At 36.6% G+C, this 288,358-nt stretch overlaps 2 protein-coding genes and 1 non-coding gene across 8 annotated transcripts; 2 read left to right on the forward strand and 1 right to left on the reverse strand.

Moving 5' to 3' along the window:
• The first annotated feature begins 41,065 nt into the window (after positions 1–41,065).
• Positions 41,066–112,015, forward strand: St3gal6 (ST3 beta-galactoside alpha-2,3-sialyltransferase 6). Of its 4 annotated transcripts, XM_026402427.2 has the most exons (13): positions 41,066–41,548; positions 50,141–50,269; positions 55,046–55,272; positions 58,358–58,530; positions 77,728–77,827; positions 80,166–80,243; positions 92,220–92,323; positions 93,588–93,651; positions 103,323–103,418; positions 106,229–106,415; positions 106,514–106,651; positions 108,172–108,324; positions 109,983–112,015. In XM_026402427.2, the coding sequence occupies exons 5-13, from the start codon at positions 77,739–77,741 to the stop codon at positions 110,067–110,069; spliced, it is 996 nt and encodes a 331-aa protein (XP_026258212.1). In that variant the 5' UTR covers positions 41,066–41,548; positions 50,141–50,269; positions 55,046–55,272; positions 58,358–58,530; positions 77,728–77,738; the 3' UTR covers positions 110,070–112,015. The 4 variants fall into 4 exon arrangements, with proteins under 4 accessions (XP_026258212.1, XP_026258211.1, XP_026258210.1 ...); XM_026402426.2 differs by lacking the exon at positions 55,046–55,272 and having other exon boundaries at positions 41,066–41,578; XM_026402425.2 differs by lacking the exon at positions 55,046–55,272.
• An 86-nt stretch (positions 112,016–112,101) lies between these two features.
• Positions 112,102–194,529, reverse strand: Dcbld2 (discoidin, CUB and LCCL domain containing 2). 3 transcript variants are annotated; one of them, XM_026402424.2, is made up of 16 exons: positions 193,931–194,529; positions 175,208–175,435; positions 150,338–150,475; positions 137,088–137,139; positions 135,097–135,169; positions 134,662–134,795; positions 133,083–133,123; positions 130,884–131,099; positions 129,561–129,685; positions 124,633–124,783; positions 123,736–123,822; positions 123,423–123,548; positions 120,292–120,385; positions 117,522–117,571; positions 116,567–116,704; positions 112,102–115,871 (listed from the first exon to the last, which is right to left on the reverse strand). In XM_026402424.2, the coding sequence occupies exons 1-16, from the start codon at positions 194,133–194,135 to the stop codon at positions 115,402–115,404; spliced, it is 2,328 nt and encodes a 775-aa protein (XP_026258209.2). In that variant the 5' UTR covers positions 194,136–194,529; the 3' UTR covers positions 112,102–115,401. The 3 variants fall into 3 exon arrangements, with proteins under 3 accessions (XP_026258209.2, XP_026258207.2, XP_077651452.1); XM_026402422.2 differs by having other exon boundaries at positions 117,513–117,571; XM_077795326.1 differs by lacking the exon at positions 150,338–150,475 and having other exon boundaries at positions 117,513–117,571.
• A 30,809-nt stretch (positions 194,530–225,338) lies between these two features.
• On the forward strand, positions 225,339–225,463 carry LOC113192326 (U6atac minor spliceosomal RNA). The gene has a single exon (XR_003302000.1). It is a non-coding gene; the product is annotated as a U6atac minor spliceosomal RNA (small nuclear RNA).
• Positions 225,464–288,358: the final 62,895 nt, after the last annotated feature.

Below are 288,358 nucleotides of genomic sequence, written 5' to 3' on the forward strand. Positions count from 1 at the left end.
GCTGTCTATGTTCTTTTCAAGTTGAAATACTTTGTCTTCATTGTCTGATGTTCTATCTTCTAAGTGATCTACTCTGCTGGTAGTATTCTCAATTGAGTTTTTAAGTTAGTTTATTTCTTCCTGCATTTCTAGGATTTCTATTTGTTTGTTTTTTATTACCTCTATCTCCCTGTGTAATTGATCTTTTGCTTCCTGTACTTGTTTATGTATTTCCTTATCAATGTGATCTTTCATTGTCTGATTTTGCTGTTTTCATGTCTTCCTTGAGACTCCAGATCATCTGAAGTATGTATATCCTGAACTCTTTATCTGACATTCCATCTGATGCAGCTATTGCCTCTTCTAAAGTTGAGTTGACCTGCATTGCTTGTGGTCCTTTCTTTCCTTGTCTTTTCATACTGCCGCGTGGTTAATAGCCTGGCCGGTGGGGCAGCCGCTTTCAGAGAGAGAGAGATGGGCCTCCCGTGAGAGCCCGGATGGTGGAGGGTGCCTGCCGGTTCGGGCGGGGCGGGCTGCGCAGCTCCGGGTGCTGGCCGCTGGCAGAAGCGGGTGCTGGCTGCGGGACTTAACTCCTGCACCCGCCGTGGAGCCGCCTGTGGAGCCAGGTAGCTGCGGCCGAGGCCGGGTGGTTAGGAGCCAGGCAGGTGGGGCAGCCGCTCGCTGAGCGAGAGATGGACCTCTCGGGAGAGCTGCTTGCAGGAGCGGCTGATGGCTGTAGGACTGTACCTCTGTGCCCACGTGGCCAGCCAAGATCCACTTCTCTGGGACAAACTGTCACTTCCAAGAAACCTACCAGTTCTCGGCCGCTCTCCTCTTAAGGGAATTTTGTTAGAAGTTCCTCCGTAGGTAGGCTGCGGCTGTTCCAATGGGTCTTTCTGATCCCGTTAAAGTGGAGACATTGCAATCGCTGCTTCCTCGCCGGCCGTCATGATGGATCCTCCTCTACAAGAAATTCTTTATATATAAACTTTCCTACTCTGTGGCTTGCCTATTGACTACATTAAAGATTTTTTAATAGAATATGTGTATATCTTATCTCTATCAGGAATATACACTAGAGAAATTATTGCATATGTGTATTGTATATGTATAAATTATTGTATATTTTGTACACAAAATAGTGTGATGTTATTCAGAACCACAAAAACCTAACAGAAGCTTGAATACCATCAACACAAGAATGCTAATTTGTCATATGTTGATGCAGTAAAAATGCACAAATCACACCTGTTGTATTCATCTGTATTGTTAAATGCTTTAAACAACAGACTGAACAAAGTCAAAAAAGAACTATGAGAAGCAGAAAGAGACAAAATTTAAAGTTATTGTCATATATATATATATATATATATATATATATATGATTTATTTATATGTAATATAAATAAATCTCAGGATGGTGTTTTTTATTTTTTGTTTTGTTTTTCTTTTTGGACTGAGAGGGAACATGAAGAGCAAGAACAATCTAGGATCAGCAAAAGTACTGATAATGTTCTACTCTCAGCTGGTGGGTTCATGCCTGTCCATTTCATATTCCTTCCTTACTCTGTGCATATTATACACACTGTATTATACACATATATATTATAAAATTGATTTTTTTTTACAAAAAAATGTGTTTTTTCTGACTGAAAGAAAGTTTCTAAGTCTTATATATCCCAATTTGCCAATCTTGTCTTTTACACTTAATGCTTTCACCATGCTTAAATCATTCCTTACCCAAGACCATAAATATAGTCTATATTTTCTTTCAGAAGCTTTATTTTTTAACTTTCATATTTGGTCCTGGAACTGATTTTTTAATGTGATGTTAAAGGGGGTCTTTATTTTACTTGGACTTTAGAGATTAGTTCTAGTGGTACAGAATCCGAGTACCCTCCTATGTTCTAGCTCTGACATTAGGTGTCATTTTGATGGTTGGGGTTCATTTTCTTTGAGAATTAAAGTTTCAATCTTGTTACTGATATTTTGAAGATCATGCATTTCTTCCTTTAACTTGTATTAGTATTTTCACTTTGTCTTTGATTTTTAGCAATTGTGGTTAAAAAAAAATACACCTATATATTGTTTCCTTTGTATTTAATTTGCATAGAGTTTATGGCTTTATTTGTGAGAAGATACTATGTAAAATTCTGTCATTTTATCTTCTAATTTTGTCTGCTTTGTTCATTTTTCCTGCTTTGAAAACTTCTGCTCTATATATGTTAAATATTTTCACTATTTCACATATGTTATATTTTTAAAAGATTTAAAAATATATTTTCTATTCCCTTTTTTCTCTGTGCTTTGTAGTAGATATTTTTCTGATTCTAATCATTTATTAATGTCTTAATCAACTGCATTTAATCAGCATCTATTCAGCTTTTAATTTTAATTATATCATTTTAAATTCTAGAATTTCCATTTGAAGAATTTTCAATGCTTTTTAATTGGCATATAATCATTGTACACATTTATAGGGTACAGTGAGATGTTTCAGCACATGAATACAATGTGCAATGATCAAATCCGAGTAATTAGCATTTCCATCTCTTCAAACATTTATTATTTCTTCATGTTGAGAGCATTTAAAAATTCTCTCATAACTATTTCAAAATGCACAAAAAATTAATGTTAACTGTAGTCCCCTATTATAGTATTGAACATCAGAATTTAATCCTGCTGTGTTTTAGTACTCAGTAACTAACCCTTCTCTGTTTCCACGCGCCCCCCCCACCACCAATACTTCCTTCTAGTGACCTCTATTCTATTTTCTACCTCTCTAAGATCAACATTTTTAGCTTCTACGTATAAGAGCATATGCTTTGTGTCTTTCTGTGTCTGGATTATTTCTCTGAACATAATATCCTCATGCCACAAATAACAGGATTTTGTTCTTTTATCTGGCTAAAAATATTCCACTTTGCATATACACCATTCTATTGATGGACACCTAAATTGACTCCACATCTTGGCTATTGTAAATAATTCTGCAATAAACATGAAAGAGAAGATATGTCCAGATATCTCTTAGACACACTGATTTCATTTCCTTTGGTTATACACCCAATATAACTGGGTCATAATGATAGCTCATTTTTAGTTTCTTGAGGAAACTTCATGTTTTCCATATACTAATTTACATTCCCACCAACAGTATAAAAAGTTTCTCCTTTCTCCACATTCTCACCAACATTTATTATTGTTGCTTTTATGACAGGCTTTCTAACTGAGGTGAGAAGATATGCAGTGTGATTTAGTGATGTTGAGCAGTTTTCCATATACTTGTTGGTCATTTGTATGTCTTCCTTGAAGGTTTCTCTACACATAAGATGTTTTCTGCAGAAACAATTTGACTTCTACCATTCTAGTTTGGTTATGATTTATTTCTTTCTTTTGTCTAATTGCTCTGGCTAAGACTTTCAGTACAAGATTAAATGAGTAAAGTGGGAATCCTTGTCTTGTTCCAAATATTAGAGGAAAACTTTGAATTTTCTCTGCATTCACTATTATACCAGTTGTGGGTTTCTCATATATGATCTTTATTATGTTGAAGTATGCTTCTTACATACCTAATTTGTTAAGAATTTTTATCCTGAAGATATGATGAATTTTATCAAATGCTTTGAGGGCATCTATAATTCTTCTAGAATTAGCACTAAAAACTACTACAAATGTCCAGAAACAGAAAAAAACTCTATTTTAAATATTTTATTACATTAATATGAAGTGTTAATTCCATGTGTAACTGATATCCCCAAATAACTAAAAATTGGTTGACATTAGCCTCACATTAAAACTAAGGGGTCACCAAGATGTCAGGTTCTCATATATAACATTAAATCATCTTGCCTTTATATGAACTCCTCTGATAAGTTCAGTAGATGTTTTCGATGTCTGTCTGCCTTTGATTTCCTTATTACTAATTGATGGTATTATTCATTTTTATAAAAATTTCCATTATAACTAAATCACCCACAATTGGCAGTACCATAAAAAAGTGCATAAAATTTACCAATTGCATCAGCCCCAAGACAGAGGGTTCCCAGCTGGTTTCTTATATTCTTACCATGTGTTTAATCCAGATTGCTATGAAAACTCAACTCAAATGATCATTATATCTTCTTCCTTTTCCAGATATATAAACTTAACTCTGATAAAATCTGCAGGATATTTCTCAGCTTCTTATGACATACTCCCACACAATCAGAATCTCTCCCATCTGTTGTTCCAAAACATTAGTTTTGGGCCCTGAAGTCTTTTTCTATGCTAGGGTTGAAGAAAGATATTAGTTCTTAATGAAAGCTTTTTATAGTAGTTTACCATTTTATCTGTTCTATATTTTCATGTGATATGAAATAGGAACTATCAACAAAAGAGCTCTTTTTGGAGTCCCAAGCATAGGTCTTCTTTATACTTGTTATTTTTCCCATGGCACTAGGGATGCCCCTTTTCATATAAGAATCACCCTTCAGAAAATATTGAGAGGTGTTTGCTTAATGATATAGTTCATGGAAATACAGAGATTTTTTTTATTTGTTTCTTCAAAATAACAGAAAGTGGACCAAAAAAAGTGTTAGGCTAATTACATTTATCCATTTCCTCCCAAGTTGTCATTTGTCAGTGCCACTGAGCATCTTTCCCACACATTCTGAGGGTTCGGGACTAGTGAGAAGTTGTAACCCTTCTAAAGGGAAAACGATCCTTCTTCAGTAAAAAGAATATTTGTGGCTATGGCTCCTTCCTCGAAACTAATCTATAGCTCATATCTTTATGTCAAGAAGTATTTAATCATAAAATTGTGAATGTAGTGAAAAAAGTATAGAGTATTGTCTTAACTGTAAGTGTGTACGTCTATAAAACATACACACACATATAAGAATATGTCAAAATGTTAACCAGTTAGATCAGATGCCAGATAATTTTTCTAGGTAATTGATATTATTTTTCTAATTTTATTTAACAGGCATATAAAGCTTTAAAAAAATAAAACCTAAATATTGTTTTATCAGGGGCTGGACATGTGTTTCAGTGGAGAAAACTTGCCTGCCATGTGTGAGACCTGGGTTTGATCCTCAAGTGCCACATATAAATAAATAAATAAAAGATTCAGTGACAACTAAAAAAATATTTTTTTAGAAAAGATTATTTTATCAAGAATTCATATATGTTTTGGGCTTGTCTAAGTACGTGAGTTAATAAACATCAAATACATAAATAACTACTCTGGATCTTAGATTTTTTGATCTGTAAAATAATGATTTTCACAACATAGTTACAAAAATCTCATGAATGTATAGCATACTAAAATTCATATAGAAAGTTCTTATATGATAAGCAGTAGGTCATAAGGAACTTTAAAATTAGTAATATTTAAAGTTTCTCTTTGCTAGAACAAATCCTGGGCTAGTCTATTCTCAATAACTGTTAACTATTAATTCACCACACAGGAAATAAAATTCATTTTTTTCATGCACTACAAACTTAAAGCCATGGGTCTTAAAGATCATGTGAATCTACAAAGGTATAAAATGATATAATGAAGATGCCCACCTCCTTTTTTCTATTGAAGAATCATCATGACAATGTGCAAGGAAATCTATGCTATTAGGCAGAGTAATATGAGAGATTAGAAATCAACAGCTCTGGTGAGCTGAGGTTAGTTAAACTATGGGCAGAAGTGAATTTTTAAAATTTCTGGAGAGGTAAAAGATGAGCATTATTTGTAACATGGATAAACCTAGAAGTCATTATGCTAAGAAAACAATATAGACACAGAAAAACAAATACCACATTATCTCACTTATATGTAGAATTTTCAAAAGCCAAATTCAAAAATAGAAAGTAAAATGGTGGTCATAAATGTCATCATAAATACCTGACATCTGTGTCACCCTTCATTAAATAAGTAAATAAATTTGCCCCAAAAAATGCTGAGCGGGAAAGTGGTTTCTATGGAGTTTTATACTTGCCTCACTATTTGGTTTAAAGAGTTCTGGGTTGGTAGTCAAGGTGATGATCTAGATTAGAGTTCCTGCCTTGCTACCTGTTCATCTTAGCCCCCAGTCCATAACTACTCTGGATCTTAGATTTTTTGATCTCTAAAATAATGATTTTCACAACATAGTTGCAAAAATCTCATGAATGTATAGCATACTAAAATTCATATAGAAAGTTCTTATATGATAAGCAGTAGGTCATAAGGAACTTTAAAATTAGTAATATTTAAAGTTTCTCTTTGCTAGGAAAAAAAAATATTTACATATTGATCATAGTTATTGTATTCTATTTGGGACCTGTTTTAGTCAGGTTTTTCACTGCTGTGACCAAAAAGACCTGATAAGAACAATTAGAGGAGGAAATGTTTATTGGGGGGCTCTCAGTTACAGAGGTCTCCATCCATAGATGACTGACTCTATTCTCCAGAGCCTAAAATGAGGCAGAACATCATGGCAGAAATGTGGGATGGAGAAAATCAGCTGGGGACATGTTACTAGAAAGGAGAGAGAAAGAGGGAGAGCTCTCTTCACCATGGACAAAATACATACCCCAATAGTATGCCCCAGTGACCCAGCTCCTCCAGCCACACACTACCTGCCTAGACTTACAACCCAGTTAATTTGTGGATCAATGATTATGTTAAGTACCAATTAGGTTAAGACTCTCATAATCCAATCATTTTACCTTTAAATCCTCTTGTATTGTCTCACATATAAACTATTGGGGGACACCACATATCTAAACCACAGCATTCTACCCTGGGCCCCCAAAAGATCAGTCTCATCTGACAATGCAAAATACATTTGGTCCACTTCAAGAGACCCCATAGTCTCAACAGTTCCAAAAGTTCAAATCTAATGTCTTCTTTTGTTTGTTTCCTTTTTTGTTTTCATTAACTTATTTATTTATTTATATTAATTAGGTATATATGACAGCAGAATATATTTTCATTCATTGTACACAATTACAGCACAATTTTTCATTTCTCTGGTTGTACACAATGTATAGTCGGACCATATGTGAGGTCATACAAGTTCCTAGGGTGATAATCAACCATCTTTCCTGCCCTTATGCCCCTTCCCCATCCCATCCTCCACTTTGCCCAATCAAAGTTCCTCCATTTTTTTCCCATGCCCCTTCCCCAGTATGGATTACCATCCACTTATCAGAGAGAACATTCAGCCTTTGTTTTTTTGGAATTGGCTTACTTTGCTTAGCATGATATTCTCCAACTCCATCCATTTACCTGAAAATGCCATGATTTTATTCTCTTTTAATGCTAAGCGATATTCAATTGTAGATAGATAGATAGATAGATAGATAGATAGATAGATAGATAGATATCACAGTTTCTTTATCCATTCATCTATTGAAGAGCATATAGGTTGCTTCCACAGTTTAGATATTGTGAATTGAGCTGCTATAAACATTGTTGTAACTGTGTTACTGTAATATGCTGATTTTAAAGTCCTTTGATATAGACCAAGAAGTGGGATACTTGGGTCAAACGATGATTCCATTTCAAGTTTTCTAAGGAATCTCCATACTGCTTTCCAGATTGGTTGCACCAATTTTTAGTCCCACCAGCAATGTATGAGTGTGCCTTTCCCCAAAATCCTCACCAACACTTATTGTTGTTTGTATTCTTAATAACTGTCATTCTGACTGGCATGAGATGACATCTTCATCACCTCAGATTAGGCCCTGACTTCCTTAAAAAGACTCCTAAAGCACAAGAAATAAAATCAAGAGTTAATAAATCAGATGGACTGAAACTTAAAAGCTTCTTCTTGGCAAAAGAAACAATCAATGATGTAAAAAGAGAGCCTACATTTTGGGAACAAATTTTTGCCTCACACACATCAGATAGAGCACTAATCTCCAGAATACATAAAGAACTCAAAAAACTTAACACCATAAAAACAAAAACCCAATGAATAAATTGGCTAAGGATCAGAACAGACAATTCTCAGAAGAAGATATACATTCTATCAACAAATAAATGAAAAAAAATTCAACATCTCTAGTAATTAGACTAATGCAAATCAAGTTTAATGTCTTCACTGAGACTCGAGGCAAACACTCAGCATAAGTCCCTGTAAAAACCAAATTGCATATATCCAATATATATAGGAACAGCCAGGTGCAATAGCCCACTCCTGTAATCCCAGCATCTGGGGAGGCTGAGGCAGGAGGATCACAATTTCAGCAATTTAGCAAGTCCCTAGATAATTTAGCAAGACCCTATCTCAAAATAAAAAATAAAAAGGGTTATGGATGTGACATAGTGGTTAAGTACCCCTGGGTTCTATTCATGTAACCAAAACAATTTAAAAAAAGGAATATGTTAAATATTTCCATTCCAAAATGGATAATTAGGGGCATAGAAAGAAGGGCTGGAACCAAAGCAAGATCAAAGTCCAATTGGGCAAACAAGTTCTGTAACTCTATGTCCAGCATCTCAAGCACATGGCATCCTAATGTTCTCTCCAAATGGCTTGTGCAGTTCCATCCTATGGCATTGCTGGTTGCAGCTCACATGACCTCTCTGTTGTCTTTGCTCAATTCCTGCAACTTTCCTTGGTTGGCGTTTCTTGGGTGTCTCCACTGCAGCTTCAGCTTCCTCCTCATTTCTCCCTGAATTGCCCTTTCAGGGGCAGTATGCAGTGACTCTGACTCTGCTACACATTGCCTGGCCTCCCTGGCCTTCATTGAAATCTTGGTGGATGTCTCTATGACCCCCTAACTCCTGCATCCTGCATTCCTATAGAACTGGTACCATGTGGTTGCTGCCAGGGTCTTCTACCATCTCAAGCAGCAGCCAAGCCTTCAGGGACCACAGCTGTGGCAGCCTCTGAGTACCAGGGTGTCTGAGCATCGTGAAAAACTTATTCAGCTGCCCTGTGCAAACAGGGTGCCCCACTGCTCTCTTCTCAAGGGAGAAACCATTGAGCCTGATGCCTTCAAGGCAACTTTACTATTATTTCTTGGTAAAGTATTTAGAGTTTCTTTAGTGGTGTAATGTCTTTAACAACCATACCTTCCTCAGCCCCAGTTTAACTAGCAGTTTTATGGCTAATGCAAGTTTTTCAAATCTTTCTGTTTTGCATTCTATTTCTGATTATCACAATAAACTTCTCTAAAAGCCTCAACAATATCCAAGCCATTGCTTAAATGCTATGATGCCTAGAAATTTCTTCTACATTAAAAAGTCCATCACCTTTAAATTGAACCTCATTGAGTCTCAGAACATGGTCAAACTTTAGACAATTTCTTATCCAGAACATAACAGGAATGACCTCCTTTTCCTCTGAAACCTCATGAACACTGCTTTTCTGTCAATACTCCTCCCAGCATTCTGGTATTCTGAGCCCCAACAATGTAAAGCTTTTCCAGATTGCATCTCTAAACGTTCCGAAATTCCTCCCACAAATTCCAAAAAGCTCCAAAATCTTCTTAACCACATGGTCAGTTTAGTCACAGCAACCACCCCAGGCCCTTTACCTGGGGTACAGTGTTTTAGTCAGCTTTTTCTTCACTGTGACCAAAAAACCTTACAAGAACAATTAGAGGAGGACAAGTTTATTTGGGGGCTCACAGTTTCAGAGGTCTCAGTCCATAGATTTCTATTCCTCAGGGCTTGAAACAAGGCCAAACATCATGGCAGAAGTATGTGGTGGAGGAAAGAAGCTGGGGGCATGGCATCAGGAAGAGTGGAGGGCGGGTAATGCTAGCTCCAGAGCTCTTCACCATGGACAAAATATGTACCCCACAGGCATGCCTCCAATGATACACCTCCTCTAGTCATACCCTACCTGCCTACTGTTATCACCCAGTCAATCCCTACCAGTGGATCAATGCCCTGATTAGGTTAAGGGTCTCCTAACCCAATCATTTCACTTGTAAACCCTCTTGCATTTTCTCACACATGAGCTTTTGGGGGAACACTACATATTTAAACCAAAATAGGACCCTAAATCATAGGAGGAATAGCAATGATATGTGATCACACTATGCAAAAGAAATGAAATAGCCACCCCTAAATTCCAAGTAAATGAATACTATTTATTTTTATTATTTTTGTGATATTTTTGTGTAAACACACCATAGTCAACAAACAGTTCAACGGAAATTGAGATGATCAAAAGGCAGTTGCACGCATTGTACTAATTTGCAAGGCAGCGATCACTGTGGCTGACACACACTTAAAGTATGTTGCAAGTGTCTGCCTTGCACAGGGAGTTTTAGGTGAGTGGTGAGAAATCAGGGTGTGAAAGGAAGATAGGAAATAATTACTCAATAGTTTTTGGAAACTATCCTTTAATTACCGTCAAATCACACCAACTATTGACTATGTTAAGACTAATAACTTAGACTGGAGTTGTGACTCAGTGGTAGAGCGCTTGCCTGGTATGCAAGAGGCCCTGGGTTTGATTCTAAGCACTGCTTATAAGTAAATAAATAAAATAAAAAGACACTAAACACTGACAACTAAAAAAAATATTTAAAAAGAATAATAAGTTATTATTTAAGATTCTTTTTCCTAATTTAAATTTTGGAAGTCTCAAAAGGTAGAAAACTTAAAGAAAAAAATGTTTTAATTCAAATTTAAAACAGCTAATTTTTTTAGAACACACTGATAAAACTGGTTGTAAAAATAGAGATTTACTACTTTATAGCCAAGAAATCTGAGGAAAAATGTTTACAACTTTATTAGAGCTCATCAGGAGATGGGACTCTCCATCCAGCCTTCTTGGTACATTGATTTGGGACCCTAAAAATGTTTGCAGGATAGCTCTTCCTGTTTTATATATCACATCTAAAAAGAACTATATATGAGCTCTAAAATACATCAGATTTTGTAACCTGCACTTATACTTAATATTCTACCATAAACATTTCTTTCATAATAAATCTTTGCAATTTTTAATTTAAATGGTGGCATGTATTCTGGTTTGGTTCCACAGTCTAGCTATTGTGAATTGTGCTGCTATGAACCTCGATGTGGCAGTATCCCTGTAGCATGCTCTTTTAAGGTCTTCAGGGAATAGTCCGAGAAGGGCAATAGCTGGGTCAAATGGTGGTTCCATTCCCAGCTTTCCCAGGAATCTCCATACTGCTTTCCAAATTGGTTGCACCAATTTGCAGTCCCACCAGCAATGTAAAGTGTACCCTTTTCCCCACATCCTTGCCAGCACTTGTTGTTGTTTGACTTCATAGTGGCTGCCAATCTTATTGGAGTGAGATGGTATCTAAGGGTGGTTTTGATTTGCATTTCTCTGACTGCTAGAGATGGTGAGCATTTTTTTATGTATTTGTTGATTGATTGTATATACTCCTCTGAGAAGTGTCTGTTCAGATCCTTGGCCCATTTGTTGATTGGGTTATTTGTTATCTTATTGTCTAATTTTTTGAATTCTTTGTATACTCTGGATATTAGGGCTTTATCTGAAGTGTAAGGAGTAAAAATTTGTTCCCAGGATGTAGGCTCCCTATTTACCTCTCTTATTGTTTCTCTTGCTGAGAAAAAACTTTTTAGTTTAAGTAAGTCCCATTTGTTGATTCTTGTTATTAACTCTTGTGCTATGGGTGTCCTGTTAAGGAATTTGGAGCCTGACCCCACAATATGTAGATCGGAGCCAACTTTTTCTTCTATCAGTCTCTGATTTGATATCAAGCTCCTTGATCCATTTTGAGTTAACTTTTGTGCATGGCGAGAGATAGGGATTCAGTTTCATTTTGTTGCATATGGATTTCCAGTTTTCCCAACACCATTTGTTGAAGATGCTATCCTTCCTCCATTGCATGCTTTTAGCCCCTTTATCAAATATCAGATAGTTGTAACTTTGTGGATTAGTCTCTGTGTCCTCTATTCTATACCATTGGTCCACCCACCTGTTTTGGTACCAGTACCATGCTGTTTTTGTCACTATTGCTCTGTAATATAGTTTGAAATCTGGTATCGCTATACCGCCTGATTCACACTTCCTGCTTAGCATTGTTTTTGCTATTCTGGGTCTTGTATTTTTCCATATGAATTTCATGATTGCTTTATCTATTTCTACAAGAAGTGCCGTTGGGATTTTGATTGGCATTGCGTTAAACCTATAGAGAACTTTTGGTAATATCGCTATTTTAATAATGTTAGTTCTGCCTATCCATGAACAGGGTATATTTTTCCATCTTCTAAGATCTTCTTCTACTTCTCTCTTTAGGGTTCTGTAATTTTCATTGTATAAATCTTTCACCTCTTTTGTTAGGTTGATTCCCAAGTATTTTATTTTTTGGGGGGATATTGTGAATGGAGTGTTTTTCCTCATTTCCGCTTCAGAAGTTTTGTCGCTGATATACAGAATGCCTTTGATTTATGCATGTTGATTTTATATCCTGCCACTTTGCTGAATTCATTTATTAGTTCTAGTAGTTTCTTTGTAGACCCTTTTGGGTCTTCTAGGTATAGAATCATGTCATCTGCAAATAGTGATAATTTAAGTTCTTCTTTTCCTATTTTTATGCCTTTAATTTCTTTTGTCTGTCTAATTGCTCTGGCTAGTATCTCAAGGACTAAATTAAATAGAAGTGGTGATAGAGGGCATCCCTGTCTTGTTCCAGATTTTAGAGGGAATGCCTTCAACTTTTCTCCATTCAGAATGATGCTAGCCTGAGGCTTAGCATAGATAGCTTTTAAAATGTCAAGGTAAGTTCCTGTTATCCCTAGTTTTTCTAATGTTTTGAATATAAAGGGATGCTGTACATTGTCGAATGCTTTCTCTGCGTCTATTGATGTGGTGAATAACATTTATTGATTTCCATATATTGAACCATCCTTGCATCCCAGGGATGAATCCTACTCGATCATGGTGTACAATTTTTTTGATGTGTTTTTGTATTCGATTTGCCAGAATTTTATTGAGGCTTTTTGCATCTAGGTTCATTAGAGATATTGGTCTGTAGTTTTCTTTCTTTGAGGTGTGTCTGTCTGGTTTCGGAATCAGGGTGATGTTGGCCTCATAGAATTAATTTGGAAGAGCTCCCTCTTTTTCTATTTCCTGAAATAACTTGAAAAGTATTGGTATTAATTCTTCTTTAAAGGTTTTGTAAAACTCCGCTGTATACCCATCCGGTCCTGGGCTTTTCTTGGTTGGTAGTCTTTTGATTGCTTCTTCAATTTCATCCATTGATATTGGTCTGTTCAAATTGTGTGTATCCTCCTGACTCAGTCTGGGCAAATCATATGACTTAAGAAATTTATCGATGTCTTCACTATCTTCTATTTTATTAGAATATAGGTTTTCAAAATAATTTCTAATTGTCTTCTGTATTTCTGTAGCATCTGTTGTGATATTGCCTTTTTCATCCCGTATGTTAGTAATTTGAGTTCTCTCTCTTCTTCTCTTCGTTAGCATGGCTAAATGTCTGTCGATCTTATTTATTTTTTCAAAGAACCAACTTTTAGTTTTGTTAAGTTTTTCAATAGTTTCTTTTGTTTCAATTTCATTGATTTCCACTCTGATTTTAATTATTTCTTGCCTTCTGATACATTTGCTATTGTTTTGCTCTTCCTTTTCTAGGGCTTTGAGATGAAGTGTGAGCTCATTTATTTGTTGGTTTTTTCTTTTTTTGAGGAATGACCTCCAGGGGATGAATTTCCCTCTTAAAACTGCTTTCATTGTGTCCCATAGATTCTGATATGTTGTGTCTGTATTTTCATTTATCTCTAAGAATTTTTTTATTTCCTCCTTTATGTCTTCTGTAACCCATTGATCATTCAGTAACATATTGTTCATTTTCCATGTGATGTAGGATTTTTCCTTCCTTCTTTTATCATTGTTTTCCAGTTTCATTCCATTATGATCAGATAAAATGCATGGTATTATCTCCACCCCTTTATATTTACTGAGGGTTGCCCTATGGCATAATATATTGTCTATTTTTGATAAGGATCCATGTGCTGCTGAGACAAAAGTATATCCATTTGATGATGGTTGATATATTCTATATATGTCAGTTAAGTCTAGGTTATTGATTGTGGTATTGAGTTCTATAGTTTCTTTATTCAACTTTTGTTTGGAGGATCTGTCCAATGGTGAGGGAGGTGTGTTGAAGTCACCCATAATTATTGTGTTGTGGCCTATTTGATTCTTGAACTTGAGGAGAATTTGTCTTATGAATGTCGAGGCACCATTATTTGGTGCATAAATACTGATAATTGTTATGTCTTGTTGGTGAATGGTTCCTTTTAACAGTATATAATGTCCTTCCTTATCCCTTTTGATTAACTTAGTCTTGAAGTCGATTTTATTTGATATGAGGATGGCCACCTCTACTTGCTTACGAGGACCGTGTGCGTGGTATATTTTTTCCCAACCTTTCACCTTCAGCCTGCGTATGTCTTTTCCAATCAGGTGTGTCTCCTGGAGGCAGCATATTGTTGGATTTGTTTTTTTAATCCATGATACCAGACTATGTCGCTTTATTGGAGAGTTTAAGCCATTAACATTCAGAGTTACTATTGATATATGGTTTGTACTTCCAGACATGTTTGATTATTTATCCTTTTTTTAAAAAAAATTAGTTTATTTCTCCATGATTATCTTTCCTCTTGCCCTCTGTCTTTACCGAGGCACTTCCCACTGATGGTTTTGGTTATTGTTTTTCATTTCTTCCTTGTGTAGTGTTTTGCTCAAAATGCTTTGCAGTGCTGGTTTTCTGTCTGCAAATTCTTTGAACTTTTGTTTATCATGAAAGATTTTTATTTCATTGTCATACCTGAAGCTTAATTTTGCTGGATACAGAATTCTTGGTTGGCATCCATTGTCTTTCAGTGATTGAAATACATTGTTCCATGACCTTCTTGCTTTCAGCGTCTGTGATGAAAAATCCATTGTTAACCTCATTGGTTTACCCCTGAATGCAATCTGCCTCCTTTCTCTTGTAGCTTTTAATATTTTCTCTTTGTTCTGTAGATTGGATATCTTCATAACAATGTGTCTTGGCGTTGGTCTACTGTGATTTTGTGTGCTCGGTGTCCTGTATGCATCTTCAATTTGTATATCTGTTTCCTTTTTTATTTCTGGAAAGTTTTCTGTAATTATTTCATTCAGCAGGTTACTCATTCCCTTGGTTTGAATCTCTGTACCTTCTTCTATCCCGATGACTCATAAGTTTGTTTTTTTTATGTTATCCCATAACTCTTGGATGTTTTTCTCGTGATTTTTTACCAGTCTTTCTGAGTTGGCTAGACTCTTTTCAAGATGATATATTTTGTCTTCAGTATCTGACGTTCTGGCTTCTACTTGCTCCACTCTGTTAGTGATACTCTCAATTGAGTTTTCAATTTGGTTTATCGTTTCCTTCATTTCTAGAATTATTGTTTGATTATTTTTTATAATCTCTATCTCCTGATAAAGATGCTTAACTTCTTTTATCTGTTTATGTAATTCATTCTCAATGTGTTCTTTCGCTGCTTGAATTTGCTGTCTCGTATCCTCTTTAAGGTTCCATTCCATCTGTCTAAGGTGTTCCTTGAGTTCTTTATATGACCATTTTTTCTGATGACTCTAGGTCCTCCTGAATATTTAGGCTGTCCTGCATTGTTTGTACTCCTTTTCTTCCTTGCTTTTTCAAACTGCTCATATTACTTCCTGTTCTGTTTGACTGCTGAGTTACTGTTTACTCCTATGAATTTATTTGATGCTTGGGAGGAAAGGTATTAGAAGGGAAGGGAAGAAGTCACTAAAGAGAATGAGAGTAAGCAGGTAGAATTCAAGGAAGGGGGAATAAGAAAATTGAAAAGAAATGAAAAGACAAAAGAAGAAAAAAAATAGGAAATAAAAAAAGAAAAAAAATTTTAAAAATAATAATAAAAAAATAAAAATTAAAATTAGAAGAAAAAAATTTTAAAAAAATTGAAAAAAAATATTTAAAAAACAACAGGAAAGAAAAATGAAAATGAAAGAAAAAACCCAAATCAAAAAAAAGAGAGAGAAAAAAAAAAAACTAATAAATGCAGTCTTAGAGTTTGATTAACTTCTCTTCCAGTAGGTGGCACTGTGCCCACCAGGCCAAGTTTCTCCTGTCAATACGTGGGAACCAATCACTGTGCAACAGCTCCTCCTCCCAGACTGGGCGAGTCTCCAATCCTGAGTGCCTAGGGCCTGCTCTTGTGTCTAGTCACTTCCCCACTTTTCCTCTAGCCAGGCCCCTCTCACCGGTGACGCTCTCTACAATACTGGCTACACGCCAGGTCTGCTGCTCCCGGGAGCCCTGTTTTCATGGACGACTGGGCACACTCTCTCTGTTTGCCATTCCCTCACACCCTAAGTTTGTAGAGCTTGGGGCTGAGAATCCTCAGCGAATTTTACTTGCCCTCCGGTAGCCACGCCCCCGGTAGCTGGTGCAAGAGACCTCAGTTGTCAGCACTGGTGGGAGCAGTAGCCGGGAGTTCCAAGCCGCGGGTCCCGCACCACGTCTGATTCCCTCGGTCTTGCTATCTGGCTCACGGGAGAGCTGGGAGGGGCCCTTAAGGTTTTCCTGATGTGTGGAGAGGGAAGGCTAGGGGATTACACACCTGTAGCTGCAGGTTTCAGTGAAGTTCCCCTATCTTATCTTTAATCAATTACCACATTAATCCATAGACCCAAAGAAATGTAGATGTTTTAAAAATTTTCAAATAAACAAATGCCTTAAAGTATTAAACATTATCACTACTCTCAAAAAAACTTACAATCTAAATCAGGAGTATACTGTTTTGTCACATGGAACAACAAGAGAACAACACAAAAGAATTTATTAAGGAAACAATTGTGTAATATGTGATTCAGATATTTAATTACAATTGTTAAGAAAAAAATGAAATAAAAATGGATGACAGAAATTTTCTATCAGATAGTGTTCCCTTTTCTAGAATGTTCTAGGAATTCTGTGGAGCAAGAAGAAAGTCTAGGTTGAGATTGAATATATAAAAATACTAATTTGTACTTTGCCATATAAAGATAAACTGAAAGATATACTTGGTGACATTTTGGGGGTGCTCCAGAAAAAATACTATAATGCCTGAAGACTAGCCCAAACTTTCAGAAACTAACAGCTTTTGAGAATTTATGTTAGAATTAACCTCTCGTTCCAATCTGCTCATAACTCCATAACAATTTGCTCTCACTTTGTGTCATTGCATTTTATACAAATTTTCCCATGCTTATGCAAATATCAGATAATATTTTAAAAAATACAAAATACAAAATAAGTATGAATTCTCAAGTTCTCTCCTACTCCCACTCAGCAAAGAAGCTGATCATCAGGAAAGCAGAACACAGAGAATATTTTTTAAATGCAAATCTTTTTTTGAAACTCCTTCACTTTCATGGGATTGAAATTCCATAGGGAAAAAAATAAGAACATATTAAACTTCTTAGTCTCTTTTCCGTAGAGCAGTTGATGAAAAACATTTGCATTTTTAAGGTATTTTCATATAACTCATGAATCGTTTCTTTTTGGCCATCCAATACCAATTCAGGATGATTATTATTATCTCTAGAAATTATTCTTCCACATGTCTTTGGACATTGTTTGTAACCACGCCTTATGGAATTATGATGCTTTTCTTCTCAAGAATCAGATAAAGTAATCAACATGGAAGAAAGACAAAAATCACTATCTGGATAATAACTGAAGTAGAATAAAAAAAGTTACCTGTGCTATGCTCACTAACATTGCACGATTGACTCATTCATTTTCACAACATTCCTATGGGGTCAGTATAAATGTCCTCATTTTGTAAATGAGAAAAGTTGTATGAGAGATGTGGCATCACTTAACCAATGTTACAGAGCTAGTAAATGGTGGAACCAGAATTCAAACAGACCAGACTCAAAACTTAAATGAATGTTCCCCAACTAGAGTTCCATAAGCATTGCTGAATTAGTATAAAGAATGAAATTTCTTTAAATGTCAACACAGTGCTGATAATCTCTCTTTAAAGCAAAATGTCTACTTCCATTTCCTATAAATTTTTGTGAATGTTTATAGACAAATGTATATATGTATGTATATGTATATACATGCACGCACACACATATATATTGTATGTGCATATAGTATTAGTGTTCTTCAAATAAACAGAACCAGTAGAATGTGTATGTGCACATGTGTGCACACACATACACATACAGACACACATAGATTTATTTTAAGGATTTGGCTCATGTGTTATGGAGCCTAGCAAGTCCAAAATGAGAAAGGTGGGTTAGCAGCCTAGAGACCCAGTAAGAGCTGATATCATAATTAAAGTCCAAAGGCTGACAGCCTCAGATTCTCTTTTGCTTGGGAGAGGTAAGTCTTTTGTTATATTTAGTCTTTAAATTGATAGGATGAGGTCCATTCACATTGCAGGGGACTACTCAGATTCTCTCAATTGAAATAATCTCATTCAAAAACTCCCTCAAGAAAGTATCCAGAATAATTCCTGACCATTTATTGGGCTCTATTGTGCAGCTGCATTAGCACTTAAAATTATTTGTACTGTATATAGCTACACTCTATGTTTAATCATTATATATAAACTTTTTCATAGAAGATGGAAAATATTCTTGTAGTACTTTGGGTTATGAAGAGAAACATTTGAAATCACTACTCAGGGACAGAAGATAAAGAAGCATTGGTTCCTATTTTGTACTGACCACTGGACATAACTAGTTTCATGAATAAATTCTCCTAGCTTTTCTGGTAATTCACCTCTTTCTCCTAAATCTTCAGGTTAAACAAAACAAAAATCAGCTTCATCAAAATTTTTAAAGTAAAGTGATACATTTCTGTATATGTATGATCTATATCTCTATCTATCTAGAGGAATTTAGAAGTTGGCCTGCTTTCTACTTAAGCCAGGAAGTAAGATGGACTGAACAAGACATATAAAACTCCTTTGCTTTCCAAAGAGAGGAGGACCAGAGATTCCACATACATACATACAAAATTGTGCACAAAAATGATTTAATAAAAGTGTTGTGGTTTCTCCCAGAATGTATGGGTAGCCTAAGTGATGAGAAGGTATCTAACGCACTGATGCACACTCTCCAGATCCAAGGGGGATGCAATTAGAATATATTAGGACACATACATTCTCTTTATATATGGCTTTAATTAAAATAAAATATAAAAGTAAATATCAATTATTATCCTTGCCCTTGTGATTATGAAGCAGTCACTTGTCATATCTAGTATAAAAAGGAACCCAAGGGACAATAGAAAGGCACAATGCTGAGAGGTTGCCAGTGGCACCATTGCTCATTAGTTTGCTATGTCTGCAGACCTCACATGCCTGGGTTAGTGGGTTTATATATTCTGGTTCTGCAGGTATGAAGTAGAGTGAATGAGGGGAAAGGATAAGTTATTTGACATGAGTTTGTATGTGTAATAGTACACCTGCAGGAAAAAAGGTAAATTATTATTGAATCAGAACAAACTTTTATTTTCTAAGAACAACTATATGATCTCTGGCACAGTGGGACACTTGCTATCTTAAATATTACAGGTAATGACAGCAATTTAAGCTTTATCTTAAAAATACTATGCATATTTAATATTTTTCTCACATGGCAAGAAAATTAAGGTATACATAAAAGCTATATTTTAAAAAAGTGGGAAAACTAAGAGGCAAGAAAGAAACAAAGCCAGCATTTGCCTTAGAGTATCTACAGACTCCAAGTGACTTCAAGTTTCTGATGACAGAGCACCAAAGCTGGAAATCCAGTAGGACCATCCACTGCATAAAGCTGGAACACAGGTGAATAATGACTCTCAAAAATGTCCATGTTTAATTCCTAGAACCTCTGAATATGTTGTTATATGATGAGGTGGTACTGAGGTTGCAGATGCAATTAAGACTGCTTATCAGCTTATTTTAAGGTAAGAAGATTGTCCTGGATTGTCCAACAAACCCAACACAATCACAAGAGCCCTTTAAATGTGGAAGAGGAAGGCAGAAGGTCAGAATGAAAGGGAAATTTGAAAATGCTATTTGCAGACTTTGAAGAGGGAGGAAAGGACTATGAACCAAGGCATGTATGTGGCCTCCAGAAGCTGGAAGAGGCAAGGAAACATTCTGTGATAGAGCCTCCAGAAGCAATGTAGTCTGCTGACACTGACTTGCCTAGAATTCTGACCTCTAGAACCATAAATGCACATGGTTTTGGTCAGTTCGTTGGTGATAATTTGTTCCAATAGAAACAGAAAAGCACTGCAAAGCCCAATGGGATAATACATTTCTAGAATGCTTTCACTATAGAATTGTTAAGGGAAATTATGATTATGGAGATTATAAAAAATTTTCTATAATATGTGTTAAGATGAAACACACACAAGCATTATCTAGCCTATGCAGGATATCAACAAATAAAATAAATTGTATTGGTTGAATTGAATGTAATGAGATGAGAAATATCACCTGGCTCTGGGGAGGGCAGGACAAAGTTCATTCACAATCATGTTCACTGGAAGAAAGAAGAGCTGAGTCACTGTGCCTGAAACAGGAACATTTTGCAGAATTCAGAATCCCATTAATAGAAATAGATGCCCTTGTCAGCAATCCATTCCTTCATTATGTGTCAGATGCTTTCATCGTGTGCCCTAAAGAGAAGAAATTATCTTTATAGGCAAGGGAAATTATTCCATTTCAGGGCATTCAAACTACGAATGCGGAGGGTTATTTGGGGAACATTTGCCCTCAGGATGTGCAACAGACCATTAAAGTTCACAGAGGAAAAGAAGACTCTTTCTGAGTCTTCTATGTACTAACAGTGCTACTGCTTCCACACAGGAGAAATATTTTCTTCATCTTTTAAGTCTGTGGACATTTAGTATCAGACCAATGACTTCATAATTTAATATTTCCCTTTCAACGCCTCGCATTGTTTATGCAGGGCATGATGACACATGCCTGAAATTCCAGCCACCACGAGGCTGAGGCAGGAAGATCTCAAGTTTGAGGCCAGCCTCAGAAATTTAGCAAGACCATAAGCAATTTGGCAAGATCCTGTCTAAAAATAAAAATAGTCTGGGTTTGAGGCTTAGTGGTTACACACCTCTGGGTTCAAATCCCCCCCAAAAAATGCTTGTGGCCAGTGCTTCAGAATCTTTTTGCAAATAAATAAACAAACAAACAAACAAATAAATTATGGTATGTGTAGTGACTTCAAAAATATTTAAGGAAAAGAAAATTAAGGGTAGATAAGTTTGAAAAGGGCAGGGAGGGAGCTCAGGTTAAGGATGTTAAGAAGAAAATGACATTGGCTTATTCCAATGCAATGGAACAGCAAATTATATTCCTTTTTAATGCCCTTGCCTTTAACCTCTGTCCCTGTCCAGTACTCAGGAACTAATACTGATCTCTGGCCATCTTACACCTACCTCCCTGTGGCCATATAAGCAGTGCCCTAAATGGATATATCTTCTTTTTTCCATCTTCATTTCTCACCAAGCCTCAACTGTTATTTTCTTGTTTCTCTGCTTTCACTTTCAATGATTCTTACTGAAACCAGCTCATAAGCTAATATATAGGTGCTATTGCCTGCAAACACCCTGTAACTTTTCCCCCACAGAAGAGGGTATGGGTCTGATGACTCCCTTTCTCTCAGCACACTGGAATAAAATAGTGTGTAAGGGCAAAGATGCTGGTAAGTATTCAACAATCCATTGACACACTGTGTGTTTTGTATGTTGCTGCCAAGCCAGTTCCTGCTTCAAATTGAAAGGTGGCAATGAAGATGTGCCCTGAAAGGTGGAAGAGAAAAGAGAGATGTTCAGTTATTCTTTAAAATAAACAGATAAGAGAATTCCAAAGATTTAGGACAAATGAACTATGCTGGAGTACAGTGAGTCTAAGATAATTATGGAGAGGAAGAAAAGGGTAAGAGTATTGTACTGGGAATCAACTTTACAATACATTTAAAATTTTTTAGTTGTAGATGGACACACACTCTTTATTTATTTTTATGTGGTGCTGAGGATACAATACATTTAAAAAGCACAAAAATTTAGATTGAAATTGAATTTTTATTACTGATAGATATTTGGTCTGTGCTTGTGTGAAAGATACTTTATACACATACTAGACCACATGGTTGTGCTGCACAATAAGTTTAGGGTGACCAACTCATCTAAATTTTCCTAAGATTTTCCCAATTTTACCACTGAAAATTTTGACAGCCTGGGAACTCCTTCAGCCTTTATCAACCTTAGTTGACTACCTAAGTTTTAGTGACTATTAAGTGCTTCATGTGTCATATCCTGGGAAGACCAGTATGCTTTCATTTTTCTAAAGGAAGGTTGGGAAAGATGAAGAAACTATGATGAAATTTGGAATGGAATCCACAGATATTATCTTTAGTTGAAATGCGAACACTTAGGGCAAATATTAAAAACCTGATACTACCTTCATAGGCTCTGATTCTAGAATCTGCATTTTCTTTTTTTCTCCTGCCTCCAAGAGAGGATAGGTATAGTACTCAGAGAAGGACAATCTGGGGCAAAGTTTAATTAACAAGTAGTAGGAGGAAGAGGACAAGAGGATGAGGAAAAGGAGAGGGAAGAAGGATTAAGTGTGTGTGTGTGTGTGTGTGTGTGTGTGTGTGTGTGTGTGTAAGAAAGAAGGTGTTTGTTAGTTGCTGAGCAGGCTAAACAAATGTTAGCTGTAGGGTGGGCTGAACACTGGATCCCCATCTGTCTGGTTCCTTATCGCTTGTTTGCCTCAAGTCTGAACACTCGACCCCCACCCATGTGGTGCAACAGAAACCCACATCTAGCCCCTGCCCAATCTGCCTGAAGGCAGAAGATGTCAACCTTAGCAACTACTGTATGATCCAATCATTGTATGCCAAAAGGCAGCTTGCAGACCCAGAGACCTCATTAGATTTGGGCTATAAAAACTCTCTTCTGCTGAAACTCTCCCTTCTCTTGCTTTCTCTTTCTCTTGTGCTTTGCTCTCCCTCCCCCACCCCTTGCTTTGTCCTCTCCCACCCTGGCTTCTCTCTCTCTCTCTCTCTCTCTCTCTCTCTCCTCTCTCCTTCCCTGCTCTCTTTCTCTCCTTCTCTCTTTTTCTTTTCCTTCTCTATCAATCAGACACAGCTGCAATAAAGATCTCTTGGTCACTCCAAGTATCGTGGTCACTTTCCTTTCAGTGTTGACCTAAAGCTGAAGTTCTTAACTGAAGATAGTTCCATCCTCCAGAGGACATTTGGCAAGGCTGGAAATAGTTTGGTTGGCACACTGGGATCTAGTGTATAAGGGCAAAGATGCTGCTAAGTATTCAACAATGCACAAGACAGCCCTCCACAGCAGTTTTCTTGCTCAAAGTGATGCCAAGGTGAAGAAATCATAACTTAAAGGAATGCATCATTGAAAATGGACTAACACACCAGAAATATGTATAGGAAGATGGCTGGAGATCCATCTTTCTTGACTATCTTTAGATCACAACGTACATAGAGTGATGCTGAAAAAACCTGATCCTCAAGTGTGTAAAGGAGTAGTGCTAGCAAATAAACAGAATGTTGAAAGTATGAGGGGATACAGGGGCCAGTTCAACTGCCCAGGTGTCACATAAAATGAGGCAGGAGGATGACAAGTTCAAGGCCAGCCTCAGCAACTTGGGGAGACCCTGTTTCAAAATAAGATTGTTTTAAAAAGATCTGAGGATATAGATCAATGGTTGATTATCCCAGAGACCAACCCACAGTTCAACAATACAAATAAATAAATAAGTAGATAGATAAATAAATAATGTAGTCACAGCATGGAATCAGAAAGAAGCAATAGAATCTCCACATGCTACATCCACTCACATTATGAGATATTTTTCCTTATCTCATATTTTCTAACATCTCTGTGTGTGTGTGTGTGTGTGTGTGTGTATGTGTGTATGTGTGTATGACAGAAAGAGAGAGGAACCTGTATCTCCCTTTTGTAAATGAAGAAACTAAGGCTTGGAGAAATCAAATCTGAGTTTTCCAAGTATACACAGCAGTACACACAGTATTAAACACACAATATGAACCCAGTATGGGTTCAACACCTACACAATACTGCTTCCCTTACCATGGGCACAGTAAATGTAAGGAAGTGTGTGATTACATCAAGCAATGTCATTAACTTCATTTTGTATGAGGAAACTGAGATTTAAACGAACTCAATGTATCATCTAGATCACACAGCTGATTAGAAGCTCAAACTAAGAACTTTTGAGTTTAATGTTCTACATTTCAAGAAAGCTGTAACACAATTCTTATATAAAAAAAGAATGTTATTTCTTTGTTCACCTATATTAGGAATGAAGTAAGAAGTATAAATAGGAAAAAGGTTTTAAGTTTCTTCAGACAAAGACACAAAATTTAGTTTTTGTTCACTGTTTTGGCCCAAAGTCATAGTATAAAAATTTCTGTTTTAATTTGAAGATAAAAACCGCCACATTAATTCTTAGGTTTTTTTTTTAATTTAAAAGATTTAAAAATTCAAAAATGCTACCCAACTCCAACGTTCATTTGTTGATGAATCAAAATAGACACAACTTAAAAAGAGTTTCACATATGGGCTAGTCTCAGATCTTTGAAGTTCACTTTCTTTGATAAAGTCAACATGTCACTTATAATTATTGAAATTTAATCTGGTCCATCACACTTTCATTACATTATATCACTCTCAACTGAATCCTCTTAGTTCGGGGGATCCAACATGGCGGCCGGCGAGCAGGCAGCATTTTCTATACCTCTGCAGTAACGGGATCAGAGAGACACATAAATACACTTGCATGGGACCTGCTGAGGAACTTCTAACAATATTCCACTGAATCCTCTTAGTTCAAGAGTGAATCCTGATGTTTTGATTTGGAGATAAGGAGTCCTCCAAAAGCTCCTGTTAATATAGAAATGTTCAGAAGCGAAACAATTAGATTTTGAAGATTGTAACATAATCAGTGGATCCATTTGATGGATTAATAATTTGAATCAACTAAATGAGGACTAATAGGCAGGTGGGCATGGCTGGAGGAGGTAGGTCACATGAGGCATGCCCTTGGCACCTGGCACCTGGCACTTGGATATCACTCTCTCCTGGCCAACGTGAGTTGAGCAGCTTTCCTCCATGACAACCTTCTGCCATGATGTTTTGTCTCACCTTGGGCCCAGAACGATGAAGCTGGATGTCCATGGACTGAACCTCTGACATCATGAGGCCAAAATAAACTTTTCCTTCTCACAGTTGTTCTTGTTAGGTATTTTGGTCACAGCAATGCAAAGCTGACTAAAACAACTTGGGTCTAATCTTTGGCCTGCTTCATGTGCAACATTGGACAAATTATTTAACCTTTCGGTGTCTGTTTTTCTGTAAGAGCTTTGGAAAAATAATAGATAATATATTGAAATTGAAAATACAGTCTCTCCCTTCCCACCCCCCACACACACATCAACATCCCCATTTTGTAAAAAGGAACACTGAGGCTTGGAGAAATTCAGTCTGGAGTTTTCCAAGGATACACAGTAAGTAATTATTTACCCAGAATGTGAACCTGTTGGGCCTTCAATCCCTAATGATAGGGATACATTCTGCGAAATGCATTGTTAGATGATTTCATCACTATACAAACATCTCAGAGTGCACTCACACAGAGTGCACCTAGGCTATATGGTATAGATTTTTGCTACTATAAATCCATATATCATGTTACTGTATTAAATACCACAGGCAGCTGTAACACATTGGTATGAATTTGTGTGTCTAAACATATCTAAACTTAGAAAGAAGCTTGGTAAAAAATATGGTATAAAAAATAGAAAATGATAGACCTTGTTATGGATTAGATATGAAATAGTTTAGATATGAGATGTCCCCCCCCAAAATCTTCTATTTGAAGCAATGCAAGAATATTTAGGTTTAAGTACCTTAACCCTATAAGTGAATTAATTCCCTGATAAGGATGAATTGAGTGGTAACTGAAGGCAGGTAGTGTGTAGCTGGAAGAGGTGAGTCACTGGGGGCTTGCACTGGGGGTATATATTTTTCTGCTTCCTGGTGTGATGTCTTGAGCTACTTTTCTCTACCACACTCTTCCACCATGATATTCAGCCTCACCTCGAGTTCCAAAGAATGGAGTCTGCTGTGTATGGACTGAGACTTCCGAAACCATGAGTCCCAAAGTAAGCTTTTCCTCCTCTAATTGTTCTTGTCAGGTCTTTGGGTCACAGCAGTATACAAAGCTGACTAAAAGATACCTGTATAGGGTCCTTCCAGGAATTATGCACTCTACATAATTCTTGGAGCTAGCAAGACTGGAAAGTGCTGTGAGTGAGTTGGTGAGTAACAGTGAGCAAATGTGAAGATCAGACATTAGTGCACACGGCTATAGATTTCACATATTCTATACCCCTAGGATCCACTAAATTTCCTTTAAAGGTTTTTCTTCCTTCAATTGTAAATTAGCCTTCGCTTACTATATCTGTTTTACAAATTTTTTATTTTTTAGCTCTTTGTAATAACACTTAGCTTAACTATATTAAGTTATACAAAATATTTTATTATTCAATATATTTCTACTTAAAAATTTTAAAGTTATTTTTATTTTACTTTTTAACCTTAAAAAATAGACACAAACACACACATAAGCATAAGCCAATGGGGGATCTGAATCATCAATATCACTGTCTTCCACCTCCACGTCGTTTCTCTCTGGTAGGTCTGCAGAGGCCACAACATGCATAAAGCTGCCATCACCTAGGAAAACAATGCCTTCTTCTGGAACAGCTCCCAAAGGATTGGCCCTGCCTGAGGCTGTTTTATAGGTAACTTATCTTTTTATAAGCAGGAGTACACTATAAAACAGTGATTGAAAGTATTGTATAGTAAATATATAAGCCAGTAACATCATTTCTATCATTATCAAGGATTATGTATAGTGCATAATTGTATGTGCTATATTTTTATACAACTAACAGCACAATAGGTTTCTTTATTCCAGCATCACTGCCAACACATGAGTAATGCATTGTGATACAATGTTAGAATGGCTCTGAGAATAGGCAATAGGAATTTTTCAGCTCCATTACAATCTAATGGGATCACTAATACATATGTAATCTGCCATTAACCCAAATATTGTTATGTGCCCCATGACTTAACACACAAATTGCCTATTGTAATTTGTGACATACAGTTTAGGGGATAAGTTCAAGGTGGCCTAATTATAACTTATTTTTTTCCTATGGTCTCTGAGGGTAATAACCTACCAAACTTGTGTGTGTTATACAACTACCAGGAGAAGGTAATTATGCAGTCAGTGATCACCAGGTCAACACAGGTTCGGTAGAAAATCTCCTGGCCCAAATTTGTCATGAGAATCATTTCACAGTTAATTACACTGTTTAATAATTCCTTTGTCTCTTATCTTAATACTAGTCAATAGACTACAAAAGAAATATTTTTTTAAATTTCTTACCAGCTTTATATTCCGCCAACTCAGAGATCCTGATTGAGCGAATACAGAGTAGAGCCCAGTAATCTATTTTTAACAGATGTCTCAGGGCTTCCCTAAATTCTTACACCTTTAGCTTGGCATAGCTCTTCCATAACTTTAGTTCTGATTAATCAGTCCTGCCAACAGGTTCTCAAGCACCCTGCTCTCATGGCTAACATAGCAGGAACCATGACATGCTGAAATTAGGTAATTCTGTGTCTGTCTCCCTGACTAGACAGGAATCTACTTGATGTTTAAGATCCTGATTCTTTTTTACTTATTCTTCCTTAGTTGCTTGTTTCACTGATCTTTACATAGCTGGGCTATCCTTATCATTTAGGACCCAAGTAAAAGTCCCCCACCTCCAGAGAAACCTTCGCTGATGACCTAATGAAGAAGCTCATGGGTCATTTTCTGTCCTGTCACCTATTTCAGCAGCCAGCAGAAAGCACAGTGTTTAGCACAATAGATACTTAATTGGAACCAGATTATCCAAAGGCAGGTCAAAGACTCTCTCAGGGCACCAGGAAAACAGAGACATCAAACATTTTTTGGATAAGTTGACAAAGAATTATTTTTAAACTACAGAATAAGCCAACTGAAAAAAAATAGGACTTTTTTTAAAGTAAAATTGTGTTGGCCTCTCGTCCACTTAAACTTTAGACTTATATAATTTCTCCATAGAATTACATTTTGGACATAGACTATATTACATTTGGGGACATGGTTTTCTAAAAGTTTTAATCTGGCACTCTGCTTATATCTGTTTATCAATATTTTTGTTTTCTAAGATACTTTGAAAATAATTGGGTAGGTATTATTTACTCCTGTCCATTTTGAAGATTTAAAAAAGAAGAAGAAGCACCAAAACAAGAGGAGAAAGAGCATTAAACTGATTATTAAAAAAAAAAAAACTTTCACAAATTTCAAAATTTTATGAGGTATATTCAATTGATAAATTGAACGTTGAATGCAGTCTAAGGAGTATGTGCTCTCCATGCAAAAAGCCATTCAAACACTAAAGAATCTGCTCTGCGGAAGTTTAGCCTGGACAAGACCTTTACCATGAGGAGGATATCCACTTATTGTTCTTACCCATGAAGCACAAAGACTAAACTATAAAATGTAAGATCAGGACCATGTCATGAATCATCCAACGACACTTTGAGCTTGAGGATCTGAAAAGCTGGGTGACTCAGAACATTGTATCAAAAGTCTTCTGACCAGAGTGACTTGTTATCTAATCAAAGGAAGAAATGGTCTGGCATAGTTTTCACTTAAAGTCCAACTTACTCTTCTTCAGGAACTTGAGTTTGTCTCATATTAATCTATCCTTCCATTTTATAAATACAGTGATACAAGGATAAATTTAGAAAGTATAGGTCTTAGCTCAAGAAAGTCCTTCCAAATTGCTTATCATTACTAAGTTCCTGGTATTCTGTTTTTTTTTTTAATAATCTCTTGTTCCTCAATGCTCACATTTGTTGAACTCTATGCCAGTGTGCATATGAGACTTTATCAAGATTCTCATTGAAGCTTCTCAAGAACTAGATGGCAAGTTACTAATTTTATCTTAACTGTATAAGTGATAAGATGGAGGCACAGTAATTTACCTGGACATAGTATATGTAAACACTGGGGCTAGAGTTAAACACATCAACCCTGGGTTCCAGGGTCCAGGCTCAGTGATACACTCTGCAGCTTTGTCATGTTTTGATTTTTAAAATATTTTTTGTTGTAGATGGACCCAATATCTTTATTTATTTATTTTTATGTGGTCCTGAGGATCAAACCCAGGGCCTCACATGTGACAGGCAAGTGCTCTACCACTGTGCTACAACCCCAACCCCCATCATGTATCCCCAGAGTTCTCTTGGCCCAGAGTCTTGCAAATAGTGAACACTTCATAAATTGTTGTTTACTGAATGAATGTTTCATCGTCTTTCTCTTTTCTATAACACCATTTATCAATCTCCTCCTAGAAATGTGATGCCCAGTATTGAAAAGTAAAGCATTAATTCAAGTTTATTTATTCATATTTATATGGACATAACCAAATAATTTGCTGCTAAAAACGAATTAATGAAGTAATCTTTTTTCAGCCGTTGGGAGGGGTGGTAACTGGGGATTGAACTCAAGGACACTTGACCACTGAGCCACATCCCCAGCCTTATTTTGTATTTTTTATTTAGGGACAGGGTCTTACTGAGTTGCTTAGTGCCTTGATTTTGCTGAGGCTGGCTTTGAACTTGCAATCCTCCTGCTTCAGCTTCCCAAGCCAATAGTATTACAGGCATATGCCACCATGCCCGGCCTAATGAAGTATTCTTTAAAAGTAACTGAAGCATTATCTAAGCCCATGAAATTATATTTACTCTTCTTCTGCAGCATGTAAAAACATTCTTTTTCATAATTTTTAAATTTGTTTTAATTAGTTACACATGACAGTATAAAGATCTTGACATATCATACATTTGAATCAGATGGGATATAATTTCTCATTTTTCTGAGTGTACAGGTTGCAGAATTTAGGGGAAAGTTTAAAGCATGTAATTAAAACAATGAGAGCAAACACAGAGTTTATGTACCTACAGAGATTTCTCTTGCTTTTGTGGATGTAAAAAAAAAAAAATTTCCTTCTCAGTGTTCTGCCTTTTATGAGATTTTTATTAACATGCATTAATTGTATATATTAATAGGAGTACAGTGAGACATTTCAAAACATGAGTACAAGTGTAGACTGATTGAATCAGGGCAATCAGCATTTCCCTCTGCTTATCATTTCTTCATGTTTGAAGCCTTTGAGTTCCTCACTTCCAGATCTTCATAAAATATATAGTAGGTTATTGTGAATTACAGTCATCCCTCTGTGTTGAAGAATACAAGAACTTGTCCTTTCTATCAGTATTTTGCTACCCATTATCCAAACTCCCTTTATTTTGCCTACCTTTCACCTTTCCTACTCACTAGCAATTTCAAGAATTTTTTTTCACTAGAACAAAATAAATGGCATGTGTGGGAAATAATGCCCCCACCCCCAGATGTCTATATCCTAGTCCCCAGAACCTATTGCAAAGGGAATTTGCATATGTAATTAATCACATAATTAAGAATCTTAAGATTTGGAGATGAGCCTGGATTATCTGGTAGGCCCAATGGAATCACAAAGTCCTTAGAAGAGGGGGGCAGGAGGGACAGCCAATGAGGTGATGAGGGAAGCAGGGGTTGCAGTTAGAGAAAATGATTTTGAGGGGCTGTGCTGCTGGCCTTGAAGATGCAAGAAGAAGCTGTGAGCTGAGGAGTGCAGTGACCTCTAGAAGCTGGAAAGGCAAGGAAACAAATTGCCCCCTTCATCCTTCAAAGGAACACAGCCCTGCTGACACCTTGATTTTAGACTCTTATGACCAAAGTTGTAAGAAAATAAATCTGCTTTGTTTCAAACCACTAAGTGTGTGATACTTTGTTATAGCAGCTGGAGGAGAATAATATAATATAGATACTTTTTTGGACCTGGTTAATGTGTTTCTAATAGTCCTCTTGACATGTGATACACTGAGTTTTCAGACTGCAGGTAGATTCTTAGAAAAACATTTGGTCTTGTTGGAATCCCTCCTTCCTCTGTCCCCTCCGCATTCTTCTTCCTCTTTCCTAGTACTGGGGACTGAACCTAGGGGTATGCTACTACTGAGCTACATCCCCAGCTCTTTTTATTTTAAGACAGGGTCTTGCTAAGTTGCTTAAGTTCTCACTAAATTGCTGAGGCTAGCCTGAAAAATCCTCCTGCCTCAGCCTCCTGAGTACCTGGGATTACATGCATGCACCACCATGCCCAGCTTGCTCTTCTTCTTTAAAGCACCTTAGCTAGTATCTGTCCCTTCATGCTGTCAGCCCCATAGCTTGCCATACTATCCTAGTCCTTTTTTTTTTTTTTTCTCACTGTGATGCTGCTTTTAAGAAATTCCACTCAAGATTAAGGGATAGACCTCAAGGCAAATTCACAAGAAATGAAAACAAACACAAAACTATCTCCCTATCATTGTGATTATCTTTTCACAAAGTTTAATATACTAGTTGTTACAGATGTAGTCAAAAATATTTTGAATTAAATTTCTAAGACATCTATCTATGGGAGAGAAAAACAATTTTTTCGAGTCAAATCATAAAAAAACACAACTTTGAAATATTTTCAATTCTAACTAGTGTTTATAGAAAGAGGTTTTGGGCTTCATATTAATAGATCATTACCACTGGCACCTGCTTATAACTTTGCATTTTATAAATATCCTAGCTTTAAGCAACAGAAGTCTCACAGTCTTGTGACAATGATTTTAAGTTGGGAAATTAGTAGGTTTAATCCCTTAAGCTATGCTTTTTAAAGTGCTGCTCCTGGACCTGCTAAATCAGCAATTCTGGGAAATTATTAAAAACAAAAGTTATCCAGCTGTATCCTAATCCTACAGAACTAGAAACCATGAGGGTAGGGCCCAATAATGTGTCAGATCATTTAAAAATCTATTTAAGCCTGCTACATGTAAAGACTGAAACATGACTCACTACAGCTTTAAAACTTGTTTATCATAACAGTTTAGATACCTGCATTGGACATAGTATGCATGTCATGATTTTATTACTTTCCACAAAATAACAACTACCACCAAATTGCTTGGAGCTATATTAGGTGACATGGTCAGTGTTTGAACCCTAAAGACCTTTCTGGACAAGTTACTTCACATCACAACCAGCTCAGAATGCTTAGATAGAAATTTTCTTCTGACAAATTCTGAATATATCAATGTGTTATTTTAAGCAAAGATAAGACAATGCTGGCAAAGGAAAATCTTTTTTTAATCTTTTTTTATTGTTGGTTGTTCAAAACATTACATAGTTCTTGATATATCATATTTCACACTTTGATTCAAGTGGGTTATGAACTCCCATTTTTACCCTGTATACAGATTGCAGAATCACATCAGTTACACTTCCATTGATTTACATATTGACATACTCATGTCTGTTGTATTCTGCTGCCTTTCCTATCCTCTACTATCCCCCCTCCCCTCCCCTCCCCTCCCCTCTTCTCTCTCTATCCCCTCTACTGTAATTCATTTCCCCCCCTTGTATTGTTTTTCCCTTTCCCCTCACTTCCTCTTGTATGTAATTTTGTAAAACCCTGAGGATCTCCTTCCATTTCCATGCAATTTCCCTTCTCTCTCCCTTTCCCTCCCACCTCTCATCCCTGTTTAATGTTAATCATCTTCTCATGCTCTTCATCCCTACTCTGTTCTTAGTTACTCTCCTTATATCAAAGAAGACATTTGGCATTTGTTTTTTAGGGATTGGCTAGCTTCACTTAGCATAATCTGCTCTAATGCCATCCATTTCCCTCCAAATTCTATGATTTTTTCATTTTTTAATGCAGAGTAATACTCCATTGTGTATATATAAAAAAAAAAAAAACAGGGAAGGTTTATTTTTGGCATTAAGTTCATCACCAGTGCCATCTTTCCCTTGCCCAAAGAAGTCATAAGTAGAAATCCTAACCCCTGAGATGATAATTTTAGCAGGTGAGGCCTTTGAAGTGATTAGTTCATGAGCAGGATTCTTGCTTTTATAAAAGAGGCCACAGAAAGCAGCCTGACTCTTCCACAAGTGAGGACACTGAGGGTGTCTTTGATGAGGACGCATTCTCTTACCGGACGTTCAAATCTGCCAATACCTTGATCCTGGACTCTCCAGCCTTCAGAACTGTGTGAAATGAATGTTTGTTGTTTACAACTAGCAGTTTATGGTTAGAGTTTTGTTACAGTAGGCCGAATGGACTAAGTCAACTTCTTTCTGCTAACCTAAAAGCATCAAGGAAGGAAACCTGTTTCATCACCAATGAGCAAAGCACAATGCATGACTCATACAGAATTCCTACAATACATTTGTGTCTGAATGCCTATTTATCCCATGGTGCTTCTCCAGACAGGAATTCTAACATCTAGAATTCTGTATAAATGGTAACTTAGCATGCCATTATGCTGGACATATAGTAAGTTTTCATTAGAAATGGATGATTAAATGTAGTCATGAGGCACATATCAAATTCCATTCCCAAGTAGTAAGTAACATAGGTTGATGCCAAAGGGATCCACTGCACTAATATTTTGACTGAAAAATTTTTTTAAAAAAATGCAGAAAATTTAGATTGCACAAGCTTGTGTAGGAATGAAGATGAGTCAGCTGGCAAAAGATAAAAAAATTGCTTCAGACACTAACCTGAATTTGGACCAGAATCTGTTTTATTTCTGTACTAAAACACAGTTTAAAATAGTGATGAATCATATTAAGCACTACATACCAAAATACTAGGGAATGCTGATACATGTATGTTTCTAAGAACAATAAAGTGACTTTATATTAAACCTGTCACTGCAAGTTTGCCATACAATATTTTTCTAACTATATTTCTCATGAAGTAATACCATCTGAAATCTTTCATAGTCATGCTTGACTTCTTGAAAGGATTCCAGACCTTGGTTCTCTAACTGAATACGTAGAGAACCAAATTTACTGCAATCTCCTTTTAATTGTTTTGTTTTAACTGGATTATTAGATAGGGACAAGGGAATATTACAAGGGAATCCTAAAAAAAAAGAACTGTCTCCTACAATAACAAGTTTGTTTAGATGTGTTGAACCAGTAAGCAAAGTTAAACACCTTCTTTATTGCTGTTTTTAACTGCCTCATTAATATGTTAATGTATATTGTGTAAGGCCTTGGGGAAGCCTGCTTAGAACTCCATCTTATTTTCCTAGGAATTCTTTGTTCTGGGGATTCAGATTAACACCTCTCTACAGGACACAATTTGGGAAAGGCTGCTTAATTACAAAAGCAAGTCTTGAATCCTAGAATTCTGTCTGGAAAACAAACAAACAAACAAACATTTAAAAAGATAAGAAAGAACTAGGCAGGTCCTCAGAACACTGCATTAGACGCATTAGACTTTGCTTTTTCCCTACAGACTATTTCTGGATGGAGGTGGTTTGTTTGTTTGTTTGTTTGTTTGTTTGTTTTTTGTTGTTGTTGTTTTAAGAACAGCAAGAAGAGCACACTTTCTACTAGGAAGGAGGAAGAGGAAGAGGAGAAAAAGAAGGAGGAGAAGGAAGGAAGAAGATTTTTAATGTAATGGAAATTTTGCTGAAAAATAAAGAAATAAACTAAAGACATGAATGGCTTACTATTTTATAAATTTCAGAAACTTGGAAATGAAGTTACATTTTTTTTTCTTCAGTTAAAATTTGTCCTTGTTATGTCAGAGCCAGTTGAGGGATTTCCTAACAAAAGCATTAGATCCTTCTCTGAATGTGTGCACTATGGATTTGGTTCAGCCAGACTTAGGTTTGAATCTGTTTTTGTTTCTGATTGTCACTGCTCTCTTTTTATTATCTCACTAAAATGATCCATCCATCTTCCATGTTTGTTATCATTACATGTGATAATGTTTGCAAAGTCCCTTTTCAGCACTCAACAAATGTGATTTCCTTTCTCTCCCACTCAACCTCTAAAGTCTATCTAGGGTTTTTCTTCACTTGCAACTGCCTCACTCTGCCCCATTTTGAAAGATGACTATTAATAAGAATTTGTAGGAAATCCCTTTATATAACCCCCATGCTTCTGCTATAAATATTTGCCCCTTTTCCATTCCAAGAAGGTAAACACATTTTGAAGTTCTGTTTACTGACTTTCTTGGTACAGAGTGGAAAGAAAAAAAAAGTTACCAGATATTCAGAAGATACCTTTTGTGTTTTTGTTTTTAAAAACCTGGAATGAAAAGGTGGAGTCTACTCTTGGACTTTGTTTAGGAGGAATAAAGTTGGTGGGATGGGAGAGGAGGCTGTTTTAGAGAGAAGCAGGTAAAGAAGCCTAAACTGAGAGATGAATGAATTTGGAGGTGACACATTCAGGTGCAAATGGTTTTCCACATCTATAGCTCTTTATTACTCATATTGGTTCTTGTGAATCTATAACAGCCTATAGTATCATCAACAATTCCCAGAAAGGAACAGAAATAAAGATTAGAAGTTCTGGGTTTGTATGCTCCTAGGAAGCTGCTGAAATTGTTTGCTCTGTGGTGAGAGTACTGCTTCTGTCATGGTGGTTACCTTTAAAATGGGCTCGACCTCCAAGGTAAGTTCAGGTATAAAGGACAGCACTGAATCAGCTAGAAGGAAAATGAGGGTTTCAGAATACACGTTCTATATATCCCTGGGGGAAACACTTTGATTTTGGAAACCGGAAAGGAAACAATGGGAACTGGAATTCTATTCTATTCTATTCAATTCTATTTCAGTTGGAAGCTTAACAGCAATTCACAAAAGGCTAACTAGGGCTTTACAGGATTCCCATTGGATTTACTATAGTTGCATATGTTCTGAAACATCATACTCCAGAATAATAGATAATAATTTTTCTCATATGAATCATTTCTTTAAAAGAAAGGGTATGTATGCAAAAAGGGTTTTAACACTTAATCTGGGGCAAATCCCAGCTTTGATACACATTAGATCTGCACCTTTGGATTAATTATGTAACTTCTCTGAATCTTCAATTCCTTATCTGGTAAATAGGGATACTAGCCCACAGGGTTTCTGCATGTACTAAACAATATAATCTATATGAAATCCCTTAGCACTTGACAGAAATATAAAAAGTGGGAGCTCACATCTGAGTGTATCTAATACCCGCCCACCTTGCTCTTTTTCCCCCACCCCTCCTGTGTATGTTCAGGTGTAAAGGCAGAAAGATGGGAGAGGTCCAGGTATGCATAGGGAAATCACCAGCACCAACTTTGTAATCCATCAGTGTTTCTCAGCCTGATAAGTCACACTCAAAAATAGCCTCATCTTAACATGATAATTCCCTGAAAGTATAGAAGTAGATGAGTTCCTTTAATTCTGAGGTAGAATATAATAGAAAACTCCAAACATGATCACTGTCAAGGTTCTGATGCTAATGGCACACAGGCCCCCTTGTCAAAATCAGTTTTGTCACAACTCTCCCCGCCCCCGCCAAAAAAGATTGATAGGTGTCCCATCAGCTAGGACAGCAGTCCAGGCTTCTCACCCTTCCCATAATTGAATAATAGCTTTGAGCAAGCTGCTCTATGATGCAGCCATTTTGGAGACTGTCCTACACAGCCCCTACCATCTGTAAGTCTGCATGGGAGCAGCTCAGCTACTAGAGCTCAGAACCAGCTAAGAGATCTTGGGTCCTTTTGTCCTTTTCCTCTCTCCTAGGTTGCTTGTTGGGTTGAGGTCAAACTGTAAGGAGGAAACTTAGAGAGCTTTAATTAGGGTTTTCATATTCAAACCCCAACCTTGTACATTTGATAACAATCACTAAATTGCCCTCCAAAAGGAAGTACCACTTCAAGCTTCCATATATAGTTCCCTGACACCTTTTAACAAAATTGGTCTTCATTAATGTTTTTAGTTTTTGACAATCTTGTTTCTAATTATTGTTTACTTTTACTCAAATGGTGTTATTATAAAAGGACATTGAGATTTTTGCACATGCTTGTGAACTATTTGTATTAATGCTGTGAATCACTTTTTAAAGTCTGTGTCTTATTTTAAAATGGGTTACTTTTTTATAACTCCATAGTAATTTCTATCTATTTTGCATATTAATCTATTTTTAATAACTTGGAATTGTTTTCTGTCAATTGTCTTAATTATGGCTTCCACCACACAAATGTTCTTGCACCATACAGATGTTCCACTTGCTTATGTGCTTGGGATGTGCTTATCTTTGCTCCCATCCTCCAGCCTGTGAAAGGAGAGTAAATATGGTCCCTGAGATTGAGCTAAGACCTTTGAAAACCTGCAGGGACTGGTAGAATACAGCAACTCCAACATTTATGAAATAAAAAAAAATAATAAACTTATTCATAGAATTGAATTCCTTTATGGTGCAATGGAAATGCTGGGAGAATCATCACAATGAATATTTACATATTCCAAAATATAGCTGAGTTCCTTCTCTGATTGTGGAGAAGTATGATGCTGTTTGAAAGGATGAAAGTGCTTTTTGTTAATATAATAGTTTTTCCACAGTGTAGGCAGAGTCATAGCCCTAAGTTAGAAATTAGACTGCTTGGGCACCTGTTCTTTAAACGTTTACTTACAGGAGAGAAAAATCCAAACAGACTGGAAGACTCAGCTGGTGGGATCAACACTTTGAGTTGGAGAAAGGATTGTGTGTAAAAAGGATTAGCTTAGTCAAGCTCAGTCTTGATCTAGATATTGTTTAGAAGTTAATTCAAGCATTGAGAAATGTTAAATAAAATAAAACCTAAAAAAATATGATTAACTTTTAAGAGGGTATTGTAAGAAAGTATTCTTGTCACATTATGGCTATCTCCAGTTCTGTGTTTCACTAACTATGATCTGATAGGGTTTCCTGTTGAGAGTATACCCTTACAAGTAGGTCTCCCCTACAAGAAGTAGACATTTTTACCATCCATTCTTCATGGAAAGGCTGTACTTGAAACAGAATATGAGAGTTTGGAAGGCAGTCCCCCCCAGGAAGCTGAGGAAGAAATACTACATTCCTGGGCCTTCCTCTAGATGGTGATTCTGTAAGTGCTGAATGACCTGCCAAGGTAGTAAATTTGGCTTCTACTTTTTTCTAGATATGCAAGGTCACATCTCAAGAAATAGTATTTTATTTCAAAAAGATTGTATCATCCATAATCAAAAAATGAGCCTTGCAAACAAGGCCAGGCCTATATATACACAGCTTAAATATTGTGGCCTCAGAAGCTTTGAAAATTTTTTGCATGTCCCAAGTATTCTCCCCACCTACATGGCTTATCCTTCTTGCCTTACTGGAAGAAATGTACAAAAAGCCCAAGTAAAAATATATTTATGTGGTGAAAACATTTGCCCCCAAACAACTACCAAAAACACTATTAAAGAGAGGGCTAACAACATATAAACCCATCACACACTTAATCCTTTGTCAAATTCCACAGGAATACCAAATATCTTCATAGTTGTAACCATGTGCCTATACAATATTTTCAATTTAAAATTTTTCTTAAAAAATTTTGCATAGATCCAAAGCCCCTGCCACAGAAAGTTACGTAGTAATATTCCAGAAGAAAAACTGATTTTGGTCTCCAGTGCTTGCATTGAATCACAGCTCCAATTCTTCATTTCTACAAGGAAATTACTCTGACTTCCAGGGTGGGTCAGAGGAACAGACATGATATGTGCAGGGCAGCTGACTCATGGTGAGCAACAACCCATAGTTCACTAATAATCCTTTGTATTATTTTAAAAGTCTACATTTTACTTCCTGAACTGGTGGTTTTTGTGAAAAACATCGTGTCCAGTATTCTTTCTGAGGCAGTCAAGGAACACCATGACGGAATAAAAGGCTGGGGCAAGGAAATAAACCCCTGGGTACAATAAATTATTAACATTAGTAGCATGGCATGTTGTTTCTCTATCTTGGTGCTCTTTAAACAGACCTGTCATGAGACCCTGATAAAACCACAGAAACACATGCTTGCACAAGACGAAATTGTTACTGAGGGGAAAAAATTAAATACACCCTTTAGCTTTACTTGATCTTAGTCAACTTTTGGAGGCCACATAGCTGAACAATACATTATTAGTTTCCCACCAGCTCTGCTATAGGTAACATTTCTGATGTGTGGGTATAATGCTAATGGTTATCTACATTCCTTTTCAGGGACTTGAAGGCCACTTCTGGCAGGAACACTCACTGGACTTGGGCTTTCAGATGTCTGATGGGTGACTAGAACAGGATGAAAAAGTTTGGCATCTCTCTCTTCATTTCATTTCATTTCATTTTGCTGCCTTAACTTTTGGGTCAGAGTCACTCAGCTCTGCATGTCTGGATCAACTGTTGGAGCTCGTATATTTTTCTTCTACCTCACCTTTGCTGCTTTTTCAGTAGCTACAGCAAGCAGCCCAAGCATCTAAAGTCCTCCAGCCCTATTTTAAGGCCCAGACAGAGCTATAAGGCCAGGATGTTTGCACAGGATGATGGTACCAATTGCAAAAGCAACTCAGAAGTTCCTGGGAAAAGTTGACTATGACTTCCTCATGGTCCAAGTATCATCCAGGAAGAAACATCTTCTGAAGCAGTGCCTTGGTCAGTGGAAAACTACTAGACTTTTGCCCACCACCCAGCAAATCAATAAAAAGCTTACATCTTCCTTTGTTCAGGAGCAGCCTGCTCTTCTTTCTACTGAATTTCCAATGAAATCTTCTTCAAGGTACACATTCACATTCACTTGGCTCAGTTTCATTTCTGTCAATGAGTTAGAGGTTGTCTTCTCCAGTAACATTTCCATCATTGTGTTTCAGCCCTAAGGAACAAACCCTGAGATAGATAAATTGTCTCACTTCACCACTGACAAAAAGGAAGGATACTGAAGGGAAGTCATTTACCTAAGGTCACACAGCAAGCCACCAGGTGAGGCAGCATTTGAACCAGTTTGGGAGAACAGTTGCCATTACAGCCCACCTGAGGACATCTAAGAACAGTGGAAGGCCCCTCTCCTCAGCCCATTTCTTCAAAAAGTCTAGGAAGGCAGGGATGAGGTGGAATACAGGTTTAATTTTGAATACCATGAACAATAGAAGGACAATAAGAAACTCAAAAGAAACAAAGAGCAAAGTATAGCTGAAAAAAAAATCAGCCAGATGAACAAATTCCCTAAACCTCTTTAATTACCTCGATGTCCCAAGAGCCATGTTTAAAGTTACAAAATCTGTGTGGTATGTCAAAGGCAATTTGTAGAAAGGGCAAAGAATAATTATCTGAGCCCTTTTAGTGTTTTGATTAGAAAAATTGGAGAAATAACAAGAACTACCTCCAAGGACTGTTTTTATAATTAAGGAAAATACCAGAAGGGCTATGACAGGTGAAGGACTTTGTTCCAGTGTGTAGCACATTGTCAGCTTTGACTTACACCCCATCTTCTAAGTGCAGTGGCAATACTCTCTTGAGGTCACTTGACTGCATGTGATTATGTGCCCAGTGCCCAAAGGCTGGAGCTATGAACTCAACATTTGCTAGACAATGAGTTATTTGACAAACACTGAAATTTAAAATTTAAATTCAGAGCCGTCCAAGTGTGAGGACATTATTAACATAGACTCTTCCCCCTAGGAGGGCTACTTTAACAAGAAAAAGGGAAAAGAAAAAAAAAAGCACATCCCATTTTCGTTCTTTTGCCTGAAATAACAGCTCCAAAGAGCAGAGCCTGGGAATTCCGGGGCTCTCTAAACACACTTCCCCTTCTGCTAGGGACCAAACTACCTATCGCGCCTCAAGTAACAGTGCGGGGTGCGACAAGCCTCACTGTTTTATTTCTGCGGAGAGCCAGGCCGGCGGGGAAGGGGAGTACCCGACCGCCCCTCACTTTTCGCTCCTACAGCTTTCCAAACAAACCAGGGCGGGATGGGAGTGTCTTCTTGGCTGTGGAAGCCGATCCTCCTACCTTGTCCTGAAGCCACCCGCCGCCTTTCGCCCGCCCTCCCTTCGCGGTGATTTTCCTGTACATGACGCCCGAAGAGGGCGCGCGGCTGTTATCCGCCCCGCCAGAAAGGTAGGGGCTCCGCTGCGCTCCAGCCTCGTCGCCTCCGGGAACGGGGAGCCCCGCAGCTTCTATCTGTACTGCACCTTTCTTCTCGAACTTGGTGGCGACAACCGCGGAGCAGGAGGCGTTTCCTGCGGCTCCCGAGGCGCTCGGCGCAGTCGCTGGGGAATCCAGACCCGGGCGCGGCGGGCAGCGCGCGGGCTGGCGGGCGCCTCCAACTCCGGGCGGCGCTGCGCCCTCTCCAGCTCCCCCGCCAGGGCTGGGGGGAAGGAATCGTGCCCGCGCCACCTTCCTCCGGTTTCCGCCAGCCCAGGGCTTGGGGACCCGATGCGGCAGGCGCCGCCGGAGAGGCAGCAGTCGGCTGGAGCGAGCGGCGCAGGCGGGCGGAGAGCAGCGGGCCCGGCCCTGGATCCCCGCACGCCTCTGCGGTCGTCGCGCCTGGGCCTTGGCGGGTAACTCTCTGGCTGGCTTCACTGAGGGAGGTTGGTAATGCGGGAAGTCTGCCTTCTGGACCCGGGTCGTGGAGGCCTGGGGTCTGAGTGGCCGGGCTTTAGAGCCCCTGAGATTGAGGATTGGGGGTGAGGGACACGGTGCGCTGTCCGCCCCTCAACACATCCTGCCAGCTTCAGGGCGCTTTGCAGGCGCGGGCGTCAAGGAGTCGGGGGGCTCTAGGACCCCTGAGCCAGCCGTGGTGTGCGGGGGCGACAGCTAGGAGACTGCCCGGAGGTCCAGGAGCTGCCAGGGAGGATCAGACAGACAAATAGCCCCTGCGGCCGGACCAAGGGGCAGTGGGAAGCTAAAGGGACCCGCACTGGGACCCTCTAGTCAAACGCAGGCCAGATTGTGCACTGAGAAGCCAAAGGGGGTGCTCGATTTCACGTTCACTATTGTTTTCTTGTAAAAGGGTCTGGACGCGAGGTGGGGCAAAGGGTCTGGAAGGTTCTCGTCTTTTATCTTGGAAAGTTTTCTGAGAAACCCTTCTTCCCGCCACAAGAGACCTAAACCTAACAAAACAAGCACAGAGGTAGTTTGGGGCAAAAGGGCGGCAGTGAGAAAATTGCAGTATTTGGTCTGCCGTTAATTTTCAAGATAAGGGAGAAGAAACTTGTCATTTTGCGGTTGTTGGCTCCGGAGCTCCTGGCGACTCAGCCCCTTTCTTGTGTGCTGTTATTTTGGCCTAAAAGAGAATCTATAAAAAGCCATTTCCAGTAACCAAAGCGCCTTCTTTTAGTATTTTCAGCCGTGCAGGGTTGCGGGTAGTGAGAAGAGAACAAGCTGGGGTGGGGGTGCTGTTCAAAGGTAATGTTTGAAAATTGTGTGGGGGTGGGGATGGGAAAGACATAATGATTGCTAGCGATTCAGAAGCCACACGGATTCTAAAGCCACAAGTCATATTTGCAGTAAGAGGACCACCTCAGTACTATGTAGGTAGATGGCTAAGGAAACCATCTCTGCAGAGCAGCTGGAAGCCCTTCTTTCTCTGTTCCTGGTGTCCACACTGACCTTCAGAAGGCCTAACTCCATCAGATCTCAGATGGTCTCCTCTATTATGCTATCCAGAATATTTGCCTTTTCTGTCTTCAGACTTCTTTCCCTAGTTGCAGATCATGAAATTGTCTTTTTTACATGGAGATATTAAATATTTGGGAAGATCTGATCAGGGTGCCAGGTTATTTTCCATCTGAAAGCATGCAATTCAGCATCTGTAAATCGATTTGTATTGCTTCATTTTATGCTCACTAAGGACTGCTTTTCAAATCGAGATCTCCAAAAATGCCCCCTCTTTTTTTTTTTTTTTTAAATAATACTGACTGCCTCTGAGGCACTTTAGATAATGGCAACTTTATGAGAACTTTTCTAGAAAGTGTTTATATTGCCCTGATCTGTCTTCCTAAACTGTCCTTACTATAATGTGGGAAGGGAGATGTGGTTATTCATTGCCTGATAATGTATTCCTTGAAAAACTACTTTTACATGGTCACTGAATGTCAGTCCCAGATTGTACTATGTCTTGATTTAGTGGTGCAATTAAATGGGGCTGCAATTTTAATAACACTTAAGTAGATTTAGTGAAGATATTCAATTTGTTATTGTATCCCAAATCAATAAAAAATCTTTTGAGACTCAGAGAGAATAGACAGTATTGGCAGAAGAATACCATTAAGAGACATACCCTTAAAATACTTTTTTTGTGAAATTATAGTTTTCAAGTTTCTGATTCTGGAGCTCAGTGGCAGAGGACTGAATTTAATAACCATTTTCTTCTGTTGGAGATAATTTCTGTGTTTCACATCATGGAACAGAAATGAATAATGGTATGCTTCCTGCTTTTCCCTGATAAGCATCATGGGTTAATCGTCTAGCCTGCCAGGTAGCTTCCGTGGAAATTATGGTTCCATCCAGGGTTGAGAACCAGACATCTGTTTAACATGCATTCTAGAATTATATTTTATTGAGGTGATGAGAGAATCATGGAGCATATATATGGCACCCACTATGATCTTCTGTGTGTTCTCATATGCTGTTTCATTTTATCTTACCAACAACCCAAGACAAGAATTTTTATGTCTATCAGACTGCTCCAGGTTGAATTACAATGGATCATATGAAGATCTGTATATATCCCTGATTTATATCATCTCAGTTAGCCTCTACAGCACACATTCTTCACATATTATTCCATACATTGTCTATGTCTTTATCCTTTGCTTTTGTGCATAAGCATACACATGCACATGAACACACACACTCAATTTATAAATACCTTGATCTCGTTATATCTTCCTAATTACCCATCAAGTTGGGCTTCTTGGATGGTTGTTTTGCATAGTTTGCCTCCTGTTCCCTTTGACAGCTTCAGACTTTCACCAATTACATAATTTTTATATTCTGCACATTTTTTGCACATTTTTTATTGGTTGTTCACAACATTACAAAGCTCTTGACATATCATATTTCATACATTAGATTGAAGTGAGTTATGAACTCCCAATTTTACCCCAAATGCAGATTGCAGAATCACGTCAGTTACACATCCACAATTTTACATAATGCCCTATTAGTAATTGTTGTATTCTGCTACCTTTCCTATCCCCTACTATCCCCCCTCCCCTTCCCTCACATCTTCTCTCTCTACCCCATCTACTGTAATTCATTTCTCTCCTTGTTTATTTTCCCATTCCCCTCACAACCTCTTATATGTATTTTTGTATAGCAGTGAGGGTATATTCTGCACATTTTTGATGTGCTAATTTGGTATGCTGTGTCTGGCCAATCCAGACTATTGTAGTATAATCAATGGGTTTTATTTAAAAGTCCTTTTCTTTCTGAATGTATTTTCATTCTCACCCTTCAAGTACCAGCTTCATCTTGTCTGGGAGAAGTCTTTTCAGGACTATATTCCTCAAAGTTGAAATGAACCTCTGTCTCAACTCTGATGGATAATAAATAGCCTTGTATTAGATTAAAATGTGCCTAATTTGGGGTGAGCTTGATGTATGGAATAGAATGTATGTATTGGGCCCTATACTGTTTCAGCAGTAAACTGTATTTATGATTTCATATCAGGTTGTAGAAACACTTCCCTTCATGCTTTGGGGTAGCAGGAGCTCTTTCTCCTGATGGTGAAGACTCATCCCAGAATGAGCTGTAGTTTGTCAGACTTGGCCAGGAACTTGATCTTAGTATAGTCAGGCTAAGAAACGTGGGAATTCTGTGAGTAAGGAGCCAGTGGGATCTGATTGTCTTCTCTAAGTTCATGTTTCTTTACTGGGAGAGATCTTGTCCATCCAAACAGGAATGGCTATCTTATCTTTTACCAACACAATAAAATATTCTGATGCCAGGGACTTTCCTCTTCCTGAATCATTGGGGAAGACAGGGAAGGAGCAACCAGACCTTAAGAGATTTTTCTTATCATAAATACTGAATAGCTTAATGGAAAGATTCTCTTCTTCTTCATTCTCTCTTTTCCCTTCTGATACCTCTAGCCAATGATAAGGTCTGAAAATGGTCTCATTTTGTTCAATAGCACTTAACGTTGGACTTTGAAGATTTTTTTTAAGCATTGATTTACTTTTTAATCTCATTGGGGAAGAAAAGATCTTTAGATGATGAGAATAAGGCCTCCAGAGGATAAGCAAGGAAGCTGAAAATGGCCCCAAAAATGTACAGTTACTCTGGTCTTCCATAGGTTGTAGAAGCTGGACTGGAGTTGGGACGGCGGCTATGGGTCACTGTGTGGAGAAGCAGGACAACAGGGGAACAGATAGTTTTTTAGTGTTCGCATTCTGCATTTTTGTCCATCAGGTGGAACTTTGTTTATGTTCACCCAAGTATTACTGAATATTCACCATATAACAGATGTTCTTGGGGGATGGAGGGAGAATTGTATAGTGTTGAACAAAACAAAGCCTGTTCTGTTATAGAGCTTTGTGTTTTTATGGGACACAGAGTCAATGAATGAAGTACATTTCCATAAATGAAAAGCATATTTCAGATAGAATCAGTGTGGCAAAGATAACACCAACATGGGGTATAGTAAACAGGGAAAAAGAAAGAAAATTCCCAGCAGAGGGAATAGCACCCACAGAGGTCCTGAGGCACAAATGGATTTGGAGTACTTGAGAAATGAAAGGCTAATGTGAAAAGAAAGTGGTTGGATTACTTGAAGAAGACTGCAAAGGGCAGAGTGAAAAGAGGTGTAGTCAGTGAGATAGGAGGGAGGCAGACTTTGTGGAGCTTTCAAATTTGGAAAGGAGTTTGAATTGTATTCTAATTGGAATGGGATGCTAGTAGACATATTTAATTAAGGACTGACTCAGTGGGCAGTGGGCTTCACACACACACTTTCACTCTTGGTTGGCCTTTCTTCTCTTTGTTCATTAGTCATCACTGATTTCCTCTCTTACCTAGGCCTGGACATCTAAGGGGCAGGGCTCCGAGAACCCTATACAATATTCCTTATATCCTCTGAAATATCTCATATACTCGCTTGATTTCACCTTCATGCATAGAATGCCACAATATTAGCTCTGTATCCCAATCACTCTCCAGACTGAATATTGAGTCTCTCCACGGTCTTGGAATTGACTGATAACATCTGAAACTAGATACCCCAAATTAATTATCTCATCCAATCAAATCACAGTATCCATTGACAAGACAATACTGGTACAAGAGGCAATATTCCAAATAATGCAAAAGGCCTTGCCTTACAATTTCTGAGTTCTTAACTCTTCCCCCGCCCCTGGGCTCCTGGGCAGCCTGTCAGTAAAGACTCCTGCTCTGTGTAGAACACTGTCAGTGGAAATGTATAGAACTCTTGCAGTATTTGTCATGGGATTATATATGTCTGAGAATTTCATTTCTACTCATTTAATATATGATCTTGGCATTCTTCAAGTGGCACAAACTTACCTGAAATTAATTATTTCTGATAAGCCAGGAATACCAATTTATCATAAATGAACAGAAGTTCTAACATTTATTCAATTGCCCATTGATTCTAGGATGTTTAGCCATCACTATTATAAAAACTTTCTTTTTCGTTTTCTTTTGTTTCTTAAATTAGTGTAACTTAATTCACTTTTGGCTTTCCATTTTCTTTTGATTGATTCTAGAACATATTTCTGTGTGAGAGGACAATTGTGGTGTTTTCTAATGTTCACCTCTATGTCCTCTTTACCTGACATGGTATTCATCATATTCCATATTTAGCAAATATTTGATAACTCAATGTCCACTTACTGATTTACAATGTTAATTTATTAGCTCTATTTTAACTTTGTTATAACGATCATCATTCATCTGTATAATTATAATGATTATCAGTTTCTCATCTCAAAATGTTACCCATTTGGAGAAAACAAGTTCAACCTGTGGTTTTGTATATATAAGGGAAAAAGTTTTGTTCTTTCTGAAAAAAATATAGTTTACAAAGAAAATAAATAAGGGCTGGGGTTGTGGCTCAGGGGAAGAGCACTTGCCTCAAACATATGTGGCACTGGGTTCGATCCTCAGCACCACATCAAAATAAATAAAAAAAATAAAGATATTTTGGCCATGTATAACTAAAAAAATGTTTTTAAAAAGAAGATATGCTCTATAAATGTCAGTGAATGGATAGTCTCGAATTTTTTCATGCTCAGTAAATTTTCAGCATAGTCTCATAATTTCTAAGTTATGTTATGTTTCTCAGTTATTTCAGTGGTTATTTGGGTTGAGTTAGTCAAGATGTGGCTACATTGCTGAGGAAATAAATGTGCCAAGAATGTTTATAACAAATCATTTTCCTCTTTAATAGTATAACATTTTATGTCCACAATTTTTTTACATTTAATTTTAAGCACTTTATAAGTCTGAGATTTCATTGCTCAAGTTCCCACTGCTTATTATGATATTTTAAGATTTCTATTAGGTGTCACTTAACTTAGTGTGAGACACAGATGCCCTGGGGGACAAAAAGTTCTCATCAGGGTGGCAGAGCTGTAGGAGTCCAGAGAAGTTTGTGGTAGAGGGAAGAGAATTTCTCCCAGTGATCTTTAAAGTTTTCTGCCCACTCCTGTAGTGAACTTTGTTTTAACTCTCCCATTTGACCCTGAAGCCATGGCAGGCTTCCCAGGGGTTTAGCTTGGGCTTTCCTCTGAGGATTAGGGGTTTACTCCTTCCATCTCATACTCTCCCATCCAAGCCAGATTATAAACGTTGTTCCATTTCCAGATTCATAGCCTATCACCACATGACTCTGAGTAAGTTGCTTAATTCTTCAAACCTTACCTTCCTTATCTTATGTGAAAAAATGTCCACACCTTATTATGCTGACCAAAGTTATTATGATGATTAGGTTGATGATTAAAAAATAATGGTGAGGGGCTGGGGTTGTGGCTTAGTGGTAGAGTGTTCTCTTAGCATGTGCAAGGCACTGGGTTTGATCCTCAGCACCAAATAAAAATAAATAAATAAAATAAAGGTATAATTTTTTTTAAAAAAAGCAATGATGATTATTAAAAAGAAGTGATGATTGAAAGAAACAAATTGTTCAGCATAGTTTCTGCCAAATATCAAATGTATAATCAATGTTATCTGCCATTATTATCATTGCAGCTCTATATTATATCTGTCACAACTCCGTTCTTCCTCAAATAGTTAAAGATTAACTTCCCCCAGAAAGCCTTTCTGGCTGATCTTATATAACTCTAATTTTTTTCTCACGTTTTCTTCTAGCACCTTACTTTGCTTTGGATTGTATTACAACTACGTGTGTTATTCTATTTCTTTGGATTTTTCTTCAGTAAATAACAACAAATTTGGGGGCATCCATCATGTGCTATCCATAGGGATCCGTGGACGCACAGTAGGGATGCAAAGTGTGTGTACATGTACATGCTTTCAGTGGATCTGGGGGGAAATCTGTTGGTTCAATGGAACTATGGATTTTTCAGAATAAACTAAATGAATAAAAACTTTGCTCTCCAGATACCTATTGAAAAATTAAACGTCTTTTAGTCTGAGGTTTTTGTATGGTTTAAAAATATGATGGTTACAGTTATCTCTGTTCTTGAGTCAGCTTTATATATGCTTCCTTCTCAGACTCTCCTCTGTTCTTACTCAAATGCATTGTAGAAGTAGACAGGAAAATGCTTCTTGAAGAATTGGAGGTTGGTGGGAGAAAACAGGGTAGGACCGCATTCCAGGCAGCAGGAGCAACATGATCCAGGGTGCTGAGTTTTGAGGAGGATGGAGAACTACTCCAAGTTTCGTGTTATTAAAGCATGATGTTTAGTCAAGTGCTTTAGGAAATGAGTCAGGAGAGGTCACAGGAGCCAGTTTGATCAGAATTCAGGTCTGTGGTCTGTATATTTGTAATTCCCTACAAAACTATGTACTTAGGGAAGTGGGTCTATGTAGACAGTTTTAAACAGTCAAATTCTGCATGTTGATTCTAAAAGTGGATTTGTATTTTTCATATGGCATGCAATACATCTCTTTTAATGGCTGTTCTCACAAGAAAATGATAAAAAAAAAACATTAACTATCTAGTTGATAATTAGAGCTCTCATTGAGTTTCAAGGAGTTTAGACTCGGGCCTTATTTGCATTTTCTGAGGCATGGAGTCTAAATGAAATTTGATAGTTTAAATGGGCTTCCACAGGATGGAGACATCTGATGAGAACAGTCAGGGAATCACTACAAATTTATGACTTTGAAACTTTCAGTACCTCCTTTCAGTACCTCTTCTATTTACAACTTGGTTTCGTACAAGTTTCATAACTTATATGTACATTTTGATCAATGCTTGATTTGTATCTATTGCCATTGCTGCTAATTTGTCTTCCTTTGTCTTACCTATTCCTTGATTTATCAGTTATTCAATTTATATAATATCTAATGTTAAACATCTGCATTATTTTTAACTCTAGAAAACCTTTTGCCTTTACTCCCAAAATATGATATGATTTCTACTAAGTCTGGTATTGCCCAGTAGTTGGTGGGTTTTTGTTTGTTCATTTGTTTTTTTTTTCAGTATTGGATGTTGAATTCATGGACTGAGCTACATCACTAGTCCTTTTTTTAAAATTTATTTATTTATTTATTTATTTATTTATTTATATTTTGAGGCAGGATCTTGCTAAGTTACTGAGACTGGGCTCAACCTGAAATGCTCTTGCCTCAGCCTCTTGAGCAGCTAGGATTACAGGCATGTGCCATCATGCCCAGCTGCCCAGCAACTTTTTACTCTTGTCTTTTGTTGGTGATTTCTCTTCCTTAGAAATTAAGCAACAGGACTCAACAGACCCTAACCATAAGAGCTTAAAGTTCCCCAGGAGGAATTAGATGTGGTTAAAAGAGAAGAAGAGAGAAAACACTGGAACTTACTTGAACTGTAGTTAACCTGAAAATGGAATGTTGGGGAGAAGTGGCTAGGAGAACCCAGAGCAAAGCAGAATGCTTCAGCATATTTCTAGCACTACAGAATGTGTCTTCGTTCGGGGCCTGGGCTTATCAAACAATTTTTTAATTATCTCCTGTGAATTTGCCTTTAGGAGTCATCAATTTGCTGATTCACAGATATAGCCTCCTTCCTTCGCCCTTACCTCCTTGTTCTTCTAAGTGAATTACTGTGGCATTTCCAGTTACACACCAGCCTCCTAGGAGTGCACGACTCTTGATTGGTAAGTTTACTTGACCCAAACAAGCGTCTGAATCAACAGGGTGGAGCTGCTCACTCTCAGCTGTGTGACTCCGCCTAGGTTCTACCTAGGCTGCCAGGATCCCTTATCTTCTCTAATATTTAATAGAGTTTTATGGAACTATATGAGATGTAGGAGTACACAAATCCTGTGAGTATGCCAATAAATTTCCTCACAGTAAACATATCCAGATAAGCTGCCTCCCTGTGAAGAAATAGAATGTTTCCAAACGTCTAGGAGGGCACCATATGCTCAGGCTCAGTCACTATTACTCTTAGATGTAACTACTATTCTGACTTTCACTATCATATGGTTAGATTTGAGGTGTTCATTTCCCTTTAACTTTTATTATGGGCTCCCAGACATTCTGAATGCCTGCAGAACATCAGGGTCCTTTTCGATGAGCATGAGGACTGGGTATGCCTAGGAGGATATTAAAGGTTCATTTGTGTCACCCCTAAAATGAGAGATTAAAGCCTGATCACTCAGCATTAAGAAAGTGACCTTATTTGGAAATAGGGTTATGTCATATGTAATTAAGTTAAAATGAGGTCATACTGTAGTTGGGTAGGCCCCTTACTTAATGTGACTGGGGTCCATGTGAAGACAGAGACACAGGGAGAGCACCATGGAAAGATTGAAGTGATACACCTACAAACCAGGGAATGCTCAAGATTGCCAGCAAACTACCCAAAGCTCGTATGGGGCAAGGACAGATTTTCCCCTACAGTGTTCAGAGGGAGGATCATCCTCCCAACCCCTCGATTTCAGACTTCTAGACTCCAGTATTTCAGTTGATTTAAGCCACCTAGTTTGTGGTGTTTTGTTCTGGTAGCCCCATGAACATAGAACATCTTCCAGGTTGGGTGCTCTGACCCTGTTCTTTGCATTCCCAGAAACATACCTGGCCTGGGACCTGGGGCCTGGGACCACCAGACTGAGAAGTGGTTACACTGTGTCTAAGCTGCTTTTCTCTGAACGGATACATAGACTGCTTCTCTTACCCCTGATTGCTGCTGTCTGTGATGTGTCTCATAGAAATACGGGAGTTTCAGTAGCCCTGTATGGCTTTTTCTTCATTTCTCCATTCAGCTTTTCACTAGCACTTTTAGACAAAGCCTCTTTGGTTTCCTGAAGTGCTCCAGGCTGAGCTTTGTACATCAGCCCTTCTACGCCTCATCTGGATCTTTCCCAAAGTGTCCTTCCCCATCCTCACAGACTCACACTGGGGCCATGTCCCTCATGCAGTTTCCCCTGGTTTCTCTGTTTCAGAATCATCATTAACAAAATAAACAAATAAAGCAGCTCACTGTATTTCTAAAATGAAATTCCTCGAACAGGTTGGCATGTTTTAAAAGAAGACTTCATTTTTCTGCCCTTATGCATATCATTTGAGATAATAAAAAATTCCTTAGATAAAAGAGCAGTCCAACCATTAGATTTTCATTAGTAATAAAGAACTAGGCAGAGCTTATTAGGCCCCCGAATATACTTTCTTTAGCAAAAGTTGGTTTCAAACCTCAATACAACTTTTCTATTTTTTTTCTTTTTTTTTTTTTTTAATTTGTTGCTCAGTTTCTGGCATTAGGGAAATCACAAGAAAGGTACTGTAATGAAATCCCCAGGGTGATTCCATGGGGCTCTGGCCAATTCCTGCATTCGGTGTTCCTGTCCTCCCTTGGGGATCTGGGGACTCTGCTGGAGACATTTATTTTAAATGCTCTTAGCACAGACTGTCCTTAAGTCTCTGACTTCCCCAGCCTGGAGTGATTACAGAGTAGATGTGCACTCCCCAACTTCCTCTTCCCTTTTGTGAAGAAGCCAGCAATTATTACTCATCACTATGGGAAAGTTTTCTAGACATTAAAAAAAAAATCACAAACTTAGGAAAATTTCAGAAGTTGAACTTATGTCAGTTTTGGTTTCTGGACTATATGCCATTCTTTATTCTCTTGTTAGGACCCTGTCAGCTGGTGGATCTTTGGAGAAGGAGTTTTAATTTTGCATAATTGACAAAATTAAAATAGTGTTCTTTCAACCTATGGTTAAGAGGTTAAGGGTGTTTATCTTATGTTTGTATGTTTAAATGTGTACTACATGGACTTAGCTTTAAAACTCTGAACTCAGTCCTTGCATCCTATAATTCCATGGTCCATGAATAGATGGATAGTAAATATACCAGATGGATTCCTGGATAGGTGGGCAGAGATGGAGCTGCTCTCTCTGCCTGGACTATTTTCTATAAAAAGTGTGGGATGAATTTTGGAGCCATTCAGGATTGCCTCCTGAATCTTGGGAGAATTTTCCTTAGCCCACAAGGATTGTTGGGGTTTGAACTAGGAAACTTCTAGTTGGCTTGCCCATGGAATGTGCTTAAATGTTTTCTAGTTGTTTGTGATAGTTGGACTCCATGCAACACCCCCAAGGTATGCTGGTGTTAACTTCTTTCCTTGGCAGCCCAAATTTCTTTTTCTATTTACCCTCTTAGGAATGGTATATACTTCATTGGAAATTGACTAGAAGAGACTTTTCTTTCTCTTCAATTTTGTTTTTATTTTTTTTATTTTTGTATATTCATGACTGGATTATTTCAGAGTGTGAAGAATACAGTCATTAGTAAAATGATTACCCATATCTCAAAATATCTACCTTTTGAGGTTTTCTCAAATTCTTCTTTATAGAAGATAATATTAAAAGTATAGGACTCCTGTAAATGAATCTTCACATACATGTAGCCCTGCCTCTAGTTTACATTTGATAATAAACCTTCATACAATGTCCTTGAGCTAAAAATTGCCATTAATGTGAACAAATCATTATTTATAGTTACAGCATTTATAGGTCTAACCACTTCAATATCCCACAAGAGGCGTTTTATTGTTTAGTTTAATTGTTTACTTTTTAGAACATTGTCTCTTGTGCGTAGTAGGCACTTTACATTCTTCGATTCTCAAAAAGTTTGGTAACTTTTCCGTAAAGTTGTACCTTGGATTATTTTCTGGTCAAAACAGAAGACAAAGTATTCCAGAGAAACATTTGGTGTGTTTTTCTATAACAGGCTGATTGTTCTGCGCAGCCAGTGCTTATCGTGAAGAGACAGTAGCTGTAGAAAGACTATTTTCTGTACTTACTTTCTCTTCATTATATTTTGTTTCAACAGGTATGCTTGTCAGCTTTTCATCCTGTGACCAAAATACCTGACAAGAATACCTTAGTGGAGGAAAAATATTATTTTGGCTCAAGGTTTCAGAAGATTCAGTCCATGGTCCCCTGGCTCCAAGGCAGAAACATCATGGTGGAAGGGTGTGGCAGAGGAAAGCTGCACAGCTCCTGGCAGCCAGGACACACACACACACACACACACACACACACACACAAAACCCCTTCCAGGGCACACCCGCCCCCCCCCCTACTCAGTGACCTTTCTCCAACTAGGCCCTGCCTCCGGGGTAGTCCACTCAGTTGCTGATAAACTCTCATGACCCTCATGATCCAATCCCTGCCTAAAAGCCCCACCTCCAAACCTTGCTACATTGGGGTCCATGCTTTCAACACGAGACTTTCAGGGACATCACAGATCCAAACCATACCAACAGGGTTATTATAGATTCACATAAATTAGAAATTTATTTTCTCAGTTTAAATACTGTTTACTTTTACTTTTCAAAGATGTAACTATTTTAGATATCTAGGTATTTTTATATGACTCGAAAGGTTATGTTTTAGAAAGAAACTGTTTGAAAATAAAATTTTGATCTTAAAATATTTCTAGCAATTTGAAGGATTTCCTGGCTTAGCAAACTGTTTTTACTGAACTGGCAAAAAGATATTTGACTTTAAAATAATATTTAAATAAATTCTCTGAAAACAACCTAAATGTCTACTCTAGGGAATAGATAGCTCATGAAATATTTGGTTGATAGGATACTCTATGACATTGAAAAAGAATAAACCAGACCTTAGATGCGTTACATGGTAGGTCTTAAAGTCAGTAGAATATTATGTGTTTACTATGTAAATGTTAAACATCATTTGTCATATAACTTTTATGAAAGTGTGTGTGAGTGTAAATAAAAAGTGGATTGAGTAGCTATCAAACTTATGATAGTGTTTTTTCCTGGGGGGAAAGGAACATAAATCTGTATTTTAAAAACTCCAAGAAGATATGGTAATTTTGGTTAATAGGTTCCTGAGAATTTATTTCATTAACATTTAAACAATCTGTGTAATACTTTCTAACAAAGTAGATTCTAACTGATAATCAGACATTTATTAAGACTCTGGGAGTGAGAGTGGGCTATTGTTTAATGTCTTAGTATTTCACAATGTCATTCTATGAAAAATGAAAATTAACAGAATGAACTTTGAGCATGAGGAAAGCTCCCAGCTGAGCTGGCTCCAGGGGAGCTGTAGGAATATCTAACTGCCTGGGCCCAAACTGTCCTGGGTACCTTTTAGCTTGAGACCTTGGGTGAGTCATTCTTTAGGCCTGTTTCCTTACTATGTGACTAGAATAGTCCCCATCTTAGTGCTTTTGTGGGGATTGTATGAAGTTGTGCATGTGAAATGCAAGTGTATGCATGCGGCAAAGATCAGCTGTTTTATTTTCACCAGCATCCTTGCTACCCATAGGCTCAGTTCTTCCAGGGTACCATTTTCATTCTCACCTCAGAATAGTTGTCAGTGCTGTTTCCTATTGTCTGGAATGTTTTTCCTTACCACTGTGTTTCAACTGGTTCACTTTTGCTTATCTTTCAGAGATGCTTCTGGTCCTTCCCTACCTGGGTCAGTTCCTGCAGCTTGCTAAATATGCCACAGCTGTAATTTGATAATCACTTATGATGACTTGCTAATGTCTGCCTCTCTTGCTGGGTTGCAAACTTTTTTCTTCTTCATGACTGTATCACTGGTGCTTTAAACCGTATCTGGCCTCCAAGAGCACTGGGAAATTCCGTATTGACAAAATCAACAAGTTACTCTAGAAGGTAAAAACACCATGCAGAGATAGTTTACCAAGAAGTGAATTTGACGAAATGCACATCGCCTTAGGTATTAATCCTCTGATATTAGGAAGTAAACTTAAGATTATAGGATTTCATATTATCATGTGTATTGGTTTTTTATAATAATAAATTATAAGGAACTCCAAATAAAGACCTGCCCCTTATTTGTAACTTGGCCTTAAGAGACCATCCATCGGATAGTGGTTATAAATACTATCACATGCTTTTATTTGCTGTGAAAAGCAGGACAGTTTACAGTGCAGGAATCTTAAAGTTTTGTGGTTTACTCATCTAATTAGGCACTCTTAACCTAACTCATTTTTTTTTCTTTTAAAAATAGCAGAAGAGGTAAAGAAGAAAAATTCACTGATAGGAGATACTTCAGAAGGGCCAGAATAATCTAAGCTCATTTCAAATGAACTAATATAAGTAGTTTGAAAAGGGTATTTTTATAAGTCAAATAGGATGTTATTTGTAACTTTTATGCAAAGCCAAGCAATGAAAGCCTTTGGGAGGGGGACTTTTACAGTCAAGGAAAAAGCAAGAAACCAAACCAGTTCTCTTTAATTTTAAAATTTTGTGGGGGTACCAGGGATCAAACCCAGAGCTTCATGCATTTGAGGCAAGTGCTCTAACACTGAGCGATTCCTCCCTTCCCTGTTGCCTGGTTCCCTTTTAATTGCAGGACTGTTTAGTATGGAGAGAAATATAAGAATACTTTAAATTTTGAGGAAGAGCTATGTATTCAGATAACAACATATTGCTCCAGGAAAAGTAAAACACAGGATTTGTAATTGAAAGCCCAAAGTTTTTAGATAAATTGAGGAGTAGAATAAAGTGAGACCAAGCAAGAACCTGGACTTTCAAAATATTGAAGAAATTCTTATGATTCAGATGGGAGGTAGGAAGGTGAAATTCCAGCGCTAGGAAAACAGTGCAAAGCCCCACACTAACAAAGACATCCCCTTTAGAGACATGATTTTGTAATGGAAATCACTGGGAAAAATTAATTTATAGCCTTTTTTTAAGGTTCAATGTTTCTATTAACTGTAGAATATTAATATACATTTTCCATTCATCCATTGTTTTCGATTACTTTCCAAGCTCAGATTCAAAGAAGCATTTTTTTAAAAAAATGGAAGTGAAATACATTTTCTTTAGAAGTATGCAAAATTAATTATTACTTGGAGTATAATATTGGGGATACTGGAAAATACCGGGCTCCACATATTTAGACACTTTGTGTAGCAGCACCAGGAAGCTAGCTGTAAGTGCACATTATCAGACCTGTGATTCCAACCTGATTGAGAATTGGCAGCTGAACAAAGTGCTCACATGATTCAATGGAGATTAAGATTGAATAAGCATTCCTCTACAAACCCCTGCCAAGAGGACCTTAGAAAAGAATATCTTTAGTATTTGGTGACCCACTATCCAAACATGCAACCTATTATTATCTTTAAGCACCCTAAATATGATCAAGTTCTTCCTAGTACAGAGAGAGCTCAGACCTACCTCCTTAAATTTTTCATTCCCTGACCTTTTTGACCTTAGTTCTGGAAGCCTTCAGAACTAAGCTAATTCCCCTTCTTCTTGAAGGCCCTTCAAACATGAAACTGGGCTATTTTGTTTCTTTCCTTGATTTAAGTCTTTTCTGGGTAAAACTAAATCCCCATCCTCAGCTCTTTCTGGTAAGACACTGCTTGAGTTTTCTTTACTAACTTATTCAGACTAAATAATCCTAAAAGATTCTTTCAACTTGTAATTGATCCTTTACTCCAGTTAGTAATAAGTGATAGTGGATGGAAGATAATAAATGCTCAGGAGTAGTACTTTGTATAAATTTGGGGAGAATAATTCCGATGCACAAATTTGTCATGTTCTATAATTTCTTTAGGTTCAAAAATCTGTCTCATGGTGAAGAGTTCTCCTCTATTATAATAGTAGCCACTAAAGAGTACCACCTTGCTTTTCTTCTAGTTTCTAAATGGGTCAAATATTTAGTACTTCAAAGTATAATGTATATAAAAATATATGAAAAGAATCATTTTCCTTTGCTCTATGAATATTAAGATGTATGCACTTTCAGAAAAAAAAAATCCCCTGTATTGCATAACTCAGACTATCAATTGACTGACTTTGTCTCCAGGACCTGTAAATCAAATGTTGCATGCATACAACAAACAGATAGATATTATCTCTGTGTGCTCAACTTTTAAATATTTTGTTTTGTTTTTTTTTTACTTGGTGGAATCTGTTTTTGCATATTACTATATGATTTTCATAATAAGCAAAATTATTTCCTGTTGAGGACATTAGATTTATTAGTAGCTTCTGATACAAAATAATCACCAGAGTTTTGCATTTTTGATATTTGTTTCCTAAGAATGTTTTAAAAATACAAATAATTTTTAACAGAAGAAAACATGCAGTTTTTGTTGGTTAATTTCTGTGTCAGTGTTAGTCTGTGTAAGAAAAGCTATAGTAGGAGCAATGTAAGAATGTTTTTCAACCTTTTTTTTTTTTCTTCAGGAAGTGGTCTACAACACTTTCTGACACTAGTTGGTCTTGTTAATTCACCCACACTTCCTTCCTGCTTTTTTCTAGATATTTTTGTTATTCTCAACCTCCTTCTGCTCTCTTTCTTTCATCTTAAGGTTTTGAGGTGCAAGCTCCTTCGCTCACCTCTGCATTTAACAATAAAGCTTTATACGTGTGGAGAGAAGCTGAAAAATAAAACAGATGGCTATTTCATTATCAGGTTGCTTTGGATTAATTGAGCTGGATATGTTATTTTTCTTGAGGAGATTGAGCAGGATCCTTTGGAAGACCAGCCAAGAATGGCAGTAATACAATTTATGCTATTGATTTGGCTGTTGAATTTTTTTGTTTATTTCATTTTGATTTTGCATTTAGTAATTTTGTTACCCTGTAAAGCAGTGTATAGGTGTTCAGAAGTGAGTTTATTAAAATAGTGCTTTCATTACAATTTTTTTTAATGGCTTCAGAGTTTTCTTGAGTATCTTCGCTATTCTTAAAAGTAAGATAGCTTTATGTTTTATTTTAGCACTTGCAAGGGAAGAAACAGCCAAACCCTGGGTCTCGGATCATTTGTGGTAGAAGGCCTCAACAATTTAGCAGACAGCCTCCTGAACCTTCTTCACATCTGGGTTGCTCCTAACCACACTCTTCATCTTTAGGAACAGAGGGCCATTGAGAAACAGATTCCTAAAAGTGCCGGTAAGCAAAGATAACTCTATCATTATCTTAGATTCTTTCCATGTAAGTTTGAACATTTGAAATGTTCTTATACAATGTTTCTGTTTTTAGCAGGTGGTGTTAAAAAAACCCCTCTGTTTATACAGCTGCTTGTTATTTGCCCTTATACCAGTTTTGCAGGTGCCCGGGAGGCCCATGAGAATGTCAGTATAACCAATCAAGGCCTTTTCAAAAAAAACAAAGTCAAGCTACAGAAATTTTAACTACAATTTTTATTTTCGATCCAAATATGCCTACTCTGTGGCTGTTCTAAGCTAATATGGAAGCAAGGAGTAAGCAAACTGAAGTTAAAATTATGACATCGTGTGCAATGCAAATGTTGTAGAAATTCTATTAATAACTGTAAAACCTCGGGCAAGAGATTTGCTCTCAATATATCCCAGTTATCCTACTCCTTAGTATTTAACTAAAATCAGCATACTACACTGATGCAGAAACATCAGTCTTCATAGCAGCAAAATTCACAATAGCCAAGTTAAGGAATCAGCCCAGGTACCCGTCAACTGATGAATAAATTGAGACGATAAATTATATATACACAATGGAGTTTTACTCAGACATAAAGAACAACACAATTATGGCATTTGCTATTTTCATGCTAACTGAAATAAACCAGACTCAGAAAGTCAAGGATAGAATGTTTTTTCTCAAATTCGGAAGCCAGAGCAAAGGAAAAGGAAAAGGGAGAGGATTTAGATTAGTTGAATAGAGGAAGGAGCTTGAGGGGGAAGAGAGGAAAAACGGGAAAAAAGAGGAAATACAGAATAAATTTGACAAAGCTAGGCTATGTACCTGTGTAAATATACCACAATCCCACCTTTATATATATCTATGAAGCATCAATAAAAATACAATTAATAAATGGAGAGAAGACCACTAGATGAAAAGGAATATGAAGAGGGAGAAGAGAAGGGAAAAAATGAAGCAATAGAGACTGAAATTAAGCAAATTAAATTCCATGCATTTATGATTATGTCCAAATGAACCCCACTATTATGTATGATGATATTGCATTAATGAAAACATTTAAAAATGGAGAGAGGGAGAGGGAGAGGGAAAGGGAGAGAGAGAGAGAGAGACAGACAGACAGACAGACTTGCTCTTTCTGGGCCTTGTTTTCTCAATAAAACTAATTCAAATTCCCTTTGTATTTACATACAGCAATTAGCAGTAATTAATTTCATTAAAGTTCCCTTAAACAACTTTGTTTATTCTCCTTACTATTCCTGAAGACTCATGCACAAATTTAGGACACCAGCTTATTACCTTTTTTTCTAAAGTTTAAAACAAAAGTGCCCACTAGGAATTGGCTACATGTTTAACCAGTGAAACTTGGTAGTCTTTCTGATTCATTAAGGTTCAAGAACCGTTATTCTAGCAAATTTGTTACATTGCCCAGTTGTTTGGACATCTTTTTGTAAAGGACTCATATTGACAGAGAACATTATGCTTTTGTGATTCTGGAAAATTTGGATAATCACAATGGTCTTGGATTTTGTCCTTAGGAGTCTCTAACTCTTGCTTGTTCACACTGACATTATTTGTGGTGGTTTCAAACTCCTTCCCCAGCATAGTCCTGAGCCATTTATTAGACTTGCACAGCTCTTGCCTGCCACCAGATAGGGTGGCAATGGGGCTAGATACTCAAGTTTCTTCCTGGAACCTCTAATTGAATAGAATCTGGCTTGTAATCTTGGTGATGTGTGCATCTGGCTTTCCTGTCAATCTTCACTTTTATTATGAATGATACCTATTTGCCAACTCAAATTATTTGTAGAGTTCTTGATTTTTTTTTTCTTGCTTTACGATATTAGTTTGAAATGCTGGGTTTAAATCCGGATTTGTTATGTGTTTGCTTTTTAAGTCTCAGAGCAGTTTTATTATGAAAGGCATAAAAGGATGGGTTTTCTATAGCCAGAAATAGGGTCTAAGGTTTGCTGAAGACTTACTACTATTTTGAGTGTCTTGCATTTTATATTCAGAAGTGGATTAGGAAGATTTCATGTCACATATACTTTGAAATGTTAAAATTAATGTGAAGAAATAATAGCTACCACAGTAATGGAAACTTAATTTTTTTGAAGCTATCATTATTAGCACAATGTTACAAGTCATTAAGAATCATCAGGAAGTTTTGAAGCTCATTTTTTTTTTTTTTTTTTTTTTTTAGTGAAGGCTTGGTGTACAGTAGCTAGTACTTCACTAGTTGGAAAAGAATTAAGACAAGGATAGATGAGTCCTTCCATGTGCCAGATACTTAGATGTTTTACATTTATTATTTACAATAGCCTTATTGTATTATTGTACATTGCTGTTGTTATTGTACATCCTATGGAGGAAACTGAAGTATATAGAGGTTAAGCAAATTTCCAGGAGTATGTAGCTAGTGAAAGGAAAAATTGATGTTCACATTCAGGGGGTCTGATGGTTAAGCAAGCTATCTTAACACCTACCTATGCTGCTGTCTACAAGAACAAATTGCATAAAGATGAAGAAGTAAAATGGAAGAACCAAATTATAGTAGTCTTAAATGCTAGTCTTAGTGATTTTTATGTTCGTTTGTCAGACAATGAGAAACCAGTGAAAGTTTTCCTGTGGGATTGGTAACAAGAGGAGATATGAGAATTTCCCCCCAGGTATAATGTATGGGCTGGTTTAAGGGGGGGAAGATTAGAGATCATTGGGAATAGCTGAGGTAAGAAGAAGTGAGAATGTGGCTTTAAAAACAGCATTGAGATGGCAGCCGGAGAGCACCTGTCCTGAGGTGGGCAGAGGCTAAAGAGATCTAGAAGCACAGGGAGAGAAGTTACTGAGACTCAGGTTGGTGCCTTGCACCCAAGAGGAAGTGGTTCAGGAATTGAACACCATGGAGATCAGAGAGGATTGGAACAAAATGAATATGAGTGTGTTGGGCAATAGCCATTAATTTTTTTTTTTTTTTTTGCTGGTTTATGATTTTTATTTTTTTTTTATTTTTTTTTTTATTGGTCGTTCATAACATTACATAGTTCTTAATACATCATATTACACGGTTTGATTCAAGTGGATTATGAACTCCCGCTTTTACCCCGTATACAAATTGCTGTATCACATCAGTTACCCTTCCATTGATTGACATATTGCCTTTCTAGTGTCTGATGTATTCTGCTGTCTGTCCTATTGTCTACTATCCCCCCTCCCCTCCCCTCCCCTCCCCTCCCCTTTTCTCTCTCTACCCCTTCTACTGTAAATCATGTCTTCCATTTGTATTCTCTTGACTTACCCCTCCTTACCTCTTATATGACATTTTGTATAACCCTGAGGATCGCCTTCCATTTCCATGCAATTTCCCTTCTCACTCCCTTTCCCTCCCACCTCTCATCCCTGTTTACTGTAAATATTCTTCTCAAGCTCTTCGTCCCTACCCTGTCCTTGTTTACACCCCTTATATCAAAGGAGTCATTTGGTATTTGTTTTTTAAAGATTGACTAGCTTCACTTAGCATAATCTGCTCTAATGCCATCCATTTCCCTCCAAATTCTATAATTTTGTCATTTTTTAATGCAGAGTAATACTCCATAGTGTATAAATGCCACATTTTTTTTATCCATTCATCTATTGAAGGGCATCTAGGCTGGTTCCACAGTCTTGCTATCGTGAATTGAGCTGCTATGAACATCGATGTAGCAGTGTCCCTGTAGCATGCTCTTGTTAGGGCTTTAGGGAATAGACCGAGAAGGGGAATAGCTGGGTCAAATGGTGGTTCCATTCCCAGCTTTCCGAGAAATCTCCATACTGCTTTCCAAATTGGCTGCACCAATTTGCAGTCCCACCAGCAATGAACAAGAGTGCCCTTTTCCCCGCATCCTCTCCAGCACTTATTGTTGTTTGACTTCCTAATGGCTGCCAGTCTTACTGGAGTGAGATGGTATCTTAGGGTAGTTTTGATTTGCATTTCTCTGACTGCTAGCGATGGTGAGCATTTTTTCATGTACTTGTTGATTGATTGTATGTCCTCCTCTGAGAAGTGTCTGTTCAGGTCCTTGGCCCATTTATTGATTGGGTTATTTGTTATCTTATTGTCTAATTTTTTGAGTTCTTTGTATATTCTGGTTATTAGGGCTCTATCTGAAGTGTGTGGAGTAAAGATTTGTTCCCAGGATGTAGGCTCCCTATTTATCTCTCTTATTGTTTCTTTTGCTGAGAAAAAACTTTTTAGTTTGAGTAAGTCCCATTTGTTGATTCTTTTTGTTAACTCTAGCGCTATGGGTGTCCTATTGAGGAATTTGGAGCCCGATCCCACAGCGTGTAGATCATAACCAACTTTTTCTTCTATCAGATGCCATGTCTCTGATTTAATATCAAGCTCCTTGATCCATTTTGAGTTAACTTTTGTGCACGGCGAGAGATAGGGATTCAGATTCATTTTGGTGCAAATGGATTTCCAGTTTTCCCAGCACCATTTGTTGAAGATGCTATCCTTCCTCCATTGCATGCTTTTAGCCCCTTTATCAAAAATAAGATAGTTGTAGTTTTGTGGATTGGTTACTGTGTCCTCTATTCTGTACCATTGGTCCACCCGCCTGTTTTGGTACCAGTACCATGCTGTTTTTGTTACTATTCCTCTGTAGTATAGTTTGAAGTCTGGTATCGCTATACCGCCTGATTCACACTTCCTGCTTAGTATTGTTTTTGCTATTCTGGGTCTTTTATTATTCCATATGAATTTCATGATTCTTTTATCTATTTCTACAAGATATGCTGTTGGGATTTTGATTGGCATTGCATTGAACTTATAGAGAACTTTTGGTAATATCGCCATTTTGATGATGTTAGTTCTGCCTATCCATGAGCAGGGTATGTTTTTCCATCTTCTAAGGTCTTCTTCTATGTCTTTCTTTAAGGTTCTGTAATTTTCATTGTATAAATCTTTCACCTCTTTTGTTAGGTTGATTCCCAAGTATTTTATTTTTTGGGGGGATATTGTGAATGGAGTAGTTGTCCTCATTTCCGTTTCAGAGGATTTGTGGCTCATATACAGGAATGCCTTTGATTTATGCGTGTTGATCTTATATCCTGCCACTTTTCTGAATTCATTTATTAGCTCTAATAGCTTCTTTGTAGACCCTTTTGGGTCTGCTAGGTATAGAATCATATCATCTGCAAATAGTGATAATTTAAGTTCTTCTTTTCCTATTTTTATGCCTTTAATTTCTTTTGACTGTCTAATTGCTCTGGCCAGTGTTTCGAGGACTATGTTGAACAGAAGTGGTGAGAGAGGGCATCCCTGTCTTGTACCAGATCTTAGAGGGAATGCCTTCAATTTTTCTCCATTCAGAATGATGCTGGCCTGTGGCTTATCATAGATTGCTTTTACAATGTTGAGGTATGATCCTGTTATCCCTAATTTTTCTAGCGTTTTGAACATAAAGGGATGCTGTACTTTGTCGAATGCTTTTTCTGCATCTATTGAGATGATCATATGGTTCTTATTTTTAAGTCTATTGATGTGGTGAATAACATTTATTGATTTCCGTATATTAAACCAGCCTTGCATCCCAGGGATGAATCCTACTTGATCATGATGTATAATTTTTTTGATATGTATTTGAATCCGATTCGCCAGAATTTTATTGAGGATTTTTGCGTCAAGGTTCATTAAAGATATTGGTCTGTAGTTTTCCTTCTTTGATGTGTCTTTGTCTGGTTTCGGAATCAGGGTGATGTTGGCCTCGTAGAATGAATTTGGAAGTTCTCCCTCTTTTTCTATTTCCTGAAATAGCTTGAAAAGTATTGGTGTTAGTTCCTCTTTAAAGGTTTTGTAAAACTCTGCTGTATACCCATCCGGTCCTGGGCTTTTCTTAGTTGGTAGTCTTTTGATGGTTTCTTCTATTTCCTCTATTGTTATTGGTCTGTTTAGGTTGTCTATATCCTCCTGGCTCAATCTGGGCAGATCATAGGACTCAAGGAATTTATCTATGCCTTCACTATCTTCTATTTTATTGGAGTATAAGGATTCAAAGTAATTTCTGATTATCTTCTGTATTTCTGAAGTGTCTGTTGTGATATTGCCTTTTTCATCCCGTATGCTAGTAATTTGGGTTCTCTCTCTTCTTCTCTTCGTTAGCATGGCTAAGGGTCTGTCAATTTTATTTATTTTTTCAAAGAACCAGCTTTTAGTTTTGTCAATTTTTTCAATTGTTTCTTTTGTTTCAATTTCATTAATTTCAGCTCTGATTTTAATTATTTCTTGCCTTCTACTTCTTTTGCTGTTGTTTTGCTCTTCTTTTTCTAGGATTTTGAGATGAAGTATGAGATCATTTATTTGTTGGTTTTTTCTTTTTTTGAGGAATGAACTCCAAGCAATGAATTTTCCTCTTAGAACTGCTTTCAATGTGTCCCATAGATTCCGATATGTTGTGTCTGTGTTTTCATTTAACTCTAGGAATTTTTTAATTTCCTCCTTGATGTCTTCTAAAACCCATTGATCACTCAGCAACCTATTGTTCATTCTCCAGGTGATGCTTGCTTTTTCCTTTCTTCTTTTATCATTGATTTTCAGTTTCATTCCATTATGATCAGATAAGATGCATGGTATTATCTCTACCCCTTTGTATTGTCTAAGAGTTGCCCTGTGACATAGTATATGGTCTATTTTTGAGAAGGTTCCATGTGCTGCTGAGAAAAAAGTGTAGCTACTTGATGTTGGGTGGTATAGTCTATATATGTCAATTAAGTCTAGGTTGTTAATTGTGTTATTGAGTTCTATAGTTTCCTTATTTAACTTTTGTTTGGAAGATCTGTCCAGTGGTGAGAGAGGTGTGTTGAAGTCTCCCATGATTATTGTATGTTGGTCTATTAAACTCTTGAACTTGAGAAGAGTTTGCTTGATGAATACAGCTGCACCATTATTTGGGGCATATATATTTATGATTGTTATGTCTTGTTGGTGTATGGTTCCCTTGAGCAGTATGAAGTGTCCTTCTATATCCCTTTTGATTAGCTTTGGCTTGAAATCTATTTTATTAGATATGAGTATGGACACTCCTGCTTGTTTCCGCGGTCCATATGAGTGATATGATTTTTCCCAACCTTTCACCTTCAGTCTATGTATATCTTTTCCTATCAAATGCGTCTCCTGTAGACAGCATATTGTTGGGTCTTGTTTTTTGATCCATTGTACTAGCCTGTGTCTCTTAATTGGTGAGTTTAAGCCATTAACATTTAGGGTTATTATTGAGATATGGTTTGTTCTTCTATCCATATTTGTTTATTGATGTTACTAAACCTGATTTGTTATCCTCTTTGACTACTTTCCCCCCTTTACTGTCCTACCTCCCATTGTTGGTTTTCAATGTTGTTTTCCATTTCCTCTTCCTGTAATGTTTTGCCAAGGATTTTTTGAAGAGATGGTTTTCTAGCTGCGAATTCTTTTAACTTTTGTTTATTGTGGAAGGTTTTAATTTCATCTTCTAACCTGAAGCTTAATTTCGCCGGATACACGATTCTTGGTTGGAGCCCATTGTCTTTCAGTGTTTGAAATATGTTATTCCAGGATCTTCTAGCTTTCAGAGTCTGTGTTGAGAGATCAGCTGTTATCCTGATTGGTTTACCCCTAAATGTAATCTGCTTTCTTTCTCTTGCAGCTTTTAAAATTCTCTCCTTATTCTGTATGTTGGACATCTTCATTATAATGTGTCTAGGTGTGGATCTCTTATGATTTTGCACATTCGGCGTCCTGTAGGCTTCTAGGATTTGGGATTCTGTCTCAATCTTCAATTCTGGGAAGTTTTCTCGTATTATTTCACTGAATAGACTGTTTATTCCTTTGGAATGGAGCTCTTGCCTTCCTGTATCCCAATGACTCTTAAATTTGGTCTTTTGATATTGTCCCATAATTCTTGGATGTTCTGCTCATGGTTTCTTAGCAGACTTGCTGAGCTGTCTATGTTCTTTTCCAGTTGAAATACTTTGTCTTCATTGTCTGATGTTCTCTCTTCTAAGTGATCTACTCTGCTGGTAGTATTCTCAATTGAGTTTTTAAGTTGGTTTATTGTTTCCTGCATTTCTAGAATTTCAATTTGTTTGTTTTTTATTACCTCTATCTCCCTGTGAAATTGATCTTTTACTTCCTGGATTTGTTTGTCAATGTGATCTTTCATTGTCTGATTTTGCTGTCTCATGTCTTCCTTGAGACTCCAGATCATCTGAAGCATATATATCCTGAACTCTTTATCTGATATTCCATCTGTTGCAGCTATTACCTCTTCTAAAGTTGAGTTGACCTGCATTGCTTGTGGTCCTTTCTTTCCTTGTCTTTTCATACTGCTCGCGTTTCTTTCTGCTTGGTGCAACTGTTGTGTTTTGAAATTTACCCCCTATTTATTTATGTTGCTCTTGTATACTTGAAAAGTCTCCCTTGCAGGTGCGGGCGGCGGCTGTGCCCCTACTCCAATTGGGGTGACGTGTCTACCACGCTGGCGGCTCTCTGGGCCTGTTCCGGGAGTGGAAGGCGGCTCTGCTCTGTCCCTATTCCAATTGGGGTGTCGTGACTACAATGCTGGCAGATCGCTGGGCCTGTTCCGGGCGTGGGCGGTGGGCTTGGCTGGCGGGATTCCACCTAATGGCAGTCCCTAACCTCCCTGCTTGCTAATTAATGGCTTCTCTGAGGCGCCACGCCTTCTGTAGCTGCGGGGCAGGCTGCGCGAATCAGTTGGCCTGGATCTCCGGGGTCCTGCTGCTGGCTGTTTTGATGTTGCAAGCTGTTGGAGAGTGGTGGTGTATTCTTCAGCTTTCCCGGATGGTGGCCACTGACTGCCTGGATGGAGTGTCCGCTGTTTTGATGTTGCACTCTGAAGGAGAGTGGCGGTGTATCCTTCAGCTTTCCCGGATGGTGGCCGCTGACTGCCTCGGCGGAGTGTCCGCTGTGGGGGATGGGACTGTACCGCTTCCTTCCCCTTCTGAGAACCCGTGCTCGGCCCAAGGGTCCGTGTGGGCTTGGCTGGTGGGATTCCACCTAATGGCCTTCCCTAACCTCCCTGCTTGCCAATTAATGGCTTCACTGAGGCGCCACGCCTTCTGTAGCCACAGGGCAGACCACGCGAATCAGTTGGCCTGGGTCTCCGGGCCCTGCTGCAGGCTGCTGGGATCCCTGGCACTCTATCACTTTGATTTTTTCTGCTTGCCCCTCCCCCAGCGCTGGCTAGCCAGGTTTCCTTTTGGCTGCTACTGGGAGGAGGGGTTGGAGGTCAGGTGTCTCTGGTTTCCCCCTAGCCTGTATGGAGGCTCAGCTTGATACTCCCTCTCCTGGCAAGCCTAGGAGAGATTTTATGCGAATTCCCGCTGACTGGGGGGTGAGCTGAATGACACCGACCTGTTTTGATGTCGCACTCTGAAGGAGAGTGGCGGTGTATCCTTCAGCTTTCCCGGATGGTGGCCGCTGACTGCCTCGGCGGAGTGTCCGCTGTGGGGGATGGGACTGTACCGCTTCCTTCCCCTTCTGAGAACCCGTGCTCGGCCCAAGGGTCCGTGTGGGCTTGGCTGGTGGGATTCCACCTAATGGCCTTCCCTAACCTCCCTGCTTGAATAGCCATTAATTTACTCCTGTATTGACTTGTTTTTTTTTTTCTTATGGAATAAGTAAATACTATTGTGCTAGAGGATAATCCCCATAAAAACGCTCTTCTATACTGTCAATTCCATTACTTATTGGCAAGATCACCTTTGACAAATTTTTAATTTTTTTACAATGCCAGTGGCTTGATGTTACTCGCCTAAATGCCCTCAACCTTTCTGTTCTTCATAACTCTAAGGTGTGTAATTCTTGGGTCCATGTTGTAAATAGCAATAATTGGAAATATTGTTTTGAATGTTTGGCCGGTGATTCATTTGGCACTTTTAGGTGAATAAACAGAAGTAGAATGAAGTGTATGGTATAGGTATAATGTGAAGAAAGGAGTCTTACCAGTAGTATCAAAGTGATACTGGAGTAGATGGAAGGGTAGGATGGACAAGTGTGCAAGGAATTTAAAAAGAAACCACAAACATTCCCTAGAATGGTGAGAAATTTTTCTCAAAGCCACTTCTCTTCAAAGAGAATCTGGGTAGTTCCTTCAGGGAGAATTGTGTTGATCAGAAATTTTAAAAGGTCAAGCCCTAAATACTTGTTTAAGGGATGTACCATGGACTTAGAAGGAGCTTCTAGTTCCTCTCAAATATTATTTTCTCTGAGGCCCTGATCCTTCCAGGGGGTTTCATTTCCTCTCTCCTTGACCAATGCTTTTTAAACACTGAGATCACTGAGGAAGAATCTGGTTAAAATTCAAATCCTGCCCTGTGAATCAGAGGGTGGGGCTGAGATTCTGCATTTCTACCACTTTCCCAGGTGATGCCAATACTGCTGGTTCATGGAACCACACTTTGAGTAGCAGAGGTCAAAACTATTTTGCTTTTCTTCTCATTATAAATAATCAAAATAATTTTGAATCAGTGTAATTCAGCTCCTTTACCAGACTGTGAGCTCTATTTTTCATATCCTAGATTAGAGTACATATACAATATGTGTGTGTGTGTGTGTGTGTGTGTGTGTGTAGATACATAGGCAATCTCTTATTGATGTGAATAGGTTAAAAATGTTACTTTGGTCAATGATTTGTATTATTCAGTATCCTCAATAATTTGTATAGTATTTGAGTAATATTTGTTTAGGTAGGGGGTTTTACTTTTAAATGAGAGGTTGAAGTAAATGTTTTGTTAGAAAATGGGCACCAGCATATGATGTGAAGTAAGGTTTTCAAGTAAAGTTAAAATACATTTGATGTATGATTTATGAAAATGTATTTCCACCCAAAGAATTGTACTTGAATATTCTATGCAGTTTTATTTACAATAACCAAAAATTGCTAAGAAATTAAATGTCTATTGTGTAGTGAACTAATAAATTGTCGTGTGCCATACAATCACATGATGCTTAGTAGTAAAAGTAAATGATCTTCTTGTAAATTTTGCAACATCGACAGCTTTTTCAAAGGCATTATGCTAATTGAAAGAATCAAGGAATTAGATACACACTGTGAGATTACATTTATATGAAATTTTAGAAGAATTCAATAGTGAAATTATAGTGATAGCCGATCAAGTTGCTAGGGGCCAGGAAGTAGGGGAAAGGAATTGAGTGGAATGAGGAAGTTTGGGGGTTTATGGGAATGTTTAGTATCATGGCTTTGGTGATGGTCACATACATGTATACATTCTCCCAGACTTATCAAATTGTGCACTTAAAAGTGGTGAATTATATTGTATAAAATTTTATCTCAATAAAGCTAATTTGTTTTACAAAAGTAGCCATAGTCATTATCTGTTCACAATACCTAATACTGTTTTGGAGGTTGATATCTTATCAGTAGAATATTAATTAATATTAAGAAAATTTTTAAAAAGTATCCCCTCTTAGAGAGCTGGGGCCTGGGGAGAAACCATGAATAAACAGAAGTGCCTTTAAAAGCTTCTTTGTCTATTTGCAATGGAGCTGAATCTAAAGCAAGAGATCTCGAAAACAGGAACTCCAGTTCATTTATTTTTAGCATGCAGTGTCGTTGCTATTAGTTGAATGATTGTAGTGTGTCTAGCTGTGCTATTAAAAAAACAAAATTCTGCTGAAAAGTCATTTCTTTCCTTTTCATATTCTTTCCCCTGAGTGCACTGCATTTTCTGTAGAAGATTTGGTCATCTGCTTTGGCAGTAAGGGCTTAGATTCAATTAGAGATGCAAAGATCTGTCTCCATATGCTCAGTACAAAATCTGGCAAAAGCTCTGGCTTTCTTGAGAGACTGCAAGAGAAGGGGGGTGTGTGTATATGTGTGGTTGCCTATCAATGTGTTAAGGAACTGGGGGAGGTGAGGGAAAGATAGTCAATTGTACATGTTCCCCGTTTTCTTCCATGCAGGAAGAAAAGAGATATATATTTACCAATGGAGCAGAATTTATGCAGTTGCTTCAATTTGTTAAAATTACTCAAGCTGCTTTTTTGGAAGGGGACATAAATTAATTTATAATTTCTGCTAATTTATTCAATAAAGGTCAGGGTTTTTTCTTGATTTGCACAAAATAACAATAGCTAATACTTGCAGATTTAAATTAAGCTTCTTCAGGTGTAATATTGCATGTTGTTAACTCTGTATGTACTGTTCTTTATTTCTTTAGTTATTCTCAAATACTATTCCATCAACTACATCAACAAGACTACTAATTCCTTAAGATTTATCTCTTTAATTGTAAACTGAATAGAGTTTTATATTTTAGTGTTTTCAAATAAAGTGTATTTTGTTTGTTTAGAGATGAAGTTTCCCTATGTTGCCCAGATTTGTCTTTTACACCTGTGCTCAAGTGATCCTTCTGCCTTAGCCTCCCAAGTGCTGGGATGGCAAGCACATTCTCCTGTGTCTGATTTTAAAAAGTTCATTTTAATAAATGCATACATTTAATGAGTATCAGCTCTTTGTTTATATTTATTTTGGTGCTGGGGATTGAACCTAGGGCTTCATGAATGCTAAGAACACGCTGTACCATTGAGCTCTACCTCTATCCTCTACCTTATTTTACTTTTAAAGGTATTATTAAATGAATAGGTTACAGTTTTAAAAAATACAATAATTATAGTTTTCCATAGTGTGCAACTTGAAAGTATGGGCTTTGAAATCAGACAGTCTTAGTTTGAATTTTGGCTACTACTTTGAGTATTAAACATCTCTAGCAAAGAGGTGATAATACCCTTGACCTAATTATTATGTGCAAAAGGGCTTGCTGGAATTGATTAAGTGCTTGGTAAACTATGCTGTTATTTACACCTCCTGCAAGTGGAGGTGGTCCTTGGTATATAAAAAAGGGTACCCCATACATTGGGCTATCCAACCATACTTTTTTTGGGGGGGTGGGTGGGTATTAGGGATTGAACTCAGGGGCACTCGACCACTGAGCCACATCTCCAGCCGTATTTTCTATTTTATTTAGAGGCAGGGTTTCACTGAGTTGCTTAGGACAACTATACTTTATAAAAGGATTGTGAGTTAAATAGGACTGAGCCCTGTACATCTCTCACTGTGAGGTCCTGTGCTTATCCATTAAGGCTTGTGTTATATGCAGATGGCCAGGTCTAGGAGGCTTAGGTTTAGAGGACCTTTGGATTGGGACCAAAAGAAACAGATATTAGCTGGGTGCAGTGGCGCACCCCTGTAATCTCAGTGGCTTGAGAGGCTGAAACAGGAGAATTATAAGTTCAAAGCCAACCTTAGCAACAGCGAGGCATTTAGCAACTAACTCAGTGAGACCCTGTCTCTAAATAAAATACAAAATAGGGCTGGGGACATGGCTCAGTGGTTGAGTGCTCCTGAGTTCAATCCTCAGTAACAAACATTAATGCATGGCTGGAGCTGGAGGGTCTGTCCTAGATTTGTTTACACAGGTTTGTTTAAAATGTCCTAGGCATATTACTGTAGAGAATAATCACAAAACTGAGTTGTAAATACAAAGAGGAAGACAGGCAAACTGCAAAATCTGTTGTAGACTTCAGTGTGTATCAGTGTGAGCTGAGGGTCAGCAGAGACCTGAAAGGAGGAAGGCTTCTCAGAGGACTGAGTGGACACAAATGTTAACAGGGCCACTTGGTAAAGGTGTGGAGGTAAGCTATGAAGACAGATACCTAGCTAAGGGCTAAGTTGTGGCTGAAATCTAGCTGTTGCTAATATAATAGATATTGGGTGCTCACAGGACTATGTGAAATCAGAGGAGCTGTTATTTTCTAATTTGCACAAAAATTCAAGTTATCGGGTGGTATTAAACAGCATACTGGATGTGAGAGGAGACCCAGTAATGGAAAGATAAAGTCATCTGTCACTGAGGAAGCAGGAAGGAAAGGGAAGCCTTGCTACAGACTGGCTTGGACATGATTTTGGATCCTAGATACAAAATTCACTGAAAGATTGGCTGAAGAGCTCCTGGGGCCTAAGAGAAGAATAAAGACTTTACAAAACTATGATATCATTTAAGAATACAGCAGCAACAGGCTTTTGAATTTTGTTATACACCTATTAGGCAGAAGATGTAAACTTTTTTCTTTTGTTGTTTTAGGTCAAATTCAACCAACAGAGGCATAATATTTAAAACTAAATAATACAATAAAGAATACTCTTAAATTTTAACAAAATGAAGAGCCGTAATTTTAAATTTTCTATTAAGAAGTATTTTCAGTTTTTTATGTTTTTTTGGCAATGAGTCCAGAAGTCTAAGTCAATAGCCTATATTACACACTATCAAATAACATAAGAGAATCATGAATAATACTGTACAAAAACTTAAGAATCACAAATGTAAATGTTATGGGCAATATGGGCAATGACCAAACAGACTGTTTTATCCTGAGACTCCATATCATATAAGAAATGCTTCTCCCATGGGAAAACCCTGCCTTTGTACCCATAGCATAGAATAATGACAGTACGAAATGGCAAAATTGTTCCTTCTATTCTTATACGCTGTACTTGTGCAATGTACCCTAAATGTGTAGAAAGTTTAATGTTTGTCTAGACATTAGTAACCATTCTTTAAATTGTACTTAACTAGGATTGTTTTGACCCACTTCCCCTTTTACTTATCATTTTAGATTTCATAATTTTTTGTTTATGGGTTTGAACCATGGCAACAGCCACTTATGATTAATGTATTGAGATGCTTTACTTGTGGTTTTAGACAATAAAAGTATGCTCTAACCCCTGGAGGGGTTCAAGGAGTGTAGGCTTGCAGCCTGCTTCTCGTTCTACCAGCTGGTGCCTCAACTGCTGGTGAATAAAGATGGTTTCATCTGCTTTAAGACTGAACCTGTGATTTATTGCAATAAAAAAAAAAAGAATACAGCAGCAAGAACCCATTTTCAGCAGTTGTGATACCCAAGATTGGCACAGGCTCAACAGGAACTGGACCAAACTATTGATCTTTAATCAAGGGCTCCTGGGGCTCCCTTTTCTTAGACCAGGATCAGTCCCAGAACTTGGTGACTGTGTCTGAAGAAGGACTTTAGAAAGCACCTGCAAGGCCAAGGCTGTTTCTTCCTTGGTGTTATATAATATTTATTGAGATACTTTTGTACTTGGTAAGTAGAATAAAGTTTCCAGAATTCTTGCTGAATACAATATTTTTTTCTAGCTGGTTGAGAAAACAAGCTCCCTTTGGTTTGAGAAAGCATTAGAAGAATCTGCAAATAAAAATCTGATGAGTTTTGAAGTGTCATTCCGTAGGATTTGTTTTGTTTTTATAAACAATGCTAACATGGTTGGGAGGAGCAGAATTAGAAGGAATGGGGTTATTATTAATATGGTTTTATTTCAGCAGAGTTTATATCAAAAAGACTATAAACTTTCAATTTTGCCAATTGATGTTAAATAGATACTGCTTAAGGAGTTGGTAGAATCGATAAATTAGAGAAATGTCATGTTTTGTCTGATATCAAAAGAATGTGCCTGTGCTCATTTGTGAAACTCACTTCTGTGAGAGGCTGTGTGGTACAGGGACTCTGGTGTGGTAGATTTAGGTTTGAGTCCCGATTCTGCTGCTTGTGAACTTGGGAAAGTTATTGCACCTCTCAGACCTTCAGTTTCATCATCTCTAAAATAAAAATTGCAAGTTTACTACTTCCCTCACAGGATCATTGACAATATGACATAAGATAATGCACCCAAAGCATTTATCCTCCTTGGCACATGGTAAGCACTCATACTTCACAGGAATTCAGATCAGCTGTTATTCACTGAGCATGTGCCGTGTACTAGGCATTTAAGGTAAAAAAGAATTAACACAAAGCATCAGGGATCTGCATATTCAATAACTGTCTGCTTAGCCTCTTCTTTGTGACAGTGCTATGTTAGAAGTACTAGAAATAAAATGCTAGAGAAGAAAGACAGGGCCTGCTTTTGTGGCACTTGCTGTCTTGTGGGAGTACTAACTGTACCATCTGTTATGGTCTATGCAGTTCAGGGGGTCTGTTATTTCTTTTTCCCTCCATGGTTCTGTACTGCGTCCTAGAGCAGTGTTTCTCAAACTTTTCTGTATGTAAGAATCAAATTGGAGGAAGCTTGTAGGGACTCCAGAATCTGCATACTAACACCCTTCACCCCACTGGTGCTAACCCTTGAATGCTGCCCTAGAGCTGCCTTCCTTTCACTGCTGTGTGAGTTGACCCTTCCAAAACTGCACACACCAGCATGGCACCATAAGGAGGTTTCAGATTAGAATTCTCTCTAATGCATTTTATCTTGAGATGACAGGATGACACCAGGAATAGAACTCTGAAAGGGTCAGACTGAAAATCTATTTCTTTCTCCCTTGAACTGTGTGATCTGAGACAACTTTAGAAACTTTCATTTCCTTATTCATCAAGAAAATCATATCTGCACACCCATTTGACAAGCATATTTTGAGCCAGGTGTGAGCCAAATGATAGACATTCAAGCTTTGTATGAACCTCAAAGCTCCATACAAATAAAATATAGATTTTTTATTAAAATGGAGGAAAAAACATTGCCACAATTGAGCTAAGTTCAGAGTTTGAGAAGAAATAAATATTTGACCTTTGCCAATGAGCTCTACTTCCCTCTCTGCCCTTTATCCACCCTGAAGAGGAATAATTGCATTGTGATAAACTTAGTCAAAGATGTTGTAGGGCCCCTGGTTTCAGAACCACCTGCAGCCCCTAAACTGGCATCTGTTGCGTTCAATGTCAAGATCTTGAAACATGTTTGCGCGGGCACTTGAAGCTGTATTCCAAGGCCTTAGGTATTTGTGAAAGCAAACACCCTATGTTAAATTACAACTAGTTTTCCTTTGATTGCTTTTCACAAAGCAAGATGGTCATCCATTTATAGAATTTTAATTACAGAACTCATTTATTTATGTTAGCTTTTTCCTGTGAACAAGCAGAGGAACCATACATGTTTATCACAAGGATATCCTGGCTGACCCTGGTCTACTTTGCAATTTGAATATCAAAGCTTTAAATTGGACATGAAATACTAGAGAGTAGCCAAGCTTCCTACTTTAAAAAAATTTTTTTTCAGGTGCTATATGTAATGGTTCTTCAAGAGTAGGTTCATTTTACTTTTGAAGGAAAAAAGAATGCTCTCTCACACTTATTTGTTTTCAGTTAAACCACATTTTTACTGAATGAAAAACAACAAAACAAAAACCTTACCCATAACTCCATGCTCTGTAATACATAGATTGCCCAAAGAGTATGTTTTGGGGGTTAGATATATGAATTTTAAATGCTGACTTTTAAAATCTAGGCCTTTATACATTTTCTTATCTTAGATAGAAGTAAAATTTGCAGACACTGATAAGTTGCATCCTTGTTGGATATTTACATAAATGATATTATTCCTAGTAGAAATATAAATGCTTAATTTGAACAATTTAAGCAAGTTGTTGGTTGACTATTTTGGCCAATGATAAATTGCCTTCCAGGACAGTGTAATAATCCAATGAGGTAGAGGGTGTGCTCTCACTTGCAAATATGTGAGGATGCTTGGGTTGCAAGAAGCAAACTGGTTTACCTAAGGCCACCCAAGCTTCATGTGCAGTGGGGCTGTGAATCATGTCTTCTGATCTCCAGATAATGTTAATTCTTCACAAGAATCATGTCTACTAAATTAGAAGTATGTGCAAACTGAAGTTTGTTCCTTTAATTTATTTGTTTATTTGCTTTCTCCTGACATAGCATTCATTTCTAACTAATGTATAATAGTGGCATATGGGAGTGGTGGCTGCACAGAACAGTAGCTAACAGCAAGAGAGGAGTCAGAGAAATCTCAGCCAAATAATTATTGCAGCTTAGGACTGCTTAGCAATTATGCCCACACCCTGATTAGCTCCAGAGGGTCACAGCTCTAAAATGCCTAGCACAAATATAATGTTTGTTAAGATTATCTTGCGTCACCAAGAAAAGCTCAAATTATTTTTAGTGTATTCCACTTAAAAAGACAAGGAGGTGGTTTACATTTTTCAGTTGAACTTATTTTTTTTCCATATTGTTATGGGTGCATTACAACTGTACATAATGGTGGGATTCGTTGTTATGTATTTAAACAAACACAATTGCACTTGAACTTATTTACCATTGAAAGTGTGTCAACATTATGTTATTTGGAAATGTATCCAACCAAACTCCCACTTCCTATTCTGCATCGCTGTAATTGAGATTAACAGATATGGATAGGAGTTAGAATAGAGACACATACAATTGTTTAGATGAACTATAAACTAGGTAAGGGAGGCAGAGAAATAGCATAGCTATTTAAAGTCACATGCACTAAAATAGAAGATTTATTATGAAACCATATATCAAATTTGTCTTTTGCATTTAATTACATATGAAAGTGGGAGTTTTTCATTTCCATTTTTGAAGCAAAGAGTAGGGGATTAGACAAATGTGTTAGAGTGGTTTATAAAAAATTTATTCTATGAGGGTTTTTTCCACTTACATACTAGAAAGAAATGTGTTCAGATTTTTGTTTGCACATGTGCAGTGAACTATACCGATTCATTAACAAAAATAAGCAAGAAATCAGCTCAATATACCTATGTAGAAAAATTTGTTGTCTAAATGTACATAAAAATTGAGGATGTCAGAAATATTTTTCAGTAGATATTTACCCTCAGGTTTTTCAAAATTAGAAAGACCCATGAAAATTATAAGGTATGACATTTAAAAGCCATTTTAAGCTCTGAAAACATGTAATACTTATTCACATCTTAAGGCATATATTCACTTTATATGAGAAGGAGAAAACGGATATTCAATGTTTCTGAAAAAAATTTGATATAGACATGTATAAAATTTTGTTCTGAAGGAACTTTTCTTTCTAACTTAAGAAAGTATTAGGTAAGTCCCTCGTTTTGAATCCATTAACTGTTTATTGGTCTAAACACATACCATATTGTATTGATTAGCTGATAAGAGGAGAAGCAGAAAAAATATTCTCATTCTGCACATTGAATATTTTCAGATTTACAAATCTACATTGTTTTCTTCTGTTCCCCTTATGTATATTTATTTGCTGTGACTTTATATTTGAAATATTGTGAAAAACTTTCTAACATTCTTCCCATTTCTTTGGACTTTGTCTTGTATTTCAGGTGGGCCAGCCATGAGAGGGTACCTCGTGGCCATATTCCTCAGTGCTGTTTTTCTCTATTATGTTCTGCATTGTATATTGTGGGGAACAAATGTTTATGGGTAAGTTTCATTTTTGCTACTTAAACATAATTCCCAAACTAGACTTTCATACAAACTTACTCCTCAAATTATAGTAGAGGGACTAAAGCATTGTAATATTTTGTATCTTTTCTAAGTTTCCATTAAAATTTGGGGTCTAACCATTCCAGTATCCTATAGATTAGTATCTATAACAATTTGAAAATTTGTAAATAACACTACATTTTACTGACTCTCCAGTGAAGCAGTAGTGGTAACAATCTTTGGGACATAATATTTGCATTTATACAATAGTTCATCTCCTTGAATTAATGGAGTAATTCTTAGTCTCAGTGGCATTTGACTTTTGGGGCCTAAAATGCTTAGATAAGAGATTGTTGATAAAATGTAAACACTACATTTGTTTTTCCTTTGTTTAAAAGTATTTGATGAATGATGATATATGTATTTTTAAAAATAACTTTGACTTGATAATATCAACCCCCAAACTTTTAATAGGCACAGATAACTTTGCTTTAGAAAATCTCCATAAGTAAGTTTTATCCTTCTCCCCTTTGTCAGTCCTTTGGCTAGGAATAAAGTTTTGATGACCTTTAAATCCTAAATAGAGAGCAACACAAAATCAACTCAAAATACACTCCATGGCAACTTGCTGTCTTAGACAGAGGAGTATTTTTTTTTTGTCAATTTTTCAATTCTAGGTCTTAGAGCTTAGATTATGCTTCTAGCTTATGCTTACTAGATAAAAATATTAATGGTTCTATAACTAATTTCTATAACTAACTAATTGGAAAACAATTACAGTGCTTTTCTTGGAAGGAAGTTAGGCAAATGGCTACTGAACAAAACAAAAACAATAACAATGCCCCTGGGCTAGAGAGCTCTGAGGTCTATTATCCATTCCATGATGATTACCCAACAGTGGTCTCTCCCTCCATCTCTGTCATATCCTTTCTATCCCACTCTTAGTAGTGAAAGACAAAAACCAGAGAAAACAAAAACCTATTAAATTGTTACTTCCCTCTAGATCCTATTATTTGTCACAGGGGAAAGGACAAAATAATAAAAAGGGTCAAATACAACACAGTCTTTTGTCATCTAACTTGAGGCGTATCCAAACCAAGCAAACACATTCTTACAATCATAGAAAGTACCCAGGGGAGTTATCTCAAAAGTGTGTGTGTGCACCATGAACTTGATTCCTTCAAAAAATATTTAAGATGGTAATTGTTTTTGCTTTAACAGACACCCGAAGTTTGACTTTGCAATATCCTAAAGTAGTTTGTTTTCGGTTTTAATGACCTTTGAAGTCTAATAATATATATCCCATTTTCCTCTAAATATAAGTCAGGGTTTGTGGCCTGATGTGCTGTTCTACCATATTTATGTTTGTATCTTTCTTATTTGTTAATCAAAGGGTCCTTGCCATTTGTGGTACTCAACAAAAGATGTTTCCCTACATAAGGACTTTATGAGATTTTTAGTTCAGAAACCTATTTCAATATTTTAAATATAAAATCTTCTAACAATGGAGATTTTGTATTTAAATATAGAAAATTATGTTTATCCATAAATGGGTGAGTCTGTTTCTTTCAGTTTGAATCCTGTTGATTATAGAGGAAAATTGATTATTTTTATAGCATTTCTTCACATCGTTGATAATTGTCAGTTAGGTTTTTATATTAAGCTATTTTATTCTTTCCCAGCTAGTCTGCATCCTGCTACCCTCCACCCCTTTGGTTCATTTTCATTGTTGTTCTCTGTCATCTTTCACAATACCCTTTTAAATTTCGGAGACAAGTACTCCATTCAGGAGTCACACAAGGGCCTAACCTGTGCCAAGAATAGAGAAGCATTAGTTAAGATTCCAAATGCTGTGATTTATGGAGTCCCCAGGATCACGAGGCAAAAAGCCTATTGAAACTGCTCAGGTCAGGTGTTTTTGTGATGTTCCCTGTTGGTAGGCGGCCCTAGATGTGGCACGGTAGATGATAATCATGTGTCCTTGGAGTGAGTTTGGTTTCTCTGGCTCTTGAGAGAGTCTAAAAATGGAGCGTGGTTTTGGCTTCTACTAGGTAACCCTATCCCTTCTCTGAGAGTCCTTTGACTCACTGCTCTTTGAACCACTTCTTGGGTTGCTAGTCCTTGGCCTTTTCCACACTCCCTGGCCTTATACTTGAAGATCCTCAAGTGTGTATGGGACTTGGAGACGGTCAGACCTCAGGGCTGCAGGGTGGATTTTGACCCCCTGCCCAATAGCCTGTCAGTGGTGGCAACGAGCAGGCTTCCGGGCATTTGGCTTCCTTTTGGGCATGCTTCCAGGTCCTGCTTTCTGACAGACACTATTTTTGTCTTCTAGGGTACCACCTATAGAAATGAAGCAGCGAAATAAGATCCAGCCTTGTTTATCAAAGCCAGCTTTTGCATCTCTCTTGAGGTAAAAATAAATAGACAAAATAGAGTGTTTAAAAAAAAAAACAAACCTGTGGCATACAAAATGTTCATGTTTGCAATTGTTTTCAACACTGGTTTACTATTTTTTTTTTTTCATACAAATCTTAACAGTGTAAGGTGGGCACACCATAGTTAAGGAAGAGCTTGAATATCCTGTGTCTTTTCTGTGCTTTTAGTCAGAGCTCTGCACATATTTTAAGAAAAGGTACCAAAGAACTCAATCAGACCAGTATTCTTTCCACACAACTAAGATTAGAGAGGTGTTATTTAGGTTTGGTCATAAAAATGATAAGTATTCTTTAGGTTGTATTTCCCCTACCTTGTTCCCAAGCTATTTTCACTCTTATTATTTTGTGGTTTCTTCTCCTTTGCCTCTAAGTCAAACTTTACGATTAGAAATTTTGGTCCTTGTTCTGTGAAATACCTTTGGCTGTGAATCTGCGTTTTTCTCATCTCCTCCTGTTTGAACAAAAGCAGACAGTGTCCCAGATAAGTGGTAGCTTCTCAAGCTCCAAGAAAGGTCTTTGGTTCCTTCACCTCTGCCACTAATTCTACATTGCTTTCATCAAGGAAAGCTGGAAATAAGTATGCAGGAGGGAATCTAGTTTGTATATGTCCAACTCCCCAGTGGCAAAAAGGAAATGGAAAATTCTTCAGGCTGCCCCTAAAGATTCTGAAAAGGAGAATCAGATTCCTGAAGAGGTAGGAAGCAGTGGCTTAGGAAAAGCAAAGAGGACAGTATGACCTTTGCAACTTGACCACACAGATGATGAAAAAGAATAGGACTTATTCATTGTCTTTGAATGATGTCTCCTGTTTACTCTGGTTTTCTAATGTGTAAATTTGCATATATAGGTTTATTCAATAAGCTTTGTTGAATAGGCATTTAATTTTAAAAGTGAGGCCAAAGTTTATTCAAAAACAAGTTATGAAATTGGAGAATTTGTAAAAATTACAGTTGCTTAGGTTAATATTCAATTTAATACAGTATATTGGTTCTTTTACCTATTATAAAGCTTTTTGTTCTTGTTAACATTAAATCAATGCATAATGTCCTATTTACTAATGTCCTGTGTTTGAGATTTGCTTAAGTCTTTATACTGATGCCATTTATATTGACATCTGGGCATTGAAATGATGCTATGCTTTTATTTCCTATATTTTAAAAACCAGAGTTAGAGCTTTGCACATTTAAAAAAATCATATTAATTAAACTTAATTTCTGTAATTTTTCAGAGAGGGATCCAAAGATATTACCTTGCAAAATTTTGGATGGATAGGGAAAAAGTCAAGGACAATTTAGCCTTGAGAGTTTAGACAATTGATAATCAAAGTTTCTAAAGCAATAAAAGGACAAAATACTAAATATTTTGAATCAGGAAATAAGATTCCATAAACCACATTAATAGGGAGAAATTTTTCTTGGCTATGTATTTGATTTAATATCATAATGTATTACCCTTTGCACCTATACTTTTAAAGTTGGAAATCAATAAAGCATGACAGGCCAATCATGCCATAAGTGCAGAGCTGTGGAAAGTCCTTAGCATTTTCACTACATTTTTCACTTAACCAGTTGTATAACTGAAGAAGTTAAAACTGATGTTCTTGCTTTCCTAGCACTTTCTGATTACTAACAAACTATCAGTTTTCAAAATGAACCATGTTTTAACAGGCATATTTTTCTGAAATTTTAAATAAGAGTACTTATTTTCACAATAAAAAATATTTTCCCAGACTTTTACTCACTTTTAGTAAATGGCATAGAATGCAAATAATAATTAATCTATATGCAATGTAAATAATGACTTTTTGTTGTAGTTGTCAGGATTTTCAAAGTGCTTTTTTTTTATCCACACATGTACTTCTGTGTATCTTGACTTTGATAGATTGCTGATCAAAAGTCTTCTAGATAATAAAAAATAAGAGACATAAATGATCATGTTTAATTGTATAAAATGGATATAAAATCTTCAGCATTTTTTCATTAAGCATCCCAGAATTCAGAATTTCTTTTACTATATTATGTGACTATGTCTTCCCATTACTGGTTCTTAACCTTTGCGGCCACAGACCCTTAGAAATCAGTCAGCTCTGAAAAACTGAAGAAACGTACAAATTTTTTGTACATGATTACATGCAATAGCTGTTTGTAGTCTTTCCATGGATGCATGTCCAGGTTGGGCCACTACAAAACTAGATGAGTGTGTTTATACTTTTTGACTATGACTCATAATAAAGACATTTCACTTGAACACAGTACACATATATATTTATAATAAGAAAAAAAACAATATTTTACCCTTACTATCCAAGATATACTGTGTTCTGTTCTGTTCATATTTTTTGAAGTATGCTGATCATTACTCCAAAAATTGATTTCATAAGCCACATATAGGTGGCAGATAACAAGTTAATATGCTACTCTAGAATCAAGGTACTCTATAACTTTAATTTAAAAAATGGATATTTACATCTTGAGAAAACCCCAAAAGGTTAAATAAAGTGTGAATACAAGTACATATGTTCAGCAGGTCTGTAAGTCTGTCATCTAAGGGACAAGTAGATTTGTACTTGTCAGGTGAGCATAGTCCCCTAGAGCTTGCCATATTCTCAGAAAGAGAGGAATTATTATTATCAATCAGGAAGTTGCACATAAAAACCTGGAGTGTTATAATGTGAACACCTTTCTTCAGAATTCAGTTTGCCCATGGATTTTAGTTTTGTCATGAGCACATTAGTGACCCCAGATGAGTTACATCACTTTTCCTACCTTTAGTTTCTTCACCTACATTGACTAATGCACTTTACCTGCCCTGCCAGGCTTTTTACCAATAACAATCATGGAAATATAATATATATTCTAATATAATATTATATACTGTAGTATATATTTATATGTACAATATATATACAGTGTATCATATGTTATAGTGTATATACATTGTAATATATACAATGTGACAATTACAATAAGTAGTCATTACTCTGTACATAGATTAATAATTATTTGCATTCTATGTAATTCACTAAAAGTCAGTAAAAGGAAAAATTTCTAATCAATGTGATATCATACAATGTAACATGTAACAGTATTTTGTGATATGATGCACTGTAGTATATGCAATGTAATATAATTATTACAGGTAAAGCTAATACTTATTGAGCCCCTGATATGTCTGAAATATGATATCAAACAATTATTTCACTTAGAAATAAATAAAAGTCATCTAGTACAAGGTCCAACTGGAAATATTAGTCATTAGTTAGCATCAGTGTTCCTAGTGCTAACTCCAAGCAAGTCTTTTATTGGTGCAGTTAACTAGGGTTCAATTTTCCAAGGAAGACTGGGAAGCTCAGGAGCCTTCTCTCAAGGTCAAATCAGGTGACCTGATATTTCCTCTTCCCAAGGCAGATCCTAGGTTCAAGATTAACACTGATATAGAAATGACATTTGCAGGTTGACTGGCTCTTGAGACTGCTATCACTATCACAGCTGAATCTGGGACATCATAGCTGGAGCAGAGAGGGCTGGTCTCACCTACTTTCCTTCTCCTGAATGCAGTGTCATTTCATAATTCAGCTCTGAAAACATTAAGCTCTTTTGACTTGCTCAAGTTTTATGACTCCTGAGTGACAAAGCCAGGATAAAATTGAGGCTCTCTCACTCTTCCTGAGTCTTACTTTTTGTCATGCAGCCCTCTGAAGCCCCTGTATCACTCTGATCTCCACCTGCAATTTTTAGACTAAGCACAAAACTCATGATGTGGCAGGAAAGATGGTGGCAGGTGTGGGACTGTGGTTAGGATTAGCTATATTTGTCCTGCAGCATGTAAGTACCAGCCAGTCCTTCTGCTGGGTGAAAACAGCATTTTAATATGAACTTTAAGATCCTTTCAAAAATCTCATTTTTTCTGATTCATAAAAATCCCAAAAGAGCCAGCAACCAGCCAAGAGACAGCATATACACGTGCCTGCGGGGAACACAGACCGGACCCACTAGGACAGGTCCGGTGGACAGCTGAGGGCAAGGCCCGTCCCCTCCCCCAGTGTCTGCAGGTAGGCGGGGGACTGTGAACAAAAGCAGAGCGGCCCCAAAGCCTGCTGAGGGGCGGAACCGGCCCCTCCCCCAGTGCCTGCAAGCGAGGCGACCCTGCAAGCCACGGGCGGGCGGGTCAGGCCCAGCAACCAGCCAAGAGACAGCAGATACACGCGCCTGCGGGGAACGCGGACTGGACCCACTAGGACAGGTCCGGTGGACAGCTGAGGGCAAGGCCCGTCCCCTCCCCCAGTGTCTGCAGGTAGGCGGGGGACTGTGAACAAAAGCAGAGCGGCCCCAAAGCCTGCTGAGGGGCGGAACCGGCCCCTCCCCTAGTGCCTGCAAGCGAGGCGACCCTGCAAGCCACGGGCGGGCGGGTCAGGCCCAGCAACCAGCCAAGTGACAGCAGATACACGCGCCTGCAGGGAACGCGGACTGGACCCACTAGGACAGGTCCGGTGGACGGCTGAGGGCTAGGCCCGTCCCCTCCCCCAGTGTCTGCAGGTAGGCGGGGGACTGGGAACAACAGCAGAGCGGCCCCAAAGCCTACTGAGGGGCGGAACCGGCCCCTCCCCCAGTGCCTGCAAGCGAGGCGAACCTGCAAGCCACGGGCGGGCGGGTCAGGCCCAGCAACCAGCCAAGAGACAGCAGATACACGTGCCTGCGGGGAACACAGACCGGACCCACTAGGACAGGTCCGGTGGACAGCTGAGGGCAAGGCCCGTCCCCTCCCCCAGTGTCTGCAGGTAGGCGGGGGACTGTGAACAAAAGCAGAGCGGCCCCAAAGCCTGCTGAGGGGCGGAACCGGCCCCTCCCCCAGTGCCTGCAAGCGAGGCGACCCTGCAAGCCACGGGCGGGCGGGTCAGGCCCAGCAACCAGCCAAGTGACAGCAGATACACGCGCCTGCAGGGAACGCGGACTGGACCCACTAGGACAGGTCTGGTGGACGGCTGAGGGCAAGGCCCGTCCCCTCCCCCAGTGTCTGCAGGTAGGCGGGGGACTGTGAACAAAAGCAGAGCGGGCCCAAAGCCTGCTGAGGGGTGGAACCGGCCCCTCCCCCAGTGCCTGCAAGCGAGGCGACCCTGCAAGCCACGGGCGGGCGGGTCAGGCCCAGCAACCAGCCAAGTGACAGCAGATACACGCGCCTGCAGGGAACGCGGACTGGACCCACTAGGACAGGTCCGGTGGACGGCTGAGGGCTAGGCCCGTCCCCTCCCCCAGTGTCTGCAGGTAGGCGGGGGACTGTGAACAAAAGCAGAGCGGCCCCAAAGCCTGCTGAGGGGCGGAACCGGCCCCTCCCCCAGTGCCTGCAAGCGAGACGAACCTGCAAGCCTAGGGCGGGCGGGTCAGGCCCAGCAACCAGCCAAGAGACAGCAGATACACGCGCCTGCAGGGAACGCGGACCGGACCCACTAGGACAGGTCCGGTGGACGGCTGAGGGCTAGGCCCGTCCCCTCCCCCAGTGTCTGCAGGTAGGCGGGGGACTGTGAACAACAGCAGAGCGGGCCCAAAGCCTGCTGAGGGGTGGAATCGGCCCCTCCCCCAGAGCCTGCAAACGAGGCGAACCTGCAACCCATCAGGAGGTTAGGCCCAGCAACCTACGGAGTGACACAGGTGCCCCTGGCGCCTGCTGAGTAGGTGGACCTTTGACCGACCAGCAAAGCAGACCTAGGGCCTGCCAGCATGGTAGATGGTTCACACTAATTGGAGGAGGATCACAACCACTACCTGCCCTGCAAGAGTGATTTTCCAACTATACAAGAGCAATATAAATAAATAGAGGGAAAATATCAAAGACACAACAATTTCACCAAGCAGAAAGAAACGCCAGCGGTATGAAACGACAAGGAAAGAAAGGACCACAGGCAATGCAGGTCAACTCAACTTTAGAAGAGGTAATAGCTGCAACAGATGGAATGTCAGATAGAGAGCTCAGGACATACATGCTTCAGATGATCTGGAGTCTCAAGGAAGACATGAGACAGCAAAATCAGACAATGAAAGATCACATCGACAAACAAATCCAGGAGGTAAAAGATCAATTTCACAGGGAGATAGAGGTAATAAAAAACAAACAAATAGAAATACTAGAAATGCAGGAAACAATAAACCAACTTAAAAACTCAATTGAGAATACTACCAGCAGAGTGGATCACTTAGAAGATAGAACATCAGACAATGAAGACAGAGTATTTCAACTTGAAAAGAACATAGATAGCTCAGCAAGTCTACTAAGAAACCATGAGCAGCACATTCAAGAGCTATGGGATAATATCAAAAGACCAAACTTAAGAGTCATTGGGATACAGGAAGGCACAGAGCTCCAAACCAAAGGATTAAGCAATCTATTCAGTGAAATAATACAAGAAAACTTCCCAGACTTGAAGAATGAGACAGAATCCCAAATCCTAGAAGCCTACAGGACGCCGAATGTGCAAAATCATAAGAGATCCACACCTAGACACATTATAATGAAGATGTCCAACATACAGAATAAGGAGAGAATTTTAAAAGCTACAAGGGAAAGGAAGCAGATTACATTTAGGGGTAAACCAATCAGGATAACAGCTGATCTCTCAACACAGACTCTAAAAGCTAGAAGATCCTGGAATAACATATTTCAAACGCTTAAAGAAAATGGATTCCAACCAAGAATCGTGTATCCGGCGAAATTAAGCTTCAGGTTAGAAGATGAAATTAAAACCTTCCATGATAAACAAAAGTTAAAAGAATTCGCAGCTAGAAAACCATCTCTTCAAAAAATCCTTGGCAAAACATTACAGGAAGAGGAAATGGAAAATAACATTGATAACCAACAATGGGAGGTTGGACAGTAAAGGGGGGAAAGTAGTCAAAGAGGATAACAAATCAGGTTTAGTAACATCAATAAACAAATATGGATAGAAGAACAAACCATATCTCAATAATAACCCTAAATGTTAATGGCTTAAACTCACCAATTAAGAGACACAGGCTAGTAGAATGGATCACAAAACAAGACCCAACAATATGCTGTCTACAGGAGACGCATTTGATAGGAAAAGATGTACATAGACTGAAGGTGAAAGGTTGGGAAAAATCATATCACTCATATGGACCACGGAAACAAGCAGGAGTGTCCATACTCATATCTAATAAAATAGATTTCAAGCCAAAGCTAATCAAAAGGGATAAAGAAGGACACTTCATACTGCTCAAGGGAACCATACACCAACAAGACATAACAATCATAAATATATATGCCCCAAATAATGGTGCAGCCGTGTTCATCAAGCAAACTCTTCTCAAGTTCAAGAGTCTAATAGACCACCATACAGTAATCATGGGAGACTTCAACACACCTCTCTCACCACTGGACAGATCTTCCAAACAAAAGTTAAATAAGGAAACTATAGAACTCAATAACACAATTAACAACCTAGACTTAATTGACATATATAGACTATACCACCCAACATCAAGTAGCTACACTTTTTTCTCAGCAGCACATGGAACCTTCTCAAAAATAGACCATATACTATGTCACAGGGCAACTCTTAGACAATACAAAGAGGTAGAGATAATACCATGCATCTTGTCTGATCATAATGGAATGAAACTGAAAATCAATGATAAAAGAAGAAAGGAAAAATCAAGCACCACCTGGAGAATGAACAATAGGTTGCTGAGTGATCAATGGGTATTAGAAGACATCAAGGAGGAAATTAAAAAATTCCTAGAGTTAAATGAAAACACAGACACAACATATCGGAATCTTTGGGACACATTGAAAGCAGTTCTAAGAGGAAAATTCATTGCTTGGAGTTCATTCCTCAAAAAAAGAAAAAACCAACAAATAAATGATCTCATACTTCATCTCAAAATCCTAGAAAAAGAAGAGCAAAACAACAGCAAAAGAAGTAGAAGGCAAGAAATAATTAAAATCAGAGCTGAAATTAATGAATTTGAAACAAAAGAAACAATTGAAAAAATTGACAAAACTAAAAGCTGGTTCTTTGAAAAAATAAATAAAATTGACAGACCCTTAGCCATGCTAACGAAGAGAAGAAGAGAGAGAACCCAAATTACTAGCATACGGGATGAAAAAGGCAATATCACAACAGACACTACAGAAATACAGAAGATAATCAGAAATTACTTTGAATCCTTATACTCCAATAAAATAGAAGATAGTGAAGGCATAGATAAATTCCTTGAGTCTTACGATCTGCCCAGATTGAGCCAGGAGGATATAGACAACCTAAACAGACCAATAACAATAGAGGAAATAGAAGAAACCATCAAAAGACTACCAACTAAGAAAAGCCCAGGACCGGACGGGTATACAGCAGAGTTTTACAAAACCTTTAAAGAGGAACTAACACCAATACTTTTCAAGCTATTTCAGGAAATAGAAAAAGAGGGAGAACTTCCAAATTCATTCTACGAGGCCAACATCACCCTGATTCCGAAACCAGACAAAGACACTTCAAAGAAAGAAAACTACAGACCAATATCTCTAATGAACCTTGATGCAAAAATCCTCAATAAAATTCTGGCGAATCGGATTCAAATACATATCAAAAAAATTATACACCATGATCAAGTAGGATTCATCCCTGGTATGCAAGGTTGGTTCAATATACGGAAATCAATAAATGTTATCCACCACATCAATAGACTTAAAAATAAGAACCATATGATCATCTGGATAGATGCAGAAAAAGCATTCGACAAAGTACAGCATCCCTTTATGTTCAAAACTCTAGAAAAATTAGGGATAACTGGATCATACCTCAACATTGTAAAAGCAATCTATGATAAGCCACAGTCCAGCATCATTCTGAATGGAGAAAAATTGAAGGCATTCCCTCTAAGATCTGGTACAAGACAGGGATGCCCTCTCTCACCACTTCTGTTCAACATAGTCCTCGAAACACTGGCCAGAGCAATAAGGCAGACGAAAGAAATTAAAGGCATAAAAATAGGAAAAGAAGAACTTAAATTATCACTATTTGCAGATGATATGATTCTATACCTAGCAGACCCAAAAGGGTCTACAAAGAAGCTATTAGAGCTAATAAATGAATTCAGCAAAGTGGCAGGATATAAGATCAACACGCATAAATCAAAGGCATTCCTGTATATCAGCAACAAATCCTCCGAAACGGAAATGAGGACAACTACTCCATTCACAATATCCCCCCAAAAAATAAAATACTTGGGAATCAACCTAACAAAAGAGGTGAAAGATTTATACAATGAAAATTACAGAACCCTAAAGAAAGATATAGAAGAAGACCTTAGAAGATGGAAAAATATACCCTGCTCATGGATAGGCAGAACTAACATCATCAAAATGGCGATATTACCAAAAGTCCTATATAAGTTCAATGCAATGCCAATCAAAATCCCAACAGCATATCTTGCAGAAATCGATAAAAGAATCATGAAATTCATATGGAATAATAAAAGACCCAGAATAGCAAAAACAATACTAAGCAGGAAGTGTGAATCAGGCGGTATAGCGATACCAGACTTCAAACTATACTACAGAGCAATAGTAACAAAAACAGCATGGTACTGGTACCAAAACAGGCGGGTGGACCAATGGTACAGAATAGAGGACACAGTAACCAATCCACAAAACTACAACTATCTTATTTTTGATAAAGGGGCTAAAAGCATGCAATGGAGGAAAGATAGCATCTTCAACAAATGGTGCTGGGAAAACTGGAAATCCATTTGCACCAAAATGAATCTGAATCCCTATCTCTCCCCGTGCACAAAAGTTAACTCAAAATGGATCAAGGAGCTTGATATTAAATCAGAGACATGGCATCTGATAGAAGAAAAAGTTGGCTACGACCTACATGCTGTGGGGTCGGGCTCCAAATTCCTCAATAGGACACCCATAGCGCTAGAGTTAACAAATAGAATCAACAAATGGGACTTACTCAAACTAAAAAGTTTTTTCTCAGCAAAAGAAACAATAAGAGAGATAAACAGGGAGCCTACATCCTGGGAACAAATCTTTACTCCACACACTTCAGATAGAGCCCTAATAACCAGAATATACAAAGAACTCAAAAAATTAGACAATAAGATAACAAATAACCCAATCAATAAATGGGCCAAGGACCTGAATAGACACTTCTCAGAGGAGGACATACAATCAATCAACAAGTACATGAAAAAATGCTCACCATCGCTAGCAGTCAGAGAAATGCAAATCAAAACTACCCTAAGATACCATCTCACTCCAGTAAGACTGGCAGCCATTAGGAAGTCAAACAACAATAAGTGCTGGAGAGGATGTGGGGAAAAGGGCACTCTTGTTCATTGCTGGTGGGACTGCAAATTGGTGCAGCCAATTTGGAAAGCAGTATGGAGATTTCTCGGAAAGCTGGGAATGGAACCACCATTTGACCCAGCTATTCCCCTTCTCGGTCTATTCCCTAAAGCCCTAACAAGAGCATGCTACAGGGACACTGCTACATCGATGTTCATAGCAGCTCAATTCACGATAGCAAGACTGTGGAACCAGCCTAGATGCCCTTCAATAGATGAATGGATAAAAAAAATGTGGCATTTATATACTATGGAGTATTATTCTGCATTAAAAAATGACAAAATCATAGAATTTGGAGGAAAATGGATGGCATTAGAGCAGATTATGCTAAGTGAAGCTAGTCAATCTTTAAAAAACAAATACCAAATGACTCCTTTGATATAAGGGGAGTAAACAAGGACAGGGTAGGGACGAAGAGCTTGAGAAGAAGATTTACATTAAACAGGGATGAGAGGTGGGAGGGAAAGGGAGTGAGAAGGGAAATTGCATGGAAATGGAAGGCGATCCTCAGGGTTATACAAAATGTCATATAAGAGGAAAGGAGGGGCAAGACAAGATAATACAAATGGAAGAAATGATTTACAGTAGAAGGGGTAGAGAAAGAAAAGGGGAGGGGAGGGGAGGGGAGGGGAGGGGAGGGGGGACAGTAGAGAATAGGACAGACAGCAGAATACATCAGACACTAGAAAGGCAATATGTCAAGCAATGGAAGGGAAACTGATATGATACAGCAATTTGTATATGGGGTAAAAGGGGGAGTTCATAATCCACGTGAATCAAACTGTGTAATATGATGTATTATGAACTATGTAATGTTATGAACGACCAATAAAAAAAAAAAAAAGAGTGGGAAAAAAAAAAAAAAAAAAAAAATCCCAAAAGATTGATTTGGAGGGCTGGGGAAGTACTTCAGTGGTAGAGCTTGCCTAGCATGCACAAAGCCCTTGGTCCAATCCCCAGCACAGGGAAAAAAAAATGAAATTTACTTAATCACTTTGTTAAATATGCTAAACTCTGTGTTAGGCACTAAAAATAAGAAAAACAGAGGCTATTCCTATGCTGATCAAGCTTTCTTGTCCAGAGGATTGGGGGTTGCCTTCAGTGCAAAGCAGGCAGTAAGAAGATGAATGCCCACACTCTTGTTCTTGGGTAAATCTTAATTTAATGACATTAGGGAAGAGTTACATTCTAGCTCCATCTACTTTTTAATATGTTTTTACAGCCGAGACAACAACATACAAATGGTCCTTTTAACATTTAGGAATGACTTAGTATCAGTACCTTTATTACTTCCCTTTGTTCCTTCCTGGCTATTCTTTGATTGCTTGGTGCTGTTTTAAAGTTTTGTTTTCACCTCCACTGTAACAAAATTTTGTTCTCAGTACTTGGAAAGTGTTTCTATTCCAGTGTGTAGTTCCACTGCATATTCCATTCTATGTAATATCTAATGCTGTCTTACATAAAAGATTTTAAAAATACAACTTCAGTTACATGCTATAGTTATTTTCAGTACTTGTCTGAAAAGCCTGCCAATATAGAATGCTCTTTCATAATCAGTTTGTTTTTTTTTTTTTCTTTCTTTCTTCCAGGTTTCCTCAGATTCATCCCTTTTTGTGTGTGTCTGATTTTAGGAATACTGCTATAGTCACTGGTAGTGATCAGTTTTATTTGCCCTATGGGACAAAAAGATCAGGTCAGTAGCAGTTTTCTGAACCTTTCCTGTTAAGTTTGAGTCCTCTTTGATGAGAACCACAAGTTTGTATAATTCCAAGGCCTTTTAATCTTTCTGCCTCCTAATGATTCCTAAGGGATACAACTGGGGGGATGGGATGAAGGGAATTATATTTTAAAACAGAAATATCCCTTGCTTTTGAGTTAAGTAATTAAGATGGTAGATTTTTGTTGTTGAGATGCTGTGTTTTACTTTTTGTTCTGTCACAGGGTGACTCTTATGAGTTCTCTACCTTACTTTATTCCAATTTAGAATTACAGGAGGGGCTGAGGATATGACTAAGTGGTAGAGTGCTTGTCAACATGTGTGAGTCCCTGGATTCAATCCCCAGTACCCACCTTCCCATAAAAAGAATTAACGGGATAACCCTGGATGTTAACTTCTTTCCTGTCTCCCCATTTCACCTCTTTTACCTGATTTGTTTTGTTTATTTCATCAGAGAGTTTTAGCTTCTTGATCAGCCTTTTAATTTAACTAGTGGGTATTTCACTTTTGCTAAATTTAGAGGGAATTATTCCATCTCCTAATGACAAAGCACTTTTGCTTCTGCTCATTGAGAACTGATTGGCCATAAAGCTTTAAGTTCTAGATTTTTGGGGAGACCTTAAATACCCAAGAAGTGGGGTTGGGGTTGTGGCTCAGTAGAGAACTTGCCTAGCAAATGTGAGGGTTGATTCTCAGCACCACATATAAATAAATGAATAAAATAAAGGTCCATCAACATCTAATTTTTATACACACACACACACACACACATAAAACCGAAGAGTTCACAGGCCTATGCTTTTGTGAGTCAGATTTTATTTTTTTGACTGATTCTGCTTATTTTTGTTTTTTTTTTTGATTGTTTTATTTGTATTTTAAAAATATTTTGCAGAGAATTTGAGAATTGGTTTAAACTTACTCTTCGTTTTAATTTTAATGTCAGTTTCAGAATCATCAGATACTGTTAAATTTTTAATTACTTTTTATGATTGCTTTCAGGTTAAGCATCTTATTTCTTTCTGGGGTTTTGGTGAGGTACATTTAGAGCATTACCATTTTGAATGTGCTTATGGAGTAGTGTCGGGGTAATTGTAGTTGTATCATTAATTTTTCACACATTAAACCAGATGTGGCCTTACCAGTTGGAAATAGGTTTGGGGGGTAGTGAGCAAGGTGGCTTATTAGTTACCTGAGAAGTCATGATTATCTTCTTACTCATAACATTCCATTTCTTTTCTAGAGGCATATTTTAAACTTGCTCTTTCAAAACTGCAGAGTTGTGATCTCTTCGATGAGTTTGACAAGTGAGTTTATTTCCTTGCTTCTCTTTGACTTTTAATTTTAGCTAAGATGGTTAAAAAAATGTGCCCAAAGAGATGTATGTATTTACTCAGGAAAATTCCATAGCACCTGTGTATAATTAAAGCCTTCTTTTTCCTTTTTCTCCACTACCTCAACAACATGTGATAATTTTTTTTCCTTTTCCTTTTTTTGATAATAGCCAACTGATAATATTCTGACTGGATGAAATGGAATATTTAGTTCTGATTTGTATTTCCTTAATGGCTAACGATGCTAAATAGTGTTTCAGTATTTATTGGCCATTTGTACTTCATTTGAGAAGTATCTATTCAGCTCATTTGTCCATTTATCAACTGGATCACTTGTTCTTTTTGCCTTAATTTTTTGAGTTCTTCGTATATCCTAGATATTAATCCTCTGTCAGGTAGTAATTGACAAGTAGTTTATATTTTTGTTCTTATTACACTTGAAATAAATGAACTACAAACTCAATTTAGAAGTACATAACTTTTTGACTGAATTTGCAAGTTTTAATGATGAGTAGTGCTCATTCTAAGCCAGGACATTTTTAACCCATGGTCACCTTTTCTAAGGTGTTTCTACTTAAGAATTAATTCATACCATTCATGGGTTGTTTCCCATACCTTCCCATACGTCATCCTAACTCCTTCTGTTTCTCTTGTTAAAAAGGTTAACTATTGGATATTGGAAGCTGTTCTCTTCCTTGCCCCCTACTAGAAATATATTTGAAGGAAGCAGACAGCTTGCTTAGATATATGTTTGTTGACTACAGTGGTTTAAGTTTTTAGAAAATTCTGTTGCTAAGATAACCCTGTACAAATTGAATTTCCAGATAGACTTGTTGGCAGGTGGGCCCATTTCATAAGGTTTAAGCCACATTTTAGAATTTGGCTGGTGGGCTAACATGAGAATGTGGGTGGTTTAAAAATGTCAGGTGTCTATTAAACATGGGACAATGACAGAATTTCCCTTCTTGCCCAAGAGAATGGATTTGCTGAATGTGCTATTTAGTGGGTGCAGAAGACAGCTGTAGTGGGCCAGGAAGTGAAAGTGAGATAAAGTTTACACAATGGAGCTGCAGGAGCAGTGTTAGGTTTTGTTAAGGTCTGTCTTTTTTTTTTTTCTGTTGGGGACCCAGATTATTGAAGTGTATATTATGTACTATAATTGATTGATTTTTGTTTGTTATTTTTAATTAATTTTTTATTATAATTATTAACCAATTAATTGTACAAATTAATGGATTTTGCTGTGGTTTTTCCATATATGCAAAATACTGAACTTTGATCTTGTCTATATTCCTTCCCTCCTCATTCCTACCACCCTTTCCCCTGCTCCTGACCCATACCCCAATCCCTAGTAGTGCCTCTTCTATGTTCAAGTCATCATTTTTGTTTGTTCTGTTTCTCTGCAAGTTTCCACATATGAGAGAAAACCTATGATACTTGTTCTTCTTTGTCTGGCTTATTTCACTTAACATGAAGTCTTTCAGTTCTATGCACCTGCAAATGAAAGGATTTCATTATTCTTTATGGCTGAATACTACTCCATTGTGTATATATATCCTTTTTTTTTTTTTAATCCAGTCGTCTTTTGATAGCACCTAACCTGATTCTATATCTTGGCTACAATTAGCACGAGAATGCAGGTATCTCTTTTCTGTGCGGACTTCATTTCCTTTGGAGATATATATATATATATATCTCCCACACCCAGGAGTGGGATAGCGATAGCTGGATCATATGGGTAGTTCTATTTTTAGTTTTTTTAAGGAACCTTCATACTGTTTTCCATAGTGGTCATATTAATTTATATTCCCGGGCTGGGGATGTGGCTCAAGAGGTAGCGCGCTTGCCTGGCCCAGGTTCGATCCTCAGCACCACGTACAAACAAAGATGTTGGGTCCGCCGAGAACTAAAAAATAAATATTAAAAAAAATTTATATTCCCACCAAGAGTATGCAAGGTTTCCTCTTATTCCACAACCTCACCAAAATTTGTTACTTTTTTTTTTTTTTTTGGTAATAGCCATTATGATTGGGGGCAAGATAGAATCTCAATGTAGTTTTGACTTACATTTCCTTGATGGTTAAAGATTTTTCATATAGTGGTTTGTACTCACTCTTTTGTGAGGTGTCTTTTAAGATCATGTGCACATTTATTAGTTGGATTACTTGTTTTTGTTAAGTTTTTTGAGTCCCTTATATATCCTGGATATTAGTGCTCTGATGAGTAGCAGGAAAAGATTTTTCTCCCATTCTGCAGGCTGTCTCTTCACTCTGCTGATTGTTTCCTTTGCTGTGCAGCTTTTTAATTTGATGTAATCCCATTTGTTAACTGTTGCCTTTGTTTTTGGACGGTTGGAGTCCTACCTAGGAAATCATTGCTTGTACCAAGACCTTGAAGTGTTTCCCCTGTGTTTTCTTTTAGTAGTTTCAAAGTGTTAGCTTATATTTAAGGTCTTTGATGCATTCTGAATTAATTTTTGTTCACGGTGAGAGACTGTGCTCCAGTTTCAGTCTTTTACATGTGAACATCCAGTTCACACTTGTTGAAGTGCTGCTCTCTTCCCACTATGTGTCTGTGGCCCCTTCATTGAGAATCACTTGGCTGAAGATTCTGGGTTCTCTCTTCTCTTTCTGTTGTCTGCTTTTATACCAATACCATGCTGTTTTGTAACAGTGGCTCTGTAGTATGTTTTAAAATCTGCTCTTGTGATGCCTCCAGCATTGTTCTTTTTTCTCAGGATTGCTTTGGCTATATGGAGTCTTTTTTTTTCCATATGAATTTTAGACTTTGTTCTAGTTCTGTGAAAAATGTCATTGAGGATCAAATTGAATCTGTAGACTGCTTTGGGTAGAATGTCCATTTCGACAATATTGATTCTCCTAATTGGTGATCCTGAAAGGTTTTTCCCTCTTCTAATGTATTCAATTTCTTTCTTCAGTGTTTTATAATTTTCATTGTAGAAGTCTTTTATTTCCTCAATTATATTTATTCCTACATATCTTATTTTATGTGGCTATTATGAATGTACTCACTTTCCTGATTTATTTCTCAGTGAATTGGTGTATATAAAAGCTACTGACTTTTATCGGTGTAAAAAAAGTGACTGACTTTTGTATGTTGATTTTGTATCCTGTTACTTTGTTAAATTGGTTTATCAGTTCTAAAAGTATTTGATGGAGTCCTCCTGATTTTTCTATGTACAGAATCATGATCTGTAAACAAAGATAGCTGGACTTCCTCCTTTCCTCTGTGTTTGCCTTTTCTTTCTTTCTCTTGCCTGAGTGCTCTGGATAGATTTCTTTACTATATTGAATAAGAGTGGTGAGAGTAATATTAGGGGAATTGCTCTCAGTTTTTTCCCATTCAGTATGATTTTGGCTATCAATTAATTTCTTATTTAAAACTATGCTATTCATTTCATTTCAATTTTGATTGCATATCAACAGAAACCATTTACATATATTTCTACCTAATATTTTATATAGCTCTCATTTATAGATCTTTGTTTTGTACAGACCTTTGGCATATGTGCGTTGGCTCAATTCTCTAGTTTCGCAAACAGAGAAACCAAGGCAAGGCAAACATGCACAGTTTGTTATAGCTGGTAAGTGTCAAAGCTAGGATGTGAACCTAGATGACTCTATCTCCAGTGCCTGAATTAGTTAAGAGTGATAATGGCTATTTTTTTTTTAAAAAAAGAGTGATAATGGCTATTCCTTAAATATTTTCAGCAAGTTATCTGCAAGTATTTATAGTCTTTGGTTCTATAAATGTAAACTCCTGTTAGATTATTGAGGGTGCATGACTGGTAGTTCTATTTTTGCCTTGTTTTATCATAGAACTAAACTATGCTTTGTTTAGCTGTTTTCTCCCACAGGCATTCAGCCACTTGTGTGCGCCTTGGCCAGACTATTTCCTTCCTTCTTGCTGACTTGGTTTTCTATTCCTTTCCCTTTCTCCTCTTTGTCACTGGGAGTGCCTCCACTCTCCACCACCAGCCTGTGTCCATTTCTTCTGCTCAAGTAATTTCCCTATATTCTCTCCATCCTCTAGAATGATTCAGACATTTCTGTGGTTATTTCAAGTGTGAGTCCTTTAAGATTCTACCAGGTACAAGTGCTAGTTTTGTTCAGAATCTCAAACAGAATGCATGGTGTTCTTAGTTGGGATAGATTCTGTGAATGGGAAAACTTGAAATATAGTTCTCATAGTTTTCACATACATGAAGTCTACAAAATGTTGCAGGGCTAACTCAACAGTTCTGTGATCATCAGGGCTAAGGCTTCTTCTCTGGTCTGTGGCTTCTCCTAGGGTCTAATATAATAGCTGGAGTTCTGCCAATCACATTTGCATTTCTGCCAGCAGGGAGGAGGAAGGGAAGAGGGGCATGACCCCACCCTTTAAACTTGCCTCCCTCTTTAACGACATCTCACAGAAATCACATTTTTAACACTTAATTGCATCTTCCTATTTCCATATTCATGATACCAAAGTGAAAGCTTGAAATCAGCCATGGTGGGAGTATTTACACCATGAGGCTTGGCAAATGCTACAAACCAGAGCTTCCTCCTTTGCCCCCTGCCCCTAGAATTGGTTGCTAAATATTTACTAGCAACCACTAATGATATCCCATTGGGTGGGAGTCAGGCACAAGCCAACACCTAGCTGCAAGGTAGACTGGAAAATATTGCTTGTATTCCAGGTAACTGTGTACCCACCTTTAAATTTTTAAGGAACAGGGAAACCTGATTAATGACAGACAATTAACTATTTTTATCAGTATGTTCCATCATTTCAATGGTTCCCGTTTGTTTCTGTGCCACTCTGAGGATTCTGAAGTCAATTAATAACTTTGCTCTGTAATAACTAAGCTCACCTGCTGCTACTGATGATGATGATTTTTCATAGATTCAGGTTCCTCTTTCCCAAAGTACATCTAACATGAGACTACTATGTGTAATGAAATTCACTATAGATGGAGACTATTTTAAAGGAATTATAGTACAGAAGAGGAATAATTAAAGTATGCCAATATTCCAAAGCCATGAGCCTTCCTTGTTATCCATGTTGCTCCCTGGTACCAGCCTGCACCCTGGTCCCAGGGGGAGTATATCCCCCCCAGTTAGAAGCAACAGAAACATTAGCATAAAAATCTCAGCTCCCACAAAAATGTTCAAGTTATATCCTCACCCTCATCCACCAGCATTGCATTCTGAAAGTGTACCAGATTTTAAGAAGACTTCTTTAGTTCTGCAGCATAGATGGTTATACAATAATTACCCATAAATATCTTACCTACCTGTGTCAAGCACCTATGTCAAGTCTGTTGCCTGCTAAATGGATGATGATTTGTAAAAGCTACCTGGTTGATCACTCAAGCAGAATCTATTATGTCAGCCTCAGCCAAACAGGGTAAGATTGGTTACCATTCAAGGCAGGAGCATGCTCTTAGAAAACTTTTTTTAAAAAATTAGACATCAGCAATGTATTTGTTAATGAGAGTCCTAATGCTTTAAGGACTCCCAATGTCTGAATCTTTAATGTCCTGCTGTTTTGCAAGGTTTCTTTATTCCACAGCCTTTTGGCCAGAGACAGAACTTGAGGGTAAGAAGAAACTGTGACATCCCCAGAGTGAGTCATGCATGGTGAAGGTGCTAGTTCAGCCATTACAACATTGCTGTGTTGTTACATAAAGATATAGAAACTGTGGTACACATCCTCAGAGGAAAATGATGACATCCAAAGTATTAACAACATTCATGACACTTACTTCACTAAAAGGAAAATTGAAATCACAGAGGTCAGATTACTAGGTAAAGTTCCCCGAAGTACTAAGTGGGGGAGCCAGAATGAGGAGCTAGACCTCCAGCTCTAGTTCCCTGTACAGCATTTTAGGTTCTTCAGGATGCAAATAATAGTTTCCTAACCAAAACTCATTTGAACATTTATTATTGTATGTATTGCATAAATATGTGGTTTCAGATTTGCAGATTTATGGTCCCAGTTTTCAGGGTGCCCTGTTTCTACCTGGGGGCAGCCATTTCGCACACACACAGTTATCTGAATGATGCTTCCTAGATTTGAACTGCCTGCTGCCTGAACATAGAATGACTGTGGTAGTGAGATTGAATTAGCGGCTCTGTGATGTTAGGGCTCTAGGGTAGCATTCCTGGGGCTCTTCTTTCCTTGCAAGGTGGCTATAGCTACTGTAACTGTATGTCACCAGATGTGAAAAGTCTAGGCAGAAAGGAAGGGGCAGGTGAAAACAAAGTGTTCTGCTCAGACTTTTTTTTTTTTTTATGCTGGGACAAAATCTCTTTGGAAATCATTTAACAGACTTTCCTAGTCTCTTATTGCCCAGGGATGAGTCACATGGCTATCTCTAGGCCAGCTATTTACAGAGGAAATGAGCTCACTAAGGTAGGCTTCTGAATGCACAGCTCTGCTATCTGGCACGCAGGATGAAGTTCATTTGAAACATCCGCCATCCAGTGTTAACACTGAAGTTGGAGTGATGTGCTTTAATACATATTATGCTGCCAAAGAGAAAGCATTCAGAAAAGAAGACATATCATGAATGATTTGATATGGGCAACTCAAATTTCTTTCCTCTATATTGTCCTCTGCCTAGCTTCCCTCTGCTGGCTTTGCCCGACTGTATGGGAAACATGCCTTTCACCTGAGGGAAGTGTAATATTTTACCACTGCTGTTCAGCAGCTTTTTGGATTTTCCATTAACAGGTAACAGGCACTCTGGAATTATTTTGTTTTCTGGGTGAGCAGCTCGAGGCATGTGCATTTCCCAAACGGTTCTCAAGTTGAAGTAACAGGTACCTGCTTTATTTTAGACATGAATGAGAAAAATGACCTCCACACACTCATGTAGCAATCAACTGAAGCATGTGAATTCACTGAAAAGGTTTCCTTTCAAAGGCATTGACCAGTTTTTCTTAGTGTAAGGGTTCTTCCTCTCTTCTACCTGTCCCCTATGATGTTGACAGAGAAGAAAGCAGAAAGTGAAATTCCTAAAAATGTGGCAACATTAAAGTGTGAAGAGTCTTTGGATTGGAAGTTTCCTGAAGTGAGAGAGTGTCTGTGTGATTTCATTTTTCATAAGTCCTTGAATCTGCTGAGACCATAAGCAGGAGGAGGTTGAGAGGCTGAGCACAAGGAATGAGGCCCTTTAGGTAGCTAGTCCTGGAAGATCCTGGGAAAGAGATCTGCTTTCAGTCCTAGACTTCCCTTTTTACTCTTGGCTAGAGGCAAATCAGTAGGGTCTATGGGAGGAGGTCCAGGACGGGGAGCTTGAGGGAGACCAGTGATGTGGCATATGCAGTACAACAGATGGTATGTAATATGACAGATACCCCTTGGTTAAGCCTGAGATTATGATGCCAAGCATTACCTAGGACTTAATGACCATCTGCAATCTAGTCTGATAGAGGGGAAACTTCTGTAAATATTAAGATTCAACCCATCAGTTCATTGCTAAGTGACAAAATGGAACTGGCCATGTCTGAGATTGAGACAAGTTATTTCTGGGGTCAACTTTAGAGGTAAGATTTGTGGGTCATAAGTCCTTTGTTGGAGTCCCCTGGGAGTATGCTGGTGGCCTTGACCCTGTGTATTTGGTATAGATGGTGGCAGGCAGCTTCTTGGCAGATTGGGGACTGTAAGCCAGGATGGATGCTGGAGCCCCTGGGGTGCCTGGGCTCAGGACAAGGCAACCCTTCACTTGTCAAGGGAGTGGCCTCTGACCCTCATTGGAAGGAGAGGTTTAGAATGGGTACCATAATTATAGATATTCTTCTGCTATCACTGTGAGGTTAGTTATCTCCCTGGGAAGACCTGTTGTTTCCATCTTGTTTGTTTTCAGCTGTCCCCTTCCCAGTGGGGAGATAGAGCCAGCCTCAGGAGGTTCAGCCTCTAATTTCCATTAAACTGACCCTGATGTTAGGAAAGGCCAAGCAAACTGTGAGCATGGAAATTTCCCCTGTCATAAAGCATTCACGGGATGGACCTGGTGAGGATAATGGCAATGAGAGAGAGAGGACAGTTCTCAATACTCAACCATGTTCCCCTTTCAGTCATGGCCCTAAGTAGTGAGCCTTTGATAAACTTGGCTTCCAGGGATTGGGAACTAAAGTCACACTTGCTGATAAAGCATCTAGAGATAGGTTAGTTCCTTAGTTAAGAAGAGATGTAAACAAACACACCTCTAGAACACTCTGTGACAGGTGACATGCCCATGATGTGTGGTTTTGGACATTGTATGTCTTTCAGATAGTCTCCCACCCCAAAGCCCTGGTATAAAACTGGTGCTTCTTGTCCTTGTCTGAGACACTGCTTTAGACATGACTCATTAATATTTGAGAGCTGAGGACTCCCATTAAAATGTGCTAAGTGTTTTTAAAATGTAAGCATTAAAATTTATAAAATAATTAGATGAGGGATACAAATTCTATGTAAGAAAGGTAGCTTGTGAATTTGTAGGGGATGTGTACAGTCTCTTCTTAACTTGCCCAGTGCCAGGCTCTTTTAAATAGTTCTCGCATTTTCTTTTTAAATAATCTACAGCATTTGTTCAATTTTGCCGCTCATTAATTTCCTAAACACTTTAAGGTCATGAGTTCAACTGATCTGCTGGTTTCATGGTTCTCAGAGAAACACATTTTCTAAATTTAGACTTCCCATATCATGAGGTCCCTGGGAGGACAGTTTCAAAGGCCTTCCCTTCTGTAGTTTTGCTCCCTAGAGAAGGATTTTATTTGTTCATTTGTCTAGTTGGCTAGTGGTAAGGTCTAGTTGGCTGGTGGTAAGTGCTAGGAGGCAGATGGGCCAAGGCCATGTGTTCTGAGAGCCAACAGGATACAATCTGTGATTCTCGGCCGATGCTAGCCAGCAGTAGGAAGTCCCCCTTTGTGGCCTAGTTTAAAGCTCTTTGCCAGGAACATAGAGTGCACTTGTAGTTTGTTTTGGTTAAGCTCCAAGGACCAGTCCATTTTGGGGAAATTGAAGTAAGAATGGGCAGAGTACAGAGGCTGCCCTTTCCCCACCAGAATCCATCATCTGCTTTGTCACTCGTGAGATGCAACACAAAACCAGAGATAGAATCTCAGAGGAATGGGTAACACTGGCAAAACGTGTACATAATGTAAAACACACTGGCATCAACAACAACATGCAGAACTCCAAGTGGAGGGGTCTGCTGTCCTCTAATTTTGTATCTAAATGCTAGTACCACCTCTTGGAAGTGTAACTTGGAATTGTTATATGTTTTTGAACCTATTTCTCCATTTATATAATGGGAATATTTGGCTTATGTATCTCCCTGAGTGGTTATAAGAATCAGATGAGAAATTGGGCTGCTGAGAGGTATTTGTTGACAATGATCATACACTGTTCCTATAGAATATTATTTCTTGAATCATATATATATATGTATGTGTATACATATATAAACATATCTATATCTATCTGTATATACACATATGTATAAACGTATCTACACCTATAAGTAACAATTGGTTCCTTTTCTACTTGTGAAATTTGGCATAGGGTTCCTAACAGTAGGAAAAGGTTCTTGGAATCACCCCATTCTATAAAAGATCGCTTAATCTCTGACTTGTCTGTTTGCCCAACAGGGTGCCATGTAAAAGGTGTGTGGTGGTGGGCAATGGAGGAGTTTTGAAGAATAAGAGCTTAGGAGAGAAAATCGACTCCTATGATGTAATAATAAGGTAAATATATTGCCAACCTAGAATTGAAGAGAATATGGCTTCCTACTTTAGGCAGCTGTGTTTTAAAAATTGCTTCAATTTGTTTATGTACTTGATTTCACAACTTTCTCACTCAGTTACTTTGGCTAGAGTAAGGCCTAGATTTCTAGTCACTGACTTAGCAAATATTTATTAGGTCCTTTTAATATTCCAGGTACAGTTTTAGCTGCAGGGGAGATAGCAGTGGATAAGAATAGTGCTTTTATTCCCCGTGGGGCTTACATTCTGATGGAAGGAAGAAAACAATAATTATATGAGAAAATGTATTAAGTGTCATATATCCAATTAGAAAAAGATCACAGAGAATGGTTGAGTGGTACTTGGGAATGGGTGACCATATTAAGGAGGATCTTAGTGACCATATAGGACCAGCCATATGAAGAGCAGTCCAGACATCATAGGAAGAGCAGTCCAGACAGAGAGACTGTTTAGATCCTCAGGATGGGAACCTGTGTTTGAGTAATCAGCAAAGTTTGAGGGCAGCAAGCTCAGGTGTGATCAGAGGCTAAAGAGGTGGCAAGGAGCAGGCTGTGTGGGATTTTGTAAACTAGGATTAAAAGCTTGGATTTTAAGTATACCAGGAAGCTTTTGAAGGTTAAGCAAGAGAGGAATGCATTTGAGTTCTTTAAGTTGCTACATTCAAGTAGGAGATGATGGTTGGGTCAGAATAGAAGTAGGCAAGTGGACAGACCAGAGACATGTTACAGACATGGGGTTAGCAGGTTTATTGCTTTACTAGATGTAAGGGCTAATGGGAATAAAACCACTAAGGGTGTTGCCTATTGTTTTCAACTTAAAAGGGTGGCTGGATAGTGATGATCATTTATTGATAGGAGCAGGAATAAGTAGATTTAGAAGAGTAAGATTTTCTGTATTTACATGTTAGATTTGAGATGCTTTTGAGAGACGTAGTGGATAAGTCACACAGAAAGTTAGTTTCAATGGAAGAGGCTTATGAGCTATGTTAATACTATGGACTTGGTGAGAGTCCCCAGGGAGAGACTGAGGGATAAAAGAGGGCCCAGGACGGGCATAGAGCTTAACACATTGAGGGAAATTGATCAAAGTGAAGGGAGATGGAGAGGGTGTACCAGTGAAGAAAAAAGAAAATGAGAAGGTGATCACAGAAACCAAGAGAACAGTGTTTTTGATGAGAGAGAGAGAGAGAGAGAGAGAGAGAGAGAGAGAGACTATCGATCAACTGCATCCCAATAGTGATGAGAGCTCATGTAAAACAAGGACAGAGAGGAGACCATTAGATGGTCAATCTGTAACTCTTTATTACTTTGGCAAAAGTAAGTTTAAAGGCATAAGATGGCAAAAAGCCTGCTTGGAATGGGTTGGAGAGAATGCAGATGGAGAAATGGAGAAATCAGTGTCATCAACTCGTTTGAGACATTTTGCTCTGAAGGGGAGTTGAAAAATGAACTGGCAGTTGGAGATGGTTACAGAATCAAGGAAAGACATGTTTTTTTTGTGATGATGGTAGTACACTGCTGGAGTATATTGTTAAACTAATAGAAATGAGTGGAGAAAGACACTGGTGTGGTAGAGAGAGAGGGGGATGGGGTACAGAGTGCAAGCATGGTTAATATTTTGTAATGGAAAGAGGAGCCAGGATTGTGGCTAGAGCTAACCAACATTCCCTTAGATGTAGTGGCGGAAAAATAAAATGTTTCCATTTTCTCAATGAAAGTTTGAGGTAAGTTCATCATCTGGTCTAAATGTGTTAGGAGTAGCTAAGAATAGTCTTCTGTGGGAAAGCTAGTGCTTTGGGGTAACGCATCAGGGTGACCGGGCAGTGTTCTGAAGTTTTACTGGCTTCAAGCTGGTTTCTACAGAGCAAGGTCACCATATTTTATTTATTTTCCATTTTCAGAAAGCTTTGGTAATTTACTTACAAAATAATTTTGAAGCATTCACAAATTTCTGTACTTGTAAAACGTCTAAATCTGACCATTTAGAACCACAGCAAGCCCTTGTAGGAAAACAACATGGTGTAAATTTTTGAAAGTCATTTCAAATGTTATTAAGACTGTCTTATATTACACAAAGTCAGAGGCAAAGGGCAAAGCAATATTTATCCTCCTAGGGGACACTGTTTTGGAAACAAAGTATTCTTTTTTTATGCCATGCTTTCATAGTGTGTGCATAAATAGTGCATGTCTGACCTTGGCTTTGAGCATACACAAACCTAACAGTAGATCTTTTGCTGTTCTTTAGTTCATTCTAGCAACAGACCTTCATTGGTGGTGCTCCAGTACAATGGTGCTCTTGCACTTCAGAGAAGCACGATTTTGATGGGTCTTCAAGCCAGCTTAAATGTGATTCTTCTTATCTGTTAGTTGTTTAGACACACATCCACTTGCCACAACACTGTGGCCATGGGCATATTTAGGTCTTCAGGGCTCTCATGGGTAAATCCAACGGTGTTTCTGTGGTTGTCTCCCAAGGTCTCTTTTAAGTCTAGTATTCTGTGCGCCCATCTCTTTTATTTAGTCTTCAGTTTTCCTGGAGGTAAAATTGAATTATCCTTGGCTCCACAATTAATTTTAAAATACAAATGAACATTTTTTGCCTTTGATCAAACAGCTAGTTCTTTCGAGGAATTATCTCCTTAGCCATTACATGTAAAAGATTGATCAGTGGCTGTGTGGTTTCAGAGCACAAGATAAATGGCTATTTGTCCAATTCTGAAGCCTCTGAGAACTATAATGAAAATGGCTTATTCTCCACCTGTCTATATATCTTGTGTGTCTTGCTACCCACAGAATGAACAATGGTCCTGTTTTAGAACATGAAGAGGAAGTTGGGAGAAGGACAACCTTCCGACTTTTTTATCCAGAATCTGTTTTTTCAGATCAAAGTCACAATGACCCCAATAGTACGGTGATTCTGGCTGCTTTTAAACCACTTGACTTAAAGTGGCTGTTCGAACTGTTGTCAGATGGCAAAATAGTAAGTTGGCAAAATTGATCTGCCTTCAGATTCCTTTAGTGTTTTTCCTTCAAAAGAATAAGACAACTGTATTTTATTTTCTATACCCTTTATTTCAGAACACTAGTGGTTTTTGGAAGAAACCAGCCTTAAATTTGATTTACCAACCTTATCAAATCAGAATATTAGATCCTTTTATTATCAGAACAGCAGCTTTTGAACTACTTCATTTCCCAAAATCATTTCCCAAAAATCAGGTATGTATGTTTGCATGATTTCAAACTGAATATCCAACTTAAGTAGAATAGAGGGTCTGGGACCTTTCAGAAATTGTATGAGAACCATGGCTCAATGAGGTAGTTTTAAGGCCTCTATTGGAAATAGTAAGATTGATACCTGCGGACATTATCTTTGTTTTTCAGGATAAAAGGAAAATAGCCCTAAGATTTTTTTTGTTGTTTTTTGGATTTATCTTCCTGCCCCCTTCTGGGGTTTCCTAGGGTCTGTGTGTTCAGACTTATCCCTTAGAGCCTCATCTTCAGTCTTCTGCAGCAAGGAGAGTGATTGGCTTTAGGACAAGCATGTGGCTTTTCAGGCTAAAAAGAATTGTATGAAGCATTCATTAGGAAACTTCATATTACTACAATGAAATATACAAAATAGGCCTCTTATGAAAAAATATGGTATATTTTTGGAAGAAAAGAAGTCCAAGATTGAGTGGCTCCTTGTGGCAAGGATGGCACATCACGGTGCATATTGGAGCCTATGATCACATCTCAAGCCAAGAAATATAAAGAGGAAGACACCAGAATCCCACAATCCCTTTTGAGGGTAATGACCTGGGGGCCTCCCACCAGGCCTCACCTCTTAAAGGCCCACTAGTGCCACCATTGTGACAAAGCCTTACATATGGACCTTTGTGGGAAACACATCCAAACCACAGCACATAGTTAAAAATACCACAGGAAAGCTAGAAAAGTGAGGAAGGACAATAATGTAGTCCAAAAATTAGAGAAAACATTGGTACTAAAATTTTTAAGAAATGAGCAAAAGTTTGAAAATGACATAGAATCAAGAAGTTTGTTTATATACTGAAGGGACTGATTGAATAGAGGAAAAAAATACTGATGTTGAGGGGAGAAAGTGGTTAAGGGTAGAAGCTTAGTTAGGTAGAGATGGGATATACACACTGCCTACCTAGTAAAGGGGTCAGATGTAGCACCAATAGGGACATCTCATCCATTGTGAAGAGGCGTGAGCCTGCAAGTGTGGGTAAAGATGCAGATAAGATGGTAGATTTGGAGTTGGGTAGATGATGTAGCTCTGTTTGCTTTCATTTTCACAAAGCAATAAGGATTGTCAATTTAAAGTAGGAAGATGGGCTGTTGAATAGAAAGTTATCTGTCATCTTGGAAAGTAGGAATGGGGCTTGACAATTGCAATAGGATTGCAAGATGTACTCAATGTCTGCTTGACTTTGACCATAAGTTTAACATTTGATCAGACAAGTATATTTTTCTTTTGTTTTATTCTGGTGCTTAGGTGTAGGCATAGGATGACTGGAGAATTGATTTTCACTAGAGTAAAGAGTGTCACGTGATCATATAGGATGATGGGTATGATGCTGGAGGGCTAAGCCACAGGACATGATGAGGATTGAACTTAATATTTTTGATTAAATATTCCTAAATCCTTGTTTTATGACTAGGTCAACCCAAAATGTTTTGGAAATAAGGAGCTCATTTGCATTTTATAAAAATTTACATTTCTCTCTTAGAAACCCAAACACCCAACGACAGGAATTATTGCCATCACGTTGGCGTTTCACATATGTCACGAAGTTCACCTAGCTGGTTTTAAATATAACTTTTCTGACCTCAACAGTCCTTTGCACTACTATGGAAATGCCACCATGTCTTTGATGACTAAGGTAACATACACATCATTTCCAGTAACATTCTTTGGTATAATCTTTGTTATGGTTGAAAAGCCCGTTATTTTTCTCACTTTCACTTTACTGATAAGTTTTGAGAGAGTGAGAGCTTGAAGGGGGCTACAAAGCTATTGAAGGCCGAAATTAGGACTCAAGTCCAGAGGTCATTTTACTATAGCAATAATTCCTAAATTGTGGACCTCAGATCTTTGGTAGAATCTCATGGTTATTACCAAGTGCATCAAAACCATATAGGGACCAAACCTTAGATATTATACCATGTTTGTGCTATTAAGTATAAATACAACCTTCTGTGTTTGAGATGTACAGATTTACCCCAATGCAGGGCTATGCTCACAGTAATTATTTTCATGTATTTGTTTCACTTTTTTTCTGGGATACTAGTTATTGAACCCAGGGCTTCGTGCTTGCTATGCAAGCTCTGTACCACTGAGCTGCAGCCCTGCCCTTCATGTATTTTTGGTATTGTTAGAGAAGATAATCTAGAACAACATACTCCCACAAAAGAAATTTCATGGTTAAAAAGGTTGCCTTTTCACTAGATCGTGTTTTTCTTGATCAGAGATCAATAGTGGTGAATTTAATCCTGAGGATTTCAATTGAATGAGAAGGATTTTCTTATTTTTTTTTAATTCTTAGATTAGTGGGATACCACAAGTGATAGGATTAAAGTGTTATCTGTACATTGACATATGAAGTGATCTGCTATATATGGATATATCTCATGAAATACACCTCCTTAAGTCATCCCCAAACAATACATAAACTATACTAGTAGTAGTATTCAGGCTGGATTTTATTCCTGTCTTCTGTCCCTTCAGCCCTTGGCTCCTGACCATAAACCAAACATTTGAATATTAAAGATTTAGGTGCCTAGAACAGACTTTAGGCTCATTTCTCCAATCTCTAATCTTTCCTGTAGCACTTGTGGTACAAGTGTCATATAAATAACAATGTTAAAACTGAGAAAAATTAGAATATGAATAGAATCATTTAAAATTTTTGTGGTGCTGGGACTTGAACCCAGAGCCTTGAACAGAACTAGACAAATGCTCTATCACTGAGCTACAACCCCCAGATTCAGAATTATTAAAAAAAAAACATCTTAAACTGAACCATTCTTTATAGGAGGTTCTTATGTCCAGGACAGTTTTTTTTTTTTTTAATTTTTTTTAAATGAGTTCCAAGGGTCTGGGGTTGTGGCTCAGTGACAGAGCACTTGCCTCTCACATGTGAGGCACTGGGTTCGATCCACAGCACCACATAAAAATGAATAAAACAAATTAAAGATATTGTGAAAAATAAATAAGTTCTAATTTGGTGCTTTTATTTAAAAAAAAAAAAGCCATCTGACTTGAAATTTTGGTTCCTAGATTTGTATCACAGGATACCACAGGGTCTGAAAAGGCCTCTACTCAAGTGATAGATCAAGTGGAGAGAGTGGGCTTTAGGGAATGCTCTTACACAAGAACGAACAAGGAAAAAAATGTAGGAAGGTAACAGAAGTCCATGTGACTTGTTACTTAGTACTCGAGCTTTGTATATAGAATTTTTAAGATCTAGAATATTCAATTGATGTGTTAATATTTTGAGATTGGGACATATAGTAATTTTACATTGTTTTTCTTCTTCAGAATGCATATCACAATGTGACTGCAGAACAGCTCTTTTTGAAAGACATTATAGAAAAAAACTTTGTAATCAACTTGACTCAAGATTGACCCTCCAGATTCAGAAGATGATGCTAACAGTATTAGTTTTATTTTTATACTGCAATTTTTAGTTTATTTTTAAATATATTCGATAAACTTTTCAAATTATGTATACGAAGTCTGTGGCTGCTTGGTGACTCATACCCATCCCCAACTTAATTTCTGTGAATATATTTATGAAAACCAAGAGAGGTCTAGCTAGTTATCAGGGAAATAAAGTTTTAATTGCATTTTTTAAAAAATAAGCTACTGTTTTTGAGATGTTTTAAAACATCTTTTTATAGTTGACTTCATCTCAAACTTCTGAAAGGACACGACTTCTTAACAAGGAGATTTAGTTTACCAAACAGTTTTGACTACCATGGAATTCTGAGAGATCTGATTGGCTACTGTACACCTGGCAGGTGGGGAACTGAAATATGATTGTGCCTTGCTCTAGCTATCTGCAACCACCTGGCTGTGGAAACCTAAGTTCACACTGGCTTAACTCTTCCCCTCTTGTCCCCTGCAATTAGTTAAATAATGATTATGATAAGTTATAATTTGGTAGAAGAAAGATGTTTTTTTTTTTCTCTTTTTAAGTTAAAGGAAATGGGCAAAATGTGAAATTCTGGATAAGTAAAAAGTAAATAACTAATTCAATTACTAAAGTCTGGTTGCTTTGTATTATTTTAAGCAATTAAAACTAACTTTCTACAAAGAAGCCAAACTAGGGAAGCTCAAGGAAGAAAATACTCTGAAACATATTTTGCCTGGCATAATTTATCCATTAAATTTTCAGTTTTTATTTGAAGTAAATTGGGAAAGGTAAGGAAAACAAAGCAAATTAAGCCGAAAGAACAATCAAGCTGCCAGGCATGGTGGTGCACACTTTTTTTTTTTTTTTGTACCAGGGATTGAACTCAGGAGCACTCAACCACTGAGCCTATCAGCCTTTTTTATATTTTATTTATATCACTGAGTTGCTTTGCACCTCAGGATCCTCTTGCCTCAGCCTCCCAAGCTGCTGAGATTACAGGTTTGCGCCACAGTGCCTGGTGGTATGCACTTGTAATCCCAGTGACTCAGGAGGCTGATAAAGAAAATCACAAGTTCAAAACCAGCCCCCGTAACTTGGCAAGGCCCTGTCTCAAAAAATAAATAGGGCTGGGGATGCATCTCAGTGGTAAAGCAAACCTGGGTTAAATCCCCAGTACCAAATGAGAGGAAAAAAAAAAAGTCAAGCTGTTTTCAGACTTAAGTATTTTCATGAAAAATCCCAATTTTTCACACGACTAATCTTCAAATGAAAAGCTTACCTGGCTATCTTGGATGCACCAAAGCATCCAACTGGATGCAAATAAGTTAGTCCTACAAATGTGGTAAGCTGGTTTCTTTTCCAAATTTTATGAATAGAACCAAAGGTTCTTTGGGGGTAAGAGAATAAGAGGTGAAGGAGAAAGGAAGAGAAAAGCAGAGGTTATAACAATGGAATTAAAAGCTGTCAGAAGACGTCTGAGTTTATTTATAAAAGAAGAATTACTATGCTGAAAAATAGATATCATTGGGAAACATCAATGTTACTGACAAGCATCCTGCCTGAGTATACAAAGGGCCAAAATGAAATACTTAAAAGCAATGGGAGACACAGAAAACTAGTAATTGATTTAACTGAGTTCAGACACTAATTATAAGGACTATGTTCTGTTAATACCAGCATACATTTGCCTAGTGCCTCAGTTTTATTTGATTCTTCTGATAACTCGGATGATGAAATGGTGGTACTAGACCAGAATCCTCTGCATTCTGTGGGATATTTCCCTTACAACACACAGCCATAGGAGGCAGCCTGGCTACTAAAGTACAGTTTATATAAAACGAATCGAGCTTCAGAAAGGATGATGCTCGGCAAAAGGAAAAAAAAATAGTGGCATTTTCAAATGTTAGTATGATCACGGTAATAACGGCCATAAAATTGATGACTGAAAGGAATATTGAGATATCTGGCATTTTATGTAGTGTGACAAAATCTACAAATCTCAAGTTTCTTTAAGCCAAATAATCTGAGCAAGACACAAATATACAATTTATTAAAAACACATTAACACATTAAAATCTCACTATTTGTACAATCTATTCTAGCAACATATACAAATACTGAGTGACTACAGTACATGCCGAGGTAAGAAAAGTACATTCTTGGGAGAATATAACTGACACCCAAACCATTTTTACTTCCAATATATATTCTAATTCATGTTTTATTTCTACCATTCCCAGTGCCAAATAAAAGAAAAAAGTAAAAGAAACTAGTCACAAGTTGAATTAAATGAGAACTGGTGCCACAGTTGACTTAAAAAGTATTTTAATAACATCCAATGCCATTTGCATTTTTCAGTTTAGGGACTAAGTTCAGAATCAAAAGGTAGAGCTAATAAATTTTTGTTTTCTTCTTTTAAAGGCAGAGTTTCATCAATTCTCTTAAGAGTTGAAAAAGCTTTCAATGTCCCACATAATCTACTAGTTCTTTCTAGGTGCCTCATCTGACATGGTGTTTCTATAGCCCTTTAGCTCTCCAGGTGACAATATGGAACCAAGGCAAAGATGCTCTGGACTTACCACTCTCCACAGCTTTGTGGCCACATTCAGATGGATGACCTCACATTGTGCTCTCCCCTTCTGGGAGAGGGAAGAGGAGAGGCAAGTGTATATATAACATTGTGATTTTAACCTGTGTATAAAGTCTCTACTTCAACCATTTTCACCATTGAGTAAACCCATTGTTCAATACAAAGTGCAAATAATGAAATGTGAACTTAAATAACTGGACTAGACCTGGCACATTCAACAAGATTTAGACTTACAGCATTTAATAAAATATAAATCATAATTCACAATGTCTTTAACTGTGCTGGTTCCTAGAATCAAGTAACAGCCAAGTCAGTGTAATTTTATGAAGTCAGTAATGGCCACACTTGCCACATCACTGTCTGATTCTATTTCTATATTTGTATTATCAGGAAAAAATTTAATCCAATAACCCACAGTGACTAAGTCTTAAATATTTCAAGCAAAGAATAAAAAAATTCAAGGGAATTTTGACAACAATAGTTACTTTCACATTTTTAGTTGTTACTTGATTGTCTCCAAAGCTGTATATATCAGACATATAAATGTAATAAAAACCAGAAATAAAGAATTCTAATATGAAAACAAACAAAAGTATAAAACCAGAAAAACCATTTGAATCAGGCTCAGCAATTCATCTGGAAAGTAAAATATATAAAAATAGTAAAAACTATTTTATTAAAATCATTGGTAGTTCAAGGACAACAGCACAGTGGCAATATGAATCAAGTCTTAAAATATGCATCATTTCAGAAAACATTTGCCTCTCATTGAAAGAAAGATTAAAAAAAAAAGCTCCAGGGAAAATGACCAGGTTGCACAATTATACAAAAATAACAAGTTTCTTTGGGAAAATGCAATAGTTATTGAAACATCTCTCTTAAAGCTTCAAACAGGCATATGACTTGAGGAAAAGAATATTCCCTGTGTACTAACGATGAATATAAACAACAAAATGGTTTACTCTGTTCCCACTTGAAAGGGGATAATTGCATTAATACATGTGCTTTACAAATTCACTTATGGTTTAATAAAAGTACAACATCTGTGCTTTTTGTTTAAAAATATTGAGTTTTCAATGAGTGAAAATTGTGCCTCTAAGTTTGAAAAATGAAAAGCAAATGAAAATAAAACCAACAAAACTGAACAAGAAGAAGGCAGGGAAGCTGCAGAAATAAACAGTTCTCATTTAGAAGCAATCTTTTTAAAAATACTGATGCACTTGTGGAAGTGAGCAAAATGAATACTGTTCAACTTTATTCAAACATCATAATCTGCTGGCATGAGCCAACAGAAATATCTAGAACCTGATGGAAAAATACATTTTAACATTTAGTCTACACACTAAAGTTTACGATAAAGGGAATGTCAAATTCATATATTTTTATCATGGTGAGCTTACATTGTCTTGCCAGTCTAAAGACATTTAAAAATGGGATTTTCGATATAGGCTAATATATTACAGATGATATCTAATTTACTCCATCTGAAACTAGTTCTGGGCAGGTCATGAACAAGTGGCAACAAGGAAGTTGCCAGGAGGTATCAAAAACAATTTCATTGGCAGGATGTGATGATGTCTGTTCCCTAGCTATGACAACAAAGGACTACTGACACCTCTTACCACACACACAAGGCACAATCACACAGTATCAAAGAACACGTGTTGGGTTTCTATTTCTTATACTAGTTTTACTGGGTAAAAGTGAATATATAAAATATTTAATTTGACTAAAATTATAAAATACCATGAGACACTAAAAAAATTTATATGTATGTATACCTATGTGTGTATATATGTGTATGTGTATACACACACATATATTTTTTATATGTATATATCTCTAAAGAGGACAAGTTCTGGTTACTTTTTGTTGTAGTTTTTGAAGGTAGTTTATATTACTTCTGAGTGAAGAGGGGAGAGTCTCCTTTAGGACTTTTCTAAATTGTAAATTGTTTCTCTTCTGTTTCCACCTTAAGAAGTATACTTGAAGACATCAGAGGATCTGAATTCATGAGACTGATAATGCAAACATCACCTACTGCAATAAAATATTTTATAAACACATGAATGGGGCTAGCCACAATGGGCCCTGGGGCAGAAAGAATAAGCAGGGATGAGACCAGGTCCATGAACTGCTTTAACTCTTAAAAGTATCAAGAGGGGAAAGTCGGTCACTTTTCCAACATGGATCTTCCTAAGGAGATACCAGGGTGTATGGTTGTGGTCAAATCAAACCTTATCTCATAATTATTTTCAAAAAAGAATACAGAAAGTAATAAAGGAACAGAAGAGGAGGAAAGCATAAGAGTACCCACCTTTCACAAAAGGAGAATTCAAGCCATTAGATATTTCAAGAACAGTACCATGCGTTATTGCCAGTCAGGCTTATAGAACCATCTCTTGAGTTCATTAATGTACCTGCAGCATTGGTAATAAATACTCTCAGTGATTTTCAGTTTCTCTGAAGTGCATTATAGGGAGCTTTTTCTGTATTAAAAATAGTGTTTTACAGTAGTAACAAACAGATGTTCAAAATTATCAGGCAAGCAGTAATTGTGCCACAGCAACACCTTTTAAGCGAGATAAGTAGTTTCCTGTACCTCGGTCACCACATTTTCCCAACCACTTCAGTGACAGATATGTAATACATTCTATATATTACTACAACTAATTAAAAAAAAAAAAGGCCATGTGCTTTAAATTGATGCTTTGTAAAAAGCAGCATTACCTTTAAAGGATTTCTTTAAAAACATCACACTCCCCATCCCTGTCTGCTCCCGACACTTCCTGTGTGCTCTGGGGCACCTGGTACACCAATTCATCTGGGACAGCTGGTCCTGGCTTCCCACCTTTTGGGGTATCATACTGGGCTCGGGCTGAGGAGCAGCTGTCGGTCCTGGAGAGAAGTGTATTATATGTTCCCACTAAAGTGGGAGGTTGGTTCCCTGTAGCTTTGAAAGTAGATGTGGAGGGCAGGCCAACTGAAGCTGTGGGGTGCCCTGACATGTCCATGATGATGGGGGTTGCGTACTCAGGTCCAGTAATTGGCAGTGGTTCAGCATAGGCATGATACACTTCTTGCACTGGAGAGTTGTAAGGATCAAGATCTGCATAGCCTGCTTCTTTTCCTTCTTCTGGTTTAAAAGTAGATCTCTGATGAAGTGTACCAACAATTCCTCCCACAAGTGGCTGTGCATACTCTGCAGATACCACAAAACACAACAGAAGAGTTCTCTTGCTAATACAGAGATTACATAATTTAGGGAGGTAGCTGCAGGTTACACTAAGAGAAAATACTTCTCTATGGAATGGTTATTGCTATTAACACACGAGTTATGGATTTCCCACTTACAAGACCCAAATTAAAAACTTAATGTTTTCTAGTATTTCACAGTAATAAGTTATCTGCCAGAAAGTCTCATTCATGTAATTTCGCATACACTGTATTCGTTCTTTCAATAGAGGTAGTATTTCATTACAAAATAAATATTTCATTTTTAGAACGGTATTAGTCTTAGAAAATACCTGATTTTTTCCTTTTCAAAAATATGAGAAAATGTTTAAAGTGCATGTGTACTAGGACAGTAGGATACTGTAAAGCTCTGTCTTTCCTAATGCCAGTCTTAATACCTTTGCCCTACCCCAAACAAAACAAAACCAAACCCCAGGTCAACAAACAAGATGCCCCAAGTCTTTAGAAATGAATGTTCCAATTTATGAATAAAACATGTAAGATGTTCTCTCAAGATCATCTTTTTTAAAAGTCTACCCTTAGAATACAGCTTATATTTAACATATGAAAAAGATCAAAGATCCTATTAATCCTATAGCACTTTTCAGAAAACTTAAGCCATTTCTTCCTCTACCTGGTATCCAACAGCTGCCATATAGTTACCTGCAGAGTCAGTTTGCAGCATTGTAGTGACTTCTCTTGGACTCAAATGATTCACCTCACTACTGCTATAGCGCACAGGGGTCTCCTCATGTTCCACCGATTTGGCAGGGAGAAACTGCTTCATTCCTTTCCACCAACCTTCATTGTGACAGTAAGCCAAAGAGACCATTTATTTGTATAAAATATATTAATATAAACTAGACTTCAAATTCAAGCTAATTTTCTGCAATGATTAAGATTATCCAGTGCAAAGCAGAACACAGTAGAAATCTATTGAATAAATATGAGGAAAGAATCACTGTTATCATATGTAGTCAGAGAGAACTTCTGTTATAGGGGTGGTTTTTAATAAGTTCTCCTCAAAAAATAATTTGCAAGATCCATCTGGGAGTGCCAGCAGCACTATAATCTGTCCCACTACTGCCCTTTTCTACTCTAGTCCCAGCAGTGAACAGTCTTGTTCTAGTAGTGAGAGTAGAAGTGGGGAGGACCAGCAGGGGGCCTCTGGTATCACTTGTAGTAATTCAGAAGATGACAACTCATCACTATGGAGATGGCTGACTTCATGAACTCCTAAACTGTTGGCTTCACTTGGCAGAGTGACATGCACATGCTGTTAAAAGGATCATGGTTCTTTGTTTCTTACTCATGCTCACATAGGACACACAGAATGCTGGTCTCAAGAGAAATTGAGGACATAGGACAAACCAGAAGAGCATTTCAGAAGAGAAAGAACAGAGCACGTGTTATGAGAAATTTGCACTTTCTATTTCATTATTTATTAACTAAAAGATTGTGCAGAACAGTAAAAAATCGCAAGAAGAATTCCACTTTTCTAACAGGGTGGGGAAGGAGGGGTTCTGTGGGCCTGAGAACCATGCTCTCCCACTACTGCCACCTGCAGGGGAGGGATTTCCCTCTGACAGAAGAGAGATGCAAATTCCACCTGAGTTACCTGCCCGGTCCCAGTAAGGCAAGTCATAGGTGCCTTCCGTTTTTTTCTTTCTGGAAAAATACAGGGGAAAAGAAAAAACAAAACAAAAGTAAATAGAATGAATTCTCTGGAATGTAATCTCTGAAACTACAGCATAAAGTCCAGAGTGAATAATTAATCAAGAGTACACATTTCTACTTGTTCTGAGAGGGCCCTTTATTGCATTTGACTTTCAAAGTTTCCAGAGCTGTGGATTATAAATTCTGGACTCTCAATAAGTTAAAGTTATATTGCTACTCACATATTACCCACTCAAAAGTGATAAAGGAAGAAAAATATTAAAATACTGAATCAAATCAAAGACTCAGCCCTGATAGATGGGCTATTCTTATCAACTCACATTAGGTCTGTTTGGGTTTCAAATGTAAATTTAACAAATCAATCAATCCACAAAATCACAGAATTAAAAAACAATCTTCTAGTATTCTATTTAGCATTTTTTTTCTTGATTTTATTCCTTTTTCTTTATTTTCTTCCACTGCCCTTGGCCCCAGAAAAGTTTAAAGTGTATTATACCCTTCAATGAATAAATTTTGCTCCCTCACCATCCCAGCATAAGTTGATGCTAACACTAACACTGACACTGACAAGTGGCAGAAGGAGGGAAGGCATTACAGAGTCAACTAACAAGACGCTTCCTAGTCGTCCTGACAGGATTCTGATTTGTACCCTCCAAGAGAAATCTCTGTTAAGAATTACATTTAGAAAGAGGCTTTTACAAAGAAAAAAATAAATGAAAGAACATTTTCTGATTAGAGTATGTAACTCTAATTTAACTAAACTAGCTTGCTCTGCAGGATAATGAGAAAACAGAAATTAGTCTATAAACGAGGGTAAGGTGTCTCTTTAATTTTCTCAGTATCACAAAAGTGGCTTTTATAAAGAACTCAAAGCCATTTGCTTTTCCTACTATGTTTTTATTGTTAATATTAAGTGCTTCCTCATTTTAAAGCCTGGCTATATTTATATTTCAGGAATTCAAAATAAAGTATAATGTAAATTCTTATAAGTGAAGTTATGCATTAAAACTGTTAATCAAAACTTGAATGAAAAATATATAGTAAGATCTTGCCCACATTGCACGCAGGTGATGGAATTTGGAGGAGGCAAGAGGCAGGCAGGCTGCAAAATTAAGCTAAGAAAAAGAAGCCCTGAAGAAATCACACTAAATCACACTACACGGTAGAGGAAGAGCTAGGGCAGAGATCTCACACCTTGGACAGTCTATACATGGGATGCCAGGATGGTTCCCAAGGGGAGATCTAAGTATCCCAAAGGCTCAGTACCGAATAAAAGACCACTCAATTAGCTTCATGGGTGGTGCACCACAGTAAGACTGTTCATTAAACAAAATTCTCCCTGATAATCCTCTATTGTAAGATTAATTTTTTAAATATCAATAATCTTTTCTAAATATAAGTTAAGATATCTTAAATGGTTAGAACAAAAATTAATGGTATGAGTATTACCAAGGGTTGTACTACAAAGGATTATACAAACTGAATTTCATGTTCACAAAGCTTCATATAATTGTTTAGAACAGTGGTTGTCATGGGTTAATGATTCAATAAGTTAGAGCTGTGTTTATTTATTCACTTTTTCCTCTTTTCCACAGTCCCTTAATGGTATCTATTCCTTAACTCCTTGTCATGAAGCTAATCACTGCAATTTTGACTCCAATCTTAGTAGTAATTCCAATTCTCCAATTCAGCCCTTTTGTGCTGAACACCAGGCATGTATCCCACCACCTCTGGGGAGTCTAAATATCCAAGGGTCTTTTAGACACCACACTAAATTGATCTCAGGATGTGACCCTGACCCTCTCTCAACAATTCTGCTCCCCTATCCTCACCCTCAGGCCCTGTGCTTCCATCAGTGCATTATCCTTTATTTGTTTGTTGTACTTTGGTGGCAGCAGTGAATAAGAACACATGATCCTATGCCTGGTCCAATACTCCACTCTGCCAGTACTAGACAGTGACCTTGGGCAAGTTATTTATGCTGCTGGCCTCATCATTACTATTACTATTGTTCAGTTCACTGAATTCATCATGCACTCTCCTCTCTGGACTTTGCCAAAATTCGTTCCCCTTCTCCCTTTCCCTAGTGCCCTCACATTGGGCTCTGTTCAGTCTTCCCAACACCAGACATCTGGGATCCATATGCTTCTCCAGTTTCCTTCCATGGCATGGATTCTCTGGTAGGCCATGGCTGACAGCTTTCTGCACTGTAAGCTTGGGGTTCATCACTGGACTCCCCAGCTCTGGGTTCAATACTTAGCATAGAGTAGCAGTCAAATCTGGAAATATTTGTTGAATGGCTGAACAAGTTATCCTTGTTCTCCACTCATGTCATTACTACTAGTCTAACTGAAAAAGTCAGAAACCTCAGATTCCCTAAATCCTTCCTTTCTTAGTAGGTAACCAGTCATGTACCCTTTGAGGTTGCTGTGAAACATCTCTCCTTTTATGTCTTCCCATTCTCTAGAATCAGTGTTTCTGCCTGGTTTAATTAAACTTTCTGTCTCTTCCCATCTATCTTAGTAACTGCAGAACTTACCAGTTTTTAATGGGGAAAAAAGGAGAAACATGTAATTTTTATTCTAATGATTACTCTCTCATCAAATAGATGAATCACACTGTACGTGGTTTATCTTCTTAAAAGTTTCTATTACACTTAGGAATGTACCTTCACCCCCTGGACCAGTCAGGTGAATTAGCTCTGTACTAACCTGTTTCTCCAATGCCAAGCGCACACTAATATGAGGATAAGTGTAGTGAGGACCATGACTAGCACAGGGACAAGAACCGCAGCCAGTGCTACATCTGAAGTTATAAAACATAAAAACCAGGTTAACACTAAAGACAGAAATCACAAGATAAAAGACTGACAGGTTTAACCAATGAAATGTTCCACACTTTCCTATCTTAAAAAGTGCTTTACACATCACTACTGAAACAAGACTGGGAAGCGGTAACAACTGCAGAAGCCACCATAGATCCGTGGGTATTAACTACACTATTCATTCCACATTTGTACGTTTTTCATAAGTTTTCCTAAGCTTTAAATCACCAATAAAAATTGAAAGACAAATGAAAAACTGGGGAAATATATTTTCTGCATATGGTAAAGGGTTAAAGAATATAGGACTTTACAAGTCAAAAGCAAACAATAAAAAATGAAAATCAATTAAGAATACATTAAAAAATACAAATAAGCATTAAACATTAACCTCACTAGTAATCAAAAATAAGTTAAAACAAGAATAAGACACTATTTTTTGCTTATCAAATTGGCAAATATTTAAAAGAAAAACTAATTGTTAAGAGCATGCCAGAAAACAGGTATATTTTTAAACTTTTAAATGTGAATATAAACTGATACTATATTTCTGGTTGATTTTTTTAGTAATATGCATAAAACCTATTATAGTTGGCAAGTCTACATCTAGAATTTACTCGAGAAGAAATTAAGAAGACATCCAAAGATATATTTTTAAGATGTTCATTCCTACTTCTGTATAAGAGTGAAAAACTGATAAAATTTGAATATCCAATCATGAAAAGAATAAGTGAATCATGGTATCCTCCTTACAGTAGGAATGTCATCTAGAAATTGAAAATAGTGTCATAATGGCAGAATATGTGTACCAACAGGTCAGAAATGGACACAATGCTGGAGCTGACAAAGACTTAGAGATCATTTAATATCCTTATTTCATGCCACACATGAGGAATCTTGTGCACATATACAGAAAGAGGTCTGCCCAAGGTCACATACAATATTAGTTTCTTCATCCTATAGTCCCCTCCTAACCATGAGGATGATAATAGCAGCACTAGAGACTAAGAGCCAGACACTTTGGTGAATCTAACATGTAGCATCATCTTTACTGCTTAAAACTGTATCCAAAAGGGAAGAGAGAACAGGGAAAAGATATTCAATATTAAGTCTCTCAGAAGTCAATGGATGGAGGGCTGGGGGTATAGCTCAGATGGTAAAGTGCTTGCCTCGCATGCACAAGGCTGTGGGTTTAATCCCCAGCACCACCAAAAAAGAAATGAAGTCAATGGATGGGCAGGCATCAAGGGACAGGTGATGTGATGAGCCTTGGGCAGCACAAGGAACCCTCTTTATCAGTGCAGTTACCAGAGAACACAGGTAAAGCAGTAGGTTCCTCTCGGTTCAGTAGGCTCCTCAAGAAGGGAGTTTCCTTCTAATGGGCTTCTACTTTCTGTATAAAGCTGGAGAGTTATCTGAGAATATGTGAAGATCTCTTGGTCAAGTGTTTCAAAAATATTGAGAGCATTTCAAATAGCTTTAGTTGAGAACACACAGAAAGGTTCACTAGGGAAATCAGAAAGACTGCCAGCACACATTTGATCCTGACATGACTTTCTCCAATCACTCTGGGCCTAGTCATAAACATGGAGGAGGAGAGGTGCATTAAAAACAAAACAAAACAAAACAAAACAAAACAAAACAAACAAACAACAACAAAAAAATATGACTCAGGCTAAAGCACTCAATTCAGAAAAGCAATTTTGTTTCTTCCCTAAAAGTTTGTGAAACTGAAGAGAACAATCAGGTTTACATGGATGCAGTGAAAATCAGAGGCTTTAAAACATCAGCTTGGGTTTAAAAGAAAAACTCCACAGACCACCATCCCAAAGAAAAGAAGTCAAGAGTCTTCAATTAAAGACTAGCCCATTCTTTGTTATTCTTTTTTAGCTTCCACAGCTCCTACTTTGGAATAAAAGACTTTAAAGATGCTTTTAGGCTTGAGGTTTTGAGATTCTATAATTAGATTTTAAGGTAAGTAATACTTTCAAAAGAATATTCTTCCATCCTGGCAGATGTACATGCCTTCTACAAACTGGTAGAAGATCAAGAGTTTCTTGATCTCTTGCTTCTGAGAACTCTTGCTTCTCTAGCTTTTCCTGCAGCATGAAAATGAAATTGTGAAAATGCTTCAGAAGACAAGAAAGAAAATGATATAAGACAGAGGAAGAAAGTCTCTGAGTCCAGGCAAATTTTTAGAAAATCAGAATAACTAAAGTTCTCTGTTGCACAAGTTACTCTGCATGAACTGACTGCTCTGAAAATGAGTATGCTTTCCATCTGTCAGCATTGATACTAATTCCATTATGATACTGATGTTTTCTTCCTGAGTAAAACTGAAATTTTGTTTTTCAAATATTAATAATTTTGTACATTTTAAATGTTTTGTTTATCTGAATGTAACACTACATTATGCTATTTCAATGTAAGATTTAATTTTACTTATCGTTTGTAACAATATTTGAAAGCAAATTCTACTTCATTTGTATATGCAATCTGAAAAACATCATAATTATAAATAAGACCAAAGCTTTTTAAAAATTTTCCCTTTTTGCCAATGACTTCTCTATCCAGCAAATTAATACATAATCAGGGGCAAAAAAACTGACTTCCTATTTATGAAGACCAACAATGTGTCAGGCACTGTGGGAATTTGGGGGGATACTACAGTAATATAAAATAAAGAAAAATTAACATAAGATACTGACAAGTTGTCCTTATTTTTAGTAATTCAAAATAAGAGGTATTTGGCTTTGATTTTAGTAATTTCTAGAAATACTGCATGTCTAAGCCTGAGACCAATGTGATTAGCTGGAAAGGGGAAAGCTCTAACTATATGAATAACAATTTTACATGGTGCCAAAGAATAGCACTTAGATGAATACTGTTAGTCTTTCCCCTAAGGGAAATTAATTTTTTTTTAACACTTAAAAAGTATTGTTAGAAAGAAACCAAAAGTTTAAAAGCTGTAAAATCTGTTGAAAACAAAACACTCCTAAGCAGCGTTTTGCATTTGCATACCTTTGGTTACATGTGGAGTTACAGTAGTATTTTTGATATCAGGAGTGGTGGTTGTTTGTTCTGTCTGTGCAGGAAATTCATTGTTACTGCGAGGTTGTAGTGGTTGAGTAAATTTGGGGGCACGACCTGAAAAAAAGTTTTTAAATTAATTTTTATCTATTCCAACATTTAAGATAAATTTAAGACACTAAATTTATTTTATAATTTAAGATACTAAAGATAAATTTATTTTATAATATTTTTAAATATATTTATGGAAAATTATAGCACAAATCCAGAAAATAGCACATTCTTGCATTAAAAGTAGGCATACCTTTGGCTATTCTGGGAGGGGCTGTAGTATTTTTAAGGTCATTGCTGTTTCGAGGAGGTGGAGGCTGAGTAAGTTTTGGAGGACGACCTTGAAAAATGGTTTAGAAAAGTTTATACATTGTGTTTTTAAAAAGCATAAATGTCTGAGATTTCCTAAAGTACTTAATTTTACAGAGTAGATTTTAAGTCTCAGAATATATCAGAAGTTTAAATACTGCATTCTGCATTAAATGCATACATATACTATGGCTTTTCTGATTTAAATAGTCAAATCATCTAAAAATAATCTTAGGAAGGAGAATGTTGGGCAGCAGAATGATGTTGAATTCCAGAACTATATAGGTGTAACCACAATTTGACATATTATTTATTTGATTAATATTTATGCAGAGCCAATTTTATGACAAGTACTGTGGTAGTTGTGGGGATACAAGAGTAAACATTAAAATATTGAAAGAGGTTATTCCCATTTTTAATTAATTGAAACTAAGATGTACATATTCTAAGGTTACCTTTGGTGCTTATGGTATGTTAGAGTGCACGAGACCTGATTAAAAATTATTAAGACTAACTTTGGCAAGCAATCTCAATAATATCATACACCATGAGAATGATGTTACCTCCTCTTTTATTATAATTTTGGAAAACATTCTGATATGTAACTTTTTAATACAGTAACTATTTACCTTTTAAAATCATTTTTTAAAAATTTAATTATATATTCTAATAGGATTTTTAAAGGTAAAGAGTTACCCTCTGATCATTTCACATTGTATACAAGTATTGAAATGTATGGGGTACATGTACCCTACAAATATGTACAATTATAATGGATCAATTAAAAATATATTTAAAAAACTAGTGAAAATGACATTTTTGAAATACACTGTCTTTTTACCTTTAGGAATAAACTGACATCCAAGCAGTTCCATTTTCATGGCAATTTTCTGCTGCCATTGAGTAGGGTTCACTCTAATAAAACGTGCAATAATTGGTGGCAAAAAGTTATTACGCACATCCTGGTGATAATCTTTGTTTCCTTGAAATATCTTTTAAAAAAAGAAAAGTTGGTACTTAAATCAACAGAGGTCAGGCCTAAATCACTCCACCTAAACATGCTTTTTGCTGTGGCCTTAAACAACACCTGCAATATATGAGTTAATTTCTAAGAAAAAAATGTAATCAATTAAAAAAAATCAAGATGCACATTTTCCATTAAAAATTATAAAAGAATACTGCACACAAAAATTATTTAATTTGGGAAAAGGGTTCAGTTGTAGTGAGACTGCTCACTGTATTAACAACTATAGTCCTACAGAATTACCAGTGATTTAAATGTATTGATTTTAATTTTAAAGTAAAAAAAATAATAATTGATCATACAAGGCCTCAGAGGGAAAGGTTTGTTTTTATCTTTTTTATAATTGTATCCTCAAAACACAGCTAAAATGAACATATACAAGCAAGCACATAACAGATACACACCTCCACCTACTGGATAAACTTCACCAAGGCAGTTCCCATAAGGTATTCCTAGTGTTCAATACTGGTTGATTTGTGAACCAGAAAAGTAACTTTGAAACACTGCTCCATTCCTAATTTAATGATCAAACTAAATAGCTACAAATACACTATATAAATAATCCTTAGATAAAAATATGATTTTAAGTGACAATCTTATTCCCTCAATTATGTCAAGCTAATAATAATAGCATTTTTACACTGGAATAGCCCTTAATTGTTTCAAAAGCAGTTTCATGTAATTAACTCAATTGCTCTCATGACAAAATGGGCAGGGAACAGGAAGCTGTAACTCAAAATGTAAACAGACTGCATAGCTACTCAATGACAAGGCTGTGACTTGAATCTGGATCTTCTGATTTAAGTAGAGGGTTCCAAAACCCTAAAAAAGTTCCCTAGGCCAAATCAATAAGTAGTTTCTAAAGACCATTAATAAGTAGACAATAGCAGCTATGGTGAAAGCAAGTAAATGTTTAACTTCTCAAGTTATTTCCAAATACTAAGGCTATTTCTTCTTGGTTGATTATGAAGAAGTTAGACTATAAACCTCTAAGATGTGTTAATAACCTTCATTTTCTTAACATTTGCTTTAAGTTATAATAATTTCTAAGCTTCCATGATTTCTTTAGATATTAAGTAATATCTAAGGCAATTATTTGCAGTCTTATTTTATTAAGGAACAGAAACTTTACATAGCAGAACATCATTTTAGAACATAAAAACTATTACTAAGATCTTTAAAAAATTCTATAAAAATTGAGTAAAGATTTTTTTATGTTCAAACTATGATCAATTACTGAGAATTCCTGTGTATTTTGTAAGATGTGACTAATATAAAATGGAAAGGGAAGTCAAAGTTCCTACCCATCAAGGAACTTAAATTTTCTTGGATATTATCAAATATAAAATATGGCAAAATATTAGAAAATAACTTGATAGCAAATTTGTAGATATGTATTAATTCCATTTTCTGAAAATAAAACCAATTTTTCTCCCCATCTATCTGCATGTGATCATGCACATATGCAGGCTTAGAAGAGGTGTGAAAATGAAAACACCAATTCCCAAGGAGAAGGTAGGTGAGAGCGCAGATGGGAAAATGTGAGAGAAAAGACTGGTGTTTTCTATGATTCAGTGTGAGAATTTCCATTTCTGTCTATGATAGAGTAACAGGGATTAGACTCATTCTTCAGCTTTAAATCGGAAAACCTGGATAAAACATAAAAAGAGTGGTTCTCAACCATGGGTCAACAGGCAGCATAGGTGAATAATCACTGGGAGAAGAGAAACAAAGCGAGCCCTGCTATTGCCCCAGTACTGTCTAGAGAGGGTTTTCAGATACTACACTGTAGGAAGAGAGATCCTGCACAAAGCCTGACAGTTACTGAGTGGAGGAGACAGAGCTCAATCCAATAGGCAGCTGAAATTTGTAGGGCAGAGTTACGGAAAGAAGGAATAGAGTAAAAGTAGGACAGACTGACTTCTAGGATCTATAAGGGGGTTTTCATTTAAATCTTTAACTGTATGAAAGAAACAACCTGTGGCCAGGAAAAGAACAAGGAGCCAGTAGCATGATTCTTATAGATATGCGAACACCTCACATTGCCAACACATAGACTGGAGAAACTTGACAATGCATGGTACCTCGAGTTGAGTGGAATTAGAAGAGTACTGTCTCATTAGTAGGGGAAAAATTAGAACTAATGCCTGCTCATGTCTTAACAAAGCTTAAAAGGAAGACTTGAAAAGAACAAACTGTTTTCTAACAGTTTAACTGCATCACAGAATAAAGCTCAAAAATACATAAGGGAGTAATAGTAAAAATCCAGCACCAAATAATGGTATAATGGTGGCACATCTGATCAAAAATTATCAGGCATGTAAAATGTAAGCCTTGATATTAACAAATATCAAAGAATCCAGATAAAACACATGATAAAAATCAGTAAAGACATTAAAAGTTATTATATGTTCCATATGTTTCTAAGATACACAAGAGACACAAAAGAAATTTTAACAACCTCAAACTGAAAATAAGAAGTGAGAAATACAATATTAGAGATAAAATACTTTGGACAAGATTAATAGCAGATTAGACACTACAGTAGAATTAATAAACTTGAAGATAATCGAAATTTTCCAAACTAAAACATGCAGAGAAAAAGACTGAAAACTAAAACAAAACCCACTGTACCAGTGAACTACAAAATATCTTTATAAGGGCCATAGTACTCATAAAATTAGAAGTAGGAATGGAAAATATTTGAAGAAAAAAATGGCATGTAATTTTCTGAATTTGATGCAAATCATAGCGTACAAATCCAAGAAGCTCAAAGAATCCTAAGCAGAAGAAATACGAAGAAAATTCCATGAAACCACATCATAATCAAATTGCTTAAAACAAATAATAAGGAAATCTTAAATTATAACCACAGGAAAAAAGAAACATTATATATTGAGTAACAAAGATAAAACTGATAGTACATTTCTCCTTAAAAATAATGCAAGTTAGAAAACAGTGGACCAATAAATTTAAAGCACTGGAAAGGGAAAAGACAACCTTGGATTCTATAGCTAGTGAAATTATCTTTCAAAAATGAAGGGAAAAGGTCTTTTCCAGAAATATATTTCAGCGCTGTTAGAAGGTTTTTTTAAAACAAAATTTATTTTTTAATTGAACACAATATCTTTATTTATTTATTTTTATGTGGTGCTGAAGATCGAACCCAGGGCCTCACACGTGCTAGGTGAGTACTCTATCGCTGAGCCGCAATACCAGCCCCTACAAGTTTTTATAATATAAACATGGATAATTCTTACATTTAAAAATTCAACTTATTCCAGTTAAATATGGATGTTCTCATGGCAGAGTGGTCAAGTTTGGGGCATTAAACAGAAGAGAGGTATGATAATGTTGCTATTTACCTCAACAAGGAGGGAGTTCATCAAAGACAAAGTTCACCGAGATATCAACAGGAAGAGAGGAGAGAGGGCCTTGACTAACAGCAGAAGAGTTTGAATATATGTAAATGGTAACTGGGAGCCCTTGGAGTTTTGAAGAGAGATGAGAAAAGTAGTAATTAAAGATATTTTACCAAATTATATATATGAAAGAAAATATCATGTAATTAAAACCAATTTTTTTTTAATAACTTTACTTATCTATTTTTAAGTGGTGCTGAGGATCGAACCCAGTGCCTCACATGTGCTAGGCAAGTGCTCTCCTGCTGAGCCACAACCCCAGCCTAATTGAAACCAATTTCATTGCAAGTTAACTGAAAAAAAAAAAAAAATGTGCTCCTAATTTCAATTCTAAATGGGAGGCATCATCTTCCTTGGAGACAGGCACTCACTCCTCCATTTAAAGATAGATCCCTTTGGTGGTCACAGGCAAGAAGTGTGTGTGAAAGGTGTAAACACCTGATGAGACCCATTTTTGCCTTCTCTCTACATCTTAACATCTCCTCTGGTTCATTCTAACATCTTCATCATCTCTATTATTTTTTTAGTTGTCGATGGACATTTATATTATTTATGGAGCTGAGAATTGAACACAGTGCCTCACATTTCCTAGACAAGCACTCAACCACTCAGCCACAACCCCAGCCCCAATCTTCATAATCTTCTGCTAACTAAAACGAAAATTTCCTAATAATCATTAGATGTTAAAGAAATTATTCGGGCAGGAAAGAGAGAAGTATTTTAAAATAAAAGTTGGCAAGATGACCTTGAAATGACCTTCCAAGTCTTAAATGCACTTTTAGCCTTCAGCTTTTGTCTTTTCCCTCCTGTCTATGAAGTAGAAATCAGGAATAAATTGGTGTCATTTGATGGATTGATGAGAAAAGTATTGAAAGACAAGAATTTATGAGTTACTTTGGAGTTTCTCAAGTGGCCAAACAATTCATTTAAAAATTCAGTGATAAAAATTAGTATTGACGGGGCTGGGGATGTGGCTCAAGCGGTAGTGCGCTCGCCTGGCATACGTGCGGCCCGGGTTCGATCCTCAGCACCACATACAAACAAAGATGTTGTGTCCACCGAAAACTAAAAAATAAATATTAAAAATTCTTTAAAAAAAAATAGTATTGACTAAACAAATCACAAAAAGGGATCCAGAATCACTGAGAATTTTCTAACTATAGTCAAAAGGGTAAAGCCAATAATCAAACTACCTAAAATAACCAGAAGAGGGCAACATGATACAAAATGACATTTAACTTTTTCATTTGAGAACTTCTGTGACTTTTGGCAAAGTTTCATTTTTTAAATGTTTTTTAAAAAATACCTTGCTTATAATTTTACCTTATCTTGCTCCACACCAGGCTCTCTATACACAGTCCATTTCTGCCCATCATCACTGTACAGAATTCTGTAGGCAGACACATAGTAATTGTGTTCCACCAACGTGGATCCGGTGGTTATAATGCCTGAGGAATGAGTTGCTTCCATTAGTGCAAAGGGCCTGACTCCCAAGGTTGATTCAATATTAAAGCATAAACTTCTAAGATGCACTGTACAAACATTTTTGTCCATTTTGTCCATGGCTCATTTATTAAGTACTAATTTTCATCATAGTAGTTACTAACTCCTTGGTTTTATTCCTTTGAAGAAACAGAAATAATTATGGGTACAAATAAGGAAAGAATTATTCTATTTTGGCAGTCTGTATTCCTATCATTATAAAATATATTTCAACTTCTGAGTAAGACTGCCCTCCTGGGAATAAACAAATTAAAGATCATGACTTGTATTATTCTTGATACTAAAGCAAAATAAATCTTTTAACAAAATTACCTAAACCAATCCCAATCAGTTATTCTGATCATTTGCTATATTCCCCCAAATTAAATAAATATATGCTTAGCACTTGTGAAATATTGTTATTTATAGGACTTAAAATGGACTCTCCTTGAACATAAATTTCTCTTATTGACTCTAAGAGATGATTGTTTAGGTGCCTCAAAATCACTTTATTGAAACTCTAATTTAAAATAATTTTAATTATATTAAAATTAATTTAAAATGATTTTATTATTAAGAAAACTATTAAGAATCAAATACCAACCCCTCTCCTTTGTCACCTTTTTAAAAATGCTTTCATTAATGCATTATGGTTACATATGATAGTGGGGTTCATTTTGACATAATCAAACATGCATGGAATTTAATTTGCTCCATTTCAGTCCCCAGTGCTCCCTCTGGCCTTCCTTCTATTTATTGTTGTTTTTTTTTTTTTATTTTGAAATTGTGCTTTATAGATAAACATAAAGGTGGAATTCACTATGGTATATTTATGTGTGTATACACAGTAATTTTGACAAATGAATTTCACATTTCTTCCCTTTTTCCATCCCTCCTCTCTTCCTATCTCCTTCCTCTACTCCACTGACCACCCCCTTTTCCCCTTACTTTGCTCTAGTTTCTGCGTATCAGAGAAAATATTCAACCCTTGACTTTGAGTCTGTCCTTTGCCATCTTTTATAAAACTACTTCCAGTCATATTCATGCCAGTTTAAAAAAAAACTAAAATCACATACTTAAATTTTCTATGAAAATCTCAGATGTCATCAGATTTCCAAATAAAATGAGTATTATCAATTACTATACAAAATTATGTCTCTTAACCTGTTATCTTCTTTTCCTTATTCAGATCTATTTGTAACCACTGATACTCATCAGTGACAAAAGCAGCCCAAGGAGGGCCAGGCTTTTTCAGCCTGGCCTTCTCAGGTTTCCAACTATTCTCTTGCCCTGTGTGGTCAGTCCACTCCAGTACAGATGATGCTGTTATTTGAGGATCAGCAATCACACCCGATTCCATCCCTAGTGTTCCATAACAACCTGAAAGAAAGCAGGAAGTACATTTGGTTTCTGTACAGAATTCTGTAGGCAGACACATAATAAATTCAAGATCTTTACAAACTTGTTTATTGCAGACTGCTAGGCAAGTGCTTCTTGGAACTATATCTTTGTGTATAATCAGGAAGCCTACAAATAATTACTTATAATGCCTAATACAAGTACTATGTAAATAGTTGTTACACTGTATTGTTTAGGGAATAATGACAAGAAAAAAAAAATCAGTACATGTTTGGAACGTATGCAATTTTTTTCCCCAATGTTCTCAACTAGCAGATGTGGAATCATGGATACAAAGGACTGACTGCATTCATTTACAAGCAGTAACTGTTAGTGAACGGAGATAACATTACCTTGCCCCAGGACATCAACCAGATAAGTGGGCAACTCAATCCTTTACCTCCTTCAGGTTTTTGTTTGTATGTCACATTCTCCATGAAGCCCGCCCTGATCTACTAAAAACTTCAAACCAAGTCCTCCTGCATTTCCTATCCTTCTTCCTTGCCTTATTTTTCTACATTTTTATCAGATTATAAATAGTACATTGTAAACAATAATATATTTACTATTTGTCAATCTCTCATTACAAGAATGTAAGCTACAGGAGGGCAGGAGAGTTCTCACTACCAGCAGAACAGTGCCTGGCAAATGAAAAGTGGTACTCAGTAAATATTTCTTTGGTCAAATGAATTCCTTCTTCAGAGAAGTTTAAAAATCATCTTCTCTAATCATCTTCTCCAACATAATTTCCTGATTAATACAGAGCCTGTGGTTTATTTTGTTCATGGTATTATTAGGCACCTTTTTTGGGGGGCGGGGGTACCAGGGATGAACTCAGGGATGCTTAACCACTGAGCCACATCCCCAGCCCTATTTTGTATTTTATTTAAAGATAGGGTCTCACTGAGTTGCTTAGCACCTTGCTTTTGCTGAGGCTGGCTTTGAACTCATGATCCTTCTGCCTCAGCCTCCTGAGTCGCTGGGATTACAACTGTGCACCACTGTGTCTGGCTACCAGGCATCTACCTTGTTCATCATGTTTCTATGACAAGTAAATGAGAAAATGCAAAAACCAGCAGTTGGCATGGTGTTTGAAAAATATTAGTTTGTTTTATTTATTTATTTAAAGATTTTTTTTTAAGATGGACACACTATCTTTATTTATTTTATTTATTTTTATGTGGTGCTAAGGATCGAACCCAGTACTTCACATGTGCGAGGCAAGTGCTCTACCACTGAGCTGAAACTCCAACCCCAGTTTATTTATTTACTTAATTCCCCCCACCCGAGTATTGGGGATTAAACCAGGAGTCACTCTACCACTGAGCTATATCTCCAGACATTCTTCAAACAAGATTTCATAAGTTGCCCTGGCTGGTTTCAAACCTGTGATCCTCCTGCCTCAATCTCTGGAGCAGCTGGGATTCCAGACATGGATCACTATGTCCAGCTCCAAATATTAGTTATTCTACCACGCGGCCTGCGCAGTGGTTTCATTAATGAGGTTCTAGGCATAAAGTTAGTTAGACGAGATCGAAATAAAAACACAAGACTCAATTACCTTAATTCTATTGCTAGGTCCGAGACGGCTCCCCTCTCTGGTTCGCTCCTCTAGCCGCCCAGCAGGGCAGCAAGGATTACTCAGGGCTAGCAGGAGAGAGAGAGCGAGCACGCCGGGGAGTAGCCTTTTATTAGGGAACCAGAGATTCAGGGGAGAATTCCATCCAATGAAGGTTGAGGGGGGGCTGCACTCCAAGGTCAGGGTCAGCGATTGGGTCCCCGGGGTCAGTGGTCAGGCACACCCCCACACGGATGGGCTCTCTCATCAGGAGAGGGACGGGAAAAACTTCGACATTTGCCAAAGTGCCTCAGACCCTCAACGGGAGGCACCCGATCACGTGTGAGAATGGCGTCCCACAAGTTATCATACACATTATTATAATATAAAGTCCATGAAAGGCTTACCACTTGTCTTAAATGTAAAAAGACTTGTAGATAAGTGTCCCCTGAAAGAGAGAAAGATGACACATAACACATGACTTCCTCATATTTATCTCAGTGAAACTTTTTTTCTTGGTTTGGTTTTTCCCTCCACTGTTTAAAGAACTAAAGTTTCCACAGTTAAAAATTAGTACCTGGTATTGTTCTTAGTCTCATTTCTATGCAGAACAACTTTTGAAATCAGCATGAACAACTTTCTGTATAAGTATCTAACTCCTAGTTTCACATACAGTTATGCAAATATGTCAATGTAACCTTTGGTATGTACTTTTTTTCTTTTACATGAAATAAATAGACCCCAAACTTTTCTGTGCTTCTGATGAAAGTACATGTGAACCACGTATAGACAACCAACATGTCTGAGAGCGGGTTTCAGTGTTAGAATGTAGTATTATGTCTGGATTTCACAGGAATGAGCAGAATGGGTGAGCTGAGGATGACGGAAGATGAGATATATGTGGAATTTGCCATGTGGCAGGTAGTAAGTCTCCAGGGCACCTGGAAGAATAAGATTGTCAGTGCAGACTCCTGCCCTTAACACCGCGTTCAAACTGTCACAAAAGCACAGAATCTATCTATATGTTTTTAAAGTATGAAAGACAGAAGTCACATACACAAACACTTCTTTCTAGTGGTAGAACAGAGGAAAGGAATAAAAGAAGGGATCCAATACCATGCACAAGACACTAAAGAAAAGGAAGGTGGCTTATTGCACACCATGGCTGGACAAATGAAAGCCCATGCATGGCCCATTGTGTATGGCCAGTGGGCTACAGTTGTGAATAAAACAAATGAACAAAAATAAGTGACAGAGACACGAGGCCCATAAAGTCTAAAATACATACTAGATGGCTCTTTAAGAAAAAAGTTTGCTAACTCCTCTGTCCTGTTCTGGGCATGGGTCATACTCCTATCATCTGAATCTGGTCTAGGATGAGAAACTGACTTCAGTTACGCTTAATACTGTCTCCAGGACCAAGAATATCTAAAAGGCAATGTTTATTTTAAAAAGCCTACTAATATGTATTTCTACTTAATGTTTCAACTTCTCCTGTATTTGATGTCTAATCTGTTTTGTAAAACAGCAGAATACTGTAGGGACCATGAAATTACATTCTTGAATATTCTCTTGGGGTGAGAGGGACATTCCTAATATCTCTGCTTTATACCAAGATTTATTTTATATTCAAAGTATTTCAATTATCATTGACCCATCTTGGTTTGTGTAGTTCTGCCTTCTGCTTCTTACAGTAAGAATTTGGCAACAAACCTCTAAACTTTTACTCCAGAATATTTCAACATTTACAAAAGAAGAAATAAATTTCCCTTCCAAACAACTAGCTTACTGAAGTAGAACAAATCAAAATAGTGTGATATTGCTTATACTCCTGAAAATACTAAGACATGGAGAACAAAATGGTTGATGCTTACTGCATAAAAGTTATTTCAGGAACACCATGAAGAAAGAATGATTTTGTTGCAATCTAGCTAGTTCCTATACCCCCCACCCAACATGCTTATTATAATTAGCATATATACTTACACCACAGATGTAACGTTGTTAGCCAAAGAACTTTCATAGTATGGGATGCCTTTACTAATTACAACACTGATTTGGCCACCTAACACATTTGACACCACTCCTGCATGCACACCAGCCATGCACAATGGCGAAGACTTGAAGAAGGAAAAAGAAAAGGTTAGTTTTTATTTTTCATTTTTTGGGGGTAATTTTATATAAGCAAGATATTTATACTTCCTCAATCAGTTGATCAGGGGAGTTTACTCATAAAAACAGATGATTGATGCTATAGGACAACACATTTTTTTAGCAGAAGAAAAAGAATAAAACATTACATATTACTAAAAAGAAATATTCCTAAATTGAAAGGATGAAGATATATAATAGATACATATTTATCTATTCTGGAGTTAAAAAATAAAGTTTATCACAAATTTAAATCTATATCCAACTTACGTCTCTATATCCATGAGGAATTGTTCCAGATATCTCAACAAAAGGAAGCAGACAACCAGCTGGACAGTACTTACTGGCAAATAAAAACAAGTAAAAGATTATATAACACTGTACTTGCTAAGGTTTACATCAAAAATACCACACATACATGTTTCAGTTCAATGTAACTAGCATCGCCTTCTATACTGACAGAACCACCACTACCAAATGCCCTTCAGACTTTCTTCTACCCACACTCTCAACATGTCCTCATATTATCTACAAAAATGTTCTTACATTCTACATATTGCTTTGACACTTCATAATGAACGGCAGACCAAAGAGAGATTCATCATATTTCATGTTTATGTGAATGTTTATTATATTGTCTGTTGAATATGGGCTGTGCTAGAAACTGGGTTTACAAAGGTCACCCAAGTAAATATGGCCCTTGCAATCATAAAGTTAATATTCTAGTGACAGAAAAAGACATTAAAACAATACTTGTACAACTACTTAGATTTTGATTCTTCTATAATGAAAAGGCACTTTGAAATAACTGGGAGAATTTTAATGTAATACAAGTAATACAAACATTTGGTAACCTTGCTATGTCATGGAGCATTCTAAGTGTTTTGAGTAATCCACACAAGAATTCTATGTGGTAAATACTATTATTATCCTCCTTGCAGAGAAGGAAAATAAAGAACTTTGTGTCAACAGACCTGCTGAAAGGCAGATGTGCTCCAGAGACTGTACTGCTACACAGGGCTCTCTGCACAGTTCAGGGACTGGGGCTCTAAGGAAGTGAAAGCTTAGCAGTGATCTGGCAGATGGAAGAAGTAAGAGGTGGGCACTGTATAATGATCACTAGGAAAAGCATGCCCTGAGGCAGGACGGCCTGGTGTGTGTCTGCAAGAGCAGATGGCTGATGCAGGTACAATGAGTGAGCAAAAGGAAGGTCAGATAGATGGGCAGAGATGACATCATGCAGAGGCCCTGTGAGCTAGGGAATATGTTTCTAAGTAATAATAGGAAGCCAGTAAAGGATTTGACAGCTTACATACATAATCTGATTCATATTTTTTAAATAAAGATTATTCTAGCTCCTAAGAAGAAAAGAGACTGCAAGAAATCATGAGAGGAAGCTGGGGTGGTGGTGAAGGAGCTAAAAGTGGAGGGAGACAAGCAGACTCTCTACCAACTGATGTCTGGGTTACTAGTGTTGACCAGGATCCCTCAAATGCTAAAGCCAGCGCTCTTTCCACAACAGCAGGTTGGGAGGAGGTCGGTGACATGGGTCTTGAAAGATGAGAATGATTGTGTCTAGCATAGGGAATAAAGTCATTCTATGCAAAATGTCTGAGAACTCAGAACCAGTATAAATAAATAGTATACATAGATAAGATTGGAAAATTGGCCCACGGCTATTTGTGCATGACTTTGAAGACTAGACTAAGGAATACGAACAACTTCTTATAAGTTTCTCAAGATTTTTAAGCAGGTAAAAGATCACATACACATTTTAGAATGCCACTTGAAAGTTGTTTGAAATTAGAAAACCAGCAAAGATGAGAAATAGGAAATCTATTAAAAGATAATCTTAGTCTAAGCAAAAAAAAAAAAAAATCAATAAAACAGAGAAATAGTAGTGAAATGCTACTTGGGAAAGAACACTAAAAAATTCTGTAATAGCATAAACCATCCCCATTCCTTTTTTCTAAAAGAAATAAATAAAATAAAATGAAATAGTATTATTACTCTTACAAATACTTTTGCCAGGTTTTAGAAAGCAACTAGTTCTATTTTTAAAGCATTTAAAAATTTTACTTTCATTTTGAAGGCTTATGCTACAATTAAAGCAAAATTTAAACAGGGCAATTAAATAGCTTTAAATAATCTCTAATTTTCCACTCTTGAAACAATGATTGTGTCACACATTATACATTAATCTTCAGAGTAAAAGAATAAAGTGTGCATGCACAAACACACAGTCATTAATATGGTCATACCTGAATTCAGGTTCCAAAAAATTGGATGCAGTGTCCAAACAAGTAATTAGATCTAGGGAAAAAAAATTCAATGATATTGAGATTTATTACTCTTGTTTAAACATCAAGTATTACAGAATCTCAAATTATATTGATGTAAATTTCAAAATCAACAGTACTAAAAATTACAAATTTTCACCAGGCGTGGTGGTGTACGCCTATAATCCCAGTGGCTTAGGAGGCTCAGGTAGGAAGATCACAAATTCAAAGCCAGCCTCAGCAGATTAGTGAGTACTTGGCAACTCAGTGATACCCTGTCTCTAAATAAAATATAAAAAAAGGGCTGGGGATGTGGCGCAAGTGGTTAAGCACCCCTGGGTTTAATCCCTGGTTAAAAAAAAAAACTATAAATTTTTGTTAATCATAGTTATTTCTCTCATATGATATGTCTTGATTCTGGGAGCTATAACTCCTTAATACTGTTTTCTATTACATCACCTCCTGAAGTCATATCATACATGCAGAACATACATACATGAGTAAAATTTGTACACTCTTAGAATGGCTTCTATAAAATACAGCTCCAACAAAGAAAACCATTTCTTGGTTGTTATTATGACTAAAGATGATCCTTTGATGTTTACACACAAGAAAAATAATGACAAATAAGAAGTGAGGTAATTCTGTGGCTCTAGCTAATTGCATTTGAAATCTGGTCCACAGACAGAAACTGCAGCATCAGCATCTTCTGAGAACTTAGAAGATATTCAACCCCATCCAGACTTACAGAATCTCTGGAGAGGGCGCTCAAGAATTTGTTTTGAAAAACATTCCAGGTAATTCTTAGGCACACTTAAATTGAAGAATCACTGCTCTAAAGAAATAAAAACTCAAATTTTAACATTTTTTTCTATCTAGAAATCAATATATCCAAATAACAGCTTAAACTACCTCTAATTAAGACCTAGTTCCTAGGCTATATAAAAGGAAGTTTTCAATTAATAACACTTAGTGGCTTCCTTCTGCTCTTGGGATTGAGAACAAAGCCCTCAATGTGGTTCAGAGTCTTAAAGGATTTGGTTCCTCCTCTCTCTACTCTTGTCTTGTACTCACCTTGGCTTCTCACCACTAACCCTCTTTGGAGACTCTGGCACATGATGCTCTTTCAGGCTAGAAGATTTTTCCATTATCCCTTAACCTAGCTGACTCTCCTGTAAGATCTTATCTGTTAATTCCTCATAGAAACTGCCTTGACCTTTATAAGCCAAACTCCATTAGCACATAGTAGGTACTAAGTTTTGTTTGTTTTAATGAGCAGTTGACTATTACATGTTCTCAGTATACCATATGCTATGTGAGATTGCTTTTGTTGATGGAATTACTAATTATAAACAATATGACTTTGTAATGTCTAGTCGCTGGACAAAACTGGGACTGTCTTCATCTTTGCACTGCCAGCAGCAATTACAGCATGGAGGACATGCTGGAGACTTTCCTTGAAGATTACTGAATCGATGGAAGAATGAAGTTTCTGATAATTAGTGTTTGGCTAATTTCAATCATTTACTAACCTGAAGGGAAGCAAATCAGGAAAAAGACCCAAAGACAATCACAAAAGTAAGATATTTTACATATAAATGTTTGGTTAAGAACTGTCAAGATGGTTACTACATTGATGGAGCAGCATACTTCCTAGCACACAGCAGGTACATAAAGCTGATACATTATGTCCTCCAAAGCAAACCCAGGATAACTGATCACTCTATTTTACAATTCTAAAGAAATTTTATATTTATTATCCAACTGAAATACGCCTTAAAAAAGAGCATAAAAAGTGCATTATGCTAATTGGAAAGTGGCATTATGAGAGCAATTGTATGGATCATATGCACACATCATAGGCATTGGAATGATTAACTTACATCTGTGTTTTAGGGGTAACAAGCCTCCACAGGGGTTCACTACTACTTAGTTGACTGACTTCGAAAAGCAGACAAACTGAATTATGTACACTCTATAGTTACGCTTGTCAGTCTTTGAACAGCATCAATGAAAATCAATTTTCCACTTTCCTGCTCCACCAAAAAAATTTCCAACTTCTAAGATTAAAAATTCAGCTTCTAAGATTAATAGCCTGTGATGAAAAAGTACCTGTGTGGTCCAACATGGCATTCAAGCCACAAGATGACTGCCAGCTGGCCTGGTTACCTTCACAGCACATGCCAGAAAGCTGGTTGACAATGGATATATTTGATCGGAACAGGGCTTTGGTTGTAAATTTGTGCAGTGCTTACCCTCCACATTATGCCATGCAAATGTGCAAGTAATTGCCCTGGCTCTAAAATTCCATTAAGGCTCAAAAAAGCTCCTTTGGAGGAAAATAAGAATTAAAAATAGTTCAAGGAGGGACAAGAAGACTGAAGAAAGGGAAAGCAAGCCACAAGTACAGACTCTGACATTTACAACTTCACAAAAGCAAGTAAAACATTAAGCAGGGAATTAGATTATGTGTCTTTCTTGAAAGCTTTCCCCAAGTAAACAGACTTTCAGAAAATTGTTGCTACTACAAGGGTCCCCATTAATGAAAACACAGCCCGGGAAAGAAACAATCTGTCTCCAACACTTCTGATTGAAATGTTTAAATGAAGAGAACTAAACCCTCTACAGAGTCTGGAACAAAATCCTCAAATTTAAAATTAAATTTTGACATGGGTACTGCTATAGTTTAGATATGAGGTGTCACCCCAAAGTTGCTGTTAATGCAAGGATATTCAGAGCTGAAATGACTGGATTGAGAAAGTTCTAACCTAATCAGTCCATCCTACTTTGAAGGGATTGGCTAGATGCTAATTGCAGGCAGGTGGGGCATGGCTGGAGAAGGTGAGTCACTGGAGATGTTCCACAAGGCTGCATCTTCCCTGTTATCATCCTTCCCTGCTTCCTGATACCACCATAAACTGAGCAGCTTTCCTCTGCTGGGCCCTTCCCTTGTGATGTGCTGCCTCATCTTGGGCCCAGAACAAAGGAGTTGGATATCTATGGGTTGAGACCTCTAAAACCATCAGCACCAAATAAGCTTTTCTTCAGTTACTCTTTTAGGGTATTTTGGTTAAAGTGATTAAAAAACAAACAAACACTAAAACAGGTGCTCAGACAAAGGGGGTTGGGGAGATTAGAGAGACAGTCTTTTAAACCAAGGATGCTGGAACAATTTGATATCAAGAATGAAATTGGATGTGTACCTCATGCCCTATGTAAGAATTATTCAAAGAGGATCTAAATTTAAGAACTAAAACTAAAGACTTTTATAAGAAAATACAGGAGTAGAAATCAGGGATGTAATTAAAAAAATACTTAGAGGTAAATGAGAAAACTGATGCAACATATCAAAACCTCTCGGACAATATAAGGTAGTGCTAGGAGGAAAGTTCAATGCACTGAGCTCATTCATTAAAAGAACAGAAAGTCAACAAATAAATAACCTAATATTATACCTCAAAGCCCTAGAAAAAGAAGAACAAATCAACACCAAAAGCAGGAAAGACAGGAAAATAATTAAAATCAGATCTGAAATCAATGAAACTAAAACAACAACAAAAAATCCAAAAAATTGACAAAATAGTTGGTTTTTTGAAAAAATAAATTGATAAACCCTTAGCCAAGCTAACAAAGAGAAAGAAAGAAAACTCAAATTACTAAAATTTGTGATGAAAAAGAAAACACAGCAGTACATCTTGACCTTAGATTAAGAAATGGTTCCTTAGATATAATGAAAAGAAAAGGCACCAAAATAAAAATAGATAAACTTAAGTTAATCAAAATAAAAACTTTTGTGCTTCAACGGACACTATCAAGATAGAGAAAGACAGCTTAAAGAAACAGTGAAAATATTTGCAAATCATGTCTGATAAGAGTCTATAATCCAGAATACTTGAAGAATATTGAGAAGTGACATCATAACAACATATATCTATGCGATGGAATGTTATTTGGCCATAAAAACGGAATGAAATATTGATACATGCTACAATATGAATGAACTCTGAAAACTTGTAAAGTCAAAGAAGCCAGTCACAAAAGATCACACACTCTGATTCAATATAAAAATCCAGAACAACAACAACAACAAAATCCAGAACAAACATATCTACAGAGGAAAAAAGGTAGTTTGGTCATTATCTAGGATTGGTGAGGCTCGGAGTAAGAAATGGAAAGTGACTGCTATTAATTATAGTGCTTCTTTTGAAAATGTTCTAAAATGGACTTTGGTAAAGATTATAAAATTAAATATACTGAAAAGTGGTGAATGTCATACTTTATGAAAATTGTATGGCATACTTTATGTGAATCATCTCAATAAAATTATTATATAATGTTTAAAAATTTAAAAAAAGATTTCACAGAAGTAATCTCAATTCCTTTAACATATAGCACTTCTGCATAGATGAGTAAAATAAAGCCCAGTAAAAGGTCCAGCATTAGCACTTCTTTCAATCATTCATTTGTTCATTTATTCATTCAGTAAATATTTAATAAATATTTCAGTAAATACTTAAATCTCAGTAAATATTTAATAAGCACATATTATGATTCAGTTAATATTTAGTATTTATTAAGCCATGTATTATGACCAGGTGTTTTCCTAGGCATTAGAGAGAAAGACAAAAATCCCTGAGCATAGGAAGTATACCTCCAGAGGGAATATGGTGGAGAAAATACGCAATATTAGAAAGAAAAATATAGTGTGGTAGAAGAAGATAAGTATTTAAGGAAAATAAGGAGAGTGAGGAAATTAGGAGATGTTAAGAACTTACAATTTTAAGACTAGTGTTCAGGCTAGGCCTCATTTGAAAAGATGACGTCTGAATAAAACAAGAAAATAGGTGAGGAAGTGAGGTATGAGATATATGGAAGTGAAAATAAGTAGTGGATATCACAAAGGCCCAGGTGGAAGCATGCCCAGAAAGACCAGAGTGAAGATGGAGAAGACAAGGAAGAGACAAAGTCAGACAAGTAACAGGAAGCCAAATCTTATAAGGTCTTGGTGGTAAAGACATTTTGCAGAAGGAGATGGGACTTTTCATTTTAATGAGATCACTCTAAACAGCGAATTGAGAGTAGACTGAAGGGGAAAGAGCAAAAACAAAGGTCACTAAGGATTTTACTGACATAATTGAGGCAAGAGTTGATGGTACCTTGAACTAGAGAGACAGTAGTGGAGCTGTCCAGGTGAAGTTAGATTCTGATATACAGACACATTCATCTAGAGAGGCAGATGGCTATGAATTTGAGACAAAGAGAAAAGTCAAAGAAAAATGGTAAGGTTTCTGAACTGAGCAACTTATAAGATGACTTTACACATTAAGTACTAAACACGTATAAAGCACCCAATTATGCCAAATCTACTTTACTGTGTCCTATAATACCAGAAAATCAGTGATATATCTGTTCAAGATGTAGGGCAGCATGTAATTTACTACAGTTTTAACTATGAGCCTCTATGTAGAATTTTTTTGGGGGGGGAGGTCATTTTAGTCCAATACTTAATAAATACAAAAGACTGAGGCACATCTGTAATTACATAAAATACTAATATGGTACATTTCACTAGGGTCCTCTGGACAAAGAGATGCAGCAATATTAAGCAGAACGTCTGAAGCAGACAGGCACTCACTCTCTCCCTTGTTCAACCTAAAGGAGAATTAGCATCTGTAGAGTCCATTCCAGTCTTGACTGTAATCTAACCCAAAGGGAGAGTAGCCTATAAAAAGAACTTCTGACCTTCCCCTTCATCTGCTTTCCTTAACCATGCAAGAGGAAGCAAGTCTCAGACGTGACTGTGAAGGGAGGGTGGTGTAACTATGAGGAAGAGCACGAGAGAATGTAAGGACAGTAGCAAACCAATAATCAACAAAGGGATAAAAAGTTTCATGATTTTTGTAATGAAGATACTAATACCAGTTTTATAAGAAAACTCCAAATTTAGCCATATTACTATCTGTCATAATTCATATACACAGGCTTTTTAAAATTTAAGTATAATTTAAAAGAATTCTCATGATAAATGCAAAGGCTAGAGAACTTTATAATTGCTTCATGAAGTATTTACTTAAACATGAAATCTTAAATTGATCCACACATAATATTGTAAAAATGATACTTGTTTTATTTGTTAAATCAATCCAAAAAAATAACAGCACTTTGGTTACTCTCAAGAAATATTTTTGATTAACAGCATTTGGTATTTTTGAGATTGCTGAACTGAGAAAAATATTTATTTATGTTTTTCCCCAATCAATACTGTTTTATATTCTTGAACGAATTGAAAAGACTCTCATTAGTATTAGAACCCATTTTTACAACAATGCAACACCATCTACATTAGCTGTGGCATATTATTTTTGCACAATTGATAACATTGACTTATAAAGGAAGGGAAGCCTGAGTGTATTTATTCTAACTCAAAAAGCATTAAGTATGACTCCTAAGTTACTGTGTTTAACAGAAGTGAGAAAACATAAAGATAATATATATGTACAAATTCTATTCCTATATTTGCTCTAAGTTCTTTGAATAACTAATTACAAAATTTTCAAGAGCCTGAAGGAATATGTACTCTTGCTTTCATAATCCACACCCTGTCATTTAGCTTGCTGTGTGATATCTCCTTTGTTCAAGTGCTGGAGGATGTGGGATAAGGCTGGTATGGCTGCTAAATTCTCCTGACACTATTAATATTACTGTGTGACCTTAAGGCTAATTCCTCCTTTCCATGATAGAAATCTGGCAATGATTTGTACCAGGTGCAATTTTGTTATGAAAGATTTACATACACAGAACATAACCTATTCAGAATCAACTAGCATTTAAAAAGTGCCTGATCCTGTACTAGGTATTCTTCCTCTTCTCTACTTACATAATTAGAGTGGAGATGAAATTTTAAATTCCTTTTAGAAAAATTATAATCCATCTACGGATTATATCACAGATGAAAAAATTAATACTTTCTTCTGAATGACGTATGTATGGCTCAGTTGTATAAGCAATAAATCACACTGATAGGCTATAAGCCACATATGGTTAATTGGGTCAAAACAAACTCTTTTTTATGCTTAAATTCCTATTGAGATAGAACACAAGGGGCCCAATGCCCTGTCTATGGTATTTTGAACAACGGCTATTTTTGTGGATGGCCTTCACTGTCCCAGGGTTTAACTAGGCAGCAGCTCTGAGCCTGCATGATGGGGTGGAGGTGAGGTTGGGGTTGGAATAGGGGTTGTCACACCTGTAATGCCAGGCACTTCCTACAGCTGTAGCTGGGATGGTTGAGACCTGTCAGCAGATGCCAGCATTTCCTGCCACTTCTGCCACTGCAACAGCAACCATCCTTGCTACCACTTCTGCATCCAAGGCTGCTTCTCTTATTACTGACATAGGGACAACCTGTAGCACCAACGCTGCTGTTTTTGCTGCTGCCACCACTGCCAGACCTGCCATGAGATGACCCTCCAGGCTTGCCAGGGTATTATCCTACAGCCTCCTGGGGCAGTTGTGGTGAGCACCTCCACCATCTCATGACAGTGGAGTGTAGGAGGACATAACAAATGCAAATCCTGGTGCTGAGAGCAGAAGCTGGCAAGATGCCGCAGAAATTCTACTCCCTTGTATAACAGCTGAGTGGCCTGTGTGAGCCCACCTCTTTAAGATGCCTATAAAGTTTCATTCCTCACATCCTAGGAGAGCCAGTCCCAGAACCCCGTCTCATGCACTGCCTCCTTTAGGCTTAAACACAGCCCAATAAAACCTCATTGTAATGAAATTGCTGCTTGCCTCAAGATTGTTATTTTGAATTTATTAAAGAAGCCCAAAGTTAAGCTGGAAACACTAAGAACTGGCAACACTAAGAGCGGAGAGGTGGTAACAGCAAAGGAGCTGCACCTGACCCTTTCCTGATTTCTATACTAACTGAGCCAAAGAACTCTTGGTTGATTGGTAACTTCCTGTGTTAAAAATATAATAAAAGACATATTATAAGCTAGCACAATTCTTTGGTGACCTACACAGTATCTAGGACACTTTTAACAAATACATCAGTATTAACCAATAGTGAAGGACACAGCCACAAGATAGCACGAACACAGCACATGTGTGGTTCCTTTGCATAATTCCTAACACACTCAAAAAAAAAAAAAAAGACACAGAAAGACTGCAATCATTAGGGTGTGCTTCAGGATATTTACATGCCACCTTGATATAAACTTCATTCCATGTGTTGAAGTGACTCTTTTGATTAAAACCACCTAAATAGATAAATTCTGTAACACTTTGCTCATAAACACCTTCATTTTATAAATTAACACTAAAATGGTTATTTTGGGCATTTTATATTATATACACAAACATTATGCATATTCAGTCTTCATTTTCCTATAAATAAATGATATAAAGATATGAACGCAGAGTTGGGCTTGTGGCTCAGCCGTAGAGTGCTCACCTAGTGTGTGAGAGGCCCTGGGTTCAATCCTCAGCACCATATAAAAATAAATAAAACAAAGATATTGTGTCCAACTACAATTAAAAAAATAAATATTAAAAAAGATATGAATGCAAACTAAAACTTCATTAATAAGATCTTACTAAAATGAGTTTCAGAGTTTTAAAATTTTTGAAACTCACAATAAAAATCACAAATAGAAATCTGGCTAAGAGTAACACTCTAAAGAAAACAGACTGTATAAAATTATTGCATAGTTAAGGCAGCAATCTAAAAAATTCACACTCTGTTTTCAAAACCAAAAACATTCCATGTGGGTTGAGGGATATTGGGGGGACAATCAGTTACAGAAATTTGAACTCTATTAGAAAGGAGTTCTTTATTCTGCCTGTTTCATTTATAAGTTTATGTAATCTGATGTAAGATGGAAGAAATGGAAAACATTTGCAAAAAAAGTTAAAGAATGCAGCAATCAAGATTTTTATATCACTGCCATTAATTCTAAAAATAATCTATCATATGGCGACAATAACCCTGTCAAATGGGAGTATTTTTCAGGCTCGACTGTTGACAAGTCATAGGCACACTGTTATCAGACTCTCTGAGGCAGAGGCAATGAATGGGCAAGTGCTTATGAGTTCCAATCAGGAAGAATGTTAGTATCTACACTGGGTCATTTTGTTTCACAGAAAAATTTAAACTATTTGCTATTTTCCTCCAAGAAAAAAAAAAAAAAGGTACGCTTTAGAATGACCATTACAAATTTTTAGATAAGTGAATTCTAAAGTAATGAGGTTGAACATTACTCTTAAAGTGATGATTCCATAGTCTACAAAGAATTCCAGAATAACCACTTTACAACTGTGCATACAAACACACATAACAACCCAATATGGCCACATTCAAATAAAATGCTGCCTTGAAGACTTGAGCTTTTCAATGCAAATGCAGACATGTCTCCTAAATTCACTGTTCTATAAAATAACTTTAAAAAAACATTTCCCAGAATCTCCTAGAAATGTTGAACTCCTAGAAACTGGCCATCATTGAAGAGATTAAAAAACAGAAATTCAGATCCCACATCTATAACTTTGAGTCTAATGGTAAATGCTGTTTTTAAGGGTTTTTTTGTTTTTGTTTTTTTTTAAGAATGAAAAAGTATTATCAAACTAGATACAAAGGTCTGAGCTACCAAGTTTGGACCTCTGAGTGGTTGACTTTGCCTCTTACAGTTAAGACCAGTAATAACTTGGGAATTTCTCTACATAGAACATCTTAACAGTGGTTGTTAATATGAATGTCCAGGATCTCTCAAAGGTCCACACAAATCTTTAATTTTTCAGAAAGTCTAGTTAAAATTTCATGGGATTATACCCATTTGGGGTTAGAAATACTAATCCTCATATTTATTGGAAGTGTTGACTCATAATTTTATGACTCTTTCCTTGCTACCCAATGGGAAATAGAAATTTTTTCTTTTACTGGTAGAAAAACTAGTGAATTCTGGTCTATTCTATTCTGGTCGATTCTACTTCTCAGCAAAACTGGTAAAGAAAAAGGCTATAAACTCCTGCTCAAAGATAATTAAAAATAACACAGAATAAAAGAAAGTTTTATAAAACTAGACACAGTATTTAAAAAGTATAAAAAAAAAAGCATACAAAATAGAATTAGAACAGGACACTAGGGACAGTGCCCAAGACATGACAAGGCACCACAGTAGTTCTGAGTTTCATTCAAGAAGGTGTCCTTCTATCCAAAGTCTTTTATTACAACTCAAATTGCTCAAAAAAAAAAAAAAAAGAAAAAGAAAAAAACTCAAAGAAGATGAATTCTAATTCAAAGGGGACTATTCTTCCCTGTAGAAGATATGCTCAATTGCAATATCTTTAAAAACTGATATAATTCTGTATTTTGTTCATAAGACAACCTCTTACTTCGATCATCTCTTATCTGGTCTCTTCTAATAGCCTTTTAATTGATCATCCTACAGTATTCTTCTCTTTGATCTACTCTTCACAGAGAAAGGAAAATTATAAAAACAAAAATGTAAACCAAGTCATATCACTACTCTGCTTTGTTGATTTCTATGCACTCTTGGGAAAAAGCTCTAATCCTTCTATTTTCTATATGATACTATAAGAAAGATCTACTCTTCCACTCACTCCACTCCTGCCACAAGGGCTTTTCCCCCCGCAATTCCTCCAAAGCTGCTTCCTACCATCAGGTCTTTGCATCTACTGTTCTTTTCCCTAGAATGTTCTTCCTTGTCTGCCTGGAATTTCCAATTAATCCTTCAGTTCTGAGCTAAAGTAGCTTCCTCAGAAAAGCTCAGCTCTTTATCAATTTTCCATCCCCTAAACCCCTCTGGCCTCCTATCATTTATACTTATCATAACCACAACTAGCAATCAGTTGTAAGCCCTACAAAGGCATGATGGTGTATATCTTAAATACGGCTGTTTCCACAGTACCAAGCATAAACAGGAAATAAGAGAATACAATCTTGCAAAGGAGTCTTGTGCAGAGTACCAAACATTAGTCTACTTGGATAAAACTGTGACTCTATCAACAGCACATACCATGTAGCATTAATGAGTCTTTGCTGGAGTGTACAACAATAAGTAGCTTTTGAAGCAAGATTGTTCACACTCTTTTAGTCTCAAATACTCTAAATCTTCAAGTAGATTGTTACTTGAAAATATTCACGGAATTCATTGTGGTAGCTATGTTTCCTGGACGGAAAAAAAAAAAAAATCGAGGAGCTCAAACAAAGCCAATCAGCCTTCAAAATACATGAGTCATTACAAGAAATTGTGACTGAAAGGCCACCCAAGAAGTAATAAGAATTCAACCGGTGTTCTCTAGAAAGATAGTTTAGCCAATTTATTTATGTTCAAATGAAACAAATGTTTGATGAATGGGATAGGATAAGCAAAAAATTAAGACTTCAGGAGACAGTTGTGAAATGAGGATTTCCCAAGATGATTATGACTTCGGAAAGTATTACTATCAAGAAGTTCCTGATTAAAAACCTGAAATATAGCAGCATAGCTACTTATGTTTGGCAGAGAGGATCTGTAAGTCTTCAACATACTGATCCTGTTATCTGAGAGTACTGTCAATTTTTTAATGCAGGCCATTCAGGTCTCTGTGGGCCAAAAACTCCATATATAAATGTCTAATGTAACATCTTAAAAAAAAAAAAAAAGAAAAAAAGAAAAAGAAAGAGATGTTATTTATTTTCTAGAAATATTCATCTTGAGAAATAACAAGAAGAGAATGGGGAAAATATGAATCAAAATATCATATAAAATATGAATCTAAAATATCTACTAAGACCAAGAAACTTAAGAATATGAAGCAAATCATTCATATTTTTTAATCTTCTCACCTTAAAACTGAAAGAACTATTATCATGTCACTCTGTTCTCTAAATTTCCCTGTAGACAATGGGGTGGGGAAGAATGCATTGTGTATGCTTATAGTGGTGCATGAGGGAAACTACCACCGTGTGTGCCTACCATGCTGTGTGCCTGCAGACACTATATATGTCTGTTTAGACTTAGTCCTCACAACTGACACATTCACGGATATATGAGACCCAGTGGTGAAATAACCTGCCAAATCAGCAGGCTAGCAAGTGGCTGAGACAGGTTTTGATTTCAGGGCTACTTGGTATCCTTCCATAACATCACTGTCTTTGTCAAAACATTAATCATTCATCTAGCATAATGTTTCCACTTATTTTCCTTCCATGTTCCATTCTAACAAGTTTTCTTATTTTCTCTGAGAAATAAGCCTTCACACCTGTCCCACTGGTTATGAATTAAGAGAAAGCAGTTTCTTCTTCAAACAGAGTAGCCTCTATCATGTTCTAAATGAAACTCTTAATGAGACATACAGTGCAAATACCTACCACTGCAAAAGAGAAACAGGTTCTCTATACTCAGTCATTCCCAGTATTCAATATACTCACACCTAGAAGGCCCTTAATAATTGTCTCATGTTTATATGTAATATGAAGCTGATTTTTATTTTAGGTGATCAACTTAGGTTAATTCAGTGTCAAATGTAAAAATAATCATCTATTTTCTGATTTAAATGATTGTTTTGATATGTCCTTGTACTAGAAATACTTCTTAAACTTTCTCATGATGGTACCCCTAATAGCAAAGGGGAATAAATGCAAGCCATAATAGCCAAAACACATCAGGAATTTTGTGCATGACTTCCATTTTATCTTAGAGATTCAGGCAAATTTTTTATTCTATTCTATTTAATAGCCTTGCTTTTAATTCTTTCCCCTTTGCATCCTAAAATTAACAATTCAGAAAATAACTCAGCACTTCCCAGAGTACTCCTAGTGGTAGGAGGACCTGCCTATTCTTTGCAAAAAACAGTAACAGGGTCTTTAACACAGAAATATGAAGTCATCAACCGTGGGTAAGAGAGACTTAAATTGAAAATGGTACATCTCAATAATTCACAGGTATAAAAACAGTTATTGAAGTTTGTGTTCCAATCTTATAAAAGTGAAAAATTAGTATTTTATCTATTAAGGAAAAGGAAGTATGTGGACTTAGTGAAAAAGCTAAGACACTTATTTTTCTGGAATTCTGAAACTGATCTAACTTTGTCAAATTTGTATGAATATTATTAACTATTCAGTCTTTCTATTCTATTCCAATTTCAGATAACAGGAACTCAGAGAAACACTTCTTTTTTGTTGTCAGAAACTGCAAAATGTAGGAACCATTGTATAAGATGAAAATTACCTTGTTTATCGATAACTGAATATGAAGCCAAAAATCCTCGTCCAGAAATATGAATTCCACTCATGAACAGTACTGTAATTTCATTGCTTTTTGATTCAATTGAATGGTTCATTTGCAACCCCAGACCACAATATTTGCCTAGAAATAAAAGAAAAGCACATATTTGGTGTGACATTTATAAAATCAATAATATTTGCGATATATATATATATATATATATATATATATATATATATATATATATGAGAATCAGAATAATATACCAAACTGGGCATTAATTAGTAAAACCTGACTAGGATGTTTAATGATTAAAAATCATATTACTCTGGAAAAAATAAATAATAGTTACTCAAATGATTCAAAAGAAAAAACAGTACAAGGTATTACTGACCTCGTGAAGACTTAATTTTCTATAAAACACACTTGTTCTCTTTAAATCAATAAAAAAGGAACGTAAAAATTAACCTATGCAGGCAGGTAGCCACAAATAAATTGTTAATCAACAGTATTCTTAACGTGCTTCACCGAGGACCTCCTAGATTTGTGGCTCAGGGTAGCCCCTCAAATGTTTTATTGGATTCACTCAAGTTTTTCTTCTACAAATTGTCAGGCTTCTACTCAACTTGTTAGGTGATCATGTCCACTCTTGTGGCTTTAACTATGATTTGACAACTCACAAACTTTACCCTCAGCCTTTTGAACTTCAGATTCAATACAAATAACAACCTAACTTCCATCTTTAAATGTCTAACAGATATATAAAAAGTAACATATCCTCATTATATATTTAAGTATTCAAAGAAACAAGAATTAAAGCAAGATATCCATCAATAAATGATAAAAATGTATTTCCTTTATATGGTTGGTAACTCATGTAACAAATTCTGAATAAGAATCTCAAGAACTGTTTCAAGCTACAGTAAAATCTCTTGATTAAAAGTAATGTGGACTTTCAGGGATATCATTCATTATTAGTGAAATGACATTAAAACTAAACAATATACCCAAAAGAATGGTTATAGTCAGAAAGATTGACATCAAGCATTGGTGAAGATGTGAAGAAATCAGAACCTTTATACAATAATGGCAGGAATATAAAATGGTACAGTCATTTTTGAAATAGTTTAGCTGTTTCTAAAAAAAAATTACGCAGCTCAGCAATTCACTTCTAGCTCTCTACTCATGAGGGAGAAAAACATGTTCACAAAAAGACTATGCATAGTAGCACTATTTCCATCTGTTTCAAACTGAAACAATTTGGTCATCAACTAGCTAATGGACAAACAAAATGTGGTGTATGCTCATACACTGGACTACTACTCCTCAACAATACAAAAGACAACACCCATGAACCTCAAGAACACTAGGCTAAGAAGAAGTTGTATGATATTTCTAGAAAAGGCAAACAAAGTAAAAGTGGAAAACATCAATGGCTGTCAGACTTGGGAAAAAAGGGGAACAAAGTTGGTCACATAAGGAACTTTTTTAAAAAATTAACTTTTTTATTGGGGCACTATGCTTAACATAATAGTGGGCTTCATCATAACATATTCATACCTGCTCATGTGAATGAATGAATGTGTCCTCCCAAATTCATATGTCAAAAATTCTAGCCCCAATATTATAATATTTGGAGATGGGACCTTTGAGGAGAATTAGGTTGTGAGGATGGTGCTCTCACAATTCAACTGATCTCAGGCTACCAGCTTTCAGAACTATGAGAAATTAATGTTTGCAGTTTAAGTCACCAGTCTACAGCACTTTTGTTATATAACAGCACAAACTAAATTCTCTGCCTTACCTAGAACTTTTTTCCCTTCCACACACCACTCACAGTAATAAAATAAATGATGCTTCCCAAAGAGTTGTGAAGTGTTCAATAACCGCATTTCTCTCTTCCTTTGAGTGACCCCTGGAAGTACTCAGGGAGTACATAAAGGTCCACAATGGTCCAATCACTCTCCTTTTCAAAACAGCAACAATCCTTTTGCTTTTTCCCTCACTGTCTCATCAGGTCTCATCCCTTAATTAGTAAATATTTCAGCTTGTTTTTCGATATAAATCACCTAAACATCTTATTAGAGAGTGATGATTTGAATCATGACCTCTGACTGCCCCATGGCTGCCTTTGCACTGGAAACTGCCTGTGTAAAGGTGCAGATCAAGATGGCCCAGTTGCTACGGTGATGCCCAGGCTGAGAAGGCTCCATGCCAAGGTACAGAGCTCTATCAGTCTGAACCTTGAGCTCAGACACCAATTCCCAGGAAAAGAGAATTCTGGGCATAACAAGATAACCTCAATGTCTCGCAAGTTTCACTGCGACCTTCAAGTCTGTCTGCTTTCCTGCAACTTTCCTACAAATAACCTTTTTTTTTTTTTGTAGTTACAGATGGATGGAATGCCTTTATTTTATTTTTTTATTTTTATGTGGTGCTAAGAATCGAAGCAAGTGCCTCACATATGCTAGGTAAGCCCACTGCCACCATGAGCTACAACCCCAGACCCACAAATAATCTTTTGATGATAAAATCTATACAATGAATGTGCTGAGCTAGCCTGGGTCATTATTCCTCCATCAAAGGATAGTGTGCCACCTGGTTCCAGCTTTCTCTCTGTATGTGTCTTTTTGTCTTTTCTCAATTCCCCATCACTTCTCATTGGTTTTCTGAATTAATAGCCATACTGGAATCGGCAATCTTACAATACTACCTCTGTCTTTAACTGCACTATTGTTGAATTTATACCATCTTCATTTTGAAAACTATTTGCAGAGGTTGACTCTATTCTTTCCAGTGTATGATTCTTAAGCCATTTTTTGCTTCAATACATTATAAAAGAACCCTACAAATAATTATCATCTGATACAGTAGTCTCCATTATCTGTAGTTTTGCTATCCATGGTTTCAGCTACCTACAGCTGACTGCAATCTAAAAATATTAATCTGTTTTGACTCTTAAAAGAGACATAATCTTCATGTAACTTTTATTAATGTACACTGTTGTAATTATTCTATTTTATTAGTAGCTGTTAATCTCTATGCCTAACTTATAAGTTAACTTTATCATACATCTGTATGTATAGGTAAAAACATCATAGTGTACATAGGTTTCAGTACTACCCATGGTTTCAGATGGAGGTCTTGGAACACTTACAAGAAGAAAAAAATGGTTAACTCTTTCAAATTAGTTTTTAATATTAACTCAGAAGTAGTCCAGTAAGTAGGACAAATATTATTAAATACAGTAATATTTTGGATACTAAAAATTTAAAAATCCTGACCTAATGTTAAAACAAAGTAATACATATTTCATTCTGTTCCAAATATTTTCTTAAGTGCTGCAAATATCTCAAGCTATATACAATAATTTGCTAGTACCAAAGTCAAATGTGTGCAGAATCAGTGCCCATAACATCAACTCTTAAGACAAACTGGGAATAGGTAAAGGCAAGAGCAATTACATTAAGAAAATATTTACATATTCCAATTAACTCCTCTAAAAGTGAACAACAGATTCCCCTGGTTCAGCAGCACTAGCTGTTCTTTTCCTTTTAAGGACCTAAGTAGGTGTGATTTTATTAGAAGGCTGGATATGGTACTTAGTACAAATACTTCCAGGTATCTAAAAAGAGCATACCCTCCCAGCAGCTAGGGAGGCTGAGGCAGGTGGATTGCAAGTTCAAAGCCAATCTCAGCAAAAGTGAGGCACTAAGCAACTCAGTAAGACCCTGTCTCTAAATAAAATAAAAAATAGGGCTGGGGATGTGGCTCACTGGTTGAGTGCCCCTGAGTTTAATACCTGGTAGCCCCCAAACAGGATCACATTTAAAAAATAGCTATCATGTGATACAAAGGTGTCTTTATAAAAATTATGTTGTGTATACTAATACTAGGGAATCATAAATAATTAGACTAAATTTAAAAGTGCTTTAGGAAAATTAAGAAATAACTGGACAAAAATATAATTTTGAAGTAAAAACAATTTAAAAAGTTAAGGTTTAAAAATTTTTTTCAATGGGGAAAGAATACTTGATAAAAGCATTATAGTACTTTCTGTGGTGGAAATAAAAAAATGTTGTTTTAAACCACTTGTTCTGTGAGACATAGATATACAATATTATTTTTTTTAAATAAGGAAAAAATACAATTGCTAATCTTCTAGGTATTTTAATGAATCTAATGTATACCATGGAAATTCCAGCCCTCACCTCTTATTCCCAGCCTAGATGATTGTTTCTCACCTCCTTTAATCATAGGTTTTACTTATAAGTAATGTTATTAAACATGTGGCAAAATATTCTGGGAAAGGAAGAAAATACATTATTCTTTATTTGGGCATTCTAAATGGTTCATTAATTCCATTTCTGCAGTTTGGCCATTCAAAAGAAGTTACACAGTTCTCTTGCTTTCAAAACAATTATGCTAATTTATACAACAACTATAAATATATGGTGAGTCTTTACTTCAAGACAGATTTATTACCATTTTTCCCTGTTTAAAACTGTTACAAATTTACAAAATGAAAAAAATTAGAATAAAGAGGAAATAGTTATTATCCTCATGTAATCTTATTACAGAGATAACCACCAGTAACACTTTGTAGTGCCTCAGCTCTTTCCATCTGATAAATGAAAACAGCAATAGTATTTATGTCATAGGGTTATAATAATTGTTAAATAAATACAAACTTATACAAGTGTATATACACTTGTTCGTCTATGTATTAATCCACTCATGCATACTGTCTTTCCAACTGTAACATATGCTACTACTAAACTGAGCTGGCACATGCCTGTAAGCTCAGAGGCTTGGGAGGCTGAGGCAGGAGGACCTCAAGTTCAAGGCCAACCTTGGCAACTAAGTTAGAATCTGTCTCAAAATAAAATGTAAAAATGGCCGGAGCCAGGCAAGGTGGTACACACCTGAAATCCCAGTGGCTCAGGAGACCAATGCAAGAGGATCTCAAGTTCAAAGCCAGACTCAGCAACTTAGCGAGGTCCTAAACAACTTAGCAATACCCTCTCTCAAAATAAAATACAAAATGGACTGGAGACATAGTTTAGTGGTTAAGCACCACTGGGTTAAATCCCCTATACAAAAAAAAAAATTTTAAAGACTATGAAACTGATTTTTAGAATGACTATCCCAATTTATTCCTTCTACTCTAGCAGGATGAGATAAAAGAAAGTGGTAATTTGTTATTTTCTTGATTAATTAGTAAAGGAGAACTTTTCCAGTGTGTTTACTTTAAAAATTTCCTCTGGCATGTGATCCTTTTATGTTTCTATGGTATTTTCCTGTTTTGTAAAAAAAAATAATAATAAAATAAAATAAAAATTAAGATTTCTATGTTAACTATATAGCAAAAGGAAGCTATTTAGGTGCACTCCTGACCTAATCAGGCCCTTTCAAAGCATAGTGTTTTCTCCAATGAGTTGCAGAAGTGGAAACGAGCGACACACATGCCAGCTGGCTTAGAAGAGAGCACACATCTGTGCTGTGAACTGCCATCAGGGCCACTGCAGGCAGCCTCTGGGAAATGACAACAGTCCATGGCCAATAGTAACCAGGGAAATGGGACCTCAGTTTTACAACTCAACAAAGTGAATTCTGCTAACAACCAGTGAACTTGGAAGAGAACTGTGAACCCCACACAAAAATTGTATCCCTAGATGACATCAGTGAAACCCTGAGCAGAGAATTCAGTCATGAAGTGCCCAAACTTTTCATTTACAGAAACTGAGATAATAAACTGTGCCGTTTTAAGGTGCAAAATTTGTTGTAATTTGTTATGAAACAAACAGAAAATTAATACAACTGGAAACTTACTTTACTCTAAAGTTAGAATACCTTTTTGCATCACTTTTGGATGAGCAAATCTGATGGAAATATATAGCAGAACATGGAATGTATGGCTTAGGATCTGAACCAGCCCACAGATGTATTTTACTTGGCCTCATAGTCTGTTCAGTTTGGAGCCATATGTTCTTTCAAAAATGTTTAAATTAATTGCCAAGATTTTAAAAATCTGGAAACCTCACATAAATTTTAAATTTTCAGCTTCTCTTTTAAAAATGGGGGAAAATAAAAGAAAACTGCTATAATTTGGATATTGAATGTTTCCCAAAGACCCAGTGTTAAAGATTTGATAATCAGGGTGGTGTTATAGGGAGGCAGGAGAATTTTTAATAGGTAGAACTTGGTAGGAGGTCTTTAGGGGGCATTTACTAAAGAAGATTGTGGGACCCTGGCCCCCTCCTCACTCTCTATTGCTGCCTGGCAATTAGACAAGTGGTTTTGTTCCACCATGCCCTCCCACCATGATGTGCTGCCTTGCCATGGTCCAAAGCAATGGGACCAACTGATCACGGTCTAGAACTTTCAAAACTGCAAGCCAAAATAAATCTTTCCTGTTTGTAAAGCTAATTATCTCAGGTATTCCATTAGTACAGAATACCAAGGCCAGTTTTCCAAATGATTGTATCTAAGAAGCAGCTGAAAGAGAAAGTCACACTCCAGTTTTACATTGACCTATTCCACAATGTCTCCAGTTCTGAAGCGCAGTTTTCACTCATCATCATGCTGTTATTTTTCTCATGCCTATTCCATTCCACTCATTTATTCTACCTGCCTAGCCCATGTTACCAGTGAGTTTCTATCTACTTTGTAGAGTTCAGAGACCATATAAGGTTATCATACTTCTTCCAATGTCCATTATCCACCCCACTTTCAGTAGATAAGACACAGTAGCAAAGTAAACTCTGAAAAGATGCTAAAAGGAAATACTGTGTGTTAAAGAGAGGAAAGATATATCAGATTCAGATAGACCAGAATGAGAGTTAATATTATTATGAAAATTAAGAAATCTTACTTATATTCTCAACTAAATGGAAACTCATTCAAATTACTAAGAGGTGTACTATGGAGCAATGCTCCTCTTAGGAGATTGCAGCTTAGCAAGATGAGGTGGAGGACACAGAGTTACTTGCTAGAACAAAAGCACATAAGTTTTGTCCACCTTCAATAGGGGGAAATGGAACTTGCTTAAAGAGCATCCATCATAATTTGCAAACAAAGTGATTTAGAAACAATTTCTTAGTACTTAGTATAGGAACATTCCAGTCTCAAAACCAAAACTTGAAATTCTCAAAGAATTTATTGAGTGTATATTATAAGGTAGGTGCTGGGGATCCAATGATGAAACTAAGTGTTGCCCTCAAAAGGCTTAGTGTAGTGGGGTAGGACAAATGCACAGTTGACGTGTCTATCTACAATTGAGATAGAACACATCAAACTTTAGATCTTGACAGAAGCCATTAAAGTTGTCAATAAATGTTTAGAGTACATGCCATGATTAAATTACAGCCACCAACAGTTTCTTTAAAAAAAGAAGCACCTTGTGCTTGGTGGGCCAGAGTGATATGGAGTTGTAAAACTAAACCCCTTAGTGTGATTCAGTGTTCTCTTTTTGAATGACCAAAAGGTCTTCCCATAATGCTTTCTCTTACATTGTTATTGATAATACACTCTTATTTCTGGCTGGAGTTAGCTTTGGTTTTAGCAGTTTCAACAAAGACTCACCAGCTAAAAATAATAGGATATCATAGACCTAATTTTTTAAAAAAATATTAGACTATTGGGCTGGGCGTGGTGGCACACACCTGTAATCCCAGCAGCTTAGTAGGCTGAGGCTGGAGGGTTGCTTAGAAACATGTAAATCAAAAATTTATATGTAATCAAACTGCCCCCTCAAATCTCAAGGTCACAATTTTTTTTTTAATTAAGCAGTTTTGTATATGCAAGAAAAACTGAACCCATACCTTTCTTAAGGTATATAACTATTCAAAACTGAACTTCAGCCAATCAATATATACTGGGAAAACTTGAACAAAAATACTGATAGTGAACATTTATTATAATTGCAGAACAGAGAAGTTAGCAAGGGAGTTGAAGAAGAATGATATGTTATATGATATAGGCTATATGTTATGCAATTATAGACTGACTAGAATAAATAAGGAAGAGAAGGGAGAGCAAAGTAGAATAGTTCACTGAATGTAACAAACAGTAGGCAGAAAGATAAAGAATACATTAAAAATGGACAAGTCAGAGCAAAAGATTATGAAAACAGAGACTATAAGCATTAAATACACACACACACTCTGAAAAAATAGCTCTTTATATAATTCACGTGACTTAAAATAGTATAAAAGAATTGAAACAAAACATATCAGTTTTATAAATAAATGTCAAAGGATTTAACTTAGCTATTAAATTTTTTTTTCATTTTGATTCAGAAAGACCCCAAAATATGCTCTATATAAGAAATACATTCAAAATTAAATGATTTAGAAATACTAACAATAAAGGAATGGGCTAAGACAGGTATACCAAGAAAAGAAAATAATAAGAAAGATGTGCATATAATGTTGATATCAAACAATGAAGAATTCAAATTAACATTATAAAGAACAATGTTTTAATGTTAGAAGTCACAATTTAAAATGAAGATATTAAAATCATGAATATTTATGTAACACAGCAAAAACCTTTATGAAAGCATAAAGCCCATGAAACCAATAGAAAAAATATTAATAGAAGACCAAGTAAATAGCGATACAGAAGACATATATAATAAAAGAATTGAGATAGAACAAATCAAACTTTAGATCTTGACATTAGAGAATAAACTTATCAAGCACACATGGAACATTCACACACAAGCAGTATAGATTAGGTCATAAAGTATCAGTAAGTTCCATAAAGTAGAAATATTTCAAACAATGTTCTCTGACAACAATATAATAAAATGGGAATTATTAACAATAACAAAGGAAGGTCCTTCTATCTGGAAATAAATGTATTAAAAACTGGGTAAAAGAGAAACCTAAACTCAAATTACAAAATTCCTAAAAAGTATTGATTCAATTGATACACAGTATCCATGGAAGGTAAAGCTTAATGATGTAATCAAAGTAAAATTCATAGGCCCAGATGCTTTCATCAATAAAACTGAAAGAAGGGTCTAATAAATCAAGTCATATTTTGAAAAAAGTTAACAAAACAGGCAAACAATTAGTTAATATTAAAAAAGAGGGAAAGGGTAATGATAAGAGGAAAACAACCATTGAAGAAAATACAAAAATAAACATTAAAAAAATTATTAGATTCCATTTTTCAGATGTTATTGCAAATAAATTTGAAAACCCAGGTGAAATTGGTAATTTAATACAGTTTACTAAAACTGAATCCATTAGGAATAGAAGGCTTAAAGAGACCAATTTCCTTAGAAGAAATTAGGAAAGTTATTTAATAACTACCCTACCAAAAAGCACCAGGCTCAGATGGTTCCTGTGAAACATTTAAGACTCTAGATTATTCAAATGCTCTATAAAATTTCTTACAGAATGCAAAAAGAGAAAAAACTTCATAGCTGTTTCTCTATGTATGTGTAACATCAATAACAACCTGATAAAGATAATACAAAATAAATTATAAGCTAATATGATTTATCAATATTTATGCAAAAATACTAAATAAAGCATTCTGAAACATATTCAATCCCTAATTAAAAGAATGACTTACCATAACCAAGTGGTATTTATTTCACAAATGCATACTTGGTTCACTGTTGTGAGCTATCCATGGGCTGTGAGTGTGAGCTATGTTCATTTGAACTATATGAGGGGACAGGTCTGGCACTGCATGCTGATTGGGCTGTGTGCCTCTCCTTTCGCACTGCCTGTGATCCCACACAGCATCTAAGATGGGTGTAATTTGCCAAGATGTCAATCAATCTGCTGACCACAAGACATCAAAAAGCTAGACTCCACCTTTGAAATTTCTTATCCCCTGCCTTATTTGGTAAAGAGCATTCCATCAAATCTCCTTTGTGGGTACTCCCTATAAAAATAAAGAGATTCCAGGTGCACACTCTCTTTCCCAGCTGACCCTTTAGGTCACAGAGCCATCCTACCCTTGATCTGAGAAACTCCTGTCCATGTGTGGCGTGATTTCTTTGCCGTTTTCTTATCTTAATGTTGCAGCCAGCTCTTTCGAACCCAGCTCATCTCATCAGAGGGGGTCAGCTGGCAAGAGTTCACTATGAGGGAACCCAATAATATAATATACCATACTAGTAGATTTATGTTGAAAAACCAGGAAAAGGACCCCCGTCAGGAACCAGGTTGGACAGCACCCTGATTTAGTACTTCTAGCTTCAAGAACTTTTGAGAAAATAAACTGGTATTTTTTTAAGGCACCCAATCTATGGTACTTTGTTACAGCAACCCGAGCTAAGTCACTTCCTTAACATATCCACTAAGATCAGAAAAAGAAAAGGATGTTCACTATTTCCACTAGTATTTAATATTGTACTTAATTTGAGGTATCAGCCAATGTAATTAGGTAACTCTATCACAGGCATAAGAATTGGAAAATAGGGATTAAAACTATCTTTATTTACAGCTGTGATACACCTAGAAAGTGAATCATAAAATTGAAACAATAAAAATAATGAGTAAAGTAGCAGAATATAAAATCACCATACAGAAACCTAATCATCACACAATTAGGAACCAGTTAAAAGATATAATGTCAAAACAAACACAAAAACACCTTCACTTACAAAGTAAAGATATCTAGGAATAAATTTAAGAAAAAATCCTATATGAGAAAGCTTAACACTCCTGAAAGACATCAAAAAACAGCTGTTGTTCTTGAACAGGATGACTTGACATCATAAAGCTAATTTATAAACAACACAATCCTAATAAAAATACCTACAAACTTTTTTATATAAGTTGATACTAACCTTGTTATGGGTAAATAAACAGGCAATAATAGCCAAATGAACATCTCTGAAAACAGAATAGACTTGTCAGGCATTAAAACATACTATAAAGCCTCTGTAATTAAAACTGAGGTTCTGAGGAGAAGACCTCCACAAGACGGAGTCAAAATAACTGGAAAGCACCTGCATTGATATCAAAGTCAGTAACTGCAGGAGAAGGTTGAAGTTCAACAGAGTACAGACACTTGGAGAAACTCTGAGATTCTGAATACTGGAATAGAAGGTGAAAAAAGGAGCATCCCAGCACTGACCATATGGCAGAGAGTGAGGGGTAGAGATGAAAAGGGAGAGTCCGAGGGTCCATCATTAGCACACAAATCAGCACTTGCAAAGCTAAATTCTAAACTGACAGTAGACCTGGGATCTACACAGCAAACTGGTTCTACAGAAATACTTCACCCATCTCAGGGTACTGTAACAAAGAGACATCTTGAGAAAGCCTTATGGGAGCTTACTGTTTTGGGAATCAAAGGCACCTGTATTTTCTTCTCCAGGTCCTGTTGGCAATATTACTGTACTTATGCAGTAGGCAGCTGCCCTGAGAGTCAGTTTGACACAAACCTGCTGAGAATCCTCTGCAGTGGGAAACTGAAGTGTGACACATAAGGAAATAGAGGATGCTTACCCTTTAAAACCAATGGTCTAGGAAGCCAGATGCAGGAGTCCAGGGGAACAAGCACTGGCACATGATTTTTGTGCAGAAGAAGCCGTCTCCGGACACTAGAGGTATGAGGCCTGCTGCCCCCAGCACAAATACTTGTGACTACAGGGCTGCTCTCCAACTTCAGGGTACATGGCACAAAAGGCCTCGGAGTCATTGATATATTTAGTGTCCCCTATCAGCTCTGCTCTTAAAGTGTGAAGGGCACTGGAGGGAACCGCTCCAAACAAGTTCTACACTTTGTACTAGCTTGGTGACTCATATGGCCAGTTCTCAGTGTGCAGCCAAAATAACTTCAGAGTAAAACTTAGCCTGTGAAGCTCTGAGTTCCACTCGCTTTTGTGGTGTGCAGGGCAGCTGAGAGATATTCCAACTGGCTCTGGCCACAAACTAAAAAAGAAAAGAGGGATGAAAAACCTTAGCCTTTGTTCTCTTCCCTAGAACTGAGCCTAAAAAGACATCTGTACAATTTGTGAATATCTACTCTTATCCACACAACTGAGCACCTCAGTGGAGGAGAAATATCTGGGGAGGGAGGGTATTCGGAATTAAATTCAGGGGAACTCAACCACTGAGCCACATCCCCAGCCCCATTTTGAATTTTATTTAGAGACAGGGTTTCACTGAGTTGCTTAGTGCCTCACTTTTGCTGAGGTTGGCTTTGAACTTGCGATCCTCCTACCTCAGCCTCCAGAGCCAATGGGATTGCAGATGTGTGCCACAGTGCCCAGCAATGAGAAATTCTTAATTTTTATGAATACAAATACTTTTGTCATTGCTGTTTTTGTTAAGAATCTATTTACTATTCTTCTGCTTTCCTCTTTTTTAAAAATTAATTTTCTTTATTTTTTAAAAACTTTGTAGATGATTTTTATTATTGTTGTCCCTTTTCTATTGCTTTTATTTTTATTTGTCTAATTTGTTTTCTTTTTTCTTGTATGTTATTGTTTGTTTTTTTTCTATGTAGTACTGGGGGTTTATCAAGTACTGAGATGTGGTACATTGACCACATTGGGTGGGTGCTTTTCCACTAAGCTATACTCCTACCGAAGCGCAGAGAAATTCCATCTTACTTCAGCCATGACCTAATCTCTTTCAAACCATGGTGGATACTTTAAAGGACAAGGGAAATAAAATCCCTCAGTTGTGAACCCAGCCCCAAGTAGACATGGCAAAGGTGGGCCCAAAATCTCAATCCTGGACATTCACCCCTATAGTAACAGCAGAGAGAACACAAGGGTTATACCCCATCTATTTCACTGTCTAAACCACCCCCCCCCCAAAAAAAAAAACAACAGAAAAAGCAAGTTTCTCAGGCTGTGCCATGTACACACTGTGCCAAAAGCCACTACTCACATCCAAAGAAGCTACAGGAAAACTGAAGTTCAATTGTAATTAAATTCAACACTATACAACAAACAGAAATCCCCAGCCAATTCATCAGGTAAGGCTGCTTAGTAGGAAGGCTCTCAAATAAAAGTGGAAGGAATAACCATTCCATGAATGTTCAAATTTCAACAGAGAAATACAAGAAATATGAAAAAAAGGAAACATTACACCTCTTAAAGTTTATAACCCTCTAGCAACTGATTCCAAAGATATTGGAGGGAATGAAATGCTGAAAAAGAATGAAAAAGGCAGTGCAGTTCCATCCTTGTCAACACTCTGACCACCTCAGTTGAGGCCCTTTATTTCCATTCAAATTTTTCTCCTTTCCATCAAGTGCATGTGCGTATGCCTCTGCATTCTTGTGCCAATTGGTTCCTGGACACACACTAATTCCCCACCCCTGCTTCACTTTTTTTCCCACCCATTTGTCATTCTACTTTTTTGACTTTAGAGGATCAGGGATTTTGTTATTTCTTTTGGTTTGACTGTTTTGTTTCTCTTAATATTCTTTCTTCTACCTCCAATAGCCAAATTTGCTTGTTCTTTCTTTTTGTTACTTATTTCAGTTGTTCCATTTGCTACCTCATCTGCTTTACCTCTTCACTTTATAAATATTTTAAACTTTCTTTTGCCTTCCTAACCCATTTTTTTCCTCTTAATGAACTGTAGTTTTACTCTTTTATAAAACTATTTAGCTTATATAATTCCTGGCCTTCACCATTCATGTTGTTATGGTTATTACTGTGGAGGCTGTAGTTTGCATCTGAAGTATACTTTAATGCTAGATCTAGTTTACAGTTATTTATTGTAGTTGATGTTGTTAATACTGAAACCACTGTTCTTCATTTTGTGGTAATTAGTGCTATACACATCATAGTAGGAACTGGACATTTTTGGGGGGGCGTATTTTCACCATTATTTTATTTATTTATTTTTTAAATACACGACAACAGTGGAATGCATTACAATCCTTATTACACATATAAACACAATTTTTCGTGTCTCTGTATATAAAGTATGTTCATTTATTTTAATGCTGTAAATTAACACTGTTGTTGCTGTTGCTCGTTTCCCCTTTTTCTGCGAGGGGCTGGGCAGTGACCAGAACACTGCAAGTTCACAAGATACAAATTTTGTAACTAAAGTAGACCTACAAGTTAGTCCAGTACAGTGCACCTTGCTCCACACAACCCGGCTTAAGCTGCAATACTTTTTAACATGCAGACTAAGGAAGACAAAAACTCCAAACCAATCAGTAGGCCCCAAATAGAAACAACCGAAAAAGGACATCTGGTCCCACTACAGCTAATGACTTCTACAGTAAAATCAGAGAAAGATTTCAAAATAATGGCTCAGGGAACCTACAGTGTTACAATAGCTCTCCAGTGCTGAATTAAGCAGTTCTTCCACAGAAGGTCAAGCAGAGTATGAAAACTCACAGTTGGATTACATTGAGCCTGCATGTTAAAGCTAAGAGATAGCAACAACATACGACTTATTACAAAAGATAAATACACACCAAAAGACATTCTCACAATAGAGGAAAATGAATACATCTCAACAGATGTCCAAGTCTAAGACCTCTGAAAACGTGAGGAAATGGGCAAAACAGTCTCCCCCTAAAACTTATAATCACCCAACAAAGGCACTCACAGACATGGAAGGGGATGAAATTTCTGAGAAAAAAAATTAAAACTGATTGATTGTTAAAGTTATTAATGAGCTAAAAGATGAATTAAGGTGGATGAATTAAGAGAACAAATATGGGAGATGAAAGATCATTTTGAAAAAGAGAGATACTGAAGAAAAACCAATCAGAACTCCTGGAAATAAATTACACAATAAATCAAATAAACAATTCACTTGAAAGTATCAGCAACAGATTAGATTCTGTAGAAAATAGAATGTCAGGCCTCAAAGACAGGTGTTTGAACACTCAGTAAACAGTAAACAAAAGACCAAGATCAGAATATAAGAACACTCAGGGACAACATGAAGAACAAAATTAAGAATCACTGGGATAAAAGAGGGCATAGAAATATAGGCAATGCATTAAAAATCTTTTCAGTGAAATAGAAAATTTTCCAAATCTTAGGAACAAGATGGATGTCCACACATAAAAAACAATCTCTCCAGGACACATCATAATTGAAATGCCTAGTACAGAGAATAAAAATAGAATATTAAAAGCCACAAGAGAAGAAGGTCTCATTTCAAGGTAAACTAATAAGGCTCATTTCTGACTTCTCAACTCAAACTCTAAAAGTCAGGAGGGCTAGGAATGAAAAAATGCAAGTGCTAAGGGGGAAAAAATGCTGGCTAAGATTGCTATACCCAGCAAAACTTTGAGAATCAAAAGTAAAATAAAATCTTTCAATGATAAGGATAAACTAAAGGTATTCATGAATATTAAGCCAAAACTATGGAAGAGAAATACCACACAAAGAAGAGCTCAAAAGCAAACTCCAGAGCTCTCAAATGGATAAAGCCTCCCAGAAGAGCAATTAATAAAAATTTAAGAATGAATTTTTAAATTTAATTAACTCTATGAAATAAGCTAAAATGGCTGGAAATAAAAGCATCTCTCCATAATATCTCTGACTGTAAATGGTCTCAATTCTCCAATTAAAAGACACAGACTGGCAGAAAGATTATAAAAACAAGACCCAATATATATTGTTTGCAAGAGATTCATAAAGTTGAAAATAAAAGATGGAAAAAAGTATCCCATGCAAATGGAGTCTCAAAACAAAAAGCAATAGCTATTCTGATATATGACAGAGCAGATTTCAAAAAACAAACAACCCAAAAAAAGAATCAGAAGAGACATGGATGATCATTACTTACTAGTAAAGGGAATAATCCAATAAGAAGATATAAAAATGGTAAACATCTATGCCCCAAATATCAGCACACCTAATTACATACAACAAACACTTCTTGACAATAAAGTCCTAGACAGATTTTAATACAATAATACTGAGTGACTTCAACTGCCTCTCACCAATAGACAGGTCATTCACTCATAAAATCAAGACTCATTTGACCTAAATGATACTATACTTCAAATGAACTAACAGCCATCTACAGAACATTTCATCCAACAACAGATGAATTCAATTTCTTCTCAGCAGCTCATGAGAGCTTTTCCAAAATAGGCCATTTTGGGTCACAAAACAAGTAACAGGAAATGCAAAAAAAAAAAAAAAAAAAAAAAAAGGATATTATCCCATGCATCTTATCAGATCATAATGGTATGAAATTAGAAATCAACTAAAAGAAAAAAATTATAGAAACCACATAAACACAGAAGAAAGGTTATAGTATTACGTGCTTTACATTTAAAAAAAATGGAAAAATGTCAAATAAAAAATCCAATCCTACAATTCATACTCTGCTTGACCTGAATGGGATATAGAGCTGCTGCTCCTCCCTCTGACCTGGCCAGCCAGCCCAAAGCTGACCTTGAAACTGAGGGCTGATCTTTAACTGTAAGGCTTCTTTCTCCTTTAAACATCCCCTCTAACCCCACCCCTTTGTCTTTTTCACCAAAGGGTCTCAGCCTCTTACCAAAGAGGGTTAGAGGCCAAGAACCTTTGGGTACAACATTTAAGGGAATGTGAGCACAATGCGAAGTGTCTTTAAAAGCATGTTGTGATGTACACATTTTGCAATTATTATTATTTTTTTTTTGGGGGGGGGTTACAGTAACCATTTGTAAAACACTCTAAATTATTTCCATAGCTCTGAAGCAGCAATCTAATTCTCTTCTCATTTTTGGAAGGTAACTTTCCAGCATAATCCATGTTTTCGTCTCCAGAGAGGATAAAAAAAGGAATGTGCCTGCCTTACTGGGAGTCAAACAGAGCTCAGAGAAAACCTCATTGTTCTGTGCAAACTACCAGGCAAACCAAAATCCTGATTCCAAGGGGAATCACGTATTTTCTTTTGTTGTTGTTGTTTGTTTAGCTTTAAGGTATCTTTAGACAACTTTATTCTTCTTTTATATTTTTCATTAGAAATTATCAAATTAAGATGATGAGACCTCTGAGACTTTTTGTTTTTGTGGTTCTGGGTATCGAACCCAGGGCCTCATGCATGTTTGGGTAAGTGCTCTACCATTGAGCACATCCTTAGCCTTGAGACCAAATTTTTATCCCATCTCTACCCTCTTCTCAAGTGTCCATAGAATAGATTATGGGCCTCTTAATCTTGAGGTGACCATGTGATTGCTCTCCTGCCTCCTTGAAAAAGAAAGAAAATTATGTTTTTGCCACTGATTTAGCCATATGAAACTCAGCTCATCATCTTTTTCTGGATCTGAAGCTGCTGTATCTAAAAGTGACATCTCTTTGTGCTTTGTACCAGTCAGTGCTAGAGAATCTTGAATGGCTTATGTACAAAACTTTTAAAGTTGTATATTATTTTAAAACTTTGCTTCTTATTGGCTTAAAATGTATTCTCCTTCATTATGGTCTCTTTAGGGCTGGCTGGGAGAAAGAGAAACTAATAGTGTAACTGTATTGATACTGAATATTGACAACAGTCTTTTTGAAATAAAGAATTAATTAGGTATCCCATGCAATGGAGTCTCAAAACAAAAAGCAGTAGCTATTCTCATATATGGCAAAGCAGATTTCAAAAAACAAACAACCCAAAAAAAGAGTCAGAAGAGACATGGATGATCATTACTTACTAGTAAAGGGAATAATCCAATAAGAAGACATAAAAATGAAATTAGAGATGAAATTAGAGATGAAAAAGGAGATATCATCACAGAAACTTCTGATATCCAGAGGATCTTTAGGGACTATTTTGAAAACTTATATTTCAGTAAGTTGGAATATCTAGATGATATTGACAAATTTCTAGGTATACATAACCTACCCAGATTGAACCAAGAGGATACAGAAAACCTTAACAGACCAAAGTCAAGCAATGAAGTTAAAACAACAATTAAAAGCTTTCCAGAAAATAAAAGCTCAGCACCAGATATTCTCAGTTGAATTCTAACTGATATTTAAAGAACTAAAGCCAATCTTCCTTAAACAGAAAGGAAGGTAACATTTCAAAACTCATTCTATGAAGCCATTATCACTCTTATACCAAAACCAGATAAAGACACAGCAAGGAAAGAAAACTACAGACCAGTATTCCTCATGAACTTAGATTAAAAAAAAAAAAAAATCCTTTATAAAATACTAGCAAACTACATTGAACAAACCCCAAACTAACATCATAATTAACAGAGAAAAAGTATTTCCTCCAAAATCAGGAACAGGACAAGGATGTCCATTCTCACCACTCCCATACAATACAGTTTCTGAAACTTTAGCCAGAGTAATCAGGCAAGAGGAGGAAACTAAGGGATATAAATAGGAAAAGAAAAAGTCAAACTATCTCTTTATGCTGATTACATGATTCTATAAATAGAGGACCCAGAAAACTCCACCAGAAGACTTCTAGATAAACAAATTCGGCAAAGAAGCATGATACAAGACCAACACACAAAATTCAATAGCTTTCTTATCTTCAATACTGATCTGTTGAGAAAGAAATCAAGAAAACTCTTTATTCACAATAGTCTCACAAAATAAAAACACTTAGGAGTAAATTTTACTAAGGAGGTGAAAGATTTCTATAGTGAAAATTATAAAACACAGACTAAATTGAAGAAGACCTCAGAAGATGGAAAGACTACCATATTCATGAAGAATCAATATCCACAAAATGGACATATCATGAAAAGCAATCTACAGATTGAGTGCAATCCTCATCAAAATATCAGTGACATTCCTCACAGAACTAGAAAAAACAGTCTTAAAATTTGTATTGAAGAAAAGGCCTGGAAGAGGCAAAGCAATCCTGAAGGAGAAGAGCAATGTTAGGGCCATCACAATACCTGATTTCAAAACACACCACAAGGCCAGTCTAACAAAATAGCATAAAAACAATGGAATAGTTGACTCCAAAATAAATCCATGCATCTACAGGCATCTGATTTTTGATGAAGGTTCCAAAAACATATATTGAAGGAAAGACAGCCTTTTAAAGAATGGTGCTGGGCAAAAATAGCTATTCATATATAGAAGATTGAAACTAGACCCCTATCTCTCACAATGTATAAAAATCAACTCAAAATGGACCAAGACCTTAGTAAATGACCTACTAAAAGAAAGCACAGGAGAAAAAATTTCCTGAATAGGACTCTAACAGCTCAGGAAACAAAAGTAAGACTTAACACAAACGGGATTATATCAAACTGAAAGCATGTGCAAGTAAAGAAAGCTATCAACATAGCGAAAAGAATCTCTACAATATGAGAGAAAATCTTTGCCTGCTATTCATCTGACAGAAAATACCCAGAATATATAAAGAACTCCAAAAGTTAACAGCAGCCGCAACAATAGCAACAACAAAACTAATCCAATTAACAAAGCAGACACAAGACCTGAACAGATACTTCTCAAAATAAGTATAAGTGATCCAGGTGTAGTGGCACACACCTGTAATCCCAGTAATTTATGAGACTGACACAGGAGGATTTCAAGTTCAAGTCTAGTTTCAGCAACTAAGCAAGACTCTGTCTCAAAAAAAGATTTGGGGATATAGCTCAGTGATAAGAGTGCCCTGCGTTCAAACCCCAGTATTTCAAAAATGAAATTAAAACTTAAAAGAACATACAATTGGTCAATAAATATATGAAAAATGCTCAATATTTCAACCTATCAGGAAAATGAACATCAAAACAACATTGAGATGCCAACTCACTCCAATCAGAATAACTATCATAAGTGTGTGTGTGTGTGTGTGTGTGTGTGTGTACACATATGTACATCAAGAAAGAGAGAGAAATGAGAAATGCTGGTGAAACTGTGGAGAAAAAGGAACTTATACACACATCTGGTGGGGATATAAATTAGTACACTATAGAAAAATAATACTAAGGTTCCTCAATTTTTTCTTAAATCACATGATCCAGCTATCCAACCTGTGGGTATATACCCAAAGGAAATGAAGTCAGCATACAAGAGAGATACCTGTATGCCCATGTTTACTGCAGCACTTTCTACAAGATGGTCTAAGTGTCAGTGAGCACATAACTGAATAAAGAAAATATAGCACATATAAACACAATGGAGCATTATTTGGCCATAAAGAAGAATGAAATCCTATCATTTGCAGGAAAATGAATGGAACTGGAGAACACTGTTAAGCAAAACAAACCAAACACAAAAAGACTAGTTGTGGCATGTCTTCTCTGATTATACAGACTTAAAAAAAAAAAAAAAAAAGATTATCCAGAAGTAGAAGGGGAAGTATTAGAGAAGGTGCTCATAAAGCATAGTATATACATATATGAAACATCACAGTGAAATCCATTCATCTGTACAGTTAATAAACATTAACAGTTACCATTTTAAAAACCTGTGAGATTCTGGTATGCAATGTGAATAGATTAACCAGTGAAATAAAAGAAAGTCCAGAAATAAACCCAGATAGAAACGTAGTGTATGATAAAGGCAGTATTTGTAACTGCTAGGTCAAAGATAAAAGTTTAAAAGCACGGTGGTGGGACAAGTGATAAGTTATATGGAAAACATACAATTAAATCTATATTTCATATCAAAGGAAAAAGAAAACCAAATGTACCAAGGATCTAAACATAAGAAAGTAAGACAATATGGTTGTGTTAAAAAAAAAATGGGCAAATTCATCTTTAACTGGGATGTAGGGAGAGGCTTTCTAATTATGAGTTAGAACCCAGATGCAATAGAACAAAATTGATGAATATTATTACATTTTTTAAAGTTTACATGATAAATACCCCCTACAAACACAAAAGCCCCAGAAACAGTCAAAAGATAATAGAAAAACTAGTAGAAATTATTTGCATCACATAACACATATAGACTAATAACCATTAAAGATAATAATTTCCTAAAACCTGTGATATGCAAAGATTAAAAAGAAACTACTGAAAATAGGCAAAAAACAAGAATATGCACACACACAGACACCTTAAACATATGAAAAAAAGTTCAATTTTCCTCAAGGTAATGAAAATTACAACTACACTGGCATACTATTTCTCACCTATCAATTGGCAAAATTAAAAAAGCATGACAATACAGTGTTGGGAAGGCTGATGGGAAAATGTCATTTTTATGCATTACTGATGGAAATGCAAAATGGCACAACTGTATAGAGGGGAATATCTAACAAAACATCACATACATTTTACTTTTAGATCAGCAATTGTATGTCAGGATTCTACTCTGAAATCACCTCCAAAAATCAAACTCTGTAACTGTAAAACATTGGAAGCAACCAATATATTTATAAAAGAGTAACTGTGGTATGTCCACACTACAGAGCTCTACATCACCACAAAATTATGAGGCTGCTCTCTACAAAGCAATAAGGAGTGATTTCCAGGATATATTAAGTATGTAAGGAGGTGGGTGGGCAGAGAACAAAAGAGTATTGACAGCATGTTAGCTTTGTAGAAAAAAGGAGAAATGAACAATGTGTCACTTGTACAAAAAAAAAAACAGCGAAGAGATGAAACAAAGACATGCTACTTGTCAGCTACAGAAGTAGGTAAAGGTAAGGTAGAAAGAATAGAAGAAATGGAATGACATTTATCTAAGTATAACTTTTAGTCAGATTTAACTTTGAAAACCATGTTACTGTTTCATATTCTCAACAAAGAAAAAGACAAGAATGGAAGGAGAAACCTATAATGGAATATGAATAGAAGCAAATGAACCAAACCATACTTCAAATGAATAACAAAACCATACTGGAGGTGTAGAAATAGTGGGATAGAATCAGTCCACATAATCTTTGAAAACAGTGTTGAGACAATAATGTCCCAAGGTGTAGACTACAGAAATGTGAATTCTAAGTAGCAAGTTCCTTTCATGTGGAGCCAAGGATTAGCAATACTTAACTTTCTGGTTATAGCACTGAATAAGTAAATAAATATACTGTAGATAATAGAAGTTAAATATCTCACTGTCAGAGAAATGAGTTACAAACATAAACAGGAAAAGAATAGAATGAATCCTATAATGTTGGATAAGGATTAAAGTAAGGGTTAGGGTTAAAGTTACAGACTATTGTTTTAATAACATAAGTAGACAAATATAGATAATAATGTATGGACATGTATAGATGTATTTACATATATTTACTAAATCCATCTGTTAATAGGACATGACATCTCCATTGATCTAAACCTAGTAACCAAACACGGATTTTTAATATTATTCTACGCAGTAAAGAATAGGGTTCCTTAAGGAAATGGATAACTGCAAGACCGGGAAAGAAAAATACAAGATAAATCTAGAATGTCCTGGGCCAAAATGTAAGGAAGTACTTAAAGCATGATCAGTACATCATAGTTAGCTTGCAGAGGCTGCCACTGGAAATTTGGGACAATTTGAGCATTAAAATAAATAATAATAGTAAAGGGTTAGTAGCCATGCATTTGCAAGAGTCCACTGACTCCACATGATGTAAACAAATGGGCAAAAGGGAAAGCACTCTTCTTCAGCTAGTGGGTGCAAATTTATGACTATAAATTTGCCACTGTTTTGCCACTGCCACTGTTTTGAAGAGACAGTAAGAAGAGTATGAAGGGGAAAAGATTCACTAACATTATCACTAGACCCTCAAAGTTCACAATACATTTGTTTCTATTCTAAAATTCTCTCCAGATGTACCCTAACTAGAATGTTAAACAACTATTCTAGAATGATCTTTATCTGTTACCTTCCTACCACTAACCATAGATTGTATTAAAATGGAAGGCCAGAGAGTATATGGTAGGTGGTGATGGGGGCAGCTGAGGGGTGTCACAGTCTAAAATCCAACAGGAACCATCATAATTTAACCCACGTGATCTTTAGGCAGGTTTGTACATACTCATAAGACAGAAAAAGAAGCACACACAATGGAAATAAGAAACAGCTGAGGTTTATTAAACACCTGTTACAGGCCAGAAACTGCAATGTATCATTTCATTTAACCTCCACAAGATACGAAGATACCTGTGAAGTCTGGTCAGGTTCAGTTATCAGAAGAAGGACCTCCTGAAGCTGTGAGCAGAACACATACAGTGTGCAATTTAAAATTGGCACCCCAAATTTTCCCATGTCACTCTGCTACTATTTACTGTCCAAATGTATATCACTTTTAGTTTCCTTTTTTTTTTTAAATAACCGTTGTATCGTGGGAATTTTCAAAACTACAAGAGCATAACAAATCCCATGTATCCATTACAGAGTTTCAGCAATGTATTGTTTGCTTATCCTTGTACCTTTTTTCCTGAAATATTTAAAAATAAATCCTACACATTTTAATTGAACTTCAGAATGCTTCCAAAAACTCAGATTTTAAAAATCAATGATAACATAATCACATCTAATATAATCATTTTTTACTATCACCAAATGCCCAATTCCTCTTAAAATTTCTGGTAATCTTCCTTTTCTTTTCTTTTTTTAATAGTGATGGGGATAAACCCAGGGCCCTCATGTATGCTAGGCAAGTGCTCTACCGCTGAGCCACAGCCACAGTCCCTCTGATAATCTTAAAAATGTCTTCTGTGAGTTAGATTGAATCAAGATTCAAACAAGGCTCATACATACTTTTGGAAGGTACATATCAATTTACAGAGTTCCCTCTCTTTCCTCTGCTTTCCATTTTTTAAATGCCAATTATATATTGAAGAAACTACGTCATTTCTTTTACAAAATTTCTCCAATTTTAAATTTAGTCCTTATAGTCAGCATAATGTATTTCTCCATCTCTTTTATTTCCTGTAAAGTGCTAGAGGTTTGCCCAGGTCAGGCCTCATCTTTCTTTATAACCTGTTGAGACCGCCCAGGTGGTGCTCTGTCCTGACTGCATCCTTGGCAGGTACATACTATCCAGTTGTCTTCTAATGTTAAAGTCACAGTATTTCTACATTCTCAGGCAATTTGTGCTCCTGAGAATTCACCCAGCACCACATACAGCTAGAATTATGTAGGTAGTGACCAAGCTACCAGATTAATTAAGAGTTGACTGAAAGGCAACAGAGTTTACCAATCATCAACAAGCAAATGGGGGCAAGAGTTTTTCCTCTAGGGGATAAGAGGCCAAAAAGCAGAGGAGAGGTGAAAAATTTGGGCAGTGATGGAGAAGTCAGATAAGATTCTGGTTTCCTACTATAGTTCTGAAAGATACTTTACATACTGGAACTAGTAAATGTTTCCAGATAGAACTTTTGAATTCTCTGTGAGTTTAATTTCATAATGTTAGTTCACCAAGATAGCCTTACAAAATTTTCCCCTTATTGCTTCAGAAAATGGTGAAGGTTCTAAATCCTGTCTGCAAAGTAGATTTTCCTGGAAAGTTTTTATAATAACATTGAGTTAGAGAACCACTGCTTTTAAGGAACAATGACAGCAGCTATTTACTAAACATCTGTCAAGTATTATTCTAAATACATTTACACATACTAGTTTGTTTCCTATTTTGCAAGTGAGAAAATAGATCAGAAAATCTGCCCGAGGTCACACAGCAAGCTAACAGCAGTGTCAAGCTTCAAGAAGCTTCATCTAAAACCCATCCATGCTCTTATTCACCTAAGCATGAATTATGCTTATATGTTTCAACTGTAAATGAAATGATCAAAGAAAACATAAAAAATGAGACAATTAACCTCTTCCTTCTTAGAAGTAGTACAATAGCATCTTATGCAAAGGTACCAACATAGGCTTATTAGGAAAGTAAATAAACAAGAACCTTCCCTTACCAAAAGAAGATTCAAAGTTTAGATTTCTACACATTTTTAATAATTTTTCACATATCATATTATGCAGCATAATTATTCAATGTTGAATATAAAAACTACTTTAATTTTAAAACTTGAAGAAATAAGATAGTATAAAATACATTTTTAAGAACGTCCTACCTATTTCCGTTCTGCTGACACCAATTCCGTTATAAATCCTCAAGTAATTAAAGTGACAAAAATCAGAATCTTCAATATCAAAATCACCAAATTTGATGCGAATTCTTTCTCCTATCTTTACACGAATCTCCCATTCACAAACAGTGCTATTGGGATAGGTCTGTGGGTAGTTTATGGATGTAAGGGTTCCACTCTCAGGGCCTAATACGGTATGTCCACATCCATCACCTTTAAAAAAAAAAAAAGAAAGAAATTGTTCTCACATCTTTCATGTCTTAGTCAGGATTTGTGAAGATTTAAAACTATGTATGATGTTAGATATATTATACTACCAATACTTTAACAGAAGATACAACAGATGACATACTACCTAGCATATCCACTCATAGGAGCCAAGAGAGGTCAAATTTGGTCAAAATAATTAATGATTATCAATACAATTTATAAATTCAAAGAATTCTTTAATCTGAGCAAAATAAAAAGTAAACACAACATAGCAATAGTTAAATATACAAACATGATAATAGATTCAAACTTCAAAAGAATATTAATTCATAGAACTTGTTCAAAGTAAATGTAAAAATCAAAATATTTAATCAGCTTCAATGATAAACATCTCAAGTTGCCAAAATCATTTCTAAAAAAATTAATATATAAAGATTATGTAGATTATTGATTATATTACAGACTGCAAGCCATCCCTTTCTGAAGGCATTAAAGCAATATTTAATGAAGTTTATATTATATTGAAATTTGACTGTTTGGTAGCCCCTCCCCCAAAGTCTTTTTTATTTATCAAATGAAGAGAAGGAAGTTAAATGATTTTTTTTTTTTTTTTGGAAACTAGGAAAAGTGATTTTTATACTTTGGTAGAAGTATTATTTGCTCCAGAAATTTCTTTAGAAACTGGATGTAAAAAACTTAGGCAACATAGCATATTATTTGTAAGGATGAAATATTTGCATTCTCCACTTTATGATAAAGTTTATTATTTTTTTTTACTCAGAATCCAGAAGGAGGCATTAATTAAATGTTCACTTAGAAGTTTCAGCCACAACTCCAACTGCACTGTTTAACATTAACAATCACATTCAAATGAATTTATAGTAGGATAACGAATGTATCCTTTTAAAATAATAGCATTTTCTTCTTTAAAATTTTAGAGTTATTTAAAATCACCTTTTGGAATTACACAAAACGTAGATGTAATGTTTTGAACGACCAATAATAAAAAAAATAAAATAAAATAAAATGTGATTCAAATGTTAAAAAAAAAAAAAAAAAAAAGTAACACTGGGGTTGGGATATAGCTCAGTGGCAAAGTATCTGCCTTGCATTAGCAAAGCCCTGAGTTCAAACCCCGTTTAAAAAAAAAAAAAAAAGAAGAAGAATAAAATAACACTGCTGGGGTCTTAACTATGGACTAAAATAGCTATACCAAAATTTTCTATTATCCTGATTTACTGTTTTTAAGAACAGTATAGTGCTGACAAATACACACCTAAATTCTGCACCCCTCCCCACTTTGGTATTAGGGATCAAACCCAGGAGCACTTTATGATTAAGTTTATTATAACACTAAGTTACATCCAAAGTCCTCCTTACTTATTTTGAGACAGGGTGTTGCTAAATTGCTAAGGCTGGTCCCAAACTTGCGATGCTCATACCTCAGCCACCAGTGATGCTGGGATTACAGGTGTATACTACCACATCCAGCTTCTGCACCTAAATTCTTATGACAATACTTAAAAACTCATATCCTCTGCTTATAAAGAAATTATATTTCCGAATTCATATTTTTATTGCTCCTTAGTGTACTTTTAAAGACTAATACTAGATATCTGTTTTCAAGTATCTCTTATATAAAACCTCAGCTACCTTCTACACTTGTTTACATTTCACACATAAGAACTAGGCACAGTAACTCAATAATATAAATATATACAAGGGCAGAATGAAATAAATGTGGTTTATTGTGCATCATACCCACTGATCTTTCACAAACATAAAAGTTAGGATGTTTAGACAATGAAAAAAATAAAACCCCACAAATTTCTCCTAAAACTATCATGAAAAAAATATCTCTGCTGAATATCGACTATATTAAAAACAGATAAAAGCCTCCACTGTGAAAATAAATTGAAATACAAAAAATCTTTTGAACAATCATTAACATTTTTCCTTAAAGAGAAAAAACAATGATCCTAACACAGAATTTTCAAGAAGATAAAACTAGTTTAAAATGTTTTTTTTTACTACTCAGCAAATGAAAATATGCTTCCTGAAAGTGTTCCAATCTTCAAAAAAATAACCACACAATAAATAAAATCACTCAAAATAGGTGTTTTTTCTCATAAACAGAAGCTAAGGAAGCTTTTTCAGCAATTGAATGTGTTGATAAATCTCACAAAGTCAAGAATCACCTCTGAACAGCTGGAACTATCACATTATAATGACAAATCATCTCATTTAATGTATTCCCTAATTTCAATGTATGTTTATTCAAAAATAATCTTTTGCAAAAAAAAGTACAAGCAGAATGTTAAAAGTAATTTTTAGATGGTTTTATGTTCCTGTTTATATTTGATTTTCAAAACACAACATTTCTTGCCCTTTCTATCATAAAACCAATTTCTACAAATGTTAAAATAAATACCAGCTGATGAAAACAGAACTTTTGTATGCATGCTGATGAATAGGACAATTAAAATGGAGCTGTCTTTTTGCAGAATCTTGTTTAGGGGAAGAGAGGGCATGAATAGTCCACAAGTAATGTGCCAAGAATGTTCTAAAATATGTGATGGAGTTCAGTGCTTCCTCATCTTGTAAGAATAACAATATGCACCAGAAACCAAAGACGAGTCTCTAATCCACTACAATGAATAGATGAATTTTTCAATGAATGAATAGATCTGAATGTTTCATATTTCAAGGAATATTTGATAAGTTTAATCTGACTAGATAAATGGCTTAATTGTCACATAACACTATAGGCTCATATGTTTAGAATATTCCCATTTGAAAGAGAAGGCTGGGCATATGCACTAAGCCATTAGCTTCATATGTTTTTGTTATTCCAAAGTAAGAAATAACATTTTATGCTATGGCCCTATGCACTTTAACATACCTAGTCCCAACCCACAAAATGACTTCATGACACACGAATGGGTCCCCACCTGCCGTCTGAAAACGCTGTCCTCAAGCACTCAAAGGTCATAATGTTTAATTCTCAAATCAAGGAAAGACCCTGTCCTCACTTCCAAAGTAGCAATGTGTTCCTAGATTATTTTTACAGTTCTTAAAACTAAAGTCTGTTATACCAAAATACTTGCAACAGGACAAAACGCTTAAAAATAAAACTAAAACTTGGAAAATATTCTTTATCAACAAATGCCCACCAAAAGCAATGATTCTCAAAGCAGAGGCAGGGGATCCCATAGAGCTGTTCCCTCCCCCTTCACAGTATCTGGAGATGTTTTTAGTTGTGACAAATGGAGTAGGAGGGCTGTTACTGCCATATAGTGGAGGCTAGGAATGCTGCTAAAATATCTTACAATGAACAGGACAGTTCCTAGAACAAAGAATGATTAGCCCTGAATGTGAATGAATGGTGCTTAGGCTGAGAAGGGCTAAATTAGAGTCAAGGATAGAAAACCACATACTGAAGATTTGGCCCAAAGAGTAATCTAGTTCACTAAGGGCACAACCCAAGGAACAATCCTCTCTCCAAAGGTCAGGAGTTCAGCTAAAGAATTTTATGTTCTCACTTCCCCATTTTAAAAATAAGTGGAATGCTTCATTTTTCTTTAAGCTATAGGGGGAAAAAAAGTATTTTTAATTAGTCTTCAGATCTCAACTGAGTTTCTCCCCTAGGGTTTTTCATTTGCTTTTTTTTTTTTTTTTTTTTTTTTTTGCAGTGCTGGGGTTCAAACCCAGGACCTCAACCATGCTAAGCAAGTGCTCTACCACTGAGCTGCGCCTCCAACCCTATACCTATTAACATTAAAGAGGAAAGGTACCAAAAGGATCAGGAGTAATTTTTCCTAAATTTTTGATTGGCATCACATATAGGGAAGGCTACAACCACCTACTATTATTCATGTTCATGGGGCAGAACTGACAAAAAAAAGCAGACTACAATGGGAAAAAACTTTCAAAGTGGCTATCATGGGTCCATTCCGTATACTCTCACCAACTATTCCAACATCACCAACTATCATCATCACCACCACTGTCAACTTCCCACATCTCCTCCCCTGGATAGTCTCTACCAGACTGCAATTGACCATAAAGGGCGGAAGCCTGTTAATGTAATTTTTGAATTTAATGTCATTTCAGTGCAAAAAAAAAAAAAAAAAACACTGGAATTTGATCTTATTGCTCCTTTGCTGGGCTGCAGATTTATCTAGGGGATTACTCATAGAACATGTGTTCACTTCCTCTGAAGAGTGCAAGGTCGGATGTGTTAAGCCAGATACAAATTTGGATAATGTTCCAGGAACTGAATGATTTTTTTTTCACTACTTATCCCTAAAGAAAACAGAAAGAACATTAAACATATTTAAATGAAAATGTAATAATCCAACTAGGAATGCAAGTTTATTTTAGGCTATTCTAGTTAAACTCTGAATCAAGTGTTTTTTAGATTAGTATGTGCTCCTGATGCCGATTATAAATGATCCTCCATCCACTCTCATTTTTTAGTTATATTATTACTAATTCATATTATGTAATTCCTTAAAAAAACAAATTTGAACACAAGAATTTTGCACAAAAAATATGCCAAATATGAAGAACAATGTAAGTTTTTTATACTATAAACTTTGAAAAGTTTATATTTTTTCAGAGAGCTTTCAAGGATGTTGTTTTATTCACTACTAACTGGTGAGTCTGGCTATACTTCCCCTAAATAAGTGTCATTTCTATCATATCTTATAATACGTCTGTGAGATCTTATAAAAATTTCTTTTTTAAAGGGGAAGCATTTAGGGAGTGAAAAAGAATCCAAAGAGCAACTCTTAACTCTCACACCCAATTTTCAGGGAGTGGTGGCACATGCCTATAATCCCAGCAGCTCAGAAGACTGAGGCAAGAGGATCAAAATTCATGGCCAGTCTCAGCAATTTGGGAAGCCCTTAGAAACTCAGCAAGACCATGTCTCAAACATTTAAAAAATAAAAAGAGCTGGGTATATGGCTCAGTGGTTAAGTGACCCTGGGTTCAATCAAAAGGAACCCCCAAAACACTGAGCTGGGGTTGCAGATTTATCTAGGGGATTACTCATAGAACAACCTAATTTCATTTAGCTGCACAAGTTTTTAATGTATTATTTAGCACTGGAAATTTTTAGAAAAGTCTAAATCTTTATCTGTGAGGTTTCTTAAATTGCATCACTACAAATCTCCAACAAATATGTCATAGTAGTGCTTTAACTTCATGTAATCTTTTTGTCCCTGGTTATTTTCCTTACTCTGAAGTCAACTGTCTGTCTTTCTCTTTTGTAAATACTATATATAAGAAAGATATGGATTTTAGAGTCAAAAGAGAGTCAGGGTGGCAATTTTTAGGAAAAGAAATGGCCCACATCTTCATTCTTTATAAAACCCAAACTTGGGGCTGGGATTATGGCTCAGTGGCAGAGCGCTTGCCTTGCAAATGTGAGGCCCTGGGTTCGATCCTCAGCACCACATAAAAATAAATAAAGTAAAAATATTGTGCCCATGAATAACTAAAAAAAAATATATTTAAAAAAATAATAACTTGCCGGGCACTGTGGTGAACATCTCTAATCCCAGTGGCTCAGGAGCTGAGAAAAGAGGATGGAGAGTTCAAAGCCAGCCTCAGCAACATTGAGGCACTAAGCAACTCAGTGAGACTCTGTCTCTAAAAAAAAAAAAAAAAAATAGGCCTGGGGATGTGGCTCAGTGTTCAACTGCCCCGTTCAATCCCTGATACCCCCCCCTAAAAAATAAAAAAATAAAACCCAAACTCATCTGCACATGTGATAATTTCTAAAACTGAATTACATGAAGGAATGTGGACTATATAAATTGTCAACCTCCAAGAACATGCTGTATACCTAGAACATAATTGTCAAACAAACTAATGCCATTCAATAAATTTAAATGCCCTATCATTCACTATGAACTTAAGAAGGTCATCTATTGCTGTTAAATCTCAATATTGCCATCTATAAAATGGGGATATTAACAATTCAAACCTTGTGGGGAAGGAATGAAACAAGATGCTGTATGGAAGATTATTAATGTGCTCAATAAATGTCTGTGGTTAGTAGTATCATCATCATAGTACAATAAATAAATACCATTAAAAGTAGAGCAGATCGGCTTTTGTCAAACACAAGTAAATCCAGTACATCTGGCTACAACTGAGAAAGTTAACAGAATAATGGCTCAATAACAATTTTAAAGCTTCTATCTAGTATTTTATGAATAATATAAATTCATGAGAAAGTAATCCTCACTAATCACCTCTATTCCAGTTCAGTAACTCACTCTTGGGATCACAATCTGCACTTTTTGTTTGTTTGGCTGGTTTTGTACCAGGATTGAATTCAGTCACATCCCAGTCCTATTTTGTGTTTTATTTAGAGACAGGGTTTCACCGAGTTGTTTAGTGCCTCACTTTCGCTGAGGCTGGCTTTGAGCTCTCGATCCTCCTGCCTCAGTCTCCAGAGCCACTGGATTTACAGGTGTGCGCCACTGCAACCCACACAATATGGACTTTTTGCCATTATTAGAAACTACTTCCATCTTTGCAATCTTAAAAACTTTAACATCCCTCTCTTCTGCTCAGTCACCTGACCACTCAGTTTTCTTATAACCACTGTATATTTTCTTAAGACTTACTTCTCTGTTTCTCCATTAAGCTCATCCTCGCCTCATTTCTCTCCCTACCCAGGCTGTACCTTGTTTCCAATATATTAACTAGCCTCTTTCTAACATTTTTTCTTCCTAGTCACTGTGTACTTCTAGAGCATCTTCCTGGCAAACTCTCCACCTAGATCAAATGTCTCTCTTTACCAAGAGCTGAGCACTACTGAAAAAATAATAAGGGCTGGGATTGTGGCTCAGTGGTAGAGTACTTGCCTAGCACTGGGAGGCACTGGGTTTGATTCTCTGCACCACATAAAATAAATAAATAAAGGCACTGTGTCCATCTACAACTAAAAATATTTAAAATAATAATACTAATAAGCACAAACCCAAGGAAGGGTGCCATTAGAAAATAATGGGTTCCAGTCTCAGAGGGGCACTCCAAGTCACTTAGTTTTATCTTCTTTAATAGTTCTCAAAATTAAATTTATATTAGAATCACTGAAGAGCCAATTAAAGATTTTTCAGGCCCTCATCTCCACTTGCACAGATTCTAATATGTATGTCAGAAAAACTGTCTGAAACTTGAAAACTGTCAACAAAGGTGAGAAGCACATCCTTTAAATGGCATTCAGTGCAAAAGCTACCCAAGAACTATATGGCAAAATAACTGCTCAACTTGCTATTTATCCTTAATTAAAGGTCCAAGTATTATTTACATTCTAATGTGTAGACTGCCATCAGGTAGAGACATAATTTCTGTGTACTTGAAAAAATAACTCAAGATTATAATTTAGGGTCTTGTTGGCTTTTAAGCATTTCTGGCCAAATAACCTAGCAATCATATCTTAACACTACCTATAAACACCTACTTTTTCAAATACTTATGGTTCCGCTTAAATATTTTGCTAGTTCTCTCATTAATAAATGAGCTGAATAAAATATTTGACCTTTCATTCTATATTTGCATGACAGTTATGATTTTGCCTTTTTTGCAAATTTTACTCCGTCAGGTAGATCTTCAGTGGGACCTAAGATCTGTACTTTAACAAATTTTAAAACACTAACAATAACTGCAACAATTAAAAACACCAAGAAACTTTGTTCCAATCTGTGTCTTCTGAAATTTATCATATTGCTCACTTTTCTTTTATAGAGAAATTTCTGCACTTGTTTATACTTAATGTCTCACTTCTATGCCTCCCAATCTAATTCAACACATTGCAATTCAACTTGAAGACTGTGACAAATTGAATTTTTGTGACTCCTAGAAAGATATTTAGATAAGTCCTGATTTCTGCTACCTCTGAGATGACCTTATATTTGGAAAGGGGTCTTCACAGATGTAAACAAGTTAAAACAATGTCAAGCTGAATTAGGGTAGGCCTGGTTTCCTGATAAGAGTAAGAAAATGTGAGCACAGACACTGGGAAATATATGTAACCACAGAGACACAAAGGAATGAAGCATCATCAATAGGCCAAAGGATGCTAAGGACTGCATCCACCAGAAGCAAGGAAGGGGCAAGGTAGTATCTTTTAAACACTTCAGAGATAGCATAGCCCTACGGATACCCTGATGTCAGAATTCTGGCGTCCCTAACTATGAGACGATATCTGTTTTAAGCCATTCTAATGGCAATTAGTTACAGTAGCCCTAGGGAACCAACACAGAGATCTATCTATCCATTGAAAATAGTCACTAAAGCTGTTTTTAAGCTGCCAAAACCAATGGATACCTTTCCACCTTTATCTTCAGTGACATTTCTACAACATCTGACACGGCTGCTACTTCCTTCTCCTCACTGTTCTTCTTTCCTTTCTTATTTTTAATTCCTTGTTCTTAAAACTCTTAATACGTCTTGTAGCTCTCTAACTACCACCTCTTGGATACCTTCCTATAACCTTTCTACTGACTGTTGGTACTGCTGCTGTTCAGAGTTTTCCTCCACTCTGTATTCTGTGTGGGCAATCTCATCTGCAACCCCAACTTCAGTTGCCACCAAGTACACAAAGCTCCAAAGTCCCCAATCTCTCTCTCAATCCTCGAACATGTTATCTACTTAGAATATTACTCAAATTTCACAGCTTTTCAAACAAAACACATTCCAAGCATCCAATGAACATTTTCCCCATATTAGACTCTGAACTAGGCAACGCAGTGAAAATGACAGGCAAGAACCCTGTCTTGAGAGTTTACAATATAGGAGGGCAGACGTGGCAAGTAATTCCAGGGATAATGAGTTATACAGAGAAGTTATGGGTGTTTTATTGTGTATGTGTATGTGAGAGAGAAATAGTGGTAAAGAGGCAAGAAATTCTCATGAACTAACATAAGTGGAGAGAAGATTACAGAAAAGTATTTTTTTAAAATGAGCTCCTGCTCTCACACTCAATCGGTCATTAAATTTGATGATTTCTATCTCCTAAGTATCTCTAACTTTTGTTCCTCTGACCAGTGCAGGCCCTGTTCTGCAACAGATATATTCACTCTGTTGTTTTCTTCCTCTAACCTATTACCTGCACTCCTGCTAGTGTTAACTTTAACATTAGTAATATTAGGGCCACATAGGTTCCTTTTCTGAAAATTCTTCAACCGTTTTTCACTGTACAATGAAGTTCAAACACTTCAGCAAGGACATACAGACTATATTATACTCCAGCCCCTGTTTCCAGTTTTGGTGTCATCTCCTGAGTAGCCACATGACCTCTCTGCTCCAGCTGTGAAACTGTGGGCGATTTCTCCTCTTCACACTCTCACCTGTCACTATACATGCTGTTCCCCTCGGCTGAGGATCATGCCTTTCCTCCTCTATCCAAGGCAAACCCTACTCAATGTTATCTTCTTTGTGGAACCTTTCTGAAGCCCCTAGTCTTTCTTATTTCTATTATCATACTCTCTTTACTGTGTTTAATATGCTTGATTATACATACTATGTCAGCTTACCACACCAAATATAAAACTCCGTTAGGAAGGCAATGCACTCTATTCATCTATAAGCCATACACGCAAAACAAACATATGAGGCTCTTAACACATGCTGTTTAATTCAGAAACAAACCCAAACAAGTCTAATGGTAAGCCAGTGAGATATACATATATCTTAGAAATGCTTTGGAGTCAGATAGGCAACTTTTGAAATATCAGGCACTTAACCTCTATAATCCCATGTAATCTCACTTGAACATGGAGTTAATACCACCCATGTTCCCAAGGGTCTAGTTATTCAAAATACAGTAGACTCTTTATAAATGGAAGACTTTCTCCTTAAAAAGGATGCCTCTGTCTAGTACCTGCCTTTCATTATGACCTCATAGCCCTGGTTAGTTAACTGTTGCATGGGTGGATACTGATTTACCCTTAGACAATGTGAAGCCAATTCACACTTGCCTCCAATTTGAGACCTGTACAATAAGGAAAATCCCAAATTTTCTCTGGTTAGAGCTGCAAGCCTCAGGGACTTCCAGTAGCCATGACTTTTCCTATGCAGAAAAAGCAAAAACTAAGCAAAGAAAGAACTACACTGAGTCTTTCGTTCCTGAAGTCCAGCTGCATTCCTGTTTTCCCCTTGGCTTAGGGTAGTCCAGTTCTACTCTATAAGTTACCTCAGTATCCTCCCAACATTATCCCCTTCTACCTTCAGCAGACTTGGATTCCTGTCGCCTATAACATTAAGAGTCCTAACCAGAAAAGTCTTCCTTTACCCATGCAACAGAATGTATGTTGTGCAGAGAGTGAGCTTGTCGGATGCAGAGCCCAACCCTGAGAAACAAGGGCAAGTCAGGAGTGAAGAGATAAACCACAAACAAAAATGAGTAGAGAGGGTGGAGAAAGAAGGTGAAATATATAAAAAATTAAAAAGCAGGAAAGTCAGAGCAAAGATCAAAACAGAAGGAACAAAAGTAGTATTAAAGTTTGGGTGTGTTAGAGGCCAATTAAGAGAAAATAATATGGATAATCATGCCTTGCTTTCACTGTCCTCTACAGTAGGGTCTGACTCCCCTCATTAAGCCAGGATGGAACTTCTCTAATCAATAACTGGCATGGAATAAGAAGCAGAAGATGAAAAATTCTCATTAGAAAGCAAACACATGAAAACAGGAGATTAAACTGTAAAGTAGGGGGAAAAATTCTCATTTCATATGTTGATTCACTCTTTTGAACAAAAAAATGTACTGACTATATGAATAATTTTATCCCAACCCTCAGTATACTCTAAAGAGTTATGTATTTTAAAACATTTAGAATAGTATGTGGACTTCAAAACTTGACAGAGTCAGTATTTAAATTCAGGTACATCTGAGTTCAAAATCTCCATATCTTCAAAGACCTCTGAGGTAAAAAATAATGAATATGGACAAAGCTCCCAGGCTTTTCAGACCAAACAAAAACCGAACCAAACCAAAAATCCAACAGTTTAGATGACAGTTTCAATACAGCAGAACCAAGACTACGAGGGACTAAAACAAGAAATTCATCATGTAGCAAAAGTCTACTATATGCCAACACTAAGAAAACGTTCAGCACAGAGGTAGTCTACCTTTTACAAAGTGAGTCATTAAAAAAGGAGGCACAAGCCACCTGCAAAGTAAAAAGAAAAAAAAAAGAGAGGGACAGATAAAAGTGAAACTTCCACTCCCACATGAAACATCATGCTGGACAACATGGAGGAGGACAACGTTTCAGGAAGGAGAAAAAGGGAGGTATCAGGCAGAGTCATATTTTACAGGAATAAGGAGCATGGCAAGAGCTCAGCTCTACAAAATGCTGCTAAGCTGAATTCTCCATTTGAGATTTGATAGGATAGCACTCATTTATGCCAGATCTGATGGCCACATGACTGTCTCCAGCAGCCAGAGAAAACAGACAGTGGAGCTTTTAGCACAGGTAGGCCCAAGTTTGGGATTTGCCAAGGACCCAGGTCAAGAACACTGATGAGAAAATGCACCTGGATACCTGAGCTTAAAAGAGAATACACCTAGAGATGGACAATGGACTGTGTGAGAATAGCATATATGCCTAATCTCTCAGGTACAAACTCCTTACTCAGCCCCTCAATAGAAAGTCCTCCATAATATGGTCCCCATTGACTTTTCCAGCCTGTCTCCTCTATATACTACCCTGATATCAGATTACTGAAACTACCTGAATACTCTCTAAAAGCATGGAGGCTTTGGATTCAGACACACCTGGACAGTAATGCTAGCCATGTCATATTTTAAGATCTAGTCACCACTCTAAATGTTTTAAAATGTTTAACTCACCTCTCTTTTTAGAAAATATTGAAAATTGGTATCAAATCTGTTTAGAAAGTAAAATTTTATGAGTGAATCAGCATGCAAATGAAAACTGTGTCCCAGTTTTCCCTACTAACCTGGCAAGGAAAAAGAAGGAGGGCTACTACTAGAATCAAAACTAGGGGCACTTTCCTCATGTTGGAGATGGCTCTTTAAGTCCGAATTTGGGATAGTGTGCAAAGGAGTTCATTCAACTTTCTGGCATTGATTAGGTTTTGTGGCTGTTTTTATAATCACCTGTTTAAGGGGAGCCAAGTTTTCTAAATTAGCCATGCCTGTATTCAGAGTTCCAGCTTGAAGGAAAACTCCTCTTTAGACATGGGAGTACAGCAAAGGGGTTAGCTCCTGGGGAGAGAAGGGCCAGAAAAGATAAAGCAGATTACTTGGCCATGAGCCAGCAGGCAGTAAAGTTCAATAGAGGGCTCTATTCCTCCTGGACTTAGAAGCCCAGTCTCCTGCACTGTTGGCTCACTAGGGGATTAGACAAAGGCCAACAGCACAAAGCACATGCGGGTACCCAAGGACTAACACCACATAATGTGCTCAGGGCAAAAGATCCAGTCCAGAAATGGAATTCTTACTACACATATTTTTATGAGTGAATCAACATGTGAATAAAAATTGTGTCCCAGTCTTCCCTACAGACAGCATGATAAATATTAGAAATAAGAAAATGACTTAAAACTCTCTCCACTGACAAGAACAAATAACTTAAAATAGAGTGTGGAAAGTACTATCTGGAGATGAATGTGTGGTGATGATGCCTAAGAAGGATTCTGAAGGATGATTAGAGTTTTACTAAGACAAGAAAAGTATGTAAGGACATTCTAAGCAGGGAAAATTGCATATGAAAAGAAATCAGTACAAAGAAAAGGCAAAATGGCATGAAGTTTAATATGCTCAAGGAATAAAAAGCAGCTCAATCTTCTATCTTAACTATGAAATATGAGGGATGCCGGCATGAAATTAGGACAAAATGGGAGGGAAGGACCAGACTGTGAAAAAATTATATACAATATGCAAATTAGTTTGGAATCTATCTCATTAGTGATAAAGGAACTGCTGGTCACACTATGGATATCACTATGAAAGGCAATACTCCATCATCACATGGACTGTGGCTAGCCTACACAAGTACATATTTATATTCCAACTTGAACATTGCCTCCTTAACTGAACTGCAGATTCTCTTAAGACAATGTCAATGTTTTAGTCTCCCATGCATATCCCAGGGTTGTACTGACACTTGTGCACTCTCCTGAGAGCTCATGATAGCTCTTGATGAGAGAATAAAGAGCTAACAGCTTCTCTTTAATTCCAAGCAAATTCATTGTAACTGCAAAGTTGCATATACTCTACTCAACAAATGCTTTGCTGGGAATTCTGGGACACTCTCCTTAGAGAGTAGTTGAGAGAACCTGTACATTGGGGTCCTCCCTATAATTCAAGTAACTAACTGATACTCTTCCAACTAAATACCTTTCAAGTATTTTAGGTGAAGTTTCAGTAGCCTTTAAAAATCACCCATTATCTCATCTGCTTCAATGGATACTGCACTGGCATTCATTAAATAAGAGTTTATTTGAATATCTGTAGTTTTTGTCTTCAAGGATTATATACCGGTTTAACCCAAATAATAATCTGGAAAATTAACATTATATGCTACTAAACTAATATTCTGAACTGAAATACTTTCTCAAAGATTCTATCAAGAACAACAAATTTACTCAAATGAAATAAAGAAAATAATGCAGTCAAAATTCTGAATGATACAGTAATTACCTTATAAATAATGAATGCCACCTTGTGATGAAATTTTACATTTAAAATTGCTATCTTGTTGTGTTTTGCAAGTATGCTTATTTATGTTAGTCTATAAAATAATTTCAACATAATATCTACAGAACATAACATCCTATTAAGGTATGTGATCATGTAATACATAGGAACGTGAAAAATTGGTTGATAAATTAGAAAGCAGAATTGTGGATAATTATCATCCACAATTCTAGTTTTAGTATCGCATAACTATTATTGTTTTTAAAATAGATGAAAAAAATGCTATGACCATAGGTATGCTATAAAGTAACCCAGATCCAGGAGCCACACAAGAAAAAAAAAATCATCTACTTGTCTCAATTCATATTTTAACAATCACATTTAGGAAATATCACTATCTTTCTAAAGATTTTCCTAATACTTCCAGTCTATGTTATCACACCACATCCTTCTAACAAATTAAGAAGTGAAGGTGGAAACTGTCCATTTGCATGTGTTCAGTGTTCAAGGAGATCATGATCACCTCAGCTTTCACATCTCAGGATCATTTTGCTAAGTGTAGTCCTAAATTTAAAATCTACCCTATGTAACCACAATCTTACATGATCTGACCTTTTCCTTTCAGAAATTAATTCATTCATCTGTCATGTTAATTCTAGTACAAGTACTTTCACTTACACCAATTTCACCATTTTAAGGCTTTCTTTTTTTTCCCCTCGTTTTTTCTTTAACAATGAAGTTCTGATACTGAATGGAATTATAACCATCTCCAGAGTGGTAGGTTTTCTTTTTGCATATAACACTGGAAAATCTAAAACTCATTAACCTGTAACTTTATAGTCAACTTTTCCTTTATAAGCCCTAAGAATGAAGAACTAAAATCCTGTCATTAGCACACATGGAACATGTGCTGATTCTGATTACCATTGTACAAAATTAATGAGAAATATAACAGAAAAGGAAGTTTTGATTTTTGCCTCTGAACACAGTACATAAAAGAGCCCTTATGTTTAATCAGACCGAGAAAAGAATGAAAAATTTTAATTAGCCTAATGTTAAAATTAGAATACATGTTTCTTTGCAGAGAGAAGTTCTTCACTTCTTCCAATTCACCACTATTGTTCAAAAATACATTTCCCTGTGTCACAAGGCAGTAAATACATTACTAGACTGATTATAAACTCTGAACATTTAATTCCAGTATCATTGTAGAAGCAAGCAATTCCTTTTTAGAACATACCCAATTTGTTTCATAGGCTCATTAGGGTAGCAAAGAAAAAAATCAATACTCTCACCAACATGTCACATTAATAGTCAAAACAAGTCAATTTTTTTTTTAGATCTTTATTTTTATTTTATTTATTTATTTTTTGTGGTGCTAAGGATCAAAACCAGTGTCTCATGCGTGTGAGGCAAGCACTCTGCTGCTGAGCCACAACCCCAGCTCAACAAGTCAGTTTTAATGGGTTTAAAAAACTAATTCCCTGATATATTACTACAATCAAGTCATGTTCTCACAGAAGGTAGGCAGGCCTTCCATGATACAAATGAGGAAGTCAAACTCCTGAGATAACTCAAATTCCTATAATCATAATGTAAACTGAAGACATAAATTCAATCATAGTAGACCATCAACTGCCTACTAACTAAATTTATTACAGCAGTAAACATGTATTCAAGCATAAATTTAACCAATTTAAGTTTTTTAAATATATATATATATATATTTTACAGAAAGTTTTTAAAAAATTTTTTGAAGATGAACTTAATATCAAATTTAGAACTCAAAACTATATATAATAAACTGCATCTAAAAGAGCAAGATAGTAAATAGATGCAAACAGAGTATATTTATAAGTTCTAGTGAAATAAAATGGTTAAAATACATTTCTGTTGTGAGAGGCCAGCAGTTTTCAAACAAATGATAAATTCTATTCTGAGCCAAATTAAGAGAAAGATCACTGTCAGCAAAAAAGTCTGCTGAGGAATAGCTATCTACATATGGCATTAATTGGAATGAAGATAATATATTCTGCTATGGCCATGAATGGCATTAATTGGAATGAAGGTAATATATTCCACTCTTTCAAAAAAATGTTGGAAAGACTTTAAAATAACAAAAAAGAAAAGAAACCCTGAATCATAGTCCTACCTTAACAGACACATTAAATGCTTTCCTAACTAGGCTGGCTAAAGAAAAAAAATCTATTCATCAAAAAATGCTTTCTCAATTTCTTTGTGTGTGTGTGTGTGTGTGTGTGTGTGTGTGTGTGTGTTTGTTTTTAAGAGTTGGAAGAGAGGGTGTGTTTGTGTGTGTCGTAGATGGATACAATATCTTTATTTATTTTTATGTGGTGCTGAGGATTTAACCCAATGCCTCATGCAAGCGAGGCAAGTACTCTACCACTGAGCTATAACCCCCAGCCTCTTTCAATTTCTTTTTTATTCTGACTGTATACAAACACCACAGAATTTGGAAAAGCATAAAAAAGGAATTACACACAATTCTACCACCAAAAGACAACTGTTAACACTATTTCCTCCCTGTCTTCTAAGATTTCTTAGAGTTAAAAACTACACCTTGTAACTTAATATTACATATGGACATGCCCATTATTAAAATCTATGGGAGTTTTTAAAGTGCTGCTTCTGATTTTTAAATGAGACTTCTTTTCAGATTATGTGAAGAAATACTAGCGGACCCTGAAGCAATCTGCTAGGCTGTTTAAGATTGGCATAAAAGGAATTACATCAGAAATCACACTAGGGTCCTTTTGTGTACAAAACATATTTTTAAAAATTTTAGGAGATTCAAATCCCATAGCTTTCAGATGGCTAGCTTTTAATTCACCAACTTAGTAACTCAAGATTAATAATTCTAATCATTTTTGACTATAATTGCTTTTCTCTTTGCAAAACTTTTGAATACTATAATTTCATTTTCATTGAGCTATGAGTGAATTCTCAGATACACAATGTTGAAAACTGAGGTGCAAAGGGAATGACTTAACAAAATATACTCAATCAATTTAGCAGAACTAGAAATCAAGTCTTTTAATTACTAGTACCATTTCTATTTGTTTTAATCTATATTGATGTTTAAGCTGACACTATAAAAGACATTTGCTGGGATTGTAGCTCAGTGGTAGAGTGCTTACTTAGCATGTGTGAGGCACTAGGTTCAATCAGCACTACATAAAAATAAATAAAATAAAGGTATTGTGTCCATCTACAACTAAAAAAATATTTTAAAATGATGCAAAAAATAGATGCTTTTAAAACATAAGGTAATGTTTTATATTCAGTTCGTACAGGCATGAGAAATTCTAAAAGCAAGATAGTTGTCTCTTGGGGAGGAGATATGTAACTGACTCCAATACTGCAAGATATTTTTTAAAAACATGATACAAACACTTTCAGATCTAGAAAGAGTAAAACAGTGAAAGTATTCTACTTGTCATATGCTTTTCTGTATCAAGGCACCTGTATTCCTCCTTGGTTTTCTTACATTGGAAATGGGATAACAATGCCTATCTCACCTGAGGTGAGTATTAAGAGTTAATTTACATAAAGGGACTTAGTCCTGTGCCAGTCCCAAAGGAAGCTCTTATTAGTGTTAGCCACATATAAGCCATTCCCCTACCATTCCACCAGGAAGGAAATGATGCATAGGCTCTAAAGCTAAAAGGATTTCATGAAACCTTCATGCTAAGCATCTCAATGTTAAGTTACACTATGTAGAAATGGGCCTGTATCTAGAGTTGAGTTTACCAAACATATTTTTTCTTAGACATTGTTTCCACATGCCTGTGAAAATTTCAGCATCTTCTCAATAACAGTCTCATGGTCCTGATCCCATACTTCACTCAAAGCCACGACAGCAATTAAGCTGGACTTAAACCTGAAGATCAATTAAAATAAAATCCTGTAGGCAATTAGTAACAGTCCAATGCTTATTCTCCTCATTGCAATAAAAATGGAAATGCAATAAAAAGTCTTCAATAACTGATGCCAAACTGATTAAAAAATGATGATACCCTGCCTAAAACAGTACTAAAAAATTTTTTTAAAAAACCTGCATTCTCTTTCCATTATAATGATTATTTAATATACACTTTTACTCGTTTCTGGCATAGGTTTCTCAAGGATCCTAGATGGAAAAAAAGTTTTGTTTTTGTAAGCCTTGGGCTTACCCTTTTAATGTGGAACGCTCCGTTTGCGCAACATGACAGTTTGGGCCAATGTTTCACCAAGGCGTCAATATATAGGCAAGGATTATAAAGAACATGTTCTAAATCCAAGACTAAGAAACCACAACCTGCTTAATTCCCTTCAGAACCTGGGCACTTTCACAAGGAGCTAATAATTACCACTAGTTGTCTTTAAGGTTTAGATGCTGTTTAATTTCCTTGCTTAGGATCCTACTCTGTCCGTCCATCTGCAGAGCTTAACTTCTGGGATCACAAGTCCGAAAGTTCCCTTTCTCCTCCCAAAAAAATCTCCCCAGAAGGATCCAATATCAAAGAGGCTTCCATCGCAGGGTCTCACATCGCTCTTTTCAGAGAAATGAATGGCTTGGCCAAAAGTAAAGCCGCACCAACTTGGAGGACAGGCTGACAGAGCCCACCTTTCCAATTCAACCTTCCTAGTGTCCAGCTAGGTCCGGCCACGTTCTAGTCGCACCGCGCCTCCCCTGCGCGTCTGTAGACCCGTTTAATAGCCAGAAGAATTGGCGCTCAGGAGTAGGCCACCCCCGCGACCCAGTCACCCTAGGAGCTCCGGGAGCCGCGCACTCCTTGGGGACCACTCACCTTGCTGGGCTCCAGCGTCCTCCAGCAGCAAGAGCAGGATAAGTAAGAGGAGGAGGAAAAGAGGCATGGAGGAGGAGGAGTTGGAACCGAGAGGGAGGGAGCAGGAGAGGGGGAGCGGGGCCCAGGCGGGGGCGGCGGCTGCGGCCCGGGCTCGGGGACACCGCGGGCTGCGCCCGGCTCTCACCACCGCCCGAGGGCTCGCCATCGCGGCTGCCAGCAGTCCGCCTGCATACTGCGGACGCCCAGCAGCCACGCGCGCCCCGGGGCCGCAGCACCGGGTAAAGAAGCTGCAGCTGCGGCGGGAGAGCGAAAGGCAGAGCACGCCTTGCCCCGCGCTGGGACCCCTCCGCCACTCACCCCGCTTTCACCTTCTCCTCTTTCGTCCCTTCCCTCCGCTCCCCGCCCCGAGATCCCAGGCTGGAGCGCAGGGGAGGGGAGGGAAGGAAGCGGGGTGTTCGGACCGCCTAGAGCGGCCGCGGCGAAGCTGAGGAACGCGCCTTTTACACCGCGCTCCACACCCGGACCGGCTCGCCGCGCTCGCCCGCGGCTCTGGCTAGCTGGCAGGCAGGCCAGCCGCCCGCTCGCTCCCTGGAGCTCCCTCTCGCTCGAGCGGTCCACGCCTTCTTGACCCGCCACAACCAATCCACAGTCAATTCCAGTCCGTCTCTTTCCGTACCACCCAATCAGAACGCTCTCTCCTCTGTCGACCCGTTAGCTCCTGGACCCACTCCTCGAGCGCCACCGCCCCTTATCTTCCCTCTCCAATCACCTTCGGCCTTCGGAAGCGTCCCACCCGCCTCCACCAATCCGGGTCCCGCCTCCACCAATCCGGGTCCCGCCCCCAAACTCCCGCCCCCGGACCCCGCCCCCGAGAGCCTGTTATTGTTGGGACTGCTGCCCAGAGCGATCCCGCTGAGGCGACCGCTTGCTCTGTTGAATGACTTCCGGGACTTTCCTCATCCCACTGCTCTCGCTTTCAGCTCCTCAGGCTGGGTTTTCTCATTGCTCCGCCCTCGCAGCACATCAGGCCACTGGAAGGGGTGGGAAACCTGGATCCCTGGAAGGTTTTAGCTGGGAGCTGAATCTAAAGCAGTTGTGGTTCTGGGGGGGTGTGGTTGTTTTGTTATTGTTTTTAATATCTGAGCTTGTTATTTTAAAAACTGCAGCCAGTTAGTTGTTACAGAAACTCCGAGTTACAATAACAGATGCAGTATTTGATTTTAAAATACGTATTTTCCCGTTGCTATGCCCTTCACTATATGAGGAAAAGGAGTGGAAAAATAAAAAGTGCAAAACAAGATCCTTGCCATCAAGTCCACTGATACTTAACATCTGGACATTCTTCTAACCATGCTACAAGGAATTGTTGAGCACCTGCTATCTATCTGCAGTCATTGTGCTGAAAGTCCCAGGAGTTGCAGCCATAATACAGAAATCTTACAGGATCCAGAGTAGAAGATAAATAACAATAAATCATTCAAGTCAGGATGAAATAAATGATAATTAAAGTCACAGATATCTGTTGGAAACTGGGAGCAGAGAATGAGAAAAAGAACCAAGTTTTGAGAAAGAGGAATCCATATGATTAGGCAGTGATTTTAGAAAGAAGAGAGGTGCCACGCTAATGTTTTAAAGAGGAGAATGATGTCATTAATAAATACAGAAAGTTAGAATGATAGACTAGGTTGTGTGGGAAAGGAAGTTAATTTGGGGCATGTAATTGGTCCCAACTTAGGGTGGTTTAACTTACAATAGTTCAACTCGATTTGTTCACTTTAAATACTGTCAAAGTGATACATATTCAATAGAAACTGTACTTGAAATTTTGAATTTTAATTTTTTTACTGGGCAAATAATGCACATTATGATACTGTTTTCTGATGCTTTCTAGTTATAACAAGCCACAGCACCCAGTTAGCTAAACATTCACAAGGGTAAGCAATTGGTATTCTACAGTGTACTGTGTTTCTCTGCTACAAAGTTTGGTGCCTTAAGTGTATTAGTGCATATAATATTTTCAATTTACCATGAATTTCTAGGATGTAACCCATGGTAAGTTGTGGAGCATCTGTGTTGAAGTTGGGTTGCCAACTCAGCTAATAAATAAAGCTATATAACAGGTGACCATTTTGACCTAAAAGTCAGGTGGATGAGTGCTTTAAAATTACAGGTCTGGGAGTCATAAAGAGATATGATGTTCAATAACATAGATGACACTGATATCCTCAACGTAAAACCTGAGCGTTAGAAAGGACTTGGAAGTCATCTTTTTCAATTCCTTTACATAGTTCCCAAACAATAAGCTCTTCTACCAAATGTATTCAATAAGTATTTATTGGATACCTAAGAAATACAGCTATGCTCTAGGCTTAACATAGGCATTAGTCAAAAAAAAAAAAAGTTTAATCAGTGGAGATTTTGTGCTGGTGGAGTAGGCAAACATGTAAGCAAATCCAGTGTTATGAGTGCTAAGCTGAAGGTATGGACAGTTGCCACAACACAGCAGTAGAAGGAGTTCAATGAACCCATCCCAGCCAGTATAAAAACCCGGCTGAATATTGACTAAGAAGGCAGAGCAAGGAAGGTGATCTCAAGCCAGAGACAAAACAGGCTGGATCACAGGCACAGTGCTGACTGGTGTTGATGGACTGAGTGGAGTTGACAACTGTGGACTTGATGGAAGGAACAGAAGACTAACATGGAAAAGTTTGTAGGGGCAAGACCAGGACTAAGAGTCAGGATTTTATTTTGAAATAAGAATTTAAAATAAAAAAAAAGCTTTCTAAGTAAGTGACATTATCAACTTTAATTGTGGAAAACTCAATCATGCAGAAAGATAAGGAATGAATTGGAGTAAGACCACGACTAGAAGCCAAGGAGAACCAGTCTGGTGTCAAAGAAAGTGATGGGGAATCTGAACTGCATTAGTCATGAGTTTGGAAAAGAGGGACTGATTAGAGGAATATTTGTGAACTTAGGAACTGATCAGATGTGAGAAATCAGAAGGAATCCTCAGATTTGGAAGGTGATGCCTTTCACACTGGAAGGAATACAAGAAGGGGAACTGGGTTGATTGGATTAGGAAGTAGAAGATATGATGAATTCAGTATTGAACATATCCAACATGATGTGCTAATGTGGCAAGCAGTCCATCATGAACTAAGGCTTCTAGTAATAGGCTCTGAAACAACCCAACTGATTTATTGGACCAGGCTTCTTATAGTGCTTTGAGTTCACAAGATGTGAAGGGAGACAACACAAGGTATTATGCATCACAGGCAAACATAGGTGACTACATAGAACTAATTCACTTGTGAACTGGCACAGGTATGAAAAAAACAAAACTTGGGCCATAACCCCCCTGACCCCTTGTTAATACAGCCTGAAAAGATTCCCTACCCCTTGATAATACCCCTAAAGCAAGATAAAAGAGCACAAATATTTTCTCATGCACATTTAGTATTCATATTTTAAAGGGTTTTTGAAGTGGAGAATAGAGTGGTGAAGATGTTCTGAAGGAGGTCTGGTCAAGGAAGAAAGAGGGAAGTAAGAGGAAATAAAACACTAAAATCTAAAAGGGTTGGGGATAGATGTCATTTGTTTATTTCTGCATAGTTTTATTAATTTTGCTTTGGATTTCAGGGTCTGGAACTTTGGCTGGAGAATATCAACTAATTTAAAGGCCTGTGGAGCACCCTATTGCTATATGTACACAGGGAACTATGTTACAGCACAGATGTGGGAGAGGATTAATGCTACTGCCACCCTTATTCTCCCTCTACTTCTCCTGATCATTGTCCCTCTACCAAGTAACAAAAACAATGACAGAAGGCTGCTCTGAGATGATCAAAATTATCTCGTGGAATTTCACACCAAAGGAGCATAATAGGTATTTATTTCTAGAAAAATAACTGACGGAGTGGAATTCTAGTTTGTATTTATTGCCCCATTTGCTCTCTACATGCTGCTCTAGACAACTTTGTCACCTCTGGGACTTAGTTTATTTGGGAGTTGACATTTGTTGAAACAGTGGGAACAATACTTGTTCAGGACCATTTTATGCACAAGATCCAGATGCCTAGACCTGAGAGAAAACTGGTGATTTTAATCAGGACTCAAGGTGGATAAGTTCAAAGGAGCCACTATCATACATCCAGAGGTCCACAGAAGCTAAAGTGCCTCCACAGAACAAGCCCAAGTCCCAACTCCTTCCTAATTCTCAAAAAAGATTGGGGCTTCAGAGATTCCTTTGGGACAAGACCAACAGCAAGTCCAAAGTGAGCAATTCTTCACTGTGAGTCCATGACATGCATTCACAGTGAAGAACTGCTCACTTTGGATTTATAGCAACCGTGCTGACTCCATTTATTTGCTAGTTAGTAAAATTCTTTGGATGTGGTCTCTAGGGAAGCCTGGGGCTTCAGGAAAGGACCACTTGCAATGGTTAAATATGAAATACTAGCAATTAAAATATGCAGCTTTTTAATGTGTTTGTGGTTGCTTACTCCAGGTTCATATTTAAAAGTAAAAAGACCTTAAATTTTAACTCACCAGACCTTTCTCTCTTTTTGTCTTTTCTCAATTTCTTTCCATCTCTTTCTCTTCCTTTTATTTCAATAAAGAATTGAATAAATAAGAGTAGATAAATAGAAAACATGGAATTGATCTATAGAGAAAAGGAGAGATGAAAAAAGGAGAATTATATCCCACAATTTCTGCTTTCAAATGAATTCCAGCTCAGTCAAGTGCTAAGGAAATGAGAATGGAGGAAAAACCCCTGGGGCTGGTGCCTCTGCTTCTGTCAGTGCAGAGACATCTGGGTTTTAATGGTATGATATGGTAAGAATCATTTGGCACCATAGTTGCTATTAAATGTCTGTTAAGCATTAATAAAACAGAAGAGGCTCATTTAAAATGGCATTTATACTGGAAACCTGAGGATGATGGTATGTAATGAATCACTGGTGGGCTTTATCAGTAAGTGTGTATTTTTGGCAGGATAACAGAAAGAGGGAACATAGGAGAATTTACTTTTGTGATCTTCGAAAGGGATGAGAAAGAAGACTGTACAAGTTCTGGGGAAACATTTCAAATTTCAAAGACCGGAGCCCTAAGATCTGGTTACTATTCTCACGGGAGCATTTTCTTTGTCCTGTTGACGGGACAAATGTTTATAGTCCAGTTTGTTGCTAAAAGTCTGAATTCTGCTGAAGAGACTTTCTTCCCTTGTTATCAGAGGTGATTTGGATACATTTTTCTTTGTCTTATGAACTCCTTTCAGCAAATCATTTTAGTCAAACCTAACTCTCAGGTTTATTACTCATATTTTCTGAACATTTAGAAACTATTTTAAAAGACATTTGTAACAGCAAATTTAATGCAGGAATGCTAAAAACCCTAGAAAATTTATTATTTAAAGTATTTAATTTCTAGTGATAACATGTTAAGTATTGTTATAGGGTGTGTGTGTGTGTGTGTGTGTGTGTGTGTGGTGGTGGTGGTGGTGGTGCCGCCAGGGATTGAACCCTCATGCACACCAGGCAAATGCTCTACCAACTGAGCTATATCCCCAGCCCAGGTTAGATTTTTGTTTTGGAATATTAACACATCAGTGACTACTTTGATCATTTTCTATTTGTATCTTCATCTGCTACAACCATCTTCTCTCTTTCTCTCTCTGTCCATCTCCCATTCTGGTCTCTCTCACACCCCTTTTTCTAGGAACTTAAGAATTTAGTTACCCTAAGTACATGAATGAAGACAAAAATGGAATGAATATACTTTGTATACAACCAGAGATATGAAAAATTGTGCTCTATATGTGTAATATGAATTGTAATGCATTCTGCTGTCATATGTAACAAATTAGAATAAAAAAATAAAAGTTTTTAAAAAGTAACATGCAAAATTGAAGCAAAGAAAAAAAAGTATATACAATTCATTCTCTTGTGGGTCAGAACAAGATGGAGGCTTCAAAGAATTTTATAAAAACATGTGAAATCTCCCTCCTATAAAATCAACATCATGCCTAGAAATTAAAGAATTAATTATACACGAATGGTCAACACAGCACTAAAATATGAGTAATAAACAGACCAGAGCATCTGAGATAATATGATTTAGGTGTGCAGTAGCTGCATGCCTCCCCTGTTTTATGCCTGTATTCTTTCCTGTGGGACCTTTGCTGACAACATGGTGGGAATTAAATGTACAGAGTTGAAATGTTGTTTGGCATCTGAGAAATTGAGTTGTTTAGTGAGATCATGGAAACAGCCAGGCTCATCAGGACTCCTGTTAGAAAATGCTGTTAGAATCTTCTGCAAGGCTCCCCAAATCTATAAGTCTCAATTTCTTTGTCCATTAACAGAAAATGACTGGATTCTATTATAAGTTTAAAGTTTAATTCTTCCAATTTCTCAATATCTGCTGCTGCCTTTCATTTCATCTACAAATTCTAAGTCCTTAATTTCTAAATTCCCACCAAATATGGGAACAAGAAACAAACACTAATGACACTAGAATTGGTCTCTGGGAATTAACATTGTCAAAATGGCCATACTACCGAAAGTACTATATAGATTTAATGTGACTCTTATTAAAATCCCAATGACATTCTTCATAGAAATAGAAAAAAAGCAATCATGAAATTCATCTGGAAAAATAAAAGATTCAGAATAGCCAAAGCAAACCTTAGCACAAAAAGTGAAGCAGGGGGCATCACAATACCAGACCTTAAAATATCCTATTTGCTATAGTAACAAAAATAGCATGGTATTGGCATCAAAACAGACATGTAGACCAATGGAACAAAATAAGACACAGAGACAAATCCACATAAATATAGTTATATTAGATAAAGGCACCAAAAACATACATTGGAGAAAAGGTATCCTCTTCAATAAATGGTGGTGGGAAAACTGGAAATCCATACGTAGCAAAATGAGATTAAACCCCTATCTTTCACCCTGAACAAAACTCAAAGTGGATCAAGGACCTAGGCATTAGGCCAGAGACCCTTTCCTAATAGAAGAAAAAGTAGGCCCAACTCTCCATCACGTTGGCTTAGGAACCAACTTCCTTAACAACACTCCTAAAGTGCAAGAAGGAGTGAGAATCAACAAATAGGATGGTATCAGACTAAAGAGCTTCTTCACAGCAAAGGAAATAATTAAGAATGTGAACAAAAAGTCTATAGAATGGGACAAAATCTTTACCCACATGCACCTCAGATATAGCATTAATCTCTAGGATATATAAAGAACTCAAAAAAGTTAACACCCAAAACAAAAACCCAGTTAATAAATGGGTAAGGTAACTGAACAGGCATTTCACAGAAAAAAAAATACAATCAGTCAACAAAAAAATGAAAAAATGTTTGACATCTCTAACAGAGAAATGTGAATTAAAACTACACTGAGATCTCATCTCACACCAGTCAGAATGGCAATTATCAAGAATATAAGTAACAATAAATGTTGGCAAGGATGTGGGAAGTTTCACTCGTGCATTGCTGGTGGGACTGCAAATTGGTGCAATCACTATGGAAAGAAATAGGGAGATTCCCCAGAAAACTTGGAATGAAACCACCATTTGACCCAGTTATGCTATTCCTCCATTATACTCAAAGGACTTAAAATCAGCATACTACAGTGATACAGCTACATCAATGTTTAAAGCAGCTCAATCCACAACAGCTAAATTAGGGAACCAGTCTAGGTGTCCTTCAGCAGATGAATGGATAAAGAAAATGTGTATATATACATAATGAGATGTTACTACTTAGCAGTAAAAAAGAATGAAATTATGGCATTTGCCAGTAAATACATGGAACTGGACACTATCATGCTAAGTGAAATAAGTCAATACCAAAAAATCAAAGGCTGAATATTCTCTCTGACATGTGGATGCTAACTCACAATAAGGGAGGTAGGGTAGTGAAGAATAGAAGTACTTTGGATTAGACAAAGGGGAATGAAGGGAAGGGAGGGGAAATGGAAATAGGAGAGATAGTAGAATGATTCGGAAATCACTTTCCTATGTGCATATATAATTACACAACCAACGTAATTCTACATCATGCACAACCAGAAGAATGAGGAATTTTACTCTATCTTGGTATGGTATGTCAAAATACATTCTATTGTCATTTAAAACTAATAAGAAAAAATTTTAAAAAGAAATATTAAAAGAATTGTTTTCTGGGAAGTAACTATCTGCTGAACACAAATTAACCTTAAAGTGGTGTTTCATGTGAAAAATAACCTTCAAGCCTCCTAATCCCACTCTAGTAATGCCTTTATGAAAGGCATTTGGTGAAAGATGCAAACAGGACCACAGACTGAGAGGGTAACCTTATCAAGAAGAGGATGAGAGAGTTGAGAGGAGATAGAGCTAGTGGCAAATTAGTAAGAAGATGGAGCTGCCAAGACACAAGAAATAGAATTTCCACATTGTATGAATGCAAGGATGCATCTTAGAAATATCTAATAAATAATCTCATTTGTTATATATACTATATTGTAACCTTTCCCAGGCCCACCTTCCAAACACTCCATTAAGTTTACTACACCCTTGATTGGGTGAAACTTTGGACAGTGGTAGGGGTGTGGGATGCAATCAGGTTTCTGTTTAGCTTATTTATTCTGCAGAGAAAAGGGCAGCATCCTTGGGAGGTGAAATGATAGTAGAGAGCAAGGACTCAGAGAAAGCAGGAGACTACTAGAACCAGAGGTTCTAAGGAACTTAAACTTCCATGCCACACCTCACATCCTTGACAAAAAAAACTTAGTTAGGTCAGGATATATAAAAAGGTGGCCAAAGCTAGCTAGAGGATTTGAAACCACCCAGGTAACTGATATCTGCTGTACAAAGATAAAGAAATTAATTTATTTTTTTTCTTTTTCCTAAGAAGCAAACTCTAGAAATAGGAATTGATAATTTTTAAAGTGTAAAGATCATTTCTTTCAATTGTTCCTTTTGAATCCTTTAATTAAATTTTTATTTAAATCTGTAACATTAGAAAGTAAATAAAATAGAAACTAAAATTTAAAAATAGCAAGATTTTAAAAATTCAGTGTTTAAAAGGAAAGCCAAGGATTTTGAAGAAAAGAACTGTTTCATTTCCTTTGTATTACGTTCACTGTCCAAGTAATGTAAGCTTGTCTAACACAGTAAGATATAAATGAGATGCAGAGATATTATACATTTCCATTTAAGCCAGTCTTTTTATTTTTGGCATTCTATTAACCGTGGTTTGTGAAATGATAGGAAATAATACATTATTCAGATTAACCTGAACTTTCATGAGCTTCTGCAGTAACCATTAGGTTTTAATACCAATATTAAGTCTTACATTTGACTGACATACACTATCATTTTGTTGGTAGTTAACATACTGCACAAAAGCAAAGATGTGAAAGATTTTTCTGAAGGATTAATTGCAGAGTGAGATAACTCCCGAGAGAAACAAAAAAGAATATAATTTCCTTGAGCTAGCTATTCTTTTTTAATCTTAAAGGACTGGACATGAGTAGCACTTACATAATTTTGAACAAATAAAACCATTTCTTACTGTATATCTGGTGTTATTCTCTGGTGCTCCCTCTAAATCTGTGCTTGGTTTCTATTTGTAGGTCTGTATTCTTTTTTTGTGTGTGTGAATATAATCAGTATATTTGATGCACATGGCTTGTACTATTGACTAAAAATGAAGGATAAGAGCATGCATGGCCTTTGTAAAAGCCATAAATTATTGAGTCACAAAAGACATGTAGTTAACAAAAAAATTGCATGGATTTTCTGTATATTTAGAACTCATGTGGAAGGCATCCAGATGTTAACAGTCCCATTTAATGACAAAATCTATTTTCTTAGCTGTTTGATTAGAAACAGTAAGCACTATTTTTCCAAAAATAAATTACTGGACATAGGTAATTCAGGATTCACTTCAGTCTTTTTGCCATTTGCTACTACTATCATATTGGTAAGTAAGTAATATTAAGAGAGTATTTCATTACTCAGAAGGAATATATGCACTCACAAATATAGTCTCTCTAGATGCTGTTAGTTACATATGCATGCAATTAATTAAATCACCTATAAAATGGTATCCTCAGAACAAAGCCAGGCTAAATCAGTCCTCTCATTTTATTTTAATAAAAGCTATAATACTATATAATTAAATTGAAATTCTCTCCAAGTGAACAAACTCATACAATCTTTCATGATGTTTATGGCAGCCACCCATTTAGGGAAACGATAGTTGTGCATAGCTCAGAAGGAAATTTTGAATACCATCTGTGCCCTTACAGAAAATAAAAGGAAACAAATAAGCCATATTTAAGGATATATTAAAATATTATCCACAAATCCCATCTGTAATAAGATCTTTTCTTTGAAAATATCTATGTATTCTGTGTAGATAATTTAAATTCTTTACTAAATAAGATTTTTTCCTTGTCCTAGAATAATTTCCATAATTGAAGTTCTCATTTTTTGTTCTATTATATGAAATAATCCCTATTTTTATTTTCTGAACCCTAACAATATGGCAGATAGCTAACATTCATTGCAGTGACTACCTTCTAAATATCTTCCTTTAAAATCTGCTTTATAAACTTATTGATATTGATAAAAGATAAGAAAAATATATTAAAAGGAAACATTATGAATTGACATGAAAGATATCCTGGGAATGTAAAATAAAGCCAAGAAGCTCAGAATTTCACATTCTGCACAATATTAATTCTTTTTCTACACCAGTTTCCAAATTGATTGAACAAAAATAAAACTACACAAAAATTAGGACACTAAATTTATGAACTATGACATAATATGAGCTACTCTACTGAGATAGTATGTAGCAAGAGAATCACAGCTTTCCAAGTCCTCAGAGTCCTTTTAAGGAAAACTGTGGCCTTCTTGATTAGTAGTGGGGAAAATGTTGAGAACAATACAACTGGAGGTTTAATTATAACAACCAAGCTGTATAGTCCAGGAAAGTCTTTGGCTTTTTCAAATCTACATTTAAAAATCCTACATGTTGTTTACTGCCAACTCAGTTTGTGTCCATCCTAGGCTGTATATCTCTCATATGCTTCAAGAGTCTAAATGAAACACTTTGATCCATTAGTGGAATGTGGTTGACCCAGTGCCCTTTCTGTCACAATGTTGATGCACAGCCACAAAGAGCAGTGGGCAGCAAGCCAGACTGCAAATAGTGTCTAAACCCTGGCAACAGGTCAAACGTGCTGCTTGCTTAATAGTCCCCTCTGTCTTGAGCAAGCAGATTGCCCTCCACAGTGGGTGCAGCTTTCTCATCGTAGCAATTACTTGCATACAATCTTCTGTCACCAGGATTCCTCAGAAGGCTGTCTGTGATCAGGTTGAGTTACTTTCCTCATATGAACACACTTGTTTGATGATTAGGCTAAGACTCAGCTGGGTTGATACTCGAGACCTTTCTAGTGTGAGTACTTGAGACTTTAGGGTTTTTGGTCAACGTTTTTGTTTTCCATACTGCTTCCCTCTTACTTGGGGAATTTTGCTTGCATCACTCAGTGACCAAGATTCATTCTAAAGCCGGCTCCCTGCTGGCAACAAGTGAAGTACCCAAATAGAGTGCTTTATTTTTTCAGTTACAAAATTGTTATCTAATACAAATGGCTGTCATGAAAAAAATGTTAGTTTGTCACAGCTTTTCATTGCTGTGACAAATACCTGAGAAAAAAAACTTAGAGAAGGAAGGATTTTTTTCTGCTCATGGTTTCATAGTTATCAGTCCATGGTCAGCTGACCCCACTGCTTTGGGCCTAAGATGAGAGATGTGACTGATCATCATGGAGGAAGGCCTGGTGAAGGAAAGGCTCTCAGCTCATGACAGCCAGGAAGGGAAGAAAAGAAGAGAGAGAGAGAGAGAGAGAGAGAGAGAGAGAGAGAGAGAGAGAGAGAGAGAGAGAGGGAGGAATGAGAATGTATGAGAATATGAGAGAAACCAGGGACATGATATAGTCCCCAAGAACCACAACCTGTGACTCTCTTCCTCTAACCATGTTCCACCTCCCTATTGTTTCCATCACCTCTCAGTAGTCCATTCAGCTGTCAGTGGGTTAATTCACTGATGATATCTAGCAGAACTCACATGATCTAATCACTTCTCTAAAGCTTCACCTCTGTACATTGCAACATTGGAGACCAAGCTTTCAGCACATGAGCATTTGGGAAACATTCCAGATTCAGACCCTAAACAGTATTTTACATTTTCTAAAATTTCATTTAAAAATTCAGTTCCTAATATTTTGAAAAGGTGTACAAGCTCAGGTCTGGGGTTGTATGGCATTGAATTTATAGTTTAGCAAATTAATTTGCATTCCTCATCTTTCCCTAGTATTGAGAAGGCTTGAAGGATCAGAGAACTTAATTTCGAGTTAAATACAGAGGCTTGATCACATTGGAGATTTCTTTCCTGAAATGATGTTAAATTAAGTAACAAAATTAGAAGAATTTAAAAGGTTTCTACCAATAAGGATAAAGATTACAGTTTCATACAGGATTATCAGGCAGAAGGAATTTAATACAAGTGAAAATAAAGCTGGGGATGAACAAGTTAATGTCTATAGGTTGAATTCAAGGAAGGACCCTGTATCTTTTCTCTGCCCTGATCTCACAATTACAAAGACTAGTCAACAGTGGATATCTAAAAATACACGTGCATCATTCTGAAATTTCACCATGATTCTGGAACATTGTGCTATGAAATGCTGTAATGCTTGAATTCTGTCTTGGGCCTACTGCGGGTTTTAGAATGATAGGCTTGGTCAGTGGATACTCCCATTCTATATCCCTAATGTCACAAGACCCTCTTTGCATTTTAACAGCTGCTTTCTTTTCTTTCCACTTTTTTTTTTTTTAAATTGGAGTATTATAGTTGCACACATCGATTGGATTTGTTTTAACAGATACTTTCTTCATGGGCAAGAAGACCATACGTTGACTTGATGCCAAGCTAGTCTGAGAAGCAGTGAGCTAATTTCTACTGAGCTAGTTTGGCAACATAAAAGCATGAAATTTTCTGATGAAACATTCTAGAATTTCACTGCAAAATGAACTGGGTCCCAGTGACATTTCTTCTGAACCACCAACCACCTTACACTGCCATTACACCCAAAAGGACAATTACTTTGTCAAAAGTTATGGTGTATCTCTGCCTTACCCCATATGCTTTCAGAATGGTTTGGTACATCCGACTATGTGGAATCCACCACAGCATTATTACAAATCACACAGCTCTACACTGCTGATTCTCTTAACATAGGTTTAAGGTTTTAGAGAGTCTCTTCCAGAAACATATTTCTTTTTAATTTTGAAGTAATCCATAGACAATTTTTTTAAGATCATAGGGATCTTGTGACCTAGGCTTATCTTAACTATATGTCATCCTAAATAAATGCTTAAATCTTAAATTATTGCATTGTTTTCTGATAGAGATTAGGCCCTATTTTACATTAATTTTATTGTCTTTTGCCAGTAGACAAAACCATAGTAGTTTACATTAAAGTTCTGGTGAATGACTAATGTATGGACAAACGAATCATGATCCTTTTGGACTGAGAAACATTCTATTCTTGTTTAGGTTTCAGGCACCACCCTTCTATTTCTACATTTTGCGACTAGCTTCTGTCCTAAGACCCTTGTATTTCTTTCTTTTCCTTAGTTCTAAATTTGGGCTGTGCTTCCAGGAGATGTTTTGGCTGCCACTGTAGGTTGAAACAGCTTACATAGTCATGTTCAATTATTTCTCCTTTCCTGATCTTAAAATATCCTGCCATCCTCTCTGGGTAAGTGTGCAGATCCTGAATTGGATTTCCTAGGTTCACATCCAGGCTCTGGTTTCTTAATATATAAAATCAGATTAGTAATAGGATCTCTTTAGAGAATTGTTGAGGATTAAATTAGAGACACATGTAAAAGGTTTAGTGTGGTGCCTTATAGACAGTCACTCATCAATCAATGTTAGTTATACGTATTATTTTAGTTACCATTAAACTCCGTGTAACTCCATGCAGTGAAAGTTAAGAATCTCTCTCTCTCTCTCTCTCTCTCTCTCTCTCTATATATATATATATATATATATATATATATATATATGTATATATATATATATACATATAGCATACATCTGTATAAACCATATCATCAGAGTCATCACTTGCTCTTTTCAGTAGCAGTTTAATGACTAGATAAGATCACACATTAATGTTTAACACAGCAGACATTTTCTCTTCCCTAATTGTAAGCCTCTCTCCCCACATTTTGATTGGTCAATGACAAAACATACCAATCAAGTCCAGTGACCATCTAATGTTCAATTTTACTTCTTTCTTTTCTAACAGAGTTCTATGTTCATTTGGGAGAGCAAAATGCCCTATTAAATATATGAATGTATGCAAAGTCTTACATATGGCCAAGTGACCTACATGTTTTAGTCAGCTAAAGTCCTGAGCAGAACAATTTTAGAGGCAAAAGTTTATTTGGGGGCTCATAGTTTCAGAGGATTCAATCCATAGACAGTAGGCTCCATTCCTTGGGGCTCAAGGTAAGGCTAAATGTCTTTGCAGAAGAGTGTGACAGAGGGAAGCAGCTCACATGATGATCAGAAAGCAGAAAGAGAGAGAGAGAGAGAGATCTCCACTTGTCAAATACAAGTATTTACCCCAAAGCCACACCCCTAATGCCCACATCCTCCAGTCACACCCACATGGCTTTAATTACCACTCACAATTAGTCTCATCGGGTGATTAATTCACTGGTTGGGTTAAGGCTCTCATAACCCAATCATTTCTCCTTTAAACCCTCTTATATTGTTTCACACGTAAGCGTTTGGGGGACACTTCAAATCCAAACCATAACCCTAGATATGGCAAAAGAAATATAAGAATCCATCAAGTAAGAATCCAGAAGAGCTTTTAAAAAAGAGATAGACTTGTGTGACATTGGGTATTTGGTCTTTCCTTTTCTTCCTGTCTAGAACATAGTAGTAATACCCTAGAGGTACAAGATACAGTTTGGAACATAAAGACAGAAGATCTGTGATAAGAATGACAGAATAGGACTGGGGATGTGGCTCAAGCGGTAGCTCGCTCGCCTGGCATGCGTGCAGCCCGGGTTCGATCCTCAGCACCACATACCAACAAAGATGTTGTGTCTGCCGAGAACTAGAAAATAAATATTGAAAATTCTCTCTCTCTCTCTCTCTCTCTCTCTCCTCTCAAAAAAAAAAAAATGACAGAATAGAAAAATAAGATTCTGGATCCTGATGGCTTCCTGGACTTGGCATGTAATAATTTCTTATCAATACATTCACATTACAGTAGGAAAAAGCAAAAGCAAAACCAAACCCTGCTTAGTTAATTCTACATATCAAATTTCTGTTATTTGTAACCAAATGCAATCCAACATGGCCAGCTGTACCTAACGTAAAGTAGGTCCTCACTGAACACATTCTGAGAATTTTTTTTAATGAGAATACTTTACTATAAGTTGGTACAACAGTCCTTTCCATGGATGCCGAGTATAAGAATTATAGTAGGACTGCTATTCTCTCTTCCTTGTTGTGTGTGTGTGTGTGTGTGTGTGTGTGTGTGTGTGTAAAACAAAATGGGGTTGAGAGTCCAGAGCACACCATCAAACAGATCTAGATCTACTGGATGGAAACATTGCATTTTGTTGGGGGAATCTGGAAAGTTTGGTAGAGGAGAGCTTTCAGTTAGGATTTCAGTAGATCAAAAGACAGAAAAGAATTGCATGAATAAAAGCATGAAGGAGGGAAGAAGCAAAGTTTGATCTTAAGAGTTACTAGTTGCCGTATGAAACATACTAATTTTTTCAATTCCTAATAACTGTCAAAATAGCATTGTAGATGATTCTGGCACCACATTTGCATTTTAATTCAACCTCCTCGGACTCTTGTCAGAAAAACATTTTGTTTCTCCTTTCGGTTCTAATAACAAAGGTAGAAACTTGAAGACACTGCAATTTGGGGTTAGTAATGTACATGTGAATTCCTTATTCATATCCACAGTCCCCGGGAGACTATGGAATATACTAGTACATCCTTATTTTTCATAACGATGTGAAAGATGCCTATTTTAATGATATCAGAATTATATTAATTACAATCCTCTTGCCTATCCTTGCCCACTGTATAATGTATGAAGAAGGTCTTTAACTGCATTGTTAGTAAAAAAAAAAAAAATTATTTCACACACAAAGGCAAGGAAGAGCCTGTGAACTGATAAGAATGTGTACTTTGTGAATCGTTCCACAGTGTGGAGAGTCCCGAAGGAATCTTTTGTTCACCACTTTATCTCCTGTATTTTAAAAATGCAGTCTATGACATACTTTGTTCCTTGACAACAGAAAAGAGAGATTAACTTTTAGAATTTTTTGAAGCAATTAATACCATGGAATTATTTGCACATACCTATTCATAACCACACTGAACATACCATCTGAGTGACTGAACAGACTGTAATGGTTTCAGAAAGTAAATTTAATTAAAGAAAACTGTATACATAAAAAAATTAGGTCAATGTGTGGGCACACCCAAGCTGGAACAATGCTACTCTTGAGCCTGCTACATGACATGTGGACTGTGCACCGACCAGCTCTAAAGACTGGCACTCACATCATAGTCTATGGAATGACACCCTTGTTGCTGGGCAGCACACAACTCCATGACCATACAAGGCCACTCAAGCCACTCTTTGGGTGTCTTTTGTTTTGCTTATTGTGGCTAATGTAGTCTCCTTGCCAAATATCCCTGCACTTATTTTTGTCTTTCCTCCGGCTCTTACTTTTCCTGGAGCCTTCGCAATGGGATTCATTGGCATCTCTGTTATCTTGGGTTGTTTGAGGCTATGTCCTTGACTCCCTAGAATATCCTAAAAATTTGCATGCATATAACCACAGTCTTTGGGGATTAGTGGCTAAATTTCCTCTGTGTTACCATTTTTTTTTCTCCTTTTGGATGTCAATGTCTTCCCTGATTTATGACTTTTCTTCTTCAAAGAGAATAATATTTTATCTTTGTGTCCTTGTATCGGGGTGATGATATAATATGCTGTCCAGTCAGGGACACTTTATGATACATATTATATGGTCATTGTAAAACAAGGGCTCAAAGGACAAACATGATTCTCTAAGGAGGAGCCAATGCTAATAATACTGGAATCCCCGGTCTGTCCTGAAAAACTCCAGTGTTTAGTTACCTACCTGTCTCTTCTCCCAGTTGTTGTGCAGTAGCTTCACACCTGTATGGGCAGATGCTATAGTTTTAGAATATTTCCATTCTGTAAGTAAATAGCTGCTAACTTGCTGCCCCTGAGTGTGCCTTCACCATTGCGGTCCTTCCCATAGACCTCCTTACTATCTGGTATCTAAATTGGCAAATTTTGACATGACTGGAGGCCTCTGGGGCCCTGCAATGGCCTGAGCCATAACAGGTATTAATTTTTTTTATTTTTTTTTATTTTTTTATTTTTTAGTTCTTGGCGGACACAACATCTTTGTTGGTATGTGGTGCTGAGGATCGAACCACTTGAGCCACATCCCCAGCCCCAGGTATTAAATATTTTTGATAGTACCCTACCTTCATCCCCATCTATCTATAAAGCCCCCTTTCTCTATTATTTTTCTACAGGGTCCAATCCCCAAACTGTAGAGACACTATGTTTTGGTTTGCTATCTCATCCCCACATGTATGTGCACCATATTCCATTTTCTAGATGTTATTTATACACTTGTCATAAATAGCAAGATATTTTTCTGACTCAGGGAGAAGAAGGTATTTGAGTTTGTTATCAGCCTCACAGAACTGTAGAGGGATTACAGTTACACTAAGCAAGCCACTTTGAAAGGAGAGCTCTGTCTCTTTTCACAACCACAGCACTGTAGGAAGAGGGTTTCTGTCTGTGATTCCACTCCCCTAACTGGAATGTGAGGAAGAGGACTGGTTACATGAATAAGATTAGAAAAACTAGAGAAGTATTTCAAAGAAGGTTAGAACTAAAGAAAAGGTAGAAAACCACTCTCTTTTGATTAAAAATCATATGCCATGAATTTTCTTTTATTGGGTCACATTAAGATTTTAAGAGTTTCAGAGAAAAATAAGAAAAACAAGAAGATGAAAAAGACTCTCCCCCCAAAAAATAGCAAAATAAAATATAAGATTTTAGGAACACTATCTTGAATAAATACACCAAATACTTTTGTTGATTAAAAAAAAAAAGAGTCTCCCTTTTGGGGAGCATTAAATACAAAACAAGCATGAAAATCCCCTCTCCCATATATAGCAAGTGAGAATTGAAGGGTGAACTCCAGATTAAGAGCTGATATATTTATGGCTTTTTAAAACTATGGGTTCTGAAAACTAAAAATTCTAAGACACAATGGAAAAGGATTTCTTTGGTTTTCTTTGTTTTTTTTCTTTTGTTTTGTTTTTTGCTTTTTGCTTTTTGTTTTATTTTATTTTATTTTTTCATGATGGGACTGAATGATTTTATTTTTTATTTTAATTTATTTTTTTAATTTTTAATTTGCTTTAATTAGTTATTAGTTTGTTTTATTTTTTGATCATACATAGAATTAAGATTAAGAATGGCATAAGGGAACATAGGACATGATGGAACTATACAAAGAGAATATGATCTGGAGCAAGGCTGATCTGGGTTTAAATCCAAATTCTGCCCCTTACTAACTCACTTTCTCATACAGCAACTTCCTTATATACAACAAGGCAAAGAATACTTTCCCAATGATGTTGCTGTTGACATCCACAGCAAGTGCTTAGTAAATTTGCACTTTAGAATGTGGATTATTTTTAATGCAAAGTGAAGGAACTAGGAGCAAGCCTGGGGCAAAAAGAAAGAAAGGGTCAGTGTGGCCCTAAAACTGGATGGGTTTCTACACCTGAGGTTCTGTGGAGTATGTGGAGAGCTGGCCGAGGGGCACACAATGAGGAAAGGAGAAAGAATGAAGATGGGACTCCCAGAGGAGGTACCAGTGGACAGCAGGTGACTTCAGGTCACAATCAAAGAGCAATCTAGAATATACATGATGCCCTTATTTCTTAGAAGATTCAAAGGATATTTCTGGACCCAGAGTGAGGAGGAGAAAGGAACACTATTAGAACAATTGTGCCCTTTGGGTCATTCCGTAGCCTTGTGGTTTATGGATTCCTGTGGGAGCTATAAGAGTGCATTAGAAGGTTCTTTGAGTTCCCTGAAATTGTGTGCAAGATTTGGTGTATATTTGGGTTTTCTAGGAACAGTTTCCTTTGCTTTTTTCAGATTCAATAAAAAGGGTCTAGGGGGCCTGTGCCACATCAATTGTTAAATACTTTTGATATAACTCAGCTCCATCAGTGTTTGGGGGTATATACTTATCTAGGGATAAAATTTTGTTCTTTTTGTAATAATTGGTTTAAAATTACAAAGACTAGAAAAATAAACTCGTGGTACCACCACCCAGGTTTTTTTCCTATTTTTGAGGGAGAATAGCTGTTCTTCCTCTAAATACACATGCTTGAGGAAGCATGTAGTCTAGCCTGGAAAGAAAGCATCCTACAATCATAAGAGGAATCTGATCCTGTGAAGGGAAAAGGAGAGAGGGAAAGGACTGAAGGCCTCAGGACATTGTTGAGCCTCTGGTTAACAATGCCCTTAAACTTGGCCCGTCTATGTCTGGACTTTCTCTCCTATGAGCTAATAATGTGCTAACTATTTAAACCAACCAGAATAGTGCTTTCTTTCTTTAGCAGCCAAACATTTCCAAATGGCCACCAAGGTTTGATAACCAGTAGTTCATATTACACTAAAAGGAAAAGAGCGCTCATACAAACTGTTGAATGTTTCGGTATAATCGGATAACATGATATATTTGTGTTCTTTACCTCATCTGCAGTGGTTAAATAATTTGTGCTTTTCATAGGAAAGCCCTTGTATCCTTTTATAGTGGTAAGGAGATAAACAAGCATTACCATATAAAAAGAACTAAGGACAGAAAAGGCAAGATGTATATGTATATGTCTTCAACTATTCAGTGTACCTATTTTATGAAATCACAGTTCTGAAAAAAACAGGTTTAGAGAAATGCAGTTGGGAGGGGGGTTATAAAGTAACTGCCTCAAGGCATCACTGAGGAGGAAGCTGTCTGCTTTTAGATCTTGATTGACAGTGCCCCTTGATAACCTTTGGCTTGTAGAAGTTACCCATCTGTTTTGGTGTTTATCATGAGTGATTATAGTGCTTCCCCTGTTTTGGCAATCACATGGTACATAGATACTAACTCAGCTGGTGCTCTGTTCTTGCCTTTGCAATCTGCAAACTTTAATGGTGTACTATCAGCCCTAGATTACAGATAAGCACCTCTTGTCCAGACTGCAGAACTCTGAATAAGGTACATCATCTTCCATTCTAACCCCCACATTCCACTTGGAGCTCACAGGCACTTTTTGTTTTCTACCAGTTTTTGTTATGCAAAATTTAGAAGGATGAAGAGGGTAATCTTTGGTCCTCTGGCGGCTAGATTTTGCATGCTGTTATCTCCATAGCCCTTCCTTGACTTTGCAAGTCTGCTTCTTCCAACAGTTCTGACAGAAAGCCAAGCAAATGGAACCAAAACTTAAAGGGAAATCAGTGGAGAATTCTGCAGGTCTGTCCTTGCTGCTGTCCTATTTGCATTTTTATCAATGACTTGGGTTAATGCATACATAGTAAGGTATCCTAGACTGAAGGTGATAGGAGATGCTAGGAGAAATGGCTGACATTGGCATATAATAGAAGCTTCAACACCTGTCTAGTGCTTACTATAGTTGCTCTTCATGTGCTTTACATAGACTAGCTCATTAAATTCTTATTTGATAGATAATGGACTTGGCATAGGGATATCAAGTCACTGGCCCAAGGTCACACAGTAAGGAAACAATAAATTTAAGGTTTTAATCCAAGAAGATTGGCTCTAAAATACATTCTCTTAGCCTTGGGTTTTGAAACTCTCGGCATGGTATATGAGTTAAATCAGTAGAATGGATTCTTTAGATTTGCCAAAATAAGGGGCTGGAAACAAGGCGGGAAATGATTGACTTAATAATAGTTTTATAATAAAGGACAAGGATTATTAGTTATAATATGGATCTCAAAAGTAGAGAAGCTGGATGCTTTTAAAAGAGAAGTATATTTTGGTTCAGGAAAGTGAAGGTAAATATTCCATCACACTCTAGCTACTCTGACCCACAGAATAATGCTGAATCATTTTACCTAAACCTGGTATCAGAATTCACGAGCAATAATTTTAGGCTCAAGATGTCTAGAACATTAACCAAAAGGCTAGTGTTAGCTTCATGTTAAATCACACAGAATCTTGGTGAAGACAGCATACAATGCCAGTTTTCAAATATTCCTAAAATCATCACCAGCAGGAAGTAAGGACTGTGAAGTTGCAAGGATGATATCTCTGGTGAAGACAGGGTAAAACCATCTAAATATTCAAAGTACTCAAAATGTTCAAAGAAAATAGGGCTACCTCATTGAGTGAGCTCCCAGATAACAAAAGTTTTAATTAGGCTTTGGATGACAATTTGTGATACATGAACTGGAATACCATTCCAACAAAACTCTTTTGAGAACCTGGCTTTCCAAAGGTAATTGTTAGCTTTAAAAATACATCAAATAAAAACAAGTTTCTCACACAGTTGTTAACTGGATGCATCAAGTTAGTACAGGTTTCTTAAAACTCACATTAGCACATACTGATGTGCAATATTACCAATACAATATGAAAAGAGTAATACTTAATGAAACTTCTAAACTGTTTATCATACACTTTGAAAAAATGTTGGAAACTCTATTTCAGCTGGATATTTTCCTGCCACTTTAGTGCTTTTAAGTACTTGGACTTTGGAAAGATGTTGCAATAAATAAAAGTTTGAAAGTTAAGTGGCTAAATGCCCTGTCAAGATGCCTTATACAGTGAGTGCACATGTGATAAGTGAGGAAGGAAGACAAGGTTAACGTAATTAGTGAGGTGAATTCTGGGTAACTCCAAAGAACATGTCTTGTGAGTCATCCATGCTCACATTTCTTTGAACTTTGTTTATCCTAAAGGGAGATGAAGCAATCACATAGACATAATGTCTGACCCTTTTAGTACAATGCATCCCACATTCCTCGATCCATTCATCATCATCAGTGGTATTTGTGTTCAACGCTGTCATGTAGAGCTAGTTGCCAACAATTATTAAAGAGAAATCCATACGATTATATGTTTAGGAGACAAAGCAAAGCTAGTTTTCACAATATATACTATGGAGACATCAATCCATTAAGGGGAAAAATCACTACGCAGCTCCTCAAAGACACTTTCGCATCAAGTACTATCTCCAGAGACCCAAGAAGTAAATGAAGTAATTATCTGTCACTCACAATTTTTCTTCCCTGAAATGGAATCAACAATGTCTGTGATATTGTTGTGTAACAGCTTCCTCTCTCTTTTTGCTATTTTACCTACTTCTCACTCATTGATGGTGAAAGCCTTTTTTTTTCCCCCCTCTGGACTTTCCTCATTGACTGCTTTTATTCTTTGAAAATGAACAATAAAAGTACTCTAAGATTTTTGTTGCTAGAGGCATTTCATGTAGCAACCATCCTGACAGTGATAGCAATATCCCTCCCAACTTCTTAGAAAAAGAAGGGAATGTCCTAAATATATATTTTTCTCTTTTCTTCCATTCTCTTTCTTCTGTTCTCCCTCCTTCCTCCTCTTTCTCCTCCACCTTTTCTTCTTCTCACCTCCTCTTCCTCCTGTTTTCCTTCAAATGGAAAATTTAATCCCAATCAGTTTTCCAATACTATTAATAAAACAGTTCTCATATAGTGTGTGCTGTGTGTCCTGCAGTGCTGTAAGCCCATTACATATGTTGACTCATGTACTCCTTTTAATATATCTAGGAGGTAGCTAGTATTGTTATTTTTTTTCCCTTGGGAATACAACAGAGTCATCAGGAGGTTATCTAATTTGCTAATGGCCTCAAGGATAATAAGGTCTAAACATGGCACCATGATTTCACAGTCCACGCCAGAAGCAGTGATAGAGTACTCCTCCAACTCTAGGTTCTTCCAAAGAAGAAACTTCTTTGATTAAGGAAAAAAAAATTGACATATGCTGTGCCACTGTTTTGTGCCAGTACTTGATACATGCTATCCAGAGAGATCTATGAACAACACTACTGTTTAGGCATGATTATTCCCGCTTTACATACAAGGTTAAAAAAACCCTTGCCCAATGTCACACTGTGAGCCACTGAAACAGGTTGATACTGGCTGATTCTCTTAAGTTATTCTCTTTAATGCTGTTATAATTTAGGTATGAGGTGTCCCCCAAAAGCTCATGTGTGAGGCAACGTAAGAATGTTCAGAGGTGAAATGATCAGACTATGAGAGCTATAACCTAATCTATGGATTAATCCACTCATATAGCTTAACTGGGCAGGATGTATGTGACTGGAGGAAGCAGTCATTGGGGACATGCCTTTCTCTACTTATCAACTGTCTTATCCTGAGCTGTTTTCCTTGGCCGCACCTTCTGCCATGATTTTCTTCTGCCTCACCTTGGGCCCAGAACTATAGATTTGGCTAACCATGAATTGGACTTCTGAAACCATGAGACAAAATAAACTTCTCCTCCTGTAAGTTGTTCTTGTCAGGTATTTTGGTTACAGTGATGAAAAACTGACTAATACAAAGACATACTAGATTATCACCTGTTACTGGAAGTGATGCAAATGGGCCTTATCTAAGGTGTCATCTTTAGCATTGATTTTTGGCTGATTCTGACACCCTGAACTCCTGGACACTCTAGAGAACTTGAACCAGCCAAGGATTCATCTTCCTCCTTCAACTTGATGTAAAGAATTCATTCTCTTTTCAGACTCACAGAACCCTGGAAGCTTCATCTGAACCCGAGTCATGCTGCTGACTCTGATTTGTACTACCCATTTCTTTTCTTTCTGTGTTAACTGAAATCCTGAATGGGATATTGAGGAGCAAGCATTATTTAAAGGAGAGCTAGATGTATCATCTTGTGAGAATTATTAAGTGGAATCATATGAAATTATTTTTTTGTATATTATAAATTCTAACAGTGTAATTTTATATGGGCCAGTGTCATTTTAATTTCATAGTCCCCATTTTGATTTCCAAAATTTATATGACATTAATATAGAAAATAAGTCTATTTTTAAGGCAAAGATACACTTATTGCCAATATATAATTGCCAGTGTGTTTATATAATTTTGTTTCTTGTCTAAACCGTAAGTGTGGACCAAATAGTCCTGGCAGCTAATGTTGACCATGCTGCTACTTCTTAAATAAAATAAAAAATATGTTGGAGTTTTAGAGTGAAAACACAATATATGAAAATTTATGAAATGCAATGCTGAGAGGGAAATTCATAGCACTAAATGCCTACATTAACAAAGAAGGAAAATCTCAAATCAATAATCGAAATTCTTCTCTTAAACAACTGGGAAAAGAAAAATAAGATAGCCCCAAAGAAAGCACAGTACAAAAAAGATGAAGAACAAAAATCAATGAATTTGAAAACAGAGCAGCAATAGAGAAAACAGTGAAACAAAGAACTAATTGTTTGAAAAGATCCGTAAAATGGGTAAACCTCTAGCTAAACTAATAATGTAAAAATAAAAATAATATTACCTGTATTAGGAATGGCAAGGGAAGTCACTACAGACCTAGAAAACATCAAAAGAATAATAAGGACAGATTAACCAGCAACTCTATACACGTAAATTTCATAGCTTAGTTGAAATGAACCAATTTTTAAAAAAAATATTCATTTATTTATTTATTTACTTTTTGGCGGACACAACATCTTTGTATGTGGTGCTGAGGATCGAACCCAGACCGCACGCATGCCAGGTGCGTGATACAGCTTGAGCCACATCCCCAGCCTGAAATGAACCAATTTTTTAAAAAGCAAAAACTACCATAACCTACTCAATGATGTAGATAACTTAAGTAGACCTATAATTATCAAATAAATTGACTTTATAATGTCCTTCCTTTCCTCCAAATAGTAGCACTGATGAATTCTTTCAAACATTTAAATAAGAATGAATGTCAATTCTCTACAAAATTTTTCAGAAAAAAGAAAACTGTCCAATTCATTTTATGTGATCACCTCTAACTTAACTTGAAATTCTGGGAAAGAGATTAGGGGGAAAATACCCTACAAAATCTCACATATACATATACATAAGCATGCTCAATAAATATTAGTGAATTAAACCCTGCAATATGTAAAAAAGAGTCATAAAATAAGGTCAATGATAGGAATGCAATGTTGGTTCAAGTTTTGAACATCAATCAATGTAATCCTCTATATTAACTTGTTAAAGAAGGAAAACACATGATAGCAATTGATTCTTCAAAAGCATTTGAAAAATTCAATATACATTTTTATGACAACTCAGCAAACTCAGAAAGAAGGGAACTTCCTTAACTTGATAAAAGGGATCAATAAAAATGCCATAGTTAACTTAGTACTTAATGGTGAAAGAATAAATGCTTTTAAAAAATGGTAAGGGTGTGTAATTTCAACTCTTTATTGAACATCATTCTAAAAGTTCTGGCCATTCAATAAGACAAATAAAATAAACATATAAATTGGAAATGAAAAAACAATCCTATTTTTAGATGATTTGAATATCTATATAGAAAATTCCATAAAAACTACAAAAATAGTTCCTAGGATAAATAATTGAACTTAGCAATGTTAGAAGTTGAAAAGAATACGTATAAATGCCAATAATATTTCTATGTACTAACAGTAACAACTGAAAACCAACAGTAAAAAGCAACAACATATATGACAACTATTAAAATGGAACTATTTAAATATAAATCTAACAAGACATCGTATAGGATCTGTATGGTAGAAACTAAAAAATGCTGGTGAAATCATTTTTTAAAAAATTAAATAAAAAAGAGATATACTGTGTTCATAAATTGGAAGACTGACTCATAAATTTAAGGTGTTTAGTCTCTTCAAATTGACCCATAGATTTAACATAATTAAGAAAAATTCTAGCAGGATTTTTATCTACCCAGACAAATGGATATTAAAATTTATATAGAAAGACAAAGAAACTAGAATATTTCAATTTTAAACAATAAAGTAGGAGATGTACACTACCCAACTTTAAGTCATACTATAAATTATAATAATCAAAAAAGTCTGACATTGATAAATCAATGAAGCAGAATAAAGTTCAAAATTTACCTATACAAGTATAGCTGATCTAGTTTCAGGCACAAAGAGAACTCAATTGAATAGGCATAACCCTTTCACCAATTTGTACTGGAGCAAGTAGACAGCCATCAGCAAAGAAAAGACTTTGGCTTCAATATTATACCTTATATAATAATTAACTCAAAATGAGTTATATGTCTGAATATAAAACAAACAAACAAAACCTGTAAGATTCTTAGAAGAAAGCATAGGAAAATATCTTAATGACCTGGGGGTAGGCAAAGAATTATTAGATATGACATTACAAGCATCATCAATAGAAGAAAATATTGATAAATTGGATTTTATAAAATTAAAAACTTTTTCTTTATGAAAGATACTCAAGAGAATGAAAAGACAAGATATGATCTGGAAGGAGATATTTGCAAATCACATATTCAACATCCAGAATATAAAAAGAATTCTCAAAACTCAACAACAACAAAACAATCAGCTAAATTAACAAATGAAGAAAAGATTTAAGAATTCAACAAAGTCATATGAATGGTAAATAAATGCTTGAGAAAGGCTCAATGTTGTTAACCATGAGGCTAATCCAAACTAAATGCAGAATGGGGTAACACTGCTCATGTTTAAAAAAGACTTTTTTTAAAAGGACAATTTCGTATGCTGGCAAAGAAATTCAAAACAACTGCAACTTCTGTATATGTTGATGGGAATGCCAAATAGTAGAACCACTTTGGAAGAGAGTGTTGCGGTTTCTTATAAAATTAAATATGTGTCAAGATATACATTTATCATTAATTCTAGGAATCCTGTAGGGATTTGAGAAATAATGTTTTTTTCTTCTTTTTTTCTTTGTGAGTTGGTTGCCCAGGCTAGTCTTGAACTCATGACCCTTCTGCCTCAGCCTTCTGAGTATAAAACTTGAGTTTACACAAAGACTTAAAAATTAAAGCATATGTTCACACACAAAAATGTTTTGTTTGGTGCATCAATGTTGATGGCAGTTTTATTATAACTGTACCAAACTGGTAAACATTCCAGGTGACCATTAATGGGCAAAATAGATTAGCAATAGCACATCCATACAATGAGCTACTCCTCAAAATAAAAAGGAATGAACTATTTCTATAATAAAAAGATAAATTTGAAACTCTTCTGAGTGAAAAAAAACAAGTTGAAAATATTATTTACTTTATGAGTTTATTTATATGATATTCTATAAGAGAAAAATTATAGGGATATAAAACAGATCCCTAATTGCCACACCAGAGCCTAGGTGTGGGAGCCAGTTTGACTACAAAGAGGAAGCAGGAATATTTTTGTTCTGTATTCTGATTGTGGTCCTTATTGTGTTCACAAATCTCTCTATATTTTTAAACTTACAGAATTGTATATAAAGAAGCCAACTCTACTGTGTGTAAATTTAAAATAATTTTAAACCTTAAAACGTTTTTGTAAGTATAAAATTTTTCCACAATTATGTGAAAGGTCTTGTGTAAGTTTCTATAGAACTGTGCATGAACTTCAAGCTGGTTCCTACAATTTAGAGATGCTCTATTATAGTCAGCTTGTCTATCCATAAATAATTCAAATCTAATTTAGAAAGGTACTAGAGCCAATGGAAATTCCCTTGGCTTTGGGAAATCCATTCACTGTCTTCAAATTCAACATCTTCACATTTAAAATGAACTGTTCTGGATTATTTTTAGAATCACTTTCAGCTCTAAAATTACATGACTTCTATGCTCAGATGACATCTAGGATCAGTTGCAGCTTTCTCTGAGAAGGCATTTCATAGGATCTTATAATTTTATTTTATCCAATTCTTTATATACTTTAGCTTTTGTTATTTTATAATAACATATACTCCCTGCAGTAGTACTAAGAAACCTATAGAATTAACATGATACTCAGCATCAATCACAACATCCAAAGAATGAAAGCAACCCAAGTGTCCTCTGATAGACGAATAGGTAAATAAAATATTCTATAAATATACAATGAAATATCATATAGCCCCAAAAGGAAGGGAATTCTGACACATGCTGAACATGGATATTATACTAAGTAAAGTAAGACAGATGAAAGGACAGATACTGTATGATTCCACTTACATTCCACTTATAAGAGATACCTAGGGTTTTCAAGTTCATGGAGGCAGGAGGTAGCATGGTGGTTACAGGAAGTACATTGATGTTATGGGGAATAGGGAGTTGTTATTTAATAGGTATAGAGTTTTAATTTTGCAAAATGACAAGTCATTGAAATTGATTGCACAATGAATATATTTAATATTACTATATACTTAAATCACTATAGTTTATATATTACTAATACAAATGCATATGCATGATGGTTAATTTTATGTGTCAGCTTAATTGGACCTTGGGATGCTCAGATATTGAACATTATTCTGACTTTGACTGTGGGGGTGTTTCTGGATGAGATTAACATTTGAATCTGTAGACTGAGTAAAGCAGATTTCCCTGCTTGAAGTGGGCAGGCCTCATCCAGTATATTAAAAGCCTAAATAGAACAATAGGCTGAGCAAGAAAGAATTTTTTCTCTCTGCCTCCCTGTTTTTTCGTGGGACATCAGTCTCATGCCTTCAGATTTGGACATGGAGTAGACTTACACCAAGGTCCTCTTCATTTTCAGGTCTTTAGATTGAAGATCTTGGGACATCTTAGTTAGTCTCCATAATCATGTGAGGCGATTATTTATAATTAATTTTTTTTTCCTATCAGTATTGTTTCTCTGGAGAACCCTGACTAACACAATATTTTTTAAGAATGACTTCCTTAAAGTGTTGGGATCATGTCTAAATATGTTAGATGCTATTATCAAGTTGTCCGTGAAAAACACTATAGCCACTTACACTCTTACCAACAATGTTTTAAAAAGACTCATTTTTTCCACTTTTATTAGCATTTGGGCAGTATCATTTGTGGTACAGCACAAAAACCATTTCTTCCCTACTTTCTTTTAACTAGACCCAATTTGCTTGGAATAAAGATTTCTTCTTCAGCATCTCTTGTGACAATGTAACTGAGGTCTAGTAAATGTGATCTATAGCAGAAGTAGTATGCACAGTTTCTAGAATGTTTCCTTGAAGCAAGGGTCGTCTTTGTACCTACTACTAAGAATATAGATGTGATTGATGGTCCAGCAGTCATTCTGGCCCAAGATTCCTACTGTTTGAAAGCCATCTGCAGAGCCGGAGCAGATAGAGAGGACCTGGGTTCTTCCACTGTGCACTCTGGGCTTCCTGCCATCAGGTTGTTACCTGGCACTGGGATGCTTTTCAAACCTGTTTAATCTATTTGCTGCTGAATATGTCCTTACAGAGACATCATTCTTTTTTAGTCTTTGTAGGATAGGTGAAAATATCATCTGATTTTTGTTTTATATAGCTCTCTTGTCAGCTATCTGGAAGTTATACTTTCTGGAGAGTTATTTCTGCTTTTAGTTAAGCAAAAGCGAGAACATGGGGAGGTTTTTCTTCCTTTCATATCTGTGTTGACATATTGCTAGGGTTTTTCTAAATACAAAAGAATAAATTTGCTAATATAACCTTTCTTTTTAATTCAGAGAGTATTTGAAAGATAAGGTGGCTAAGATCAACAGATATTTATGGAAATATTCATTCAATTGATTTTTGGAAAAAATGTTAGATGTAATAGTAATGCTTTGGGGGATTTAAATAATGATAAAATGTCAAGGTGTCATAGCTTGCTGGGTTCTTTTTATAAAATGGAACCAACTGAAATTAGAAGCTAGACCTTATACCTTTAGTGAATTTAAGCCTGTGATTCTTGTGGATTGGAGTGGGGAGAGTGTAGTGAAATTGGAATCTCAGTTGTTATGGATTCCAAACATTAGTGTACATTACCTCACAAGGAGAGTTTTATTAAAGCACAGATTGTCAGGCCCCACCTTTAAAGATGTGTTCAGCCACATTCTCTTTTTACAGAGAGAAAGGCAAAATGAACCATTCTGTTATATGCATGCCCCTTGTTTTAGGCATGGCACCATGATTTCGGGTTAACTCTGCTAATTTAAGGGACTAGGCAAAGCTGCAGAAAGGGACAGGAAGGATAAGAAACAATGTATGGTACTTCTTCAAGGTCATTGCTTACTTTTCTTTAGGCCTTCATTAAATATACTGATTTCTGGAAGATGTTTTGGTTATTCCACGGTAGAAGCATCCTATCAGACCCAGTCTCTAATGTAGAACATACAGGAACTTTCTTCTTTTAGTGGCACAGTGGAGCCACATGCCCTCCTCTAATCCCCTGGAAGGTTTCATGATAGGGACGAATTTCTGTCACAATGTTCCTGGAGAACATTCAGTCCCTGTTGTAGAGATTCTTCTCAGCTACATTTCAACTACATGAGAATTGCTTTAACTGATATTCCTGACTCCAGTGCTCTCTTTCCTTTTCTTGTGCTTGACATTCAAGGAATTAGAATGTATGTGGTTGAAAATAAATATTTGGCTGCCAAGAAAATTTGTACATGGATGATTTCATAACAGTCACCTTTCCCTTAAAGATGACATGGCATATTGTCAATATTTAAGTTGTCATTTATCTACTCTGGTATTTTATTCTTAACTGTTCAGTTGCTATTATTGGTTCTCATTTCTATTTAAGTAGAATTTTCCTCAAATAAAGCACATCTGAGTGCAAACTTTTCATTCTCTCACCTCAAATTTTGCAGTCATAGGAAATGAGGGTAGATGAGGCATAATCCCAAATTAAGGTCAGGTTGTATTTTATTATGAGTTGAAAATATTAAATATCCTATGAGAAAGGGAAGGACATTACTTAGTAGGAAATTTATTTGAGTTAGCCATTCTGTTCACAGATTTTTAAAAAATGAGATTTAGAGAGGTAAATAACTTGCTCAAGGTCATACAATCAAACCGTAGATTGAGCCAGCATTAGAAAGTTAATCTCAGGGCCTTGTAAAGTTAATATCAAATAACATTAACAAAATCTCAACATTTAAAAGGGTGTGTGAAGTATTACAATTATTTTAGGCCTATTTGATGAGTATATGAAAAAAAGCTCCCTTGTGTTTTATGAAAGGAGAGCTGGTCAGCATTCCTCTTGGTAAGGATGGAAGAGGCTCTTGGGCCTGAAAACAGGCTAAGGCTACGGCCTTGTCATCTACTTCTTGGCCTCTAACCTGTCATCTAACCATGGTTTTCAAACCATTTGAGGAAGGAAATCAAGAGGGACAGAGAGGGAAGGGCATGGGGAAGTACTGGGGAACAAAATCCATGCTATGTCCATACAAATATACCAGAATGAATCCCACTTTATATATAACTATAATGTGCTAATTAAAATAACAGTAATAATAATGATAGAAGTAAAATGCTAGAGAAAAGCAAGTGGATCAGGAAGGGAAAGGGAGAATAAATTATGTTCATGTGCAAATATGGTATCATCAATACCACTATTATGTATAATTATAATGCACCAAAAAAAGAACTAAAAATACAATTTGAAACCTTCAAATTCAGATACATTTGAAAAGAAAAATAATTCACTCCACAGTGTGTGTATATACTTTCAAACAACTCAGTAGTTCCTTGCAGTATTTGATCTGAACCAAGTAAAACTGATCTTTGGTGATATATTCCTGTTGATTCATGAGGAGGTTTAAGTAAGTGTAACAAGGAAAATGGAAAAGGGATGAAAATACTAAACAGAAGCCACAGGAGAGACAGATGGCCCTGTTGGAAAGTGTTTGGAATAAGCTTTTTCTTTAATAACTTTCTTCACATTTAACATTCTTAATATCTCAATGTCTACATTTATTATTTGGTCTTTTATTTTCCTTTACTCTATATTGTTGCCCCTCTGGCTTAAGACACATGTGGATAAATACTAGCACTAATGGCAATAATATACCTTCATGGCAAATTAATATTATTTTAATTGAATGTAATTAATAATAATGAATGTGATTTTAAAAACATTCAAAATGTTGATTTTTATCTTTTGAGTTGAGTTATAATGAAAAATTAGGTTGTTAAAATACTGACAAAAAATTTGGCTTTATACAACCTGTTTTCATCTTAATATGTTTGCAGCCCTCCTAAAATATGACTGAATGAACTTAGGGAAAAGCAAACTTGTTAAAGCCAGTTTACCAACATACCAGTTTAATTTTAAAAAGCCCAATAAAATCAGATGACTGGAGTGAGAAATATTGGTGTTTTTTCTCCTCAATTTATATGTAAGTTCAAACACACCACCGAGATATGGAGACCTCTAAGAGAATGCCAGAAAACCATCTTCTCTGTTCTCATTTTGTCACTTGGCTTTGTTCCCTTGTCTCTCGGCTTTACAACCATTTGGGTGAGGGGAATTTACTTCCTTCCCTATCTGTAACAAAGAGAAGAATCGAGCTCATCATCTTTAATTTGCTTCCAAATCATGAATCCAATCAGACAATGAAAACTATTGATAACAGCTAAGTCTGCTCCAGAAAAAAAAAATTATATCAAAGTTTATATGTTGTCTCCATGTTTGATTCTTTGCTTTATAGGGAAATGATGACAGTAGTATGTAACATGTCTTTGCATATATTTTGTATATATTGCTGAAAGAAAATAAGTGACTAAAGCCACCCAGTAAGACATTATACTTATTACTAACATTTCCATTTTACAGATGATGCAGTAATGTAGAGCGATGTTAACCAATTTGCTTAAGATTAAATAGCTCATACTTGGCAGAGTTGGGATTAATTCCAGACCTTAATCATTCTGCTCTTCTTCCACTTCATCAAAGTTCGGGTTAAAAAAAATTTTTTTTTCAAACTGCAATTAGTATGAACCCAAATCATTTACTTGTGAAAATTAAAAACCCATGCAAAATGAGAAATGTGCCAGTTGCATTAGACATTAGTCCCATCAGGTTGTTTGAAAACAAGAATTGTAATTACATTTTCCTTAAAATAAAACCTCAGGATATCTGAGAAATACAGAAGTAGAGAGTTCTTTCTAAGATAATTTAGCACATTCTTTGTCTTCAAAGAATGACTAAAACAACAATCCTGAAAGTCATTTGAATTACTGGGCGCTCTCTCTCTCTCTCTCTCTCTCTCTCTCTCTCTCTCTCTCTCTCTCTCTCTCTTTTAATCAAGTATTACCACAATGAAAATAGTAGAGACATCATTCCCCCTTGCAATCTCCAAGTCCTCGGTGTATTCAAGTATGGATAGACAATGTGGACAATTCACAAGAAGCTACTTGAAGACGAGATGAATTAAGAGGGTAGCAAAGCAGGCTTATGGTGGCAAGGGATGTGAAATCAGCTTGATATGTCTAGTGACAATGAGGAGACAGTTGTATCAGGAACAGAGGAGTTACAGAGAATAGTTATGTAGGTCAACTTAAGTACACTTCGTCTTAGGAGTTTGGACTATATCCTATATCAGTAAGGAATTCCGAGAGGTTTTAGGTATATGTAAAGGGTTTTAGGATGGGAATAGCAAGGTTGTGGAGAATGAATTTGAAAGGAACAACCTCATGTTAGGAGAATGGTTCAGAGGCTGGTGTATAAATCCTGGTATGAATATGAAATGGACAGGAGAAGTGAAATAGGATGGGTTGTTCTGCCTCCAGAAGGGAGGTCAGCCAAATTAATTCCTGTCTGAAGGATTCTTTTGGATGGTCAGGAAAAAAATAGAGGCAGAGTAAGTAATATCTGAAGAGATAAGAGTTTCAACCCAATATTCAAGAAGCCAAATCTATTTTCAGGTTATAGGAACAATTGTGGAACTAAGAACCAGAGATGATTTGATGATATGGGAGCAAAGTGAGAAGGTTTTGCAAGTAGGGTCAGAACTTTCCTGTAGAAATGCCTAGATTGTCTACAGCTCTTTTAGGGTGCTGGCCCTATAGTCTATCAGGTGGTCATCCTGGGCAGAGGACAAATAGACAACCATCGCTCTGGGCTTGTAAAATAGTAAGAAGACTATTACAGTTGATAGTACACCAGTTGGGCATTGACCAATTAGAGTCTTAAGGACTTTGGAAAAGCTATATTGGTTCTAGGAAGATTCTCAGCAATTTTCTTTTCTCTCTCGAAATATTTTGGTTGCCCACAAACCAGATTTGAATGTGAAAGAACATTGTAACATGGGGATGAATTGAAAAAACTTGCAAAGCTGAGTCAGGATTTTCAAAGTAGAGTATAATCTAAAAAATAAAATCATATAATTTTAAAGCAGAAAGGAACTTTGGAACTGCTTTATAATTCCCTACCTAAGGTCTAAGCTGAATTTTCAAATATAACATTCACCATTGTCTTACAAATGTTTTTATACCTGAAATGATATGTCCATATTTATTTATAGTTAATAACCTCTCTCTTCTTTTTTACAATAATAGATTGGACTCATAGACCAACATTACAGTTTGACAGAATAACCTACTGTGTATTGCTGTGATTACATTCATTAAGGAACAAAATAAATTTGGACATTTAGATCTAGATTACAGTATTTTTTTAAATCTAGATTTATTGCTGAAAGTACAGAAAAAAAGTCGTTTTAAGAGATGTCTTTGATCATTCCAGTGAGAATTTTTAGCCCAGTTAATATTGTTCTACGCTTCTAACCCATAGATAAGCAGGTATGAAATATTTAAAAAGTAAAATCTCATCTGTTGCTGCCATACGGAATTGCCAACAGAGCTAGGGGAAGACATGTGAAGCCGGTGATGTCTGCACCATTTGAGGGACATTTTTATGATTCATAGAAAAAAAAGAAACTTTACTTAAACTGAGTATTGACCATGTGCAGAAAAGAACAGTGATATTCTGTTATCAGATTTTCAGTCTACCATAAAAAAATGAATAACTGCTTTCCATATTGGCTACACCAATTTTCAGTCCCACCAGCAATGTATGAGTGTGCCTTTCCCTCCACATCCTCACCATTTTGTTTGCATTCTTGATAATTGCCATTCTGACTGGAGTGAGATGAAATCTTAGAGTAGTTTTGATTTGCATTTCTCTAATTACTAGAGATGTTGAACGTATTTTCATATATTTGTTGATCAAATGTATATCTTCTGAGAATTGTCTGTTCAGTTCCTTAGCCCATTTATTTGTTGGGTTGTTTGTGCTTTGGGTGTTAAGTTTTTTGAGTTCTTTATGTATCCTGGAGATTAGTGCTCTCTCTAACGTGTGTGGCCAAAATTTGCTCCCAAAATGTAGGTTCTCTCTTCACTTCATTGGTTGTTTCTTTTACTGAGAAGAAGCTTTTTAGTTTGAGTCCATCCCACTTATTAATTCTTGATTTTCTCACTTTAGGAGTCTTGTTAAGAAAGCCAGGGCCTAGCCCAACATGATGATGATTTATATCTACTTTTTTCTCTATTATGTGCAGGGTCTCTAGTTTAATTCCTGGGTCCTTGATTCACTTTGAGTTGAGTTTTGTGTGTGGTGAAAGAGATTTAGTTTTATTTTGCTGTGTATGGATTTCCAGTTCTCCCAGCACCATTTGTTGAAGAGGCTATCTTTTCTCCAATGTAGGTTTTTTAATGTCTTTGTCTAGTATGAAATAACTGTATTTATGTGGGTTTGTCTCTGTGTCTTCTAATCCAGCCTTTTTAAAATTTTTATTTAGAGACAAGGTCTCACTAAGTTGCTAAGGGCCTCGATAAATTGCTAAGGCTGGCTTTGAACTCTAGATTCTCCTATCTCTGCCTCCCGAGCTGCTGGAAATACAGGTGTGCACCACCACACCTGGTGCAAGAATATTCTTAAAATAATATTAGAGACTCATTCACAGAAATAGAATCTGAAATAAAGTCATATTTTTTTTTCTATATAAAAAATAAAACAATATCCTAACCAGTCTTTTTTCTCTGGAGAATAAATTTTCTGCTCACAAAATAACTGTATACCCCATCTTGTTTTTATTACGGTTTAAGTCATATAATGAACTGTGAAAAGAATGTTACATGCCAGTGTGCTCTATCCTCATACTAAACCGCTTTGGAACACACTGGGGTAAATGTCATTTTGTCGTTTCTGTACAAAATGTGATTCTTCTGGTTTCTTTGGAGGTATCTATCCAACCCTCTGTGCCATTAAGTCATTTTTTGTGTCCTTCTGTAAATACTGTTGGGTAACAGAAAATGTGCATCATTTTTCAATATAAAAACTCATATATTGTAAATTTATAAAATTCTTTTTACATAAAAAATGGAGGCAAACCGATGAATCATCAGCTCAGTGTGCAAAGCAGCTTGCCTTTTTCAACTGTGCTGATACGATTGACCAACTTAGCGTTAAAGTGCAGAGATGAAATAAGACATTTCCTAAAGAAAAAAAAAATTTAATCTGGATGCGTCTGTCTTGATGAATTCATTAATTTAAGGAAAGGACTCAAAGAAAGTCAAATAGGTAACATGCATGCCCAAGATGACAGGTATATGTGAATCATTTCTATAAAACTGGAGCCCATTCCATTAGTCTCACAAATCTTCAGGGCCGATGTTATAAGGGATGAACAAAAACACTTGAGGTTTGCCTGCTCAGAGGAAGAGCTGTGGATTACAACTCAGGGTTTACCACAACAGGGTTTTCTCATTAGAAATTCTCATTTGTTAAATGATTTAGCTACACACACTGGCTGTGTTGGGCTCCTGGGGCCTGAGTCACATATGGTGATTAATCAAGATGAAATCTCACAGGAAATATTTATGGATGATTTGGATTTGTAGAAATGAGAAACCAATGATCCAGGCTAAAAATTAGTGGTGAACCAAGGGATCTGCAAAGGAGGGTGTCTGCTGGTGAAAGAGAGGCATGGGGGATACTGGGCTTCTTGTCTCTCTCTGCCCTTTATCAAGATTGGTAAGAGGAGAGTTACTAGCTTCCAGTATAATCCATTCCTCTATGAGGAAAATATATGAAGCTTGAAAAAAATTGTATTCCTGTCTCTAAGAAGGTGAACTGAATTTGTTGACATCAATAATGCTATACTTGGCCAAAGAGTAAATTCTTGAACTTGTGCATGTCCCTCTTATTATAATGATTGGGATGAAAAACTGGTGTCTGAAACACAAATATGAATTTATATTCACAGAAAAAAAAAGCAAAAGGAAAATTGAAGCACTTCTATACAATCAGAATAAAAGACAAGTTTATTTAATGCTTTTTTTCCTAAAATCTTTTAAATTACAAATGTAAATGCTCTAGAAATGACAAAGTTTATTGTCCATCTTTCTTTACTGGCTATTTATAAAAGTGAAAGTTTGGAGTATATAGAAATTGTTTTCAATATAATGTCATATGGAGATGGTTGAGAAGAAAATATGATTGTTTTTTAAAAATAAAAAAAATTAATAAAACTTTTGGGAATTCATCAGTGATCAGCAGCTTAATTGGAAGAGGAAACTGAGTCATCTTTCAATGAATCTGCAGAATTTATCATATAAAGATTGTAAAACAGTCCCATTATTTTAGTAAAATAGTCCCACATAAAATCGTATTTTCATTAGTAGAATTCCCAAATTAAAAAATATGATCAGAGGGCTGGGGTTGCGGCTCAGTAGTAGAGCACTCACCTTGCATATGTGATGACCTCGGTTCGGTCCTCAGCACCACATAAAAATAAATAAATTAAATAAAGGTATCATGTCCATCTACAATTAAAAAAATATTTAAAAAATATATGATCAGAAAGGAATGCCCCCCCCCGCCAAGGGAAATGCAGGTATGGCAAATAGTTCTTTATTAACATAAAGATTTTAATAATACATGTTTATGGAGTGTTCTGTATGTGCCAGACAGTGCTAAGTATTCCATATACTATTTACCAAACTCTGTGCTAAGTACTCGTCAATGATGACAGAGACACTATGGGGTGGATGCAGTTATTACTATGCTTATTTTACAAGTGAGGAAACTCCTACTATAAATGTTTCAGTAACTTGTGTAAGGAAGGTTACATGATTTGCATATGTATTTGCTGAGGTCGAAAGCAAGTGCATATATGCAATATTATGGAACTTGAAGTAATACAACCCCTTAGCTAAGGTTTTAGTTGGCTTTTTCACTGGTGTATTCAAAAGACCTGACAAGAACAATTAGAGGAAAATTTTATCTGGGTGCTCCTGGTTTCAGACATCTCAGTTCATAGCCCACTCCATTCCTCAGAGTGGGCTGGAGGTGAGGCAGAACATCATAGTGGAAGAGTGTAGTGGAAGGAAGTGGCTCAAGACATTGCACCAGGAAGGAGAAAGAGAGAGAGAGAGAGAGAGAGAGAGAGAGAGAGAGAGAGAGAGAGAGAGAGCGCACGACTGACTGACTCTTCTCACCATGACAAAATATAAACCTCAAAGGCACACCTCCAGGGATCCACCTCTTCCAGCCAGACCCTACCTGCCTTCAGTGACTAAATCAGTCAGGGTCACTCTAGGTGAATTAGGTTGGCACTAAGTAAACACACAGATACAAAAAGTACCTTTTTCTTGGGGTTCAATGATGGCTCCTCTGCCTGAGCTCTCACAAGGGAGGCAAAAGAGGGAGGGGGGGGAGAACACCTGAGACCCTATTTATTGTGGGGAAGACACTCAAGAAAATTCCACCCAATTGAGGCCAGGGATTGGGTTTCAGGGAGGTGTAGCCCAGTCCCATTGGGTGATGCCCACTCCCTTACCCAAGCTGTAATTCCTTACCCAAGGAAGGTGAGGTCCTCCTGCTTTTATGCTGTGAGCAGAAGCCAGTTCCACACCTTCATTGTTTAAGGCTAAGGGTACGTGCTCAGTTCCTATGTGCTCAGCTCCTGTTCATGGCAGCCCCCTGACATCTCCCCACTTTCTTAATTTATAAATGGAATCGAGGGTTATAACTTTCAGTCACTGGATTCTTGATCTGAGGATGTCACTAACTATTATTGTGACACGAAAAGAATTAGTAGAAAACATCATTTCAATAACATACCATGTGGAATGTTTTAACATATTTTTAGGACTAAAGCCATTCAATTAACTATGAAAGATCCAGGTTATGATTATTACTCTGCCAAACACTCATCAGAAGATTTTTAATGTCTTCCCAATCCTAGTGGGAAGTATTGTATTTGGCCATAGTAACACAGACATATTTATAATTAGCATGGCATTCAAGCCTTTCACTAAACCATAGAGCAGAACTCATTTTCATTATTTATTACAGTGGCTTCCAGAGTGTTCAACTTAGTTTCAATCCTTCTATCAATATTCATCTGACTATGGAGGATCCTGGAAATAATTTAAGCCAAAGTATTAAGAAAATTCACATGTTGTAGGTTTTAAAACATAGCCACAAAGGCTTTAATTGTAGAAACAATGAATAAAATTAAAGTAGTCATTTCAAGGATCATGAGACCAAGAGCTTGCTTAGGTCTGTTTAATCGGCAAGCACCTGTTGCAAAGCCTGAACATATAATCCCTACCTGTAAAATCAAGTACAGGTCTGTCAGTAATGCAAAAATTCTGTGGGCAGAAGTTAAGCACCAAACATCCTTCTGGATGCCATCTTGCTGAAAGTTAAAGCCTCTAGGAGTCATGGCATCCTCATGTAATTGTTTTTGTCAATTCCAGGATACCAGCCTAAAATATACCCAATATTTGTAGATACCTTATATTATACTGGCAAGACATATACACAATCCATCCACTTAGGAAATGTGTCAATTTTTATTCTAGAATGATTAGGGCAATAATACATTGGTGGATATTTTATGTAAATAACTGGCCTGCATGGGAAAATTCTATTTCAATAAACTTTCTATTTTGACAGCTGTACAGGTATAGTCTTAAATTCTAAGGACCAGCATGATTGGCTGATTTAGGTTACCCATATGCTTGCTGTCTTTTTCTCAAAAGATACTCTTAGCCTGTTTAACATAGGATCAACATATAGGCAGCTGATCACTATGGCTAGTACAATCAATCTAGTCACATGAATGAATTTTCCAGTCCTCATTGTAAAGTACATTAAGAGGTGGACTTGGGAAATGGGTCCACTGAAATCTCTTCATAAGTTTTAAGTACCTGACAAGCTCATGAATCTTGCATGGTTGTAAATTCTGCAACTGGAGATTTAACTTCCTAAGTCAGGTTTTTCAGCCATTTCCACAATGACAGGTTAAACTTTATCCTTTGAAATCTGATTTAACTTACTAAATCATGTTCAGCAGCAGTAAGGTTTTTAATATCACAATTGAAAAAAAATTGAAATATTTTGTAAGATTTAGTATGTGCATGTAGGGTCCTGTTTTCCCCCTTTGTTTATTTATTAAAATCGAATAAAAGATTGGCATAAGTTATAGCATTATTAGTTTCAAGTTATAGAGAATAGTATAAAACATTTTAACAGAATTATTAAAATTGAACAGTTTTATTCTAATTCAATACTGCTGAATGTTCAACATGGCTATTTTAGGAACACATTCAACACAAGAGTAGATTTACTTATTAGTAAGGATTGTGACATTTTAAAAAAAATTAATTTTTTTCTGATTAGTTATACATGTCATCAGGATGCATTTTGATACATCATACATAAATGGAGTATAACTTCTCATTCTTCTGGTTGTACATGATGTAGAATCACACCAGTCATGTAATCACATATAGTAATAATGTCCGATTTATTCTACTATCCTTCCTACTTCTATAACCCTCCCCTTCCCTTCCCTCTGCCTAATCCAAAGTAACTCTATTTTTCCCTAGCCTCTCCACAGACCATTGTAAATTAGCATCCTTATGTCAGAGAAAACATTCTGCCTAGCATGATATTCTAAAATGTTCAAAAAACATTTTGCTTATCATGATATTCTCCAGGTCCATCCATTTACCAGCAAGTGCCATAATTTCATTCTTTTTAAAGGCTGATTAATATTCCATTGTGTATATATAAAACATTTTCTTTATCTATTTATCCATTGTAGGGCACCTAGTTTGGTTTCATAGCTTGGCTGTTGTGAATTGAGCTTCTATAAACATTCCTGTGGCTGTGTCACTGTAGTATGCTCCATTTTGGGGTATAAATGAAGGAGTGGAATAATTGGGTCAAATGGTGGTTCCATTCCATGTTTTCTAAGAACTCTCCATACTACTTTCCAAAGTGGTTGCACCAATTTTCAATCCTACCAGCAATGTATAAGTGAACATTTTCCCCCACATCCTCTTCAACATTTATTGTTGCTTGTATTCTTGATAATTGCCACTCTGACTGGAGTGAGATGAAATCTTACAGTAGTTTTGATTTGCATTTCTCTGATTGCTGGAGATGCTCATTCAATTTATCTTGCTCAAATCATGGTGCTATTGTTCCTTAAAAGATTAATAGGTATCCAGGTAATTTTTAAAATGTTTACTCAAATAGACATATTAATCTAATAGGTAATTGGTAGTTAATCTAATTGGTAATTTGTATATCAACATGCACATTATAGGCTTCTAGAAAATATAAAGCTAAGTGTTCCATTTCTGTGAGGAAGCAGGATAGGATGACTAAAGTTTACTTTTCTTCTTTCAAAAAGATTTAATATTAGGACTTGAGTTTTTAAGGTTGGTAAGTTTAGTCTCATTCAATAAACTATATACTCTTTTGAGATAATTGCCTAGTAAAACTATTCATGTTGGTTATTACAAACTAATGTTGTTTTTATCAATCCCAATAAATTTGTAAAGAAGCCCCTCTTGGACAGCTCATTATTGACAAAGTAATGGAATCACCTGAGTTGATGGCTAAAAATGGCCTATGGTTGTAGCCTATTGATTTGGGCATGTAAAATCCTCCTGCATTTAAAAAACAAAAAACAAAAAACCTTACATTTCCTAACTTTTAACCAGTGGTTTTGGCATAGATTTGTTTCATCATTCTATCCCAAACACAAGTTCCAATGCCTGGCACCTAAACTGTTTGGAGAATAATAATAATATTTTTATTATTATTAATTATTATTATTTAAATAATTACAATAATAATAATTATTATTATTATTATTTATGCTCCAGTCTTGTTGTGGTAAAGTTTTATACATTTATTTTTTTATTTACATAGAAAAAAGACATTTTCTCCAACTGGGTGGTATATCAGAAACACCACCATTTTGAATTTTAGTAAAGAAAAATAATGATAATGATGATTTTCTAGAAATTAATTTACATGTTAGGATAATACAAAGAGACAAAGAGTTTTGAAAACAATCATAACCTTTACATTATTTTATTTCTTGATCTTTGTATCCTAATATATTTTGATTTCTTCTTGGGTTGTTCCTCTTGATTATTCACTATATGTGAGCGGCTATCAGCCTTCTGGCTAGCTAAATTTGAGGCCTTAAGAATGCCTTTGACCAGGTTTTCTCAGATTTCATTTAAATTATTAAAAATTCAATGGATCTGCTAATTTGTTCTTTGCAATAACACACACACACACACACACACACTTATTCATTATTCTCATTCTTGCCTTTTTATTGCTGTATCACAATCTTGGTCCCAATTTACTACTTCACAACCAAATAGCTCTGCTGCTACCTTCTAACTTCTGATCATTTTTAGCTGCAATTCTCAGATACATTACCTGAAACTACTCTCATGTTATAGTATTCCATATATATACTTTTTTTTTCTTTTTTCTTTTTTTTTTTTTTGTATTGGGGATTGAACTCTATGGTGCTTAACCACTGAGTCACTGAGCCATAGCACTGGCCCTTTTTGTATTTTATTTAGAGACAAGGTCTCACTGAGTTGCTTAGGGCCTTTCTAAGAATTGAACTCACAAGTATCCTGCCTCAGCCTCCCAAACCACTAGGATTACAGTCAGCCAACACCGCCACTGGGCTCAGTGATACATTCTTAAAACTGCAAATAAGATTTTTGAACACAAGAAATCATCTATTCAGTAAAAAGAGATACAGCTAAAAGATTAATTCCAATTTCAAAAATTTCAAAATTTAGGGAAAACATACATCTCAGCATCAAAGAAATGTGGAATTTCCTTTATCTCTACAATTATAAAAACTGGCCCAATGCCTATCACATAGTGAATGTTATTGGTTATTTTTATTGTTAATATTAACATTGCCAAGTAAAAATATTAATTGATAAAAATTGAATACTATTATGACAAGTTTATAGGCAAAGTCTTTGGTTCTTGATTTTATTTATCTCATTTTAAAACCATATAGTCTTCTTTAAACTTAGAATTTTCACTTTAAGAAATAATATATATTTATGGTGTCTGGATATATGTGTGATACACACATGTGGTATGTCTAAATCAAGCTGATTAAAACACCCATTATTACCTCATTCACTTATCGTCTTTTGTGCATGATGAAACTCTGCTCTTTTAGTGCCTTTAGTTTCTTTATGCTCCTAATCACGTAAATCCATCTCTCAGCCTTCTTTGGCTTTGTTTTGGATGATATTTGCCTTCCAGACTGGGATCATGCCCCACTATCTTTCTGTCTCCTCAGTTCTCCTTTGATTATCAGTAGCTTGGTATTTCATACCACTTGCTAATTTACAACTAGATTTTCTGTAAAACAAACAAACAATAAATATCTTAGCAGCTAGTAACAGAACTTCACACACTCAAGGACTGTACGTGTTTAGCAAAATACCCTCCTGAATGTGTAAAAAGATGCATCTGAGCAGAGTATGGAAGAGAAGGCAGAATAAAAAGAAAGCACAAATGTCATGCTCTTTCTCTTCCTTCCCTTCCTCCCTCCTTCCTTCCCTCTCTTTCCTTTCCTCCCTCCTTCCTTCCCTCTCTTTCCTTTTCTCTCTCTCTCTCTCTTTCTTTCTTTCTTTCTTTCTTTCTTTCTTTCTTTCTTTCTTTCTTTCTTTCTTTCTTTCTTTCTTTCTTTCGTTCTTTCTCTTTTTTCTTTTCTTTCCTTTCTTCCTTCCTTTCAACTTTGAGAAACAAAAAGAGGAAGAGCACCTTAAGCAGGAGGCTGCAGAGCAGGCTAGAGGTTAAAGACTTAAACAGGTTGATGGAAGTGGCCAAGAGACTCTAAAAACACTGATATGTCTAATATTTCTGTAATTTAAAACATTTCAGAAATGATGTGTGTGCGTGCGTGTGTGTGTGTGTGTGTGTGTGTGTATTCATTGCTATCACCTTAGCCCATGGATGTTCCCTCCAATACCTACCAATGCAGCTTTGAGTGAGTTGGGGTTAATTTCAGCAAAATCACATAGATATGAAATCTTGGTTATCTGATACGAAATGGGATAACATATGTGATGCTTCAAGATGGTTATAAGTCAAAAGAGTGAAAAATAAGCTTGAAGCAGACATAGCCACACAGTCATCCCACCCTGCTCCCCAGGCTGCAACTGATGGCAGGTACATCTATTCCCTTTGTCTCTTCTGTAAGATTCTTGTTAGAAAAAAACTTGACTTTTGTTCTTTTCACACTTCTTGCACTGTCAATAGAATCTGAAACTCAAAATACACATTCAAATAAATGTCAGCTTGAAATTTTAACCACTTTAGTTGATGCCAGAAGATAAAAATTGGCACAAATATATAAGATTAAAATTTGGTTACATCATATACATCATATATCACATCAGATATATGATGTGACTGAATTTTAATCTTATATATTTGTGCCAATTTTTATCACTAGAGTTATCTCTAATATTTCTTAACAGGTGATTATAGCTTTATTCACAATTATTATTCTCTGCCACTTGCTTGCTGGTGGAATCTAGTAGGAGAGTTGTGAGCAACTGAATAAGAATATAGTTGAGAGACTGTCGTGACCAATAGTTTTGATGTTTTATATGGACAGGAAGTCATTTATGTTGAGAAAAATCCAGATGGTCGTTTTTTTCTTAACATTCATATCTTGCTTGACATAGTTCCATGTCATTGTTCAGTAGTTTGATGCCATCTAGCCTCTAGTTACTTCCCTCCTCCCCTCGAGGGGGCATATGGATGTTGTTTTGCTGAGTGTCTCCAGGGAGTGGTTTATAAGAAAAGCTGTAAGATTAATGAATATGAACTTCCTCTAGTGATATGAGTAGATAGGAACTGTGGGAAGCAGACCTATAAAGAATGCAGTACTGGTTAAATCAAGCCCAGACTCTCCTCAGCCTTGAATGCTTCCTTCTAGAAGAATTCAAGGGACATTTAGTATAAAACTATTGATGCAAATTAGGCTCAAGTCCCATAATTCCCTCAAAAATAATACTCATCAGCTGCAGTTTAGAAAGCATAGAACTGTACATAGAGCAGAAAGTAAGAATGAAATGTAGTTCTATATTTAAGAATATTATAATTTAGACTTAAAATCTAGTAATGTAAGCATTAAATTAATAACATTGGAAAGCTCCCTGAGAGAAGCTCAAATAATGATCTACAAGTTTCAGAGGAGACACATCATTTACCGTGCTTTGATCCAGGGACACGAGATTTGAGTTGCACCTTGAGGTTGGGTTCAATTACTAGGTGAGTACAGAGAGAAGGAGAAAGTGAAAGGGACTCCCAGATGGAGTGAGTGACATCTGTTGGCCACCAAAATCTCTCTTCAACTTGTCTCTGACCATCACCTGCCATTGTAATCATTGAGACCCTGGTTACTTTTCACTTACTCTATGGCGACTGCCTTCTTAAAAGGTCTCCCTCCCTGTCTTGCCTCTTCTAACTTATCCTTAAAAACATATTGCCATATATGTTACTCAACTACAAGAGTTTTAATGGTTTCTCATTGTGTGCCTAGAAAATACCAGTTGGGCATGGTGGCCCATGCCTGTAATCCCAGTGTTTTGGGAGGCTGAGGCAGGAGGATTGAGAGTTCAAAGCCAGCCTCAGTAACTTAGCAAGGCCCTAGGTAACTTAGTGAGACCTTGTCTCAAAATAAAAAAAATAAAATAAAATAAAAAGGGCTGGAAAAGTGATTCAGTGGTTAAGCGCCTCTGGGTTCAATCCCTAGTACACACCCCCCCAACACACAAAAGCAACCCCATACACAAGGTTCTTCATAATTTGGCCCAATTATACCAGAGGCACTTTTGCACCCTCCTCCCCTCTAGGGAACATATAGCAATGCAATGCTTGGAAACATTTTAGGTCTTTACAACTCAGGGGAGGATGCTCCTGGCATCTTGTAGAAGTCAGGGATGCTGATAAATATCTTATAAAGCACATGATAGCTTCCTACAAAAAAAATAATTATCTGGCTCCAATGCCAATAATACTGAGGTTAAGAAGCCCTTGTTTATCCAACATTTAATGCAATTGTGTAATTATAAAAACAAGTCCAACCAATTTTGGAAAAGAGACTCTTAATAAACAAACTCAACCTGAGGCAGTTGCATTCTTCGGGTGAAGAGGAGAGGAATCTTTAAGCTATAATTGTTTTTTATGTTCTATGCAATAGCCAATATATTTATAAAAGCTTGCATTGCACTATTTGGTCATGAGAGATTTTTAGTGGACTTATGTTCTTGTTCTTCTTTATACCTGGGATTCCCTTTCCTACTTTGTCACCTGACAAACTGAAACTTACATCTCATGTTCCAGATTAAATATCACTTTCCAGGGGAAACTTTCCCTAATTGTCCATACTGTCAGTTTGTTTAGCAATTTCTTCATACCTCACTTGCAAAATGCTTTACAGAGAATTTCTATAATTATTTGTAATATATGTTTCTTCTACAGTTAGAGCGAGCTCTTTGAAGATGAAGTCATGTCTCATTCATCTTTCCGTCCCCAGTACTTATCACAGCATCTTGTGCATTAAAAAAAACAACCAATATATGTTTGTTTAGTAAATGAATGAGGAAAGCTTAAAAAAAATGACATGTATACTGGGAAAGAAGAACAATCTATTTTGGGTGAAAAGACAGATATGAATGAAAGAGTAGTAAAAGTTCAGGCTGCAGAGGCATTTGGGGGTTAGATAACAGAGTGCTTTAAAGACCTGGAGTTTGTGGCTTACTGGGGAGTATTTAGAGACAATAGAATTGTCTTTCTTTTTTAATTAAGAGGTGACTCTAAGTGGCACTGTAGAAACATAGTCTGGTGGAAATATTAGAAAGTATTTGGTAATTTCAAAGCATTTGATCATAATGTATATGAGGCTTATGTAAATATTGTGGGTTTGTTACTGAGAGGAGCATGTGAACTCAATCTGGGGTCACTCCCAAGCTTGGAAGACTGATGAGAAGGAAGCAGTAGAATATTACTATCATCACACACCACTGTCCCAGGGGATCCATGCATTCTGCTAAAGAGTGGGAATGGATCAAAATGTAGACACCATGATAAGGCGCCTGGCTAACCACTGGAAATGACAAAGCTTGGGGTTGGCCTGGATGGAAGTATCTTTTCCTGAAAGATGCACTTTCTTGGTATATTCCATAGGAAGCATTGCCATTGGTATCTAGGTTATCATAGAGGAATCTTGCAGCTCTTATTTCTGTCCACTCATCTTTTCCATCTTCCTTTTTAGAGCTACATTTCCTCCCCTTTGAGGGATTCTTCCCTGGTACGCGTATTGATCATTATACCTCTATTCTCTACCTTCCCAGGTACATGTTTGAAATTTGATTCAGGTGAAGCTAATCATATAACATGCATTGGGACAGTTACTATCCTCAGGGTGCACCTACCAACAACACCAGGCCAATCAGAATTCTTCCCCAACACTTTTTAGTTACAGATGGAGAGAAACCCGTTTTTCCCACTTAACATGCACACTGTGTGGATTTGGGTTTGGACCATCAGTGGCTATGCTCTCCAGGGCATGGAGAAAGCCAGCATATAGAGTAGATGAAAAAGTTGCAAACATGCACAGAGAAGTAGATACCAGCAAAATAAGAGCTGGAGGGAGACAAACATTGTGGTGACATTAAGGTCCTGACCAGCCACTGAATCACTGGGCTCTGTAGCTTCCCTTGAAAGTTTATGACCTATCATAGTGTGCTTCCTAATCAGATGAGTCAATTCATTTTATTTTTGCTTAACTTAATTTTTGTTGGGTTATGGTCATATGTAATCAAAGGAATTTAATAGGTTTACCCCTTACCTAAAGGTATAAGAATACAGTGCAGTCAGATGGAAGGTGAAATATGCACTCATCGCCACACAAAAAATTTCCTTTACTACTTACCAGTGACTAAAAGTTAGGAATAATTTACTTTGGATTCCTACCATTTCTAAAATATGGTCAATATAAGTAACATATTAAAAATTAAACATCAAAGTTCTAAATTCAAATACAGTTAAAAACATCCAAAATATGAATAAAAAGTTGGTTCTTCCTGTATATTACACCATCACAACATCATGGGTCTACTGGGTCCAGCTCTTCTTGTTTGGACACTTAAGAACTACAGAGTAAGATTTTCTCCCCATCTCTCCATTTCTCAATAAAGAACAATGGAAAAAAGGACAAGATAATAGAAGCACACAACTCTGATTTGTAGAAAATGGAGAAAGCTAGAAACATTGGGAGTTCTGAAATTTGAGGAGACCTCATGAGTAGACTGGTGTTAGAGTGCTTCTCTGGGCCATGATGCTATTCTCTAGAGGAACCTCTATGTCTCCAGTCCTCTATTCTCCAGTGGATATAAAATGGGCATTGGAAGCTTATGCTCTTTGGGGCCTAATAGCTTTCTCAGCCCATTCTCAGGAAGGAAGTTGGAGGTTCAAGACTTGTCTTCTGTTCAATGCCATTTTTGGTCAAAGTTCCAGTTTCTTTGTCAGTTCAGTCCATTGAGAGTAGGCTTCTGATCTGTTTACCTCTAGTAAATTTCATGCTTCAGTGATCATGCTTAAAGCTCCTTTTGAAATAAGATTCTCACTTTGACTTCACTCCCATGCATCTTCATCCCCTTGCTTTACATTCTCTAAATTGGGTTAGGCTATGGAGCTTAAACAGGAAGATTATAGCCTTACTCTGGCCTTGCTAAACAAAGAGTTTTATTGGGTTTTTGTCATTCAAAGCCTTTTTAATACTGTTTCTACTATTGAGGTGTAGACAGTTGACTTTCCAGCCTATAAGGTCCTGGATTTGTGTCTTCCCTGTGGCTTCCCTGCCAGTCTGCTATTAGATAGTGTTGGGACCTTTTACCTCCTTTGGGACCTCGGCCATTATTGGGTTCTTCCAGAGCATTTCTGTATACGTGACCTGACTAGATTGGCATTGGCGGGCTTTTAGCCCGCGCACGTGGGTTTTTTTGACCTTAGTCCGGCCTAATGATTTAATCTGAAATCTGCTTAGGCCCCTTAGTGATAGTGACGTAACTGCCCCTTATTGGTTCTGGCTACTGTCTCTTCTTACCCCCCTCCTATCACTATATAACCTTGTTCCTGACACAATAAAGTTGAGATTGCTGCACCTCTAGGTTGACTCAACTCCCAACTCCGTGTGATTCTTGGCCAGGCTGGGTGGTGGGCTGGGTTGTGACACTCATCATCTTGCTCAGCCCCGGAGACACTAGCTTGTCTAATGCTCTTCACTACCTCAGTCGGAGGGCAGTCCCGACAAGATAGTCCATTCTTTCTGAGTTCATTTCCTATTCATAACACCTTGCTAAATGTAGCAAAAAACCATCAATACATACGTAGTACTAAATTTCTGTTTTCCTCTCTTTTACTCTAAACTCCTAAATGAATATCCATGTGAATTGTAATTAGCAAGACTGTGATAGTTTTGCTAATTATTTTGTCATTGCAAAACATTTCATTGCTGCTTCAGCAGCTGATATCAGTTTCCTTGCTGTTTGTTACCCAACAGGCAAGCTCACATATTTTAGTTACCTTATACCAATACCCTTCACTCAGATACTAGTTTCTTAATTAGGATAATTAATGCTAGCTGCCATAATAGGCATTCTGAAATCTCAGTGCTTATATTAAAAAAAATGTTTTGGGCTAGGGATGTGGCTCAAGCGGTAGCGCGCTCATCTGGCATGCGTGGGGCACTGGGTTCAATCCTCAGCAACACATAAAAAAAGAATAAAGATGTTGTGTCCACTGAAAACTAAAAAATAAATATTAAAAAATTGAAAAAAAAATGTTTAATAGTGTTCATGTTACATGTTCAGAAAGGTTCAGTGAACAGGACATGGGGCAAGTGTGGCGACTCCACAGTCACTCATAACACAGGCTAATGGAGTTTTTGCCCATCTTATAGGGGCACACATGGAGCAGCTGACCTTTGAGCTCTCCTTGGTACAGGAAGAAAAACATAGTAGGGGCACACAAATTCTTCATTCCTCAGGCCTGTAATCCCAGTGGCTTGAGAGGCTGAGGCAGGAGGATTGCAAGTTAAAAGCCAGCAATTTAGCAGGGCCCTAGGCAACTCACAGAGACCCTGTCTCTAAATAAAAATATAAAATAAGGCTGGGGATGTGGCTTAGAGATAGAGTGCCCCGGAGTTCAATCCCTGGTACAAAAAAAAAAAAAAAAAAAAAAAAAGGAAATCATGATCTCACAATTCCCTTTGAGGGCATGTACCCTGCCCCATCCTGTGACCTAAAACCTTCCACAAGGATTCACCTCTTTCCACCAATTTCCTAAGATGTCAAACTGAGGATCAAGCCTTTAACATCAGGCTTCTGGAAGACAATCCAGATCTAAACTGTAACACTGATTGCAAAGGATGCTGGGAAACAGAAAGGGACCGGAGACAACTGCCCCAAGACAATAAAGTAGAAATATGCAGATGAGAGAAGGTGAGGTATCAGGAAGGAATATGCTGCAGGAAAATCTGTTAGTCATTCCTTTTGAACAACATGTTGTACTTCTTTCTGTTTCCCAGGAGTTAGAGTGGTCATGTACTTGGTCTCTTTAAGCCCAGTATCCAGTTTGTTGTCTACTCTCTTTCCATTTGCCTCCATGCCCTGCTGTTCCAGACAAGTTGTTATTCATTAGCCTGGATACCAAGTGAGGATGACTGGAAGCAGAGACTCTGTCAAATCACAATAGACGTGTAGCAAGAATGCAAATGAAATCCCAGTTTTAAGTCACTGGGATGTGGCTGGTTGCTTATCACTGAAATATATTTCATTCTGTTCTAACCAATACTGCATTTTTCTCATCCTTGTTTCTTTAATGCCAGGGATTCAACAAAGGAATTCCAAGTGATTCTTCTGCATGTTTTACTACTGTTTTTCTTTGTGTACTTCTGTATGTCTTATTAGAAATGACATTCCCAAGCAATAGAACAAATTTTATAATAATTCCTTAAATATAATTCAAGCCAGTAGACATTCATACCAGGAACTATAGTATAGTGTATTGGGAAAGACCACCAGCAACTCTTCTTAGCCTTGCTTTCAAAGCAAACATTTCTCTCAAATGGAAACCCAAGTGTTGCTTCACTTCCTCACTTTCTCCTCCTTTTCCTACTCCTTGTCCTTCCTCCATTTTGTTGAAGGAAACTCTTTCTTCATATAACAGGGCAATGAATATTCAAGTATTCATAGAAAATATTTGAAGCAGCTTCTTTGTACATCTGGATTTAATTATAGATAGAATTATATAACAACAAAGTCCCTAGATTTGGGTTTAGGAATTTAGGTTTGAATCTTATCTCTGCTACTTACTAGCTGTGGGAATTATAGTTGGTCTCTTCATCAGTAAAATGGGGTCAAACATATGCTGGATCTTGTACAGCATTTTATGAAAATGAAAGTACAATGAAATTCAATATGATGGTTGTGAAAGCTCTTTTGAGATCACTATGAAAGCAAAGTTATATTATAATAGAAGAATTTTTATATAACTTATATACTTTATATACTGATTTGTATTAAATAATTTTAAGTTCAAGGAAACCAGAGAAGGTACTGGGGAATGAAATTGACCAAATTATACTGTTATATTGTGTGCAAATACCAATATGTAACAAAGAAACCCATTGTTAGGTATACTTATAATGCACCAATAACAAGGAAAAAACTGTCTTCTACAGAGTCAAGTGGAACTAAAAATATGAGATAATCATGTTATAAAGTAGAACTTTTCTTTTCACCTTAATGTATGTAACAAATTTAACACAAAATGAGAAAACGACATAAGCGTGCTTGAAATATATTTCATGTATTTTTAGAACACTGTACTAGAAAATGTTATAAAGAATGAAAATTTGCTTAAAACCAGTCTCTTGTGTTTCAGTGAATATCCTTTAGCATATATATATATATATATATATATATATATATATATATATACACACACACACACACACATATATCCATATATACATATACATATATACATATGTAAATTGACAACATTTTTATTATGCCAAATTTACATAAAACATGCATGTCTAATAAAAAGTTTAAGCAAACCATCTAGAAAATTTTATTCGATTTCAAACTGTGTTCTCAACATCCAGGAAGTAACCTTTGTTGAGGTAATATTTTTGAGAACAAAAATTTGAGGTTAAATACCTAGTATGGGATTTACTTGGTGTAGATTTATATATCTAGTCAGCTTTTAGCTTTTGAACTTTATGCAAAAACAAAAGATTAAAGGGAAAGGATTGAGTTTGCACAAAGTTACAAAAATTAAATATAGTTCACCAACAGATAACTTAAGCAAAACTTTTTAATGATATTTTTTATATATACTTTCAATTCTTCTCCCCAGGGAAAGGGGGACAGTCATGAGTGCTTAAAGGAACTATGGCTAATAGTTCCTTCCTGTTGCTTTCTGGGTTCTTTTTTTTTTTTTTTTTTCATTGTATGATTTTGAATCATCCGATTATTTTTTTTTTAATTTTTATTTTTAAATGTCAGGCTCTTGGCTGAGCCAAATGTGGATTCTTGGAAATGTATGCTTCATTCTTTCATCAACCAGCCTTACCTTCATATGATTTCTCTTTTAACTCATTGAAAATACATAGTGTACTACATACTTATCTTTTTTGCACTAATTCTCCCCACCATTCTCTGTGTTGGTGTAAGGCTACACTGTAGAAAAATGTTAAGTTAACTTACAAAAAGTGACTAATAGCTAACAATCAAAATATCTTCTTAGTAAAAATTCCCATCCATAATGTTAGCAAACTTTGTGTACAAAGTGGGGATCCAATGACCTTCATGTCTGTGACTGTCTTACAATGATTGTTTTTCTTGCAAATTCTTCTCAATTTTAGTCTCTGAAATTTTCTCAAAGGCATAGAGTCCCTATTGATGGCTATTTTTAGGGAGTTAATAAACATTGCTGTTCTTGATTTCATATCATGTAAAGTGGGAAGCCCAGGTCTCTTATATTAGTCCCTAATATCTACTCTCAACTCTTCTGTACTTTGCTTTCTGCCAGACAGGCTGACTCATGTGGACCACATCATGGGCACCCACACCCTTTCATTTCCTGTTATTTGGCCAGTTTCCCAGTGGGGAGCCATTACAGTAGATGAGGAGAGGTGAAGTCCTGAAGCCTTGCTGGCTGAGTCCTTCCTGTGTTGATTTTTGGAGGCAGCAGGCATGACTCTTTCTGTGGCTTCCATCCTAAAGGCTATTGCTAACTCTTGGATGTGTGTCTTCTACAATCTACATATTTGTAGATAGTCTTTTTTGTAAATAAACCCTCATAGTTCCATTTTGAACTATGCCATCTGTTTCCTCTTGGGAAAGTAAGTAATTGAATATATATCTCTGTTTGAATTTACTCTCCATGTACTTTTTCTTTTTTTGTTGCTGTTGCTGGCACTTTCTTTGCTGCACATGATGACTGTTATGCATGTCCACTCTGTATTTTTTCTATTTGATATTATGTATCTCTGAATTGCCTTTAAGTTCTCTGCTAAATGAGTGCTGCACTTTTCAGATTAGTAGTTTTCTTATCTTTTTAAATAATTAGTCACTTACAAAAAAAGTAACAAATATAGGTTGAAGAGTTTTTTGATCGAGAAACATTTGAAAAGTTGCAGATAAGAATCTTGGTAACTCCAAAAGTTGGGCATGGTAGCTCACGCCTGTAATCCCAGTGACCCAGGAGGCTGAGGTAGAAGGATTGCAAGTTCAACACCAGCCTCTGCAAGTTAGCAAGAACTTATCTCAGAGTAAAAATATAAGTGGATTGGGGATGTAGCTCAGTGGTAGAGTGTCCCAGGGCTCAATCCCTAGTACTAAATAAATAAACAAATAAATAATAAAATAAAAAATTCTCACAACTCCAAATACTTGAGTGGATATTTTCTACAGATATGAACAGTTTTCTGCATAACCACATAACACCTTCAAAATTAGGAAATTAACAGTGATAAATTACTATTACCTAAATTGCAGACATCATAAAGGTTTTTGTCAATTGTCCCACTAATAGCCCTTATAAAAGAATTTAATTCAAGATCACATGTTGCAATTAGTTGTCATATCTCTGTTGTCTCCTTAAGTCAGGAATGGTCCTCATTCTTTTAAAAACATTTTGTGATTTTTACAATTTTGTCAATTAACTTATAAAATGTCCCTAAATCGAGTTTATCTAATGTTTCCTTATGATTAGATTCAAGTTGTGCTTCTTCCATGACTAGAATATTAGCATACTGATTTGTGTTCTTCTTTTTGCTCCAATTAGGTGGTATGCTTTCAATTTACCCCATTACTGGTGATATTGACTTAATATTTTTCTTTGTGGCATGTGCTGAATTTCTCCACTGTACAGTTTCTTCTTCATTGCAATTAACCATTTTGTAGATAGGTGAGACTATGTGACTACTTCATTCCTTATCAAAATTGTGCTTACTAAGATGAGCAACCATTATGTTTCTTGACTAAATTAATTATTTTCATGGTGGTTGCCAAATGGTTACTTTTAAAAAAATTTTTGTAGTTGGACAGCATGCCTTTATTTTATTGGTTTATTTTTATATGGTGCCGAGGATCAAACCCAGTGCCTCACAAGTGCAAGGCAAGCACTCTACCACTGAGCTACAGTCCCAGCCTCAAATGGTTACTTTTAATTTTATCATGTCTTCTGCATTTTATTAGTTAGCATTGTATAGTAGGGAATTATTCCCCTCAATTCATTTTTTTCACCTATTTATTATTCCCATCAATATTAACTAATTAATTTTTGTTTTCTTCTGTGGGTTTTAATTATGTCTTATGCTGACATTGTTCCATATTTGCCTTTGAGAGCCTTTACAAGCTGGCTTCTATAATTATTTGACCATTTCTTTCATATATTGAATAAAATATTCAAGTTCATCTTTAATTTTCCCTGCTTTATACCTCAAGTAAGCCCTCTGAAAAGCCCTGATTCCTTTTCGTAAAAATTGTATTTAGAAGCCATGATCTGGGCACTGGTATGCTCAATGGTTTTGATTTTTTTTTTTTTGCACCAAGACCGACAATGACTAGAGCTAGAGAATGTATATGTATGTTTTCTACACATACATATATTCAGAAGCATATTAGTTACCTGTTGGTGCACACATTAGTTACTTATTGCTATATAACAAACTATTCTGAAACTTAGTGGCTTACATGGGTATTATTTACTTCTCAGTTTTGTCCAGAATTCACAAGTGGATTAGTTGAGGGGCTTTTGCTTGGTGACCTTCACAAGGTGGCCATCAAGATGTCAGAAGGACTGTGGTTTTTCCAAGTCTTGACTGGGGCTGGCTGGAGGATTCATTTTCATGGTGACTCACATGTCTAGCAAGTTAGAACTGTTTGTTGGCAGGAGGCTTAATTTCCTCATGTTAATGACTTCTGCATGGGCTTGAGTATCCTTATAATGTGGTGACTGACTTGTCCCGGAGTGAGTGACAGCAAAGAGGAAGCCAGATAATCTTTTCTTTTTTGGGCTCAAAAATCTCATTTCATCATTTCCATAACATCCTACTGGTTACAATCAACACTATTCATATGGGAGAAGACTCCACAGAGGTGTGAGTGGCAGGAGGCAAGAAAAATTGGGGACCATTTTAGAGGCTGACCACCATGATAACTATAGTATTACTCTATCTCTATTCTTACATCTATCTATTAAAACTATGGGTGCATACCTCTTCAAATCCAATCTAATGCCACAAGATTCACTCTAGTTTTAGCCCATCCCATGACAGTGAGAAAGCTTAATATCATTTTTCTTACATATTACACCAGTCTCCTGGTGTAATGGTTAATTTGAATTGTCAACTTGATTGGCTTAAGAGATGCTGATGATTAAGAGGCTTCTGGGTGTGTCATGAGGATGTGTCTAGGAATGATTGGCATGTGGGATAACAAGCAAACTGGAGACCCTCCCCAGGCGTGGGTAGCACTATCCAGTAGGATGGTAGTTTAGATGGAATAAAAGTTGGAAGTACAAGGAAGCAGCAGCAGATGCAAGCTCAGTTTTTCTTGAATGGGCTCTTGATTGCTGCTGTGACCCTCTGAGGGTATCAGACACTCGCTTTTTCACTGTTCCAAGGCGGACACTGCCAGTGATTCTCCAGGGAGAATACCTCTTAGACTTCAGTCTCAGACTAGGGTAGCACCCATCATCCCTCTTATTCTGAGGCTTCAGTGTGTTGGACTGTGCAGCAACTGGTTCCTCCAGCTCTCCATCCTGCAGATGGCCATTGTGGACTATGCTTCTGGTGGAGTAAGCCAATCTAATAAATCCCCTTTTGATAATCACACTTGCTGTTGATTCTGTTCTTCTAGAGGACCCTAATACACCTGGCCTGTGCCTGGCTACCACCAGCCCCTGTGCAAATGCTGCTTTCATCTCATGTGGACTCTTTTACCTTAGCCAGGCAACTGTGGCCTCTGCTGCCCCACCCTGCAATGAGTAGCAGCTCACAATGGTCTAAGGATTGAGCTACGCAGGAGAAAGGCAAGGAAGGTAAGACCATTTTTGTTGTTTTGTTTTGAATTGTAACTTGGAAATAGGAAGAATTTATAATACATAGATTTGGACTTGAGAAAAACATCTCCATATGGAGTTTAAACAGACAAAGCCTCCTCACATCTATGCTGAGATCTATGATGTTCAGGTATTCCCTTTATGTTGGTCAGGCACTTATTCTCTCTCTGAACATTTGCCTGTCTAACCTGTCAAGGATACTTTTATGAAGGCCCTACCTAAGTATTTTACCTTCTTTCCTCCATTTTCCTCCCCCCTCCTTCCTTTCTTTCTCATCCCTGTTCTTTCCTCTTCCTGTCCCAAAGCCTCCATCTTCTCCCATCACCCCTGCTTTTGTTTATCCACATAAATAGTTCAAGCTTGGCACTAATATCTATTGGCACATTCAAAAACATTGCTTATTCTCACAGGAAACCCTGGGAGGGGGTCACATGTGTAGTGCTAGAAAAGCAGCCTTCACTGATACTTAATTTTTTTTAAAAAAAGTGAATATATTAGAGTGATCTTTCTACGGTTTAACTCTCTGCTTTCTATAAGAATGCTTCCTTTGAGAATAGGCAGTAGACTTTTCAAAGTTACCATTTTTCTTATGTCTCTGCTAAATATCTTACTAATGACATGAGGACTTCAATTTCAGGATAAAAATATAAAGAAGCAGGGCAGGATTTTTAATACACAATTAATGATCTTCCTAACAATATGTCTTCTCTAAATTACATGCAAATGAATCATACCAAGCATCATTCCTGCTCTGATCATTTTATATCCCCAGAAATTAGGGTGATTTGCCAGATGAGACATTCCCTGAGAATCATGAGACAAAGTTTTTATTTATTTAGTTTTGTTTTTTGGCAAGATTTGAATGTGGAGATTGGTCTTGGCTAAATTACTCACAGAATTACATGAGATTTAAGAAATTTGGATATGAATTTTTTCTTTATTCATGGAAGTGTCAGTTTGTTATGCCCTAACTATGGAATAATATATGGTAGGGTTAGTAACACACACATGCCAGATCTAGGGTAATGTCACCTCTGAGCTTGACAATTCTGGCCCCTCACTTGGGAGTAAGATGTGAGGCATGTCAGAGGAAGAACTACCCTCAGATTGTGCACATGAAGAATGCATGCTTGAGTAGGTAGCTCAGGAAATGTGACCAGATTATTATTTTTTAAATATACTTCATAGTCTCTCACACATGACTACAGTGTCATATCAGTTTTGTCCTGTGAAAGATTTCACTACAGTTTACAATTGCATACAGTTCTTAAAGGAAGTCCAGTGCCAAATTTTATCTAAAGTAACTCTTTGAAAAATAATTCCAGAAAACTAGGAAAAAGATGCAGTAAAAAATACATGTAAAAGAAAATAAACATTTTGGGCTGGGGTTGTATCTCAGAGGTAGAGCGCTTGACAACCATGTGTGAGGTACCAGGTTCAATCCTCAGCACCACATAAAAATAAAATAAAGGTATTGTGTCCACTTATAACTAAAAAATAATTTTTTAAAAAAGAAAATAAGCATTTTAAAATGTGATAATTGGCACTTTACAGGCTCACAGAAATATTTCTAGATGAGACAGTATGACAACACTAACTACAGTAATAGAATACAGGGAGTTTCCAAATTTTACTTCTATCTTGGGTTTTTGTTTAACTGCACAAAGAGTTTGTAAAATGAAACTAAAACTGACTTTCGGTCACTTTTCGTTGCGATTTTTTCTTGGAGATAACCAAAGAGCAACATTTCCTCAATATGAATTTTGACATTAAAATTCTTTTCTTTAAGCATCCTAACTTTAGTTCCTCTAGATGAGTTTAATGTGTTTAGTTAAGTAGAAAGAAGTGCATTAATGTAAAGAAAATATAAAAGGACAGAAGGAGCTATGATCTTACTCTGGGGAAGGAAAGATTGGAAAGGAATACAAATACCAGAGGGTTTTCTCTAGGAATCATCAAATACAAAAAATAAATTCAAACTTCATTTTATTAATTTTCAAGTTGGACAGTAATTCTCTTTTTCTTGGGTATTTGTTCATTCTTTCTTTTGTCTTCATAAGAGAACTGAAAGGAACAAGATTGATGGAGTTTCCAAATAAGATTTGCAAATGGTTAAGGAAACCAAGAGGTAAAAAACAATATATGTTAAAAATATTGTGTTTATGAAAGGAATTGTGTCAGCTTTGTGTATCTGTGACCAAAACACTAGACAAGAGCAAGTTAGAGGAGGGAGAGTTTATTTTGGCTCATAGTTCCAGGAGTTCAGTGCATGATGGGCCAAGTTCATTGCTCTGGGCTCAAGGTGAAGCAGAACATCAGGATGGAAGGCATGATGGAGGAGTGCTGATGCATGGTGGTCAGGAAGCAGGGGAAAGAAGAGGGAGGAAGATGGATCCTTCCAGGGCATGCCCTCGGTGACTCACCTCCTCCAGCCAGATCACTGCCAACAGTGACCCTGAAGTCCACTCAAACTGTGATGGACTGATTAGGTTACAGCTATCATAGTCCAACCATATCAATCATTTCACCTCTGAACATTCCTGCATTAACATAGGAGCTTTGGGGGAGGGGATATTTCATATCCAAACCATAACAGCAATCTTTCCTTCATAGGAAAGAAAAATTTTATTGTTTAACAGAGGGAAAATTCTGTAAGAACAAAATCATTAGTTTCTTAGCCTCATAATACAAATTTTTCCTTGTTTTTTAAAATATGGAAACAAACATTTTCTGTTTCCCAATGCAGTTTTTTTTGTGTGTGTGGCACAAAAATATTATTTCTCATTAACATAGAGACATTCTGTCTTGGTCTCTCTAGCAACAGTTATTCCTTCTTCTCAGAACAGTACTTTTATAGTCCTTAAGCTACCATCTTTTCACTGTCAATTTATGTGGGTATCAGTGAGGCCAGCTCTCCCTCTCCTCAGCTGGGGTCCCTGAGTCTGGCTAGTCAGTACATTCTATCCCCTGATGGTAGTGAATGGTTCAGGATTCATCATGTGGACCCAATTCAGGTCCATGAGAATCGATTTGGGGAGGTATTTGGACATATTGGTAATAAGAAACTTTTTTCCTGGGATTTTTAGCTGTAGGATAACGAGGGAGGCCTGGAGGTGCTAGGAACTGCCTACTGAGACAGAATCAACCTGATAAGAGTAGCAACAGAGAAGAAAGTGCCATTGAGGGGGGGAAAAGACTGAACACAGAGGCCATTTTTTGAGTTCTTTCACAGAATTATAACTAATATTTTTAAATGATTAGCTTGGCTTTTTAACATCACATTTCTGATTTAAAATTAGTAGAGGGTAAATATGTGCTCTATGAAAGTCAAAAGTGATTGTAAAGCCACAGTCAATTCATAGTGAATTTTAAACAATTGTTTTAGCCTTCATCAGTGTATGAAGATTTTTTAAATTTATTAACTAAATTTTTTGTACTTATTATGTACCAGCCATTTTTTTAACCATGTTACCAATAGCAACTCAATCCTCATAACAATCTCATGATATAGGTATTACTGACTTCTTCTTTTTGCCATGGAGGAAGATGAGGCACAGAAAGGCTATGTAACCTGCCCCTAATAGGTGGAGGGTAAGGAGGACACTTAGGAATTGGACTCTGTCAGCCTAATGTCTGATTTTTTTAACCACTACTCTTCACCGCCTTTTTAGCACACTGCCCTAGCCTGTTCAAACTCAGAAACAGAAACAAAAACAAAAAATGTATGTCCATGCATTTTATGACAAGAAATTAGTAAGGTGGGTATGGTCATACAGCTTATTAGTTTGAAAACAAGTAACTCTGAGAGACAATATGGTATCATGAATCAAGGTGTAGCTCTACATTCAGGCAGCATGAATCCAAATCCCAGCTACACTAACTACTGGATAATTTAAGGGTAAATAAATTACCTTTGTCTCTAGTTCCTCATTTATAAATGGAGCTAATAGTAATACCTATTGTTTCATTCCATTTGTGCTTCTGTAACAGAATAGCATGGACTGAGTAACTTTCAAAAATGGAAATATATTTCTTATTTCTGGAGGCTGAAAAATCCAAGGTTAAAACACAGCATCTAATGAGGGCCTTCTTAGTGTGTTCTCACATGATGGAAGGCAGAAGGGCAAGAGAAGGATGAACTCCTTGAAACCCTTCTACAAGGGTGTCCAGTCCCATCACAAGGGAGGAAACTCGATGACCTAATCAACTCTTAAAGTCCACCTCCTAATGCTATCACATTGGCAACACCTGAATTTTGGAAGGGCCACATCTAGGAATTTGCTTCTTCAGGTTATTTTGAGGATTTCAAGTGGCAATACATGTATGGCATTTAGCAGAGTACATTAATTAATATTTTTTGTAAACTTCACCCTTCTTGCTTTCCCATTCTCATCATGATGTTTTTTTCTCTTAACCATTATATTCCTCCTCTCAATACATTTGACAATTCCACTCTCATTAAACCAGCATTTTTTATTATCTTCTCAAAAGTCCATTCTTTTTAATAAGGTCCAGTCTTTTCATCATCTCTAATCTTATCCTAATTAGTTCTCCTAGTTTGAACAGGAATTTCTTTCATAACCATGAGAAAATGGGTGGAATGCACAAAAAGTGAAGTCCCTGACCCTATATTTTGCTTCGGTCTTTAGAGAACCAACCTCATGTAGAGATTGAGAGATATTGGTGTCATTTGTTTGTTGAGCATTTTAAAGCATTTTCTTTGGAGAAAGACTATCAGCTACTTAGGGAGCTGCTACAATGGACATATCAGCTCAGTTTTCAAGGCCAAAGGTCAACCACTAGGTAAATTATGACATCTTACTACTCTGAATGATCAATATGAAGATATTTAAAATATATAATATAATAATCTTAGGGACAAGAATTATAGATTGTGGTAGTTTTTTGCCCGGTTTTTGAAGTTTAGCAGACATAACTAACTGCTTCGGAATATTTCCCCAAACCCAGTTCAGTGGTAAACTCCTTGCCCTCACATTAAAAAAGGGAAAATGGCCCTTTTCTTTATCCATATCTGAGAGAAAGGTATTATTTGTTCCAGAAGGAAGCATATGGCAAGTATAAGCAATCAAATAACTATTGAATTATACCCATTGTCTTAGCATGGGCAGGCAAAACAAAATACCATTGACTGGGTAACTTAACAACAGACATTTATCTCTCACTGTTCTAGAGGGTGGAAGTCTGAGATCAGGCGCCATTGTGGTTGGTTCTGGGGAGGACCCATTACCTGGCTTGAAGAGTCTGCCTTCTCCCTGTGCCCTCAGAGGTGGTGATAGAGTGAGTTCTGATCTCTTTCCATTCTTATTAGAATACTAACTTTATCTTGGGTGTCTCACTCTCATAACCTCATCTAAACCTAAATACCTCCCAAAGTCTATCTCCAAAGGCCATCACATCGAAGATTAGGCCTTTAACATTAGGAACTATGATAGGACACATTGATTCCATAACATCTGTATTTCTACTCTTATAATTTTCTGTGCAAATCAGCTACAGAGTTTAATTTAAATGTGATTATTAGATTCTACTATAAAACATCTGAACTTAATAGATCACTTCCCTTGGATTTTAAATGAAAGTTATTACTAAAACCACTCAGTTGTTAACATCCTGTGACCCAATTAGATTTGCGGAGTTGGAGAAAAGAGAAAATTGACCTAATATCCTTATTTAATATCATGTGGTGACATTTTCTCATGTGGTAAAGAATGTCAGAAGAAAATATTTGCACTTGAGTGTTTCATCTCACTGTTAACAAGGAATGTTATGAAATGAACATCATTTCCTCTGAGGAATTCTTTGGCCATTGCTGTAGGCAGGATGTGGTGTTAAAAGGACAAACATGACCTGGTGATCCCTCTGCTGATGTGGACCTTTGAGGAAGATTAAGCAGATTTTCCAAACAACTGGTTTAAGGCTTAAAAGCTTTGAGGTAGATAAAATGGATTGCAACCCTGCCTCACCTTGATACTCACCAACTTGTTTTTGAAACTACATTATCTTTCTCCTAGCAAGTGAAAATGCTCTTAAAAGAACTTGTTGGCTAGTGACTCTGAAAGAATTTTGGAAAATTGATGACAATGTTTTCAATTATTTTGTGTAGTTAAACTCCTCTGATTTTCCTAGGTTTGATTTTTGTTTGTGGACCCATGAGCTGGTATAGCTGTTTCTGTTCTGTTTTGTTGCTATTGTTGTTATGATGTCTTGGGGTGAGGTTCTATTGGTCATGCCCCGAACATGTGCGTCTCTAGGTTCCTGGATGAATTGAACCACCGGTGAATTAAAATAAAGGAACTTTCTAGATTGTGACTTGCTTCAACCCATTTAGGTTGTTTGGCTCTCTGAGAAATAAAATGAAGCAGGAGCTGAAGATGAGAACTTTTAACGTGAAATGATATTGTTGACTGATCTGTTAAAATAGGAAAGAAACATAGAGGGCAGGAGCACTTGTTTAACTTAGTCAAACAAAAACCCCAAACAAAATTTTAATTAGGTTAATTTTCTCCTTTTCTTCAACTCCACAAATCTAATTGGGTCACAGGATGTTAACAACTGAGTAGTTTTAGTAATAACTTTCATTTAAAGTCCAAGGGAAATGATCTATTAAGTTCAGTTTATTAAGTCCAGTTAAGTCTAACTTAGTCAAACAAAAACCCCAAATAAATTTACCTACTTTATTAAGGAAAATAAGGTATTTTGAGGTAACTTAATTACTGTTTGGCTCAATAAAATTTATTCTACCTATTTTTTTTCTTTTTCATCTTCCAGATTATTTCCAGGAACTCTGATATGATTTGGATAGTCACAGATTTTATAGGTAAATGAAATGAATCTGTACTAAGACGTGAATCACTTTAAAAAAAATGATCCATTAACCACTGAGTAATTAATAAACAGAAGACATCTAGTAATACACATTATACTAACCAAGTGATAGTCCAGGCAAACAGTGCAGAGATCCTACCCAGGGTAACACAGTGCTATGGCAAGTCAATATGCCAAAAAAGCAAAGGTAGAACCAGGGAGAGATGACATGTAGAAACCCAGTAAGTGAAAGTAATTGCATCATGGTCAAAAATTTGCAATTAGAATGCCTGGGACAGGGAATCAATGTCTGGAAACTGAATTTCCAGGAGCAGGAAAGTACCCAAGTTCTAGAAGGGATAGACTATTAAGAAGGCAAACAAAGCAAGAGATTCAACAAAGGGATCAGAGCACAGAACTGAGTTTCACCACAAGGAGGCTTCAGTGTGCAAACATTTATTGACTATTGTGTGTGCCACCAATGTACCAAGTTCTGGTGTCACAAAGGAAAATGTGACCTCGTTGCTGTCCTTTGAGACTGCCAATGTCACAATAAGAGACTAAGAGGCAGGGACACAATTTAAAAGGTAACAAGGAGCAAGCAACAGTGTAACAAATGCTAGAAAAGAGTACCAGCATTATTGACCACTTTTCTATCATATGACAGGACTGAATTTAGAAATGGGGAAAAGGGGTAGCGTTTATAGATGGGGATCAAGTAGTTATAACTATGAATAAAGGAAGTATTTGTAGCAGTAAGGAAGAGCCAGGGCTTGCCACTACTCAGTGTTTGCAGGAACATTTGGAGGAATTTTCACAGCCTTGGCTGACATATCCTTGCTCTAGATCCCATTGTCTCTTTAAAAGAGCAGAGAAAGAACTATGAACAGAGGTGGAATTCTCCATTACCCTAAGAAATCAGTGGACTTCACACATTTGAATTAATCTAACTCTCAAAGGTTTTCATGGGAAAGAGTTTACAGAAAGCAAAACAATCCTGTTGAGGTTGAGGGGAAGCTATTCTAGGAAAAACAAATAGGGTAACTGGTAAACCATATTTTCCCTCTATTGGGTCATTTCTCTGGTATGGGAAATCTTGATTTACTTGTCTCCTTAGGGATTCTTTAATAGTTAGTACAAGATATGATTTCTGTGTATATTTCCTTATGGTACTTTGTTGACACCTTTTGTTTATACTAATTCTCAAGATGCAACCAAAACAAATTTGTCATTTCACTGGATATAGGATGGGATAACAAAACAATGTAAGAGATACAGACAATTTTTTTCTAGTCTGCCAAATATTGAGCTTAGGCCTTTCATAAGGAGAATATTAGGTAGCACGAGAGGATGTCAGTCAAAATTAGCTTAGGAGTCAGGAAATTGGGTTTCAGACCCTGCCTTTCCCTTTCTGTCTGTAGATGCTTATCTGCTGGTGTAGCCTCGTTCCCCGAAATGCTTGGGTTATGCAGAGGTTTTTAGTTTTAAAAGAAACAATGATGATATTCATACAAATGCCTAAGTCTGGAATCCAGTCTCTCTAAACATCATTCAACTATTTACTCCTAGCCTTACCCTTCAAGATCCCTCTATTTCTTCACCTCCAGCATGATAAAATAACATTTTTGAGGGAGTATCTTGTTCAGAGCTTTTTCCTTCTGTTTTCATTCAGGAATACTTTTGCTATCTCCTGCTATCTAAGAGACTGTGAATGAGGATGCAAAGTAACTCTCTTTTTTTTCCTACATTTTAATTGATGCATTATAATTATAAATAATGGTAGGATTTGTTATTACATATTCATACATGCACACAATATAACAATATAATTTGGCCAATATCACTCCCTAGCATTTCCCCACTCTCTACCCTCCTCCTACCTCCTAGTCCCTTTTTCTCTATTCTACTAGTCTTTCTTTGATTTTCATGAAATCCTACCCCCATCTCTCCTCTCTGTTTACCTTTCTTTTCCTTTTTTCTCTCTAGCTCCACTTCTGAAATAAAACAGATGACCCTTGACTTTCTGAGTTTGACTTCTTTTGCTTAACATAATGGTCTCAAGTTTCATCCATTTTCCTACAAATGACATAAATTTTATTTTTCTTAATGACTGAATAAAACTCCATTGTGTATACAGACCATGTTCTTTATCCATTCATCTGTTGATGGACACCTAGGCTGGTTCCATAGTTTGGCTATCGTGAATTGTGCTGCTATAAACATAGGTACTACTATAGTATGATGATTTTAGGATAAATATTGAGGAGTAGTATATCTGGGTCATATGGTGGTTCTATGCCCAGTCTTTTGAGGAGTCTCCCTACTGATTTCCATAGTGGTTGCACTAATTTACAATCCTAACAACACTGTAAATGTTTCTTTTTCTCCACATCCTCTCCAGTATTTATTACTGTTCACACACACACACACACACACACACACACACACACACACACCTATCTCATGCTAGACAAAGGCACCATAAACTATACATTGGAGAAAAGATAACCTCTTCAACAACTGGTGCTGGGAAAACTGGAAATCTATTCAGTCGCTCGACCAGCACACTGGCTTCATACAAGAGGTTCGTAGCATAGAAGTTAACTAGTGAGATCAAAAAAACACACAAGACTCAATTACCTTTTTCTTTGACCAGGTCTGAGACGGCCCTCCCTCTGGCTCCTGCCTGGAACCACCCGGTGGGGCAGCAAGGCTTACTCAGGATTAGCAGGAGAGAGAGAGAGAGCACGCCAGAGGAAGGCCTTTTATTGGGGAACAAGAAATTCAGGGGAAAATTCCATCCAATGAAGGTCGAGGGGGACAGCTTTCCAAGATCAGGGTCAGTGATTGGTCTCAGGGTCAATGGTCAGTCACACCCCAACACAGAAGGGCTCTCGCACCTAGAGAGGGTGGGGATTAGTTCAATACAGTTTAGCCAGAAAGCCTCACACCCAATCAGGGAGGTGCCCAATCACATGTGAGAATGGCTTCCCACAATCTATATGTAGCAAAATGAAATCAGACCTCTATCTCTCACCCTACACAAAACTCAACTCAAAGTGGATCAAGGATCTAGGCATTAGGCCAGAGACCCTTCACCTACTGGAAGAAAAAGTAGGCCCAACTCTCCATCATGTTGGCTTAGGAACTGACTTCCTCTCAACAAGATTCCTAAAGCAAAAGAAGTAAAATCAAGAATCAAGAAATGGATGTTATCAAACTAAAAATCTTTTTCATTACAAAGGAAACAATCAAGAATGTGAAGAGAGAGCCTACAGAATGGGAGAAAATCATTGCCAACTGAACCTCAGATAGAGCATTAAGTTCCAAGATAAATGTAACACACACACAAAAATAAACAACCCAATCAATAAATAGGCAATGGGACTAAACAGATACTTCACAGAAGAAGAAGTACGAGTGGCCAAGAAATACATGAAAAAATGTTTCACATCTCTAGCTATTAGACAAATGAAAATTAAAACTATACTGAGATTTCATCTCATTCCAGTCAGAACAGCAATTATTAAGAATGCAAGTAATAATAAATGTTGGCGAGGTTGTGCAGAAAAAGTTTCACTCATGCTGGTGGGACTGCAAAATGGGAAAAGCAGTATGGAGATTCTTCAAAAAGTTGGAATGGAACTACATTTATCCCACTCCTCAGTCTGTACCCTAAGGACTTAAAATCAGCATGAACATCAATGTATTACTTCTTTTGAGAAGTGTCTATTTAATTAATTTGCCTAATTATTAGCTGGGTTATTTTTTTTGGTGTTGTTTTATGAGTTCTTTATATATTCTAGATATTAATCATCTGTCAGAAGAGCAACTAGCCAAGATTTTCTCCCATTCTCTAAGTTCTCTCTTCACATTTCTACTTGTTTCCTTTGCTGTGCAGAAGCTTTTTCATTTGATACTCTCCCATTTATTAACTCTTGACATTATTTCTGAGTTGTAGGTGTCCTATTGAGAAAATTGTTGCCTATGCCTACAGGCTGGAGTGTTGACCTTATTTCTGACAGCAACACTAATTTCAGCACAGAAGTCCTCCCAACAAGCTGCTGACTGGAAAATAAGGAATACTACTAAATCCTAATACTAATTCCTCTAAGAGTTGGAGAGTTTCTGGTCTATTTCCTAGGTCTTTGATTCTTTTTGAGTTGACTTTTTTCAGGGTGAAAAATAAGGGTCTCATTTTGTTCTTTTATGTATGGATAACCAGTTTTCCCAGCATCGCTTGCTAAAAAGACCCTTTTCTCCAGTGTAAGTTTTTGGCCCTACAAAGTGACTTCTGTTTCCTGGATGTTCTAAGGAGAGGAGCTGGTGGCTTTTTACCTGGAGCACGTGGCTTAGCTTAAAATTTAATAGCAGGTGAGTGTTTCTCTCTGTTTCCTTGTAATTTGCTTCATGAGAGGCAGGATTTAGTAGTATTCCTTATTTTCTAGTCAACAGCTTGTTTGGGGGGGCTTCTATGCTGAAATTAGTGTTGCTGTTAGAAATAGCTAAAGATAAAATCTAGAAGTCTAGAATCATTTCAGTTAGATAACTGAGGAACTAAGGAGCTATCCTCCATCAAAGTTCATCAGGGATATACTGTTCCAATCACATATATTGATTATTCTATATTTTTGTATGCATCTGGTTTTTACTTCAGATGCTACTGCTACTATGATTATGTTGTTTGTTAATAAGCAAACAACAAAGGCAAATATTTATTGAGAATCACAATCACATAACAAAAATCCTGAATGTTATCAATGTTACTATTTTCATTGAAGAAATCAAAGTTCAGGGAAATTTAGTATATTTACCAGCTATAATCATTAATATTTTTTTTCCTATGAGAATTCAAGCCTAGTTCTGCCTTACTGTAACATGCAAACTCCATAATATCTTCAGGCACATTTCAAATTATAACATTTCAAATTATAAATTTGGCCCAGTAAGGGTCAAATTTGCTTGTCTTAAACTTACATGTTTTAAATAAGGAGATATTTTTGTTTCTTGGGTTTGGCACATATATGGAGCTCGATAAATATAGAATAAGCAAAAAAAAAAAAAAATGGTGTCCTAGTTGCACTAGGAAAGAGCTTTGTGTATCTATTTCAGAAAGACACTGGGAAGCTCTCTGGAGCATGTGTGCAGTTCTGGCCACTACTAAATTGACAATGACTGCTTATGAGTCCTCTGTGGGAGGAGGTGGTTTCTTGCAGGAAGAGGGTTGGGCAATAAAACCACAGAGACTTGCTGATTTATTTGCTAGACATGGTTTCTGGTCATTTAGAAAATTATTTGGTAGCTTCATCAATAAGGTATTTCCCAGCTGCATCATTGCCTCTCTGTCACCCCTTACACTGCAGTGAAGACCCCCTGGTCTGTGGCTGAGGACAACTGTTCCTTCAACTGCCTACCAACGAACCAGGTCTCCAGATCACTGGACTGCAATAAGGAGCAGAGGAAATAAGTAGTACCCGAAAATTGATTTTTGGAAGGGAGAGAATATAACTAATCCTTCAATTTTGAAATGTTTTAATGAAAGATTATTTGAGCAATCTCAGCCATAAATTGTCACTACTGTTTGCAGAATGTTAAGATGGAGACTAAAGTACTTCTTTTGTAATGGGACTCCTATATTTTGTTTTAGAAACAGTTTACTAATTTTAGAAACAGTTTTGTGATTAGGAAATAATATATATGGATGTTAGCAAACATTATAACAATTTTTTTTAAAAAAAAGTTCAGTCACACTAAAAATGACAATGGCTGCAAACATTTTGGTAGATTTTTCTACTGGTCAGCCATATTTTCCAAGGTCACATATTTGGTTATTCACAGAATCAGGATTAGAAACAATTCTATTAGTCAACTGACAGCATAATCCAAGTAAGTTTTTGAAGGGCAATATTCAAAGTAGAATTAAATTTTGCTTAAAATTATTCATTCCTAAAGAAGAACCTCACACATTCTACATAGTAAGACATATATGAATGAATTTTGGGGAAGCATTGAATTAAGAAGGAATCGAATGCAGGGAATGAAAAATGCCAGGCACATACTGGGATTTGTTTTGCCTGTTAAAGACTATATCACCTTTGTATCTGTATTATATGGAATATAAACACATTTTTAGTGACATGATATCATGATACTTATTCCAGGTTTGTAAGTCTGTGTTGTGTTATTGTTTAAATTATAACAATTTGATATATAGATTGAGTATGAACCCTGAGATGACCAACCCCAAACCTTCCTTGTCATCTTTTATAGATGAAGATATAGGAATGTGGAAGTCTAACCCTTTGTTTGAGGCCACAGAGGGGAAGGAGTGCATAGCTGGAATGGAAGCCTCAGTCCCTGCCTGAATCCTTGGCTTTGTCCATGGGCCCAACTAGGGACACAAAGCTTTTCTCTTGCCAAGCAGTGACTTTGAGTACCAGCTTTCAAAGATTTATTTGACATTGAATCTAAGCTTTGTGACTAGTAGTTAGCAGGAGAAGAAGGGGAGGAATTACTTATGGGTTTGGAATACATTAACATGCAAATAAGTTCTTTTTCTACATTAGAAGAGTCTAAAATTATCACATATACAATATATCTTTTATCAATGGTCCTGCATACAAATGTTGCTCTGAAGAATCCACATTTAGTGGCCTTCTCCAAACATTTACAGTGCTTTTTTTCCTTAGGATTAGAACTTCTGTCTACTGTCATTCTAACAAAAAGAGAAATGTGAATTTCTTCATTTCTTCATTAATTCTTAACGCCTCCATAGTCTCTCTAAATGTTTTAATATGGCTTGCAGCATAAACAACATTGTATGCATCTCTACAAGGAAGCTTTACATTTAACAGAAAAAGTCATAAACACAAAAAGAAAGTGCTGTTATAGCCCGCACAAGGTTCAATTCACAAGGTTATATGATTGATCTTTTCTTTAGCTCTGGGTGTTTTGCAGTCTAGGTCAAATTCATATGGAATCTTATTTAATTAATAGAAACTTGAATTTCATTTAATTAATGGAAACAAGATAATTTCAAGTCTTGTACACTTTTCCTGAACTAATTTTTAATGAATTTATTCCAAGTGGCTGTTTCATAATGGGGTATAAGCATTGTTTAAAGACAATGGTTATTATTAGTTGTAGTGGTATTAGTATTACTTAGTCCTGTGGATTGAACCCTGGATCTTGAGTATACTAGGCAAGTGCTCTGTTACTGAGTTAGATTCCCAGTCCAAGACAATGGTTATTGTTTGATGGTTAAAGAAAGACTCAATGCTACCAGATGTTTATTGGCTGAGAAATGATCAGCTGGCACTATTGACCATTATGCTGCATACTGTAGGCAATAAAATTTGGGAATATTTTCCCAAAACACTAGGCAATGAAGAGGACAAAATATCTCAGTAATCCAAATTTCAACTGTTTACCAGCAGCAAGATAATTTTGTATTTTAAAAATTATTTTTGGTTTTATGTTTCTCTCTCTAGCTGTGCATTTTTACTGATTTGCAAAAACTTTTTTTTCATATTAGACATATAGAGCAAAAATTTTTCATATCTCTGGTTGTATACAAAATATATTCATACCAATTCATGTCTTCATACATATACTTTGGATAATAATGTCCATCACATTACACCATCATTTCTAACCCCTGCCCCTTCCCTTCCCCTCCCACTCCTCTGCCCTATCTAGAGTTCATCTATTGCTCCCATGCTCCCCCCACCCAACATCCGACTATGAATCAGTCTCCTTATAGTAGAGAACACATTTGGCATTTGTTGTTTTGAGATTGACTAACTTAGTATTATATTCTCCAACTCCATCCATTTACCTGCAAATCCCAGGATTTTATTCTCTTTTATTGCTGAGTAATATTCCATTGTGTATATATGCTACATTTTTTTTTATCCTAATGAAGGCTTCTAGGTTGGTTCCACAATTTAGCTATTGTGACTTGTGCTGCTATAAACATTGATGTGGCTGTGTCCCTGTAGTGTGCTGTTTTTAAGTCCTTTGGGTATAGATCGAGGAGAGAGAGAGAGAGAGAGCTGGGTCAAACAGTAGTTTCATTCCCAGTTTTCCAAAGAATCTCCATACTGCTTTCCATATTGGCTGCACCAATTTGTAGTCCCACCAGCAATGTATGAGTGGACCTTTTCCCCCACATTCTCACCAACACTTATTGTTGTTTATAATCATAAGAGCTGCCATTTTAACAGGAGTGAGATGAAATCTTAGGGTAGTTTTGATTTGCATTTCTCTAGGTGCTAGAGATGATGAACATTTTTTCATATATTTGTTGATTGATTGTATATTCTCTTCTAAGAAGTGTCTGTTCAGGTCCTTGGCCCATTTATTGGGTAATATTTTTTTGTGAGTGTGTGTGTGTTTAGCTTTTTGAGTTCTTTATATATCCTAGAAATTAGTGCTCTATCTGTTGTGTGAGGGATAAAGATTTGTTCCCAAGATGTAGGCTCTCTATTCACCTCACAGATTATTTCTTTTGCTTAGAAGAAACTTTTTAATTTGCATCCATGCCATTTATTGATTCTTGATTTTAATTCTTGTGCTATAGAAATCTTATTAAGGAAGTTGGGGCCTGATCTGACACGAAGAAGATTAGGGCCTACTTTTTTCTTCAATTAGACACAGGGTCTCTGATTTAATTCCTAGGTTCTTGATACACTTTGAGTTGAGTTTTGTTCATGGTGAAAAATAGGGGTTTAATTTCATTTTGTTGCATATGGATTTCCAGTTTTCCCAGCACCATTTGTTGAAGAGACTATCTTTTCTCGAATGTATGTTTTTGGCGCCTTTGTCTAAAATAAGATAATTGTAATTTTGTGGGTTAGTTTCTATGTTCTCTATTCTGTACCACTGGTCTACCCATCTGTTTTGGTGCCAATACCATGCTGTTTTTGTTACTATTGCTCTGTAGTATAGTTTAAGGTCTGGTATAGTGATGTCACCTGCTTTACTCTTCCTGCTAGGGATTGCTTTAGCTATTCTAGGTCTCTTATTTTTCCAGATGAATTTCATGATTGCTTTTTCTATTTCTATGAGAATTGCCATTGGGGTTTTGATCAGAACTGCATTATATCTGTATAGTGCTTTTGGTAGTATGATCATTTTGATAATATTATTTCTGCCTATCCAAGAGTGAGGTAGATCTTTCCATCTTCTAAGGTCTTCTTTGATTTCTTTCCTTAGGGTTCTATAGTTTTCATTGTATAGATCTTTCACCTCTTTTGTTAAGTTGATTCCCAAGTATTTTTTTTAGGCTATTATAAATGGGATAGTTTTCCTCATTTTCCTTTTAGAGGATTTGTCACTGATATATGGAAATGCATTCAATTTATGGGTGTTGATTTTATATCCTGCTACTTTGCTGAATTCATTTACTAATTCTAGAAGTTTTCTAGTGGAACTTTTCGGGTCTTCTAGGTGTAGAATCATATTGTCAGCAAATAGTTCTAATTTAAGTTCTTCTTTCCCTATGTGTATCCCTTTAATTTCTTTAGTCTGTCTAATTGCTCTGGCCAATGTTTCAAGAACTATGTTAAATAGAAGTAGTGAAAGAGGGCATCCCTGTCTTGTTGCAGTTTTTAGAGGGAATGCCTTCAATTTTTCTCCACTTAGAATGATGTTGGCCTGGGGCTTAGCATAGATAGCCTTTACGATGTTGAGATATGTTCTTGTTATCCCTAATTTTTCTAGTGTTTTGAATGTGAAGGGGTTCTGTATTTTGTCAAATGCTTTTTCTGCATCTATTGAGATGATCATATGATTCTTATCTTTGAGTGTATTGATGTGATGAATGCAAAAACTTTTTATATAAATCATTTCAACCTTTCTGATATGAAACAAGCATTTTTTTTAAAAAAATTTTCTTCATTATTACAATTTCTGAATTTTTATCCAAAGTGATGGTGAATCTGATGCAGTGGTTCTCAACCAGGGGTGATTTTGTACCTCAAAGAACATTTCACTGGAGACAGTTTTAGTTGTCACAACTTGCAGGAGTATGCTATGAGCATTTAGTTGTTAGAGATAAGGAAATCTGCTAAGCATCCTGTAGTGCACAATTTGCCTCCCACAATAAAGCATACATTTGTCAATAATGCTAACATAGAAAAGTGTGGGGTGAGGGGAAGACTAGAAGTTCAGTAGATTAGACAATGGGAATGAAAGGGGAGATAAGAAAAGGAAAGACAGTGGAATGAATCTGACATAATTTTCCCTTGTATATATATGAAACAACACAGTGACTCCCACCACCATGTATAACCATAACAATGGGACTCTAGTAAACTAGAATAAGACATATCCCATGCTTGTATAATCTCATCAAAATGATTCTACTGTCATGTATAACTAAAAAGAATCAATCAGTTAAAAAAAAGAAAGAAAAATGTAAACTCCTGGTCTAAAGAATCACTGTCAAGGTGTACTTTTCCCCCAGTGGATCCCCTGTTTATAAAAGAGAATATGAGGATTTTCCAAGATTGATTGATTGATTCATTCATTCATTCGTGCTGAGGATTGAATCCAGAGGTGCTTTACCACTGAGCTACATTCCTAGTCCTTTTTTATTTTGAGACAGTCTCACTAAATTGCCTAGGTTGGACTTAAATTTGAGATACTCATGCCTCAGTTTCCCAAGAAGCTGGGATTATCAGCATGAGCCACCACACCTGGTGAGACTTATTTTCTTAAAGTAGTCTGGTTGAAGAAAGCCTGATGATATCATTCTTATATATCTATCTTTGGTTCTCAGATTCATCAAGGCCACCATTATGATTTTTAGAGGTCTCTTGGAGAAAACTGGTCAAAATGTAAGATTGGCTCTTACATAATCATTCAAACTAGCAATACTCCTCTGGAAGACTCCTCTTTGGAATATTCTCTGCCTTCTCCTAATCTTCAGGCAACCTCCTCACTCAATACTCTGACTGGCAAGATTACCTTTCAGAAGAATTAATTACCTATTTTCTACTGTGGGCTTTATTGTCAGAAGTTATAAGTCGTGGTTTCTCTATGAACAGCTCTGTGACTTAGGTAAATTATAATAGTTTTTTTTCCATGCTTGATTTCATTAAAAATATATAAACTTACTGCAATATAATTGACATAAACTGCACACACAAAGTACACAATTTAATAAGTTTTGATACTTACAAAACCTTTACCACAATGAAAATAATAAACATGTTTATCACCTGCAAATGCTTCATTTGTCCCTTCATACCCTTGTCCCTCCCTGTCCCATTCCCTCAGATTCAAACAACAATTGATCTACTTTCTGTCACTGTACATTAATTTGAATTTTCTACAAATTTTATATAATTAGAAGTGTGCTAGTTAGTGTTTTGTTGCTGTGATCAAAACACCCAACAAGAACAACTTAGGGGAAGAACAGTTCATTTTGGCTCATGGTTCCAGAAGCTTAGTCCATGGTCAGCCAAGTCAATTGTTCTTCAACATAAGGCAGAACATCATGGTGGTGGAGAAGCACTGCTCCATTCATGGCATCCAGGGAGCAGAGAAAGGAAAAGGGCACAGGAAGAATGAACACTTCCAGGTCAGCCTCCAGTGACCCACCTCCTCTGGCCACACCCATCTGCCTACAGTTACTATCCAATCAGTCCATTCAAACTAAGATGAACTGATTGTTCCAACTCACCATTCAATCATTTTACCTCTGAACATTCCTGCATTAGCACAGGAGCTTTGGGGGGGGGGCACGTCATATCCAAACCATCACAGAAAGAATCTTCTTTTTGAGTCTGTTTCCTTTTTTACACTTAGAAGAATTATTTGAGACATGTTTATCTTGTATTTTTATTGGTAGCTCAGTAGTGTTCTGTTGCACGAATAACCTACAATTTATTTGCCCATTCACTTAGTGGTGACATTAACATATAATAACTTTTGAACTTCTTTTTCTTTAATAAAATTTTTCACTATTTCTTTTTCTTTTTTTTTTAGAGAGAGTGAGAGAGGAGAGAGAGAGAGAATTTTTAATATTTATTTTTTAGTTCTCGGCGGACACAACATCTTTGTTGGTATGTGGTGCTGAGGATCGAACCCGGGCTGCACGCATGCCAGACGAGCGCGCCACCGCTTGAGCCACATTCCCAGCCCTTCACTATTTCTTCATGCTTACTCCATGAGTGAAAATGAATTTAAAAAAATATAAATCAAAAGTGACATTTGGGGTTTTGGCTCAGTGGTAGAGTACCCTCCTAGCGTGTGCAAGGTGTTGAGTTTGATCCTCAGCACCACATAAAAATAAGTATATAAAATAATGGTATTGTGTCCAATTGCAGCTGAAAAAAAATTATAAGAGTGACATTTGGACCCAGATGGTAATTTGTAGTGACCATTTTTCCTGGTATACTGAAAGGTAATCAGGAAAACTCCTCTAAAATCTTAATCTTTACTTACAAAAAAATGTTGCTGGAACACAGTGAATCTTATTTATTTTTAGAAGTTGACAAATATCTTCATGAAGTAGAAATATACAAGACAAACATTAAAATGACCACCACTAGCACCAAAAAAAAAAATTAAAAAAGGAGGAAACAATGAAAATACTGTCTAAATCATCAGCTGTTTTCTCACATCTTTTAAAGTAATTGTTCTCAGATTCTCAGCTTGAGGGAATGAGATTCTATTCCACTTGGAGAGTGGGAAGCAGTAGGAAAGATAAAAATTACTCAGGAAACATAAAGAACTTGGCTTTTTAAATTGGGTAACTGCCCAGCTCAAACTTAGAATAATGAACTGCCTTCTTACCTGGATGAAATATCTCACATGGTTCAGATTTCAGCATTATAGCACTCTTTTGGAAAGCTTCCATTTCTCCAATTAGTCGTCAGTGAAACACAAAGAATCTGCTTCCCACTGGCTATTTGATTTGAAAGATATTGATTAACAATTACCAGCCAGGAGATGGGAACAATCTTTTTTTCTTCTTCTTCTTTGCTAGTTCACCTTTAAACAGACTTTAAGAGCTTCTAGTCATGGAACCCGTATGCATCCCAAACCCTAAAATATGAAGCAATTTCTGGTTTCTACAGAGTTTTTGAACAGAAGGAAATCTTCCACACTGGAAGCTTTTCAGTCTGGGAGCTGTTCAGGAGAGGCAGGACAGGGAAAGGACACATTCCCAGACATGTGAGACTGTATAATGTGGGCCTTTATTGTGGACTGTTCACATCCTGGCTTCAGTTAAACATTTTAGCAGCCTCTTTTTTCTTTCTTTCTTTTTTTTAAAGTAGGCAATTAATCCATCCATTGGTAGACCTATTGATTTGATCAGGTAAGATATTCTCAAGGGAAACTGATTACAATAAGCATTTAAGTTGTCATATCTCTTTATGGAAAATTAGTAAAAACATCATTTGTCTAAAAGGCTCATTTCTTATCTTTTATTATTGGAAAATGAAAAACATATTTTGCTATGTTACCGAGCAATGCCAAAGGACCCACCCAACTCCCAGGCTACTCACTGTTCTTCCCCTTAATTGCTTTTACGTCATGTCCAAGTCTGAGCATTTGCACTTAACACATGCTTGATAAACTCTGCCAGGCTGGAGGATGCTTGTCTGTTTGACATTCCTCAGCCTGTGAAGGATTTTTTTTTTTCCTGCTTCACATGCCTAAAGGGGCAAAGGTCAAACCTCCTCAGCTGCAAATGAGGTCATTTCTGCTGATCTCCTGCAGCTGATGACAATAAAAACAGGGTCTCCCATGTGACTAGTCCTCCCCATTTAGGGGCAGTGATGTCATCTCTGCTGAGACAGGATGAGACATACAACTTGTTTTAAATTGCACTACATAAATCTTTCTTTTGACTTTACTGTAACTTTTTATTTATTTTAACAGAAGAATTAGTTTGATCATTTCAAGGTAAAAAGTAAAAAATATATAAATGAAATAGAGGAATATTACATTTTACAAGCATTTATTCCTGCCTATTAAGTTGAGCCCTATGAAATCACCAATTTTCCTCAGTCAAAATGTTTGAATAATGGGTAACCTCATATGGCTCATCATAATAATTCCAGAGCACCTGACCCCCAGATGCTCTGGAATTATTATTTAGACTATTCCAAAATACTCTAAATTCCAACTCTGCCATTTAATAGTTGAGTGACCTTAAAATTTTACAGTAACTTACTAAATCTCACTTTACTCCCTTTTTTGAAATGTAAAGCATAATATTTACAGCACAGGGTTATATGTAACATACATAAAGTCCTTAGAAGGTCACTTGCCTATTGGAGACATTCGATGCATGATGAAAGTAATACCAGCTATAATGATACTGGTAGTACATAGCACAGATAGATCCCTTAGCCAAAGCCCAAGGGTCACATGTGCTTCAGAACTTATAAGTTTTCTGATTTTAGAAAGGTACTACAGTGCTCATACTCATGACTAGCTGCATAATTCACAGGATCTCATGCAAAATGAAAAACACAAGTCCTCTCAGTCAAAAATTGAGGACCTCAAGATAGTAATAGCAGAGTTTTAGAAAAGTACAGAGCCTTTGCAAGTGTGGAGTTCTGTGTGACTTTCCTGCTTATACAGAATCTCAATCTTTACCCACATCAAAGTCTGAGAAGAAAAATCAAACACATTAATATTTCTCTTGTGAAATGTATGAATATTCATGCCGTTAATATATGTAAAAGACTCTAGGTTTTCTCCTGTTAGTTCAGGTTTACTACCAAATGAATTTACATGAACATGTACAAAATTCACAATTCTCAAAAGCTTTTTGTACTTTGGAATTCAAGATAAGGGTTCATAGTGGAATTTTCATTGTCTTTCCAAAACAAGTCACTGGGCATTTATGTGAATGATTTAAAGAACAGCCAGAAAATACTGAAGCCAAGAAGAATGGACTCCAGTCCTGTATTGACATATAGTAGTTGTGAGAGTTTAGGCAAGAAAATTGGTGTCAGAGATATAGTGTTGTTCTCTAGGAGCCTAGGATGAGGGAGATGATGAATGAGAGGGAAATCAAAGCCTTGATTTATTGGTAGATGAGTGAACAAGAAGCATCTAATAATAACAAAAATAGAAGAGCCCATCCTACAATTTGGCTTAACCTTCTATTTAGAGTCCTTCTTTCCTGTAATGTCTTTTCATCATGGGATAAGATGATAAGATGGTGCTAACAACACTCATCTAGCACATTTTCTTTATAAATGTGATCAAATGAATGTGCTCAGGATGTGTAATTGTGCTCCTGTCTGAGCATTTACTCTATCTCAGCCGTTGGCTAAAGTTTGAGTCTGGAATAATAATAATAATAATAATAATAATAATAAGTATCACTTACTGCAATTAAGTCTTTTGAACAATGGGCAATTGCATCCACAAATAGTAGGGGTTTGGATTTGGGCTTCCCATGAGCATCTATGAGGCATTATCAGAAGCTATACAGACACATATAATCCTGAATGACCAGAGAAATGATCCCTGGAGCAAGCAGTCTTACAAGACCAAGTTGATTTTCTTCATAGTGCAGAAAGAAATCAGATTATTTTGATATGTGTAATATGTCTTATTATTAATTATATAATCTTACTAGGACATAAAATAAGTGGGCAGAATTTTTAAAAGTTTAAGAGGATAGGATTTTGATGGAAAACTGAAAAACAGAAATGAGCAAAAACAGATGCACATACATGCACCAGGAAAAAAGTGCTATGGTTAAATGCCCTTACAGAATAAACAATAAGACACTTGATGAAATTGTCCTGGAAGATCTTGAAACCATGCAATCATTTCAAGCATGTGGAAATTAAGGGAAGGACCTATATTCCACTCATTTTCTTCCTAGAAAATGAGGCTGCCAAGGAAGGAAAGCATGAAAGAGTTAACTCCAATTATTTTTTGCAAGCAGCATGTGCAATGGGCTATAGTTCAATGGAAATTCTAAAAAGGAAAGTATCTTCCTATGGTTGAGACTCACCAAGAAATTTCCAGTTGAAACAATTAGATTGTTAGAGTGACTGGAAATATTCAGAAATGAGTTTGTGTGCCTTAAAATATCCAAATTATAGATGCAAACCATTTCAACATGTTGTGCTTTTAATAAGCAGAAATGAACATAAACAGTATGGTCATTGAGACTGAGAAGGGATATTTAACAAGAACCAAACATGGCTACTCTTCCTGTGAGAAAGAAGTTTGAATGAATTACAAATTTTATACCAATAACATAAATCCCAACAATAAGCCTTATATAAGGATATTAATATCAACAATAGCAGAAGGTCTTTTAAAAAATACCCATGAAATAATAACATTTTATCATAAAATGCCATGCTTCAAGGCCACAGGAGACTCTTCTTTAGTAGGTGCCCATTTAACTTCATACTTTACTCCTAATCTTGGAAGGTGCAGATTAGTAGTTTCTGTGACTTCTTCCCCTTCAAGGTCTCAGTTTGCACACATTCACCCATTCTGGTAATTTTATTCTTTCAGTAAAGTTAGAGATTTTTAAAAGTCACTAGGTGCCAAGAGAGTTAAGCAAAACAACCAAATAGATACATACTGCTCTTCTCCAATGAAAAGAGCCTTTAGAGCCTTTGTTTCTACCTAGGCTTAGCTGCATCTTATTCCTTGTGTCCTACCCTAAGTAAGTACCTCCTGCTCACCTCTAATCTTATATTCCTCAGAGAATAATGGAATCCTCACAACTGCTGGTGCCATTTATTTATTTATTTATTGGTACCAGGATTGAACCCAGGAATGCTTAACCACTGAGCATCATTCCCAGTACCTCCCTTCCTTTTTTTAAATATATATTTTTATTTAGAGACAAGTCTTGCTAAGTTGCTTAGGGCCTTGCTAAATTGCTGAGGCTGGCTTTGAACCCTGGATCCTCCTGCCTCAGCCTACTGAGCCTCTGGGATTAGAGGCATGCACCACTGTACCTAGCACCCTGCATTATCTGCTGTAAGTGTGGGGTGTCATGATTTCCTTCAAGATTCGGTACTCAATTTTTATGGTTCACAATTGATCCTGGTCTTGGAAATAAGGATCAGGTCCTTGTTTCCCTGGTTTTGAAGATTAACACCTGAGAAACGCCAAGACGAGCACTTAAAGAGACAGAACCTAGATAGTAGACTCCTCTGGAGAGGAGCCCAGGACCCAGAGCTGGTATCCCTGGGAGGGGGTGTGTCTTGCCCCTTTATATATCTCAGGTTTCCTTTCTTCCCACCCCCCTCCTCTTCCTATCTTGTGACCAAAAGGCCGGAAAAGAACTGCCCAGGGAGGTACCTCTCCCCATCCTCCATACCTGCCCAAAAGGTCTGAAAAGAGCTGCCCATTAGCAACTCCATGAGTCAGGAGGCATGATTCTGAGGTGTTGATAACCTTGGTTAACAGGTTGAGAGTGGGGAAGTGCTCTGGAGGTGTTAGCATTCCATTTCCTTTTCTTTGAATTAACCCCTGTCTTCCTGACCTGATCATCTTTTATCTACCCTGATTACCTGTCCTTTGCCCCTGTCTCACAATGTCTAGAGATGTTGACTGTCTTTCTTTTCTCTCTTTCTTTCTTTTTTCTTTCTTTCTTTTTTTTTTTTCCCAGTACCAAGGAGTTAAACCCAGGGCCTTGTGCCTGCTAGGCAAGTCTTTATTACTAAGCCACAGCCCCAGACCAACATTGTGGAACTTCTAAACATTTGTTTCATTTTTTGTCATTGAAAGAAAAATGAAAGAGAAAAGGAAATGGAGACAGACAAGGGATCAGCGATGCTATATTAAGCACCGGAGGAGCACATTTTCAAGAGAGAAAATGGCAACTGGTTACAGTAGGGGTCTGAGTTTTATAGGGTTTAGTGAGACTGAATCATAGCAGAATGTGTGGGTTGGGCAGTCAGGGGAACAGTAATAGATCCAGGCTCTGGTTCAGAGCCCATGGTTACTGGGAAATGGTGAAAGTCCAGAGCCCATTGTTTTCTTTCTCTCCCTGGGAGTTTTTTTTTTTTTTTTTTTTTTCTCCTTGAGGGTTGTTTTTCCATATCCTTCAGTCAAGATCTTCCTTTGTCCAGTCTCTTACGATGGTTTTACCTTTGCTTTCCAAATCCTCTCTCAATTTTGCCTGCTATTTCTGCTCAACAAGTTTAATAATAAAAATAACCCTGCTTACATAGCACAGACACTGCATCAGGCACTGTTCTGGTGCTTCACAAGTATCCACTCATTCAAACTCACAGAATCTGTAAGAGGAGTGCTTTATGTATCATCTCTGTCTTAAAACTGAGTAACCTGAGTCAATAGAGATTAAGCACCTTGCCCTAGGTTGCCTTTCTAGTAAGTAGCAGAGCCCTGACTTCAATCCAGGTAGTCTGGTTTCAAAATCTTGCTTTCAACCACTGGCTATTCTGCTCTCACCTGATCAGACTTGATAGGTTATTTAATTGCTTCCTTTAGCCTAGGCCATTTCTTCCCTCGGGTTTAGAAAGACTTCATTTCTTACAACAAACCAGAAACAAATGCTGAAAGTGTTTTTGAAGCCTTGTTAATTTCTAGGTATTTTCTAACCCTATCACCATGGACTTAACTTTCCCAGAATCCCAATAGACTCACCCATTTAGATTTCTGTGATGAGACTTCACTTGGTATTTTAGATTCTAGAATCTTAACTTTAAGGATTAGTTTAAATAAAGCCAGTTTAGGGATCTATTTAACAGTACTGGAGTGGTTCTTGATCTTGGGATTTTAGGAGTACATTTTTTCAAAGAATCTTTGCATGCACATTCTGTATTTATTACATATTGCTCGTTATTCAGATGTGCCAATTATCAATTTATTCCTTCTTAGCTAGTTTAGTCTTTTTTAAATTATTCTTCCTTTTGGCATACTTTGTAATCATATCCTTAATTTACTGTTCTATTTCCTACATAGCTCTTCTATATTTTGTATCTTTATTTTATTTGTTTATTTTTATGTGATGTGAGGGATTGAATGCAGCACCTCACACTTGCTAGGCAAGCACACTAACACTGAGCCACAACCCCAGCCCTAGTTTACTCTTCAATACCTACTCTGGGATAAAGATTGAATTCCTATTAGCATCTTAGTTTTGCAATGAAAATGATGTTCAGTAGAGGGTGCTAGAAGGACACAGCAGGAGGAAGAAGATCTCCTGCTGTTTGTAGAGATTGCAGGGTCAGTCAGTGGTGTAAAGACTGAACTATGCTTGTTCTGCCTAAGGTAAGAGCTCAGAATATGTGGACCCTCCATGACCTTATAGTTCCACCTGGACATGGTGATCAGTTTCTTGCATCTTCTTGACATGACACTACCTACTCAAGGTCTTCACTTGCTTAGCATGCCCACATCCCTGACCACTGGCTGAGATTAATCTGCACTCTGCCATGCCTGGGGGTGATTTCTACCTGCTGGCATGCTGGCCACTGGCTGTGTGAGGCCTGATCCTCAAAGATTTGCTTCCAGCTTGCCCAGAGACCACAGGGCAGATCTGGCCCAGGCAAACTAGCTACCCTCTCAACCAAATACTGGGCTAAGACCTCGCCTTTTCCAATGATGTCTGAATTCAGCTTCAGGGAATAGGATCTCCTTCCTAGATATGCTTTCTCTGAGTCCTGGAGTGGCATATTGTAGTTAGTGAAATTTCTTACAACTACTCACTGATCATATTTTAGAAATTCTTCATATTAAACTAACCCTATTTAAACTAGTGAGTGATTTCTGACTTCTGATTGGACTTGAACTTTTATATTATGCTTCTATGAAACAGAAAAGAAAAGTTGTGCAGTTGACCTTCCTTCTCCATCAATTCTCTGTTTGACATTCAACCAAGGAGTTAAACCCAGGGATTATGGATGGAAAATATTTGAGGGAAATAATTTTTTCTCCTTCCATCAACAATAAAGACAGCTGTTTAAGGCAACATTTCACTCTTTCTAACCTGAGAGTGCTATACTATTGTTAAAGACGTTTTTATCCTTTTTCCTATGACAAAGTAGCCTCTGCTTGCTGTGACTACAGGAGGGGTTCTAAAGCTGATTTTACAGGGAAATTCTTCAGGCGTGGTGTCTTACAACAAAACAGATCCTCCATTTACTCAGCACATGGTTCTTGGTGTGTTAATTCAATTGCAGAATTCAGCTTCCCTTCATACAATCGGTGTCTTAATCTTGGCAGTGCTGGGAATGCTTTAAGCCACAGGGTTATGACAATATTCAGTAGAAACCAGCTAGACACTTTAAAATCCATAGCTCCTGAAGGACCAATTATGAATGCCTGTGCATTAGAGGTTTCTATTGATTGAGAATGGCTAATAGTCTCCCATAGGGAAAAGCCAGTAAGCAACCACTGAGATTCCAGAATAAGCTTCAGGTTTGGGGGTTTGAGGAAAGAGTGAGTCATGAGTAGGTAAGGAAAGCTTTTATTTCCTTTGTACATGGAACTGTTCTATAATTCAGCCTTCTGTCTCCTAAACCCCGACAATTCTCAGTTGACTCTTCCCTGAGCTCATAGCTTCCCACGATCCTCTTTCTGCTCCCTCAAAACAAATATGCCATAGGTATAGAATAGCAAATTCCCTGCTGTTGAGCACAGTGTAAATGAGAAAACCAAGGAGAACCATTCATCTTTTGCTTATACAGAAGAATTATGATGAGATATGGGCAGGAGATTACATATTTTTCCTTAGGACAGTATTTCCCTCTGCTGGTGAAAGCCTGTAACTTTTTTCCCCCTCTACTTAATGCAGTACTAAAAAGAAAGAATCAACCAGGATTGTTTTTGGATTCTAGGGAAACATTTGGTGTTTACTTGCACGTACTGTGTTGCTTTTAGAACCTGACAAAAACTCAAAGGTATTTATGTGTTGTCTCCTTTTTTTAAAAAAAAAAATTTCTCACATGTTCAGTCTTAAAATTTCCTTCCCCAAACAATGCTCTGGGATCTGGAAAGACACTGCATTCATTTTACTGAATGAGTTTAGCTCTTTCAGCTTGTCCCTGTGTCCTCTCCCAAGCTCAACTAATTAGAATTTAGAGGGAAGCTCTGTTTATCCCTGGAGATTCTTCTCTGTTTCTCCAGAGAATTAATCATATAATTGTATTCCTGAGTATAGGAATGATATGTAACTTGCATTAAATTTGATTAATATAATAAGATCCTGTGACCTAAACTTGAAACTCTGCCATAGATTTCTCTCTTCTGGAGAAGGTTAACTCCATTCTGGAGGAAGTAGGCTGTCACAGGGCCTCACTTGGGAATTACCCAAAGGCTGATGTCTTACCAGATTCAAGGAGGATAACTAAGTTCTACAATATGTATACATCTTAACACTTATGTGAATTTTGCATTGATATTTAACTAACTGAGGGAGGAGAAAATAATTGTAAGGAGGAGAAAAAGGAAATTGACTTTAGATTACACTCCTCTCTACATTTAGATGAAGGCAATAGGGCCAATAATTAAAATATTTACAAGTAGTTTTCAGAGTATTACTTGAATACTATTATAACGTCAGAAAGTTTATATCATATATTATGTGCATGAATGTTATAAAATCTATCCTCTGAGCACAATGGTCATTATTCCAAACTCAATTTATTTTGATAGCCTGGGTGTCTTCTTTCTCATTTTCTATTTTTTTCTCTTATGTTTTTTTTTTTTGTTGTTGTTGTTGTTCTCTCTTATGTTTTGAATGGAATATTTACTTTCTCCTAAATACTACTTTGGAGAGTGTTAGTTAAAAATTATGTTTTTTAAAAAAGGATGAAATCATGACTTTCATAGAGATACAAATAAACGGGTGTTAAAGGCTTTAATCTGCTCATTTACCAATGAGGGAACCAGGCAGATATTATAACTGATTCAAAAGAGAATCTGAAGAACAGACATATTTATAAATCAGGAATGTTGAACTGAATGTGCAGTGGAGGCAAAATTGGATTTTCCACAAGAGGGGGGCAATTGAACTCCAGTGGACAGAACCTAATTTGCAAACCAATAGACCAGAATTATTTGTATTGTTGCCATTTGTCTCTAACTTATGGAATTACAAAATAGCTCAAAGACATTAAAAGAGTAGAATGAGAAAATTCTGAAGGTATTTTCTGAGGTCTATTTTTTCAGTTAAAGTATAAATATTTTTTTGACAAGAGAAAATAATTCTCTGCTTGAGGCTCTTTAGTTTTCTTAGAAAACAGACAGATCCACAGCTCTCTCTGCAATCTCTGGGCTTCCAAATCAGATCTCACACAGGATCCAGTGACTTTAGGTAAGAATTTGCACAATGCTCATGTGAGATAGTTCATAGTGAAATGTTATTTTCCCCAAAGAAGTTGTATTTAACTCTGTGAAATAACCAAGTTTCTGTTATTCTTTAGTTTATATTTATTTTGCTCATTGATATTCTATTCATTTAGCAAAGATTTTCTATTCATTTATTTACCTGGTGTCAGTTCTAAGAAAATAGAAGTAGATCAGAAAAGTCTCTATCTTTAAGGAAGTTGAATTATAACAGATATGAATGTTATTACACTAACCCCAAGGTACAAGAAATATCAAGAACTTTATTTTCTTTAAACCAAAGATATTCTGAATCTGAGATCCAACCACCTGCTTGGCAGAACATTTAGTCTCAGTTATTATCTGGCTTCCTTGGGGTCACTGAAAATCCCAAATGCTTATAAAAAGCAAATCTTTTGTGAGATTTTTCTGTGGACTTTGGTTTTAGGGGGAAGTGTGCAAGACTTTAAAATTTAGTAAGCATTCTGGTTAGCTCATCCATGGTCCTTTCTTGGTTGTAGTTTTGACTTCGGACTATTTTACAACTCAGTAGAGATAAAAGTTAACTTATAGAACACTGATAGAAATGCAAATGTTTCCAGAATATAGCTGAGGAAATGATTCCTGTTCATGGCAATACAAACTTTATCAGATTGACAGACTCTCTCCTTGGCCCAACTCCAGTTGAGCTCTTCTAACTCCTCTAGACCTGGACCTTCAATGTCCCTCCTGATTGGGTCTGCATTGCTTAGTTGCAAAGAAGAATCCTGCAAGAGAAAAGCAGTGGTGAAATAAATACATGATTTATTCATAGTTTGGCTCAAACTGGGAAGACAGCTAGTCTTTGTATTCTTGAACTCACAATAGCATCAGAATTTTATAAGAGGAGAACAAAATCCAAGAAATATGCATAGTATGTTGTAAGTCTGGTTTGTAAATCCAGTTTTCCCTGGTACTAGGGGTTTGGTGCTGTTTCCATTCCCAAAATGAGGTGGAGCTGGCAATAAGAAAACTTTCAAAGTTCAGGTTGTTCAGGTTGGATGCTTCTTTTAAATCCTTTTAATTTTAAAGGGAGCTCTGTTACAATATGTCCTGGTAGAGTGTTAGTCAAGCATTTGGTTATTATTTAAAAATATATACCATGAGATAGTTTTCTTATCAAATGAATTCTCATCATACTTGACCATAGCCCTTTTTAGTCTTTCATCATTTATAGTTAGTTTTCATTTGACTCCCATTATTTTCTTGAATGTGTTTTCTATGAGCTATAGGCCAGAATGTTTCCTGATGGAATTGCTTAAATAAGTTTGAGACCATACCACTGTACTGAGGAAGGATTTGCAGAATGATTCTGGAGAGGTTCATAAATCTGTTAGCTCAGGATTGAGAAGAACAAGTATTAATTACATGGGATTGAATTAACTGATGAAAGTTAGTATTTGGAAAGATGGTATTTGACTGAAACATTGGTGCTTCTTTAATGTTCTATCTTATGTTTTTCTCTTAGAATTTCCCATTTGGTAAATTATGTTATTGTAAATAAAAATAAAACATCTTTTCTCCCTGCCTGAACCCTCCAGGATTCCAAAAGTTACCAAACATACAAATATTTTCATGGCACTGTGAGATTGATGTAGGTGCTAACACTAAAGACTTCAAACTACAACTGGGAAATCTGTCGGATCACTATTCTCATCCTCATTCATTGTATGAAGGTGCTTTGAGCTCAACAACTAGAATTATTCTCAACCTCATACCCTCTAGACTCAAAAATCAGGTTTAAAATCTGCTCCAAATGTTAATATTTGTCTTTCTTGTTTTTATAGAAAATTTCCTCATTAAATGCCTGACTTCAAGTACCATCCAGGAACTATCCTCCACTACCAAGTCTTAACAGCTGGTTCAAAAGGTCCTTGATAAACAAAAGGTGACCAGATGTAAAATGGACGTTTTATTGTTCAAGAAAAATGCTTCTTCTTCCCATGAACAAGAAGGGGACTTCTTTGTCAGACTCTCCCTCATCAAACTCTGGTCGGGCTCTTCTAAGCCCTCTATGCCTCAACCTTCAGCCTCTATCCTTATCAGGTCTGCAATAATCTTGCAAAGTTACTTTAGCCAGAATCCCTCATTCTTCATTCCTGTCTACACTCTGGGCTAGCTTTCAGCAGGAATTCTGTGAGATCTATTTAGTCAAGATCGCTTTTTACCCTGATGTATCCTATTTGTAATTTTCTACCCACTGATCCCCCCTCCCCACCCCTTGGCAATATATTTCTACTTGTCCATGTTGTATTCAGAATGGATCCCAGTTCTGCACTGAGTTTTCTTTTTCCCCTATTGCAATGATCCTGGATTAAAATATGTTTTTCCCACTTCAGCTACTATCTTTCTCTGGTTTTCTTTGACAAAATAAAGAATATAAGTGCCTAGAAGTCCAATCTGCTATTTGAATAGATTATCATATCTGACGGGTTCTCGATTTAATAAAATTATTGACTTATTCATTTAATTTTTATATGGGTCATGATTTTGGTCTCTTTTAAAAATGCATCCTCTTACATCCAACTAATTCAGTCCCCACTGAAGCTCACATATCATATGAAGCAGCTTCCTCTCCTCAGCTGGGTTGGTAACCCTTGCCAGGGAGTTGTAGTTTCAGGGCTGCTGAGTAATTATGCCAGTTTTGTAGTAGCTAATTCTAGTTTTGCCATTCACATAGACAAGGGTTAAGACTTTTTAGGTAGTAAGTACACTATTATTTTAGCCCCAAAGTAGCCACAGACAATAGCTTAATGAATGGACGTTGCTATATTCCAAAGAAACGTTACTTATCAAAACATGTGCCAACACGAGTGCTATAGTTTAACAACTCCAGATGTATACGATGGTGGCTTGGTAGTAATTAGCTTTGGAAAGCAAGAAGAGAATACTATGTAGGGGCCCATCATTTGTATGTCTCTCTCCAGTCCATTATTCACCTCTCAAAAGGCATTTGGCTTTTTTCTTGATGTCTTATAGCATAATTTTGTCATAAAGTATTTCTTTTTATGAAAATGAAAAACAAGGGGCAAATTGTTAGGAATTTTTGCTTCGGTTTCATAGTGACCCTGAATCCAAGAGCAAGAAGACTGGCTACCCAGATGAAAATCGAAAGGTATAATACAATAAGATCCAAAGACTAACTTATATCTTAGTAAGCTCTTCTGTCATAGAGGTGAAGTCAAATTTTTCTTATTGTTTTTATTTTCTAATTTTTTTGTGAAACACTTCATAGTTTTTCCAAGCAGTTTTCAACATAGAGACAAACATAGAAAGCAAAGCAGGAAAGGCTAAGTCAGTAGTGTTTGGGTCAGTGTTTAACAACTGGCTAAAGACATAGGAGAGGTCTGGAAAGACTGTATTGATTCTGACTGCTACTTTGGGGATGCTTGCTCTGGAGGAGATGAGCTACTTTGTGGGAAATCTGAGTACCTTAAGTTCACCATGATGGAGAGGACACACACAGAGAACTCCCACTATGTGAGGGAACTGTCTGGGACATCCAGGCTTAGTTAATTCTAGATGCCGGAGACACCAGCTGATGTTTGATTGCAACTATTTGAGGGACCCTAAATGAGACCTCCCTAGCTGAGCCCTTAATAAAGTTTCCTAACCCACACCACTGTGAGCAAAATAAAATGGTTGTTATTTAACCCAGCAGTTTCAGGGGCAGTCATATAGTAATAGGGACTGTTACAAGAAGAAAATAATCATCTTTAAGATGATTTAAAGAGTCATTGAACATAGATAGTGAAGGACAGAAGAGTCAATGAAGGATCTATGGATTGAGTTTTTTAAAAAACAAAGTTGTCAGCTTGGTGAACAGGAAAAGGAATGAGGAAATAAAGTAAATGAGAGAAGTAAATCAGTATTGAGTTCATTAAATTTGGAATGTGTTGAAAACAGTGCTTATGTTCACTGTTAGATTTATACAATAATATTAGTAGAACTTTAATCAGGTTTGCCCAAACTGGAAACACCCAGGTGTCTGCTAACAGAAGCATATACAAATATCTACATCATTCAAAAGAAATGATTTTCCTTAATGATAATATGAACAATGTTGTTATAATAGCCTTTCTTTGTTTAATGTTAATTTTCTTTTCTTTTTTAGAAAAAAAAATACATGAAAAAAAGAACAATCGGGACTCAATAAGCTGTTAAAAGTTTAAAAGTCATTTACATATATGTGTATTGAGCTGCTTTTCAGAAAAAAAATTGCCCCTGGAGAACACAGCTTAGAAAATGAAAAAATGATGACCTGTAAGAGATAATCTTTCACATAAATTAGTAGATTTGCCCTGGAACATTTTGGACCCAGTTTCATATAAAAACCTTTGATGATTTGAATTTAGATTTGACCTATTGTTTCCTTTGAGTGATGGATTCTTTAATCACATGTAACCATTACGAAACTGCTAGATGTTATTCATTTAATTTCTTTCAAAATTTTCAACAACTATACCAGTTCTTTCATTAAGGAAGTAATATATATGTGATAAAAATCCAAATAGTTCAAAAAAGTATACAATGACAAAAGCAAGTTGTTCTTTAATTTTGAAACCTTCTTCTCTTTTGCCAGAAATTACTACTGTAAAGAGACTTTTATGGTGCTTTTAAAAACATTCTCTGCTTGTGCAAACATACATAGCTATATATAGACACATATAACCAGTTTTTACCCAAATATGTTCTTCATCTTGAAACATTTGAGACAGCTCTTTTTTTCACATTATAGCATTGTAATGGATGAATGTGCCAATATACTATACCTCTTTGTATGATATAATAGACATGATACATGTTATATATTATGTTTAACATGCTTCTTGTTAATGAGCATTTAGGTTTTTTAAAAAATTCAATTTTTAAAAAATTCCAATGACAATTAGCATGTTCGTGTATACATATATATGTACATATATCCGTATGTGGATATGAGAGTTTATAGAATAAATTTCTGCAAATGGAAGACTAAGCAAAGGAGATATGAGTGTTATATTTTAAAACATAATGTCAAATTGCTCCCTGAGATTTTATCATTTTCACTACCACAGCCTATTTTTCACATCTTAACCACTGAATATTATCATTGAATGCTCCTTTTGTCAATTCTAATCATACCATTTTTTTAGTTTTCATTTTCTTAATTTCTTAGTTAGGTTTAGCACTCAATATATTTTTGGCCAGTCACATTTCCTTTCCCCTGACTTTACCAATTTTCTTGTTTCAAAAGTTTTTAAGGCCATTTGTAAAGTAGAGCTCTGAATTATGATGTATTCAGTTATAAATAAGCACACTGAGCAGTAGAGAAGTGTGGGCTAATGGAAAGCACATTCTGGCCATCTCACCACGTGGGTCGAGTGAATGACAGGGTGATTATAAAGTCAGACTATTCTTGACAATAATTCTGAAAGGATCTGTTTTATGGACTTTCTAGTTCTGAAACAAGCCTTTAAAGAAATTAAATTAGTATAAACATACCCTGTTATGAATAATAGTATATATGTCATTTAACATACAGTAGAACAATGATGCAAACATTCTTTGATTTATAACAAAATATGAATCCTGCTTTTAACGTAATGCATTAACTGGGCTCTGTTGCATAAGATTCATCTTAGTCTTAGGTATTTGCTTTCATCACTCCATTTTTAAAATTGATTAGTAAAGATGGGATGTTTAAACATTTTGACTTATTTTAGAGCTTAAAAGTTAAATAACATATTTTTGTCTGTTACAGTCTTTGCATCATCAGGTAAGAATGATTCTTTTCCAGACTGGGATCATTGTTCCCAGGCCTGTGGAATACCCCAGAGACCTGAGATTTAATTTTCTTTGACGAAGGGTGTTAAAGCAGGAATTAGTGCTCTATGTTCAAATAAGGACAAAGGGCTGAGAAGCAGAGCTACTAGAAACCCTTACAGAAGTCAGCAAGTATGCATGTGTTGCCCAAGGAACACAGTGAGGTTATGAATTGAATTCTCCTCTCGTCACAAGTGGCCAGTGCCCAGCCGGCCATGCAGTCCAGCAAGAAAAGAAACATTTCTCCTCTCTGTACTTGAGTGATTGCAGCTGTCACTGTCATTTTGCTCTGACCTCCAGGTGGCTAAGTTTCCTACAAAGCTTTTGTGCTGTTACCAAGCATGACAGAAGCCCCCAGGCTGTACTTTGAGTCTCCAGGTGTAGACGTATGTCTCCTTGCTTCAGAGGTTTAGCAGAAATTATAATTTAGAGGCTACTCGCTGGATGAGTTCCGAGGCTGAAATGTCAGCCAGTAACTGAGTCACTGGCCATGGGGTGCCAGATGTTTATAATCCACTGTCTGATGGAAGCTTTCTCGTTAACAGAGGTCTGATATTTTAAAAAGATGTGAGGTTGAATCTCCAGATACAATCTTCCCATGATATTTATGTTGCTATCTGTTTTTATCCAAATGCTGAGGAAATGGAAAGTGATTTAATTAGAAAAAAAAAACGTGCAGTGTATCTAAAAAATGTAATAATGATCAGGAAATAATTGAGTGACAAGATGAATCTGAGAGGTCCTTAGTACTGGAAGGGGTGAATGGAACACCTTATTAGATGAGACACAATTTTGATTTATAAATGAAACATAATTAGTAATGATGGTTACTTGGATCACTTGCTTACAGCTGAATCTACCATGATTCTTCACTGTAGCATCGTACCTTTTCACTTTGCAATTGAAAATACTTTATAGGAAGATACTTTATATAAAATCTCTTTCTTCGTCCATTTCAATGTACTCACTTATTTACTTTATCTTATTTAATTTAACTGGTAATAATCTTTGCTATGATTATGCATTTTGATACTCAAACTCTCCCACAGTTGGCCATTGAAAGTTCCTTCAGCTGGTGTCTTTGTCCTTTTAACGTGGCCTATTTTTCTGTAATTATTTGATGAATTTCTACCACAACAAGATACTCTAGTTGTTTGTTCTTTCCAATCTCTGAAATTAGCCATTGTGTGGAGCACCCCTACTTCTTTATAATGGAGAATTATCTTTAAACAACATGATCTTGGTAGTAGGTATGCTCACTGATTTGGGGTTTACAGGCCCCTTCAGTGATCCCATGTAAATATATAGTCCCTTGTCATCTGTGAGAAATTGATTCTAGGACTCCCACAGGTACCAAAATCCAAGGTGCCTTGTATGAAATGGCATAGTATTTGCATATAACCTGTACACATCTTCCCATTGTCTTTAAATCATCTCTAGTTTACATATTTAATATAATGTAAATAGTTGTTATAATGTATTACTTAGGAAATAATGACAAGAAAAGAAATCTGTACTCGTTTAATTCAGATGAAATTTTCTTCCAATATTTTTGATCTGTGGTCAGTTGAATCCAAGTATGTGGAACTCAAGAATATGAAAGATTGACTGTATTTACCTTCATAAAGCTGTTTCTCAAATCATTAAAATCAGCTTTATTGAAGTATCAATTACACACTATAAAATGCAGCCATTTTAAATTTTAATCACAGCAAAGATTATTACCAATTAAATTAAATAAATTACAGTTAAATGAGTTTTGACAAGTGTAAACAACCTTGTAGCTACTCTCCCACGAAGCTCCCCAAGCCCCATTCTAGTCATTGCCCTCAACCCCAGACAGATGCTTTAAGACACTGTAAGTGGTCTTATCTGTTCTAAAGTTTTATTTAAATACAATCATGTGGTATATAATCTTGTGTTTGGCTTTCTTAACTTGGCATAATATTGATGAGATTCATTAATGTTATTGCATATATCACTGTTTGTTCCTTCTTATTGTTGAGTAGCATTTCTTTGTTTGAATAAACCATGGCATGTTTATGTTGCCTTCTGTTGATGAAGATTTGTGTCAAGGTTCTACTGTTATATGTCAAGTTGCCAGGAATGCAAATACAAATGCTTTTGTATACATACATTTCCATTTCTTTTGGGTAAATTCTAAAAGTGGAAGTGCTGGTCACATGGTTAGCTTGGTTAACATTATGAGAAAGTGGCAAACTCTTTTGCCAAATGATTGTAACATTTCATATTCTC

The sequence above is a fragment of the Urocitellus parryii genome, chromosome 2 (genome assembly GCF_045843805.1).
Source record: "Urocitellus parryii isolate mUroPar1 chromosome 2, mUroPar1.hap1, whole genome shotgun sequence".
NCBI classification, from domain to species: domain Eukaryota; kingdom Metazoa; phylum Chordata; class Mammalia; order Rodentia; family Sciuridae; genus Urocitellus; species Urocitellus parryii.

Coding starts and splice junctions, on each gene's coding strand:
- St3gal6 (XM_026402426.2), top strand. CDS start 77,739: ATGAGAGGGTACCTCGTGGCCATATTCCTCAGTGCTGTTTTTCTCTAT. Junction 92,324..93,587: donor CTATGGGACAAAAAGATCAG/GTCAGTAGCAGT, acceptor TTTCTTTTCTAG/AGGCATATTTTAAACTTGCT. Junction 103,419..106,228: donor TCCTATGATGTAATAATAAG/GTAAATATATTG, acceptor TGCTACCCACAG/AATGAACAATGGTCCTGTTT.
- Dcbld2 (XM_026402422.2), bottom strand. CDS start 194,135: ATGGCGAGCCCTCGGGCGGTGGTGAGAGCCGGGCGCAGCCCGCGGTGT. Junction 133,124..134,661: donor AACAACGTTACATCTGTGGT/GTAAGTATATAT, acceptor TCTCTCTTTCAG/GGGACACTTATCTACAAGTC. Junction 120,386..123,422: donor AACTCCACATGTAACCAAAG/GTATGCAAATGC, acceptor TTATAACTTCAG/ATGTAGCACTGGCTGCGGTT.